The sequence below is a fragment of the Euprymna scolopes genome, chromosome 24 (assembly GCF_053919585.1).
Source record: "Euprymna scolopes isolate OS-2025 chromosome 24, ASM5391958v1, whole genome shotgun sequence".
NCBI lineage: Eukaryota > Metazoa > Mollusca > Cephalopoda > Sepiida > Sepiolidae > Euprymna > Euprymna scolopes.
This window is the reverse complement of record NC_136505.1, coordinates 74,582,928-74,871,285: the sequence shown is the minus strand read 5'-3', so window position 1 is coordinate 74,871,285 and position 288,358 is coordinate 74,582,928. Positions and strand designations below refer to the sequence as shown.

Sequence of the window (288,358 nt, the reverse complement as noted above, 5' to 3'; positions counted from 1 at the left end):
TGGGGGTTTGAACTAATCGTCATAAGAAGAGTTTTGCTTCTTTTTTTTTTACACTCGATATAATCAGTTGAATAGGGAAGAGTCACCAGCAGCACGCGTTAGAACTGTGCGACGTAATTCGTTTATTTATATAATTATTCATTTATTGATGCAAGTGGGATAGTCCGATACTATTATTTCACAAAAGAAAAACACCACCAAAAAGAGAGAAAGAGAGAGAGAGAGAGAGAGAGAGAGAGAAAGAGAGAGAGAGAAAGAGAGAGAGAGAGAGAGAGAGAGAGAGAGAGAGAGAGGGCATTCAAAAGTCTGAATCGGAGTATGCTGGAGCGTTGTTGCCACGTGTTCTCTGTTAAAAATACCGCCGATGTAAGACTATTCAAGAAAAAAATCAACATTACTCAGTCTGTCTTCTCATTGCCTCTGTCTATCTCGTTTCTCACTTTTTCGTCAGCATCTATACACCTTACACACACGCAAACACATACGCACATACATATTCTGTATTAGTGTCTGTCTGTCTGTCTGTCTGTCTGTCTGTCTCTCTCTCTCTCTCTCTCTCTCTCTCTCTCTCTCTCTCTCTGCTTTTTTTTTCGTTTATAGAAGTTTTCTAAGTTCGTGTCGGCAAATTAATGATTTGAAATAGACTTATTGCTTTTGGGGGTTGAAATGATTTCCATTGGTTGATTATACTTCGAGTTAACATGTCACTGTGAAAACTTACTCAGCTTAGAAAGTGTCGAGGAAATCGAAGCCAAACAAAGCAACGAAAGAAAAATAGAGCTATTTGCTTTATTGGAATCACTTCACGATTCAGTCAACAAACTCGTGTGAGAACTCATACGGAATAAATACACATTGCAAGGTGACATTGGCTAACCACACACATATGGAAAAACAGGAAAGAAAAAGGATATATAACGGGATAGTTTTTGGTCCCCCGACAAAAGGAGGGTCGCGACCTGTAAATTCACCCTTGTCCGTTCGTCCGTTTGTCTGTCCGCACTTTTTTCAATAACTACGTCTTGGAATTTTTTGAAATTTTATACGAGCATTAAACATGATATGAGTAAAAAAGTAACAGAACGAAATTTCCGGGAAGACTCCGGTCTCCCCCACCCCCAAGGGGTGCCTTTTGGATTAAAATGGCTTAAATTGACACTTTTGTGCTTATTAAAAAAATTGATGCCTTGGATTTTTATAAAATTTTCTGAAAAGTTGTAACTAACTAATTTCTATATAATTTTGTTTGTCTATACTTCGCGATAACTCTTGGGTATGTCCCAGGGGCTCTTTTAGGGCTAATAAAAACACTTCATTTTTGGGACTATTTTACCATATTTGTCCAAAATTTTCTGTGTATGTCTATTTAGCAGTTTTGCATGGTGCTGAACTCAAATTTAAATATGTTAAAGCCTTAAGGACTTTTGGGGATAAATTGGGGAAGGGGGGGGGGCAAATGATGAACTTGGTCATTTTTTATGCCTCGTTCACTGTGCTCTTACATGCTTCATTTGTTTTTATAAAATTATGAAATTGCGAAAGAAAAAACGTAGGAATGAATACGAAAATCATATTTGAAAAAAAAATGGAATCTTAATAGACAGCCACACAAAACAATGCAATTGAAAAAATCAACATAAACATTCAGATACCAGACCCATCAAAACAAGTGTATACGCTATAAATAAATTGACGAAACAATAAATCAGATCATACTTGAATACAGCAAATTATTTTCAATTCGTCTGTTTGTAGACTTTTATTTTAATAATTTTTATTAGTTTTATTTTTTGTAGACTTTTATTCTAATAATTTTTATTAGTTTTCATATTAAACACAATGAGAGTTGTCGTATTTCAGCAGAATCCAAGCAATATCAAACTTCATTAACTCTTCTATCCTCAATTGAATATATGTGTCAATTACAGCCCACATAATTATGAATTGTTCTCAATTACAAACAAGGAGTTATCACATTAGGCATTACTTATTAGTAAAGGCAGTCGATGTTCTCTGAACATTGAGTGACAGGGCTTCTAGATTTTCAATGTTTTGTTTCATTTAATCATCAGTCTCTTAGTGTTTCTGGGTGGCAATTGTTTGAAATTAAAATAACCTCTGATCGATATCTTTGTAATTCGATTGACAATAAGCCATCTCAGAATTTCAGATCTTTTCCTACTATAACTCTATGACTCGTTATACTCTCATAAACGAGCCGCTTTCTGTGGCGCCATTACGCTGTTTTGGCTCAAGAGAGTGAGCATGTCATGTTATAGTTTTTCATGTATATTTATCGAACTTGTTTCAGTTCTCTTGGTTTCATTTTAGTAAGGTACTAAGGCAACTGGAGTTACTGACATTGGAGTTGCTATGCTAATCTTATGTCAACCTGTACTTTACCTTTTAACTAATCAACCTTGATACAGTTAATCAATATTAAGCCAGTGCAAGAAGTTCCAGAAAATGCGGTTGCCAGCATGTTTAAGGGCTATATTTCACCAAATATGAAAATACCATAAAACATTAACCAATAACAACTCAAGGAAAAACTGTTTTACAGTGCGATTTTGCTAATTTGTGTAAATCTGTCTAGTATGGGACCCCCACCCCCCACACACACCTAAAACAATGCCACTGATTATTGTAGTTGTGTCTAGACTATTTTTTACTGGTCCGGCGGATATTTATGTGCCTTGGTATATGGCGAAGTTATACTGATGTTGCAGGAAGGGGAATTACCACGATTGTATGATTATCACCGTCCTGGATATATATATATATATATATAGTACGCGTAGAAGAGGCAGAGGGATGCAACATTTCGTCGATAGGACGGATGCTGAAGGCTAGATGACAGTTCAGGATCTATTAGGTTGCCGACTATCTTTTGAACCATGAATATAATCTTATCTCTGCTATAGTAATAAAAATGCTCTGTTGTACTGGTCCCTGCCATCTGCAAACTCAATAACAGATGCTTTGCCAAACCTTTCCTTGAGAACTGGAAAATTGTCTCTGTTTTTAATTTTCTGGTGAGAGAACTGACTTGTAAAATTATCGCCCAATATCTTTCCTCCCTCACTTCGCAAAAAATCTTTGATTCATAAATAAATCTAACGAAAGTCTACCACTTTGAAAATGTTAAACTTGTTTCTGACAAACCGTATAGATCTAGGCAATTCCGTTCTGCTAATGGTCACATCTACGAACGCATATATACAATTCACTGGATAAGGCAGGTGAAGCTATAAGTGTCCTCTCAGGAAAATTAATTTGTACGGTATTTTACTGAACGGATCTATACTATTAATAAAATTCTAAATGTTTGTTTATTTATTTATTTATGTGGGTTTGTATTACTGTACACATAGATTCGAAAAAGTTGTCAAAAAACAAATATATAACAAATAAATGTTATCAAAGGCAAGATAAGTTACTTTTCTACCAAAGAGGATACATTTTTTGTGTTTTTATTCAATGTAACATGTTTATTCAGCTCGAAAAACATGCAGTGTTTACCGAGGTATTGGAAAATTCAAAATGGCGCCCGGCACTCTCTTTAACATGGTAAGTTTGGGAAAAGGTGTTATAAATAATAAACTAGACAAAATACTATTACAAAACACCGAATATATGTCAACTTATGTCACGGTAACATATATTGAGCGAGTTTCTAACAGTATTTTGTCTAGTTTATTATTTATAACATCTTTTCCTGATCTTACCGTGTTAAAGAGAGAGTCGGGCACCATCTTGAATTTTGTCCTTATCTATGTATGGTTTGTAACGAACAACGCCGAGTCACATTAAAAGCATGAAATAAGGGTTTTGGGGCCGTTTCGTGCAATTGTTATCTGCCCATGTCAACGGAATTTAGCACTGTTTGTATACAGTCGCAGTAACATCTTTCGGCATAGGGACATGACTTGTTGCACAATGGATAACGCGTCTGGCTATGGATCAGAAGATTCCAGGTTCGAATCCTGGAAAGTTCGTGATAATTTTAACCATCATTTTATCCAACGCTTACTCATTACCTTTACCCTTAGGATATTTTTGTCTTTTAGTGATTTTGTTTTGTGCATGTAAGAATTTCCCATACTCCGAGTTCACAAGGTAAGCGTTGATAGTAAGACGATGTTGAACGTACTTGATTTTGTGTTTCACTCGGCGTTGTGTGTGCAAACGCGACGCAGCCGCTAGTATTAAATATAATTAGAACGTTCTTAATTAAAAGAAACATCCTAATAACATCACATGCGGATCTGTCCCAAGGCTCGACACTTTGACGTTTATTATTTCTGATTTTCATACATTTGCTGATGAACTCACACTCTATTCTTGACGTGTAGCCAAATTAGACACACACACATATATCCAAATCCAACATCAGAATCTTTAAGTAATGGTACTCAGTCTGTAGTAAAATTGGACAAACATGGGTAACATTTATTGCTGCTAAAACAAAATTCCTTTCCTTTAGCAGTAATGATTATATAGAAAACTTTCTTATACTTATAAGACAGTTTTCAAACCACCGATTTCCATGGGTATATAAAAACAGTAAGAAAATATATGTTCATTTAGCCTGACAATTTCTTACTGGGACGGACGAAACGTGGATGCCTTTGTGTAGTTTACATGCCTTGAATATATTTCCATACTTTATATACATATATGTATATGTGTGTGTGTGTGTGTGTTTATTTCTGCTTTCCCAACTGTACTGACATGCAGAAGTTGAAATGTAATGTGAAAAGACATCTTGCTACTCATCTCCCTTCATAATATCCCTGCAACTGATGTCCTCGATAGTAGCCCCCTACTTCAAAGTGGCACTGTGCCTTGTTTATTTCCATGTGTATGTGGGGTGGAGGGCTCCCGTAAGCTGTGGTGAAGGCAACCCCTCTAGGAGGAGCAAATCTCTGATTTAAAAAACCATAAAGCGGAAGACCAGTATCCGCATTAAGCTGGTCTGCAGTTTGACTTGTTGCTGTCTATCTTGCTCTTGCTTGTTGCTGGATCATAACAATTTGAACCGAGAGAGATTTAGCTGTCGTACAAAGCTAAAACTCTGTAACATCATCTTTGTATAGATACTCCCTCAGGCATTTGTCTATAAAAAATAGTTTTGGTGGCGATGGAAAAATTGCGACGTGTGTAGGCCTGAAATGATGGAAGCATGTAATAATTGAACTGCCTTCATTATATGTATGTATGTATGTATGTATGTATCTATCTATCTATTTATGTATATATATACATGCGTATGTATATGTATGTATATCTATGTGTGTATGTATGTATATATGTATGCGTGTATATATGTTTATGTGTGTTTGTATGTATATATATATGTGTGTGTGTATGTATGTATATGTATGTGTATATATGCATTTGTATATGTATGTGCATATATGCATATATATGTGTATAAATGCATATATATATATATATGTATGCGTATGTATATGTAGGTAAATGTATGTGTATGTATATATATGTGCATATATGTGTATGTATTTATATGTGTATATGTATGTATATGTGTGTGTTTGTATTTGTATATATGTGTATGTACGTGTATGTATGCATATGTGTATGTATGTGTATTATGTATTGTGTATGTATGTGTGTATGTGTATATGTATATATATGTGTGTATGTTTATAGATATGTATGTGTATATGAGTGTATATGTATGTATATATATGTATGTATACCAATGACCGTCTTCAGTGTCATGTCTGCTTGAGCGTGTGAATTCGCCGGCAGGACTAAAAAAAGTCATTTTCGGGCTCATGGACTTTCAGTGTCTGAGGGAGTGGTACTCGTCTGACAAGACGTTGCAATTATCATATATATATATATATATAATAAACACAGGAGATACATTAAATATTATATATCCTTCTAACATGTTATATAGATATATGGAATAATCATTATACACACACACATATATATGTGTGTGTGTATAATGATTATTCCATATATCTATATAAAATGCTAAAAGGATATATAATATTTAATGTATCTCCTGTGTTTACTAGTCAGTGTTCAATACACTAGGTTTGAGGTGCCTTCACTAAGTTTTCAGGATTCATACAAGATGGCCCAAAACAGTCTGAAGCGTTCCATTCATTTCGGTGGCATTTTTTCTAAGTTAAAACAGAATTTTATCATGTATCGTTCTTCTAAAGTGTTCTCACGTCCAGATTGCATTTTTAAAATTCACTGTGATAATCAGGCTTTAATAGGGTGCATTCCAATTCCTGCTGTAGCTGTTCATTTGAATCTGAAATCTAAAATCAATCGGTCAGTCATCTCATAAGATGTATAGTAATAATATACGAAAATTTGAAATGTTCCAATACAAAAAAGTCTGGAAACTTATTAAAGACACCTCGTATATATATATATATATGGCAATTAAACGACACAGTCTTCCACGTTTCATCCTCGATTTTAGCTTAACAATTTTCTACATGGATAAAACACAGAATGCTCTGTGCATGTTAATGGAAATCTCTCCAGACAAAGGGCAGAACCACTTGATGTAATAAGTTAACAAGAATGAAAGATGATTTTCGAAAATACAGTAAATGCCTTGACCGTAGTCTAAGGTCACAACACTGATGACGAGAACACGAACTTATTGGGAAACAATATATAACTCACACTTATGTTACATAGAACATTAAAAACTTTGATGATACCGGATAAAGTATGATCATTACTAGCGACGGTCGATTTTCGGAAAATACAGGTGGTGTGCTAAAAAAACTGTTAATAATAACAATAACAGCGAGAAGTTAAAGCTGTACTGGATTTTTAACATTAAATATATTTCCATACTATAAAATATAAGGAAAGAAAATATTTAATGCCAGAAAATAAGATTGAAAAAAAAATTTCGTTCCTGAGGATTTCAAAGTATTCGCCAACACAAGGTTTTGAAATCAAAATCGTTCGACCAAAGTGAAATTAAACATGAGGTTTGTCGATTTTTTCTTCATTTTTTTATTGTGTAATTAGAACATGTAAATAAGTTTGAACAAATTTTTTCCCACTAAGAAGTCAATAATTTATCTTTTAATCGGAAAACTAACGACTATATAAAAAATAAACGCTGATAGCCTATTTTAAGGGACGCAAACAAAGGAATTTAAAAAATAACCTGGATATCAATAAACACCAACAACAACTTCGATTAGAAAAAATAATGCCGGAAAAACAATTGGAACAAATGAAAAGATTTCAAAACCAACAAGAAGAGAGAAAAAATACACGAATTTGGGGCCAAGATATTAAAGATGAAAGTTCATTTTCGCAAAACATTATTTGGAGCACTGTCAATAATTTTACTTATGTAGAAAAGGAAATTACGTTCGCCTCGTATTTTTAGATGATCATTATAATGTGAACTGTACGATTGCGATCGATTTTTAAAAGGTTCAGTGCGATTGAACATACCAAATTTGTCAATTATAGTAATACTAGTGGGGCTACCCAGCGTTGCTCGGGACCATAAAAACAATGAGAAAATTGAATTGGATTTTGAATATATTTGTAATTCTTAGAAGAGAGGAATTTTTAATGTCTATGTATCATTTGCTATTTCGAGCAAAAGAATATTTTACCTAGCTAGGATGGGTGTTAGGCGTATGAAATAATTGTATCTTACCTAGGGTAGATAATTTACAGCATGTATATGAAATAATTTTACCTTTGCAAGGACGGTGAATATACAACACATATTTTAAATAATTTTACCTTTGCAAAGACGGTGAATATACAACACATATTTAAAATAATTTTACCTTTGCAAGGACGGTGAATATACAACACATATTTAAAATAATTTTACCTTTGCAAGGACGGTGAATATACAACACATATTTAAAATAATTTTACCTACACTAAGACGGGTAATTTAAATACATATATGAAACAATTTCACATACATTTTGATCCCAAAACGGACATTACTCTCTCCAACCCAACCCCCAAAAGAGAACTTAAAAATTAACCCAACCCCCAAAAGAGAATTTAAAATTAACCCAACCCCAAAAGAGAATTTTAAATTAACATAATCATGTTCTTTCTACCCACCTTTCCAACCCTCACATCATGCCCGGATGATAACATAAAAAATTTAAAAATATATAGATCACCCACTTTAGAAACTGGCCTAGTAAACTTTCATAGAAAACCAACAATATATATGTATTAATCTAATTTTGAGATCGTAAACAGTTTAAGCCATATCCGGAATCGACTTCACAAATAAAGTAATTTTGAGACAGAAAATTGTTTAAGCCATTTCTGGTACAAATTTATATTCTAGTACCCTCATTTAATCCAGAGGGACACTGATTATTCTGCTTTGCCCCTATCTCATTCAATACAGGGCAACGCCAGAAATTCTGCTAATAGATATTTCCATCAATATCCTTCAATCCCGGGCGTCGCCTGGGATATTGCTACTATATTTTCTCACCTATCTCATTCAACTTTGAGCAATGCCGGGTATTCTGCTAGTGTATATGTGCAGCCATCTTATACAATCCCAAGCGACGCCAAGTATTGGTCTATTCTGTATTTGTACCTATCTTATTCAATCCCAGGCGATGCCAGGTATTCTGTTAGTATTTATTTGAACCTGCCTTATAAAATCCTAGGCGATGCCTGGTACTCTGCTTATATATATTTCCACGTATCTCATTCAATCCAGAGCGATGCTGGGTATTTTGCTAGTATATATTCTAACCTACATTATTCAATCCAGGGCAACGCCAGGTATTCTGCAAGTATATATCTCACATTACATAATTTTTCATAATTCTTGAATATGTTACTAATTTCGACAATCATTTCTCATGATTTAACCCACATTATTGCCCCCTTCTTACTAAAATAATAACTTTGACACATTGTTTGGTTTATTTTATTGCGAACACACTAATAAATAAGTCGCATTTCATCATTTTTACAAACAAAATATTCAATAGTCATGTTTACTCGTAAATGGTTTCTGCGATTTCCAGGACTGTCTTCATATCCCTCACCCCACTGCTAAAAATATACATGAAATATTCCAGAGTAATTACTCATCTGATAATGACCACGCTCATTGTTGCTTAACTTTGGTGATCTCCATGAATCATTTGGAATTACCAAGTAGTCACCCATCTGATAATGACCAAACAATGTTGCTTAAATCTACATAAAGCTATTTGTATTCCCAAGTAATCACCCATCTGAGAATGACCGGGATAATGTTGTTTAACGTTAGAGATCTATATATAGCATTTAGTGTTCCCAAGTAGTACCCCATATATAGATGCCGCCTCAGCATTCTGTCGTACTAGAAAGAAAAGCAATTTCATACACAGAAAAGAAAAAACAACTCAGTGCTCTATTCTACTGATTAAATTACAAAAAAAAGGAACTCGATTATTAAAACAATGATTATATACTATTCTAATGGTATTCGACAATGAAGCTACATCCAAGTGAGGTCACTAGACTATTATAATAATGATTTTATATTAATCTAATGGTATTCAGCAATTAAGCTACATCGAAGGGAGGCCACTTGCATATTACAACAATGATTGTATATTAATCTAACGGTATTCGACAATGAAGCTACATCGAAGGGAGGTCACTCGAATATTATAACAATGTTTGTATATTAATATAATGGTATTCGATAATGAAGCTACATCAAAGGAAGGTCACTTGCACATTATAACAATGATTGTACATTATTCTAATGGTATTAGAAAATGAAGATATATCCAAGGCAGGTCACTCGCATATCATAACAATGAATGTATATTATTCTAATGGTATCCGACAATGAAGCTACATACAAGGGAGGTCACTTGAATATTATAACAATGATTAATCTATTGGTATTCGACAATGAAGGTACATCCAAGAGAGGTCACTTACATATTATAACAATGGTTGTATATTTATCTCATTGTATTCAACAACGAAGCTACATCCAAAGGAGGTCACTTGCATATTACACCAATGACTGTATATTAATCTAATGGTATTCGACAATGAAGCTGCATCAAAGGGAAGTCGCTCACATATTATAACAATGATTGTATATTATTCTAATGGTATTCGACAATGAACTTACATCCAAGGGAGGTCACTTGCATATTATTACAATGATTGTATATTAATCTAATGGTATCTGACAATGAACCTACATAAAAGGGAGGTCACTTGCATATAATTACAATGATTGTATATTAATCATATTGTATTCGACAATGAAGCTACATCCAAGTGAGGTCACTTGCATATTATAACAATGATTGTATATTATCATAATGGTATCTGACAATGAACCTACTGTTATAGAATGGATTGAGAGAGAGAGAGAGAGAGAGAGAGAGAGAGAGAGAGGGGGGTGAGTAAACGTGGAGTGTAGACACGTTTACCAGAACCGAGGGTCAGCTTACCAGATTATGTATGAGTGACGTGGTCAGGTTGGCTAGATCTGTGAGACTGGATTTGGGCTTTGAAGAAGACGGACGGCTTAATAGCTGTTCCATCCCCTTCACTGGGAGTGGGGGACGCTGACGTGTTTAAAGCAAGCAAGATTTACTTCCATATTCTGTGTCGACATCTGGGAGGTAAATAAAAACTATAAAACCCATTCATCGTCTTGGAGTGATAAATCTTCGTCTAACAGGTACCAGTCTCCCGCTCAAGAGAAGATGAATTCCAGATGGATCAACATCAACGACACATAAAGTAAGGTATGTCACACACACACAACCGCATATGAAACTAGACGATCATACGCACACGGAATTCTTTTATGTTATACACCAAACGTCAATTTGGTGCCCCTCTATGATAACCCTAGTGAGAACTTCAATGATAACACTATGTAACAAACGTTCAATTTGGTGCCGTAACTGACCAGACCACCTAGCAACGGTGGGTTTAAAAGAAAAAAAAGAAGAAGAAAAAAAGAACTTCGGTTACCACGTAAAAAAAAGACAAGAAAAACACAATAAAATGTCTGGAAAAAAGGAGAAGAAAGAGAAAAAAAAAGAAAGAACAGTTGAAAAAAAATACAAATCAACACACACACAACGTAGGGTCCATTAAAACACATAAGGCGAATTAGAAAAATAATTAAGAAAAAAAAAGAAAAGAAATACATTTACACATGAAGAACCTCTTATATTGAAAGAAAGAAATGGTTCTGAAGAAAAAACAGACACATTTAAATTATATATAGATAGATTTATATGATAAATTAATAAGAAGAATTAAGGGTAGAACGGTACGTTAAAAAGAAAAGAAAAGAAAAAAAAGAACGTTTCTGTGTAGAAAAAACAATAGAAGAAATTGAAAAAAAAACAGCTATGACGATAGACATACAGATAATAAATTGTAAAGTTTTAATGAACAGCCAGTGAGTAAACCAGAAAGAAAAAAAAATAGAACATATGACTTTAGTAACAGTGTGGGTCAGGAATGAGCCTTTCAGCTTACCAAAAGATAAACACGTCAATCACAAATATGTGTTATGAATATTTTTGTTGCATTTTTAAACTGTGAAACTAAGTGTAACTTTTAATGATAAACAATATGTACTTTTAATGAAAAACAATGGATAGGTTCTGAAAATGTGATTTTTTTCCCCTTTTTCACTAATTGTACGATTTTTTTTCTTAGGAATTTTTTTCTGACATGGACAATTTTAGTTCCATTGATGTGTTAGGATTGTCTGAGACTTTATAAGTGAGTCGTTTTATTTTATTTTAGAAACGACTATGTATTTTAATTGTAAATGTCTAGGTATTTTTTGTAAACGACTGTGATTTTTCTTTAATTTTGAATTCTGTGGAATGGTAAAAGATGATGCACTATGCAGCCGACCTCAGGAGTTGATGACGTGGTCAATTTTGGGTTTCCACGAATCTGTGTTTTGTTATTTGGAATTTTGTTATTAGTGAGATGGGACTTTGTGATTGCTTATAGGATATTTTTGTATTTTTTAATTTATTATTTTTATGTCATTGATGTGTTGTCAAACGGTATTGTGCAGAATTTTCTTGTTCTTTGACATGTATTTTTTTCGCAGAATAGGGAGGTGGAATCTTTGCTTGTGGGGTCTATTGAAAGAATGATTAATAAAAGAAAGAACGTGTTGTTAATTAATTAATTAATAATCATAATAGTAATAATAAAATTGGGAAAAAGAGAAAGAAATAAGATTTAAACAGTGTAATAAATAATAATAATAATAATAATAAAAACACTACTGGGTTATGTATAAGGGATCAACTAGTTCTTAAGTTTCGGAAGAGTCAAAGGTTCAGTCGGTATTAACTTTAATTTTCGAAATGTAGAATAAATGTTCTATTCGACATGAGTGACGTTTTGACCACATAAGTAAGATAGAAATAAAAGGATAAATATAGGGTTAAATAAACTAGATGAAGAAATGAAAGAAAAAGTGGGGCGTGAATGGAATTTAAATTCTGTGGCAAGCATGTTAGAATTTTGGAGAGGTGTTGAATTACATGGGTAGTTATTAATTTCATTATTCTCGAGAAGTGATTCGAATTTTATTTTTTTTATCGTGATGTCTATTGATTTCGAGTAGAATCAACATGGAGCAACTTTGAGTACTTCATGTGTTATATATTATAACAATGACTGTATATTCTTCCAATGGTATTCGACAATGAACCTACATCCAAGGGAGGTCACTTGCATATTATTACAAGGATTGTATATTAATCTAATGGTATCTGACAATGAACCTACATCAAAGGGAGGTCACTTGCATATTATTACAATGATTGTATATTAATCTTATGGTATCCGACAATGAACCTACATCCAAGGGAGGTCACTTGCATATTATAATAATGATTGTATATTATTCTAATTGTATTCGAAAATGAAGCTATATCCAAGGGAGGTCACTCGCATATAATAACAGTGATTGTATATTATTCTAATGGTATTCGACAATGGAGCTACATCCAAGTGAGGTCACTTGCATATTATAATAATGATTTTATATTAGTCTAATGGTATCTGACAATGAACCTACATCCAAGGGAGGTCACTTGCATATTATAACAATGATTGTATATTAGTCTAATGGTGTCTGACAATGAACCTACATCCAAGGGAGGTCACTTGCATATAATTACATAAGCTTTGTGTAGCTTCATTTTCAAATACGATTAGAATAATATACAATCATTGTTATAATATGTGAGCGACCTACCTTTGGTGAAGCTTCATTGTCAGAAAACCATTAGAATAATATGCAATCATTATTATAATAAGCAAGTGACCTCTCTTGGGTGTAGCTTCGTTGTCATATAACATTATACAAATATACAAACATTGTTAAAATATGGATGTGACTTCCCTTGGATGTAGCTTCATGGATGAATACCACTAGATTTATATTCAATCATTATTATAATATGCAAGTGACCTCCATTGGATGTAGCTTCATTGCTGAATACCACTAGATTTATATTCAATCATTATTATAATATGCAAGTGACCTCCATTGGATGTAGCTTCATTGCCGAATACCTTTAGAATAATATACAATCATTGTTACAATATGCGAGTGACCTCCCTGGGATGTAACTTCATTGTGTGATACCATTAGATTAATATACAATCATATTTAAAATATGCGAGCAACCTCCCTTGGATGTAGCTTCATTGTCGAAAACAATTAGATTAATATACAATCATTGTTGTAATATGCAAGTGACCTTCCTTGGATGTAGCTTCGTTGTCGAATACAATTAGATAAATATACAATCATTTTCATGTAATGCAAGTGCCCTCTCTTCGATGACCTTCATTGTTGAATACCAAGAGATTAATCATTGTTATAATATTCAAGTTAATTCAATGAATATAGCTTCATTGTAAGATACCATTAGAATTGTTATATAGAGTTTCATTAAAAGAGTCTTAGCGAGAGAAGCTTAGAAAGAGTCTCATTACAGTGAGGGATGTTGTAAGACTCAGAGAGAGAGAGAGAAGTTGTAATAGATGTTGTTGTAAGAAGACTTAGAGAGATAGTTCCTGTTAGGAGAGATTCTTATATATTACATGTTCATTCCTTATTTTTGTGTTGAATGGAAGAAGAAGAAAGCTCTTGGAGTGAAGGGATAGTGTTCAGACAGTTCGGACATGATGATTTTGAGACGTGTATGTAAAGATATATAACACAAATATATAATACAATTGGACTTTACCTTTCTGTAAGAATCATAAGACACAAGACGAGCTTTACAAAAACACATAATGGTTTATTTCGTCACACGGCCGTGTTCCAGCACCAAGAATTCAAAGTCTCACATTTTTTTCTTGAAGTGACGTCTCGCTTCTAGACGTCTGACTGTCTCTGAGTTTTCTCACTGACTGTCTAACTCTCAAGTTTTTTCTCTATTCCTAGAACTTTCTATTTTCCGTGACGTCATACACATGTTAAAACATGTGCCTTCTTTCACGTGTTATGGACATACGTGTCCAAAACTTTTCCTATTTCTCAGTAACCTATTTTCAAAATGTTAAAAACATTATCTTATAAGCTGTATTCTTTCAATTTAAAATTTCATAACAAACTTGATAGTTAACATTCTTTCCTTGAAATATTTATCTATGTTCTAAACAAATGTTTGTTTTACATTTTTAAATTCTCACACGTAATCTATTTCTACACCTAGATTACGAGGTTCGAATTCCGCCTATGCTATTTCATTTTCATTTTAAACTAAATTCTCCATTTTTATACTAACATGAAAAGGGGACAGCCCTTATCATGTAATATCCCTCCCTTCCATATTTCACACAAAAAAAATGTATGCATTTTTAAATTTAGTACATTTTTTTATTTTTACATTTACACAACCACACGGCTAGAAAGATCAGGCTAAAAAAACACAAAAAAAATCTCTTTCAGTCAGCCCTTCACGGCCGACTTCACAATTATTTATTTATTTATAAGATCAGAACCTTTCTAATCTTCGTGGCATTTACTTTTTGGGTGTAGGGTCTTTACCTATGATTCACATCGGCTATTTTCCAGCCACCCATATGCCGCAGACTAGAGGTTTTCACCTTTCTCGAAATGGACGACTTCTTTCGTCCCAATTCTTTCCGCATGGTTAGTCTTATCAAGTATGGCTTTGTTTTTTATTCTATAACTATCTTACACGGCACATACCAAAGCTCATATACTTAAATCTTTGTGGTTGGCTTCAGAAGTTTAAGATATACCTTTTTTTCTCTCATACGGATTCACTTGGATTTTCTTGATTGGATTCTTGAAACTTCGACGAGGATTTAGAAATATCACCCCTAACTAACTAACACCTTTCGCGCCCAACCCCTTAATAGCGCTCTAAATACTATCTAATAGCCCGATTTTTTGTGATTTTTCTTTTCTCTCACCAGCTTCTAAGATCCAGCAGATATATCCCACATTCATGCGTCTCTAAAAAATATACAGGTTATATCTTTCTTACGTAATCTACGGCATATTTTTGCTTGTCTCTTACTTCATTATGCTATATGTGATTGCCTCGGGACTACCTCTCATCGGTTTACTGGTCCCCTTAAGAATTTTCGTATTCTTTCCAACGCCTGTTTATTAATTAAGCCAAGACTTACCACTTTGCTTGGAGTCGTTACGGTCAACCAGCTTATTTTAAGCACTTAATTAATCAGGTTCCCAAATTTTTCGTATAGGGGCACATCTTGTGCTTATCAATCCCTACCAAGTCACTTTTCTTGCAGAAAAATTTTTAGGATCTCTAAAAAAACAACAAAAACCAATTGCTAAAACAAAACATCTTTCTTACGGCTTATCACATCTAAAAACTCTCTAAATACCCGTTTACGTAATTTTAATTCTTGTCCCCCTTCTAAAATTCTAATTGAATCTGTAAGCCAACCATACGTCTTAACTTATTTTCTACTAGATCATTTTAATCTAATGTATTTTTACTGATAACTTTGAATTTACAATATTTGTTCAACATCATAAAAACATTTAAAAAAAAAAATACCTTAATACATTTAAACATTTTGCAACAGTTATAACTTTTGTTTTTTAACAACAAAATAAAATCATCTGTAACAAACAACAATTCAACAGTCTGTCCAAAACAATTGTCCCTTTTTTTTTCAAAAACAAAACAAATGAAACACACAAAAAAGACAAAAAGTTAAACTATGAACACAAAAATGCATTTCTAAACAGAATTTAGACGCTGTTTCAGAGACTACATGCGACCTTTGAAAAATTCCCATTTGATTGACAGATTAAATTCAACAATTTGTCCAAACGATTTCATATTGACACAATTTTCTAATGACACTTCATACAAATTTCAAAACAATAATGGGTGACACAATCTCTGCATTTGCGTGTACGTGTGTGTGTGTGTGTTTTTTAACAACCCAATTCATTTATCAATGAATTACGCATGGTGACTTGTTTACTATATTTCCATTCATTACTACGGATTTCTTTTACGGCATATCGGCCTTTTCTTCTTTTTCTTTTTTAATATTTCTTGTATCTTTTGTTCTCTGTGTGCGTGTGTGTTCAAATTTTTTTTTGTTCTTTTCCTTTTTCTTTTCACATTTCTGTGATCGTGTAATTTTTTTCTTTTTTTTCCGTGGTATTATTTATTTATTTATTTTTTTAATTACCTTGGACCCTTTTAAAACGTTGTGTTTCTTTTTCTTTTTTCGCATTTTGTGATCGTGTAATTTTTTTTTTTCGTGGTATCGACCCCAGGTTCGGTTTTTTGCATCGCTGATGCAAACTGGTTCACAGACACCAAATTACTTTTTGTTATATAGGGTTTCATTAAAAGAGTCTTAGCGAGAAAAGCTTAGAAAGAGTCTTATTACAGTGAGGGATGTTGTAAGACTCAGAGAGAGAGAGATGTTCTTGTAAGAGAGACTTAGTTGTAGAAGAGAGATTGTTCATGCTAGGAGATTCTTATATTAAAAATGTTCATTCCTTATTTTTGTGTTGAATGGAAGAAGAAGAAAGCTCTTGGAGTGAAGGGATAGTGTTCAGACAGTTCGGACATGATGATGTTGAGACGTGTATGTAAAGACATATAGCACACATATATAATACAATTCCACTTTACCTTTCTGTAAGAATCATAAGACGCAAGACGAGCTTTACAAAAACACATAATGGTTTATTTCGTCACACGGCCGTGTTCCAGCACCAAGAATTCAAAGTCTCACATTTTTTTCTTGAAGTGACGTCTCGCTTCTAGACGTCTGACTGTCTCTGAGTTTTCTCACTGACTGTCTAACTCTCAAGTTTTTTCTCTATTCCTAGAACTTTCTATTTTCCGTGACGTCATACACATGTTAAAACATGTGCCTTCTTTCACGTGTTATGGACATACGTGTCCAAAACTTTTCCTATTTCTCAGTAACCTATTTTCAATATGTTAAAAACATTATCTTATAAGCTGCATTCTTTCAATTTAAAATTTCATAACAAACTTGATAGTTAACATTCTTTACTTGAAATATTTATCTCTATTCTAAACAAATGTTTGTTTTACATTTTTAAATTCTCACACGTAATCTATTTCTACACCTAGATTACGAGGTTCGAATTCCGCCTATGCTATTTCATTTTCATTTTAAACTAAATTCTCCATTTTTATACTTACATGAAAAGGGGACAGCCCTTATCATGTAACAGAATAATATGCATTCATTGTTATAATATGCAAGTGACCTCTCCTGGATGTATATTCATTGTCTAATACCATTAAAATAATATACTATCATTGTTATAATATGCGAATGACCTCCCTTCGATGTAACTTAATTATCGAATACCATTAGATTAATATACAATCATTGTAATAATAATCAAGTGACCTCCCTTGGATGAAGCTTTCTTTGTCGACCACCATTAGAATAATATGTAATCATTGTTAAAATATTCGAGTGACCTCCCTTTGATGTAGCTTCATTGTCGAATACCATTAGAATAATATACAATCATTGTTATAATGTGCAAGTGAACAGCATTGGATGTAGCTTCGTAGTCGAATACCATTAGAATAACATACAATCATTGTTTTAATATGCGAGTAACCTCCCTTAAATATAGCTTCATTATCGGATACCATTACAATGCTATACATTCATTGTTATAATATGCGAGTGACCTCCCTTTGATGTATCCTCATTATCAAATACCATTAGAATAAGATACAGTCATTAGATTAACATACAAACATTGTCATAATATGCGAGTGACCTCGCTTGGATATAGGTTCATTCTCGAATACAATTAAAATTGTATACAATAATTGTTATAGCATGCAAGTGATCTCCCTTGGAAATAGCTTAATTGTCGAATACCATTAGATTAATATCCAATCACTGTATAAACTAAACAAGTGACTTCTCTTGGATGTAGCTTCATTTTCGAATACCATTAGATTAATATAAATCATTATTATAATATGCAAATTACCTCCCTTGGTGTAACTTCATTGTCGAATACCATTAAATTAATATACAATCATTGTTATAATATGTCAGGTGACCTCCCTTGGATGTAGCTTCATTGGCGAATACCATTAGATTAATATACAATCATTGTTATAATATGCAAGTGCCCTCTCCTGGATGTAGGTTCATTGTCAGATACCATTAGATTAATATACTATCATTGTTATAATATGCAAGTGACCTCCATTGGATGTAGCTTCACTGTCAGATTCCATTAGAATAATATACAATCATTGTTATAATATGCGAGTGACCTCCGTTGAATGTAGCTTCACTGTCAAATACCATTAGAATAATATGCAATCATTGTTATCATATGCGAGTGACCTCCCTTGGATATAGGTTCATTGTCGAATACCATTAGATTTATATCCAATCATTGTTATAATGTGCAATTGAGCTCCCTTGGTGTAGCTTCATTGTCTAATACGATTAGAATAATATACAATCATTGTTATAATATGTGAGCGACCTACCTTTGATGCAGCTTCATTGTCGAATAACATGAGATAAATATACAATCACAGTTATAATATGCAAGTGACCTCTTTTGGATGTATCTTCATTGTCGAATACCAATAGATTAAGCAGTGTTATAATATTCAAGTGACCTCCCTTGTATGTAGCTTCATTACGGATACCATTAAAATGATATACATTGATTCTCATATTATGCGAGTGACCTCCGTTCGATGTATCTTCATTGTCTAAGACCATTAGATTAATATAAAATCATTGTAATAATATGCAAGTGACCTCACTTGGATGGAGCTTCATTGTCGAATACCATTAGATTAATATACAATCATTGTTATAATGTGCAAGTGACCAGCATTGGATGTAGCTTTGTTATCGAATACCATTAGATTAATATGCAATCATTGTTAAAATGTGCGAGTAACTTTCCTTTGATGTAGCTTCATTATCGAATACCATGATATTAATATACAATCATTGTTATAATATGCAAGTGACCTCCCTGGGATGTAGGTTCATTGTCGAATACCATTAGGTTAATATAACAACCATTGTATTAATATGTAAGTGACTTCCCTTGAATGTATCTTCATTGTCGAATACCATAAAATCAATATAACAACCATTGTATTAATATGTTACTTCCCTTGAATGTATCTTCATTGTCGAATACCATCAAAGTAATATACGGTCATGTTTGTAATATGAAAGTGACCTCCCTTGGATGTAGCTTCATTGTCGAATACCATTACATTAATTTACAATCATTGTTACAACGTTGCAAGTGATCTCCTTTAGATGTAGGTTCGTTGTCACATACCATGAGATTAATATACAATCATTGTTATAATATGCAAGTGACCTCCCTTGGATGTAGCTTCATTGTCAAATACCATTACATTAATATACAATCATTGTTATTATAATAATGATTTTATATTATTCTAATGGTAATCGACAATGAAGATACATAACAGGGAGGACATTTGTATATTATGACAATGGTTTATATTTATCCAATTATATTCACCAATGAAGCTACTTCCAAGGGAGGTCACTTGTATATTATTATAATGATTGCATATTATTCTAATTGTATTCGAGAATGAAGCTATATCAAAGGGAGGTTACTCGCATATTATAACAATGATTGTATATTAATCTAATGGTATTCAACAATGAAGCTACATCACAGGGAGGTCACTTGATTATTATTACAATGATTGTATATTAATCTAATTGTATTCGATAATGAAGTCACATCGAAGGGAGGTCTCTCGCATTTTACAACAATGACTGTATCTCATTCTAATGGTATTAGACAATGAGGATACATCAAAGGGAGGTCATTCGCATATTATAACAATGAATGTATAGTATTGTAATGGTATCCGATAATGAAGCTACATCCAAGGAAGGTCACTTGCATATTATAACAATGATTTATATCTATCTAATGGTATTCAACAATGACGCTACTTCCAAGGGAGGTCACTTTTATTTTATTATTATTATCATTGTATATTAATCTAATAGTATTCGACACTGAAGCTACTTCCCAGGGAGGTCATTTGCATATTATAATAATGATTGTATATTATTCTAATTGTATTCGAAAATGAAGCTATATCCAAGGTAGGTCGCTCACATAATATAACAATGATTGTATATTATTCTAATGGTATTCGACAATGAAGCTGCATCCAAGGGAGGTCACTTGCATATTATAATAATGATTTTATATTAATCTAATGGTATTCGATAATGAAGCTACATCCAAGGGAGGGCACTTACATATTATAACAATGATGGTATATTAGTCTAATGTTATTCGACAATGAAGTTACATCCAAGGGAAGTCACTTGTATATTATAACAATGATTGTGTATTAATCTTATGGTTTTCGACAATGTAGTTACATCCAAGGGAGGTCACTTGCATATTATAACGATGATTGTATATTAATTTAATGGTATCCGACTATGAAGCTACATCCAAGGGAGGTCACTATATATATATATATATATATATATATATATATATATATATATATATATATGTCTGTGTATATATATATATATATATATATTTATATATATCTGTGTATATATAAATATATATATATATATATATATATATATATATATATATATATATATATATATATTTAATTATTTTTTTACTATAATAATTAAATACCTACAGACACTAGTGTTTCATCCTTTCGGGATTCTTCAGTGCAGGGTGTCACGATTACTACCAGTCGAACGATTCGAACCCCGTGACACGAGACATCTCTGGCTCGATTAGCGGAGGCCGTATCCATTCGGCTACCATTAATCATGTGAAATAGCGTTGAATTTTAAACATTTTAATTTAAATGTTCATTACGTCAGACAGACAGTGATCAAATCGTTATACGATGATCTACGCATAAGAGCTAAATTGACCGACTTTTTAATTCAACAGAAAGTGCTCAACGATAAGAAACGTATTTCTTAAAGGGGCTGTCATAATTATTTTTTTACTATAATAATTAAATACCTACAGACACTAGTGTTTCATCCTTTCGGGATTCTTCAGTGCAGGGTGTCACGATTACTACCAGTCGAACGATTCGAACCCCGTGACACGAGACATAGTAGCCAAATTGAATATTGGAATGGTCATATCTTTTGTTGTATGGGATGAAACTACATGAAAATTTGCAAGCTTTTTGATGACGTTAATACTATTAGATGGTTAAAATCTGATGGCAATTGATAAAAAAAGAACCTATATTTTTAAACTAATAGATTATGTCCTAATTTGCCTACATTTGTATATATAGTCCTGCAGGCCAGCTTCAGTTTTGCTGCTTCAGTTGTCTCACCTGAGACCTTGCCAGACCACCAATATATATATATATATATATATATATATATATATATATATATATATATATATATATATATATATATATATATATATATACTCAGCATCGGTTTACGGAAACAGATATGTCAACATGATTATATCTGTATGGCCAAACATATTAACAATATCAACTCTGTTAACGTAAATTTCTATTTTGCAAATTTTATAACTCTCTATTTCCAGCGTGTTTAACACATAGTTCCGGTTAAACAACCAATCAAAGAACGTTTACTGTATGATGTCATTCTATCTGATAACCAATTAAACGAGAGGTGCAGCGTTTAATGTGATCAATAACATTGAGTAAGTAGTAATAATGAACTGCGGTAGCTGAGGTGACGCATCTGGTATAAATACTGATCGGTTGTCTCGTCATCCTGATTCATTTTTTATCAATAACTGACTTTGTTTTGTTTTTTGTTTTGTTTTTTGTTTTGTAAATAATTTCGTCGCTCAGTCTTCGTCTATATGTTTTTAGCCTTAAATTAAAAATGTTGAATTTCAAATTAAAACAGGCAACTTAAAATTGAAAACGCACAGGTTTAAATTAAATACTACCCAACCAAAAAATAAAGATAAAACTATCGATTCAAAATTAATATTTTAGTTTTAATCAAACTTGCATTTAAAAAGATTCGGTTTCAGATTAAAAGTTAAAATAAATTAATTCCAAATGAAAAGGTTAAACTTTAAATTATAAAAAGGTCAACTCAAATTAAAAACATATCAGCTTTAAATAAAAAAGGCAAACATCAAACAAAAAATATTCAATTTCCAATTTAAAAAACTTTAAATTCAAAATATATCAATTTAATATAAAACCAGGTGAATCTCAAATTAAAAAAAGATCAACATCAATTTAAACGGCCCAACTTCAAGTAAAAACGTAACAAAGCATTTGTTATTGAATCTGGGCTTTACTCTACACTCCTTATCGCCCGCTCAGAGGACATCCACCGATTTACTTTAGTATTGGATGTTAAACTTTAGCTGTGAATGTTGAATCGCATGCTATGTACGAGTTCATAATATTTGCGTTTACTTAAGTGAAAAAATAAGCCCTCATCGTAAAATTATAAACATTTTTCTTGTTGTTGTTGTTGTTGTTATTATTATTATTATTATTATTATTATTATTATTATTATTATTATTATTATTATTATTATTATTTAAAAAATGACAAACGAAACAAGAAAGCGTTTCTAACCGAAATTTTAATTTGAACTTGAAATTTATTGTTAAACAAGGAATTGTCTTACACATGTTCGGATGTTTTATGTTTCTGTCCTTGTGTACATTTTTCCGGTCATCAGCAAAATCAGCGGCGGAGTTTAAAAAAAAATAGCAGAGGGGGAAAAAACCCTTTCTAACTGAAATTAGTATTTAAAAATTGAATTCACGGTTAAACGAGGAATTGTCTTTCACATATTTGGATGTTTTATGTTTCTGTTTTTGTGTACATTTTTCTGACCAAAAGCAACATCGGCAGAGGAGTTAAAAAAAAAAAAACGAACAAAGTAAGCTTTTCTAACTGAAATTATTATTATTATTATTATTATTATTATTATTATTATTATTATTATTATTATTATTATTATTAATAATAATTATTATTATTATTATTATTATCATTATTATTATTATTATTATTATTATTATTATTATCATTATTAATTATTATTATTATTATTAGTGTTCTTCTACTTATTATTATTTTTATTTTTGTTATTATCATTATAATTATTAATATCATTATTATCATTATCATTATTATTGTTATTATTATTTTTTTAAAAATTACTTTATTTGTTATTACTATTACCACTAATATTACTACTACTACTACTACTACTAGTAGTAGTAGTAGTAGTAGTAGTAGTAGTAGTAGTGGTGATGGTGTTGGTGGTGTTGGTGGTTGTAATGGTGGTATGTTTTAATTATTTTTTATTATTACTGTAGCTGTAATGGTAGGTATTGTTTTTTGCTGTCATTGCTATTGTTGTTTTTGCTGTTAATATTATTGCTACCGATATTAGTGTTGCTATTATCATTGTAGATTTTATTTTTTTATTTTTTTTACATAGGCGTCACCACTTATCAAGGCCGATAGGCCACTCAAGGATAAAGGTTAAAGAGTGTAGAGTAGTCAAAAGGACAATATAGTAATCGATAGTAATGGAAGTTCGGTAAATTTGTTAACTTAAGTGGAACGGCTCATCAGAAACTTGTACACGTTGGACTTGAAGACAACCATATTATAGACAGCTGGAAAGCAGGCAAACGGAAGACAATCCCACAGGCGTGCAGTTCTAAGAAAGAAGCTTTGATCATGGAATCTATGTTTAGGTTTAGGTACAGATAAAGAGTGGGGAAAATTATTGATAATGTTTTCAGCTAGTCTAGTGTTTCTTGTGAAAGTTTGGCGAGGGGGGACCATAGATTGAAGCTCAGTTGAACACTTTCCATGAAAATAACGATAAAGCAGAGACAAACTCGCAACATCTCTTCTGTGAGATAGAGGTTGCAGCGAAGAAAAAATATGTATATATAAATATGTATGTATATGTATGCATATATGTATCAATATATATATATATATATATATATATATATATATATATATATATATATATATATATATATATATATACGTATGTGTATGTACATGTATGTATATGTATATATATATATATGTATGTATGTATGTATGTATGTACATATATGCATACATATACATACATGTATGTGTGTGTTACATAAAAATGAATACATAACACAAAGTTCTCTTTTAGATAGCTCAATAGTACAATACTAAAATATAATTAATGGACTATTATATACTTGTATGCCAACATTGAACGAAAACAATTGTATGCAGGTTGTTACTAATAAAAGCCTAACATTTCGAAAATGAGCAACAATATGAGTCTACTTGTATATATATATATATATATATATATATATATATATATATATATATATATATATATATATATATATCTTCTATCTTCTATCTTCTTTTCTATATAAATAAAATGAACTCATTTTTTCCCGTCAGATTTTGACCTTAATAGGATTAAAAATCAAGATATTTCATGCAAATATAATATGCACAAACGGCAGAACAATATCTGAGATGTGTTATAGGCTTATTATTTCTCAAATTCCTCGATAATCTTAGATTTCTATACTTTTTCTGCTGAGAAGTCACGGCCAAAATCGGTTAAGATCAATGGACGTGGTAAAATATTTTCTCTCTAATAAATTCCTCCTCCCCCTGCCACCACTTAACACCGTTTGGGGATCGTTCACAAAGAACAGTTGAGAAGAGAACACCGGTTTGGCTTCGTAGTTCTTTCATGTGAAGTTATTTAAAATCACTAAACTAAGCTGCAGTGCTCTGTGGCGTAGTGGTTAGCGTGCTGGACAATTCACATTATATTTTCACGTTCGCGCCGACCTACCGTAGTCGTTTTTTTTTTTTTTTTTTTTTTCCTAAACAACTGGAATGGACTTTTCTTGGTGGCCGAATTGTTAACGTTGTAGATGGTTTTTTTTTTGTTTTTTTTTTCACACTTTATTTTCCTACTTTTACTCATGACTCCGGGTTTGATCCTTCCTACTTACCTACCATAACATTTTTTAAAACTCCCCCCCCCGTCCCGGAAACAAACACTCGGGCAACGCCGGGTACCCCCGCTAGTATATATATATATATATATATATATATATATATATATATATATATATATATATATATATATATATATATATGTAGCTTAATCGCCATATATATTTTATAAATTACTATATATATATATATTTCTGTAGAAATATATTTTCTTATAATATATATCAATCCTTATTTAAAAAGCTTAATTTAATTACAGAGCAATATGTTTTTTTTTTTTTTTACATAGGCGTCACCACTTATCAAGGCCGATTGTTGTTGGTGGTGGTAATGGGAATAGTGGTGGTGATGGAGGAAAAAGGTCGGGTGGGGAACCCTCCTAGAGATAATGTCTCAATAAAACTATCGGTGGTGGTGTAATCTTAAATTCACTAACCCCATTTATGGGAGAATGTCAAATCAAAATATTGAAAATAACGACGTAAATGAGGCTAGAACATCTTGTGATGGTCTCAAGTCAGATAGGTGTCTCACTGGTCAACAGGGTGGGTCCTGTCGTCATCATACAACTGTTCGAAATTCTGAGGATGTGGCTGGATATAGGGGGAGTGAGAATTGCCAGAGAGGGTACCAAGACACGAAGGGAGTTGGAACAGGAAATGTAAAAAAAAACATGGACAGATGAGGAAAGAAGAGTCCTGTGGGAATGCTTTGTAAGAAGTGGAAGTACCAAATCTGGTGGATATATCCGAAAAATGAAGTAAGAATGGGAATCGAGAGGAGGGGGACCTAGAAGTGTCGCGAATTTGGTATCCCAGTTGAAACAAATTAAATTACAACCTACTTTCAGTGATTGCAAGAGAAGAGATTGAATGGATGGTTAGAGTGAAAGTGCAGAAGAGAAATGTAAGCGATGATGGAAGGCGGACAACTGAGGAGGAATGGAATCCTATGTTTAGGGGAAGTAATGAGAGAGTTTGAAGGATCTAAGGCAGATGAGATCATTGACTCTAAGACAATGGAGCCAGTGAAAGGAGCAGATGTATGGAGAAGTGGCGATGAAGTTCAAACTTTGACTTCTGTAGAAAAAGAAGTACTTTAGAAGTTAAGAGAGGTTCTTCTTAGAGACGATATCATAAAGATTCCAAGTATGAAGAGATAGGCGGAAGGTGAAAAACGAGGTAAAAATAATTCAAGGAGTAATTTACAACATCATAAGAAAGAACATATCGATTACGGAACTTAACAGGCTTCTATATGCAGCGTCATACGTTATTGCAAATCGTCTTGGCTTATTACAGAAGAAAAAGGGAAAAATGAAGGATAGAAGGCCACACTGGCAGATGCGGCTTGAAGAAAGTATTAAACAGTGATGGAAAGACATTGGTAGAATCGAAGAAATAAGAAAAGGAGTTAAACTAAGACAGAAAGCTAAGGACGAGCTTGAAAGGAGGTGTAGATTGCTGGAAAAGGGACTGATGAACGTTCTAACAATGTTGAAAGAGAAGGTCCACACTGGTGGTATAAAAATTAGGAACTTTGTTGGAAAAAGTGTTGCATTTCGGCAGAACAACCTTTTCCGAAACAATCAGTCTCAGCTGTATAAAGAATTAAATGGTAGTAAACAGGCGGACAATAACAACACTCCAAATGCAAAAGATGCAAGGAAGTTCTGGAGTGGGATTTGGTCTGTCGAAGGGCAATATAATGAAAAGGCTAGCTGGTTGCAAGAGGTCAGAGAAAGGCTATTAGAAATGTAGCAGATGAAGCAAGTTGAGATAACCATCGATGACGTTAAAGCTGGCATACGAAGGATGACAAACTGATCCAGATGGAGTGATGGGCTTCTGGTTTAAACAATTCCCATGCCTTTATCCACCTATAGCTGATGCTCTGCAAAGGGTTGTAGAGTCGGGAGATGTCCCTGATTGGCTTGTGAAGGGAAGAACAACACTGATTAGGAAAGATCCTGCAAAAGGAACAGATGCCAATAATTATAAACCAATTACATGTCTGCTATTGATGTAGAAACTGTTGACTGGAATATTTGCGGAGAAAATTTATGAACATCTAGAGAGTAATGGTGTTTTTCCTGACGAACAAAAGGGGTGCCGGAAAGGCTCGAGAGGTACTAAAGAGAAACTACTAATTGATAAAGCAATAATGCAGGATGCAAAGTAAAAGAGAAATCTGAGCGTAGCATGGATCGATTACAGAAAGGCTTATGACATGGTTCCTCATTCATGGATACATGAAATACTATTGATGATGAAGGTTGCTGAGAATGTGGTAGGGCTTTTGAAGACAAGTATTGCTCAATAGAAAACGGTGCTGACAGCAAACAGAGAGGAGATGGGGCAGGTTGACATTAAACGTGGAATATTTCAAGATGCGTTATCGCCATTTCTTTTTGTAATGATAATGATGCCACTGAGCATCTTCTTGAATAGAGAAAAACTGGAGTATAACTTTGGATCTCGTGACAGACGCATCAACTATCTACTGTTTATGGATGATTTGAAAATATTGGTAGAAATGAAAAGGAAATGGAAAGACTGGTAGAACTTGTGGGGACATACTCAGAAGACATTAGGATGGAGTTTAGGATTAGTAAATGTGTGGTGCTCGTGAGTAAAAGAGGAGTAAAGGTTCATTCGAATGGAATAGTGCTGCCAAATGAAGAAATTATGAAAGAAATAGAAGATACAGGGTATAAGTATTTGGGAGTGTTGGAGGGTGTAGGCATCATGAACAGAGAAATGAAGGAGAAAGTCAGGAAGGAATATCTTAGAAAAGTGAAACTAATTGCAAAGTCGAAACTGTATGAAGGAAACCTAATGAAAGCAGTGAATACATAGGCAGTCAGTGTTTTGAGATACAGTGCGGGAATTTCAGAATGGTCTGGCAAGGATTTGCATGCCATGGATATCAAAACAAGAAAAGTTTTAGCAATGTTTGGTATATTTCACATTCGAAGTACCTATTTACTATGCCTCCCCACGGGACAGAGTTAGACACCAGGATCGTTTTTTAACGTGGAGAAAAGGTAAAAAAATAAAAATTGTCTCAGTTGTGAAGGATTTCTCCTCCACCGAAAGAGAACAAGAAATGGAAGTGCAGCATCTGAAGAACAGATACTACAGTTTGATCTTGACATACTCAGAAGACATTGGGATGAAGTTTGGGAATAGTAAATGTGTGGTGCTGGTGATAAAAAGAGGAGTAAAGATTCATTAGAATGGAATAGTGCTACCAAATGGAGAAATCGTGAAAGAAATAGAAGATACAGGATATCATTATTTGGGAGTGTTGGAGGGTGTAGGCATCATGAACAGAGAAATGAAGGGGAAGGTCAGGAAGGAGTATCTTAGAAGAGTGAAACTAATTGCAAAGTCGAAACTGTATGGAGGAAACCTAATAAAAGCAGTGAATGCATGGGCAGTCATTGTTTTGATATACAGTGCGGGAATTTTAGAATGGGTTGACAAGGATTTGCACGCCATGGATATCAAAACAAGAAAAGTTTTAGCAATGTTTGGTATATTTCACATCCGAAGAAATGTATCAAGGCTGTATCAAAGGAGGAAAGACGGTGGGAGAGGATTGAAAAGTGTAAAAGATTGTGTTAAAACCGAGGAGATGTCGTTGAAGGAGCATGCGGTTATAAGTGGGTAGTGGATGCTTAAGGTTGTGGCCAATGAAGTGGAGGTATGTGAGACCAAGGCTGATTATGTGAAACGTATGGATAGAGAAAGGGCAGAGGAACTGGCTAGGAAGAAAGTGCATGGAAGGTTCTTCCAGGATATAGCAGAAGTGGCTGATGAAAGATCATGGCAATGGCTATGAGCTGAGTATTACACGATTGTTCAAAAAAGTGGTTCTAGGAGAGAAAGTTGCTGCAGAATACCGGATTTGTGGTAAGCCCTCAGAGTCAATTGCGCACCTTGCAGCAGGGTGTAGTGGACTGGCACAGAGAGAGTACACAAAAGACACGATCGCAGGAGGTGCCTGATGAAGTGAGAACAAGTGAGGATGGCAAGGTAGAAGTATGGTGGAAAAAAGTTTCATAATGACCAAGCAATTGGAACATAATCGTCCGGATTTGGTCGTCATTGACAAAGTCTCAAAAAAACTGGCAGATTGTAGAGTTTTCAGTACCCTGGGACAGGAATGTGAGAGAGAAAGAGAATGAGAAACGGAGCAATTATGCTCCAATTGCCTTGGAGATAAGGTGTATACATGGGGTTAAAACACAAATAATCCCGGTCATAGTTGGTACACTAGGAGTAGTATCAAGTCGTCTGAAAGGACAATTGAAAAAACTACAATTCCCCGATGTTTTAGGTGGCCTTTAGACCTCTGCAATTATAGGTACCACTAACATCCTTAGGAAGACCCTTGATCTTTGAAGCTCCTGGTTTGAAGCCGGGATTAAGGGAAATCCTCTGGAAATGAATCCCATTCCTTTCCAGAGATAAACGAAATCAGAATTATTATTATTATTATTATTATTATTATTATTATTATTATTATTATTATTATTGTTCACAAGGAGTTCTCACACAGGCCATCATCAAAGATTTCTCTTTAAGAATAATTTGTAGTGTTCCCTAGAGTCTAAGGGGTCCTTCAGTTATGTAATTTACCTTCTATTATAAGTTCTTTGTAGAATTTCTGGTTCAAACCAAATAACTTATTCTCTCTAAATAGTTAATTTCTCCTTTTGTACCTCTTCACCTTTTTGCTAGCATTCTTTATTTCATTTTCTCTATGACAGTTTTAATTCCATTTCTTTCCACTCTGCACTTGTCATGCAATTGTTTGAATTTCTGTCTTTCTCGCACCCAATTGTCTTTTCAAACCTCTTTCAAGCAAGTTTACATCCTCTTTTAATTTTTTATATTATCTTTCATTCTTCTTTTCTACCTGAGTTCATTTCTTTTCTGGCGTCCACCGCTTTTCAATCCACACTTTTCCATGTAGACACAGTTCCTGCTACGATCAAATTATTTGTTTTTGGAATGGCCCTGCATTTCACATACTTCATTTATTCTGTCTACAGTTTCTAAAACATAATTCCATCACTTCTCTTTCCCTCCACCATAATCTCTTCCAATCTTTCAATAATCCCTCTCACTTCCTCAGTTTCTTCTAGCAATTCATCATCATGTTCCCCATCATTACTAATTACCCCTCTCCTTGTTTCTTCTTCCTTTTCGGCCGCTTCAGCCACATCTTCCACTTTTCTATAATCTGCACATCTATTTGCTGTGCCATCCTCCATTACTTCTGCGTTAGATTGTCTGTTTATGATCTTCAATCCCAGCTCTGATAATCATCCATTTTTCTGTATTGTTCTTGCCTGATCACACATGTTCTGCTCTGTTGATGCAAGCATTCCTCGTTCTCTACATTTCCTAAACATACATAGTCTGTGTCCCATGATATGCATATTATTATTATTATTATTATTATTGTTTTTTTTTTACATGGGTGTCACCACTTATCAAGGCCCAGAGGCCACTCGAGGATAAGGGTTAATAGGTATACATTAGTCATTGTGATTTTAGCATAGTAAACAGTGGGAATTTTGTAACTTGGATTACTTAGGGGGACGATTCAATTAGAACTTGTTCACATTGAACTTTTTCTTTTTTTTTTTTTTTCATAGGTATCAACACCTTATCAAGGCCAAGAGGCCACTCAAGGATAAGGGTTAAAGAGTGTACAGTAGAAATTGGACAATATAATAATCATTAGTAATGAAAATTTGTTAAATTTGATAACTTATATGGAACAGCTCATCAAGAACTTATTTACGTTAGACTTGAAGACAACCATATTGTAGTCAGCCGGAAAGCAGGAAAACGGAAGACAATTCCACAGGTGTGCAGTTCTAATAAAAAAGCTTTGTTCATGGAATCTACGTTTAGGTTTAGGCACAGATAAAGAGTAGGGGGAATTATTGATAGTGTTTACAGCTAGACGAGTGTTTCTTGTGAAAGTTTGGCGAGGGGGAACCATAGATTGAAGCTCAGTCGAACACTTTCCATAAAAATAACGATACATCAGAGACAAACTCGCAACATCTCTTCTGTGAGATAGAGGTTGCAAGGAAGAGAAAAGGACATCTCCTACGAGGCTACGAAGTCTATTTTGAACTTTATCAAGGCAGGACAAGTCCTTTCTAGCAGCTCCTGCCCAGATGTGGCAACACTATTCCATCCTTGGACGTACCTGGCTCTTATATAGATAGAGAATTGCATCAGCAGTGAGATATCTACTGGATCGATAGAAAGATTCCACCATTTTTCCAGCGGCCTTGGCAACAGATTTGATGTACGTGTTCCATTTAAGATCAGGAGTAATGGTCAAACTTGAGGCCTCCTGAAGACGAGAGCCATTCATTTCAATTGATGCCAGATGGGGATCAGAATGTTGATTGTTTCATAGTAGTCTCAACTTTGGGATGTTTTTAGTTGAACTTTTTCCTTGATCACCAGATCAATTCCTTTGATTTTAGGCATTGAAGATGTACCTTAACACTTTCGCCATTCCTAAAAGGCAAGATTTTTGCAAAATTGGAAAAGAAATTGTATCCTCAATCTGATAAAGCCCTTTATGGTGGCTTTTCGTTATGGTCCCAAGTATTCCAATTTCAATGGGAATCACCTCAACTTCTATAGTTTAACTAATTCACATTCCAGATTTTGATATTTATTTTTCCATCATTTTAGTCTCATTCATGTGGTTGTAGGACCTGAGCGACTTTGTACGACCTGTGTCACCATTTTTTATATTAGTATTGAGCTAGCATAAGGTATTCTGATATAATATGCACTAATATTTCTTCCTTTTCATTATAAAATCTACAATATTATTATTATTATTATTATTATTTTTACATAGGCATCACAATTTATCAAGGCCAAGAGGCCACTCGAGGATAAGGGTTAAAGAGTGTACACTAGAAATTGGACAATATAGTAATCGTTAGTAATGGAAATTCGGTAAATTTGTTAACAAGTGGGACGGCTCATCAAGAACTTGTTTATGTTAGACTTGAAGACAACCACCATATTGTAGTCAGCTGGTAAGCAGGAAAACGGAAGACAATTCCACGTGCAGTTCTTTGTCCATGGAATCTACATTTAGGTTTAGGCACAGATAACGAGTGGGGGAAATTATTCATAGTGTTTTCAGCTAGACGAGTGTTTCTTGTGAAAGTTTTGTGAGGGGGGGACTATAGATTGAAGCTCAGTCGAACACGTTCCATGAAAATAACGATATAGCAGAGACAAACTCGCAGCATCTCTTCTGTGAGAAAGAGGTTGCAGAGAAGAGAAAAGGATATCTCCTACAAGACTATGAAGTCTATTTTGAACTCTATCAAGGCAGGACAAGTCTTTTCTAGCAGCTCCTGCCCAGATGTGGCAACAGTATTCCATCTTTGGACGTACCTGGTTCTTATATAGATAGAGAATTGCATCAGCAATGAGATATCTACTGGATCGATAGAAGAATTTCACCATTTTTCCATCGGCCTTGGCAACAGATTTGATGTACCTGTTCCATTTAAGATCAGGAGTAGAGGTCAAGCCCAGAAGCTTGTCAAAACTTGAGGCCTCCTCAAGACGAGAGCCATTAATTTCAACTGATACCAGATGGGGATCAGAACGTTGATGATGTAAAGAGAGAAGCTTGGTTTTAGATGCATTAAAAGTAACCAGCCACTCCTTTCCCCATTGTACCACATGCTCAAGATCAGAGGAGAGAGAATCGGAGAGAACTTTGTAGTTTACTGATGTGCTACCATAGATAGTAGTGTCATCAGCATAAATGTTTACAAATGATGTAAGCATGTGATTTGGAAGATCATCATTGTAGATCAGGAAAAGAGTTGGGCCCAGGATGGACCCCTGAGGGACTTCAGCATTAATACTGTGAGCTTCTGATTTTTGCCCATCAACTACTACTCTTATGGACCTGTCAAAAAGAAATGATTTAATAATTGATAAGACATTTCCAGCTATACCATAGCTAGAGATCTTGTGAAGTAAACATTCATGCCATACCCTATCAAAGGCCTTTGGTATGTCAAGAGCAATTGCTCTAGAAAGGTTGCCTCTGTCGAGAGATTCGCTAATCCTATGAGATATAACTGTAAGCACATCTGCTGTAGATCTAGCAGAATGGAAACCATATTGTGTGTCACTAAGAAGGTTATTTTTGTTGAGATGGTTGATTACTTCTGTATTTAATTTAATTCCAGCAACTTACTCATGGCGCACAGGAAACTTATTGGCCTGTACTGAGAGGGGGATGAACGATGACCTGAATTCTTAAATACAGGGCATACTGATGATATTTTTCAAGGTGATGGGAAGCAATTCTCCTTAAGACAATGTTTAAACAGTTTTGTAAGTATGGACGCTAGTTCTGGTTGAAGTTTTTCGAGTACTATAATTGGAATACCGTCAGGGCTGGTTGCTTTACTGGAATCAAGGTTTTTGATTAGCTTGGCAACATCACGTACAGATATATGTATATCACATAGCATGTTTTCTGATACAAGAGGAAATATTGGGGGTTGGTAGCCTTGGTTGTAAAGGGTAGAATTAGCTGCAAAGTTCTTGGCAAGGAGTTTTGCTTTGTCTGATGCTGATGAGATTACCTCAGGTCCATTGATGATAGTTGGGATAGAGCACACGCTTCTGTTCAGGATTCTGTTTGCTATTTGCCAAAACTGGTGGGAACCAAGCCGCTGCTCAGCTACTTTGAACTTGACAGATTGAGCATATAACTCTCTTGCGTTCTTTATTACTTTCTTACAATGGTTGCTGGCAGTCCTGAAAGCAGCTTTAGTTTCCATACATCTATTACGTTGGAAGCAGTGGAAAAAATGATTTCTGTGTGCAATGGTAGCAGCACATTCTGGAGAAAACCATGGCTGGCTGTTAGGTTTTTGCTAGAACTTTTTCGAGGGTATGAAACGGTCTATACCTACAATTAACTATTCCGTCAGGTCTGATACTATAGAGGACACATCCTTTTTAAACATGGAACACAGAGGTAGATCCAATATAAATGTATGGAAGCTATCCCAGTCAGCCATAGTGTATTGCTATACTGTACGATGGAGAGGTACATCTGGGGACTTATTATATTTCACTTTTATCTTAATTGATATAACAGAGTGGTCGGAAGATCCAAGAGGAGACAGAACAGAAACTGAACATAGTTCAGGGCAAGTTGTGAGAAAAAGGTCTAGTAGACTCGCATACTAGCCGTCAGTGTCAGGCACACGGGTGGGGTTGTGAACAAGATGAGTGAGGTCATAAGCAATGGAGAAATCATGACAGAACCTTCCCTCATCATCGGTTTTGTTTGAGTGGGTCAACCATTTCACATTGTGAACATTGAAGTCTCCACATACGTGAATGTTAGCTGAAGGATAAGCAGATAGGACTTGGTCAATTTTCGCAGATATGCTTTTAAAGATAGTAACTCCGCTGTTGTGGGGGTGATAGAGAGTAAATATAAATGCAGTAGGGTGAGCAAGTGCAAACCGGAAGCACATATAGGGTAAGTTAGGATATTCTCCGGAGATGTCCCTACCACATGGAAAGCCATCTTTAATATAGGCACATATTCCATGCCCATGGCGATTTTGGGGGTCAGATTCAAAAGTTAAGTTAGAGTATCCTTCAATTACGAACTCATCTAAGGAAATAGCCTGTTCAATGCCAGTTTCGCTTAAAAATAAAAGGTCAGGTTTAGTCTCCTGTAATTGGGTTTCAACCTCTGGAAGGTTAGAATGTAGACCCCTGATGTTGGAGAAGGAGACATGGTAGTGGGAGTCTGCGTTGGAAGTTGGAGATCCGGGTTTAATCGTGTATTTTTTCTTGAAACTTGTCATGATGGAATTTTGGAGTTTGTGGACTAGGTCGTCAGACTTGCTTAGAGCAGGACAGAGAGTGGAAACTAAGAGAGAAAAAGAAACGAAGAATTTTTTTTTTTTTTGTGGAACATATTTTTTTTAAGAAGGATTAGTTACTTTAAAATTTTGCAGTTTCAGTTTTCTTGGTTCCATGTGGTGTTCCTCTATTTTTTGTTTTACTTCATCTGCAGTTTCCATATGGCCGGTAAGTGTTTGTAACTTCAAGTGTTTTCAGCATTACTGTCTGTTGCATAGTTCCAATTCTCCCATTGATTCCGAATTGCCTTAGTCTTTTATCCATGTTCTTTGGGGCTGTTCCTAGTACTCCTACAATTAATGGTATTATATTGATTTTCTTCACGTTTCGCATTCCTTTTGGTTCTCTGGCAAGTTCTGTATATTTCTTTCATGTTTCTGTGGCATGCTGAGCCGGTAAAATTTACAATTTGGCAGTTACTTTCCTTCTTGATCTTTATTGCTTGGATGAGTCTATCTGTTTGTACCTCCGTGCTCCAACAGATTTTGTTATTTTCGATTTGCAGTACTTTCCTTGGTTGTGTTTGAACTATTTGTCCGCACGCTCCAAGTACAGTCTTTTGCAGAGCTCCTAGTGTCTTTCCCCATGCAGTCATACCTGTCCTTATATTCTTTTTTAGATAGTTTGGTGCATTCACTTATGTGGTTTACTGTTTCATCTCTTTGTTTACAGTCTACATTTACTACGTTTTCCTGTGTTTTATATACTTTAGCTTTAATGTGGTTAGTTCGCACTGTGCAGCTGTCAGTAGAGATTCTGTTTCTCTGTTCATGTGTCCTTTTTTAGTCATGTCCAGGTATTTTAATGATTTGTTTTCGATATTGTTTTTCTTAATGGTATCTCTTGCTGTAGCGATCAATCTTTCTGTATTGTAACTTATGCACTTTTCCAAGACTTTTCTTCTACATTTATTAGTCCCCTTGCTCGTTTGCTCCTTTTCACATGAAGTCGGTCAGTATTATCTTTCAGATGTAATGCATTATGCATTGTCATTAGTTTCCTCGTCTTCTGATTAAGACGCCAATATTTTTTATTGGTCAAGCCTATGAATAGTCCACAGTACCTTATTATTTATTCCTTACGGGTGTTTATTCCTTTAACTAGATTTTTACTGTATACTTTTTTTTCTAAGAGTTTTATTCCATTTAATACAGATTTGGTGGGATCTGCTTCCAGAACCCTTAAATATGTCCAAGCACCCTAATTTCATCATGGTCGAGCAGTTCTATATCCTCTGATGTTTCTAGTTTTTCCCTTTTATCTCTGGTAGTGCACACTTTTCTATTCCAAGTTCCATTCCAATACCCTGGCTGTATATTCTGGTCGTGTTTATGAGCTTTTAAAATGCCTTGTTGCATAGCTTCATTCATGGATACGAGACGGTTTATTCTTTGTTCTGTATCTGTAAACTTGTATCCAGCATCACATTTTCAAAGTATGTAGGTGAGTGACATCATGGTTATGATAAACATTACTGATGATACCAAGTGACATCATGGTTATGATAAACATTACTGATGATACCAAGTGACATCATGGTTATGATAAACATTACTGATGATACCAAGTGACATCACGGTTATGATAAACATTACTATGATACCAAGTGACATCATGGTTATGATAAACATTACTATGATACCAAGTGACATCATGGTTATGATAAACATTACTGATGATACCAAGTGACATCACGGTTATGATAAACATTACTGATGATACCAAGTGACATCATGGTTATGATAAACATTACTATGATACCAAGTGACATCATGGTTATGATAAACATTACTGATGATACCAAGTGACATCATGGTTATGATAAATATTAATGATGATACCAAGTGACATCATGGTTATGATAAACATGACTGATGATACCAAGTGACATCATGGTTATGATAAACATTACTGATGATACCAAGTGACATCACGGTTATGATAAACATTACTGATGATACCAAGTGACATCATGGTTATGATAAACATTACTGATGATACCAAGTGACATCATTGTTATGATAAACATTACTGATGATACCAAGTGACATCATGGTTATGATAAACATTACTGATGATACCAAGTGACATCATGGTTATGATAAACATTACTGATGATACCAAGTGACATCATGGTTATGATAAACATTACTGATGATACCAAGTGACATCATGGTTATGATAAACATGACTGATGATACCAAGTGACATCACGGTTATGATAAACATTACTGATGATACCAAGTGACATCATGGTTATGATAAACATTACTATGATACCAAGTGACATCATTGTTATGATAAACATTACTGATGATACCAAGTGACATCATGGTTATGATAAACATTACTGATGATACCAAGTGACATCATGGTTATGATAAACATTACTGATGATACCAAGTGACATCATGGTTATGATAAACCTTACTGATGATACCAAGTGACATCATGGTTATGATAAACATTACTGATGATACCAAGTGACATCATGGTTATGATAAACATTACTGATGATACCAAGTGACATCATGGTTATGATAAACATTACTGATGATACCAAGTGACATCATGGTTATGATAAACATTACTGATGATACCAAGTGACATCATGGTTATGATAAACATTACTGATGATACCAAGTGACATCATGGTTATGATAAACATTACTGATGATACCAAGTCTCCTTGGAAGATGCCTCTCTATATTCTTATGTCAGTCAGGTATTGTCCTTGAGCTAGTCTTCATCTTTCCATTGTTTTCTTAATAACATTGATAATCTTGTTGGATATCTTCTACATGTTTAAGCACTCAACTATCTATGCTTCTATCATAGGCTTTTGTGGGCTCACTAAAATTTCCAATCCTATCAAACTGCTTGAAGTCATAATTTGGCTGACGGACAGGTAGAGCCTTTTTTACAGATGAGTGAACACATCCGAAAATGGTTTTGTCCGAGTAAACCTGACAAAACGACGGACAGTACATCTTTTAGAGAAGCTTGGACGCATCTTAAAATATAATTGCGAATTTAACTACTTGCTTAAGTGATAATTGTTTGTATTTAGTTAAGAAATCAAAGCAGAACGATAAAGGGAGTGTGGTAGCAACGTCATTCAGGAGAGTGCCTATGCCGGTAGGGATTACATTCGATTCCAGGCAATCCGAAACGAATAGTGTCTTATTTGTTATTTTAACACTTGCCAATTATGAAAGAAAAATACTTTGACTTTTCATCATGACGTCATCAATTTTATTCACCATGAAAACTACAAACCATAGTCTCACAGAGAATAAAAGAGAGCATAAACTGATAAAAGGATTTGATTATGAAATTATTGAAACTAATTCAATAACTAGCCATTTACGTAAAAAAATAATAGAAACTGTTGTAGACCCGTGCTAGGGGTCACAAATGAAAAAAAAAAACACAAGTAGTGTAAAGTATATAAAATATAATATGTATTCATCATAAAGAATACAAGAGTCACTAAAGTGGTATGAGAGGAACGTGTTCGTAACATGCGGTTAAACATGGTATGAATGTCTCCCCTTTTAGTCACTGAAACCATTGATATTCATAGGACTCGTTGATTCCACTTAGTTCTGAAATAGGGGTGATTTGTATCCCACAACAGAAACAATACGTAAAAAATATATACAATAAAAACAATAGTAACAATAATAGTAACAAAAACGTATACGATAATAGTAACAATATATAACTCACTAACAAGTCCATTTAATGACCGTAACAATTTCACATTTAAGCGTGATATACCGACGAAAATACAAATAGGTCCATAATTCATGATAGTCAAAATTTATTTAAAAAGTAGATTGTTTTAGTTTCATAAAACAAAAATAAAATTGATTAAAAAATATCTAAAAAAAAAAACATTATTTAAAAAATGTTTCAGCATGTAAATAATTACTTTTATCGATGTTTTATTTAGATTAAAAATAGTAAAATAAAAACAACCGACCTTCGATTTTCCGTTTACATCCGTCTTTAAGAAACACACAGTCAAAAAGTAATTTGCTCCTACTAGAACACCACCGCGCTAACAGTTATTTTGTCACATAACTTCGTGTAGCAAATCTTATTTGAAAACTTGTCTTTCAAGGTAGAAAATATAAACATGAATCTACTTTTACTATTTAGAATCGTGTTTAACAGGGAACTGTAAGGAGTTGAGAATTTTATTTAAACTTGCGCAGGTTAATACAGTCAGGAAAATAGGGAACAGGGAAGGTGCTCCATAGTTTTGTAGTTCAAAGGAAGAAACCTAAAAGCTTTTCGGCATCTAGGGACCTCATCAGTGAAAAGGGGGATTTTATTGCTTGTCGGATTGTTTATGTACATAGAGGGGGCACAAGTGCTATGAGTTCATCAGAGCACATTCCATTAAAGTACTTGTAAAACGGTGATACAACATTGCAGCAATAGGGCAGGAGTTGGAGCTTGGCCGATATTAAATTTGAGACTTTTTTGGGGGACCCTGTCTAATATTGAGGAACTAGTTGTAGACACATCAGACAAGATGTAGGAACAACACTCCGCTGCGCAGGCGACTTTTTTCTTTGTAAAAATATAGGATACTCTTTGGTGTAAGTAATTTTCTAGCACGGTATGGAGAGGCCAGATTATTTGCAGCAGTCTGTGCAATGTTCTCAACACATTTGCTTTAATTCATGTTGCTTGTGAATGTTAAGTCAAGGACTTTTAAGGATGCGCTCTCAGGTAGTGTGTTATTTGTCATGGTAATCGGTGGTTAAGAAGGGTCTTTTTGTAATTGTTAAGGGAAAGAAGCTTAGTCTTGCTAGCATAAAATGTTACCATTCACTTACAGTAGCATTCCACTGCTAACTGATGGTCGTTTTTAGGGTTTCTGCCATTGTCTTGGATATCTGTACATTCGTTTTGGGCCCTCATGTTTTATTATAAACTCATATCAGACAAAATTTTATCAGGTCATTTATGAAGATCAGGAATAATAAAGGTCCAACAATCGATTCCTGAGGTACACTTGTATTAATATCATATTATTTAGACGTACGACCGTCAAGGACAACTTGGATTTTTATCTGATTATGTTACATATTTTTACATAACTCGTATAATGTTTCTACCCAGTCTCGGTATCTATCCCAAAATTTCCGAATCCAATTCCGTTTTATTTATGGATTCTTCTGATATTTTATTTCTCAGTTGTGTGTCCAGTGTTACTCCATCGTTAAATATCCGTTATCGAAATCTGATATATGTCACAATTTAATTCACAATTATCGCTGCATTTTTAATTGGTTTAATACTTTCTAAATTTTATTTTAATTTTTATCTGCTGAAATCGCCGACAAATAATGCCTTGATGTATGGTCATATTTTACCTCCCCTCCCCTCGTGATAGTAAACCTTCATGTACCTTGTGAAAAGCCAATCAGATGATTTCACCCTTAGTAAACCTATCGAGGTATTATTTGTAAATATAACGATTCTATCATACATAAAAAAAATAAGAATGATTACAAGATGTTCTTTCAAAGAAAATGTGTTGTCTGCAGCTTAATTAGAAAAATACTCGATACTTATCTGCCATAATGATACACCAAGAAATAGATTGATATCCGCTGTTTAAATTATGACACTCTGTTATGGATATCAAATTAATAGAGAAAAATAGGAAAAATAACATTAAACAACAAATGGAAATTGTGAGCAATTCAACGGGGGATCTAAAGCATAAAGAGTAACATTAGACCAAATAAAATTAGTCATAACTTTACTAATGCGATAGTGAAAATTAGAATTATAATTGAAACTATAATTTTACTACAAATTTAAAAAGTATATACTGGGTAAATTGCTGGTGTAAAAATATCATAAAAAATTGGTGCTTAAAGTTAAAAAAAAAAAACTATGAAGAAATTCCGATGTGCAAAACAAACAAACGTTGGCTTACATTTGTTTCAAATAAAATCGAAGAAAGTGCATTAGTAGTTTCCCATGTGTAACAAAAGTTTATTAAATAAGATTATTTAAAAGCTGCATGTTACGCAATATTCGGAAATTTAGGCTGTGGATAAGAACTAACCTACCTGTGTCCCGGCATTGCTGAGAAATTAGAATTAACTGAGTAAAATAATGTACCTCCAAAATTCCGATTTTTGTACAACCTTTTCGGTAACTTTTATTTATTTTTATTTATTTTTTCTATTTTCTATTTTTACCCCCTAAAATTGCCGCCGCCTGAGATGGGTGGCTCGTAAAATAGGGACACATTTTTCTGATTCCGATATCTGTAAAAGTTCAGATGTTTTACAACATTTTCGGTAAAAAAAATCCAATTTTTTTGTAAGCTATTATTTATTTTTTCTATTTTTAACCTTTCAAAATGCCACCCCTGAAGTGTGCCGCTCATAAAATAAAGACATATTTTTCTGATTCAGATATCTCTAAAAGTCCCGATGTTTTACAACCTTCTTGGCATGAAATTTAAAATATTTTGTTAGCTTTCATTTATTTATCTTTCAACCTCTAAAAATGCCCCCCCGTTCTATGCCACTGTGTTGGAGTCGCTCAGGGGTCCATCCTGGGTCAAACTCTCTTCCTGATCCACATTCATGATCTCCCAAATCACATCCTTAGATCATTCGTAGACATTTATACTGATGACACTACTATCTATGACAGCACACCAAAGGCTTTAAACGACCAAGTTCTCTCTGATTCTCTCTCCTCTTATCTTGAGCATGTGGTACAATGGGGAAAAAGTTGCTGGTTACTTTTAATGCATCTAAAACCAAACTTCTATCTTTACATCATCAACGCTCTGATCCCCATCTGGCATCAATTGAAATGAATGGCTCTCGTCTTGAAGAGGCTTCATGTTTTGACAAGCTTCTGGGCTTGACCTTTACTCCTGATCTAAAATGGAACACGTACATCAAATCCATTGCCAAGGTCGCTGGAAAAATGGTGGGATCCTTCTATTGATCCAGTAGATATCTACTTGTTAATGCAATTCTCTACCTATGTAAGAGCCAGGTGCGTCCAAGGAGTGAGTATTGTTGCCACATCTGGACAGTAGCTGCTAGAAAGACCTTTTCCTACCCTGACAGAGTTCAAAATAGACTTCGTAGCCTAGTGGGGGATGTGTAGCAGCCGACAGTCCCCGGCGATGTTTGCTGTTGGGTAGACCAACGCTCAAGAGGATTAAAGGTTTGTGATTTCGCCTTTTATATACTCGGTCACGTGACTGGGAGCTGGCTTGTAATTGGACAATCCAGGAGGAAATGGATTTCAAATCCCGAAGTTGTGAGATAAAGTCTCTGCCTGTTTGTAGCGGCTGTTGGCACAAGCCAGCTCTCATTCACATGACCGAGTATATAAAATGCGAAATCACAAACCTTTAATTCTCTTAAGCGTTGGTCTACCCAACAGCAAACATCGCCGGGCATCCTTGCTAGCTTATATAAATGCGTGAATACTACAAACTATCTATAGCTGTCTTCAAACTTACATTTATCTCCACGTGCATACTTTATCATGCTAAAGAACTGTCCTCGACGATACAACTCACATTCACGCACGACAACACGTCCACACACGGAAAACTCTTGACCTTTTTTCTTTTAACCGGCTTCCTTTGTACCGACGCCTATTGGCTACAGACACGTGTAAACTGTGCCTCTCTCTTCTTCAACCTGCCGGCACGGCATGACATTAAATCTATCTTTATATACACTAAACATCTGTCTTTTTCCTTCTCTTTCAACAGGCCTGATCTATATCTAATTGTCGGATATTTAATCTTTGTCTCCACACAACGAACTCTTCACGACTACCAAGAGAACACGTGCGCGTACGAACACTGAAATTTCTTACTAATACGTTTCTATCTTGTACTCTTTCTACTAATGCTACTAACGAAGATGACAAATAAAGTTTGTTTATTAAATGTTAAAATGAGACTTTCTTTCGTTGTCTTCATTAAAAACGAAAATGGTGACCCCGGAATACGTGGCCTTCTAGGCTTTGTTTGTTATTTTCGTTATGCTTTAAAACAACAAATTTTCAGAACCGCTACACTCCGATTTGCTAAAGGATTTTTTCCTTTCAAAAATTCATTTTGACTGCATGCTCGTCACAGACAAAACAAAGGAACATAAAAAAAAATTTTAACTGCCATTTTACACTGTTCTAACTCCAGACATTCTTTTCGCCGAAAAGAAACGCTAAACATCCTCATCGAACACGATAAACTAGAAACATTTTCAAAAACACATGAACAAAGCTAAAAACATTTTACCAGAAACACATTTAACTTTAAATACATCTCACGTTTTCACGGAAAATAAATAAAACGTTTCAACCGGATACGTTTCCCCTGAAACGAACAGAACAAAGAAAAAACATCTTCTTTTTCACAACAGCTACATATAGGAAATACTTTCCACATTTTCACGGAAAAAAATAAAACATTTCAACCGGATACGTTTCCTCGAAATAAACAAAGCAAAGAAAAACACCTTTTCCTTTTCTTTCACAACGGCTACATGTAAAAAAAAAAAAAAAAAGTTAACACTTTCTTAGTGTACGAAAAATTCTAATACCTGGCTTGGACTTTCGCTGTTTTGCATGCTACCTTTTTCTATTACCAACTCTGCCTTAAACGTGCATCTCGGATATTTAAACAACAAAAACATGGGTCACCTCGACTCCATTTATACACATGGCGTAAATATCCTCGGCTACAAGAAACAATCCTCTCTCAAAATTATCTTACAAAAAATTCTTTTTACAGAAAAGTAACATTTTTTCCACAGAAAAAAATAAATATCTGTTTACTCAACAGTCGAGTCCAACAAAAACGCGTTACTGGCGACTAGCCATGCAAAACACTTCACTGAAGAACACACTCGACACATTTATTTTTTTCACAACCTCTAAAGAAGTAAACTCTGCAACAAATCAATTCGTCACCGACGTTTAGCAACGAGCAACTTAATGACTGCCAATTCCACTGGAAACATTCAAATTTAAAGAAATTATCATGTTACATAGAAAAGGGGAGGACCATAATTGTATTTGTTGTCATGGAATGATTATTATTAGAATGAAAGGAGATTATGCGTGTCATAAAAGAATTCCGTGTGCGTATGATCGTCTAGTTTCATATGCGGTTGTGTGTGTTCATATCTAATTGTTCATATGCTTTTGTGTGTGTGTGTTACATGCATTTTCTTCGACATACCTTACTTCATGTGTCGTCGATGTTGATCCATCTGGAATTCATCTTCTCTTGGAGGGAGACTGGTACCTGTTAGACGAAGATTTATCACTCCAAGACGATGAATTGGTTTTATAGTTTTTATTTACCTTCCAGATATCGACACAGAATATGGAAGTGAATCTTGCCTGCTTTGAACACGTCAGCGTCCCCCACTCCCAGTGAAGGGGAGGGAACAGCTATTAAGCCGTCCGTCTTCTTCAAAATCCAAATCCAGTCTCTCAGATCTAGCCAACCTGACCACGTCACTCATACGTAATCTGGTCAGCTGACCCTCGGTTCTGGTAAACGTGTCTACACTCCACGTTTACTCACCTCTCTCTCTCTCTCTCTCTCTCTCTCTCTCTCTCTCTCTCTCTCAATCCATTCTGTAACAATCAATTCTTACTAAAATTTCTTCGTAGTTTTGTTCCCAGTTATTAAAAAACCAACAAGAAAACAGGAAAATTAGTCCCAGATTAAAAAGTAACAAGGTTTTATCGACTAGAAAATTAGTCTGTAAAGGATTAACGGAAGAAACCGGTTGTGTTTTGAGGATTTTTTTTCTGTAAAAGAAAAATTAATTTTGCCGGCTTGAAAAGCAGATTATTGGCACATGTGACCGCCAGGAAAAGAAATTCCTTCTTTTTTCAAAGAACTTGAAAAAAATCAGTTTGGAAGACAATTCAACCGAAGTTTCCTTCACAGAACACCATTTTCTTTATTTCAAAATAAAAAAAAAACAACAAAAAACATTAATACCAGAATTTATCCCGTGTAAGAATTATTTTATTTGTACACATAAAGCTGACCAAAGAGACTTTCTGGTTTTCTTTTTCTCCCCTTTAAATTTAAAGGTACCTGAGCCTTCACAAAGGAAAATATTTTACCTCTTTTCTTCCATTTAAAGTCAAAAAGACTTTATTTGCTTGTGATTCCCTTTCGAGAAAGAATAAAAAAACATTTTGTTAAAAGAAAGACTGAACTTAAAACAAGGACTTAAAAAAATTATTTTCTGTTTTTTTTTTTTATATGTTCTGTTTTTTCAGCCTTTCTTACAAGTAAGAGTTGTCGCTTTTTTATATTTGTTTTTTATTTTAAATGTTTCTTTAAGTGTTTTTTTAAAACCCTAGCTTTGGGAAATAAAGGCAATTCATAACTTTTATTTTAATAAATTAGGATCATTTTAAACAGATTCGGGTTTGTATTTCTGTTGCTCAATTCTATTAGTTTCCCATTTCCAACAAATTTTCTTTATACGTTTCTTTTTCCTTTTTTCCCCTTTCAATTTGTTACCATGGAAAACAGATTTTGGTAACGACCCCAGAATTCCGTTACTTTGCCTATATTACTCCTTGTCTTATGTGTTTACAAACAGCATAAGACATTTTCTTTTAAACCTCTATACTTTGCCTTTATGTTTTCAAAGTCTCAGGCCCAGAAATCCTTGATAAGGGGTGACTTCCATGTAAAAAAAAAAAAAAAAAAAAAAAAAAAAAAATCAGACATTTCTCTAAAATTTTATGAATTTTTCTTTCTTCTTTCAAGTCTGATATGTTTCCAATCACGTGGGAGTTTTAAAATTCTCCCACTATTTTAACTTGTCTGTGTGACGTCAGCACATAAGGTGGGACTTTCCCTTTCCATTAAGGTTCACACTTGCCCGTTTTTTTTTTTTTTGTTACTATTTTAGACTCTCTAAAAATTTAACATTTTGAGCAGGACTCTTTGAATTTGATCCGGTTATTGGTTGCTTTATTTCCATTTTTGTATGTAATTTTGTCAGCGGTTCTCCACCATTTTTGTTTGGCACTGCGCTATTTCCCACCTTTTATTTAAATTATGTGCCTTCTCCCTTCACCATTTTGAATTTTTTAGGAAATTGAAATTTAAATATTTTTGCTTTAGAATTTCTCCCCTACAAATTTGCTATTTACTACTTTTAAATAGATTCTCAATTATATGCTAAAATTTGCATTTTCTTTTTATTTGTTACGTTAGTGGAACACACGTAACATTTGTCGATATATTACAAATTGAATTTGAAAATTGAATGTATTATTTAATTTTCTTCTTTAATTTTGGTGTGTAGAAATTCCCTTTTACCTCGTGAGTTAAGCGAGAATTTAATAAGATATTCACCTTCCAATACCTTAGTCATAAACAGCAGGTTCTTAAGAGATATTTTGCTCTCCTATAATTTTTTAATTCATGATAAATTTATTTATCAACAATTAAATTATTTTCCCATAGTCATAGTGAGTTTATTATTTCAAAGAGAAAGGTTTAAAAAGGAAATAGGTTTCCTGGGAGATATTTGTCATTCCAGTAAATTATATATGGTTATTTCAAGAAAGAATTTATTTCTTTGTTAATTCATTTACATTCAAACCTTAGTGCCTCAGGTTTTAAGAGGGAAGTTTTAAATAAAATATCTCCTTTCTTTGTTTTCGCCAATAGTTGGCAGTTGAGGGCATTAAATTATTGTAAGTCTACAACGTGGGACATTTACCCCCATTTGTCCTTGGCCAGAAAAGGGAAATTTCTTTGTACTTTTTCAATTTAAATAATAGAGTTCTTTTACCCTTAGTTAAGAAATTGAAGAATTTATTGTTCCCAGTAATAATATGAAATTCTGTAGATTTCTATTTAGAAGAAAAATAATAAAGTACTTCTGTCTGTAGTAAAAGAAGAAAGAGAAAATACTGTATTTTTTCCGATAGAAAAAATATTCTATCCATTCAGAAGAAATATATATTGTTTCCTGGGAGAAGAAAAATTCTTCTACACTTCTTAGTAAAAATAGGAAAAAAAATTCCTACTGTCCTCAGTCAGAGAAGGAAACATTTATATATTTTTTTTTTTTTAGGAGAAAAAATTAGATAAATTCTGCTGCACTTTTGCAGTCAATATAAGAAATTTATTTTTGTCCTCAGTCTTGAAGGATAAATTACCTTCAGAGGTTATTTAATTTGTCCCAATCCAAAGTGCATCCTTGGAACTGGATTTTCTCCTTTGTTAAGTCCGACTTCGTGTCCACTTACTTAGGGTGAATAATTGATAATTTTATTTGTACAATTTTATTTTTAAAGTTATTACTAACGCAAACTTCACTTTAATGCGTATTTGTTTTAACTGTCTATAGGAGTCAATTTACTTTTAAAATTTAGGTAGAATTCTGTGTGACATTTATTTGGCTTTAGTTTACATTTATTTAATATTTTTAAAAGCCTCAGCATGTCTTCAAATTCTTCTTATCGTACATTGGTGGAGGAAAGGTTATTTGCTATGGATGTTATTATTCTCAATCTCAGCTTTATGAGGTCAGACAAAAATTGTCCTAAAGTTATCTTTCGACAAAATATGACTGAGATTAGAGAGGGCTTAGACACAGTTCTTGACTTGACTGAACAAGTCTATGCTTGTTTTTCTCCTGAGACTGTGGATTTAGAATTTCTGGATGCAGATGTCTCTCAGGTAGATGCATTCCAGAATGGTGTTAGAGAAGCCATGTGTAGTTTAGCTAGTGGTAAGCTAGGTGATTCTGTTAGTATCTTGGTGCTCTTTGATACACCGACGATAATGCCGGTCAAGGTTTCCGATCCTGAACCAGAATGCCCGGTTGCTGAGACCACCTCTCTAAGTACTGGTGAAGTCGGCTTAGTGAAAGTCAGGCTGCAGTTAGAAAATTGTGTGGCAATTAAATTTAATCTGCCTAGATTGCAGCTTGTCATAAATATTGCTTTGTTAGGAATCTTTAAGTTTGGTCTAGTTTGGTCCAGAATTTGTTGAGTATAGATCCCTGGAATTTTATGCAATTCATGGAGGGATTTAAGTGGGAATTGGTTAGAGGCATTGTGCCTATTATTAAGAAGAAATAGCTGGAGGTTTAAAGCAGTCCACTGATAGTCAGGGAGACTGTTTAAATTTAGGCAGTTGCCAAGATGGCCAAGCCCTGTTTTCTGCATGCATTGATGTGCATGTTAATTCTAATGGGTACATTACCACTGACCATTTAACGTTCCCTTATCAAGGTGAAAGTGGTTTTGAGCCTGATCAAAGCCCATTGCATGAGCAAATAACTCTGAAAAGGGTCAGTGGAAGAAGGACAGGAGTTTGAGATGTTACAACTCCTTCCAAGGAAAGGTACTGGATAAGCTCAGTATCTTTGTCTCATTAGAAGTACTTGCTTTCAGTACTTCATTTGGTGTAAGTATGCACCTTAGCAGAGAAAGTCTCTCCAACATTTTCAGGATCTCGGGTCCTATATCCCTTTGTCTCTGTGTGTGATTCATGGAGAGAGTTTTCAAGTGAGAGTTTAGCAAACTTAAGCTTGACTGGATTTTTACAGTCGAGTGTCACCTGGCTGTGAAATCTGCAGAGTTTGCTGGCTACATGATTTGTAGTGCAGCCCCTCTGAAGATCTGTGAGGTCACAGATTTTTTAAGATTTTATAAGACTGAGGTGAAGTCCACGAGGTTGGAACCTGGAGCTTAGGATGTCACCCTGGAAATTTCAAGCACCAGGGGCTTGGATGTTTTTAAAAGACTTGTCAGTCTTAGTTTGTTGGGCTTGATGTGTGAAGCTCAGCAGACCTTTAGTTCTGCATTTTACCTGCGCTGTTTATGCAGGAAATATACCTTGGTTTTCTGTAGATTAAGAGCCTGTGGTAGCTTCTTTAATCAAAAGAAAAGCTACGTTCGCTCTGCTCCTATTTTTGGAGTAGATATCACTGGCTTGTTGGGGATTCGGGAGATAATTCAGACTTGCCTGTTAGTGTTGAATGGTGCATTTTAGGTGGAATTGAGATAGGAAGTGGGTTAAGATTCAAAGGAGGAAATATAAATACGTGTGGACGAATAGAGAGAAGAAAATTTTATTATGGGACAAAATGGGATTGTGGGATTTTTACAATAAAGAGGAGACAATCACAGGAAGAGTTCCAACACCCCCCGCTTACTCTTAGAATGTTATTGTGTATATTATATAAGAGCATCGTATTTAAAGTCCAAAAAGAAGTTCTTTGAATCTATCTAACTTTGCTCGGGTTGAGGGTTTCGTCAAAATGTCCGCTAGCATGTCATTTGTAGGACAATAGACAATTTTTATGTTGCCGTTGTTTAGGACATCCCTGATGAAGTGGTATTTTATGTCTATATGCTTGCACCTCTGTTGGTGCACAGGGTCCCTAGAAAGTTATTTTTGGATATCTTAATCGGTCCGTAATTTTTGCATAGGACCATTTCTGTGATTAGTTGTAAGATGTACATACCTTCTTGAGTGGTCTTCGCTAATGCCACATACTCAGCTTCACATGTGGATAATGCTACCATAGGTTGTCTTTTTGGTTTCTGTGAAATGAATGGGCCATTTTTTGTCAAACTGAAGCAGTACCCAGACGTACTGCATCTGTCACATTGATCTGACGCCCAGTCGCCGCCGCTGCACACAATTAGCTGGAGTTGTTCGTTTTTTTTTTTTTGTTTTGTTTTTTGTTGTTTTGTTTTTTTTGTTGTTTTTTTTTTTTGTTGTTTTGTTTTTTTTGTTGTTTTGTTTTTTGTTGTTTTTTTTTTTTTTGTTGTTTTGTTTTTTTTTGTTTTTTACATGGAGATCACTGGAAGCTACTTGGGGATAAGGGCTATTGTTGCGTGTACAGTAATCAATGGGATAGTATCATAGTAATCGTTAGTATTAGAGATTTGATAAAGTGCCTTACTTAAGGGGGCGATTCATCAGGAATTTGTTTATGTTGGACTTGAAAACATCCAAGTTGTAGTCAGGTGGGTAACAGGCAAATGGAAGAGAATTCCACAGGTATGCAATTCTAAGAAAGAAGCTTTGTTTATGGAATCTACGTTTTCATTTAGACACAGATAAAGAGTGGAGAAAATTACTGATAGTGGTTTCAGCTAGACGGTTGTTTATCATAAAAGATTGGCGAGTAGAGACCAGATATTGGGGCTCGGACGAGCAATTGCCATGGAAATAACGATAAAACAAAGACAGGCTTGCAACATCTCTTCTGTGGGAGAGAGGTTGCAGGGAAGAGAAAAGGGCATCCCCCACCAAGCCACAAAGTCTATTTTGTGCTCTGTCAAGTCAGGATAGGCTGTTTTTAGCAGCTCCAGCCCAGATCTGGCAGCAGTACTCCATCTTTGGATGTATTTGGCTTTTATACAGATAGAGAATTGCATGAGTAGTGAGATATCTTCTGGAGCGATAGAAGGATCCTACCATTTTCCCAGCGACCTAGGCAACAGACTTGATGTACGTGTTCCATTTCAGATCAGGAGTAAAGGTCAAACTCAGAAGCTTCTCAAAACATGAAGTTTCCCCAAGACGGGAGCCATCCATTTCAATTGATGTCAGATGGGGATCAGAGCGTTGATGATGTAAAGATAGGAGCTTGGTTTTAGATGCATTAAAAGTAACCAACCACCTCTTCCCCTACTGTACTACATGCTCAATATTAGAGGAGAGAGAATCAGAGAGAACTTTATCATTTACGGCCTTTGATATGCTGTCATAGACGGCCGTGTCATTAGCATAGATGTCAACAAAGTATGTGTCGAAGCTTTTTCAACACTATAATTGGAATGCCGTCTGGGCCAGTAGCTTTACTGAAATCAAGGTTCTTGATTAGCTTGGCGACCTCATGCACAGATATTTGAAGGTTGCATAGTGTGTTGTCTGTTATAGGAGGAAATTCGGGGAGTTGATGGTCTTCATCGCAGAGGGTAGAATTAGCTGCAAAGTTCTTGGCGAATATTTTGGCCTTGTCTGATGCTGACGAGATGACCTCAGGTCCATTGATGATGATTGGAATGGAACGCACACTTCTGTTCAGGATCCTGTTTGCTACTTGCCAAAACTGATGGGAACCAAGCCGCTGCTCAGCTACTTTGAAATTAACAGACTGAACATATAGCTCTCTTGCATTTTTTATTACTCTTTTACAGTGGTTGCTGGCATTCCTGAAAGCAGCTTTAGTCTCAGTACATCTATTATGTTGGTAGCTATGGAAAAAGTGATTTCTGTGTGCAATGCCAATAGCACATTCTGGGGAGAACCATGGCTAGCTGTTAGGTTTTGTTGAAATTTTTTCGATGGTATGAATCGGTCTATGCCTACAATTAACCATTCGGTCAGGTCTGATACTATAGAGGACACATCCTTTTTAAACATGGAATGCAGAGGTAGATCAGATATGAATGTACAGAAGCTATTCCAGTCAGCCATAGAGTATCGATATGCAGTATGGTGGAGAGGTACGTCTGAAGACTTATTACATTTCATTTTTATCTTAACTGCTACAATGGAGTGGTCAGAGAATCCCAGGGGAGATAGAACAGAACATGAACATAGCTCAGGGGAAGTTGTGAGAAAAAGGTCTACAAGGCTTGCATACTGACCGGTAGTATCGGGCACATGGGTGGGTTCGTGAACAATCTGAGTGAGGTCATAGGCAATGGCAAAATCATGACAGAACCTCCCCTCATCATCTGTCTCATTTGAGTTGGTCAGCCATTCCACATTATGAGGTCCTGGATATGACCTTAAACTATATCCAGTGGTGAGGCCCCAGCTTGTGGGCTTTGGGGAGTGTGGAGCCACCCTTTAATTACCATTGCTCCCAGGACCACTCTGACCCGGAGTGGTAGTACCTGTTATGGTCCCAACTATGGGTTAAATAGAAACCGACTTGAAAACAACAAATATATTCTATTAAAAAGATTTTTCTTCAAAATCTTTGGATTCTGCATTAAATAACCCAAAAAGGGTTGATATGTCGTAAAATAAAAACAACCAACCAACCACATTATGGACATTGAAGTCACTGCAAATGTGAATGTTAGCCGAAGGATGAGCAGACAGGATGTGGTCAATTTTCTCAGGTATACTCTTAAAGATAGTAACCATGCTGTTGTGGGGGTGATAGAGGGCAAATATAAATGCGGTGGTGTAAGCAAGTGCAACCCAGAAGCACATATAAGGTAAATTAGGGTCTTCTCTAGAGATATCTCACCACACGGAAAGCCATCTTTAATGTAGCCACATATGGGTCCATGGCGATCTTTGGGGTCAAATTTAGATGTTAAGTTAGAGTATCCTTTAATTATGAACTCATCTAGGGAAGTGGTCGGCCCTATGCCAGTTTTGCTTAGAAAGAGTATGCCTGGTTTTGTCTCCTGTAATTGAGTTTCAACCTCTGGAAGGTTGGAACGTAGACCCCTGATGTTGGAGAAGGAGACCTGGTAGTAGGGGTCTATGTTGGAGGATGGGGTTCTAGGCTTATTCGTGTTTTCCTTTTGGAAATATTTCATGTTGAGATTTTGGAATTTGTGGAACAGGTTGACAGACTTGATTAGAGTAGGACAGAGAGAGAAAAAGCCAGGAAAATCTTTTGTAGCGCAATTGTGCAGCTCTCATACGTCAACATTATCTGGATCCGATGCAGCAACAACATCTTTCTTTGGCAGAAGTCGACTCTTCTTCACACTCGTGAGAGCATCTGCTCGGTTCTTCTCAGAAGCCACCATGTCTACGTGAAGCTTCAAACAAAACTCCTGCATCAGCTCAGCTAGCATCCCAAGCCTGCGCTTCACTAACATCTCTGCTGCCCCTTTTGTTCTTATCCTTTTTCGCTTGAAATAAGAATCTGTTTTGATGCAGATGTCACACAGTCCCCATTTCAAGGCCAGATTGACCCCTTTGATTACCGCATCTAATTCCGCTACATTGATGTGGCTGACATCATTTTTCTTCCTTAACCAGGCCGTATCTTCTGCAACCACTCCTCCAACTTCCAAAATGACCCCTGTTGCAATGCTGCTTGCATCACACCACACGACTCCATCCAATGTTCGCGGTACATTCCAGGTTCCCCGGACTGGGTCCTGCCATTCTGCTTCTTTCAGGAGCTCTTCCATCATGGCAGCCGTTCTTCCTCCCACTTTATCATTCCATCCTCTTTCTTCGGCATGCCTCTTTATGTAGCTGCATGCTGGTCTAAGCCAGCTAGCAACGGGGTAATGTCCGATCAACTTCCCGCATAGGGAAAAATGTTCCCGTCTGTTGAACTCGTTCCCCCTGCGAAACTCTAGGCTGCCCGACGCACCTCGTTTCAGCCTTAGCCCCAAAGCAGCCCCTCCATCTAATTTTTCAGGTGCTTTGGCGACCAACCCAAACCTCTTCAAATGAGCCCCCCCCCCTTGGCAGTTACCAGAGTCTCATTCACCAGAATGTCGTCTATGTATGAACTCACTGTCCCATCTCCTTTTCTCATTGTTTACAGAATCTTCCTGAGGATAGTTGACATGATCTTGGGTGCCAAATTCAACCCGAACCCCACTCGCGTAAGGCAGTAGGTTTTGCCTTTGTACCTGACTAACTGGTATTTCCAGAGCTTCTTGGCGATGTGGAGTTGCAAATAGGCAGATTTTAGATCTACCAACATAGACGCGCCATTCATCTGCCTCCATTCTCTAATGGTCTCACTGCACACATCTACGGAGTTGCCTCCAGTATGGCACTTAACATGTTGGTTCAGCTCTCAGAAATCCAGGACCAGTCTTACTTTCCCTTTAGTTGGTTGCAGAACGGCCATCAACGGCAAAATACCCTACTCAACATCATCCGTCCAAGGCAGCAGTATACCCTCCTCAATCCATCGGTCCACTTCTTGTTCAAACTCTTTTCTCGCCCCTCCTCTAAGCAAATTAGTGTAGCACGCCACCCAGTTTGTCAGCGATGGTGCTTGATGTTTTCATGCCCACTCCACTGTCCACTGCTCTCCGTCGAATTCGGCTCGGAAGTCCTGATCTTTGATCAACATTTTTCTTTCCTCCCCGGCCATATTGGTCCCTCTGGGAGCTTGCTCTGTCACTGCGCACTCAGCAAGTCCGAACCTCATGTTGTTGCATGTGATGGTAACGCCTCCAAGTCGGCATATAACATCCATTCCAATGATGGCTTGGACGGCAGGCACCAGATGATCGGTGGCAATTGCATGGATCCTCATCCGGTGTTCAGCAATATCAATAGTGATGGTCTTCTTCCCTCGACACTTCACTCGCGACCCATCGAATGCCACTACTTCACTCTTCTCTTTCCATCTTCTGACCAGGGTTGTGTGCACCATGGTAGTGGTACAGCCAGTGTCGATCAGGGCCATAACTCGTCGTCCTTCCACCACGATCTTCTGTTTGGGCATCTGCTGTGAGTGCGCCACTATTCCCGAATCGGGGCGGCCGCTGGTGCGTCAATTTCCCATTGCCAGTTTCGCAAACTTGTGCATTTCACCGCTAAATGGCCTCTCCGATTGCATTTGTAACATACTGTCCATTGCAAGAACTTCCTGAAGTCTCTTCTCATGTGTGGTCCCCCACATTCGAAGAATGCCACCCTCGGGGTCGGCAGACTCCTGCCACATTCTGCTGTACCGTTGCTGTTGTCCCTCCACTCCGTGGGATGGGTGCTTACCAAGATCTTTGCAGTTTTGAGCAGCTCACTCACATCCAGCATCTCCACTCCCGGAACCTGCTGCAAACATTTCGATATCTGTTCTGGGAACCCGGTAACGAATGTTATTTTGACTACGTGACTCGTGGCATGTCCTTTGATGCCCGACAACTCAACCAATCTCCTTATCTCGTTTGAGTAGACATCAACAGATTCACCAGTCCACCTCTTCTCCTTCAACTTATTAAAGGCCTCGAAAGGCCCCTCTGCAAAAGATTCGATCAGTCGACCCTTGATGGCGTCCGTGTCACCCTGTTCTCACTCGCTGAGCTCCAAATAGAGGGCCAGCACGTCCCCTTCTAGAAACAGTGGTATTACTGTGGCCACATCATCCAACTTTTGAATCCTTACCACAAGGTCCACTTTTTTAAGCCACCACATCACTGTCGCCAGTATTGTCCATCGCCAAAATAGCTTGAACCTCCGTAATGGGGGGGGGGTCACTTCTTACACACAAAAAAGGATTATAATTTCAGTCTATGTACTGCCGAAGCGTGTACTCTCCTGCCCGATCTGGAATCGCTCAGCGCCAAGAAATGAAGCTCATTTTGTAGTTTGTAGCTTCACACGCACATGAGATTATGCGAGAACGCACGTAATAAAATGCTGGCCGCCATCTTTGTTTTTCCTTTTCTTGGCCTGAACTCACTCACTGAGCACCCACAGTAAGACTTGTTTTTCTTAGCTTTTGACCTCATATTCTTTTCTGGCATTTTGGGTCAAGTTTTCCTCCTTTTGTGTTAGAATGTTAGGCATAGCACACCGAGCTGAAAATGTGCATTTTTGAAGCATCTGTTTTGTATAACTGCGGAAGTCTTAACAGTGTAAGTCCATAAAGTTTTGGGTAAGCCGTTTTCTACGATCATACATCTTGCCATTTCAAAAAATGTTCGCCAATTTCTTTCAGCCATTCCGTTCTGAGGAGGTGAGTACGGCGCCGAAGTTTCATATTTTATTTTTGCAGAGTAGCTTCTGGAAGTCATTTCATTTGAACTCCGGATCTTTATATTTTTATTTTGCCGTAGCGGGGAATGTCCGCGATGAATCTCTCGGCTGCGAGTGTAGTGTCGCCTTTATTCTTAATGAAATATACGAATACGGCGCTGGAAAAATCATCAGTGAACGAGACAGTATAGCGGTTTCCACTTAAATCTTGCTGGGTCTGTTGGGCTGGCTAAGTCTGAATGTACTAAGTGTAGTATACAGGTTGCCCGTTCATCAGTTGTTTAATTCTACTTTGGGGGAATTTCCCTTGAAGGCAAATGTCAAAGGTTCTGTTGTTGGAGTTTTTATTTTCATTCTGTTGACTACAGTGGGTGGTTTTGCCGAGTATTCTGTGCCATGTGTGGACGTCGTAGCATTGATGGCCGCTGCCTTCATCACTTTCATCCTTTACAGTCATTAGCTAATATAATCTTTTATGTACATATATTTTAAATTTGGTTCTATTTTTGTGCATTAGTTTGTCTTCATTTTCTTTGAAGATGACCGTTGCTCCATTTTTAGTTGCGGTTTTCATGGAGAAAATATCTTGCGGATAGGTGGGTATCAGTAACGCCATTTTCAGGGTTACTGTGACGCTGTCTCCATTTTCGTCTAGTAAACTTATTTTGGTGTCTCCTCTTTTTAATGCTATACCACTGGTTTTCATTCCATCTGCTAATTCCATGTAATGGTTTTCTGGTTGGAACGTAGCGTTGAAGATTTTAAATTTCTTTTCATCGCTAATGGTGTAGGAAGTTGCTCCCTCATCGACTAGTAAGCCCATGGGTGATATCGCCTCTCGTCTGTACTAGTCTTCCATTTTGAATTCCAATGTGTTTTCTTTGGTGTCGGCTACCTTTTTCATAGTATCTCTGCGTTTATAGTGGCAGGACTCTCTCTTATGAGAAGTGTTTACAGTAGTTACAACACTGTTTTCGCCTGTTGTTGTTCGGACACTCTTTGTATATATGTCCCTTCTCACCGCATGTAAAACATGAAGCGTCTCACTCGTTTCGCTCATCACAGCTATCGTTTCTCATAGTGGTTCTTAAAAAAGAAGTCAGTTTCATGATGTTGTCACTCCTAGACTGATCTCTGCGCCTTAGCATTTCTTCGAAGCTATGAAGCTCGGTTTTATATATAGAGCATGTCAGTTCTTTGTTGCTGGGGGTTACATAGATAGAAAAAGGGTTGAACTAGCTCGGTAATCTCTTTAATATCATTGCGATGATTAAGGCGTCATCTGCTGTTTGTCCAGCATTTCTGAGGGCTGTTAAAACGGTTTCTGTTCTTATAATGTAGTCTGTAATGCTTTCGTCAGTTTGCTTTTTAAGAAATGTCAGTTGCGTATATAAAGAAATAACTCTCGGTTTTCCTTTTCCTGCGTAGTGTTCGCGGGCTTTTCTTCCATTATCAGTGGCTTCTCTCATCATCAGAGATAGGCTTTTATCATCCAGGAACTGTACAAGCTCTGCATAGACTTCTCTGTTTCTCTCATTATTGTGTCCGTCTCTAACGGGTTTTACGCCAAAAATGGCATCTTTCAGGTTGAGCGCGCGTAAGAACTTAATTTCCCAAATTTCATATTTGGTTTTGTCCCTGACAAATAGTAACCTGCTCTATCGGTTTCCAGTAACACTCCTGGGCCCATAACCTGTTGAGTGGTGCATTTTAGGTGGAATTGGGATAGGAAATGGGTTAAGATTCAAAGGAGGAAATATACACATGTGTGGATGGATAGAGAGAGAAGAAAATTTTATTATGGGGCAAAAAAGGGATTGTGAGATTTTTACAATAAAGGAGAGATAAAGGGGAGACAATCACAGGAAGAGTTCCAACAGTTAGTCATCGTGATTTAAACTGCATAATCAAGGACAGCCATTTTCATTTTCTTACATAAATTTTCATCTTAAAAACCTCCCTAAAAACTAATAGAAAATTAATATTTTCCGAAATTTTAAGTATTTTTTTTTTATATTTTGACATTCCATTGTTAAAAGAATTACAAAAATTAAGCCCCTTTAAATTTTGACCTGATCTAAGTTTTAAAAACTTTTTTGTTACAAGAATTTTTTTTTCTTTTCTTGTCAGGAGTGTTGAAATTTTAATAAAGAAATTATTTTTATTTATTTTTTTATACACACACATTCAACATCTCAACATTTTGGCGAAAGGAACGCACTCTTTGACCAGCCTTTTGCAGGTCACTTCCATCATCATCATCGTTATAATTCCCTTCCAGCAGTCTGCTACAATTCCAAGCTCTGAAGGGGGCGAGGAAGAGAGGAAGAAAGGACCTTTCCCCGTTTTCGTCAGTTCGAGTATCCCCAGCTTTGGAAGAGCCGGCCTTACTTCCTTCTCCGTCAAAAAGATTTTAACGTTAAATTTGTTACGGGTTTTTCTCCTTTAGAAAAAGACCCTTGTTTGGAATTCCATTGATGGTTACTAAGCTTTCATCGTAGTTTTGTTCCCAGTTATTAAAAAGCAACAAGGTTTTATCGACTGGAAAATTAGTCTGAGTTATTAAAAAAGCAACAATGTTTTATTGACAGGAAAATTAGTCCCAGTTATTAAAAAAAACAAGGTTTTATCGACTGGAAAATTCGTCTCTAAAGGATTAACGGAAGGAACTGGTTGTGTTTTGGGGATTTCTTTTCTGTAAAAGACAGAAATTAATTTCACCGGCTTGACGAGCAGATTATTGGCACATGTGACCGCCAGGAAAGGAAATTCCCTCTTTGTTCAAAGAACTGTAAAAAGACCAGCTTGGAAGACAATTCAACCGAAGTTTCCTTCACAGAACACCATTTTTTATTTTAAAAGAAAAAAAAAACAAAAAAAGAAATCATCTCTAACCGGCTGTATCCCAGTGACTCCTGTGTCACCTTTCTGGCTGCTAATAGCAAAAATGGCAACACTTGGTCCCAATCAGTTTGTTGTTCGACACAATTTTCCCTCACCATACTCTTCAGCGTTGCATAAAATGGCTCCAGGGTGCCCTGTGATTGAGGGTGATAGGCACTTGATGTCAGATCCCCAACTGTTCACTGAATAGTTTAAAGTTTGACCCTTAGTTTAGTCTGCTTGGATTGTTTTAGGTATTTCTACCCTCAAGAAGAAGTTGATCATGGAGTCTGCTATTTTCTTTACTGATATAGTCCTTAGTGGGATGATCGCTGGGAACATGGTACTGATGCACATCACTGTGAGTATGTATTGGTTTTCCGTCCTCATCGTTGATAAGGCTCCTATGCAGTCCATGATGATTCATTTGAATGGTTCCTCCACTACGGATATAAGTTAAGGGGTGTTGCCAGTATACCCAGTAGGGTTTCCCAGCTTCTTGGCAGACCTTACATGACTGACAGAACTTTTTGAATGCTGGATCAATCTCTGATATGTTTTAGTAACCCCCCAGATAATCGGCTTCATGCGCTAAGCTCAATAATGCCTTCTATATGTGCTGGGCATGACTATTTGGTTACATTCACTGGGCCCTTTCCTCCCTCCGACTAATGCCACTTTCTCATCAGCAACCGTCCTCCATCTAGAACTGGTGCACCGTGTTCTCGCTCCTCAGTTTTTCTGCCATACAGTTTTTTTAGGCTAATATCATCTCTTTGGGCTTGTGCCATCTCCCTTCGCACCTTTCTTAGGAGACGGATCCCCTTCTCTCTTTCTCTTGCTCCTTAGCTCGACCTCAACTTATATCTTTGCTCCACAGCTAGGTCGGCCTTTAGTTTAGTCCTTTTTTCGACCTCTACTGCACCTTCTCTCAGAGGTAACTCTTCCTCTCCGGCATTATTTCCCAACAGTAAGGATACCCCTTTAATTGGCAACTGTTTCATGACTCCAACTTGGATCTCCTTGGTCTTGCCGGTTGATATCAGCATAATCCATCCTAGCAGTACTCTCATCACCTTTTATTATCACATATTCGTGTGACCCTCTCGTTCCACCCTGTGGTAATTTTTCCTTTAAGGAATGCGACGATCCTGTTCCCTAACCACTGTCACCGGTATTTCCTCTGGTCTTCCATTCTTAATAACTTAACTCCAGATAAATGGTCAGTATGCTTGCATTTTCAGGCTTTTCCCTACCATTCATTGTGGCTTGACCTCCAGTGCTTAGCTTGTCTCTAGTCCTCACTCTGTTCGACATCTGGATGCTATGTGAACCAATTTCTGCATCTATAACATCCAACTACTCCTTTCTGGTGTTGTCCAGCTCTCGCCGCTTGACCAGGCGCCATATTTGCTTTTTTCCTTCATGGTAGGTTTTGTTGGTTAATTCCCTTGCCCTGTAGGGTGTAGTCTGGTCTTTTTTTATTTTTTCACTCAGATACATCCGTAAATCCTCTGGTACCCAATTCCAGATTTCTTTGATTAAGATCAGTTGCTTGATCTTCTCTGCATCGTTTTCCGCTTTTTTGTGGTGCACCATTTTCCAAGCAGTCATTCCTTATCTTTTGTGAATTCCACATAGGATTTTGTTTCTGTTTTTCGCTGACTTCTGAATTTTTGTCAATAAGCCTCTGGTACCAATTCGAAATTTTGTAAAATGGTCTTCTTAACCTCCTTATAGTCTGAGCAGTCCTCTGCCATCACTGTCGCATAGACTTTCTGTGCTCTGCCTGTTATTACTGTCTTCAGCAGCATCGCCCAATATCTTTTAGGCCACATCAGGTTCATTGCCGTCATTTTGAAATAAGGGAAATATTCGTCTATATTCTCCTCTGCAAATTTTGATGCCAGCATAACTTGCTTTGTTAAGCCAAATTCCATGTGGTTCACTTCTTTTCTCTGTGCTGAAAAGCTTCAATTCTTGCAGCCTGGTTTCTTGCTCTGTTCATGATAATAAATGCCTTTAAATGTAATTGTTCAGTCCAGTATCTCAGTGTGTTTAGAAGCACCAAGCTTCTTGCTTGTCCGGCTAAGAGAAGACTTATTCATCATGGAATATAAGCTTTTGGGAAGGGGGTACAAGCCCCTGTATTAGGTATTTTCCTGGATAATAGCTCCATATTACATCTTCAATCCAGTTTTGGGACATATAATTAACTTTGGCCTCAGTATTCAGACTTAGAGTTAGTGCGTGCACTGGCTTTCATTAAAGGGAATTTACCACTGAAGATGTGCCACCTGAGTGATTCCCATTAGATATTCAACCCTCGGGTATCGAGGCTCTTAGGTGACTTCAGTCTGGTCTAGGTAAATAGGGTGATAGGCTTGTATTCCTTGTAATCATTCGTGCAAATGGTTACGAAACACAACAAAAATAAAAAAGCATAGAGTCAGCAGAAAGGAGAGAGATTAACATAAGAAGAAAGAGAAAACAAACAGAATGGCAACGATAACTCAAAATCCAAACTGTCCCCAATCATTGCTCCATGTGCGATTATCGCGATTAAGGCCTAAGCACAAAAAAGAAACACATTTCTTCTTACTGCCATCAACTGAGCGAGAGAGAAAATCTTTTTTTTCCCTTTTTATTTCCCTCCACTGATCGGCAGGTGCATGACATCATTTGCCCTTGGGTTTCAAACTTGCATCAAATCTCAAAATAGAATGTGTTGCTGTGTGATAGATTTCCTGTCACCTATGTGATCTCTCATTCTGATTTAATGGCGATGCTTCCAGCTTCCAGGTTGTCAGGGAACCACTTTATTGCTTCTTCCTTCTTTTTCCAGCTTTATCAAAAGAGTCTGTTGAAATTTAAAAAATTGCAAGAGAGCGAACTAATAAGAAGCAAGAAATTTAAGGCAATAAATGAACAAAAATTGAAAGACCAGTGAATTGAGAAGAAAATGCATGGCCAATTCAGTAGGGATCTACCAGAGGCAGTGGGCAAGGAAAAAACCTGGCTATGGTTGTCAAAATATGACTTGAAGGTTGGGATAGGAGCCCTAATATGTGCCATGCAGAAGCAAGCTCTCAGGACAAAATATGTAAAGTATCACATTGATAATGCAACTAAAAGTCCCCTATATCGACTGTGTGGACAGAAATAGCACGTCAGTGGTTGTGAAAAGTTAGCTCAAAAGGAATACAAGAGATGGCATGACAATATTGCGAGAAAAGTCTATTGGGATATATGCAAGAAAAGAAGGCTAGAATGCAGTGAAAAAATAGTATGAGCATGTTCCAGAAAGGGTGGTAGAGAGTGATAATGTGAAATATGAATATTCAATGTGATAATGTGAAATATGAATATCCAATGTGATAAATAGAAATATGAATATCCAATGTGATAATGTGAAATATGAATATCCAATGTGATAATGTGAAACATGAATATTCAATGTGATAATGTGAAATATGAATATCCAATGTGATAATGTGAAATATGAATATCCAATGTGATAATGTGAAATATGAATATTCAATGTGATAATGTGAAATATGAATATCCAATGTGATAATGTGAAATATGAATATCCAATGTGATAATGTGAAATATGAATATTCAATGTGATAATGTGAAATATGAATATCCAATGTGATAATGTGAAATATGAATATTCAATGTGATAATGTGAAATATGAATATCCAATGTGATAATGTGATTGAACAAAAAGACTTGCTGGAAAAAAGGAACACAAGGCAATAATCATTGATATAGCAGTGCCAGCTTATGTGAATGTGAAGGAAAAAGAAAAGGGGAAGAATATCAAGGCTTGAAAAGGGAGATAAAAAGATTGTGGAAGTTGTACCTAATGTGATTGGAACCCTGGGCAGTGTGACAAAAGAATTTGACAAGTGGACTGAGAAAATTGGGATCCATTGTAATGGTTGATTACTGCAAAAGACTCATCTGTTGAGAACCGCCAGAATCTTGTGGAAAGTGCTGAAAAAATAAGAAAACAGTTCATTTGTTATGATCAGCCTATCAATATAAAATCGGTAATACCAATAGCCAGGCAGAAAATGTGAATAATAATAATAATAATAATAATAATAATAATAATAATAATAATAATAATAATACTACTACTACTACTACTAATAATAATAATAATAATAATAATACTAATAATAATAATAATAATAATAATACTAATACTAATAATAATAATAATAATACTACTAATACTAATAATAATAATACTAATACTTATAATAATAATAATAGTAATAATAATAATAATACTACTAATAATACTAATACTAATAATAATAATAATTATAATACTACTAATAATAATACTAATAATAATAATGATAATAATAGTAATAATAATAATAATAATAATAATACTAATAATAATAATAATAATAATACTAATAATACTAATACTAATACTACTAATAATAATAATACTAATAATAATAATACTACTACTAATAATAATACTAATACTAACAATACTACTACTACTACTACTACTACTAATAATAATAATAATAATACTAATACTAATAATAATACTAATACTAATAATAATAATAATAATAGTAATAATAATACTACTACTAATAATAATAATATTAGTAATAATAATACTACTACTAATAATAACAATAATACTACTAATAATACTACTACTACTACTAAAAATAATACTAATAATAATACTACTACTACTACTACTACTAATAATAATAATAATACAAATATTAATACTACTACTACTACTACTAATAATAATAATAATAATAATACTAATACTAATAATACTAATAATAATAATAATAATAATACTAATAATAATAATAATAATACTAATAATAATACTACTAATAATAATAATAATAAAAATACTAATGATAATAATAATAATACTAATACTAATAATAATAATAATAATAATAATAATACTAAAAATAATAATAATAATACTAATAATAATAATACTAATAACACTACTACTACGAATAATAATAATAATACTAATAATAATACTACTACTAATAATAATACTACTACTACTAATAATAATAATAATAATAATAATAATAATACTAATAATAATACTAATAATAATAATAATAATACTAATAATAATAATAATAATACTAATACTACTACTACTAATAATAATAATAATAATAATAATAATAATAATAATACTAATAATAATACTAATAATACTACTACTAATAATAATAAGACTAATAATAATAATACTAATAATAATAATAATAATAATAATAATACTAATAATAATAATAATAATAATAATAATAATAATACTAATAATAATAATAATAATAATAATAATAATACTAATTATAATAATAATACTAATAATACTACTACTAATAATAATAAGACTAATAATAATAATACTAATAATAATACTAATAATAATAATAATACTAATAATAATAATAATACTAATAATAATAACACTAATAATAATAATAATACTAATAATAATAATACTAATAATAATAATAATAATAATAATAATAATAATAATACTAATAATAATAATACTACTACTACTAATAATAATACTACTAATAATAATACTACTACTACTACTACTACTAATAATAATAATAATAATACTAATAATAATACTAATAATAATAATAATAATACTAATAATACTAATAATAATAACAATACTATTAATAATAATACTACTACTACTACTACTACTAATAATAATAATAATACTAATAATACTAATAATAATAATACTAATAATAATAATAATAATAATACTAATACTAATAATAATAATAATAATATTAATAATACTAATAATGATAATAATAATAATAATACTAATAATAATATTAATAATAATAATAATAATAATACTAATAATAATAATAATACTAATACTACTACTAATAATAATAATACTAATAATAATAATAATAATAATAATAATAATACTAATAATACTAATAATAATAATAATAATACTAATAATAATAATAACAATAATAATAATAATAATAACAATAATAACAATAATAATAATAATAACAATAATAATAATAATAATAATAATAATAATAATAATAATAATAATAATAATAATAATAATAATAATAAACTGGAGACAACAGAAGGCATTACCTAACTAAACAGAGATGAGGACGCTATGTGAACAAATCTTGAAGCAAACGCCATAAAAGCATTAGAAATGAAAGAGAAAATTGCAAAGGAATACCCCAAAAGAATAAGAAAACTCCTAAAAAAAGCTATATGGTAGAAACCTAATTAAATTGGCAGTATCACTAGTAAGACTCCAGACCGTTTATAGATTGGACCAAAGCAAACCAGGAAACTCATGACTATGCAATATTAAAGAAAAATTCTTGAATGCGGAGACTAATATACATGAGTTACAAACACTAATTCTGCAATAGAAGTAAACAAAAAATAGAGGAACATGACATGGAACAAAGAAAAAAAAACTTTGTGATCATAAATTAACCCCTTACTCGACGAAAGTGTAATCGCAATGACGATAGCATTCGCACTCAAACAATTGTTTGTTTGTTTAATAATTTATTAAATATTTTTAAAAACGTTTAAAAATAACTGTTGAAACTGTTTTAATTATTTAATATTAAGTACGGCAAATCTATTTTTAAGATATAATTATCGATGAAGGCATGTTTCGTCAATATATAATGCATCAGTGTGACTGGACTTAACAAAATTCCACACAAGGATACCAGAGTCTAGAGCCTGAAGTAACACTACTGAGCCAAAGTAGTAATAATAATAATAATAATAATAATAATAATAATAATAATAATGTGTTTGAAAGTGTTTTATTGTTTATTTTATTTTTGAATGGAAGGCACTACCTAAATGCTTATTGGGAATAATTTTCCGTTACTTATGTGATGCCCCCACATGGAAATACACATACATATATATATTGTTAAATTTCTGATCCAATCTCGAGCACTCTGTCTATCCTCAGTCCTTGCACAAAATTAGTATGTAGATCCACTTTGTTCCAGCTTAGTCAAGGGGAGGAGAGTCGACCATCGAAAATGCCCACCCAGCTTTATCCTACCAAGTTCAAAAACTCATAGGGAAAAATCTTTAAAAAATGGTACCATGTCTATGTATGTGCTAATATGCTTGTATCCCTCTGGAGTCACTAGCTTACACTTTTCTATCCTTTATAAGGGCATGAGACGAGCAAGTTATCTGGGCAGGTTAGTAAGAAAGCATAAATGATTGACAAAGGCAGAAATGGACAGGGCACAAATCCAGAGAATTAAATTTCATAGTGTTTTTAGTTTGTTTTTACTTTTTATTTTAAAATCAACAGCTCAAAGGAACTAAAAAGAAACGCAAATTCAAAAATAAAAGTCTCTTAAAATTCTCAATTGCAGGGTAGCACAACAGGATTAAAGTTCTCAGAGCATAAGAAATTAGCAGTGAAATAGTTTCCTTACTCAGGAGGATTACTCATCGAGTCAGAACATTAGGATGAAAGTGAAGCAAAGTTCAAATTGCCCAACGTATATGAATATGCCAATTCCAAAGTCATTATAGTTCGAGCCAGCAGCTGTTAAACAAAAGAACAAGAAAATCCACATAGAATGAGAGAAAATCATGTCAGAAATAGAAAATAAAAATGAACTCGCCTCCAACCTTTCTATTGGGGTTAAAGCCATATGAGAAACATTAATTCGCATATGATGGCCTCATGTCATTCATGCTGCTCTCCTTTTCTCTTTCTTTTATTGTTCCTTTTTATTTTCATCTTTTCTCGTGATTCCTTCTTTTCTTTAATAAAGAAAGATATCCACGATTTGCAAAACTTTAGGCCTTTCTTAGTTAAGTCGAATGCCCATCTTGCAAAACTTAATCAACAAAAAAAATCAACAACACGGCTCACAAATATATAATGACTTCGTATTGCAGGGTACCCGTGTAAAAAGACATGCTGCATTAAATTCATAATTTTATCTCCGTTCAAGATAAACTATCTTTCTGTTTATCCTCGTTGCTTCCTTGAGATAGCGTTCCAAACTTGGGGATTTGTGCCACCCACCTTGAGGGTAGAAAAGTTCACATATGCATAAATCCTTGTCTAGACGGTTGATTCATTTCACACCTCACTTACCACATTTAGTTGAAACTGTCAGTTCCTGTCCGCCAGACATTGTAGGCTTTTCAATGCATGACAATCTCATATCTTGCTTTCCCTCGATGACACAAACCACAGGGGATTTCTTCTTTCATCTTTGCAGTCGCTTTCAGAGGTGAGAATTTCATTTTTCTTCTTTTTTGCAAGTGAGTCTCTCGCCCATGCACACCTACAAGTTACTCGAAAAGGGTTAAATTGATTGGCTGATTTTGATCGTCTGACTCAAAGTTTCTCAAAGGCTCTGCCTGCTTTTATGACACTGTGGATTCAGACAATGGCAGTGTCTAATGGCAAGCTGATCTGGTGATGGCCGGTACTAGGAATGTCACAATATATATATATGGACATACGTTTTATTGGTATATAATTCATCAGCGTGGCTGAACCATGCAATATTCAACACTTGAGTCTAGAGCCTGAAGCTCTACCGCTGAGCCAATCCCAACTAGTAATAAGCATATCGCCTTTTGATGGATGTCATATTGTTGTTTATTTTGCCTGCAATACTTTTGAGTGGAAACGTTTCTTCCATTAATTTGTTATTTCATTGATTTTTAATCTTTGTTAAAATCAACTGTTGAAATTAAGAAAAAAAAGAAGATATTCTTATTTCTATTTTTTAAATGTAAACATATTTGAAATCAATTGCTATATAAGCATTTAATCGAAATGAATTACCTCCCTTGCTTCGTGAGCATTCCACAACATTAATTAAAGAAAGGCAACAATATTTTTGATTGCCACTGAAATCCATATCTTTATAAGAGACCTCCTCGGCTTTAAACTTAAGTAGATTTTTAAGTGCCAAATATTCGCATTATACTGAAAGGTTTTATTACAGAGAAACTGTATCGACCTTTACGACGTTTCTGACGTAGATAAATTGATTGTTATGTTTAAACTGTATTGACACTTTATCTTTTTAAGACATTGTGTTAGGTAACCGACTCGACCCAATCATCGCCCAGGGGTTATTAGCCTTCCGTGACCAAAGACCACAACGTGGGGTGCAAGTCGTGTGAATCGTCAACCATGAACGCTAAACCAGCATGACACGTTACAACACGATTGCACATTTTTCTCAAATTAAAACTCCATTATTTTAACCAAATACACCATCATCACACAGACACACTATCACACACATGTACACAAATATTGTCACATATCTTTCAGGCGAATTATTTTCATGCATACACATGCTTTACACACACACACACACACACACACACACACACACACACACACACACACACACACACACACACACACACACACACTGATTCACTTTCAGTCGCAATAGAAATCCATTATCCCAACTAAAGAATATAAACTTATATTTATTTGAATGTTCAAATCCTAGTCATACGTCAAATAATAAAATTTTGTGGCATTCTTTTCGAGAGCAAAGGATGAAGATGTTTTCAAGGTATTGATGACGATGACAACGACTTTAATTTTATTTTATTTGCTTACTAAGATGTCACCAAATCAAAAGAAAGTGTTCAAAGCGGCACCTCCCAAGAGGTGGCATCAGTATTTTATCTGGCTTTTCTATGTATAGAAAATTGTATCAGATGTCAGGTACTTTCTGGGGCAGTAAAATGTTCGAATTATTTTTTCAGCAACCTTAACAACCGATTAGATATAAGCATTCTATTCCAAATCAAAGCCAAAAGCCACTCAAGCTTTAGGCTAAAAGGGTGCATGGATTGTCAGGTGAATGATGAAGAATAATATAAAAGGATTAAAAATGATAAATAGGATGAACAAATTTTGATTACCCATCAGGACAGTTTATTACAGGCATTTGTTGGCATTTCATTTAAAGATGACCATGTTGTAACCAACGGGGAACCAGTGTCGTGATAACATGTTCAACAGGAAACTTATTAGAAAAAAACTGTGTTCACGAAAATTTCGTTTAGTGCTAAGCACACAAAGGAATAAAGGAAAGTTATTTGTGGTTGGGAGACGAATTTTGATTGTAAATGTATTAAAAGGAGGAACTAGAGATTGGAGCTCAATCGAAAACATGAAAATAACGATAATATAAAAAAGGCAACGTCTCTTCTGTGATAAAGTAACCAAAGAGAAAAGAAAAGATCATCTCCACTAAATTGTGGAATCGATTTTGTACTCTTTTAAGGCAAGTAATGGACAGCATCTCATATTAAGAAAATCTCAAATCAATGCTCCTTATTATGAGATATCTGACATATCTTATATAGGTAAAGGTGTATCTTATATAAGTATAGGTATAGGTAAGTAGAGGTTAATCTTGTATAGGTAGAGGTATATCTTGTATAGACATAGGTATATCTCATATAGATAGATATATATCTTTTATAGGTATGGGTACACCTTGAATTATATATCTTATATAGGTAGACATATATCTAGTATAGGTATAGGTATATCTTATATTGGTATAGGTATATCTTATATACGAAGAGGAATATTTTATATAGGTAGAGGTATATCTTATATAGGTATATCTTATATAGGAAGATGTATAACTTTTATATGTATAAGTATATATGATATAGGTATACATATATCTTATATAGGTATCGGTATATCTTATATAGGTAGAGGCATATCTAATATAAATAGAGGTATATCTAGTACAGGTAGAGATATGTCATATAGGTATCGGTGTATCTAGTATAGATATATCTTGTCTAGGTAGATGTATATCTCATATAAGTCGAGGTGTATCTTTTACAGGTAGAGGTATATCTTATAATATAGGTAGATGCATATATTGTATAAGTAGAGGTATATCTTGTATAAGTAAAAGTATATCTAATATAGGTAGAGGTATATCTTTTATATGTAGAGGTATATCTTGTATATGTAGAGGTATATCTTTTATAGGTAGAGGTATATCTTATATAGGTGTAGGTATATCTTATATAGGTAGAGGTAAATTTATTATAGGTATTGGTATATCTTATATAGGTACAGGTATACCTTATATAGGTAGAGGCATACCTTATATAGGTAGAGTATAACAGGAACTTCCTGGACGGTAAAATAATCAAACCTTCTTTTAACAGCTGCAGTAGGAGATTGGGTATAAGCATTCGATTTAGATCTTTACTATTTTCCACTGAACTTTTTACTTTAAAGAAGCAAACGAAATTTGGAGTTGTCTTTTTCTCCAGGCCTTAACGAAATTTATGACAGAAATTGGATTTAATTTCACATTTCTTTCTATGTCATGTATTTAATCTTATTAACATACTTTACATTTTTTATGAGATTCTGATGAAGCGAATTCGCCGTATACGCCCCCGTATGAACAATTGTAGACCTCACATCTTTGGAAGGGCAAAAATGTGAAGATTTACAATAAGTAATCAGATTTCGCCAAAGATCTGGATATTTGAGAATGAGGTCAAGGAGACAGAAATAAATTTAAAAAAAACTTGATTCCGTTGAAAAATACATTTTGCATAAATTAAAACTATCGATTTTTTATTTACGTCATTGTTGTTCGCAATTAAATTTTAGTTTTTCTTTTGAAAGATCGTCACGTGACACACACTTGTGATATGTGATGTCAACTTCAACTCCTTCAACACTCAACATCGATTGTTCGGTACCAGTACAATAACACCTTCCGCCTTCCATACTTGCTCGACTTTTGTTTTCAACTAAGCGTTTATTGTTTTTTGAATCGATTTCAACTTTTAACACGATTTTCGACTTCGCATTTAAAACAAAATCATAAATCGGTCGTTAGACTGCATACCTCCGAATGAAAACGTCAGCCTTATTTCTCTATTTTGCATGAATTGTTCTCGAAATTATGCCATCGATAACAAAAACTATTGATCTCATCAGATCAAGATTGTGTATGGTGTTGATTGTTATGAAAGAGCGTCAAACTCATACATCAAATTTGGAGAAATCAAAAGTTGAATTTTCATCAAAAGTTTGACCATGACACACATCTTCACGGTCAGGGCCAGGATAATATAAGATGCGGGGTTTTATTAACTACGAGAAGAGAGTTCTTGCGCTAAACAGAATCAAAGTTATCGCAAAAAATGTGGCTTTCATTATTTCCGTGATGTTGATGTTAACCCTTGACCAGATTATATATCAGGTGTAAATCGACATTTTAACCAATTTAGGTGTTATGGTTTGTAAAACAACGTTAACACTATGCTGTAAATAAACAAACAAACAAACGAACAAACTTGAGTGAAAACATAATCACCTTAACGAAGGGAATTAAAATCAGATCTAAAACCTGATATATGGAAATTGAATATTAAAAAATCGTGAAAATCACGGCTAAACTGTGACAGTTTTCAGATCTGCAACTGGCCCTCTAGAAACAATTAATTTCAAAGTTATTTGCCTGTATAATTGAAATTGAAAAGTATAGAAATAATATAAAATGGTATTATATGGGATAAAGTTGAAGTGGGGGTGCAGAAATACACAGGTGTCTTTATTCATTCCCTGGTAACACCGGGTAGACCTACTCATGTGTAATAGATTAAAGCTATGAGCAATGTTATGACTGTTGACCACTCCTATTTTTTCTCTTGTTTCTAAAACTCCAAACAATTGAGAGTTGCCAAGAAAGGAGAGTCATTACATCAGCGTCCGAATTAGACTTTACATAATTGGAATGAGTCACAAGAATTCTGGTCAGCTGACTACGACGAATTTATCACCTGGCCAATCGCAGACGTGATTCATTCATCCTGAACGCACCTTCAAAGAGATTCCACTAATAAATCAGTAGCTTTACGTTTACTCATTTGCGGAATATGTTTTATCTTGATTTAATGTTTTACGGCATATCAACCGTGTCTCGAAATAGTTAGACAGCCATCGGCAAATGCTTCAGAAATAAACATAAATAAATAAATAGATAATAAATAAATAATAAATAGATAATAAATAAATAATAAATAAATAAATAATAAATAAATAATAAAGGGTGTTAAGTAAACGTGTTCATTTAATATTAGCATTTAGTCACGGAAATGTTTTTGTTTTTTGTTTATTTGTTTTTACTAAAAAAATGGACACCAATTATAAAGATCAAAAACTATTTAAGTATAAGTCTTAATGAGATAGACGGATTGTTAGTTCCATGATGGAGAATATTAAGAAAGGATTGGAAATAATGAATGGAATGAACACAATTTGATTACTTATGAGGACGGTTAACAATGGATTTGAAGTATCAGGGAATTGTTAGGATCAAGTTTGAATACTTGTAGGACGATGCGTCACGGTCCTATTGGCATTAGATTTGAAGACGACCAAGTTGTAATTTGTCAGGAAGCAGCCTTATGGCAATGTGTTCCAGAGACGGGAACTGTTTGTGGAAATTCACTCTGACGTTAGGCACATAGAGGACGAAAGGAAGTTACTATTGTTATGGTAAAAAGGTGAGTTCTTAGTTTGAATGCCTTGCTAGGATAAACCAAAGATTGAAGCTCAGTCAAACATCTTCTATGATCGAACAGTGCTGATAGACAAAACCTCTCATAAAATTGTGATCACGCACCTAAAAAAACGGTGAATATTGAATAGTGGCTGACAGGAGAAACACCACAAAGAGTTAAAAAATGAAAAAGTGAAAAAGACTAGAATAGTTTGGGATAGAATGGGACATTGAGAGACACTAATATACCGTTATCGGCGTTGCTTAACTATTATTAGACTGTGTTAGTGTGTTTCATTTCTAGTTTACTGAGCTAATATTTAAGTGCGCTGGAGGAACGTCCAATTTAATAATGTCTTAACGTCTCCGTAACCACAGAAACGTATGGTGAGCTAGGTTGATTGATTTAGCCAAGTGTCAGTAAAACAGAAATGATCAATCGAGCGATTATAGACAAAGCCTCTCATAAAATTGTGATCTCACATTTAACAAACAGTGAGTATCGAATGGAGGATGTCAAAAAACAAAATACAAAAAAAAAAAGGAACAAAGACAAAAATACTGAAAAAAAAAAAAAAAAAAAAGGAATGAGTGAAAAAAGAAATGAACCTTCAACCTCCAGAAGACTGTCACTTCAAACTGATTATTATTTAGCACATAATACCAATTAAAGGTTGTGGATTAAATTCAGAGTTCCGTTCAAAATTCCATACAAATTTTTGAGTTCAACATAAAGATTCTTGAGTTCGACAAGATGCAAACCTGGCAAAGTAATTGTTGGTCAACATGCCCAAAACGTATCTTTGTAAGGAAACTAACTTCAAATAAGATATAATAATACTATTTAAAAAAAATTTTTATTACATTTTCACCACAAACAAAGCACATCGCCACTTTGATGTAGGGTGCTACTATCAGGGACATAAGCTACAGGGGTACTATGTAGGGAGTTGGGCAACAAGATGTCGGTTCACGTTACACTTGAACTTCTACATGTCAGTACAGTTGGGGAAACAGGGTCCCGGAAGAGAGTTCCAAAATCTAGCGGTTTTGTGGAAGAAGCTATTGGAGTAGAAGGCTCTCTTACATCTAGGGATCTCTACCGTGAAAGGGTGGGATTTAGCTGCTTGTCGGGTCTGTCGGGGGTATTTACGTAGAGGGAGTACAAATGCTTGCAATTCGTCAGAGCATTCACCGTTAAAGTACTTGTAGAACAAACAGAGGGATGCAACATTTCGTTGATGGGACAGAGGTTGAAGCTTGAATGACAGTTCAGGACTTATTAGGTTGGCGACTCTCTTTTGGACCTTGTCCAAGAGCGAGAGACTAGTAGCAGATGCACCAGCCCAAATATGACAACAATACTCTATACGTGAGCGAATGGTGGCCTTATAGAGGTACAGGATACTTTCAGACGTTAGTAGCTTTCTAGCAAGGTAGAGAGAATCTACCTTCTTCGCAGCGGTCCTGACAATACTCTCAATGTAATTGTTCTAACTCATGTTTCCTGTGAACGTTAGGCTGAGGAGTTCAAAAGATGTACTTTCAGATAAAATTTGTTTTCTTGGGTTGTGTATGAAGTTCTGAATTATTTGGAACATGGCAAAGTGATTGGTGAACAAAACTTTATCGACAAAGTTTTTGTGTTAGGTAACCGACTCGCCTAAGGGCTAGTAGTTTTCTTTGACCAAAGACAACAACGTGGGTGCAAGTCGTGTGAATACGTGGATAAAGCATTGAGAATATGCGTATATTTCGTTGTCGCCTTTGGTTTAGTAACATCGCACCGGGCTAGTGTTCACGTGAGCTGGAGTAAAGTGGTAAGTTAATCATATAATATGAAAACCATGATTTTCATAATCAGTTCCTTGTAAGTAATCTTCTGCTTATCCAACTCGTTGTTTTCGATCCTCTCATGAAAGCAATCACCGCCCAATTGACTATCTCTTTAATCCTTATCCGCGAGGTGACCCCCTTCCGGGACTTAGTAAATGATGACCCATTAGTAAATAAATAAATGCTTTCATTTGGTTGATGCTGATTGGATCAAAATACTCAACCTCGATATCGGATTTCAACTAATCAAAGAGCCTTCTGGAGCCGAACATCTTTACGTATTATCTAAATAAGCAAGCATTCAACGTTGCCCACGCAGTCATACAAGGGAATCCTTGCCAATCATAACACTACTATCCAGATTTATCGTGGGCAAAACAACTCCAGCCATAGCCGCTTGGTTAACTATAAACTATATGGTTACTATATTTCTAAGTTCATGACTGTGTCTTGCGTGCTTGCTGAGATGTCGTTCGGAAGCAGAAATGGTATATTTTTATAATTGAACTTAACGAATAAATCCGAATTGCATTGATTAAATTATTATTCATTACAATATGGCGATCAGTTGCAGTAAAGTGCGTTTTGCGCTCGAAAACGCAGCGAGCTTTTATAAATGTTTTAATAAACATGTTTTATGTGGCAAACGACTTTGTTAGTTTCTATATTTCAATTGTATATATGCTTTCTAGGGTTTGTATTACTGTACACATAGATTCGAAAAAGTTGTCAAAAAACAAATATAGAACAAATAAATGTTATCGAAGGCAAGATAAGTTACTTTTCTACCTAATTGGATATATTTTTTGTGTTTTTATTCAGTGTAACATGTTTATTCAGCTCGAAAAACATGCAGTGTTTACCGATGTATTGGAAAATTCAAAATGGCAGCCGACTCTCTCTCGGAGAGGGTACGTTTGGGAAAAGGTATTATAAATAATAAACTAGACAAAATACTGTTAGAAAACAACCGAATATATGTCAACTTATGTCACGGTAACATATATTGAGCGAATTTCTAACAGTATTTTGTCTAGTTTATTATTTATAATACCTTTTCCCAAACGTACCCTCTCCGAGAGAGAGTCGGCTGCCATTTTGAATTTTCCAATACATCGGTAAACACTGCATGTTTTTCGAGCTGAATAAACATGTTACGCTGAATAAAAGCACAAAAAATATATCCAGTTAGGTAGAAAAGTAACTTATCTTGCCTTTGATAACATTTATTTGTTCTATATTTGTTTTTTGACAACTTTTTCAAATCTATGTGTACAGTAATACAAACCCGCTTTCTATTTTATATTTGGTATGCTGAAATAAAATGATATATTTACGTATGGCGAATCCTATATAATGTAAATATTTTGAAAAACGTGTTGTGACAAGTTTGTAACGATATTAACATATTTAACATATAAATACTGGCATGGAATCACTGCTTAAAACAATGAAGACTTAGGAAACTAAACAAAAGAATAATAGCTTCTTGAGGATAAAGGTTAGTGAGATGAACCGATTATATGTTGAATGATGAAGAATATCATTAGAGGGTTGAAAATGATGAATGAATTATACAACATTTGATCATTTATGAGGACGGATTATGACAAGTATTTGTTGACATTGGTTTTAAAGACAAGCTATGTTGAAGTCTGCAAGGAAGCAATCCCGTAATAGAGTATTGCAAGGGTTTGGCTTGGAAGGATACTCCGTTCATGAAACGTGCATTTCGTGTTAGGCAGACGAGAGAAGTAAGGAAAGTTATTTGCAATGGTGTTAGAAAGGCGAGTTCTTGCTGAAAATGCTTTACAAGGAAGAACCAGAGATTGAAGATCAAGTAAGCACCTACCGATAGAGTAAAGAAAGACTTCTGTGAGGAAGCGGATGTAGAAAACAGGAGAAATCACAAAATTGCGAAGTCGCTTTTGTACTCTGTCAATACAAGAAGAGTGCTCTAAACGGAACCTCCTTACATGTAGCAAGAGTGGGAGGGGGTAGGTGCTTTTTGAATCAGTCGAATGATTCACCCATTTTCCAGCAACAGGTTGGATATAAACCTCCCCTTCCCCCTCTTCTCTCTCTCTCTCTCTCTCTCTCTCTCTCTCTCTCTCTCTCTCTCTCTCTACATCATCTTTTGAATATATCTAGGAAGAAAAAAACATATATCTAGGAAGAAAAAAAACATATATCTAGGAAGAAAAAAACAAACGTTTCATTCATTGTCTTTGGTCGGAGTAGTTTTCGGATAAAGTTGGTATTTCGTATCTTTTCTATCATCAACGCGGATTGAGTCTCGTTACTTTTGAACTCACGTCGTAGTAACGATGGATGAATGAATGATCTGATGAATGAATGGCTAAATAATACTTTCTCATCGCTGCTGCTACTACTACTACTACTACCACTACTACTACGACGAAGATGACAGGCGTAAAAAAGAAAAAATGCCAGGTGTCTCCTTTTCTATCTGTAACTGATGTCGCTTTGATGGCGACAACAAAGTTGGGCGCGCTTTCACTTGCTTGCTCACGTTTGGTGTCGCTGTTATGCATCTGCTCGTATTTCGAAATATCCTCATTTTATACACTGACTGATTCTTCGCAGACATGGCGTATGAGTCATGTCCACATATTTTGTCTATTTAGAACTCTTTTAAGATTCGCGATCCCTACGAATTCTTCGCTTATGTACTAACTACATTCTTTTCAGAATTTCGGCGTGGAATCACTCGTTACAGGGAGGAGGTGAGGGTGGGAGTTCCAATAAAGAGAATATAGGAGTCTGTGTGGTGTAGGTAACTGATGATAAGTCACCAAATAAGGGGAGTCGTTCGGGTGTACATAACCTCGTGGTTACCTTCAAGAAAATAAGGAAATACGAAACGCAGAGAAAAACAATTCAAACAGTAAACATTGTTGACATAAAAGATTTTAAAGGAAATACAATTGAGAAATTAGTACTAAACAATGTTGGCTTACCACCTAATGTGAGACGTATATTGTAATATGTAATAGGAAATATAATCATATGAACCCGACGTTAATATTATTTGTCGGCCATGGCTGATTCTTTTTTGGGACGCCAGGACGCCAGCTCGGCAAAAAGTACGCCACGGGCCAAATTTCATTCCGTCATAAAAACAACTTTACACAACAACTTATTTTTACACTTTTATCGCGAATAAACATGAAATTATATATTGAAAACCGTAATAATTGTCTGTATTTTTGAGATGAGGTGTTTTCATTGATTGAGATTGTCGGACTGACTTCCTCATCTTGGTTGTTATTGTCACAACGTTTCGGCCGTTTTGCCCTCCGGCCTTCGTCAGGTGTTTTGTATCGAACTGGGGAACCGTTTGTTAGGAGTCTCGAACCCAACTCTTTATTATTATTACGGGGGTACCGTATTCGGAGTCCAGCTAGGCTTTGGGACATAGTTGCTGATTCTCTGTTTTGAATGTTACTTTTTCACTGCCTTCGTTCAAGATTGAAATCAGCACCTTTGGGTAACTGTAACCTTTGATACAAGGTCTAGGACCACTCGGCCATATGTCACTAGGACAATTCTTAGTTAGTTTTTGTTAATGTTAAACCTATGTCGTTATTCAAGGTTTTCTCTCTCTATCAGAGGTGTCCAAATTGCTTGGTTTGCTCAGTAGGTTGTTATGTCCGAGCATGTGAGCTGTTTCTTTAAGTTTTCTCACTTTCCAGTGGGTCTCTCTGTTTATTATTTTTACTTCATCCCATAGAGGGCGATGGTCCCCCCTCTCCATCCAGACATGGTTGACTATACCCAATTTTTCCGTCTCCCCTTTAGTTACCACTTTTCGGTGTTCTTCCACCCTTACTTTAAGGGGGCGGCATGTTTCACCCTTGTAAACCTTTCTGCAACTGCATGGGATGGAGTATATGCAGTTTTTGGTCATGTTCTCCTCCATGCGGGGCTTCACTCGTACCAGGTGTCGTCTGAGTGTTGACTCGCTCTTGAATACCGTCCTGATGTTGTAGGGGGCACATATTCTCTGAATCTTTTCGGCGATTCCTCGTATGTATGGTAGGCAGACCGTTGGAGGTTTTTGGGTTTCATTCTCCTCTCTTATACTATTAACACGTCTGGTGGATAGTATGCTATCGGGGTAGTTGTTACGACGGAGGGTATTCTTCAACCTGACCATTTCTTGGTGGTATGTAATGGTGTCGCTACTTATTGTCTCTGCTCGATGTTGTAAGCAGCGTGCGATTCTATGTTTGATACTGTATGGGTGATGGGAGTTGAAGTTTAGGTATTGTCTGGTGAAGGTAGGCTTGCGATATACAGATGTCTTAAACCCATGCTCTGTGCATGATATGAGTATATCAAGGAAGGCCAGTTGGTTATCTTTTTCTTTCTCCATTGTGAACTGTATCGATGGTCTTATTGAGTTCACATGGTCTAGGAGAGCCTGGATGTCTTCCTGATGGGGCCAGAGTATGAAGGTGTCATTATCTTAGCCACATGGTGGGCTTTAAGGGAGCTGAACCTAAGGCCATGTCTTCGAAGTATTCCATGTATATGTTTGCCATCACTGGTGATAATGGCGAGCGCATAGCTAGTCCCTCCTCTTGTCGATATAGGTCATTACCCATTCTGAAGTAGGTTGTTTCTATGCAGAATGTCGGTACCCCCGTAATAATAATAAAGGGTTGGGTTCGAGATTCCTAACAAACGGTTCCCCAGTTCGATACAAAACACCTGACGAAGGCCGGAGGGCAAAACGGCCGAAACGTTGTGACAATAACAACCAAAATGAGGAAGTCAGTCCGACAATCTCAATCAATTGAAAACCGTGTTTATTATTTTTAATATCTAATATCCAACAACGGAGTTGAAGTCAATGATTTCGATTTTAAAACAAAACTAATTTGTTTGATAAATCTCTGTTTGGCGTACTCCTGAATTATTTTTTTTTAAAGAATAAAATTGAATAAAGTTTATTTTTACAAGAATGTTTAGACATGTACCTAGCGAATAAGCATAAAAATATATAGGAAAAACCGCGTTTATTATTTAAAAAAAAAACAATACATCGGGTATGAAGTTGACTTCCTTTTTTTTTTTTTTTCTTAAACGAAAAGGTTACAATCAGGATTCGGTTCTGGGGTTCGAGAAGGAGTGAGTCACTCGCTCGACAACAGCACGTTTCTGCCCTCTTCTTTTCTAATCAACCAAACCTAGCCTTTCGCCACCAATGTCACACCGCACAATCTGAACGTCAGCAACACAAAATACTTTTCAAGAGAAGATGTTCACGACTCTTTTCTTTTTTGTGCCCTCCAGGGAATTTTTCACAGCTTTTATATCCTCCTATCTAGAAAAAAAAGGAAGAGACAGGAAAAAAATAGCTACTCCCATCATGCCCTGCCTTCCCAAGATGCCCTTCATGTATATAAATGCGCTAGCCATCTTTCCTTCTTCTTTCCCAAAGAGCAATACAGATATACCCGGTACTTTTCTTTTTTTTTCTCTGACTATATACCCCACACGCCCCCTCCCTCTGATCTTCGAGATCAATAAGACACTTCATAATCCTTCATCCAAGCAGGTCTCCTCTCATGTTGAGGCCTCTGGGGGACAACTTCTTAGGGGTTAATATTTTCAGGTTCACTACAGACATTCTCATCCAGTTGTAAAGAACCACAATGTGAGGCTAAGTCGAATTGGGGTGCATCGTTAGCTTCTTGATGGATCTCGACTTCCTCCTCTTCACTGCCATCACTGCGCACCGGCAAGGTTACACGATGCAGGTCTAGGATATGCCGGGAAACACCATTCACCATCACTTTGATTCCTTTAGCCTCCTGACATGCGTGAGAGAACTGACAACTGCTTTGATTATGGTTAGAATAACTTTATTCTTGTACATATGCAGCTGTGAAAACTGCAATACAAATAAATAAAAACAATTGATGTAAATGCAAAACAAAATGTACAAAATTGTATATTTTACAAAAATAAAATGAAAACAAATAAAATACAAAGAAAAGAAGATGGACATGACAGCGACATCAGACACATGCGATACAAAAAAGACTATTGTTGCGGACCAGGATATAAAATACCCTAACTCGCTACAAGAAAAAATAATGAAATGAATTGAATGAAGGAAACCAAGAACTCAAATGCTGGAATAAAATAAACATTTTTTTCTGTTGAGAAATGAAAGTCTTCGGTGTACACGTGTTCATTCAGCCGCTGACGACTACGCACGTGAAAGGAAAGGGGGAATGCAATAGAGAAACGTGAAGTGGCAAGCCGTCTGTAGAAAGAAAGGGTTAAGCTCAGTAGAACATTGCGCACATGTCTGTGTCGATGGGCCAAAGCGAAGGGGAGATAGAGTGAGAAAAGTCAATCCAGTTCATGGAGAGAGAAAGCGTATAAAGTGTGCTTGCCCCACATTACAGTAGCAGGGAAAGTGACATTAGAGTGTGCGGTCGGTTCGTCGACTAAGCAGCTCGAATGCTGGTCCAGACGAAAAAGGGAAGTTAACAGGTTTTGTTGACTTTTATACTGGGGTCAGTGTTCTGACTGCACATGTCTGGCTTTCACTTTAAAGGAAGTGACGTTTCACATGTGTGCGTACTTGTGCGCGTATATGTGCGTATATGTGTGTACGTTAGCGTGTGTGTGTGTGTGTGTGTGTGTGTGTGTGTGTGTGTGTGTGTGTGTGAATGTATGAGGCTGTGCATATGCGTGCGTGTGTGTGTGTGTGTGTGTGTGTGTATATGTGCGTGCGTACATGTGGGTGTGTATATGTATATGTTCAAACAAGACTCCCCCTCCTGGGGAGAAAAATATATATATATATATACAAGAGAAACGTATTTCGTTTTTGTTTTTATGTATATTTTTTTTTTTTAATAAGTTATATATTGTTTGAAATGTTTTGGCCAATGAACTTTTCGAACAGTTTTTGTTGTTTGTGGTGTGTTGTTTTTTGTAATTTCTTTGTCCGTTTCTGAGTGTGTATGTTCTTGTATTGGAGTAGGAGAAATATGTAATTGTTCGTCTATGCAGGTTTAAGTCTGTCTATTGATATAGTGTCTTTTTTTTCTTTTTTTAATATCGTAAAATACTTTTTACTCCTGTCGAGAACTAAATAAGGTTCGGAATAATTTGAACATAGTGGGGTTTTTACTGCGTCGTTCCTGATAAAAACGTATTTACATGTGTAAATATCGCTTGGAATGAAAATGTTTGTGTCTGGCTTTTTGGTTGGAGTAAATTTTAATTGTGACATTTTGTTTTTAAGTTCGTCATAAAAGCTGTCGTTGGGGAAATGTCTGCATTGTTTTCGCAGAATTGTTCTGGTAAAATCAGTGTTGATCCGAAAACTAATTCTGTAGGTGTGCTCTGCAAATCTTCATTCACAGTGTTGCGAATTGCTAAGAGAATGAGTGGCAAATTGTCTGACCAGTCCGATTTGTTTTCGTTCATAGCCAAAGATGCTTTTAATTGTCTCTGCAATCGTTCCACCATACCGTTTGTGCAAGGATGATAGGCAGTAGTCTTAATGTGCCTTGTTCCCAACAAATGGTTGAATTCAGTGGAAAGAGTTGATTGGAACTGTGAGCCCCTGTCTGTTGTGATTATGGAGGGCACTCCAAAAATTGCTATCCAATCTTGTAAAATCGCTATTGTTGCGGCTGATGTGTCTTTCACTGGTATTGCTGTCGGCCATCTGCTGAATCTATCGACTATAGTAAGGATGTGGGTATGTCCTTTTGAAGTGAGCAAGGGTCCAACCAAGTCGATATGCACATGAGTAAACCTAGCGTCTGGTACACTGAAAGTTCCTGAAGGTGATTTGGTGTGCCTGTGAACTTTGTTTTTTTGGCAAGTAATACAAGTTTTGGTCCAACTACGGATGTCCGTATTCATATTTGGCCAAACAAAACGTTCCGCTATTAATTTCACGGTGGAACGTTTTCTTGGGTGGGACAAATTGTGGAAGTGCTGGAAAACTTGTCGTCTGAGGCTGGGGGAAATATAAGGGCGAGGGTGTTTTTGTGAAACATCGCAATAGAAAGTTGTTGGTCCTAATGGTATCGGTATTTCTTTCAGCTTCAGTGAAGTTTTGTCTATTACAGCTGGGAGCGTGGTATCGGTTAATTGCTCTTGTACTATTAATTCCATACTTAGTGGAGTAGAATTTACAGAAGCAATTGTTGCGCCAGATAAAGCGTCAGCTACAACGTTTTCCTGTCCTTTCACGTACCATATATCAGTAGAATATTGGGCTATAAAGTCCAGGTGTCGAATTTCTCGTGGACCATATTTGTCGACATGTGTGTGTAGAGCAAATGTTAGAGGTTTATGATCCGTATAAATGGAAAATTTTCTGCCCTCAAGGAGATGTTTAAAGTGCTTAATTGCAAGGTAAATTGCAAGTAACTCTCTCGAGAAAGTGCTATATTTAGTCTGCGCTTTGTTTAACTTGGTAGAGAAAAATGAAATAGGGGTCATTTTGTTGTCAGAAATTTGGTGAATGACAGCTCCTACTGCTATTTCCGATACGTCCGTCGTAAGCGTAAGTTTGGTGAAGTTTGCCAAAGCAGTTTTCGATTGTTCGAACGCCTGTAGAGCAGGTCCTTCCAAAACTAAATGTTGGTTTTTGGTTCGTTTTTTTAACAAGTCCGTTAAAGGTGCGAGTAATGTGGAACAGTTAGGCAAAAAACGTTGGTAATAGTTAATTATGCCTACAAAATGGCGTACTTGTCTGACAGATATTGGTAGAGGGAAATTCGAAATAGCAATTACTTTTTCAGGCAAAGGGGAGATTCCATCCTTGTCAATTAAATGACCGAGAAATTGAACTTCCTGGTGGCCAAAAACACATTTATCGGTGTTTAGTTTAAAACTGAAATGTGACAGTCTTTCAAAAGTTTGTTCCAGGTGTAGCCGGTGTTCTTTGAGGTTTCTGCTGGTGACTAAAACGTCGTCCACATAAGCGAATATGAACGGCAGACCTCTGAAAACTTTGTCCATCAAACGCTGGAAAGTCTGACAGGCATTTCTCAACCCGAAAGGCATCCTTAGGAACTCGTAAAGGCCAAATGGTGTGGTTAGTGCGGTTTTATGAATGTCTTCTTCCACGACTGGAATTTGAAAACATGCCTTAACGAGGTCCAGTTTGGAGAAAATTGTGGCGCCTTGGAGTCCATTGGCGAAGTCATGGATATGGGGAATAGGATATCTATCTGGAACAGTTTTTGCGTTCAAGCATCTAAAATCTCCGCACGGGCGCCATGCAGTGTTGTCAGCTCTTTGTACCATGTGGAGTGGTGATGACCAAACACTTTCTCAAGGGCCGTATTATTCCCATGTGGAGTAGGTTTTGAAACTCGGATTTTGCCAATTTGTATTTATCCGGTTTCAAGCGTCTGGGGGTTGAATAGACAGGCGGTCCTGTTGTCTTAATATAGTGCTCAGCACTATGTTTGATGGGGTCCGTGTTTTTAAATGGCTGGGAAAGTTGAGGAAAGTTTTGGAGTAACCAGTGGACGTGTAAATCTTCGGGTAAGGCAGTGCTGATTCTGGTGGTTAAAAATTTCGAGGTAGTTTCTCTCACCGAAATCTTCATTTCGTTGTCTGTCAATGTGTGATGAGTCATGTCGACAGACAGGTTGAAATAGGCTAAAAAATCCGCCCCCAAAATTGAAGTGGTCATGCTGGCTATGGTGAAATTCTATAAAAAGTTCCTCCGCATTCCAAGGTTCAAATTTAAGGTTTTTTCGCCAAAAGTGGGTATTTTGGTACCGTTGGTGGCTTGTAAGTTGAAAAATTGGGTCCCTGTTGGGTGGCCATGCGGTGTCGGTATGACGCTGATTTCTGTTCCGGTGTCTATTAAAAAGTTATATCCGTGAATTTTATCTCGGATATAAAATAGACGACCTTTTTTGTGTGCTCCAGCTACAGTCGTCATCGTTACCGGCTGCAAGGTTCGTTTCCCTATGCCAGTTTCTTGAACACACAGGGTGTAGTGCATCTTCTCGCATCAACGCCGAATCTCCTGTGATAGAAGCACACATCTTGTCTATGTCGTGACGTGGATCGGTTCGTGCTTGAATTTCTTCGCCTGTAATTTCGCCGCATGTCGTCGTGGTTTCTGTGAGAATGTTGACGCGTTTGAAGTGCGCCGGTTAGCTGCTTCGAAAGCTTCTCAACCACCGACTTTAATTCTGTTAATTCCTCGTCTCGGTTTTGGTCAGGTTGCCATTGGTGGGCGTATACTTGTCGGCTCTGGGAACTTTCGTGAATTCTGTCGGCTATGTCGGTAGTTGGGGGTAATTTACCCAACCATAGACTCTTCATAATGCTGTAACTTCCTCTACCACCTCCAACGGCAGTTTTTCCACTAGATAACAGTAACGTGCTCATTGTGACGTTACCCGTTTAGCATCAAATATGGCTTGTAGTTGGATGAACCATATTTTTGTATTTGTCAGGTTGAAGGGTGGAATATTTAATGCCATGGTTTCGTTGTAGAACTCCATCTGTTGAAGTTCCATTTTGTTAAGAATTTGAACTATAAAAATTTCAAATTCTTGTGCGCGGTTTGAAAATATTCCTCCTCGTAGTCGACAAGGTTTTTTGTTTGTTAGAGAAAAATTATTTTTCCTGCGTGCCGTGAATTTGTGTGGAAGGGTTTAGTTTACCGCGTGTTTCGTTCACTCTCATTCATTTCATTTAAATACAGGGGTCACCATTTCATGTTGCCGACCAGGATAGAGAATACCCTAACTCGCTACAAGAAAAAATAATGAAACGAATTGAATGAAGGAAACCAAGAACTCAAATGCTGGAATAAAATAAACATGTCGTTTATTTTCTGTTGAGAAATGAAAGTCTTCGGTGTACACGTGTTCATTCAGCCATTGACAACTACACGCGTGGAAGGAAAGGGGGAATGCAATAGAGAAACGCGAAGTGGCAAACCGTCTGTAGAAAGAAAGGGTTAAGGTCAGTAGAACATTGCGCACATGTCTGTGTCGATGGGCCAAAGCGAAGGGGAGATAGAGTGAGAAAAGTCAATCCAGTTCATGGAGAGAGAAAGCGTATAAAGTGTGCTTGCCCCACATTACAGTAGCAGGGAAAGTGACATTAGAGTGTGCGGTCGGTTCGTCGACTAAGCAGCTCGAATGCTGGTCCAGACGAAAAAGGGAAGTTAACAGGTTTTGTTGACTTTTATACTGGGGTCAGTGTTCTGACTGCACATGTCTGGCTTTCACTTTAAAGGAAGTGACGTTTTGCATGTGTGCATACTTGTGCGCGTATGTGTGCGTATATGTGTATACGTTAGCATGTGTGTGTGTGTGTGTGTGTGTGTGTGTGCACGCGCGTGAATGTGAGTGTATGTATGAGGCTGTGTATATGCGTGTGTGTGTGTGTGCGTACATGCGTGCGTACATGTGGGTGTGTATATGTAAGGGAAAACATGTTCGAACACCATCACGTAGAATGAGAAATGTAACTGCCGAACGTATAAGAAATACTGAATATATTCTTATTAAAAACAAGGCTACATACTACCTAATTCATGAATCATGAAATAAGTAAAGATTTTGGATTCTTACGTTGGCACTTTTAGGGGCTAAAGAAAAAAGAAATAACTGCTACTATATTTGAACTGACCGAACGATGGATGGACGACGAAGTGAAGCGACCTGTTCTCTCTAGGGTCTAATTTCAGAAAGGCGTGGCATCCTTTCTGCGATATCACTTCGCCTGGGGCATTGACCGAATCACGACCCGGAAATAGGAATACCTATCTTATTTTACTTTCTAAGCTATATATAACACAAATGAATAATTATTTATTTTATTTAAATATATTTGTACCACTTTTGCGATATTGCTATAACTAGAACGATATTTTTCCTATACTTTTTTACCTCATCTTAAGGATCTATTTTATGATGACGGATTTAGCTAGGGTCTATTAGGCTTTGATATTCGGCATTAAAAGGCTAGAATACCAAAACCCATCTATCCTAAGAAAAGATAAACCTGGCGGCAGCCACAATCACGTTGTTCTTCGACTGCGTTCCCGTTACGACCCCCCCCCCCAACGAGTGGTACATTTTGCACTGGAGGTCTTCACCCACACCTCCTCGCCCACTTTAATGGTAACTTCTTGTTATATTCGCATATCCCTCTATATTTACATTATAAACCAAAAAAGCAGCAGCAGCTGCGACAGTCAATGGCGATGCTAAGACAAAGATGTTCGCCGAGTCACTACAAATGAACTCAACAAATACACACATCAATTTCAAAGCCCATTCTCACACACACACATCAATAGAATAACTCGCACATCACTTCAACCAAGAAAATCGCTAGATAAGGCTGCACAACAAAAGAGAAAACCAAAATGTAAAACACAAGCATCGCAGTAAACGCAACTTAGACAGCATATTAATGCAAATAAATATTACACAAAACATTGCAACAATTCAAGGTTACATTCACAATTTTTTCAGCTTTAAATCGATATAACACATGCATACATACACCAAACAGACGATTCCCTACAACGCATTAAGACACAATAAACAAACACAATTAAAATAACAAAATATAAACTAATTATCAGTTTGCCCTTTGTCTTCAACTACGTCCGCAACACCATTATAAAAACAGTAGTCGTCGCAACAAAAAAGTTAGTCGCCCAGAGTCACAGCAAGTCGACCAGCATGGGATAATTATCGGCTCCGTCAGATTCCCCCCTCCTCACCCGACGTTAAACCCACTTTCAGGCACGCATCATCTATCTCCATGTGGAAACACTAACAGCGAGAATTAACATTTTCACTTCTTATTTAATCACAATTTCATATTAGCGCCCGACTTTTCTCTCCTAAGAAGTACAAAGATTAACTTTATGATAAAAATCTTCTTTCCTGAACATTCTCACATCCTTATGAACTTTGAACACTTTATTTGTTTTGCTTCTCGTTAAGTTTGTTTTTATAAATAAACGATTGAAAAATCAATCATTTTAAAATTTAAATACATATTGTTTGTCTAGTTCCTTCTCGCCACCATACGCTTATTCATAATATAACATTCTTCCCCCTCAATTCCTACCGTTTTGTTGCACGGATGCCGCCACTTGTATGCAAAGATGGCTCTATGAGGCACAGTTGTCTCATCTTGTCTGGTTTTCGGTGAGATGTTGTACCAAAACACCACCTCCATGGGTGAAATGTTGCTTTTTTCCGCAGCAGCCTTGATGGTGTGATGATTTCTCTCCACTATCCCATTGCCACTCGGCTGATATGCTGCCCTAAAAAATTGCCTTACTCCCCACTTATCACACACCTCTTTAAAGGCTTCTGATCGGAAAGTGGGGCCATTGTCCATTAACAGTTTCTCAATTGGCTCTCTCTCCAAAAATATTTCTTCAATGACCCCTCCGATCGCCTATGCAGCTTCTGCTCTCTCCATATGGCAAACTTCCCCGGTCCACAGTCGACCGTCGACAGATACAGCTTATGGCGATAATGGTCAATCGCTTCCAGTCCTCCACAATGTGTAACTCTCCTGCTTTAGGTTTGGATGGTCCAGGGTCTATCGATTGGCACTCCTGACAGTGCTACACTACCTCCCTGACCTCCTTCTCGGTGATTTCCGGGTAAAACTCTCTTGCCAGGAATAACGTCCGTTCTCGACCAAAGTGGTGTATTTCATGTAGTTATTAAACAAAACCTCCTTTCTCTCTTGCAGCCAGGCCTTCTATACCGGTGTCATCGAATCCACTTGGTTCTTTTCTGATGGGACCAGCACTACAGATACCTTCAACTGGAATTCCGCTATCAAATCTGCGAGTGCTCCAAGCCTGCGCTTGATCAGCATTTCTGCAACACCTCTGGTCCTAACTCTCTTATCGCCAGTCACTGCTGACCTGATCCATGAAACTACTGTTGCCGAATCGGATTTAATTTCAATTGTTTTCAATCCCCACTTCAGGGCCAGATTGATTCCTTTCATAGCGGCCTCCAGTTCGGCTACATTGATATGGGAATAGTTGTTTTTCTTTCTTAGCCATGCAGCATCTTACACAGTTAGACCTCTCATCTCTAATACAACGCCCAATGCCAGACTGCTGGCATCGCACCAAATCACCTCCATGTCTCCGCCGCTGACGTACCATTCCCCCTTTACTGGGTCTTCTTTCGTCACTCTCACGATGATTTCTTGTAGCATGTTCGTGACCTCCTTCATCACACGGCTCTCCCAGCCATCAGTGCCCATTTATCATTTAATAAAGCTGCATGCTATCCTGAGCCAGCCGGCGATTGGATAGTGTCCCACCAGTCTCCCGCAGATCAAGAAGAGTTCTCATTTTGTCAGGTCGGTTCTGATTTCGGGTATTGTATTCCCTCGTCTAAAGACAAGGCTTCCTTTGCCATCTTGGCATAGTTTCGACCCCAACGCCACTCCTCCATCCAGGGACTCTGCCGGTTTCCACTCCTGCCATTCCTACTGCGCCGAGGCATCCGAAAGTTACTTGGGCCCTCTCTCAACGTAGCGCCCCCCCCCAGTTGATTGATCGCACTTACATTTAAAACCACATCAACATGACCAACCAGACGATCCAACACCAGGGCTCATAGTCCAATAGGCACACCTTGCACCAGTACTTCCGCTGCTGTCTCTCCTAGGCATTTCACCTCTCTGCCATCCATGGTCTTAATACTCCTGGCTCCTCTCCATGGTCTAGCGACATTCTTCGTTACCAACGTCATGGTGCAGCTTGTGTCAACAAGGGCCATGGCTCTCTTCTCATTGACTACTACCGGTAACTGAGGCAACGTTTCATTATGCACCATTTCCCTGGTCCTGTGAAGCAACGCAATAGTGGCTAATGTGTCCCACTCATCCACATCGGTAGCAGATGACCCCCGGTCTCAGCTCTTTGCAGTCCTTGAGCAGGTGAGAACCCTGGCACCGGAAGCACTTGATGGCAGGCCTCCCCTCCTGTCACCTCGCTGCTTGTCTCTCGTCATTCAAGTGGGCCCTCATGCACTTATTTCCACTCACAACTGCAGCCACGATTGGGCCCTTGACATTCTTGACTAGGACTCTGGCGTGGACCAAGAGATCGTCCACTTCCATCGTATTGATCTCAGTGATTCTCTGCATGTTCGCGGAGATTTCTTCTGAGAATCTGTTCACTAGGTATAGCTTTACCGTCATCTCCAGACTCCTCCCCATGTAACCAGCCAATCCTGCCAGTCTCCTGATCTCTGCAGCAAAGACGACAACAGACTCACCAGTCCACTTCAAACATGCAAGCTTGCCGAGTGCTTCAAATGGACTCTCAGTGAAAGTCAATTTCAGTCTTTGCTCCACTGAGGCAAGGTCTCCCTTATCTTCATTGTGCATCTGCTGGTAAATAGTGAGGGCTTCCCCCTCTAAGTAGAGCGGCAGCAGGGTGACCACGTCTTCGATTTTTTGCAAACTTGCCACCATCTTTAATTTTTCCAGCCATTTAATTAGGTCACCCTCCCCAGTGAAGTGTCTCAACATCTGAGTTGAGAGTCTCCAGTCAGTAATGTTAACCTGCTTGACAAGCCGAAACAGCTTCTAGGGTTACAATCAGGATTCGGTTCTGGGGTTCGGGAAGGAGTGAGTCACTCTCTCGACAACAGCACGTTTCTGCCCTCTTCTTTTCCAATCGACCACATCTGGCCTCTTGCCACCAATGTCACAGCGCACAATCTGAACGTCTGCACTACAAAATACTTTTCAAGAGAAGATGTTCACGACTCTTTTCTTTTTGCACCCTCCAGGGAATTTTTCATAGCTTTTATATCCTCCTATCTAGAAAAAAAAAGAAGAGACAGGAAAAAAAATAGCTTCTCCCATCATGCCCTGCCTTCCCAAGATGCCATTCATGTATATAAATGAGCTAGTCATTCTTTCCTTCTTCTTTCCAAAAGAGCGATGCAGATATGCCCGGTACGTTTTGTTTTTTTGTTTTTTTTCTCTAACTATACACCCCACAACTTTGTTTGATAAATTTGTGTTTGGCGTACTCATGAATTATTCTTTCTAAAGAATAAAATTGAATAAAGTTTATTTTTACAAGAATGTTCAGACATTTACCTAGCGAATAAGCATAAACATATATATGAAAAACTGCGTTTATTATTTTTAAAAAATCAAAATTATACACCGCCGGAAAATGAACAGATAATAAAAGCCACCATTCCAGAATGTCAAAACAATTTTTTTTAAATACTAAATGACTACCAAGCTCACTCTTCATCGCCAAAAGCTTTCCCAGTCGTGGTAAAGACTGAATCAAACATTGTTTTCAACACAGATTTAAGAAACAAAACCGAGGAGGCTTACTATAGTAGTTGCCGTGATCGAGATTTCAGTGATAAAACTTTCAGTTTTAATAGTCGAGGTAATGGCAGAAGGTACCGCAACAAAAACTCAATATGCTACACACAAAAAAAAGTTTAAACCCCAAAGCTGAAAGCGACGACAACACTAAATGTTTTGAATGTGGTTGTAAATATCAGTCCTCACGCTGAAACTAATGACAGGGAAAACGGAGACCATTTACTCGTGTCCACCTTTGTATTAAGGAATGAACAAAAGCAATATGGTAGCACCAACACATTTTTAGGAGAGACTCGACTCGCCATCGTGGATAGTGGTGCATCAGGAACAATTTATGGAAAAAAGTGGTAGGACTGTTTTTTGGAAATCCTACCAGAAAATCAAAAACAAAACATAAAAATTAAGAGGGATGAAAGAGTTACAAGTTTGGGTCCATAAACACATTTAAATCCACTCACACAGCAACTCTACCATGTGCCATTGCTGGTATTGAAGTCAATATCCTCCTAATATTGTGGACACTGACATACTGCTTTTGCTAAGTAAAAAGTCTCTGAAAAAAAAAACAAGACATGTCTTAATTTTGAGAATGATAGTATCACCATGTTTTAAAAGAAGATTCCACTGCAGTGTACCTCATCTGGTCACTATCATATTCCTATTACCAGACCTCTACCAGACCGAGACAAGTTAAACAGATTTTTTTATTAAAGAAATTTCACACAAAAATAAATAATAAAAAATTTTTTAATTGCTACTAAATTTCATAAACAATTCAGTCATCCTAACGGTAAAAAGCTATCTGACATAGTTAGGATTGCCGCAATGAAAGACATTAAATTTATTAAAATTCTTAAGATGTACAAAAGATTGAACTAAGACTTATCGTTGAGTTTTCACTAGGAACGAATTTTAATGAAAGCATTACCATGGACATTAAATTAATGGAAACAAGGTACTACACCTGACAAAAAAACATTTTATGAGTGTTGTTATGGAACAGGATGAACCATTTTGGCCAGACTTTGAACATGGAGTATCCGAGTGACAAATTAATAAGACTGAACAAAACGTACAGGAACACAATTTTTGCGACCAGGAAAAAGTAACGATCACCTCTGCAAATGATAACCTGAAACTAGAGGAAGCGAGAAAAAGGGAACTCCAAATCTGGGTTAAAAATAAAGTTTATATTCAATAAATATATATTATATATATTATAGTATATACTCAAGTACCAGATCAAGGTCAACCAAAAATCTACACTTGATGGATTTACACAAGCAAAAATTCTAATGGCAAACAGACATACAACGCTGGACTTGTCGCCAGTTTCCAGGATAAAGATGCTGATAATCTAAGAAATGATTCTCCCACATGTTCCAAGGAAGGTTTAGACATAACATTAACAATAATGGCAACCAACCATTCAGTGTGTAGCAATAATGGCAACCAACCATTGAGGGTGTAAATCTATGAATATCAAAAAAGCATTTCTGCAAAGCAAAAAGCTGGATCGATTCGTCTATCTGGCGTCTCCTAAAGAAGCCAATGTACCCCAGAGCTAGATTTCAAAACTCTCCAAATGTGCATATGGCTTGAACGATATCTCTAGGTCCTAGTATCTAAAACTCAAGGAGGAATTAATAAAGTCAGGAGCAATAGCTTCAAAATATGATCTGGCATTTTGAAAACAAACTGCAAGGTATAATTGCCACCCATGTGGATGATTTTTGTTTTGCAGGGTCAGACATTTTTCATAGAAAAGTTATAGACAAGATGCATCAAGTATTTGCAGTTAACTCTGAAGAAATGGTGGAGTTTCAGTGCATAGGATTAGACATCAAACAGAAAGGTAAAAATATTAAACTCGGACAGAACGAGTATGTAAAAAAATTAAAATTTATTCCAGTGAAAACAAGCAAGAACATTAAAGACAAAATATCCGCAGCAGAAATTACTGAAATCAGGAAAGTTATTGGTCAACTTAACAAGACCTACTATTAGTTACGATGTTAGAGCATTAAGTTATATCATCAAACAAAGCAATAGAATATTTAAGAAAGCTAAGAAGGAAAAATCCCAGATAGACATTACTGATTTAGGAAATTCCTAAATCATCTAAAGATTGTTGTCTATAGTAATGCTTCATTCGCTAACCTGACCGATGGAGGATCTCAAGGAGGTTACATAATTTTTTTTGGTTGACGATAACCACAAATATATGCCCATAACCTGGCAGTCCAAGCGCATTAGAAGAGCAGTCAAGAGCATACTGGCTGCTGAAACACTAATTATGGTTGACATGTCGGAAGCTTTCATATGTCATAGAAAACTATTGTTGGAATTACTCTAATTGAAGGACAAATCTTAAAACATCAAAATAATCTGCAAAACAGACAATTCCTGTCTGTATGATTCCGTACAGTCATCCATACAGATATTGGACAAAAGGCTTCACATTAAGATGGCTATTTTGGAAGAAATGTTGGAAAGAAAAGAAATAGTAGAGTTCTCTTAGATACCAACAAATAAACAAGTAGTTGACTCCTTGACTAAAAAGGGAGTCCCTTCATTTAAATACTTGAGTTTATAGCTGAAAGAACCATGTATTTAATACTGTTCTTTTTCATCTTTTCCAGAGATCGTCAAAGAAGAAAAGAAAAGGAAAAAGTGGAAGATTGTTAATCTTACTGAGTTGTCTCCCTTACCAGTTCTTCACCAGGGAGACCAAGATGTATGGTGTCAATAAAATCGTCTTCCACTCTACCCCCGTGTCAGTTTTTTCCTTTTTCATATATGACTTACAACAAGAATGATCTAAACTCTGATGATTTTGGGGCTGAAGGATAAAATTCTCTGGCAAAAGAAACGAGAAAGAAACAATAAAATTTGGATCCACTCTTTTATACTGTTTTCTCGTCTGTTTAATAGGCAGGTTAATTTTTTTATGGAAATCACTTTAGACAAGACGTGAAGCCACTTGATGTAAGAAGCTAACAAGAATGAAAGATGATTATCGCAAAGTCAGGAGATGCTTATTGAATTTGGTCTTTTCAAGACAAAGATTAAAAGTAGAAGGAAAACAGTCAGCAGGAAGAGAGTTCCACAAGCCTGTGGTTCTTAGAACTAGAAGCTGTATTACAATGAGGTATAAAAGCAGCGAATTGATGGAGACTGCTAAATGAATAAGTTAAACGGAAGAGAACAAAAGAAGCAGGAACTAGATCAGACAATTCTGAAGAAGACATGCCATAATAGTATTTATAGAAAAGACTGAGACTAGCAGCATCACATCTGAGAGAGAAAAGTTACAGAGAAGAAAATAGAATGGAGCCAATTAAATTGCAGATACGTTTCTGCACCTTATCAAAAACTCTCAAATGGGGCAGAGATTCATCAGCCTAAATACAACAACAATACTTCATACATTGTCTGATGGCCTTGTGTATGAGAAAGTGTTTAGAACAATATAGAGAACCTACTTTATGAGAAGCGGAAAGAGCAATGGATCTAATATATGAACTCCAGAAAGAATTGATGAGAAAGGAAGAACAAGAAGATTCAGTGTCGATTTTTCCTCAAGAAAAGACGAGCAAAGAGATCAAGCTCATCATTAGAAGATGAAATAACCTGAAAACCATTAAAAAGCAAAGGAATAGCAGACTTGCCACTATCAGCCACACTATTACGGTTTCTCCAAAAGTCACGAGAGTCAACCTTTAGAGATGAGATAGAATCAGGAATCCTTTGAGAGTAGCTAGACTAAGCTTCATTGCTAGCTCTTCTGTAGGAAGCCTCAAAACCATCTCAACGATATTGATTAAAGTAATGATTATAATGGCAGAAGCACAAATAGATGAAAGCCAGAGAGGAAAATGAGGTTTGGATTGAACCCTATAATGAGGAATGGAGGTGTCAATTTCAACAAGAAGACAGTAATTGCTTTATACCGGAGACATAGCAAAGATAGGACCCTATGAAACGTCATATGGAAGCTGCGAAGATCATCTCAATCAGTTAAACATCTTTCTATGGAAGGAACGATCAATTAACGACTTAACAGAAAAATTAATCTCAACATCAACAATAACATGATCAGAAGAAACCAAAAGAAAGAGAAGAGGAAGCAGAATACGATTCAGGAATGAGAATAAGATCAAGATGACGGTCATTATAAGGAAAGCAAAAGTGACAATTTGGGATGATTCATGAGACAGAGAAAAGTTAAGACAGATTAACTGTGTGATTAGACAAAATAATTATCACAACGCCAGGAACCTTGCTTAGATAGATGAGGATGAGAGAGAATGAGGTATGGTTGAGGGCAGTTATGCTGACACTTGGTCAAGAAAAACAGACATCCATAAAATTCTCTTCATCAGAAAAAATAATATATGTTTCAGTGAAAGAAAAATATAAACCTGATAATGGGATTTCTTTAGAACAAGGAAACTAGGGAAGGATTTGGTAAAAATGGATTCTAAATAACTAATGAAGCCAGACAGTTACAAGGAATTTAGATTTAAAAACTGGACTGTGTCAGCAATAAGTCTATAAAAACTATGAATCAGAAGAGAATTATCTATTCGGTCTCCCATATTTTAGATGTCTAAATGATTGATCCCCCCCCCAGACATGGAGAAAAATAAGGGTTGATCGTTACAAACAACCTTTAGAATATATAAAGAGTAAATAGACAAATAAATTAATAAATTATTGACTTAAGCATATTTTTTTGTTTTTGATTTAACCCTTACAAAGCATATCGCCACTTGGACGTAAGGGGCTACTATTTGGGGCCATGTCTAGAAAAGATTAACAAGATATTTGTTTATGTTACATTTAAACTTCTGCAGATCAGTACAGCCATGGAAGCAGGCAGCAGAAGGGAATTCCAAAGTCTAGCTGTTCGAGGGAAGAAACTATTAGAATAGAAAGCTTTCTAGCATTTAGGGACAACAACAGTGAAGGGGTGAGATCTTACTGCTAAGTGGGTTTGTCGGGGATATGTACGTCAAGGGGATACAAGTGAAACGATTTCATCAGAACACATTCCATTAAAATATTTGTAAAACATGCACAGTGATGCAACATTGCGGCGATGAGACAGGGGCTGGAGCTTAGTTGATAAAGTGGGACTGATTAGATTGAAAACTCTTTTTTGGACTTTATCTAAGAGAGAGAGGCTAGTGGTAGATGCACCAGCCCAGATGTGGCAAAAATACTACATGCATGGGCGAATGGTGACCTTGTAGAGGTACGGGGATACTCTCAGGCGTGAGTAGTTTTCTAGTTCGATAGAGGGAACTCACCTTCTTTGCTGCAGCCTTTGCAATGTCCTCTGTGTATTTGTTCCAGTTCATATTGCCCGCAAATGTTAGGCCGAGGAGTCTGAAGGTAGAATTCTCAGGTAGGGTGCTATTTGTCATGGATATAGGGGGTTGGAGAGGCGTCTTGTAATTGTTAAAGGAGAGCAGCTTAGTTTTACTAGCATTAAATGTTACCATCCATATGCGGCTCCATTCCACTATTGTCTGGAGATCATTTTCTAACAATTCTGCCATTGTCTTAAATTTGGTTGGAAAGTAGAAACAAGAAGAGAGAGAGGAGGGAATTGAGTGAGGCAGAGGCGCATGGAGAGAGAAAGATGGAGGGCATAAGTGATAAGCCAGTTTCTTTGGAAAATGAGTTGGAAAGGGCACGTCAGCTTTTGTTATTTATGTTATTCAAGACTGGGGACATGATATGGGGAGATCCTTGTGAAGCAAACGAGCAAGGCTATGTAAATGCATGAAAGAGTGTAAGTGGACAACAGGCAAATAATCATGCACATAGAAATCCCACGTAGAAATACAGTGAACAGGCTAGAAACATGAAAAGCACCTGTATATAAAGATTTACATGCCAAAAATCAAATCAGCTTTCCTCTTCAATTTATCAAGAGCAGCACATGTTCAGGATAACTCCGTCTGTGGGAGACGTTAAAACCCCTGTCCTCGTATCATGCACAATGCACCTGAACTTCAATACCCATCATGGAAAGTTACCACATCGAACGAGACTTTAAATCTTCCTTTAAATAATTTTTCTTTCAAACTACTGCTCTTATGAAATAAACACACACACATGTATTCACTTATATGGATTTTTGGATTGTTTTTCTAAAAAATAGCCACATGAACCTTTAAGCCCATGTGCAGCACTCTGATCAGTAATCAGACAACAGATTCGCCATATACATTCAAAGGGAAATAACTACATTGAAATTATTTCAAGTTTTTAACTAGATGCTAGATCTAAAAGAACACCATTTCGCACATGCAAACAAATGGCAGAATGTTTACTGTGTGCTTCGTCCCAAAGTCATGTGAATTCTACAGGGACTAATTTTTGTCTTCTCACATATGGGTACAGTAAACAGGCTAGGAGCATTGCAATTTCGATTACAAATACAGTGCATGGGAAAAATCAAATTAGTTTAGTGAGAAAAGTTTGTACTCCTAACTCCACCGCGAGATGTAAAAATTATTTACCAGGAAATATGCATGCTGATGTGATTAAAGCCAATAGATAAATACATTGTTGCAGATATGTTAAAAAGTGTGTGAAGGTGCCAATCGACCATACAACTAATAAAGTAGGCAAAGAGTTAATGGCAATAGCAAACAAGGATGACAAACACAGATGATCGGTTAAAAATCATGTGTTTGATATTTTATTTTTATCAAGAAAAAAAGTAAAATATTCAGCAATGAACATAGGATCAGTTGGAGTAAGAACGAACGTCTCGCGAGGTAGAGATTCTTGGGTCCTTACTGTAGGAACTGGTAGCTGAACATCAGTAGGTACTGGTACAGGTAACTGGATGTCAGTGGAGCTGGGGGAGATGCTGGAGGCACTGGGTGCTACAGGAGTGAGCTGGGAGCCGCAGAAGTAAGCGGGAGAGCTGCTGGAGTTGCTAGAAGCTGCAGGCATGAGCTGGAGCAGCAGGACGAAGCTGGAGTTGCTGGAAGTGAGCTGAAGTTGAAGCAGGTTTAGGAATTCAGGAACTGAAGTGGCAGGCTGTGATGGGGACAGTAGAGAGTGGAGTGTGCATTGTGTTCTGCCACCCTTGGTCCCCATGGCAACAACACCGACTTGATGAGAGTCAAGTTGAGATGAGAGTGCTCCAAGCTCTTGAGCTGAACTGAAGATTTTCTGTGATAGCCACTGGTTTTATGGAGAGCTGTTGGTCATATAAGCTCCATGGCTAATGATGGTGTTGCTAAACAATGAATGACTATTTCACACCATATTACTTACAGTTAAAAGTGTTTCCAGTGTTTATTCACTGCATTTATTTTAATCTAGGTTCGAAATGTTAGTCTTTTGTTCTTGTTTAATATGTGAAAGAGGAAGTTTTTTAGTTTTCTCTTTGTTGTTTGAAAATGGTCGTTGCTATTTTTAGCACAAGTGGTTGTAGCGTATTTCCGTGAGTGTCAAGTTTCAGCTGATAGTGTGTTTTTGTTTACAAACATAGGAGTGGTTAGCTGACAAAACCACGACCAGGGGATTTCTATTTACACAAGCAGCAATGAATGACTTTCTCTAAATCTTTCTCTTTTATCCGGACGTGTAAAACTTGAATTTAAGCCGCTGAAATACACATTTGCCGAATTTTTGTTGGAGGAGCGTCAACGTGTGGGTGCTCAATTTACGTAAAATTCTTCATATCTTGGAAACTACTCGTTTGCTGGAATTTTAAACGTTATTTTCGTTTTCAACATCCTCAAAAACTTATAATTGTCTTAATTTTGCAAGTTTTTTTTCTATAGTGTGGAAAGTCGATTGTCTGCCTTCTTGCCGATCTTATATTCCCAATAGGTGTCGCTAGCAGTGTATCATTCAAAAACAAGATGGTGGGAAGTTTTTCTCAGATAAAATTTCTCATAATATTTGATTTTCTTAAATAAAAAAAAAACTACTTGATCGATTTACGTGATTTTTGGAATATGACATTTTCATGCGGTGACAAGTACGTACATTATAAAGATTTTTTTTCAGATTTTTATAGTAAAAAAGATTACTAGTGGCCCATTTATAGACTTGCACCAAACATTTCTAACCTTGCTCTAATAAAAAAATATAACGGTTTTAATTCCATATTAATGTGTTGCGGGACGTGTGTCGATGTTAATCCCGCAAATTAAAAAAAATAATAATAAAAATTCAAGTGTAAAAATGGAGTTGAAACAATGAAGCAAAGATGACTGAGACGAATAAATGAATTAAATACAAAATTGATTTATTTTTTTAAATTGTAAATGAACAAAGAGAACAGACATGATTGTTTTCTTTGTGAAAGGTGACTGAGGTAATTAAATGTTTTTGTTTTTTTTATAGATATAATGAAGGAGACAGTTCGCGACTGTGGTATTAAAAGTTTTTCATGTAACGAAAAAGACAGTTAATGCTGCTCCACACTATCAATAAAAAGAAAAAAAAAGAACTACTGTGTTAAATAAAACTTTTTTTTTTAAATATATATAAATGTCGTGTTTGAGTTTGTTTTATTTTATTTTTATTATAAAGGCGTCTATGATATTTAAATGAATACTTAAATGTCATCGATAATAAGCCCCTTTATAAATTATCCCTACTTTCCTTTATTCCTACTTTTTGAATTTTCTTTTAGGAATAAAAGTCCACACGAAATATCAAAATGGGAGTGGAATTTAAGTGGAAGTAAAAGAACTATGATGAAGTAATGTGCATTGTCCTTCCAAGATAAAGAAAAAATAGCAATGCAGATACAAATAATAAAAATAAGAAGTGTGCATCTTAGAGAGAGAATTTTTATTATCAGAAAATGAAAAAATGGACATGGCTTACAACTTGCTGAGAATATATTGCTCAGACAGAAGATATGAACTCTTACACTTTCTTAAAGAATTGTCCAATAAAATAAATAATGGGGATAACGCCTATCTCAGTCGTGTAAAATATTAAGTGTATGGTGTTTAATGTTTATGTATTATTGCATTTACTCCCGAATAACTACGTTTTACGTAAATCATGTTTTAAGTAAACCTTTAACATTAAAAACACTGCATTAGTAAATTTTGTTGCTGGATTTTACTATAAACGTAAAAAATAAAATGATAATCACACCATCTCCATAAAAATGGCTAGATAACACGTATAAAGAATTCTTTTCTACAGTATTTTTGCAGGGTAGTGACAACAATTTTAATAAAACCAAAGGAAAGCAAAATATATACGTTCCCACACCGGGAATCGAACCCGGGCCGCCTGGGTGAAAGCCAGGAATCCTAACCACTAGACCATATGGGAGACGCTACTAATCCCTGGTTTTTATAACATATATATATTGTATAATAGAATATATGTACTGTTATTTTTTTAATCTCTAATAAATATTTAAATAAAAGACTTAAGGATATGCATGCATTTTAGTAAATATTCAAGTAACTACATAAGGGGTTTAATTCGGTTTAAACATAAATAAAAAGAATAACAGCAAAAAAAAAACAAATCGTTTAAGTGTCTCATTCAATCGATTTATTCGTTTCATTTCAAACGATGTAGTCGTTTTATTTTTACCGTAGATACTACGATAATAATTAATTCTTAGATTATCAGTTTCGATAACAGAAGTTTTATTTTATTTTATTTTTAAATATTTACTGATTAGTGATTTCCTCGTATTCATGATTGTATTAAACTTTAGCAGGGCTATAAAGCACTCACTATTTGGGCGTTGGGGCGTTACGTGAATCTATTTTAGAAAATATATAATTTTAGAAATTACCCAAAAAATGCAGATACAAATGAATGATAAAAGATTTAAAATAATTAATTTCTTTCAATTTGTAATCAAACAAAAAACAAACAGACAAAAAAAATAAAAAAAGAAAATATAATCATTTGTTGTAGATTTCATCACGCCGGAACAGTCGGAAACTAACACTACTAAAAATAAACTTCTGATTATTCGCCCCCCCCCCCCGGTGTCTGACGATATTGAATTATTTTTATTTTTTAATAGCATGGGCGCCCGACGTTGCCCGGGTGATTGGATGTGTATTTTGAGCAAAAAAAAAAAAAAAAAAAAAAATGGTAGTAAGAAGGCAGGCTCGAACCCGTACCGCAAAGGAGGAAAAGAACGGGGTAAAACCTAACGTTTATGCTGTTATGACCACCGCCTAAAATGGAAGCGACATTTTTTTAAATTAAGGCTAGACAATCTAAAGGAGAGGATAACTTTCAAAGATATCGGCGAAAAAAGTGACCCCCCCCCTTTAGAAAAGTGCCTAGTTGAAGGGGAAGACATTAATGTTTTTAGCCAATTTTTCGATATTTGTCGTATGAAAGGTCGAACTTTAAAAGGATACTGATCTTGGTAAAATCCATCGTCTCTATTGAAAGTTTAAGGCAGACATGCAAGCAGACATACATACATACATTTATATATTGGTAACTAAAAATTTTCGACCCAAACTGATGAAAAAGCTGCCCTATCCCTGAATACCTTTTATGTCAAATTTCAAATATTTAGACCAGAAATTGTCTGAGTAATTTGGAAGAGACCGCAGTCAATTTTTTTTTTAACTTTGACCCCTATTATGACCCCTTAAAATTTATTGTTTAGAGCTCAAATCAAGTTATTAAGTAAGATCCATGTCCAAGGAACCTATATCTAAAATTTCAAGTGCGTAGACCCAAAATTGTCGGAGGAGTTTGGTAGAATTCTCAAAGGTCAAATCGTTGAACTTTGACCCCTTAATCGCCAACTTTCTGGCCAAAAACCAATCACATCGATTTTACCAAATCTCAGTTACCTATATATCAAATTTCGAGTCTGTAGACAAAAAATTGACAGAGTTATTGCGTAGGGAAATGTATACAGACACACAGATACACAGACACTTTTATATATATATAGAGAGAGAGATTTTTTTCTCACTAACAAGGCATATTGCCACTTTGACGTAAGAGACTACTTACAACCATACCTAAGAAAGATTAAGATGTTGGTTTACATTACATTGGAACTTCTGCATATCAGTACAGTTTGGGAAATAGGCAGCAGGAAGAGAATTCCAAAGTCTAGCTGTTCTAGGGAAGAAGCTATTTGAGTAGAAAACTTTCTGAAATTTAGGGACCTCAACAGTGAAGAGGTGTGATTTTGTTGCTAAGTGGGTTTGTCTGGGATATGTACGTCAAGGGGGCACAAGTTCATCAAAACGCATTCCATTAAAATTATTGTAAAAATAAGTACAGGGATGCAACATTGCAGCGATGAGACAGAGGTTGGAGCCTAGTTGACAAAGCGGAACCTATTAGATTGCAGACCCTTTTTTGGAAAGAGGGAGAGACTAGTACCCAGATGTGGGAACAATACTCCATACATGAGCGAATAGTGGCATTATAGAGGTAACAGGATACTCTAACAGTTTTCTAGCACGATAGAGGGAGCCCACCTTCCTTGGAGATGCCTCAATGTATTTATTGCAGTTCATATTTCCTGTGAATATTAAGCCGAGGAGTTTGAAGGAAGAATTCTCAGGTAGGGTGTTATTTGTCATGGATATCAGTGGTTGGAGAGGCGTCTTACAATTTTTAAAGTAGAGCAGTTTAATCTTACAAACATTAACTGTAACCATCCATTTACGCCTGGAGGTCATTTCCTAATGATTCAGCCATTATCTTGGATTTGTGTATATCCGCTCTTGCCTTATGCATGTTATTAAGCGTTGTATCATCAGCAAATATGCCCATCTCGGACTCAATATCATCAGGGAGGTCATTGATGAATATAAGAAATAATAGTGGTTCAAGGATCGACCCCTGAGGCATTCCCGCATTAATGTTATGTTGCTTGGATGAACGTCTATCAATAATAACCTGGATGGTCCTATTGTCTAAGAAGGATCTAATTATATTTAGTATTCGTCCAGTTATACCATATGATTTGATTTTCGTTAGCAGCCCTTCATACCAGACTTTGCCCGCCTTATCCAGTACATGATAAATGTGTTCAGAGATGACTGTTAAAATATCTGCAGTAGAACGACATTTCCAAAATCCGTACTGTTTGTCAGAAAGAAGATTAGCTTTTGGAAGGTGGCTTGATTAATTAGCGAGATTGGAAGGGATCGTGTTTAATCATGACAAGTTCCACTTTTTGGAAATGAAGGTAGAATTTGCAGGGTTTCTAGTTACTGCAAACAAGGTTAAACCCATAAAAGGACGACAGAAGCCATCCTTAACTTTCCTACCCCGACAAATATTACTGGGATTAGATTCTGGTTTGGACTCATGATCCAGGTTTCCTATGCCTTATCACAAGCAGAAGTTATGGCTCCCTTCCGAGAGTTATTAAGAACAGAGAACAGAAGGTTTTATTGGGACGAAACACTGGAGCACATATTCCAGGAATCAAAGAAACTGGTAGTGAAAAGGATCGAGAAATGCAAACGTTTGAAATGAACTGAGGACTTGTGACATACATTGATAAATTGATTGACACTGCAGTTAAATTGAAAGCTATCACATGGAGACGGATTGTACTTATGGGGCATCCAAATAAATTTCTTTGGATAGTGCACCACCATTTGAGTCCTAGGAGTATGACTCCTTTTTGAGGAACAGGAGTATATAGCCTATCATCGGCCTATTATGCTCAAAGCAACAGTCATGCAGAGTTAGTCATTTAAACCACAAAGCACATATTAGCTGACAACATGGACAGTTATGGACGCCTATGCCACGATCCAGATCCAGAACCAGGATGGCAACTACCCATGTCAATGGATGAAGACAGGAAAGATTGTTGAGACAAAAGAGAACCAACAGTACTAAGTGTGAGTAAATGGGAGCAATAGAATAACATTGCACAACCGTCGGTTTCTCCGTAAAATATATCCAGTTGTGGATGACCCACATTACGCCACACCAAGAACTTCAAACCCATTTATAAACCCTGATCCCCTACAGGAACAAGTTCATGAGGCAGCAATGGAGATTGAACAGCACATCAACATTGAATCACCCAGCGAGCATGAAGAAGAAATGGAAGTTGATGAAAGGAGAATATGCACGCCCAGTCAGTCCTTTTCTGTTGAGATCTTCATGTCGGAAAACTAGAGCACCAAGGAAGTTATCACCACAAATGTGCAGAAAGTCACATAAATTTTTTACTGCACATCATGACTGCAACAATTCATCTTGTGGATATAAGAGGGTGGGGCACGTATAGGTATAGGAGTTATCTGTCCCTGACAATAGGAAGTAACCATCGTTAAAGCTTTTTGGTGTATTTTGCATGGAATAGCAATAGTCGATAGTTTAGTAATCTTTCATATTGTCGACCACAAAAAAATCGGGCCATTTTCTATTTCTTTTGGGTATTGTTCGACTTGAGCATCATCATGGATACTCTTGTCCCCCTCATCTTCATTGTCTTCATTTGTTTTAATAATTTGAGGAAATGTAATTTCATTCTCTTCATATGACGGGGTTTGTATTTAAAATTAAACGTGTCTGTGAATTTTACACATCGGATTTTTTTTTATTTTATTTTTCTCTGGAAAAAATATTAAATTGGCTGGACTGTTTTTATCGTATCCAAGAAATATACCTCTGCCCGTTTTAATATTTAATTTACTCTTTTTATCTATATATGCGAAACAAGTTGAACCAAATACATGATTTTGGCTTAAATTTGGTTTTCTACCACAGAAAGCTTTATATGGGGTTTTAGATAGTGTTTTGTTAAAGCACCTGCTTCGTATATAGGCAGCCGCCATAATTGCGTATGTTCAGAGGCTTTTGGGAAGTATTGATTCAATGAGTAGACATCTTCCCATTTTAAAAAGTGTCCGCCAGGCTCTTTCCACAGTCCTGTTTTGGTGTGGCAATCTAGGGGCCAACTTTTCATGCTTGATACAATGGTCAATTAGTAAAAGTTCAAAGTCTTTATTAGTGAATTCCGTACCATTGTCAGAGCAAATACACTTTAATCACTGTAGGGAACCATGTTGGCTAAATATTTTTTAGTTGTTAGCAGGGTATCAGATTTGTACTGTAAAAAGTAAACCATTATTAAACCTGAATGGTCATCTACGAAATTCAACACATATCTATAATGTTCTCTGGCCATCGGTTCCATAGGACCGTTCAAGTCACAATGCACCATTGATAGGATTTTCGTGGCCTTCTTGTCTTGTATCTTGTTTCGATAGTTTGTCATTGTTCCCTGCGTAGAAACGTTGCAGTTAAAGTTTTTTGATGTTTTTATTTTCATTCCATCAACTACAGTCGGCAACTTTTTGATATCAGGAATATTGCAGTGTCCAAGAATTTTATGCCATGTCTGTAGATCATGGCAGGTAGTTTTGATGGGACTACACTATTTAAATAATATAGTCGTCCACTTTCTTTAATATTGAATACAATTCCATTCAGGTACACCAGTTTTGATTTATTGGGGCTAAAGTTTATATTTGCTCCTAGTTTAATGGCAGCTTGTACAGAAAATATATTTTGTTTAAATTTCGGGATTAGAGGAGTATTTTCTAGATGCAGAAACATAGTTCACCTTTATTGTTCCTTAGCGAGATTTTAGCATCACCTCTTTTCAAAAAAATATCATTTACTCGACTGCTGTCAGCTAGTTCTACAAAATGATTTTGTGGCTTAAAAATGGGATCAAAATGGATAAAATCAGAATCCTTTGTAATCACATGTGCCGTTGCACCACAATCGACAAGAAAATTATTTGCTGAAGCATTAAACGTACATGGAAATAAGAATGTATGTTCACTAACGGAGCTCTCAACATTTTTAATGGAGTTGCCATTTTGAATCCTGTGTCTACATTGGAAACTCTTATGATTAGGTCATCTAAACACTGTATTAATTCCGCAAAGACAGTTGTATTCTTTTCAATGAAGTTGGGGTCGTTTCTGTTTTCAGATTGTGTTTGAAGTACTTTGTGTAGCTTTTGAATTCGTAGATATCCGAGAAATTTTTTATGGATCCATCGAAATAAAGATGCACACTGGGCCCATAACCTCTAGAAGCGTAAGCCATGTTTAGTTTCAGAACAGTTTCCGATGGTTCGTTGTTCTACACAAGTCCTGGGAGGTCACTGGTTTGTAGTAGGCAGAACAGTTTCCGATGGTTCGTTGTTCTACACAAGTCCTGGGAGGTCACTGGTTTGCAGTAGACAGTTCTCGAGTTGGAATCCACAGAGTAAAAGATTCTTCCCATATTGAGACGGAGAAAACATATGCGAAATTACTACAGAAAGGTATTATATTTATGGAGCAATTCTGGTTTCTGATCGTTTTTTTTTTTTTTTTTTTTTACATAGGCGTCACCACTTATCAAAGCCAAGAGGCCACTCAAGGATAAGGGTTAAAGAGTGTGCAGTAGACATTGGACAATATAGTAATCATTAGTAATGAAAATTTGGTAAATTTGATAGCTTATATAGAACGGCTCATCAAGAACTTATTTACGTTAGACTTGAACACAACCATATTGTAGTCAACCGGAAAGCAGGAAAACGGAAGACAATTCCACAGCCGTGCAGTTCTAAGAAAGAAGCTTTGTTCATGGAATCTACGTTTAGGTTTAGGCACAGATAAAGAGTGGAGGGAATTATTGATAGTGTGTACAGCTAGACGAGTGTTTCTTGTGAAAGTTTGGCGAGGGGGGACCATAGATTGAAGCTCAGTTGAACACCTTCCATGAAAATAACGATACATCAGAGACAAACTCGCAACATCTCTTCTGTGAGATAGAGGTTACAGCGAAGAGAAAAGGACATCTCCCACCAGGCCACAAAGTCTATTTTGAACCCTATCAAGACAGGACAAGTCTTTTCTAGCAGCTCCTGCCCATATGTGGCAACAGTATTCCATCCTTGGACGTATCTGGCTCTTATATAGATAGAGAATTGCATCATCAGTGAGATATCTACTGGATCGATAGAAAGATGCAACCATTTTTCCAGCGGCCTTGGCAACAGATTTGATGTACGTATTCCATTTAAGATCAGGAGTAAAGGTCAAGCCCAGAAGCCTGTCAAAACTTGAGGCCTCCCCAAGACGAGAGCCATTCATTTTAATTGATGCCATATGGGGATCAGAACGTTGATGATGTAAAGATAGAAGCTTGGTTTTAGATGCATTAAAAGTAACCAGCAACCCCTTTTCCCATTGTACAACATGATCAAGATCAGAGGAGAGAGAATCGGAGAGAACTTGGTCGTTTACTGTAGTAGATGTGCTACCATAGATGGTAGTGTCATCAGCAAAAATGTCTACGAATGATGTAAGGATGTGATTTGGAAGATCATTAATGTAGATCAGAAAAAGAGTTGGGACCAGGATGAACCCCTGAGGGACTCCAGCATTAATACTGTGAGCTTCTGATTTTTGCCCATCAACTACTACTCTTATGAACCTATCAGAGAGAAATGATTTAATAATTGATAAGACATTTCCAGCTATACCATAGCTGGAGATCTTGTGAAGTAAACCTTTATGCCATACCCTATCAAGGGCCTTTGATATGTCAAGACCAATTGCCCTAGGAAGATTGCCTCTGTCGAGAGATTCGCTAATCCTATGAGATATAACTGTAAGCACATCTGCTGTAGATCTTTTCTTCATATCTTGGAAACTACTCGTTTGTTAGAATTTTAAACGTTATTTTTGTTTTCAACATCCTCAAAAACTTATAAATGTTTTAATTTTGCAAGTTTGTTTTTCTATAGTGTGGAAAGTCGATTGTCTGCTTCTTGCTGACCTTATATTCCAAACATTCCCAATAGGTGTCGCTAGCAGTGTATCATTCAAAAACAAGATGGCGTGAAGTTTTTCTCCGATAAAATATCTCATAATATTTGATTTTCTTAAATAAAAAAAAACTACTTGCACGATTTATGTGATTTTTGGAATATGACATTTTCATGCACTGACAAGTACGAACATTATAAAGATTTTTTTTTCAGATTTTTATAGTAAAAAAGATTACTTGTGGACCATTTATAGACTTGCACCTATTCTTTTTTCTTAAATTAAAAAATTACAACAAAGATGAACAAAAGAATTTTTGTCCTTGTGCTAGGCTGTTGAAACTTTATTACTTTATTCAAAGAAAGTTTTGAAGAACGGCTGAAAATTTTCTTTTATTTTTATACACTCACACACACATTAAAAAAGATTTTTCCTTTTAGTATTATTTATTAATTGTGACATTTTATATTGCGAAAAGAAAAACGTTTTTTGTGAGCAAATTTCTCTTGGGCAGCTAGTCTATTAAATTTTCTTTTGTTCATTTGGTCCATCCGTTTTTCTTTTCACTGTAAAAAAAAAAAAATGAGTTTTATATCGCTCCTGCCATTTGCAGAAGATGCAAAATTATGGTTTGCACAAATAGGCGCTTTTTTTTTAAATTCACGATGTTCCCCCCCCCACACACACACACATAATCAGTTACACACTTTGTGTTGTGGCATGCCGGCACCATTAGCTAAAACAGTTCGGGATATAACTAACCCACCTCAAGGAAAAACTAAACGACTGGACGTTATGGGAGCAGTCACCAGTTTAAAATGAGTTAGCTGCAACACGCACATTGGAAAATTCAACGATTGCATGTCCGTTGATTTGACCGACGCATAGGAAACCCGATCAACATGAACGATCCACACCAACATGGGTACAAACTTGCCTGTACTTGGCACTGCAGACTCGCTTGCACGCCTTTGTGTAACTGACTTCAACCTTATCGCCTAGACTCTGCAGGCGCACTTGCAGACTAAGAATGTGCAGATCCACTTGCACTTGCTCAGGAATTTCAACCTCCTCGCTTAGACTCTGCAAATGCTTTAGCAGACTAAGAACACAATTGTGCAGATCCACTTACACTCGCTCATTGCTTTCAACCTACCAACTAACAATTGTGCAGAACTGCTGTATGGCATTAACCTGGCTTTTCCTGATACAATGTTCACACCTGAAAATTCATCCAACACATCTCGTCATATGTCCCATGGCTTCGGATATATTTTTCGGGGTACCTCCCCTGTGTCCTCATCCACAACTGATTTCAGCAAATGTCCCGAGAGATATGGATAAATGGACTCATGTATTCATTCAAAATGACGGGGTCCATGGACTTTTGAGCCTTTCCCTATCTGGGGCCATTCAAAGTTTTGGTAAAAAAAAAAATATTTCAAGCTGAATATAAATGGATGCACTGAGACGGTGTCTGTGGACAGATTAAAGAAAGCCCATATTGTGCAAAATCACCATCTTGGATGTCGTTTGCGTGACACTGCTGTCCGAACTTTCACTTTCTGGTCACCACTTGACGCGTCTTCTCTCCACTCCAAAACGAACTTCTGCAACTTTAGCTTTTTTCTCCCCGAATCCGACTTTTCTCTTCTACAAATACAACTTCTCTGCTCGCAATCTAACTTCAGAATGCCCTCCTTCCCCAAATCACTCCTCTTTTATCTCCAATCAGGAGCATCTCATTTGCATACCTCATGGTCACCCTGTAGGCATATAAAGAAACAGGGCAGCCATTTTTGTTTCTTTCTTCTTCATTATGAACACGAGGTAAGCCACACAAAAACGCGGTCGGTCGTTCTTGTTTCTTTTTTCTTCATTTACACCACACGCCCCCCTGATCTTCGAGATCAATAGGATACTTCGTAATCCTCCATCCAAGCAGGCCGCCTCCTCTCATGTCGAGGCCTCTGGGGGACAACTTCTCGCGGGTTAACGTTTTCAGGTTCACTACAACGCGGGCCTAAGTCAGGTCGAGCAGCATCATTTGCTTCTCGGTGGCCCTCGATTTCCCCTTCTTCACTGCCCTCACTGCATACCGGCAATGTCACACGACGCAGGTCTAAGATATGCCGGGGAACGCCATTCACCATCACATTGTTCTTCGGCTGCAATCCTGTTACAACCCCTCTTTTCCAACGAGTGGTACACTGTGCATTGGGGGGTTTCACCCACACCTCTTCACCTACTTTGATAGTGGCTTCTTCACTCTCAATTCCTGCTGTTTTGTTGCACGGATGCCGCCACTTATATGTGAAAACGGCCCTATGTCCACATGGAAATGTCTTCAGGCCACTAGCTGTGGACGCCAACTTGTCTGGTTGTTGGACCAAAGCAAAAGGGAAAAAAGAGGGAGAAAGTCAATCCAGTTCATGGAGATAGAAAACATGTAAGGTGTATGTACTATCTGTTAACTCTTGCCCCACACATAGTAGCAGGTGGCGTGAGGCACGCGGGCGCGCTCCGAAAAGGAGGCGGCTGGTCCGTCAACCTCTCAGCTCGGAATCCGAATTGGAAAAGGAAGGAAACAGCTTGTCTCTTGCTTTTATAGTTGCTTCCAGTGGTCTTTTGCGCATGTGTGGATTTCCTTCAAAGGCGAAATGACATTGCCCATGTGTGCGTACGTGTGCGCGTATGTGTGCGTACATGTGTGTACGTTAGCGTGTGTGTATATGCACATGAATGTGAGTGTATGTACGTGAACGTGAATATATGTACGTGTGTGTACATGCGCGCGTATGTTTGTGTGCGCAAATGTATATGACAAGAAAAATGGCTTGAGATGTGAATGTGTGTTTTTGTGTGAGACTAGAAAGGGCTCGCACATGTTTTAAAAAAGTTTTTTTTTAATCCTTAAAAGTTTTGTAAATATTTAATATTAAAGAAAATGTTTTGTAAATATGTTGCTGGACTAATGGATGTGTCGATGTTTAATCCCGCAAATTCCCTGGTAATAATAATAATAAAGGAGGTAGTTGAGTTTTGAATAATAAGAATAGTGATAAATGGTGATAGTGTTATGAATGAGAAGAATCGAGCGTAAAATGGTGTTGGACAAGCAAGCAAAGATGACTGAGAAGAATGGATAAATTATTTACAAAATTTATTTTTTATAAAAGATTTTAAATGAAAAGATACGAAAGTTTCTTCTTGGTTGAAAAGTCTCTGTGACTGAAATGATTCAATGTTTTTCCATGTAATGAAAGACAGTTCCTCAACTGAGGTATAAAAAGATCTACATGTGATGAAGTAGAAAAGTCTTCGACTGAATTAATTGAAAGTTTTTTTTTTTATGTATTGAAACAATCAAGGAAAGTCTTTGACTGAATTAATTGAATGTTCTGAAGGAGACAAGTAAGAGTTCTTGGTTAGAAATAACCAGTCTTTTTACAAAGAATTAAACTATAAAAAAAGTCCGCCGTTTACTTAGCGGGGAGATAGAAAAGAGTAATAAAAAGTCCATTAGGGTTGCAAGCCCGTATCCACATGGAGGAATTAATTGACGGGCACGCGTGTGTTTAACGTCAAAATGTGGACAGGTCGATGTTGATGGTTACGCCATGGTTAAAAATGCCCTTTTTATACTTGTCCGACCGGCTCCAGGGAGGCCTTCAGAAAAAACATTTTTTTAAATTTGTTTTCCCTGCAATCTGATTGGATGAAAAGAATAACATTCTTATGACGTAAGATACTCTAACTGACGTCCGCACGAACAACTGGAATATTGTTTAAGAACTACTGAATTTGCGTGGGTGTGCAAAGAAAATGTACGCACAGCTGAAACGATGTTTATACATCCGTGCGTGCAACTGGGTTCTACTGTTAAGGCAGCGCACCATTATTTTGTTTTTGAGTAGATTCGACGCGCGTGTGTCGGGGCTGCGATAAATATATACTTTCTTTTACATCTTTAAAAGTTTTGTAAATATATTTTTAAAAAATCTTACTTGCTAACATTCGAATATGTCTGCTTTTTGACCGGTTTAAAAGTTTAGAAACAATTAACGGCAATGTCAAGGTCGAACAAACGGTGCCCCTTGAATTGTTTGCCTATTTTTGTCATCTGCTACGGGGTATCTAATCTTTACTTGATCCGTTTATTTTTTTGACGCTACACCGTAATCATGTGATTAAAATTTTAGCAGACGAAACATTGGGAGACAAAAGAGTAAACAAAACCAAAAAATGTATCAAAAATAAAATTTTAAAATCTTAATAGTATTTCTTTTCATGGATGATTTCTAACTGAAAATAAAAAATAAATATGTAAAAAACATGAAACGTTTATAGATTGTTTTTAGGATTGTTTTTTTTTTTACAGTATAAAAAACAGTATAAAAATGTATCAAAACATAATTTTAGTTTGTCAAGTTTGTCAATGTAGCAAAATAGAATTTCGAAAACATGAAACATTTATAGAGGTTTAAGAATACTTTCTTTTGTACAGAAAGATTTGTTTTTCACAGTAAGATTGTATAAACATAACGTGGTGCATTTTAGGTGGAATTGAGATAGGAAATGGGTTAAGATTCAAAGGAGAAAATATAAACACGTGTGGATGGATAGAGAGAAGAAAATTTTATTATGGGCAAAAAAGAAATTGTGGGATTTTTACAATAAAGGGGAGGCAATCACAGGAAGAGTATATAAGAGCATCTATAAATATAAAAGCGAAAATGTATGTATGTATGTATGTATGTATGTGTGTTCGCTTTTTCTGTATGTCTACAAAAGGCTTTTTTCAGAGAAGCGGTTGGTCGATTCACAACTTTTTAAAACTTTTTATATCACATATAAATTGTAATAGCTCACAGTTAACAACGAAGCTCACCTGTCTATTTAATTTGCTCGATTTCGGGAAGATAAATATTCAATATTTATTGCTCGCCGCATGTGGGTTAATCTTTTTCCTATAACATCTTGGGGGGGGGGGCGAGGAAAAAAGCGTTCAGCAGTAAATGAATACTATCCCGCAGTTAAACTTGACCCCATTAACTCATTAAAACGGGCACCTGCTAAATCCAAGTAATTAAATAAATTCAAACGTGTTTCCGTTAGCATCTCGCATTGGGGCAATGGTTAACGTCGCATGTTTTTTTTTTTTCACACTTTAATTTACAACTTTGCCTCAACGGTTCGGGTTCAATCCTCATACTTACTTTTTTCTACCCCCCCCCCCCCACACACACCTCCAAACACCCGGGCAACGCCGGGTACCCCTCGCTAGTCGTATTTAAAGTCCAAAAAGAAGTTCTTTAAATCTATCTAACTTTGCTCGGGTTGAGGGATTCGTCAAAATGTCCGCTAGCATGTCATTTGTAGGACAATAGACAATTTTTATGTCGCTATTGTTTAGGACATCCCTGATGAAGTGGTATTTTATGTCTATATGCTTGCACCTCTGTCGGTGTACAGGGTCACTAGAAAGTGCTATTGCACTCTGGTTATTTTCGGATATCTTAATCGGTCCGTAATTTTTGCATAGGACCATTTCTGTGAGTAGTTGTGGGAGGTACATACCTTCTTGAGTGGTCTTCGCTAATGCCACATACTCAGCTTCATATGTGGATAATGCTACCGTAGGTTGTCTTTTTGATTTCCGTGAAATGGGTGGGCCGTTTTTTATAAAACTGAAGCAGTACCCAGACATACTGCGTCTGTTGCATTGATCTGACACCCAGTCAGCGTCGCTGTACGCAATTAGCTGGAGTTGTTCGTTTGTTTTTGTATAGCATAATTGATATCGCACAGTGCCCTTTATGTATCTCAGTACATGCTTGGCTGCGGTCCAGTGCTGTTCGTACGGCTTGGATAAATACTGGGATAATTTCTGACAATATAACTTATATCTGGTCGCATACAGATCAAATAAATTAAGCTACTGACGACTTCACAATATTTTCTGGGGTCAATTGCGTCATTGGAGTTATTGTCTGTTAAATCCAACTTCTGCTCACATGGTGTTGTCCTGGGCTTACAGTCGGGCATGTTGAACCTTTCCAGTATTTTTGTCGCATACCGTTCCTGGCTCATTAATATATATTTTTCGGTTATGTTGAAATTTATTCCTAGGAAATGCCGGAGTATCCGAGGTCTTTCATATCAAATTTGGACATCAGCATCTGCTTAGTAGTGAATCATTATTATCAGTTGCAATAATTAAATCATCAAACCATGAGATGATAATGCCTCGTTCTTTACTTCTGTGTCGTATGTAGATGCAATGATCCACTTTATTCTGAGTGAAACCATTTTTGGTGAACTCATTATGTAGGGTTTGGTTCCAGTTTCTGGCCAATTGTTTTAGGCTGTTTAGGGATTTGTTTAACATACAGACTGGTTTCTCACCTGTTTTCCGTTTTATTTCAAATCCTTCTGGTTTCTCCATGTAAATTTCATGGTCGATAGGGGCATGCAGATATGCTGTTTTTACGTCCATTTGATGTACGATGAGATCATATTGGATAGCCATTTGCATTAATGAGTGGATTGATGTGATGTCGGCTGTATAATCTACTCCTTTGGTTTGATTAAAGCCCCTTGCAACGAATCTTGCTTTGTATTTTGGAGTTCCGTCGGGGTTTTCTTTAATTTTGTATACCCATCTGCCACTGATTGCTGTTTTACCTTTAGGTAAAGATATTAGTTTATACACGTCATTTTCTTTTAGGGAATTGATTTCCTCCTGCATTGCTTTGATCCAGTGGTGTGCCGCTGGGGAGGTTGTAGCTTCTTTATAGGTGCGTGGTACACCATGTGTGGCTTTGTAGCAGTAGTCGACATTGATTAGTGTGTGACCGCTCTCGTCTTGAACTGTTGTTACATCATCCTCTAAGTCGCTGGGTATCTTGTGTTTCCACTCAGGGTATCTCTGTGTATAGATATCCTCTTCCATGGCATTGGGTGGTTCATCATCACTAGATTATTTTGGGTTTTCTGTCAAACGTCTATCGGGAAAGTCCCCATCATCATCATTTGGTGGGGAGGTTTGAGTGTGCTGTTCACTAGTGCTGTTGATAAATTTTACTTGTCTGTGTTTATACACTTTTCCGTTTTCTGTGTAGTAGATTAGGTATGCTGGGCTGTTTCTGTCATATCTGATAAATATTCCTCTCTGGCATTTTGGATCAAGCTTTCCTTCTTTTATGTTAGAGTAGGCATAGCACACCGAGCCGAAAATGTGCATTTTTGAGAGGTCGGGTTTTCTGCCGATTATCTCATAATAACGAGTCTGTTTTAAGCGGTTGTTGAAGCATCGGTTTCATATAATTGCGAATGTCATAACAGCATAAGTCCATAAAGTGTTGGGAAAGCCACTTCCTACGATCATACATCTGGCCATTTCAAACAATGTTTGCCAATTTCTTTCAGCCGTTCCGTTCTGATGAGGTGAGTACGGCACCGAAGTTTCATGTTTTATTTTATTTTTGCAGAGTAGCTTCTGGAAGTCATTTGATTTGAACTCTGAGCAATTGTCCGATCTTTATATTTTTATTTTGCCGTAGCGGGGAATGTCCGCGATGAATCTCTCGGCTGCGAGTGTAGTGTCGCCTTTATTCTTAATGAAATATACGAATACGGCGCTGGAAAAATCATCAGTGAACGAGACAGTATAGCGGTTTCCACTTAAATCTTGCTGGGTCTGTTGGGCTGGCTAAGTCTGAATGTACTAAGTGTAGTATACAGGTTGCCCGTTCATCAGTTGTTTAATTCTACTTTGGGGGAATTTCCCTTGAAGGCAAATGTCAAAGGTTCTGTTGTTGGAGTTTTTATTTTTTATTTTCATTCTGTTGACTACAGTGGGTAGTTTTGCTACGTCATCGTAGGTACAGTGGCCGAGTATTCTGTGCCACGTGTGGACGTCGTAGCATTGATGGCAGCTGTCTTCATCGCTTTCATCCTCTACAGTCATTAGATAATATAATCTTTTGTGTACATATATTTTAAATTTGAATTCCCATTTTTGTGCATTAGTTCATCTTCATTTTCTTTGAAGATGACCGTTGCTCCATTTTTAGTGGCGGTTTTCACAGAGAAAACATCTTGCAGATAGGTGGGTATCAGTAATGCCATTTCAGGGTTACTGTGACACTCTCCATTTTCATCTAGTAAACATATTTCGGCATCTCTTCTTTTTAAAGTTATACCACTGGTTTTTATTCCGTCCGCTAATTCCATGGTTGGAACGTAGCATCAAAGTTTTTGACTTTCTTTTCATCTCTAATGATGTGGGAAGTTGCTCCCTCATCGACTAGTAAGCCCATGGGTGATATTGCCTCTTCCATTTTGAACATGAATGTGTTTTCTTTGGTGCCCACTACCTTTTTCATAGTATCCCTGCATTTATAGCGGCAGGGCTCTCTCTTATGAGTAGTGGTTTTACAGTAGTTACACCACTGTTTTCGCCCGTTGTTGTTGGGGCACTCTTTGTATATATGTCCCTTCCCACCCACCGCATGTAAAACACAAAGCGTCTCGCTCGTTGTTTCGCTCATCACAGCTATCGTTTCTCATAGTGGTTCTTAAAAAAGAAGATATCAGTTTCATGATGTTGTCACTACTAGACTGATCTCTGTGCCTTAGCGTTTCTTTGAAGCTGTGAAGCTCGGTTTTAAATATAGAGAACGTCAGTTCTTTGTTGCTGTGGGTTACATAGATAAGGGTCGAACTGGCTCGGTAATCTCTTTAATATCATTGCAATGATTAAGGCGTCATCTGCTGTTTGTCCAGCATTTCTGAGGGCTGTTAAAACGGTTTCTGTTCTTATAATGTAGTCTGTAATGCTTTCGTCAGTTTGCTTTTTAAGAGATGTTAGTTGCGTATATAAAGAAATAACTCTCGGTTTTCCTTTTCCTGCATAGTGTTCGCGTAATATTCCTAGGGCTTTTCTTCCATTATTGGTGGCTTCTCTCATGATCAGAGATAGGCTTTTATCATCCAGGAACTGTACAAGCTCTGCATAGACTTCTTCGTTTCTCTCCTCATTGTGTCCGTCTCTAACGGAATTTACGGCTGAATTTACGGCTGAATTTACGGCTTTCAGGCTGAGCGTGCGTAGATGGCCTAAGAACTTACTTTCCCAAATTTCATATTTGGTTACCCCCCACCCCCCGCCAAATAGTAACCTGCTCTATCGGTTTCCAGTAGCACTCCTGGGTCCATAACCTGTTGAGTGGTGCATTTTAGGTGGAAATGAGATAGGAAATGGGTTAAGATTCAAAGGAGAAAATATAAACACGTGTGGACGGATAGAGAGAGAAGAAACTTTTATTATGGGTCAAAAAAGGGATTGTGGGATTTTTACAATAAAGGGGAGACAATCGCAGGAAGAGCTCCAACACATATATCAAAATAAAAGTATGAGTTATTGACCTTGTTCTAAGCTGACAAACGCCCTCTACCGGTCGTACTTAAAACTAAAATGCACACATTCGCCTCATGCCATTGACATGCAGAAGTGCTAAGAGTTTCATTCTTTGTATTTTTTAAGGTTAAAAACCTTACCATGACATTTATTAAAAATGTTTTCATCTAATGAAAATATCGTTGGTGCGTTGGTTTTAGCGTCGTTTATTACATGAAAACAGAAACGATTCTCTCAATAGTCGCGTCAAGACTACATTTTGTATTATTAATGTTATCAACTTTGTTATATTAAAAAAATTAGTCGCAGCTTTTTTTTTTTTTTAATGTTTTGATTTAATAAAAAATATTGCTGCTTCGAGCGCCCTAAATTATGAAATGAAAAAATGAACGAATCTTATAGTAAACGAGAGTGGTCTCCTGCACAATGACAAATTGTAAAACAGCGATAAAAAATTAATTTCTCGAATAAATCATTTTTTATCCAAGGGAAGTAATAAAAATACTTTCCGCCATGATTTATCCCCCCCTTTGACGGTTTTTCGAAAAATAGATATTACAAACTCAACATCATATTCATACCGGAAGTAATGTCCGGGTCTATTCTTAAAAATGTCTAGTAGCGAAGAATCTTCCTGATAATATTTATGCCTATCTTTCTTTAATTTGTTATAAATATTTTCTAATTTATAATACTCTATGTAAACGTAAAAAAATATCGTCTAATAGAATAGTGTGAATATCGTTTGTTGCTGAATTAACTTCCTCTTAAAATTACGGAGCGGAGGAAACGCATTTAATTTTTAAACATTTGCAAACATGAGGATCGAAAAATGTTATTTTTGTTCGGGAAATATGTATCCTGGACGAGGAATGGTATTTGTAAGAAACGACTGTAAAGTAAGATACGTTTTGGATCTTCTAATTGACGTATTTTTATTTTTAACCTTGTCCTTTTTGAAATGTAGTCTAAAACCAAATTCTGCAAACGCAATCTCATTTTTTTTTAAATTTTTTTTACGTATATTAAATATTTTCTTCATTTGCATTTCAAACATTGTGAAAAGAACGTTTATTTTGTTTTTTATTATTTTGATTTAACGATAATCTGACTTAAATATATTTTTCTTTTTCGATTTCGTCGTAAGTTGTAAATCGAAAATGCCACGTGGTTACTTTTTTCAATAGTGATTTTATTTTTTGTTTACATACACTTTCGAAGTCTATATTCGCAGCCGAGCGTATTCAACCATTGTTTTCTGTGTATATTGAAATAATAGGTGTGCTTATTATTTTCGGTACTCGTGCAGTAGGTGTATCAGAATTTTTGGAATTTTTGACACCCTAACACGAAACTGAATAAAATATAAAAAAAGCTCGTAATTTCTCTAAGTGGATTGTTTATTTTCTTTATGGAATATACTTCCAAAATAAACTATTAAAATTGTTTAAAAAGTAATAGAAATATTTTATGAAATACAGTGTTTACAAAGTGCATTCATGCAGCCATTTTTTTACATAATGAAATCAATTGAATTTTACGAGTTAATTTTTTTTTGGGGGGGGGTTGTATTACTGTACACATAGATTCGAAAAAGTTGTCAAAAAACAAATATATAACAAATAAATGTTATCAAAGGCAAGATAAATTACTTTTCTACCAAACTGGATATAATTTTCGTGTTTTTATTCAATGTAACATGTTTATTCAGCTCGAAAAGCATAGTGTTTACCGATATATTGGAAAATTCAAAATGGCGCCGACTCTCTCTTTAACACGGTAAGTTCGGAAAAAGGTGTAATAAATAATAAACTATAGAATACTGTTAGAAATTCTCTCAATATATGTTACCGTGACATAACTTGACATATATTCGGTGGTTTTTTAATAGTATTTTGTCTAGTTTATTATTTATAACACCTTTTTCCGAACTTACCGTGTTAAAGAGAGTCGGCCGCCATTTTGAATTTTTCAATACATCGGTAAACACTATGCTTTTCGAGCTGAATAAACATGTTAAATTGAATAAAAACACGAAAATTATATCTAGTTTGGTAGAAAAGTAATTTATCTTGCCTTTGATAACATTGATTTGTTATATATGTTTTTTGACATCTTTTTCGAATCTGTGTACAGTAATACAAACCCCGTTGACGACAATTGGTGCTAAATGCACTTACTGATCCGTGTTATTTTTTTTGAAATCGTATTTCCAAGTTAGTTTTTTTTAATTTTTTTATTCAATTGTAAGGTTAAAGTAAAGAGTAGATACAAAACACTCTCCTCTCCCCATGTTAAGAATGGCTTTTTAAATGTTATTTTAGCACAGATCAATAAGTGCATGAGTACCGGACAATTTTTTCTATTTTATTCAATGTTTTTTTGTTTTGTTTTTTTTATTAAGGCAAAAACTTATAAGTAAAATTTGACTAGTTTTCAACTATGGGAACGCATATTTCTTTGCGCACAAGGCTAGACGGCTAACGCGAACGTGTGGTTTTTACTTCCTTCTGTCCATCTGTAATTCTAAACAAGAACAAACCAGTACTTCCGGTGTTTCGATAAGAATGTAAAAATGCTTACGTAATGGCGCCTTTTTCAAATAGTCGTTTTAAAAATTATTTTAATTAAAAATAAATGGAGGTTAAAATATAAATATAGATAAATTCTTAACAATGAAGAATGGAACTACACATTGAATAGTATTTTTTTATAGGTAAGTGATTTTTTTTGGAGTTTATATCGATTTTTTTTATAATCGAAATAAAATTTCGTTGATTTTTTTTTTAGAAAATCGATTTAAAAAAAACAAAACAAATATTGCATAATTTTAGACACTGACAAAAATGGCCGAAAAATCATGTTTTTTAAAACGAAATTACATTTATTAAAATCCATTGTTTCTGAGTAACTTTTTTTTTCCAGAAAGATAAAACCCTGAATTTTATCGTATAGAAAGCAGAATAATGTAAAACTTTTTCTATTTTTAATTAAATTTTAAATGTTAAAATTTCCCCAAAAGTTAACAATTGACATTTTTTTGTCTTGCACAAAAAACGTATATAAATAGTTAAAAAGAAAAAAAAAGGTTTTTGAAAGAATTGATTTGTTTATTTCTTGTCTAAGATTTAGGGTGATTTTCTATGAGAATATGCAAAAATATAAGTACCTGGATTTCAAATAATTCCACTTATTCATATAGGCAACCAGTTACTTCGCGTCGATTCGATACAATGTTTACATTTGTACTTGATAAAAAGCAAACTACCGAAGACCAAATAGGCCAAAAAAAACTTATTTTTCAGTGACGAAAATTTCAATGTATTATTAACGCTGAGGCTGGCCAGTACCAAATGGGTGACCATTTGTATGAGTTTAGTTTTTAATGTGTATGTGTGTGGGGGTCAGGCTCCCCAAAATAGGGGGGGGGGGCAATTTAAAGCAGCTGAAAAAAAATTATTTCAGCGCGTTTGGTCCACTGTAGTCGAAAGGCGGCAAAAAATATTTTTAACACAAACGGCACAATATTTATCACTTTTTTTTTTTGTATCGATTCTTCAAAGCATGCCCTGTTTAATAATGGTCATGCATTATTCGGCTCGCTAAAAAAAATTAATTTATTTATCAAAGATTTTAAAATGGCTTTTTTTGTATAAATATTTAAAAAAATTTTTTTTAGTTTTGCGTAACTTAAATTATTTTAACATATTCACGGAATTTCACACTTCAAAACTTAAAAGCGGAATAATTAAACACAATCGAATTTCTGATATTCAGACGTCAAAATAAGGTATGCAAACAAGTTTTTTTTTTTTTTTTTTTTTTAGTCTATAATCCTGTCCCTTACAACAAGACATGTTTTATTCAGTTTCAGATGATTATTTTAAGCATATTTGGAACCCCCTCAAAACAAGGGGGAGGGGTTTGTAAGCAAAAATATATATATATATATATATATATATATATATATATAAATATCGTTTATGAAAAATAAGTACACTGGTATAAAGTTCATTCTTCTCTTAATAATCGCTGAAAATTTTGTGTTGATTGGATAATTACCTGATTTTTGGTAGATTTTTAAAAAGACGGCCCGTCAAAAAGTACTTGCCTGCCCCCCCCCCTCTGTTTTGGCGGTGCCTACATAACCTACACTTAACCGATCTCATGACCTCCCCATAATTTGAAACCTCGGTTTGAATAGCTTTGATTGGTTCTTGGGATTAACGAAGGGTATCACTCCTCGTTGAGAGAGCCAGGCCATCCCATCCATGTATTTTACCATTCGGAAGGGTTCCATAAATTGCAAGAGGGCCATCCTTACCAATCCTTTCAGAGCTATATTGGCATCTCTTCCCAAGTCTGTATCTAGGGTGTAACACAATTTCTTGAGGTTGTTGACCACCACTGGCAAATGTTCTACTTTGTGATGTAGATCCAAATGTTTTTCGATCAGAATAGGTAAATGAATCTAATTCTACTGTTGTGGTAATTTGCTGAAATTTACAACTTTTCTTTCCTAGAAAAGTCACAATCTTGAGGTTAACATTTGAAACACACCTTGGGTCACACTGCAATTCACATAAAATCCTCCCACCGAAGTAGGAGTTCTGACTTCCAGTGTCTACCAAACACCTAACCTTCACGGCTTTGGTTCCTCTTCAGAGTATGATACTGGTAATAGGCAGAATACACTGCCGTTCTCAGAGACTGATATTGACACACTCTTTAGTTGACGAAGTATTAGGCATAGGGCACATAACCGTGATGTGGTCCTGAGCAGAACACCGATCACAGCAGCCCCTGGGGCTTCTTTTCCAGGGACCAAACTTACTGAAATGATTGGCACTGGTACACCTGTAACAAAGCCCCAATTCCAAATAACGGCACCTTCTTTGAGAGAAAGTAGAGTATTCCTTGCAAACTCAAGCAGTATGTCCGTCTCTCAAGCAGAAGTTGCACGCTTCACGGTCTTCTTGAATACGGAAATTCTCCAATGTTGCTGTCGCTGCTACCATCTCCTTGCCTGGATGAAGTCTTCTACTAGAGTTGACATAACTGAAATCGCTCGTTTGCCTCGAGGAGGGCCACTTTCCAGGATTTTAAAATCCTAATGTCAGTATCTAGAATAGCATTCAATGAGGATGAGGGATATAGCACTCCTACTGACCTCACCTATTCTTCTTTAAGATGGTAGGGCAGCCTCTGGAACAGTATATGGGCTGCTAATGCCCCTCCTCCTGAGTTTTCCTATCCATATCCCAGCAATTCCGACAACTATTCTATTTGAGATAATTCTTGCGATAGTCAATATCATACTTGGATCGGGGAGAAAGCTGAAACAAACTAGAGAATATTTCCTAATACCCTCTTCATCCCAATAATTATCCTTAAGAATCATTAAAGCAGCATCATAATTATTGGAGGTCTCTTCAAGGTGGTGGATTAAACGAAAAGGATGTCTCATAACACAGGTCTTGAGATAAGTTAATTTTTCCTTTCTAGACTTCAACCCAGATCTTGTAAGAAAGTCTCTCAACGCGAACTTATTCTCCAAATCTAGAGCATGAAAACTAGGACATTTGACTTTGGGCTTGAACATAGAGGTGTCCTTCTGAGCCGACTGCATTGCATTAGAGAGCAGGGAGGTAGGAGACATCTTTGTGAATCTCTACGGTTAAGTCATGTAAATCCCTTTTTATCTCTTGAATTCTACAAGATCATGAGTGTGCGGTGCCACTTGGTCTTTAGGAAGAAATTTGATCAATTTTTCCTGAATTTGGTTCACTCTAGCTAGCCATTCGTTTACGTTGTCTGTGGTGTTCTTCAACGCACATGCATCTAATACCTCTCTGTTAATTTCTTCAATGCTTATTTAATAATATGCTTGTATCTTTCTTCTGTATCCAGTAAAATCTCAATCCTGTGATCCTTGCAACGTATGGGGAATTTCCACTGAAAAGTAGTTTAACAAAAGTTTGCAACTATGGTTGTTGTGACCTATGGTGTAGGTAAGAAATAAACACCTCATCGGTCGGGTAAAGTTAATACGGACATAAGTCTTCCTATCATACAATGCTGGACTGACCCCCCCCCCCCCCCAAAAAAAAAACCATATGTCCTTCTGCACAATCAGGATACTTTTTATAATCAGCTTCGGCCAATCAAGCGAAGCGAACGTAACAACTATCAACAAAAAAAAAAAGTCTGCACTCTCACCAATATTTCTTCTTGGCTCCTCTTTCCGAGGATGCCGGTAAGTCATATCAACCAATTTTATGTAGATTTTTTTTCCCGATAATCAAAGGTGACTTAAGATTGTGAGAAAAATATTTATGATGGAGTTGCTGGTGATTTAATTTCCATGTGTGTCAATTACTGATCATTTCGGAGAATGTTTTGATTTTATTGGCTGACATACACAAGTGAGGCCCCCATTACCAAATAGGCACCGGCTACAATTTTGAACGCAGCGCTTACTGGGATCGTTCAGTAAACAAAAAATGCGTGTGTATATTCCCATTTTTACTTACGTTTTATATATATATATATATATATATATATATATATATATAATAAAACGAGATTATAGTTAGAATTTTTTTTTTTTTTTTTTTTTTTTTTGTTTTAATAAGCAATTTTTGAGTTTCATCATCCGCCATATACAATTTCTAAATAAACATGTTCATAATAAAAATTGCTAAATTTAATTCCGACCATAGTTGAGCTGGATGGTCCGAGATGGGGCCGGTATAAAGGTTGTAAAATGATGGTTATTTCACGACCTCCAACTTGGGAGTCAGATAACCGCTAGTTGAAGAAATAAAACGTCTCAACTTTCTGGTGAGATGTTGGAGAAGCTCCGGAAGGAACCGATGGCACCCGCATCCCACAGAAGTCCCCGTTCACAGCATACCTCATACCACGCCCAGACTTGGAAAGGTGCATGTACGTTGGCAAGCAACTGGTAACAGATAAAGTGCTCATGGCATTGGTCCTTCCCTTATTTTTTCCACAATATGGCTATTAAAAAAAAAATTCGAACAAATTTTTGGGAAAAAACATGTTTTGAAAAATTGAATTTTTTTTTTTTTTTTTTTTTCTGAATAAAAATAATTATTATGACAGAAATAGTTGTATTCTCGTTGAGTAGCTTTCCTTTTTTTTTTTTTTTTTTATTCAAAAAAATAAAATTTCACTTTTTCGATATAAAAAACGACGACATTGAAATGAAAACTCGATTCCGTGACAAGTAGGTACACAAAGGTTTTTCTTTATTTTTGTTTATTTAGAAATTGTATATGTCGGATGAGATTTGGTAAATGTTTATTCTATTTTATTTTTTAATTTTTATTTTTTTAGATAAAAAAAAACATAAGTAAAAATGGGACTGTGCACATATAACGATCCCTATAAGCACTGCGCTGAAAATTGTAGCTGGTGCCTATTTGGTAATGGAGGCCTCACTCGTGTACGTCAGCCCGAATATCACATTTAAAATTGTCGCCTGTAATTAGTTATGATTGAAACAGCCGAAATGAAAGTATTTTTTGACCTACCAAAAATAAAGTACTTATCCAATCAATACAAAATTTTTATCGATAATTTAGTGAAGAATAAATTTTATAATGGTATACTTTTTTCATAATCGATATTTATATATTTTTGCCTACAACCCACCCTTTATTATTTATTATGCTTAAAATAATTGGCTGAAACTGAGCAAAATATAGTGTATTGTGGAAAGGGTTAGGTTTTTAGATAAAACAAGCAAACAAAATAAAAAAAAAACAAAAAAAACTGCACGAATCAGATTTTAAGGTTGAAAATTTTGAATGTGTTTAATTTTTCATCTTTTTTGTTTTGAAATGTGAAATTCGTTGAATATGTTAATCATTATCTTTTAAGTTGGCAAAAAAAGTTATTTTTGCGAAAAACACTGCTTAGAATCTTTGAAAATAAATTAAAATTTTCTTTTAGTGCGCCCAGTATTGCTAATTAGGAAATGCTTTGAAGATTTGATACTAAAACAGAAAATATCAATAAACAACGCATTTTTTCATGAAATACGATAATTTCTTGTTTCAACACCTATGGTGGCCTAACTGTGATACTAGATGCAGCAGCTATTTTCAACACATATGATGTCTAACATTCCCAAAATGATCACCCATCTGGTACTGGCCAGCCTCATTGTTGCTTAACTTTGGAGGTTATGTAGGCAACAAATGTATATATATATATATAATCTCACACTTATGAAAAAAGAATTAAACCCTTCACTTAATTGTCAAATGAAATGTTAAAAATACTTGGCTAAATATGATTCAGTCACCCCCCCCCCCCCCGACCATAAGTAATTTTAAGCTATCGTTAATATTTGTTTTTTTTATTACTTCTCTATGCAAATCTATTGTAAGATATTTTATCTCACCTATTTTTGCTCCAAACAGTGGCAGGCCTACCTTAAAATTCAATACAAATTTTATTAGTTCCTCGGATGCAAAAAGGAATGCTCATTTTGCCTCTGATAAAAAAAAAAAAAGCTATTAACAACCTCCTAAAGTCATAGTCTTTCATCTTCGACAGGAACTGGATGCAGGTTCATCTGTCTTTGAAGATCTGAGTTTACAGTCGTTTGAAGGGGGTCGTTATGATGCCTTCTGATAAGTCTCAAGGAGACACATAATAATATCTAAGCCTAATCATTTAGGCTTAAAAGTGAATTCTCAAGGAGACGAAGATTGGAGGCTCCAAAAATGCCTCAAATGGTGAGTTCCATTGATCCTTCTCACATGATGGTCTTGGTTGGAACTGAAAAAGAAAGGAACGCATGCGAAAAGCCTGCCAAAGCGAATTGCCCCACAGCAAATATAACCGACCAATTTGATTGGTCAAACAAATACAATGGGAGGCATGATGTAATTGTCAAATTTCTAACACACTGCCAAGGAAAGGGGGGTAAAAAGTAATGATTATTCATTACTCTTTTTTTTTATTTTTTTTATAGAATATGCGGTAATTTAAAACTGCCATTAAGCCAGGTAACAAAGATTGTCCCAACTTTAATATAGTTCATTTTTCATTATTGCATTCAAATATGTGTGTCTGACGCTGAACAAAATCCTACCATAAATCTAGATTGTCTAGATCAGTTAATAACCACAAGAAAGTGACATCTTAAATAATTTAACTTCAGATACTGATTTTAAGATTCAATGAGATACTTTTTTCAAATAATATTACCCTCACTATTATCAGTGAAAAAAATTTTTTTTTGTTTTTTTTGTGAAAGAGGGCTGAGCCATTTTCATAATCAATAGATTTGAGGTTAAACCCAATCACCATGTTGTATTTTAGGTACTTCACTTAGGAAGAAAAGGAAATGAGAAATATTAATATGAGAGAAAACCAAATTGATTCTCCCACAAATTAGCAGGGAACTATTTTGGGTCATTCCATGTCAAAACACCAGCAAAAAGTTCAAATCTGCACCCACCGACACTGAATTAGTTGAAATTTGGCACAAATATTCCCCTTCATTAGTTAGGAAAATTTGCCAAATTATTTGGTCCTAAAACTTTACCGTTTGGATTTTAGGGGGGTGTAAAATTTGCATATTTTGCTTCCAAATTTATACCGTGAAACCGTACAGAATTTCAGTGTTTTATAAAATAAGAAAAAAAATACTTCCACTTATTCAATATTTCTGAAATTTGGTAGAAAAGACATTTAGGGACTGTAGAATCCAAATATCTAATTATTTTAACCCCATACCTGGTAGAAAATAAAATTTTGTTCTCCCAAAAGCATGTAACCCAAATTATCAATTTTTACCTATGTAGTTTATGATCAGTCTGGAGAAAATATGTCCTCTTCAATTTTTATATTTTGTTTATAGCATCTACTATGACTGATTAAGTTCTCAAAAATTTTGTGAGGGTTTCTAGCCTACTTTAGGAGATATGGCCCTGCCAATTTTATAGGTTTTTTTTCCCTATGTGCGTTCAGTAATTCAGTGAAGATTGATAAAGGCAATCATCCTAATGCCCCCAAACTTCTCAAATGTTCATATTGTGTTAAGTAATTTCTTAAACTATTCAATAAAATAGTCTTTATTAATTTAAAAAGAAAATAATTTAAATATATTTTGCAGATATTGCATTTTGTATAGTACGGATAGATTGTCTTTAACAAGTGATAAACATTGACTCATGCATTAGGATCAGCACTTTATAGAGTTTTTGTAGATGGCATTAAACAAATTTAAAAAAAAAAATTAATTTCATAATTTTCAAGAAACAATTTTTTATTTTAAATGCATGTGAATTTTTAAAACCTAGAATATTTGTAATTGGCACTAAACATTTATATATTTTTTATTCATAAGAAATGTTTTCAATTAAATCACTTTAAAAATTATTTATTTATATTTTTTACAATTTTTCAAAAAGTGATTTTCATTAATCTAAAAATTTTTATATTTGGAAGAAAGTGATAACAATATACAAATTTTAACCTATGCACCAAATTTTGTTGTGTACATAGATTAATTTGTTTTGTATACAATTCTTTGCACAGATAATTTATCCACTTTGGACAAATGATAAACGCTACCATTTGGTGTTGTAGGGACATCAATAGTGATTTGCTCATGGCACAAAGCATATATCCTTAAAATCTTCTTTCCAATAAAATGAATTTGATGGAATAGCTGGATGCATGAACTTAATCAGCAAGTCCTTATTTTCCATATTAATTTCTAGGATCATGCCAATCCAAACGTTACTGTCATACCTGCAACAAACATTCTGAAACAACAAATTTCATTGGTTTTTCTTTAATCCCAATAGAGAAGTCATATATCAATTCAGTTTTCATCTTCACTACATTGTTTCATGGCTATTTTATTTCTGTCAAGTGGAATAAATTGATGAAAACTTCTTGTCCCTGGAACTGTGGATGCATTTTCAAATCTAATAGTGAGATTTCTCCTTGCTTCCTCAACTTCCTCCTTTTTAATCAAAATGAATTTGATTCCTTCAGCTACAGATTTACAGTATTCAAACATAGTTTCTGTTGAAAGGATTTGTTTGGAATTTGGTCTTTGTAGACTTTCTTTTGCTACTATCCTTTTCACTGTCCTACCTATGCCATCACGTGGTTGTTTACCATGACTAGTTGCAAAGAAGTTCCATTTTGCATCAAGTCCAAAATCTTTTTGATGGTTGCACAAATTGGCAAAGTTCTTATAATTCTTGTATTATGCTGCACAACCATCTATAAAATATTCAATACTTTTCACATTTGACAAGTTAGCCTTGATCACCTCGATAATGTTTTTCTGTACCGTATAAACAAATGCCACATCATGGGAATTGTCACTTGATATAATACAAAAACATTGACTTTGCATTGTGTTTTCAAGCTTAAAATAGAGTACCACTGGGTGTAAAGTACATTGAGAGGTACTCCAATGAAAACTCTGGATCTCATCTTGAACAACAAATTTGTAATTTTCAGCAAAATCCCCAAGCAATAAAACTTCACTATAATTGATATCTTTTTTTTTTTTTTTTTTGCTTTAAATATATGGATTGTGATTTAGCCAAGTAAGAATGAGGTGCTAATTTATTTAATTGCAAAATAACTAAATCCACGTAAGCTTGACAGGATTCCTTGTGGGTTATTAAAGTTGATCTGTCACTTGTCCATTGGGAGAACTCAAGAGTTTTCATTACCAATACATTCTTCAAGGGTGTCATTAAAAAATTTTTCCAGCTTCTGTGATGATTTAGGACAATTTGGGCACCTATGAATCATACACTGTCTATTACTTGTATTGCAGATAATATATTTCGGATCTTAATACAGTACATTTAGTGGTTTCAGTAATAGTTTGATGTTTTGGTGGATAGTGCATACACATACAGCATGTGTACCTGCACTACCAGCAAGGACACACCATTTTGATCTAAGACTACAGAATTTTGAAAACCCTAAAGATACTGTCGGATTCTGTTCCTTGAATGCTCTGAAGAGCTCATTTAGGTTGCACAATATGAGTCTCTTCTGCTGATGTAAATTACGTTTAATACTAAAAAAGCCTTTCCTTCCTGGCATCAATCGAGTGTACTCATCATCTTGATAAAATGCTTGCACTAACTGTGCAATATCAACAGGCAAAGACTTACCTTGTTTTTGTTCTGGCACAGCTAAAATACCGCTTTCCAAAAACACTTTGCGAGCCTTGCGTACAATGTGTTTTGAAACACCAAATACATTCATGAATTTTTTTTGTGTGACCAATTGGTAGGGGCAAGTGTCAAGATCTGTATTTTCATTTTAGTGGATTCCACAGTCTTCACTTTTGCTGCAAGAACCTCTATCATTTTATCAAAGCACTTAGCTTTATCTAAAATCTCACTTTTTAATTTTAAAGGTTCATCACATAACAGCTCAATGTTTAATGACCTACTGACTTTGGTCTTAATACTTTGTATTGCAGAACAAAGTTTTCTCTTACCTAAACGAGCCTTTCCAGAGTCATGAAGTCCTTTTGTTTTCATTGGAGAAATTCCAATAGCAGAGAAACATTCATTGATATTTGTCTTCTGTTTCTATTGAAGTACTTGCATCAAGCTCTTGCATTTCCTCATCCGATACACACTTTTGTTTTTCATTATCAAGAAGTTTGATGATTCGTATTCGGCAATTAGGACAGAGTTTCTTACCTGGAATAAGTAACAACTTAGCCTTTGCTTTATCTGCCAACTTCAAAGAAATTGCTTTTAAGCTGCCTTTAATTTGCTTCTTATGATTTTTACATGGATTGCAACAACTCTTTTCAAGCCACTCATACTTAGTTAACAAGGTCTGATTGTGATGGTCACAGTTTGTATTTTATCCTCATCAAGTCCTGTCCTATAGGCAATAAGCTTTACATCCATTGCATTCAAATGATCCACTGAAATTAATCCAACCTGTTTATCATGGAATAAATTAGTACTTGTTTCAACTGTTAGTTCAGTACAAATAGAACAATTCATCTTTATCTGAAAAAACAAAAAACAAAACTACTTCAATTATTCTGTGTGCTAATAAAAAAATCCAAGTAGGAAGATGTCACCTTTCTCTTTGGATACTGTAAGAAAAAGGACTAATAAATATTTTAGGTGCCACAGACAAGTTCCAGTCTAGGTTAGAGGAAGGTCATTCAGAGTTCACAGTTGGCCTAATTCTAAATTTATTGCAATTATTACCTATCAGATATCTTAGTTTAACCAATAGTCTACAAAAGATTTATTGCTCAGTGTAGCTTAATCTTAGTGTTTTAAACTAATGAAAATACATTTTATTATCACTTTCTTCTAAATGAAAAAAAAGGTTTTAGTTTAATAAAATTAACTTTTTGAAAAACTGTAAAAAAAAACAAAAAAAAAAATGTTTGATGCCATCAACAAAAACTCTATAAAGTCTTGATCTATCCGTACTATACAAAATGCAATATCTGCAAAGTATATTTAAATTATTTTCATTTTGAATTAACAAAGACTATCTTATTGAATAGTTTAAGAAATTACTTAACACAATATGAACATTTGAGAAGTTTGGGAGCATTAGGATGATTGCCTTTATCAATCTTCACTGAATTACTGAACGCACATAGGGAAAAAAAACCTATAAAATTGGCAGGGCCATATCTCCTAAAGTAGGCTAGAAACCCTCACAAAATTTTTGAGAACTTAATCAGTCATAGTAGATGCTATAAACAAAATATAAAAATTGAAGAGGACATATTTTCTCCAGACTGATCATAAACTACATAGGTAAAAATTGATAATTTGGGTGACATGCTTTTGGGAGAACAAAATTTTATTTTCTACCAGGTATTGGGGTTAAAATAATTAGATATTTGGATTCTACAGTCCCTAAATGTCTTTTCTACCAAATTTCAGAAATATTGAATAAGTGGAAGTATTTTTTTTCTTATTTTATAAAACACTGAAATTCTGTACGGTTTCACGGTATAAATTTGGAAGCGAAATATGCAAATTTTACACCCCTCTAAAATCCAAACGGTAAGTTTTAGGACCAAATAATTTGGCAAATTTTCTTAACTCATGAAGGGGAATATTTGTGCCAAATTTCAAGTAATTCGGAGTCTGTGGGTGTAATGTCCTGGTGAATTGACATGGAATGACCCTTTTCCTATTTTAAATTATCTCCTTTTATTACTTGTTTTAATTGAGAAGCCTACCATTTTAGCAAAAAACAATAAAACAAGTGCCAGCAGCCCGGAAATTAGCAATGAATTGTGACACTTTATTCACACAATTCAAACAAGCCCACTCCCTTATGGTGTCCTGCTGATTAACAGACACAACAAAAATGATATGAATTATCACGAGTGGCAGCACACCATGGCGCTGATCCATCATTAGCAACCGAACAAGCGGGGCAAAAAAAGGAGCAGCCTTCTTCCATAAATTCGGCTGTGGCAGACTCCGAATCGCCCTTATTTCCAAGGGAAAAATATGCTTCAGCAAGTGGATTTGCTCACACCCGTTCCTCAAAATGCAAGCTGAGCAAACTTTATCATCACTACCGATGATCAGTCAATCACAATCTCTCCTTCAGGAGACAGTCGGCCTTTATGTTGGCATCGACTTAAGCGACAACAAGTAGTTGTTACGTCGGATGCATTTATATTTATTAATAAATTTGTCCCTTAGTTTAAGGGAGCGCAGAAGTGCAGTTCTTGGGAGAGTCTGGATACAACTCCTCAGAACTGTAATTATTGATTAGCAAGCGGGTGATAGGCCATTTTCAGAAAGAGTTTAGGGGGGGGTTCAGAATATCAAGATTTGTATCCGATGCTGATATAAACGCGAGCAGCCTATCATTTACAGCATTTTGCACATCTGAGACGGTGGTTAGGAATTCGAAATAACTGACCTTCCTCCTACCCAAGTTTAATCAAACACTGTTTAACAGTTTTAATCAACCTTTCCTACATTTTTATGTCTCATTCATTGCATTTAATAAAAAAATATACTGTAAAATCCACACCCACCTGTTTGAAGGGGGGACAAAATTTACCCTATGAGAGGGTAGCTGAGACCCCGATTGGGCCTTGCAGGGTAGAAAATTGATTCTCTTGCATATAATACAACTGTGGAGAAATGTCTTCATCGCTTGTCTCCCCTGAGGTATCCAAAAACTGAATAACTTTAATTTGTTAAGGGTTAAATTTGTCCCCATATGGCAGCAAATCAAGTATCCTTCATTAATGACCAGCTTAGTGAGGTGGTGATTCTTTCCTAACAGAATAGGGAATTTCACCTTGAAGGGGAGAACTTTGGAGTTCTGAATGCGTCCTCTGGTCCGCATCAGGCCATCCTTATCTAGGAATAAGCCAAAGGTTGTTACTTTTGAAGGGGCAACGCTATTCAAAGGTTGTTTTAGATAATCCAATTCAAAGGTTGTTTTAGATAATCCAATTCAAAGGTTGTTTTAGATAATCCAATTCAAAGGTTGTTTTAGATAATCCAATTCAAAGGTTGTTTTAGATAATCCAATTCAAAGGTTGTTTTAGATAATCCAATTCAAAGGTTGTTTTAGATAATCCAATTCAAAGGTTGTTTTAGATAATCCAATTCAAAGGGAAAGGCATACATGCAAGAAAAGAACAACTATTAAGCTCTTGTATATTTTGTCAGCATTTCAGTGTTGTAACTTATCACCAAATCTCAAAACCCTCTCTAAGGCATTGATTTTCTTAAATAATGTAGAGAAATCAGATATTTTTAAAGGAAAGGAGTTCTCGTCCGAATTGACTTTATCCAAGAACATGCAGGAAACAATTTTCCTGTTGTTGCAGTTAAGGCAGGGACGGGCCAGTTGATGCTATCTTGGTTTAGCCAATCTGGTCATATGCCCAGAAATTAAACATTTGTGCGAACTTAGAGGTAGTAATGCCTCTGGTTATAAGATCCGCTGGATTATCTGGTGACGGCACATATTTGAATTTAGGGAGCATCCCAAATTTGAGGTTAGTCTCCTTCAAAAATTTATTTATATCCGATATACGATTTTCCACAAAAATATATATATATACTTTTTTTTAGCCCTTCCTGTTTAAAACCCACGACAGGGCTACTTGTGCATCAGACACAAGGAAAAGGGCATGGATATTGATAGGCATTAGGGCCTGTAAGACCTGAGGAATGACTTTAAGGGCTAGGTATATAACCATCAATTTCAAGGTAGGGAGTAATTTCACCTTAATAGTAGCCACTTTAGTTTTGGCAAATATCAAGGAACACTGATTCCCTTGTTTGGCATATAAAGAAAATCCATAGGCATGTTTAAATGCACCACAGAAACAAATGATTTCAACCGGGAAGTCGTTCTTGAATACAAATCTGGGGAACTCCAAATCGCATAACTTAATTGTTTGGCATGCAGTTGCCATAAGGTAAGAAAACTTTGGCATGCAGTTGCCATAAGGTAAGAAAACTTTGGCATGCAGTTGCCATAAGGTAAGAAAACTTTGGCATGCAGTTGCCATAAGGTAAGAAAACTTTGGCATGCAGTTGCCATAAGGTAAGAAAACTTTGGCATGCAGTTGCCATAAGGTAAGAAAACTTTGGCATGCAGTTGTCATAAGGTAAGAAAACTTTGGCATACAGTTGCCATAAGGTAAGAAAACTTTGGCATGCAGTTGCCATAAGGTAAGAAAACTTTGGCATACAGTTGCCATGAGGTAAGAAAACTTTGGCATGCAGTTGCCATGAGGTAAGAAAACTTTGGCATGCAGTTGCCATAAGGTAAGAAAACTTTGGCATGCAGTTGCCATAAGGTAAGAAAACTTTCAGAGATATGCTGATCCCATAATAAATTGTTTTTCCACAATTGACTGACTAGAATCTTCCCCTGAATAGTAACGGGGAGAAACAACAATGGGTTGTATACACTTGAAATCTGCATAAGAACCTCGCGTTTGGTTTTGACACTATTGTCTATAACTGTGGGAGTAAGTTTAAAAGAATCTTGTTGAAGGGAATATCGATAACCAACACCTTTCATGGGTGGGAAGTGGTTATATAATAAAATCTTCCAACATTTTAATTTGCAAGTTTGCACAATTGGAATTGCAGGATCGAAGCTCAAACCCTGCTTCACTTGACCTGTAATGGATATTACTAGGGAGATATCAATCATACCAATTATTACAGATGCTGCAGGACTTATGAAGAAAAACCTGAAGTCCTACCTAACTAATATTCCTGGTGAACCAAGTGCAAAAGAGATCTAGACAATTGCACTTAAGGGAACGACAAGGATACTAAAAAGAGTTCTCGGTTGGTTTCAATAAAAAGCAGGGCAATGTTGGCAGCTGGTTTGGCTGTCCCATACCCAGTGTTACAATCTTCAAAGGAAGAAAATTAAAAAAAAAAAAAAAAAAAAAAAATGAAAGGAATCCCGGTCACAATTAGTGGTGACCAAATTGTTAACATAAAACTTGTTGAAAATTGTATAAGAGGCCAAATTAACCGATTTTTCAGCATGAAATTTGAGAGTAAAACTCAAAATAAAAGGACTTGTATTGAAGCCAAATATAATAGTATTGTAGCTAAAGGTGTACAATTTATTGTCTACCTTAAGAAAAAAACAATCTATTATCTTGAATAGATTTCAGACGTATGTAGAAAGGCCTTACGCGAATCGCCTAGAAGAACATAATTGTTTTTTCTGAAGGCTAAGAATTGACTCCAGATTAAGTAGCATCATTGATTGAAGTGCCTCCTTTACGTTTTAACAAACAGGGCATATTTTTGTTGTTACTCCCAGAACCTTAATAACACGTCTGTGGGGATCCAGATGTGATTCTCGTATGTTCCAGGTGAAACTGAGGATTCAATTATTCCGCAGTCTTCACATTCTCTGAAAACTTAGATAATCATCATAAGACCCTTATTATTTAAGGATTCTGCCACCTTCTGCATTATTCGCAGAAAGGGCACATAATTAGACTCTACTTTATAAAGTTTCTCGGTCCCACGGCAGATCAATATACAATTTTCTGTCCCTGAGGACGATAGACTCTTTAAAATTATTTATTTTATCTTCATCATGGGAAGATAATTTATTATCAATTCCAATGGAATCTAGAGAGAAAAACTTCTCGATTCCACACTCTACTGAAGACTTGTTAAAGAACGGTTGCAGTGCACCCTCATAAGTAACGGTAGGATACAGCATGCTATAAATCAGATAAAAATTGCAGGCAGGGAGAGCATTTAGCACCTTATCAAAGGTTGGTAACTCTTAACATTTGAATTAAAATTTAAAAATTTGGATCCTTTACCGAAAGGAATTATGAACTTTTCCAAGCAGTACCTCCCAAACATTTGATTAAACGGAGGTTATTTTTACGTTAAATTAGATCCAGATTTCGTGAATAACAGAGCCATTTAATTTGGTGTATCCTGGACAAAGACGGAAATCCTCATCAGTCAATTTTGATGTGATTTCGTCAAACTTATCCATATGAAATTTCAGTTTCAGATCGTTTGCAAATAAAGCAGAAAAAAATAAAGGGTTTTTAAAATCCCAATTTAAGGGAGACTGAAACTTTTTGAAGTTTCAAAGAATTACAACCAATAAGAGTGTTTACTGGCATCTCAACTGCCCCTGACTTTAAGATTTTTTTGGGACTTAATTGATTTAAAACTGCATGTGAAAAGAAAAACCTGATTGTTTTATCTAACAGGCAATAAAAGTAGACAGAATGGCCTTTTAGCCTTATTGAGATTTTAATTACAGGAAAAATACAATTTTCCTGTCCTGTTAAAGAGGTACATCCTACAAAGAATTTGAGACTTTAGAGCACATAATAGAATAGTCTTTATAAAGTTTCTCAGTCCCACAGCAGATCAATATACCATTTTCCGTCCATAAACAGCACAAGGGTAAGGAAATCCCTTAATTTCCTTGCAATTAATTTCAGAGGGTCCACCAAGACACCTGGTACATAATTTTAATTCGTTGGCCCTTTAACATTTAGCATCAAAAATCCTTAAGAGTGGCCTGTATCCTTACATAATTTGAAAATTTTATTAGTTTTGCTGTTATTAGCGAGCGTTTTGAAGGTATTCACACCCTTCTTAATATTAACGGGTTTGGAGTAAGAATTGGTCCCATATTGTGCCTAGCTTCTAGTGAAGAAGCTGATATTTTAGGCAGACTATTTTCCTGCTTTGCGGCGCCTAATGGAGCTGCCATTAAAATTTCCAGAATATCGAAACTAAGTGACATAGAGGAAAGAGAAGGAAAACGTTCATTTGTCTTGTTCATCATTTCTCTAGTCACTGTTTGGAAACTTCGCAAACAAAATATGTGCTATTATAGCTGCAGACATGGAATTTTCTAAAAAGAAGTCCATGCCAAATGACTTACTCATTTCGCATAAGTCTAGTTTGACATGCTCAACGATAACTCTAAGGTCCGTTAACGAAGTAACACATTCTGACCGAGGAATAATTTCCTCAAATTCTATTTTTAATTAAGGAAGGATTAAGGAGTCTCTTTAAACACATCAATGCCTGATCATAATTTTCAGGGCTTATGTCAAGGTTGGAAACAAGGTTGAATGTCTTCCCCAATAATTTAGATTTTAATAGAAACAGCTTGTCTGCTTTACCCAAGTTTGACTAACAGAATTTGAATCCCCTAAGAAAGCTGCGAAATTCAAATGTATCTGATGAGAGGAAACCACTGAATTTAGGACAGTCCAAATCCATTCTCATCGATAGAGCCGTAGGTTGCTTTAAACTAGATTCTCCTACGTCAGACTTCAAATCGCAGTTTATTTAATGTTTTAATATCAATTATAAATGAGAACAAAAACTTTTTAATGGTAAATCTTCATTTGGTCCACCAGACCACAAATATCCTTTTTTATTTATTTATTTTTTTTTTTTTGGGTACCTCTAAAAGAATTTAGTTTGCTATTTTGCAAATTTTTCCATTTGATCTAAGTATCCCCTACCATCGATAAAACTTTCAACCAGATTGACATCGGCTACCCATTTGCTAGGCATTTGTCGCAAATGCAATTTAGTTGTTTCATCCTTTGTGTTCTCAGTTAGTGAAAGAGAAATCCTAGACTGTGGCAACTGTTATTTTCATTTTAATTCTGATTACCTCTTTTAGGAAATGGATTCCCTACACTAAAAACCGATCTTTTCACAATCTCTACTCTTGATTTCCATATTTGCCGATTTTGCAATATTTTCCTTTATGGTCAATTTTTTATTTTTATTTATGTGGGAAAACTTCATTTTTCTCAAAATGGACACTGGAATAAAAAGTAAAATCACAGTACTTATGCAGAGATGCTACCATTCTGAAATAACTTTATTTAGAAATCCATTTTTAACAAGAGGAGGGTGTTTTGTAACTGATCTATACTTTCACCTAACAATTTAAAAAAAAATATTGTAAAACTTGAATTCAAATCAAAAATACTATTAAAAAATAGCACAGTAACTTCTCTGCACCAAAATTGCCTCCGTCTAGAAGGATTTCTTGTTCAATGACCTAAGGAAAGAAACAAGGTCTAGTCTCAGAGAAACTACAACTTTAATACTAATTTCATACTTCTGAAGTTTATGGATAGAGTTATTGTTTTTTTAAATATAATTTTTAAGTTAAATTCAGTTGTGGTATCTTGTTTATTAAATTGTTAGGTAAACGTACAGAATAGTTAACAAAGACCCCCTCCGTCCTCATGTTAATGAGTTTCCACAATGTTATTTCAGCAGAAGTACCATTAATTCTGCTTTGAAAAATAAACAAAAGAATATTGTAAAATCGGCAAATATCTAAAGTGCCCCTTACTAGTGACCTGGTTTTTCCCACATTAGAAATACTCTACCCTCATGTGGAGGCAATAGCCACTTTACTGGCATTCTTATGAAGGATATCAACTGTGTTCATCTGTCTGATTGAACAGTGTTTTGCTTTCGGTGATGAACCTGAATTGTAGGCACAAATCTGCTTATTCCTAGCTTCACCGAATTAATCTGCATTGTGATGAGCTTCCCTTCTGTCGAAAGAGTATGCATTTGATGAACTCATGATAAATTATTTTAGTACTTCTTGCTGCCTAGCACTAACTCAGATCACACCCCCTTTATAAATCTTGCTCCAAGCACAGTAACCTTTTATGTTTAATTATATTTTATTAAAAGAACTAATTTGTATTTTTTTTTTTTTTTTTTTTTTTTTCTCTACACCTTCCATCAAGGAACATTTGAACACATATGTCCTCCTTCGACAAACACATTACCTCATGCAACAATACTTATCGGAACATTCAGATCAGCATCCTTGCTTCAGTTTGAAACCTTGGTAATTTAAGGAGTTTGGGAGCACTTTTCATCTCAAAACACAAACCTTCCATCAACAACAGACTTGAACTTAACTCCTTTATTATATAACTTCTTCTCGTCATAACCTTCCTAAATTGTTGTTTTTGGATGCTAGTAGCGGAGAGGAGACACATTGGTTTGTGTGTATGAGTGGTACCCCCTCCCCATATTTTTAGTTTTGTCTAATTTTTTTCAGCAGATTATCAAATGGACGCAAATCTACCAGATTACCAAAAGAAAATAATTGAAAAATTCAATATTTAAATATTTGTAGGCGGTGCTCAGTTTATCGATTACACATTTTAGAACAACTCGAGTTTTTAAGCCAAATTTCACAAAAATTTTGTTTGAAATTTGCACTTTTTTGATTATTTTATATACATATTTATGATTGTATTTAATTTTCATCACCTGACATTTACTCAGTTTTGCTCAGACATTTTTATTTTTTTTTATTTTTAATACGAAATTTTCAAGTTTTGTCAAAATTTTTAAATTAACAAGAAAACTCTTTGGTATACATACATGTGTGCACAGTTTCTAACACGAATTGGAACCACTCGACGAGAACACACTCACCCCTTTTACATAAAGGATTTTTTATATATCAATCTAAGGGCAATAATTAATGGTCAGTATGCTCTAGAGTAGCAACTAATGATTTACTGTAAGTTGATTTTTAGGTGTATTCGGGTTTGTATTCTGTATTGTTTTCATTGGTTCCATGTTTTCATGCTCAAAAATTGAATGCAAAAAAACTTATAAAACTAAATTGTTCTAATTTCCTTCTGAGGCAAATGAAGGTCTAATTCGGTGGCACAATGACTTCATTATGATGCGTCTATATCTTGCTTCTGTTAATTTCACAGCCTTTTCAACCCATTTTGAATGGACAGATAATTTAGGAAGTTCTAGTTTAGTTCCTGTCGTAGACGACTTTTCAAGTTCTTCATTTATAAAACACTCAGTAAGTGCAGCTTCACAAGAGAAAAATCAAATTTGACCAGTGTGTAGCTGCAAAATTGATAAGTCATTTCTTTCACTTTTTTTGTTCTCTATAAACTTATTAATTTTTGGGGGTAAATTGTGATAATAATTATATTTAATGAACAAAATCTTTGTCTGAGTTTATCATCAATATTATATTTTCTGGAAGTAGTGCAAAAGCACTATATTTTAAACTGTTATAAACAATATTTTGGATTTTAGTTGACTGTTTTGTCTTCTGAATTGCATTAAAGATATACAGTTGTTGGTTAAAAAAATTGTTAGTTTTGATTTTAAACCAACTATTTGGATTATAAATTTAACCAGAGTGTTTGGGGATAGACAAACACTTCTGCTCTCTAAACACCTTAACCTTGTGGCTAATGTTAGCAATCTTTCTTGATTCCAATGTCCAATTTTCCAAGCTGTATATGTTGGGTCAACTTTTTCACGAGGAAATGCCAAAAACATACTCAAAAAGTAGCCTCTCCTTTCCACTTGAATTATTTGTTTCTTCTGTCAGATAATGATGATCTCGAGGGTCACTAATTTAAAAAAAATTTTGAGGCAAATCTTGATAATTATTCATACAAAGTTTCCCTAAAGGTAAGTAAATGTTGTTGAACTTGTTGTTCTATCAATTAATTTAAAATTTGCTTTAAATAAGTTTATTTTGATGAAGTGAACAGTCAAGAGTATATAACTTTTTTTTTTTTTTTTTCAAGAATTGTACTAAATCATTATTTACAGCTGATGGTTGTACTTGTATTATCCACCAAAATTGCTTTAACAGTATCTACACTGTTATGTTCTATTAAATTGCAACATTTTCAGCTAAGGTAACACCAGTTACCCTTTATTGGTAAGATATTTACCATCTCTTCCTGTTTCTCTGAAAGTTAATTGATGCTCTGCTCCTCTGTTTTTCACTATTTTTTTTTCCATTTTCATCTACAACTTTTTTGTATTGTAAAATGTTTTTATCAACTCTACAATCAATTCCAACACAACTTGATTCCCATTTTGGACATGCACCACATAGCTGGATAGTTTTATTCTGTCAATTTTTTATTTATCTAAAACTAGCGGGGGTACTCGGCGTTGCCCGGGTGTTTAGAGGTGTGGGTGTGTGTGCTTGGGCGAGGGGGGGGGGGTTAAATCAAAACAAAAGAATAAGCGAAGTAATAACCCTGTCTAAATATTATTAAAAAAAAAACAATGTTAAAACTTAAAAAATCGGAAAATTTCTTAAAAACAAAAGACAACGCGAATGTGTTGGAAAAAAAACGAAAACGAACGACGTTAAAATTTCTTTAAAAAATCTGAAAAATAAAAACAAAAACAGTGAACATGAAAAATGGCATAAATAACCCTGTTTCAATGTTAAAACTTTAAAAATCAAAGAAAAAAAGACATCTCCCATCATGATTTGAACTTACAATCTTTAGATAATGACGCCGCACTTTAATCAACTGAGCTAAAAGGACGTTGACAAAATTGGGTCGTTTTTCTTTTTTTTAATATTTAAACTAATTCAAGTTCCGGCGTCATTTGCGCATGCGTAGAAGCCATCTTGAAATGAGGGAACGGTTTTTTTTTCTACCCCCTCCCTGTACAAAAATGGCCAGTTTAGGGTGAAGGAATTAATGCTTGTGGCCAATTTTTCGATATTTGGCGTCCAAGATGTCGAGCTTGAAAATGATAACAATGTTGTGAAAATCCATTGCCTCTGTCAAAAGTTTTTGCGAGACAGACACACGCACATTTTGGTTTTATATATATACTAGCGGGGGGGGGGGGGTACCCGGCGTTGCCCGGGTGTTTGTAGGTGTCGTGTATGGAGGGGGGGGTAATTAATAATCCTGCTTAAATATTATAAAAAAGACGATGTAAAAAAAAAAAAAAAATCCAAAACCAAAACGGGAAAAAAAAAATGGCATAAATAAACCTGTGTATGGGGGGGGGGGGGGTAAATAAAGAAAAACGAAGTAATAAAAAAAAACGTTTGGTCGGGAGGAGGGATTGAACCTAGAAGTGGAAAACAATAGCAACTACTTAACGGTCTCAGCCACGAGTTCGAGTAATAGATTAGCATGTTAAGTTAAAGCTTATAAAGCTAAAAGAAGTTTGATTGACAGGAAGATGCTAAATGAGGTCATCGCACGATCGTTATTTTTAGTTTTCCCTTCCCCCAGATGACGGTGGGAAGTGGGGGGAAGCAGCGAAGGCCGAGAACACGACTGTTTTCACTGTATTTATGCTAAAATGCATGACAAACAGAGGGCATAGCGAAATAGCGTGAATCTAATAAAAGTCGACGTAAATAAATCTATACGCTACGCACTTTTCTAATTCCTAGATATTATAATATAGGACCTATATACAGAGTTTTAAACGATAGTAACAACTCCGGGAACGCGTGCGAAAGAAGCCTTTTGAAGACCTACATGAAATGATCACACACATTTTGCCTTTTATATATATAGATAGAAGGCAATTGTGGAGTTATTTCCTTGGCAATTAACTTAGAAATCTCACAATTTTTTAAGAGGGAATAGCTGTTTTCTTGGAAATATTTAAATTGGATGACTTGTCATAAAATTGGGAGTTCTGTTTTATCCTAACAATGTAGACCCGCAAATCTTTGTGAACCAGGGGTTAAAATTGAATGCTGTGCTTTTACTGACATTTTTATTTGAAAAAAAAAAATGGGGGGGGGGAATAGCTTAAACTAGTTTAGTTTAGTTATCTTCCAATTCCATATGTAAAGAAAAATGATTGCTAGTTATGGTAAGGAGGAATGAAAAACTTTGTAGAGTTGTCTTTTTTGAGAAGACAGGAAGAGATCAAATCGGAGAGATAATAGTTTGGACTAACATTTTTATAACAGACTTAGCTCCTTTTTGGATAATGAATTAATCCGTAAAGGGATTAATCTTTGTTGGTTATCTGATTTTAAAATTATAATTTTAGAAAAATTAGGTGTAGAATATAATTGTATGAGCTATTTTTTTTTTTTTTCGTTTTGATATAAAACTAGAATATAACCATATTTTAATAAAAACTTTAAAAAGAAGTTGTGAAATAGAAGAATAAAGAAGTAAAAAGTCAACAATGGAAATAATTTATTCAACAGATGTAACAAATATGTTTAAATTCCCTGTGGACACTTAAAATATAAAACTATTTTAAACAAGTCTATTTCATTTCTCTTTTCAGAATAATTAGGTATTTAGCCTAAAATTGTTATTTTATTTTTTTTTAAATTTAAAAAAAAAAAACAACAAACGTACATCAATTTCTCAAGCAGTAACAAGCATGTGTTTACAACGATGCGAACTAAAATGTTTTCACAAAGAAAAGCTCCTGTTGTTGTTATTACTTAAAAACACAATTTTGCTTTTACCGTTAATATTTTATTAATTCATTATCCTCACTCTTTATTTGTTGCATAAAAAACTGTAGATTAAATCATATTCTAAATGATGATTTCATTTTCCTACGGATTGTTTTGACGATTGAACAGACTTCACTGAAAAACTTGTAATTGCAGCAATTTTTCAACTTTTAAAACCATTTTCTGAAATAAAGTTAACAATATGGAAAAAAAAATATTTGGTGTAAGAATTTTTATATCAAACTCCAACTATCATTATCATTGCATCAGCAGGGTTCCAAAATCGACCTGCCCCCCCCCCCAAACCTACAAGATTCCTGATGCTACTTCTTACTACATACCTTTGCACCCAATTGCACTATCCTATCCTCAAACTCATATTTGTGCCTCTTTCCAATATATTCTGTTCTTGAAATCTAATCTCGTACAAACCAAATTTATGTGTAAGGATAGAGAATATAGATATATAGAATCTATATAGATATAAGGATAGAGAATATAATATAAGTTGCTACTTGTGCATATATTTATGTGCAATTGGCACATCACAATCTTTATTAGATTACATCAAGGACATTCAATATAGAAAATAAAAAAAATGTAAATAATGAAATTAAAATTAGAAATTATTCAAAATAAATAAATTCAATATAATCTCTATTATGTAGAAGCTTATCTCCTATGGACTCAAAAATGGCTGGGTTGATTTTTATAAAATTTCACATGAAGGTACTTTGTGTCTAGTAGTGTTTTTAGATAGGTTCTGTCTTGGAATGTCTTTGATAAGTTTCGATAATTGAAATAATCCGATGAAAGAGAGAACAGGTGATTTTGACCAAAATTAACATCTTACATAGTCTAATATCACAAGTGTATTTGAGAAGTTTTATTACCACACGCTGAAAGGCCCAACATATAAAAACAACAGTAGGTTCTTTGGTATAACAAGAGTGCATTCAAAATGAATGTTTCTGTTTAAAGCACAATTGCACCATGATACTTGACTTTTTAATTTTAACCTTAAATTGAAGCCATTATCACTGCACAGGCAGTCATGCCAGACATAAAATCAACAGTAGGTTCTTTAATATGACAAGGCGCGTTCAAAATGAATGGTTTTGTTTAGAGCACAATTGAACCATGATACTTGACTTTTTCATTTGAAACTTTAATGCAAGCTATTATCTATAAAAAATAATTTTATAAAATCAACAGTAGGTTCTTTACAGTGCAATGTCGACTACAATATACTGTGAACTTAGTCACTGCGAGAGACATGTGAAGCTTCCTCCAGGTGTATCGCGATGGATCTCCAATTAGCGCAGGCAATCGATTTGATTGAAAAATGGACTATTTCATTGATTTTGATGACAATAAAAATATTGGAGTGTGAAACATTTTGTTAATTATCATTCAATCTTGGGCAACGCTGAGTCACCCTGCTAGTTATAAATAAGAGTAAATACATAAATTAATTAAAAAATTAAAATACAAACAAAATATGTAAGGTAAGACCAATAATAAGACATGGTAATATTTAAAATGATTAATACTAAAAAAATGTAAACACTGTTAGTAATATATATAAAATACATAAGAAAAAAAAAATAAAGCTAAATGAATATAAAATAAAGATAAAAAGTGAAAGACAAAAATGAATAAAATAAATATATAAAAGAAAATTCTAATAAAAGAAATTCTACCAAATCAATTTATATTAATAAATTATATAAACACAATTTATGTAAATTATATTGCGGTGTTCTCATGACGACACCTTTGCTGATTAGAGATTGCTTCGCACAGTTACCAATAATAAAATTAAAGAAATAAAAAGAAAAGAAAAATAAGAAAGCATGTATTAACACACACACACACATACATATACCCACACACAAGGTCACCAGATTTAATAGCAACACACAATCAAAAAGAAAGATTAAAATAAATTTAATATTAAATTTTAACAGAACAATATTTTCCCCTTAGTGCTGCTTTAGTGATAACACATGAATGGATTTAACGAACGCTATTACCCACTGTTACTTTTGGCCCAAATATTTTTCTTATTCACTAAATTTAAACCAAATAAATTATTAAACGAAGAAAATATGAGTGCATCAATATATAAAAATAACACAAAGATTAGAATACCAAACTAATTAGGCTTAAGAATAATTTCTATTCTGTACTTGACAGCTCAAGTACAAAATAAAACTTCTGCTTCCGCTTTTATATTTTCCACTTTTTGCAACATTCTTCTGGTTTCACTCTTTCTTTTGTAAAAGAGATATTTTCAAAACTTCTGCCGTCCTAGTACTTCAAACATTAAGTTCATATTTACTGATTTGTATTTGTGATTGTTTTTGAAAAATATACAAAAATAAAAACAAACCTACAAGATTTTTTATTTTTGTTCATATGTCACATCACTTCAACACCCCGTTTCCTGCATTGCTATAGCCTTCTTGTACTCTTCCATATTCTTTTTTAATTAATATAATTTTTATATTTTTTCTAATCACAGGTTTTCCGATTTTGTCGCTCTAAATGTCATCAATCCTACAAAAAGAAACGTAATCCACGTAAGGTTCGCTGGACGAAAGCATTCCGTAAAGCGTCCGGAAAAGATCTTACAGTTGATCCTGTGTATGAGTTTGAAAAACGACGAAACGTTCCTATCAAATACAGCCGTGAATTATGGACACAGACCTGTAAGTGATTGACACCAAACTTTAATATTTGTTGAACAATAAAAACAAGTTCTCAAGTGTGTAACCCCTCTTTCTTTTCCACTAGAGTTTAAACTTTTTTTTTTTCTTTTACAATAGTCTCACCACTTATCAAGGCCTGAAGGCAACTTGAGAATAAGAATTAATGAGTGTCACTGGGACAACGGCATAGTAATAGTTAGTAGTGGAAATAGGGAAGACAGGGATTATTTAGGGAGACAACTCAACAAGAACTTATTTACATTGGACTTGAAGATGACCATATTGTAATCAGCTGGAAAACAGGCTAGCAGATCAGTTCCGCAGGTTGACAGTTCTAGGAAAGCTTTGGTCATGGAATTTGCATTTAAATTTAGGCACAGATAGTGAGGGAGTGTGTGGATAGTCCTTGTAGCTAGATGAGTGTTTTGTGTGAAAGTTTGGCAAGGCGGAACCATAGATTGACGCTCAGATGATCACTTATGAAAATATCGATAGAGCAGAGACAGACTCACAACGTCTCTTCTGTTGGAAAGAGGTTGCGAGGAAGAGAAAAAGGCATCACCTACTAGACGGTTTTTAATTTTGTCAAGGCAGGAGAGGGTGTTCTAAGCTGCTCCTGCCCAGATATGGCAATAGTTCTCGATTTTAGGACATATCTGGCTCTTCTACAGGTAGAGGATTGCAGCTGGAGTGAGATACTTTCTGGAGCGATAAAATGATGCAACCATTTTTCAGGCAAACTTGGCAACAAATTTGATGAGTCTTCCATTTCAGGTCAAGAATGAAGGTCAGACCCAGAAACTTGTTAAAACAAGGAGCCACTGTTAGATGAGAGCCATTCATATCAAGTGAGATCGAGTAGGGATCAAGGTGTTTATGGTGAAAAGATAAAAGCTTGGTTTTGGATGTGTTAAAATTAACCAGTCATTATTTGGCCCATTGCACCACATGCTCATATTCTGAAGAAAGAGGTTCAGAGATCTTGGTCATTGTTGGTCTTTGAAGTGTTACCATAGATCGTATCATCTGCATATATGTCAACAAATGAACTTAGAATGTAATTTGGAAGATCATTGATTAAGGTAAGGAAGATAGTTTGGACCCAGGATGGATCCCTGAAGTATGCTTGCATTGATATTTTGAGTTTTGGACTTTTGCCGATCAACTACTTATAAAAACCTGTTAGAAAAGATTTGATGGTTGAGAAGATATTTCCAGATGTTCCATAGCTGGAACTATTTTGAAGTAGATTTTTATGCCAAACCTTATCAAAAGATATTGCTCTTGAGAATAAATGCCTGTTGACAGATTCACTGATCCTATGTGAAATTACAGTCAGTACATCAGCTGTAAATCTTGCTGGATGGAAACTATATTGCTTGTCACTAAGTTGTTTTTGTTGAGGTGGTTGACAATTTCTCTATTTATCACAGATTAAACAACTTACTCATGACACACAAAAGACTAATTGGTTTTACCAGTATTTTTAAATATTATGCAAACAAATGTTTTCCAATGTGTTGGGAAGCATTTCTTTTTCAGGCATCGATTGATCAGCTTTTTTAGAGTGGTTGTGGCTTGATACTTTTTTTTCAATGTGGCCTGTAATATTCACAAAGAAGAATGCAACAATTAATTGAACTGTGAACTGTGTCTTGGAGAGACACCATGTCTTCTGGGTCTGACCTTTACTCCTGATCTGAAATGGAACGCATACATCAAATCCGTTACCAAGATAGCTGGAAAAACGGTAGGATCCTTCTACCGCTCTAGTAGATATTTCATTGCTAATGCAATTCTCTACCTGTATAAGTGCCAGGTACATCCAAGGAGAGAGTACTCTTGGCACATCTGGGCAGGAGCTGCTAGAAACACCTTATTCTGCCTTAACAAAGTTCAAAATAGACTTTGTAGCCTCGTAGGGAATGCCCTTTTCTCTTCCCTGCAACCTTTTTCCCACAGAAGAGACGTTGTGAACCTCTCTCTGCTATATCATTATTTTTATGGAAAGTGCTTGTCTGAGCTCCAATCTATGGTTCCTCCTCACCAAACTTTCACGTAAAACACTCGTCTGGCTGAAACTATCAATAATTTCCCCTACGCTTTTTCTGTGCCTAAACCTAAATGTAGATTCCATGATTTTTAAACTGCATGCCTGTGGAACTCTCTTCCGTTTACCTGCTTTCCAGCTGACTACAATATGATCATCTTCAAGTCCAACATAAACAAGTTCTTGATGAGCCGTCGCCTTACGTAATCCAATTTACCAAATTTCCACTACTAACGATTACTACAATATTGTCCCATTGACTACTGTACACTCATTAACCCTTATCCTCGAGTGGCCTCTGGGTGTTAAGTTGTGACTCTCTCTTTTGTAAAAAAAAAAAAAAAAAAATCTATTTTCAAAGGAGGGCACAAAGTATTGAAAAAGCCTCTATATTCCAGTACTTTATATAATTATACATTTTCTGCACTAATATTAAACTGCAATTAAATTTTAACTTCAATTCCAGTCTCTTAAACTAACCAATCAGAAAACTCCACATATACGGAGGCTATAATTGACTTTAGTGCAAAACTCTTTTAGTTACAATTAATCTTTGTGCCATTGGAAAATCATATTTACAGTTCAAATGAATGTAAACTGCTGATAAAAACTTATACTCTGTTTGTATAAGCAGTTCAATCTTGGCTTCTCTGTCCATCTGCCTTCCAGCAACTTTAAACTTTGAGAAATCTCAAATCATTGATAAATACTCTGATTGTAAAAAAAAAAATAATTCACACGGTTGACATGTGGAGACATTTTTCTTTTAACTTGGATTATTGTCAATAATTGAAAATGCCATTCTTCATGTCTTGTTGCGGAGTTCACCATAGGTTGTTTTGCTGTTGTTGTATACTTCATAACATCCAAAGTCTGTTGTATACTTCATAACATCCAAAGTCTGTTGTATACTTCATAACATCCAAAGTCTGTTGTATACTTCATAACATCCAAAGTCTGTTGTATACTTCATAACATCCAAAGTCTGTTGTATACTTCATAACATCCAAAGTCTGTTGTATACTTCATAACATCCAAAGTCTGTTGTATACTTCATAACATCCAAAGTCTGTTGTATACTTCATAACATCCAAAGTCTGTTGTATACTTCATAACATCCAAAGTCTGTTGTATACTTCATAACATCCAAAGTCTGTTGTATACTTCATAACATCCAAAGTCTGTTGTATACTTCATAACATCCAAAGTCTGTTGTATACTTCATAACATCCAAAGTCTGTTGTATACTTCATAACATCCAAAGTCTGTTGTATACTTCATAACATCCAAAGTCTGTTGTATACTTCATAACATCCAAAGTCTGTTGTATACTTCATAACATCCAAAGTAAAAAAACAAAACAAACATGAGCAACTCTGTTAATAGATACCATTGCTACAACTACTAAACATAGCTGTATAGCTTGATTTAGGCAAATTCATTGCTCTAAGTATTGTAGTGATGAAACGTGGCAGATTTCAAGAAAATATCATCTTATTTCCTTTGGTTGAGGGTTTCACAGCATGCACCCTCAATTTCGCTAAGATTCTTGTTGATGGTTGCCATCCAACAATAATCTAACTTTCCTGCAGTTTTTTATTTAAGAATCGCTCTTCAATGTGACCAAACCAGTGTAGCTGACTGTCAGGAGTTCATTAAATGTTGGTACATTCATCCTTTTATATATTTATACCAAGCAGCGTCTTGAATAGCTGGTTTGCAATTATTTTTACCAAATGATATTTGTAGATCCATATACATACAACTCTGATTCTGACAATGTTCAGACATGTCATATTTTCCATTGCAGATATATGAACAACAGATGACTCTCAATATATGCTTTTTTTTTTTGTTTTTTGTATCAGATGCATACGGTTGCATTGAAGATTTGTGGGAAATGGCATATTATTTAATGTACATTCACTACATTAAATTCAGGTTTTTTTGATTTTTTTTTTTTTTTTTTTTTTTTTTTTTTTTTTTTTTTTTAATCAATTGTATTGTTAAACTGCAAAATTCCAAATAGATGTACTTAAACACACTAACGAAGAACATAATAAACCCTTTCCCTTCACAGAGCTGAATCATGTTCTTACGGGGCTGGAAATAAAACGACAAAATCCATTACAAGTTTTTACCTTTATCTCTACCTTACTCTACAAAATCAGTAAATCGAAACCCACGAATAAATATAGAAAGATTTAAACAACTTGAAGCAGAAAACCTTTTTTTTTCTTCTCTCTCTGTCGGTAGGGCATCAGAATAAGCCGACTGCCTCCCTGCAGAGGATGAAAACCCCTCAATGGGGCAACCAGTTAGCCGTGGGTTGCTACCCATAGTAACACTTTAGGACATGATCCTGATGATTGATCTAACCTAGACCGGAGTGCATAGAAGTCTAGTCACTGCAAAATATCACTTTGGCTCGACGGGTGGTTGGAGAGGCTTGATCCGACCAATCAGTCAGTCACGCCAAGCCCTAGCACTTACATCCAAAATACCAACTACCATAACAAAGAACAAAACTCAAAGGTACTCCAACATCTTTTTACCTCCCTATCAAAAATAGGCATATCAAGTAAGTGCTAGGCTTTGGCAAGAGTCCATCAATTGGAAAGACCAGAACTCGACACTTCATCTGAACATTTTTGAGGACATAATGAACATGAAATAGAAAGTGTTTGAAAACTCCTTACCAAAAAAGTATATCCTCCACGTAATTCTAACATGGTCAAGACGAATAGGTTTTCTCTTACTACGTCCCATTTTTGAACTACGAGGTGGGTAGGGAATGTGGTTGATGAAAAATAAACCCCAACATGGCTGAAAAAAACACATACTTCTCCCTCAAAACTCTTAAAAGAAACTATTCCTCTGACTCTGACCTCTCTAGCTCAGATGAGGAACAAAAATCCAAAACTAGGAAAACCATGCCATCTGTAAGCGAAGGAAACTTCCCAAGATTCCTAGTTATTGAATTAATAGAAAAGGAAAAAATTGGAGACTTATCACCTTTTCTAATAGAAAAGATATTATCAGCAAAAAGCAAACCAAAAACAATTAAAATAAGACGGAAACCTACTAGTCGAAGTAACTAACTATAAAGATGCTCAATTTCTACATAAATGAAGAATTTCCATGAGTGCAGTGTTTGCCCATGAAAAGCTAAACACTTCAAAAGGAGTGATTTGAAGCTACAAGATATCATAAACAACAGAGGAAGAATCAAAAACCGAATTGAAAAAAACAAGGAGTGATCAACCACATCCGTATCAACCTAAAAAGACAATAAAATAACTACAAATACATGTATATTAACTTTCAACGCAATAATACTCAAAGAAATCAAGATTGGCTACTTAAACGTAAAAGTAGATCAATATATTCCAGCTCCGTTAAGGTGTTTGAACTGCCAAACATATGGACATCATAAAGAAGTCTGTAAAGGAAAAAGAATATGTGGAAAATGCTGCAATAGAGAGCCAGACCACACAGAAGAAGAATGCATAAATGAGGTGAAATGTGCTAACGGCAGAGAGGACCACCCAGTCTTCTCTAAAATATTTAAAACATATGCTGAGACGATAAAAAAGACAACTAAATCAACATAATGAAATACATGATCAATACGAGGAACTGATAAACAATCTGATTATTAAACATTAAAGAATGGCCAGAATTTCAAAATAGCCTAAGAGAAAAATACTCAAATCTAGAAAACAAAACAATAACAAATCCAAACAAAGTAAGATTCCATCTACAACAGAAACCTTAAAAAAAAAAATATCACAGAAACCAACAAAACAACCATCAGAAACTAATAAAAATATAAGCAATGATAAAACAGCACATAAAGAACGATCCAGAAAAGAAAACCAAACAATAGACATTCAAAATAAATTCTAGAAAAAATGGAAACTGATAAAACTGGATAAAAAAAAGAAAACAAACACAAGTAATGAAGATGGAAAAAAATAAAGAAACTAAAACAGCAACATCCTAAGCAAGACTTGCATCGACATCCAGATCCAAACAAAAAGAAACTCAGAAAAACACTTCACCAAAGACGCAAACTCTGACAAAAGACAAACCCTTTACCTTTAAAGAGATGGAAATAGAGGAAGATTAAATAACTGTATGGATAAAAATAGAACAAATCATCCAATGGAATTGTTGTGGAATAAGATTTATTTTATTTTATTTTATTTTTTTTATTTATTTTTTTTTTCAATGGAGAGTAGATAATGCATGTGGATGTGTTATCGGCAGCTCCAGTAACTCTCGCTTCTCCTTTTTTGTCCTTCAGTCCCCATTTTCAATGACTTATTTTTCTGACAAAGGGTGAAGAAAAAGCTGCTTTCTAGGTCGGTAGTACTTTGTAAAGAGTAGCCTGAGATGTCGGAAAATTTCTGTTTCTATGTCTATCCTTGTGGTCATGTCACTAGTAAGGGTGCTGGAGGTATACGTTTCATCTGGGCTGACGTTACCCGCCTGATAGTCAGGGAACCGAACCTTGGATTAATCACTAAGGAGGCTGTCCTATCAGCAGGTGCAAAGTACCGGGGCTGCTGTATTGCCATTTGGTGAATGGATTCTGGACCATACAGTAGTTTCTGGTAGGGCCTCTCGATGCCATACTAGTGGGTAATTGTTATGGCTTTACCTCATCAGTATGCCCTGTATTTTAGAATTCAGGTGAAAAGTCATCTCCCTCTCAGTACAGACCAATAAGTTTCTTGTGTGTCATGAGTAAGTTGTTGGAATCCATATTAAATAAAGAAGTAGTCAACCACCTCAACAGAAACAACCTTCTTAGTGACATGCAATATGATTTCCGCTCTGCAAGATCTACAGCAGATGTGCTAACAGTTATATCACATAGGATTAGTGAATCTCTTGACAAAGGTTTCCTTTCCAGGGCAATTGCTCTTGACATATCGAAGGCCTTCGATAAGGTATGGCATAAGGGCCTACTTCACAAGATTTCCAGCTACGGTATTACTGGAAATGTTTTCTCAATAATTAAATCATTTCTCTCTGATAGGTTCATAAGAGTAGTGGTTGATGGGCAGTATTAATGCTGGAGTCCCCCATGGGTCCATCCTGGGCCCAACTCTCTTCCTGATCTACATCAATGATCTCCCAAAACACATGCTTAAATCATTCGTTGACATCTATGCTGATGACACGACCATCTATGGCAACACATCAAAGCCGTAAATGACAAAGTTCTCTCTAATTCTCTCTCCTCTGATCTTGAGCACGTGGTACAATGGGGGAAGAGGTGGCTGGTCACTTTTAATGCATCCAAAACCAAGCTTCTATCTTTACATCATCAACGCTCTAATCCCCATCTAGCATCAATTGAAATGGATGGCTCTCGTCTTGGAGAGGCTCCATGTTTTGACAAGCTTCTGGGTTTGACCTTTACTCCTGATCTGAAATGGAACACGTGCATCAAATCTGTTGCCAGGGACGCTGGGAAAATGGTGGGATCCTTCTACCGCTTCAGAAGATATCTCACTACTGATGCACTTCTCTATCTGTATAAAAGCCAAGTACGTCGAAGGATGGAGTACTGCTGCCACATCTGGGCAGGAGCTGCTAAAAACAGCCTATCCTGCCTTGACAGAGTACAAAATAGACTTTGTGGTTTAGTGGGGGATGTCCTTTTCTCTTCCCTGCAGCCTCTCTCCCACAGAAGAGACTTTGCGAGCCTGTATTTGTTTTATCGTTATTTTCATGGCAAGTGCTCGTCTGAACTCCAATCCCTTGTCCCCCCTCGCCAATCTTTCACAAGAAACATCCGTCTGGCTGAAACTACTGTCAATAATTTTCCCCACTCTTTATCTGTGCCTAAATCCAAATGTAGATTCCATGAGCAAAGCTTCTTTCTTAGAACTGCACGCCAGTGGAACTCTCTACCGCTTGCCTGTTTCCCACCTGACTACAACTTGGATGTCTTCAAGTCCAACATAAACAAACTCCTGACAAACCGCCCCCTTAAGTAAGACACTCTATCAAAACCCCCAATACTAATGATTACTACAATACTATCTCATTGATTACTGTACACGCAATAACCCTTATCCCTGAGTGGCCTTCGGCCCTTGATAAGTGGTGACCCCATGTAAAAAAAAAAAAAAAAAAAAAAAAAAAAAAAAAAAAAAAAAAAAGAATCTAATTATGACTTCTTATACTTGTTTCACTCTTCAACCCAGCCATTGTCTGCTTACAAGAAACCTTCCTACAAAACAATAACCATTTCAAAACCCCAAACTATGAACAATACAACTAACAATTTTGTGCTAATGGAGGCACCTCAATTCTTGTAAGGAATGACATACCTCAAAGTAATTTCTCTGTCAAAACAAATCACAACTCAAAAAACGACTCAAATCACAACTCAAGTCACATTATACAAAACAATCACAATCTGCTCAATATACCTCCCCCCTTATGAACGAATAAATGAAAATGAACTAGAAAATTTTAATAAAACAATTACCTTCACCGTTCATCTTTTTAGGAGACTTTAACTGCCACAGTACGCTATGGGGATATAGTCACAAAGTCAAAAGGAAATAAAATTCAACAACTAATTAACAAAAATGACTTATGCCTACTCAATCAAAAAAATCCCACATACTTAAATCCAACAAACGGATCAAATAGTGCCATTGATCTTACTATATGCAATCCATCAAGCTTCTTGGATTATACATGGAGCACTTATAAAGAACGATGTGGGAGTGATCTACCCTATTATAATCAATTACAATAACTCCATCCAAAACCAAATACCCAGATGGAACAAACAAAACCAATTGGACCAAATTCAAAGAATTCTGTTCACTACAATTAACAGAACATCAAACCCAAACAATGGAAGAATTCACGGAAGTACTCACAGTAATAGCCAAAAAAGTGCATACCCAAAAATTCTCCTTCTGAGGAAAAAAAAAAAAAAAAAAAAAACATGGTTCAATCAAGAATGTAAAATGGCTATCAGACAGAGAAAGGCAGCTTTAATAAAATTAAAAAAACAAAAAACAACTTAATAGAATACAAACACCAAAGAGCTAAAACTCGAAAAACAAAGAATCTGCTGGCAACAATTTATCAACAAAATCAACATCACCACTAAACCCCAGACGTTCTGGAAAATGATTAGAAAAATATCTGGAAAATACAAACATCTCTTCACAAAGAAACAGAAAATAATAAAAAAAAAGATATTACCAACACACTAGCTAAAACCTTTGCTGAAAATTCATTATCAAAACACTACAATAAACAATTTCAAATACTTAAGAAACACAAAGAAAAGTAAAAAATAAAAACTTTAACTCCAAAAACCAAGAGCCTTACAATGAAAACTTCTCGCTCAACTAGAAACCGCCATAGAAAAATCCTATAACTTGGTTGTAGGACCAGATGAAGTGCACTACAACTTCCTTAAACAGAATGATTAAAACTCCTCAAAATTTATAAGAAGATATGGGAAACAAAAGATTTCCCAAGTCCATGGAAACAAGCAACAGTAATACCGATACCCAAATTGGGAAAAGATACATCAAACCTAGAAAACTACTGACTAATAGATCTCACAAGCAGCTTATGCAAAATATTTGAAAGAATAATCAACTACCGTCTCATATGGTATTTAGATGACAACAAAATAATTTTAAAAACTTAATGTGGATACCAAAAAAATGTATAGACCACATTACCACCACCACCGAGAGAGTAGGCCAGTGAACATGACAGCGTAACGTCACTTCCTGATTAACTTGTAGGTATAGAAAGTTTCCGGTATTCAACCATGTGGTCACACTAACAGGCATAAAAAATATGGCTACCGATTGTGTTACCGATTGTCCATGTATGTTCTAAAGAGGAAGAACAATTCTCCATTTGGATAATAATTATTATAATTGCACATTGGGATAATTTTAATCTAACAAAATATAGTAAGTGAACTCGTTTTTGAACTATCGGAGAAAGTCGAATATTTCATTTTATTTATTTATTTATTATTTTTATTGCAAAACTAACAATTTTTAAACAATATTTTTCAGTCTGTTCTTTTAATAATAAATACAACTTTTCACTGAGTGTTTCCAAATATTTTAAAGTTAGCATTTTTCACAGCAGTTTCTTTGTTTTTACGATCAGTGAATTTTCAATATTTTAGCACCGGGCATAATTTATTTCTTTGAAATATATTTAAAACTTCAAGTTTTTGTTTTTTATAACATTTTAACTGTAAATAATTTACACGATGGGTTTGTTTTACTATACACATAGATTAAAAAAAATTGTCAAAAAACATAACAAATGTTATCGAAGGAAGATAAGTTACTTTTCTACCAAACTGATAAATTTTTAGTGTTTTTATTTAATGTAACATGTTTATTCCGCTCAAAAAACACAGTGTTTACCGATGTATTTGAAAAATGCAAATGGTGGCATGCTTGCTGTTGCGCACGGTAAGTTTTGGAAAAAGAGTTTAAACAAAAATATTATACAAAATACTATTAGAAACTTACTAAATATGTTACCGTGACGTAAGCAGACATATATTCGGTGGGTTTCTGACAGTATTTTGTATAATTTGTTTGTTTGAACTCATTTTCCCAAACTTACCGAGTTCAATAGCGAGCATGGCGACATTTTTCTTTTTAAAATATATTGATAAACATTATATGATTTTTGAAGCGATTACATGTTTTAAAGTGAATAAAACCACTAAAAAACATCCAGTTAGGTAGAAAAGTAACTTATCTTGCCTTTGATAACATTTATGATTTTTGACAACTTTTTCGAATTTGGGTACAGTAATACAAATCCAAAATTTAATTTAACTCGGAAATAATATTTAAAATACATGTGCGTACACTGCACAAGTACCCTTATTATTATAATAATAATAATAGTAATAATAATAAAAAAACTGGTGTAGATGACATCGACTGGCGCCACACCAACTTGTTGTGAAGGGACAGGAAGGATGGAAAGACCAAAGTGGGAGAGTACTAACCAAATCTCTGCTGGAAGTGTGCAATTCAAATCTGGTATGGGGGCGGGGGGCATTTTGTCACCCAAACCCTAGGAAACACCAATGGCCGATGTCAACGAGAAATTAGTGACAATGACTGTTGCGATAACCTGCAATCATCTGCACAAGTGGTCAAGAGGTGGAGAACACTGGAAATTTGGGGAGACTTGTCATTTGGTCTCCAGGGAACACCACAGGTTACTGCCAGTGAGCAATCACTGATGATGGCCTGTGAGACAACAAATACGCTACACATTTTGATAAAAAACATGGGAAAAAAATGGACATAGAAGAACAGAAAACCAAAACTTTAAATATAGTTTCTGTATTTAAAGTAATAATTACTTAAATATTTCAACATATAATCTTGTGAGGAAAATCCAGCTTCCCAATAAGGGGAACTCTGGATAGGAACAAAAATAATCTGCCATGGAAGATATTTGCTCCAACGACCGAGAACAGAAAAGGTAAAGTGTAGCATCAAAACAGATACTACACTTCCGAAGGCCAAAAATGTGTTTAATGTTTCTTCAATTGTTTGTTCCCTAAATTGTATATTGGTTTAAAATCACTTAATTTTACATAGATAATGTTTATATTTTATAAAGTTCAGTTTCAGTATTAATCAAACTGTGTTCCTTTTTCTTCTTAAAAATGTTCTATTGCTCTTTTTCAAATGGCCCTCATATAGTACTGACAGTCTGACAAATCTTACCTACATTGCCTGTAGACATTTTTCAATTAACAGGCCTTCTTCTTACTCTCGGTGGCCGTGATATTACCAGCCTTGAAAATTACACCAGAGAAGCTTTTAATAAGGAACATGTAACATCTGTTTTTTTATCTTGAGAAAGCATACAAAACTATTTAGTAACATGGCATCATAAAAGATCTTCACAACATTTGACGAAGATGCAGACTACCTGAATTCATAAAAATAGACTCTACTTTATCAGACTCACAGAATCAAGGAGTGCCTCAGGGAAGCATATTGTCAACAACTGTATTTAACATAAAAAATCAACATTGTAAAAGAACTCTCTCCTGATATACATAGCTCCTTATACGTAGATGACTGCTCAATCAGCTACAGATCAAAATACATTTACATCATCGAAAGAAAATTACAACATAAATAAATTTAATAAATGGGCAACAAGAAATGGTTTCAAATTTTTGAAAACTAAAACAAAAAGTATCCATTTCTGTAACTCCATCTTGACCCCAATCTTACAGATTGAAGGTGAAAAAAATTACATTCATAAACAAATACAAGCACCTGGGAATCATTTTTGACAAAAAAATTAAACTTCATTCCACACATCAATTACATTAAAACTAAATGCAATAAAACACTACAACTCCTACGAGTCATCCACCATACAGATTGGGGAGCTGACAAAAACACACCATTCAAACTTTATAGAACACTAATCAGACTATGGCAGCTTTATATATCAATCCATCAGAAAATCATGTCTGAAAACCTTCAACACAATATGCTACTCTGGATTAAGACTAGCACTACAAGCGTTTCAAACCTCCTCTGTAGAAAGCCAATATGCAGAAGCACTTGAAACCCCTCCAATGCTTAGAAACAAAAACCTTGGTCTAAAATATTACACAAAATTAACAGCCAACTCCACAGACCCAACACCCAATAGCACTTGAAACCCAAATCATAAGCACCTTTTTGATGAAAAAGAAAATACAATCAAAACTTTTGGATTCTGAATAAAACTAATTTTCAAAGAAGCAAATCTACCCATAACCAAAATCCATGAAACCATCCTACTCCAAACTCCTCCCTGGAAAATCGTAACCCCCAATCTCAATCTAAGTTCAAGTAAACATGAAAAGAAACATACTCATCCAATAACTTATGATGATCTCAATAAAATCAAAGTATCCAAACCACACACACATCTATACAGATATATTAAACAAAATAATGCAACAGCCAGTGCAGCAATACTCAACAAATCAATAAAAAAAACAAGCAAACCTCCCAAAAGAAACATCAATTTTCAGTGCCAAAATACATGCTCTAATCCTAGTTCTCAGTCTAGCCTCCAATAACAAAGAATCTAAATTTATAATCCCTTCAGACTCTTAATCTACTTTAAAATCTATCAAACATAAAAAGATGGACAACCTCCTAATTGCAAAATTATTTCACAAATTAACTTAATTAAACTGTCAAAAAGAAATCATTTTCTGCTGGATACCGAGCCATTCTGGTATCAAAAGTCATGAATTCAGCAGCAAAAACCGCCTTAAATCTCCCAATTGATGCAAATTTTAAAATTCCGTACACATATCAACATATACACAACAGAGAAATGGCAAACTTCATGAAATAATACCAAAAATTAAAAAAAAACAAAAAAACAAAATACAAAACTAAACAGTCAAACTAACAAGAATAAAAAAATAGGCCATACACATTTAATCCACTCATATCTCCTAAAAAAAAAAAAAAGCCAATCCATCTGTATCTGTATACTTTGTCAGACACAACTCACAAAAACACATAATAATCGAATGCACTGATTTTGTAACAAGGAATAATTTCTACAAAGAAAAAAAAAATATTAAGGATTTGAAAAAAGACAATCCCCACATGTGTGTGTGGTTTGGATACTTGTAGCATCATTATTTCTATGGGTTCAGTTTGTAAATATATCATTTTAAAAGACAAGTGTTATGTTTTAGCAACTTGTGTTTGTTTCTGTATGTTATATGATTTGTCACTTAAAGGAGGTAGATAATAATTATATACAGTAATATATACTAGTAAGCCAATTATGCCGCACACACACACACACACACACACACACATATATATATATATATATATATATATATATATATATATATACTAGTAAGCCAATTATGCCATATATTTTCAAAATTAGTTACTTCAATGTTATGTGTGACTACTGTTTTGTTTTGAGGTGGAAAAAAAACATCTGGAATTTTGCAATTTAATATAATGAATTAAAAAACATTAGTTTGGCAGGTCATGGATATGACCTTAAACTATATCCAGTGGTGAAGCCCCAGATTGTGGGCTTTGGAGAGTGTGGAGCCACCCTTTAATTACTATTGCTCCTAGGTCCACTCTAAGACGGAGTGGTAGTACATGTTAGGATCCCAACTATGTGTTAAATAGAAACCGATTTGAAAACAACAAATATATTCTATTAAAACATTTTCTTCAAAATCTTTGGATTCAGCATTAAATAACTCGAAAAGGGTTGATATGCCATGAAACAAACCCAACAAACCAACCAACTAGTTTGGCATCACTGAATTTACTATTTACATCTAGAAATAAAGCAGGTTCAAGGCTTCAAAATTTGTGTTAGAATTGTCCGCAAGGACCTACAGTGGTTAAAATATTTGGAAAAATCCAAGTGTAAAGTGACCTGAAGGTTCAATCCTCAGTGTGGGCAACCGAAAAATACAATTGCAAATTACTTAGGATCTCTATCCAGTTGTGGCTGACCAAACGAGAACATGCTAGCCTTATGAATTAAATAAGACATGTAGTTCAAATTCCATGCAGGTTCGTGAGTTCAACAAGATGCACCTCAAGAAATGTTGTGAAAATGACACTACAAGATAAGATTTGGCCGAAGAATCCAAATAATACGAATACACAATCCTCATCTCGAACATTTAAAAATAGAAGTTTTTTTGTGGTGAATATGAACCATTATAACATTATTTGGAAATCCATTCTAAAAGGCTTTTTGTAACTGTTCTGTATTTTCACCTAACAATTTAATAAACAAAAGGTATTATAAAACTTGAATTTAACTTGAAAATTCTAAGAAATAGCACAGTCCATATTCTGTATAAGTACTTTTTTTTTTTTACAAAACATGTGTCCATGTTTTGCTATGTAGACCTTAGAAATCTATGAGGTCGTTAGGGTTTTATTCTAGCAAGAGGTAAATAATCCTCTGGTACAATCATAGCCTCTCATACGACTTATGTCCACAACAGTTGCATCCACACGGTTTGTTACTTTTTGGATTGAAATGAGTTATTTAATTTTTTCTTTTCTAGTGGGTGCTATGGAGAAAATTGCTGAAATCCGACAGAGAAGAGAGGACCATCATATAAAGTGCAGGTATGTCCTTTGTTTGTAAATGTTTGTGAAAGAATGAAAACTAAATTTAAGATTCAGAGTTAGGTGAATGCCTTTTAACCAATTATTTCTTTTCTATCTAGTTATGCCACCTTTATAATAACTGGAAGAGGGAAGAAAATGGCTTGTCACCACTAGATAGTGCTGTTAATCTGTTTTGGTAAAAGTGCAAAGTAATGGTCCTGTGTCTGTACATATTTAAAATGAAAATTGATTAATAGAGTATCTTTCAATTAATGAAAAATCAAAATCATTTAATTTTCCCTATCTCATATTAATGCCTCATTTAAAAATCTTTTTTTATTGCAATCTCTGTACGTATGAAAATAAATAAGGCATTATAAATGAGGGAATTTAAAAAAAAAAAAAAAGAACTTTTTTCAAGATTCTTTTTTTTCTGCTAGAGAAAATACAAAAAAAATTTATTTGCTGCTATTTATTTATGACTTGTTTATTCAACATACTTTTTATTAACCCCAGCATTTAAGTCCAGGATGGTAATCAAGAAAAAAATATTTAAAATACATTTCCTCTGGATAAAGTTCTTTCATTCATTGAAATGCAGTCTTGTAACGAGCGAAAATGCAATTACTTAAAATATCTCTGTGACATGCATAGAAAGAAAATCTTTTTTTTTTTTTTTTTTTTTTTTTTTTTTTTTTTCAAAAACAAATAAGGGAATTATGACTAAGATTCCCATTATGTATCTATTGTTTCATTTTCATGTCATTCTTCTTCATGCAACACATGTCCTCAACCCTCACTGGCCAGGTTTTGCTAGACTATTCCTTCAGTTTATAGTGATAAAGCTCTGCTAGTTAATACTGACAGGAATTCCCTAGTGGATAAAGTTGTTGGTGAAATTATTCTAGAGTAAATGTTTCCTTGTCAAGGAAATTTTAACTGATAAAAAAAATAGTCAGGAAACATTGAATGATTTGGAGATAAATTTAATTATGATATTGTCATGTCATTAAATTAATCAATAGAACTTTTATAAAATTATAACTAATTATTGTTAAAGTAATATTTCAATGATTGAATATAAATAATTTCCAAAACTTTAAATCTTAATGCGAGCATTTAAGAATTTTCAAGCCAGTTTAAATACTTTCAAATTACAAAGGGTCATAAAGTAATTAATTTAAAAAAAAGTTTTTACAAAAAAGTAGTTACTATTTTAATATGAACATATTTTTCAGTTTAAAAAATTTTTAAATTGTATAATATTGGGGTCTGCCACTAACTTTTTATTTTATTGTTTTGTTGCCATTGCAAACTACATTGTTTTTAAAAATCATTTAAATTTTATTGGAACAGATTACAAAAGGGTAAAGAATTACGTAAAGAGGCCGATGTCCGTGAGGTGAAACAGCACATCCACCTGATGAAATCACCTTGTGCAAGTAAGTGCCTCTCCCGAAATCTTTATTATAAACTTTTTTTTATTGCAAACCCAATATTCCTGTCATATTTCCATCAACAGTTTGAGAAATTTATATTACATGTGTAGCTTTATTAACTTTCTGTATTTGTTTACAAAAAATAAAATAAATAAAAGGATCATTCAATCAGCATGGATAAAATAGAAAATAGTAATTGAGAAACATCTAATATCAACCAGTACAAAATCTTTAAATTTTATGACATTTTAAAATGAATTGCTCCAAAATTGAATAAGATATCATAAAAAGAATTTTGAAGTCATTATCAATTTGGTTTTCATGTTATTTATTTACAGGCTGTTTTTACAAAAAGAAAACTATTTTTTAAAGATATAAATTGTTGCAATAAATTTCAATATTTGTCTTGTTTATTTAAAATATATTCAGCTCATGTATTTTTGTGCCCAGAAGAAAGAAAATGGCAGATAAGCAACTATGTAAATTCCAAAGTCTAGCTAGTTTGACTTGATTTAAATTTTGTGATAAAGAATGCTAACAGTAAAAGTTGGTAATAATTCTACTCTGAATTGTGCAATATATATGCTCCTAACTTATTCAGGAGTTCCATTTTGAAATTGTTATGAGATGATTTTTATAATTTAAAATTAATAGTAGAATTATTTGCTGATGTTGAATTACTTGGACCATTCTTATGAGATCTATTAGAAATAGATCTGGATTGCTTATCAAAGTGGGGAAAATAAACCTGAATGGAAGTAAATTATAAAGAAAATATAATTTGATTAAGATAAATGCAACAATTATTTTTATTGATTTTATTATCTGTATATGACCAAAATATTGTACGTTTAAAACCATGTAGACTCAAACGTGTTTTGTTCTTAAAGTGGATTACTTGAATTGAACATTTCTGCATATGTTTGCATGTAATTATTGCAAGAAAGTGAAACATTTACATGTAATGCGATAAAATTTGAAGGTAGATTTGATTTCATGTCACCAATTTTCTCAGATTGTCTTTCTCGATTCATTTTAAGTTTCATTGATACCAAAAGTGTTTTTGCTTAAATTAGTTTTTAAATACCGATTGTGTGTATCTGTGTACGAAACAAAAAAATGTAGGCAAGTATAAATATTGTTCTTTCTCTTTCTATTAATCTTTCCAAGACTTATATGTAAGACTAATGCATAAAATAGGTGAACGTGTTCGAAGGAACAATCCTGAAAAACAAATACTTATTGGTTTTTAAATATAAAATCAGATGATGGTGAATGAACATTTAATGGAAACACACTTTTCAATTTTTAAAGATTGCCCCCCTGGAAAAAAAAAAAGAAGATTCCTACCATCCAAACTGTGCAGACAGGAAATAAAATAATTTTGTAGCTGACTGACAACTTAAAAATAGTTACATGTCAACTTGTGTAGTTTTTCTTAATACAATTTCATAGGAAAAAAGAAAGACTTCATTGTTGAATGTGTTTTATGGTTTCTAGTCAAATGCTACTCCAACAATTCCGATTCAGTATGGCGATTTGTTTGGTAAAAGTTTTTACTTTGGATAATGATTATATACAAAATACTTTTTTAATCAAATGATTTATTAGAACAAAAATGAATATAAATAACTTAATAATATGCATGAGGTATTTCATATTGGAATATTATCACCTTTTATACATATTTAATGTGATCATCCGGTCAACAAAAAATGGCGATTAATCTGATGTTGCTAAAGCAAACAATTCTGATTTGAACCATTTTGAAATGAATTGTTCCAAAATCATATCTTGTCCCGGTGACTGAAACAATACAATTTAAATATATTTCAGCAAGTGATGTCCATTTTATTGCTTTATGAAATATTTAGTTGACAATTATTGCGAAAGTTAGAATTAAAGAAGTGACATTTGTTTATTTAAATAATATTTAGCTGAAATATTTTGTACAGGAGAGTAGTCCTCCTTTCTTAATAGTAATCCTGACATTATTTCCAAAGCAATAGCAAATATTCAGATTGATGTAGAAAATATTGTGGAATTTTCAGTGTTCTGCTTAGGGACATTTACTGATAATGAAAGTTTTCTTAAATAAAAAATTTAAGGTATCTCCTCAATGCTGAAAGAAAAATCCAATTAGATCTATGTTCACTACTACTACTACTAATATATATATGCAACATGGGTGCTAGTCAGTACCAAATGTCACCTGCATCTGGTTTGATGAACAGACATTTCCCACCCGCGTTAGCATCTGAAAATGTGGTTGGTCACTGGATCACACATTATTTGATCATAATCAGCTAGTGAAAGGTTAGGATGTTGCAAATCTTGAAACCTTTAATGGCTTTCGACTCACAACATTTTGTAAATGATTGAATGATTGCTCTTTATCTTAACTTTTTGTTTTTTATTTTGTAGACAAACTCAGCAAAATGGAAAAGAAACTTGTCGAAGTTACAGCCAGCAAAGAAGAAGTCATGCAGGTGGAATGATTGGCAACATTTTTTCTCCTACCTTTCTCTGTAAATGTCTTGTAATAAATGGTATTTTCAATCCGCTATTTTTTTTATGACTTTGGAATTAAGAAAACGCATGCATTCATTTACAGTTTTAAAAAAACAATTCTGGCATGAGCCTAAAAATAAGTGTTCTTACATAATTGTTCGGTGTTGATTTCAGATCTGATATCCAGTTTACTTCATTCAAATCTATAAGATATACATAATTGAATCAGTTGGGTTTGTGTCTGCTTCAGTAATAAACCACATTAACTAATTACACTGGTTTGCTAACTTAATTACATAAGAACAGGTGTTTGACTATGTTTCAATGTTGATTTCAGATAAGATGTCTATTTATTCTCAGTAAATTTTTTTATATATGGTAATTGTTAGTGTTAGTGATGGGACAATTCCAATATTTTTCCCCGATTCTGATAAAATTACTGATTCTCTTCTAAATTTCTGATTCCAATAACAAAAGCACCTGAAAAAACACAGCTACAGCAAATGAGTATTATAGATCCCAACTGCTGTATCGAAAGAGTTCATTAAATGCCATCAATTTAAGTTCATTTATGGAAAAATGTTCTGATATTTGGAGTTCTCGTGATGAGTTTGAGATAGCAAATGTATTGTTAATTCAACTAAAAATTTGTTTAGCTCAGTTTTTTACTTTCTCTCAAATAATTTTGCAGTTGAACAAAATCTAAAAATAACGGATATGTTCATTTTTAAAAAAATTTTTTTTTATTTGTATCTTATCAAAAATTTCTATACAAAATATACATTGAGAAATTCATACATGAATCAAAAAATTTTTTCATGTGAAATTTATGCATTTATAACAATGTTATAAGGGATACCAGAAAATTTGACCCAAAACCGGGAAGTTTTTTTGTAACCCTAAGGACTTTTTTGGTGGATGGAGGGAGACAGGCAAGTATTTTTGTATGAAGTTTTATTGGTTGGATTTCTTACACTGAATAAATTTATTATTATCAGACAATTGATATTTTTAGCCATATTATGGAAAATATTTTTTTATTAAAAACATTAGTATTTGTTCAATATATATTATATATTACTAGCAGTTCAGCCCGGCTTTGCTCAGGCCTTATGTACTGTTCATAACTTTATGTGCATATATATATATCTATTAAAAAGTTTGTCCAGGTAACCTACATCTAAAATTTCAAGTGTTTTAGTCCCAAAATTGGCAGAGTCTACAAAGATCAACTCTTTCAACTTTGACCTCGGTGGCCAAATTTTCACCCAAAAACAGATTAAAAAGCTTGCCTTATTTCTGAATACGCTATATGTAAAATTTCAAATGTTTAGACACAAAATTGGCTGAGTAATTTGATAGAGACCACAGAGGTAATTTTTTTTTTTTAACTTTGACCCCAATTTTAACCCCTTAACATTTGTTTTGGGCTTAAATCAAATTTAGAATTTTAATCCATGTCCAAGTAACCTACATCTAAAATTTAAAGTGTTTAGATTCAAAATTGGCGGAGTTTGATAGTTTTCAAAAGTCAAATGATTGAACTTTAACCCCTTGACAGCCAAATTTCTGGCCGAAATCTGATTAAAGATTTTCCCAAATCTCAATACCCGTTATGTCAAGTCTTGAGTCTGTAGACTGAAAATTGACAGAGTAGTTTGATAGGGAAATGTATACCAGAATTTATACAGACTTGAATTTTAAGTTTTGCCTTGAAAACGCCTTGATTTCATTATTTTCTTGAAAAGTCCTTGAAAATGGTATCTTTACCTTAGGAAAAATTTGTTTATATATTAAAAATTAAATTTAAATAAATAATAAAATATTTTAAATATCAAAAATAGATTCTTCTGTAATTGACATCGTACTATTTCCGATTTTGTTGATATGAGTTACGTGACTTTGACAAAATTAACCAAATTCCATATTCGTTATGCGAGTGAAATTCAAAGTTAAAACGAACGTAAACAATTGGAAAAATAAGTATTTAATCGCGCTTGGTTGTCCAAATATAAATGGGTTAAAGAATGTAAATTTGATGATCGGCAAGCATTTTGTTGTGTGTGTAAAAAGACGTTTTGAGTAAAATGGGCAAAAAGCCTTAAAATCACTTCTGGTTGGCACTAAACACAAGGCAAATGAACGCAGGCCTCAGGGGTTGGCGGCACTCAGCTTGACAAATTAATTTTGTTCTAAAACCAAATTCAACTGAATCAAAGAGTGAAATTTCATCCCCACCACAACCTGGCACTTCAGTTAAATGGAAGTCTATTTTGGATTTCACTACAAAATATAACACTTCAAACAGATTTTGTCGACTTTGAAAACTATGTGACCATGTGTCTTATCGGTCAAATGAACATGTTGGACACGTATTTCGAACGATGTTCCTTGACAGTGCAATTGCTAACAAGTTTGCATGTGGTGAAAGGAAAACTGCATACTTGTATGTGTTCGGACTTGCTCCATATTTTAAAAAAAAAAAAAAAAACCTGAAAGATTTGATAAATATTGTGTGCTTTTCAATGAAAGTTTAAATAAAAAAACTCAGAAGAAACAAATGAATATCCACGTAAGATATTGGACTCCAGAAAACAAAGTTGGGACAATCTACTTTGGATCACAGTTCCTAGGTAAGCTAATTTTTAATTTTTAAAACTTCCATAATGTCAATTTGTTATTAAAGTCCATTTCTTTATTTTTTTTTTTTTAAAACTAATGTCGAGATATGAACTAAGAAAACTAAATTCACTTACACGAAAACAGAATATCAATTTAATCAAATTCAAATTATTCAATTTTGTAATTTTTAGCAGGTTTTATATGCAGATATTTAAAATCTTATTCAGTCATTTCTCTCCTCGTCTTTTTCGTTTTCTTTTTCTTTTTTTTTTTTGTGAAGTGAAAGATGTTAAATTTTTAAATATTTTCTGTGAAAAAAATTAGTTTAAATTTTCCAAATTTGGCACATTGTTTTCCCTATCGTAATTAAAAGAATTTTGGGTTGAATGGTGGTGGTGATACTCAGAAATAGCGACTGAAAAATTTAGAAATTCTCTGACCACAATAAAACCTTGTTACTACTTGAAAAATGAATTTTAAGCCTTAATTTTTTTTTTTTTTTTTTTTTTTTCAATCAAACAAGCAAAGATTAATTTTTTTTTAATTAAAAAGTTTAAAAGAAAAATTTACTTTAATTAGTTTAACGAAGGGTGTTGTAAAATTGGAAATAATGAACAAATTTGTTCACCAAATTCTATCGTTGCTGGTTCTGTCCCCCCCCCTCTTTTTCTTTCCATTTTTTTTTTTTTTTTTTTTTTTTTTTTCTTCAATTTTTTCTGCAGAATATTATTGATTGAATACTAATCTACCAAATTATCCAAAAAAAAAATTATTTAAAGATTGTTGTGAGATGTTCAGTTTTACATAACTATCTAAATCACTTGACAAAAAAAAATTCCACAAAACACTAACATCAGCCTTATTAATGAAAGGTTTATTTAATGCTCGTAGGGTTGAGATAGATGCTTTGGGGGTTGTTTTTTTTTTTGTTTTTTTTCCAAAATTTGTTCTAAGTTAATGGAAAATTATTTTCTTATTTAAAACTTGTAAAATATATATGAAAATTCGTGGCCAATTAACTTTTTAAGAGAATTATTACGCTTTTTAATTGAATATTTATGATAAAATGTTAAATATTTTCTTACTTTTGTAAAAAATTCGTTCTCGTGTTTTTGTTGAGTGCTTTTTTTTTTTTTAACGATAAATTAAATAAATTGACAAAGTCATGAAAACTTCAACTATTTTCATATTTTGTACATAAATTGAAAAAATCCAACTCGAAAATAATATTGAAAAAAATCCAACTCGAAAATAAAATTGAAAAAAATCCAACTCGAAAATAAAATTGAAAAAAATCCAACTTGAAAATAAAATTGAAAAAAATCCAACTTGAAAATAATATTGAAAAAAATCCAACTTGAAAATAATATTGAAAAAAATCCAACTTGAAAATAATATTGAAAAAAATCCAACTTGAAAATAATATTGAAAAAAATCCAACTTGAAAATAAAATTGAAAAAAATCCAACTTGAAAATAATATTGAAAAAAATAAGTTGTTTTATATTAGATTTATTTTCCTAACTTTAAAAAAAAAAGCCCCATTTGTTTTATTTTCTAAATAAAAACTAAATTTTTCCTATTTTTTTTTTTTTTAAGATGGCTGTCATTCAACTTGTTTCGTGTTCTCATCGAGTGCCTGATGTGATATCGATTTACTAGAACGTGAAACTAAGCAACCCTTTCAAATCTCTAAATATTGAATTTTTTTTCTTTTTTTTACAATTTTGGGGACTAATCCACTGAAAAAATTGAAAAAAGATGAAAAAATTTATATATAATAGTTGTACCACTCCACCAAAATTCAAATTACAACTTTTCACGTCTCTTGTCTTAAGTATTGAAATAATTTTTATTTTCTTATTTCTATTACTTAATTTCTAATTGAATGTATATCATGTTATTTTACAAGAAGGAAATAACTTAAGAAATTAGATTAAAGTAACTGAATATTAATGAAATTGTGAACTAGCCACCATACCATGCTTTTTATTAAGTTTTACATCTTTTGTTTTTGAGATAAATTTTATTAAATCTGTTTCAGGGCATGCAACATCTGAAAAAGTCTTACACCACTTTGAAAAAGGTGTGCTGTAAAGTGGCCTTGATGTGAAAAACCTGGAACCAGTGAGCATGGATGGGTCTAATGTAAACTGGGCAGTTTTGTATTATAAAAACAAACTTTATGATGAAAATGGCTCTTCCATCATCAACATAGGCTCATGTGGCTTGCACATCATTCATAACTCTTTTAAGAGTGGAGCCACTGCATCCGGATGAGAGATCGGATCCTTTCTGACAAGTTTATATTACTCCTGCACGTGTGGATGACTACATTAACATCTCACAGAATAAGCTGAAGTTATTAAAATTTGCTAATCATAGGTGGTTGGAGAACATACCTGACAACAGAGCCCCAGACATTTTGGAGGATGTTAAAACTTTGTTAGAAGTCTAGATGAGAAGAAACTTCACATTCCAACCTGTAAATTGTTTGAAACTGAGTCGAGCATTCTTGTTCCTAAATTACAATTTCTTAAGTTTTTTGCCATTCACCTGCTGCCCTTCCTCACTGTGCATCAGACTGACAGACCAATGGTGCCATTCTTGGCACAAGACCTCAGTCATATGGTCAGGGGATTGTTGAGGTGTTATGCTAAAACTGACAGTCTAGATATACTTGATGAGAAGTTGAGCAGAAACTAAGCTCAATCACAAAGATTTGGAACTCTGGTTACTTACAGAAAAACTTATCAAGGAACACATTAAGAATGGGGTGTTAGAGAGACAAATCCTTTCTTTTAAGATGGACACCATCAAATTTTTTGGTGTAGTGAAGAAAATTTTACATAAATGTTCTCTTGTGAGACAGCTGTCTTCATTTAATCCAAAGCTGATGGCCACCAAGCAGGTGGAGAGCAGAAGGCAGTTTAAAGGTGTTATAAACAATCTTGTCAACTTGAAAAAATTAAATGAAGAAGACTGTTATGTTGTCTTGCAAGATTATGATATTTTTTTGGAACAGATACCTGTCACTGGATCAGAAAAGTTTATTAACTTCAACCACCGAAACGAGGATGACAGGCTGGACCAACTGTTTACAACACACATGGCTGATCCATGTTTCAGTCATCTACTTCAAGTGGTGACAACTATTTTGGTTCTTTCTCATGGTTAGGCCAGTGTTGAAAGAGGGTTTTCAATCAACAAGGCTATAGAAATTGAAAATATGAAAGATGAAACTAGTGGTGCAGAGGATCATCTGTGACCAGGTCAAGGCAGCAAGGGGAGTATGTCAAATTCCAATAACGAACACCCTCATTGTTTCATGCTCGATGGCCAGACAAAAGTATGAAATGTACTTGGAAAAACAAAAAGAAAGACAGACACAAAGACTCAGAAGAAAGGCCGATCTTGAGGAGTTAGAAGAAATAAAAACAAAAAGAGAATTGAAAATGATATTGTATCATTGACTTCATCAGCAGATGACCTTGCTTTGAAAGCAGAGAATTCTAGTAATTTTACTCTATTGATGAAATCCAATGCTTTTTGAAAGTCAGCCTTTGAGAAAAAAACAAAAAAAACTGGCCAAGCTTAAAGAAAAGCTTGAAACTAAACAAGAACTAAGAATGAGTCAAAAAACACTGAATGACATTGTGTTATGTAGTGGAGAATTTAAGCTGAAAATAGTTGACCAGTTTTGTTGCATGCCACTGTAGATAATTTTGTGTAAACTTTATATAAATAACTGTGTGACCTTTAAACTACTTAAAATAAAAAGATAACTGAAAGTGACTTGTCCTGTTATCAGTTACTAAGATTTTTTGGTTTATCATATCGTTGTTCATATATCAAATTTTGCCTTGAAAATGGATATTGGAAATCTGTATGAACCCTAGTATACACACAGACAATTTCACTTTTATAGATATATATATTCAGTATACTGACACTATTTTTAATAGGAGTAAATGTGGTATTGTGGCAAGTGAAATGATTCTAGTTAAAAGTAAGAGAGATAGTGTAAGATAGAGGATGATCAACAATGTCCACTCTTCCCCACTTTTGATGACTTTGTTCTGTTATATTTTTCACAAATAAATAATTCAAAGTGTAATACCTGTCCTGATACTACATTTTATCTTTTCTGTCCTTGGTCATTAAAAAAGAAATCCTTCTTGACTGAGGCAATTTTAATCTTAATTTAGAATATGCCTTCTGTACAATATAAACCAAACTCCTGTCTAAATCGGCCTCATTAAGAAGATAAGTAAATAGAATGACACATAACAATAACACTCGTAACGAAATCATTTACTTTTTAGCCGATTATGTGGAACTGAATAGTTTGAAAAATTAGGCGATTATGTGGAACTGAATATTTTGAAAAATTAGGCGATTATGTGGAACTGAATAGTTTGAAAAACTTGATTAGAAAAAAAAAAAAACAAAGAATTATTTCAAAATTTGGACTGACTGGAATGATCATAAAACTACACTCAATCATTTTAAAAAAGTTAATATTACCCCCCCCCCCTCCAAAAAATGCACAGAAAACTGCCCTAAAACACTAGTAGCTTCTTTTCTATAAAATTTATATATGAAACTCTAAATTCTAAAAGAATTCATGTTTTCCTTCCCAACAAATTTTTCAGGATGTTCATATGTAATCGCCTGAAAAACTAGAATTTCACTTTTGTTTAAGGAGATTTGCACTACAACAATAATTTTTTATATAGTAAAATAATCTACTTTTATATTAACATGAAAATATAAGTTTAAATATGAAATGAAATATAAGAAAAGCATCTTAGTAAAATATTTTAAATTTTTTGAAAATATAAGAAAAAAAATATATGCACTTACATTTTTGTTGGCAGACAAATTTTCAGTCTTCATCTATGTGTTAGCGTCTTACCAGTGGAAAGAATGTAAACTTAATTGATAAAATTGCTACAACCATGAATCATTTATTACTCAATTTAAGTTTTTGGCCTTTTTGAGAACTTGCTTTTATGACCAGTAAACACTACTTAACAGACAGGAGATTCTGAGATCAAAGAAAAACTGATGCCAAAATGTGTCTAGTGTACATGTGTGAAAAATCTCAACGTATACTTATTCATTAGTTTTTTTAGCCATGTTTGTTAATGCTGATGGACTGGGCAAAAGCTGAACTTTTTTTTTTTTTTTTTTTTTTTTTTTTTTGCACAAGTAAAATAAATATACATTATTTTTTTATTACGATGCATAGATTTTAATGCTAACTTTTGATGACCTTGTTCTATGTTATATTTTTAATAAATAGAGAATTCAAAGTGTAGTATCTGTTCTGATACTACATTTTATCTTTTCTGTCCTCGGTCAGTGAAAAAAATCATTTCATCATTTTATTTTTAGTACCAACAATGTAAAATTAAGTTTTTAAGGAATTGTTTTTAGGATTGAAAATTAGACTAAAATTTTCCTGATTTTGATGAATTGTCCCAACACTATCTACTTTTCAAAAGAAAGCCATCCCTATCAGATTGCAGTGTTCAGTTGTAGGCACACAAGTGGCTCAGCAGCCCAGCTTCTAAAAACGTTGGTGCAGATATGAAACCACCTGAAACCACTGGCATCTATTTGTCTTATTCCTCAGTTTGCCCATTACATAATTTATTGGTTCCATGGAATCTGGTAATGGAGTAAACCAGTCTTTGACAGGCCAGTTCTGCCACAGGCGCCACACACATTTAGGCTAAAATGTGTTTTAGATTTTTGAGCTATCATAGACTTGTTTCCACCAAACCACTTTAAAGTGTTCCTCTCCCAATCTCCACATTCGTGGTAATGGCCTGTTGAATTATTTGATGACCTGCTTAAAATGTTTCTTTGGCTTGTCTTGAATGTTTACCATGCTAAATTTTTCCATATAACATTTGGGAACAGTTACTTTACTTACCTACTCAATTGACTGCAACAATCAGACAACTTGCAACTCAGGATGAGGTCAACACTAGAAGATCAGACAGATTAAGGCATCAGGAATTTAGACTATGTTCTTTTACTACTGAAGATTGGAAAATGGCTGCATTCAATTAAAACTCTAATTATGCTTGTAATTCGCAAGACATTGTTACTATAGGGTCAATGTCATTACTATGTGACTACTGCGATGCCAAGAAATGGATTCATGAACTCCTAGGTATGTGTTACAGTAATGGAAAGATGCAATGACTTGTCACAAATTATGCATAACCAAACCTTCAAATTCACATTCACTTCATGTCCAAAGGGGAAGGAAATTCAAGATGAACTTTTTCCCTGGATAAAAATATGACAATCTATTGGTCAGAGTGTTTCACTTGAAGATAATCAAAATGATGAATCTGTTAAACAAATCAGAAATCTTTGGCCCACTACGATGCTACATGTACACAATTGAGTGGCAAAAAATGGCTTGCCTCATGCACATATATTATTGTGGCTTACCAGAAAAATCAACTCCAATCAAATTGGTTCCATTATATCAGCAGAGTTACCTGACATACAAACTGATCCAATCTTATTTGAAATAGTAAAGAGTCACATGGTGCATGGGCCTTATAATAATATCAAAAGAAATTGATGGCTGATGTACAAAAAAGATATCCTAAAAACTATCCACTTGAAACTCAGTTCAGTTATCCCTCTCATAGGAGATCACCTAAAGATGGTGGCTTTGAAACTATGGTTGGCACGAAGTTGACAATAGTTGGATTGTACCTTATTCTTCCTTACTTTCAAAGACATTCAATGCTCACAAGTGTTGAATTTTGAAATTCTGTGAAATCTATCAAAGATGTTTGCCAATACATAAGGGATTTGATGCAGCCATGTTTTCCTTAAAAAAAGAAAATGTTAGAGATGAAGTTAATGAACTTGGTAAATATATCGGCACTAATGAAGTATTTTGGCGAAATTTGAGGTTTCCTATTCATGAAACACATCCTCCAATCAAACAGCTTACAGTTCATCTTGAAAATGGACAGAGTCTATTTCACAAATGAAAATGCTGCCCAAGTTGCACTAAATCCAAAAGATACAACCATTACTACATTTTTTAAATTGTGTGAACAATTTTGCAAAAATTCTTAGTTATATTCAGGTTCAATTTTATTACGCATGAGGAGCTGATGTAAAATTACCATGAATGTTACTTTTTGAGACTCCTTCTTCATGAAATATGAGGATCGATTTCATTTTCTTTTTAAGAACTACTGATGGACCAATGGTTGATAATTATAGAAAAGCCTGTTTGGCCTTAAATTTGTTAGAAAATGACAATCAGTGGGACAGACTTCATTGTCACAAACACCTGTTTCTCTAAGAATCCTTTTTACAATAATTGTCAAAACTTGTGAAGTAATCCATTAGCATTGTAGTAAAAATATAAGGATGATTTATCTGAGGATTATAAATATCAGCAACAAAGATTCCCTGAGACAAAAGTAGGATTTAGCGAAGAAATATATAATTCTGCGTTGATTATTATTGAAGACCATATGATCACCATGAGTGGGGAGGAGCTCTACAAATCTGGGTTACCTGAAACTCATTGAATTGAAGTGAATAACTCACAGATGTTTTGTGAGAAATTCACATGAAATTGAATTGCGGACGAGATTTCTTGAGGAAAACGTGCTGAAACTTTTGCTAGATCAACAATATCCATATAAAGCAACAATATCCATATAAATCAACAATATCCCTATAAATCAACAATATCCATATAATTCAACAATATCCCTATAAATCAACAACATGCATATAAATCAACAATATCCATATAATAGAACAATATCCATATAAATCAACAATCTATATATATAAAAATGTAACTCTTGCTTCGTTCGCAATTAAAAGTCTAAAAAACTACTGGACGGATGGCTTCCACGTTTTGGTATATGTTTACTATATCCATGTGTGTTTTTATATATTTCTTTTTAATTATAACATTATACTTAATTTTCTATGATACATATGTGGTTTTCTTTGTACCGATAGGCCATTTTTTTTATTTAAGGACAATTATTTATTACCGCTTCCTGTCACGTGACCAGTGTTTCTAATTTAGCGGTTTTCCTGCTTGATCTGGAGATTTCGTTTGCAATCTAGCGGGAAATTCTAGAAAATCTGGAGATATTTCGCACCCATACACCCGCAATTTTAGATTAAAAAATAAAGAAAAGCGCTTGAAAATACTTTAAAACATAAAATAAACTCATTCATGTAAGTAAAAAAAAGTAGCATTTACTGCCTTTGGTAACAATTATTTATTGATATTTGTTTTGTTTTTCACCTTTTTTTTCGGCTAACCATTCTTAAATCTCCCTATAAAATCGATTTTTCCAAGTACATTTTAGGTGGGGGGGGGGCGGCATTCCAACCTCCGAAGTTTAGTTTAAAATACAAAATTTAGAAGTATTTAGTCGAAAATTATAAAAAGCAAGAAACAACAGCAAAAAAAAAAAAAAAAAAAATTATACCAATACAGTATAATTTAATTATCTACCAACCTAAATACTTTTAACATGCTAAAACAAAGTTTTTTTGTTTTATTTTTCTAATTTCCAAATATGTTGCACCATTATTGTGATGTTTAATTTGCAGTATATTTCAATTTAACTTTTATTATAAAAAGTTTGAGTTTATGATTTGTTTCCTGCAAAAAAAAAAAAAAAAAATACCCTCTCTGAAAAAACAGGTAAAACTAGCTGATAAAATACGGGAGCTAACCGCTTCAATATAATTCCAGAAACATATAGTGAGAAAACACGGAACATTTTATATATTGAATATACTATATTTATAATTTTTTTATGGTAGGAAGTTAAAATATGGAGTTTTTTTTTTGGGGGGGGGAATTAGCGATTTTTTTGAAAATTTCAGATGATAAAAGTTAAAAATCTAGCGATTTTCTGGACATTTCTTTCTCCTGATCTCGCGGGTTTTTTTAAATCTCAGTTCCCAACATTGCATCACTAAAAAAACACTACAGGCTTAATGTAAACAGAATGTGTTCACAATATCGGTAAATTTTCAATGGGTTTTATCACATGATTATTGATAAATTAACCACACGTGGTCGCTTTCCTATTAAATATTCATCGAAAAATGTTAGGTACAGACAAAATGAATGCCGACGCTCAGTGTATAAACATTTTGACCCCTCCCTTTACTTAAAAATTCACCAAAAATCAGGAAATTAACCAATTTTAATGAAAATTGCAGCATTTATCAAATAATGATCGCAAAATATAATGAATTAATTATTTTTACTTAATTCTTAGTGAAAATGTTTTATTTTGTTTAAACAAAGAATACCTTTACTAAAGTTATGGTTTTCAGTAGTAAATAAAAAATGCAAGAATTTATTTTTGCTTTTTTTATATAAATAAAGCATCGTAATTTGTAACAATAAGAAATAATATTTACAGTAACATTACGAAAAAAGCCCCTAAAGCCCGTATTAATGAATTCGATATGACTCGAAGAAAAATGAATTCTCGCATACTATTCAGGAAATTAAAGATTAAATTAGATTCCTATTTCAGTCACCTAAATTATTTAGGGTGAAATGAGTTTAGGAATTTATAGCCAAACCTAAATATTTTTTCTTTTTTTTTTTTTTTTTTGCTTAAAAAAAAAATAGCATTAATACAGTAAGTTAGGTAAAATTTGCATAGAATGCTCTGCTTTACGGTTGTTGTAAAAATGGAACGGAAATTTGAATTTCGTTCCCTTTTAAATTCGGTACATTTTTACATTACGTCCAACTCATTGTTCACATTCGACACATCAACTTTTATAGCTTTTCGGGTATGCTGGCAAGGTTAGGGGTGTCTATTCCGAAAGCCATTCTTAAGATGGGTAGATTGGTAGGTGTGTCAGAAATTTCATGAAAAATAGTGAATAATTCCACCCCGTTTTTCCAAGTTTATAACTCCTCGAAAAATGTAACTCAAGCCCTAATTTTTTTCAATTAAGGGAGCAAGGACCAAAGTGTTTTTTTTTTTTTTTAAAAAAAGGTTTTAAACTTCGGATTTTACAGGTAAATTTCTAAAAAAACACTACTTTTTTTGTTTTAAATTTGAATACATTATTTATCGACCTTTTCTCTTAAATTTGTGATATATAAAACTTTGGTGAGTAAATTATTTACTTTTTAATAGACATTTCCAAATTGGAGGCGTGAATTATTCAAACTCCTGTCTTTCCAAGCTTATAACTACTCGAAAAATATAATTCAAGCCCTAATTTTTTTTCAATTAAAGGCGCAAGGACCAAGGTTTCATAAAAAAAACAAACAAAAGAAAAAACAAACAACGTGCTTTAAAAAAAAAGGTTTTAAGCTTCGAACTTTACAAGTAAATTTCTTAAAAACACTATCTTTTTTGTTTTAAATTTGAATATATTACTTATTGACCTTTTCTCTTCAATTTGTGATATATAAAACTTTGGTGAGTAAATTAATTATTTACTTTTTAATATACACTTGAAAATGAGGGGGGGGCGTGAATTAAAAAAAAACGTTTGTCTAAAATATTATATTCGGTTTATTGTAAAGGGCATAAAATTTCACATTGACCCTGAAAATATCGTAAAAATAGAACCAATAGAAAAATTTTGATAGATTTTTAAAGTTTAAAAATTGAAAAATATTAAGTTCGTAAAATTCATTAGTTTTTAAAAAAATAAAAAAATATTTCTATTACTTTCAAAACAACTTTAATAGCTTATTTTGGAAGTATAATCCATAAAGAAAATAAATAACCCACTTTTAAAAGAGAAATTACGAGATTTTGATATTTTATTCGCAGTTTCGTGATAAGGGTGTCAAAAATTCTGATACATCTACTAGATTGGAGTGTTTATTTGTTGTAAACGTACCCGACAACCTATAAATTTCGACATTTCCAATGTGAATCGTAAGCTGGACTTATGTAAAAAATAACAAAAAGATATACCAAACTGACTTTTTCGTTTAAAAATGGAATTATTTTCCTTTCGTTATTAACTTCCTTTTTTTTTTTTTTTTAATAAATATTTTGTGTTTTATATACATAAAGTACAATTGTTGAATGTTACTGTTCTGGATTATATTCGTTTGAGGGGGAGGCACAATTAAAAAATTAAGAATGATTAAAAATTAATTAAAATGATGCGAAATTTAAGTTTCCGTTCTATTTTTACAACAACCGTAAAACAGCGCATACTCAGCAAGTTTTATCATAATTTATAAGCATTATGTTGAAAAACTAAATCAACATTTTATTTATTTTTTTTGCATAATTAATGATGGAAGTATTTTTCTGTTTATTTTCTGAACATCTGTTAAAAAAAAAATAATTTGTACATTCTCTTGAAAAAAAGAATCCAATTTTTCTCTACTTTCACATAACTATTTACAGTGTTCATGTAAAGCATTCATCTGTTCTTTTTATAATAAAAATTCCGTTTTCAAAGAGAAATGTTTACTGACAAATTTAAAAAAAAAAAAAATAAAAAAGTACAAGTTTTCCTGAAAAAAAACACTTTCACCTAACAATTCATGGAAAAAAATTAATCATTTTTTTGGGAGAAAAAATAACAACTTTTATTGATTAAAAAACATTGCAAAAAATGATAAAAGAAAATAAACTAACAAAATGCAATTTTTCTTGAGGTATGTGTTCCATTTTAACAAACTGAACCACAGCAACGTGTGGCCGGGTAAAGCTAGTATCCATATCAACAATATTCATATAAATCAGCAATATGCATATAAATCAACAATATGCATATAAATCAACAATATTAATATAAATCAACAATATTCATATCAATCAACAATATGCATATAAATCAACAATATGCATATAAATCAACAATATCCATATAAATCAACAATATCCATATAAATCAACAATATCCATATAAATCAACAATATCCATATAAATCAACAATATTCATATAAATCAACAATATGCATATAAATCAACAATAATCATATAAATCAACAATATTCATATAAATCAACAATAATCATATAAATCAACAATAATCATATAAATCAACAATATTCATATAAATCAACAATAATCATATAAATCAACAATAATCATATAAATCAACAATATTCATATAAATCAACAATATTCATATCAATCAACAATATTCATATAAATCAACAATAATCATATAAATCAACAATATTCATATAAATCAACAATATGCATATAAATCAACAATAATCATATAAATCAACAATATTCATATAAATCAACAATATGCATATAAATCAACAATATTCATATTAATCAACAATATTCATATCAATATACAATATTCATATAAATCAACAATATTCATATAAATCAACAATATTAATATAAATCAAAAATATTCATATAAATCAACAATAATCATATAAATCAAAAATATGCATATAAATCAACAATATTCATATAAATCAACAATAATCATATAAATCAACAATATTCATATAAATCAACAATATGCATATAAATCAACAATAATCATATAAATCAACAATATCCATAAAAATCAACAATATCCATATAAATCAACAATATCCATATAAATCAACAATATTCATATAAATCAACAATATTCATATAAATCAACAATATTCATATAAATCAACAATATTCATATAAATCAACAATATTCATATAAATCCACAATATTCATATAAATCAACAATATCCATATAAATCAACAATATTCATATAAATCAACAATAGCCATATAAATCAGCAATATGCATATAAATCAACAATATGCATATAAATCAACAATATTAATATAAATCAACAATATTCATATCAATCAACAATATGCATATAAATCAACAATATGCATATAAATCAACAATATCCATATAAATCAACAATATCCATATAAATCAACAATATCCATATAAATCAACAATATCCATATAAATCAACAATATCCATATAAATCAACAATATTCATATAAATCAACAATATGCATATAAATCAACAATAATCATATAAATCAACAATATTCATATAAATCAACAATAATCATATAAATCAACAATAATCATATAAATCAACAATATTCATATAAATCAACAATAATCATATAAATCAACAATAATCATATAAATCAACAATATTCATATAAATCAACAATATTCATATCAATCAACAATATTCATATAAATCAACAATAATCATATAAATCAACAATATTCATATAAATCAACAATATGCATATAAATCAACAATAATCATATAAATCAACAATATTCATATAAATCAACAATATGCATATAAATCAACAATATTCATATTAATCAACAATATTCATATCAATATACAATATTCATATAAATCAACAATATTCATATAAATCAACAATATTAATATAAATCAAAAATATTCATATAAATCAACAATAATCATATAAATCAAAAATATGCATATAAATCAACAATATTCATATAAATCAACAATAATCATATAAATCAACAATATTCATATAAATCAACAATATGCATATAAATCAACAATAATCATATAAATCAACAATATCCATAAAAATCAACAATATCCATATAAATCAACAATATCCATATAAATCAACAATATTCATATAAATCAACAATATTCATATAAATCAACAATATTCATATAAATCAACAATATTCATATAAATCAACAATATTCATATAAATCCACAATATTCATATAAATCAACAATATCCATATAAATCAACAATATTCATATAAATCAACAATATTCATATAAATCAACAATATTCATATAAATCAACAATATTCATATAAATCAACAATAATCATATAAATCAACAATATCCATATAAATCAACAATATCCATATAAATCAACAATATCCATATAAATCAACAATATTCATATAAATCAACAATTCATATAAATCAACAATATTCATATAAATCAACAATATTCATATCAATCAACAATATGCATATCAATCAACAATATTCATATAAATCAACAATATTCATATCAATCAACAATATTCATATAAATCAACAATATTCATATAAATCAACAATATTCATATAAATCAACAATATTCATATAAATCAACAATATGCATATAAATCAACAATATGCATATAAATCAACAATATGCATATAAATCAACAATATCCATATAAATCAACAATATTCATATAAATCAACAATATTCATATAAATCAACAATATTCATATAAATCAACAATATTCATATCAATCAACAATATTCATATAAATCAACAATATTCATATCAATCAACAATATTCATATCAATCAACAATATTCATATCAATCAACAATATTCATATAAATCAACAATATTCATATCAATCAACAATATTCATATAAATCAACAATATTCATATAAATCAACAATATTCATATAAATCAACAATAATCATATAAATCAACAATAATCATATAAATCAACAATATTCATATAAATCAACAATATGCATATAAATCAACAATATTCATATAAATCAACAATATTCATATAAATCAACAATAATCATATAAATCAACAATATTCATATAAATCAACAATAATCATATAAATCAACAATATGCATATAAATCAACAATATTCATATCAATCAACAATATTCATATAAATCAACAATATTCATATAAATCAACAATATTCATATAAATCAACAATATTCATATAAATCAACAATATTCATATAAATCAACAATATTCATATAAATCAACAATATTCATATAAATCAACAATATTCATATAAATCAACAATATTCATATAAATCAACAATATTCATATAAATCAACAATATTCATATAAATCAACAATAGCCATATAAATCAACAATATTCATATAAATCAACAATATGCATATAAATCAACAATATGCATATAAATCAACAATATTCATATAAATCAACAATATTCATATAAATCAACAATATTCATATAAATCAACAATATGCATATAAATCAACAATATGCATATAAATCAACAATATGCATATAAATCAACAATATGCATATAAATCAACAATATTCATATAAATCAACAATATTCATATAAATCAACAATATTCATATAAATCAACAATATGCATATAAATCAACAATAATCATATAAATCAACAATATTCATATAAATCAACAATATTCATATAAATCAACAATAACCATATCAATCAACAATAATCATATCAATCAACAATAATCATATAAATCAACAATATTCATATAAATCAACAATAACCATATAAATCAACAATATCCATATAAATCAACAATAATCATATAAATCAACAATATTCATATCAATCAACAGTAATCATATAAATCAACAATAATCATATAAATCAACAATAATCATATAAATCAACAATATCCATATAAATCAACAATAATCATATAAATCAACAATATTCATATCAATCAACAGTAATCATATAAATCAACAGTAATCATATAAATCAACAATAATCATATAAATCAACAGTAATCATATAAATCATCAACAATATACATCCAGAACAATCATTGAATAACTGGCTCATAAAAAAAGAAAATTATGATTTCTTGATTCTGGGAAAACTTTGTCAAGAATTTATTGCTGGTCAAAGTCAGGCAGTTAGGTGATCGCTCATCTGCTGCTGGAATTGTGGTTAATAGAGAAGTAGTCAAACATCTCAGCAAAAATAATCTTCTTAGTGACGTCCAATATTGGTTCTGTTCTGCTAGATCTACAGCAGATGTGCTTACACTTATATCTCATACCAATGCTACCAACCAATCAGAAACCAGAATTGCTCCATAAATATTAAACCTTTCTGTAGCAAGTTCACATATGTTTTCTTTGTATCAATACGGGAAGAAGCTTTTGCTCTGTGGATTCCAACTTGAGAACTGTCTACTGTGAACCAGTCACCTCCAGGACTTGTGTAGGACAACTAACCATCAGAAACTGTTCTGAAACTAAATATGGCTACCATTCGAAATGTAACTTCATAATTCTATATTTTACAGCTTGATAATTTCTAATTTAATGCATTTAAAATATTTACTTTTGAATTCTTAATTCCTAATGCAGTGTAACTGGGTGTATCACTTCCCCCAAAAGAACTTGATATATTAGCAACCCAAACAATCTATATGTATAAGCATATCCAAAAGAGATTTTGACAGTATTTTAACGGTATTTTAATATTTTAATTGTATAAATTCAAGAGAAAAGTGGTTACTGAAAGAATTGGGAAATATATTTTAAGAGAAAATTGTATTCTAAAAATATGGATTCAAACTCCAAAAGGTTCCATAAAATCTTATTTTTAAAATAGGAAACCGAGTGAATTGAAGCTTATATTCAACTCAGACCATATTTTTATTTTTAGTCTATGTTCAAAAAGTGAGAACAATATATAAAATTCGTGAAGAAAAATTCAATAAAACATCAGTCACTGGTCCCACATTGAAGCAGAATCTATATATATGAATTCGTATTCCTGCCTGTTTATTTGTTTACAATTTGATTAGTATATACAAAGGGTCTATTACTTTCCTATTTGATTTATTTTTATATATAGTCTGTTTCTTGCAAAGTATACAATTAAGAGGTAACCTCATTTATATATTACATAAAGATAACTCAATTTTACTAAATAGCTGTATGTTAATTACTGTTTATAGCGAGAGATTGTTTTAAGTGTTCCATCTAAGATCGTTATTTATAGTTGATCTACATTGATAATATATTTAATTTAATTTATTTTGGATTATTATTACCGACATCGATATTTTTAGAAACTGGTTTAGAGTTGATTTCCCTGCTGTCTTATCTATCATATAAGTCTCAAATGTCAGTTTGTGTGTATGTTCGTATATACATCAAAAACTTTCGTCAGCCACATCAGACCGGGTCGAAACCTATATCATCTAAAAGAGCTATCCCTTGGGCGCATAATATCTGAATATTAGAAAAAAAGATTAATTCTGTAGTGGTCAACTGGTCATTTCTTGCAAGGAGGTTCACTTTTGTGACGCCATTTTTTGCAAGTCACGTACATGTTTATGTTTATAAACGTTATTTTTTCAGGGTCATGATGTCATAAATCGTTGTCATACTGTTGGCAAAAGTGCTTGGCGCTTACCTTTCCCTTTTTTCACGTTTCAGGTTTGAGCCTGCCTATGGGCTAATTTTTTTTTTTTTTTTTTTTTTTTTTTTTGCAGTCTCATGGGCACTCGCTGCTATTTTTATTGAAACAAAAGTTGTTTTGATTCCTTTGGCGGGGGGATCCAGGTTGTGACCTACTTCTTAAGTTCTTTACTTGGGGTGCTCAATATCCTTAATATAGCAGCTCTGTCCAAACCGAATCTCATGTCCACCTGGGTAATGCCGGGTTTCCATGCTAGTGTCATGCCAGAGTGTAAGTTTATTATGGAACTGTATCAATAGAAAAATCAAATGATTGTATCACCACATCTAGTGTTATAATGCCGATGCCCCCTCTTCTGATAAGAATCATTTAGCTTCGAAATGCCATGGCTTAAAGAAGTTCTTTTCTATTTTACTCTAATTTTCGTCCTTATTGATTTAATAGAAGAATAAAAGTTACATGGAACTCTATCAGAAAAAATAATATTAAAAAGATATTAGATATATTATTTTCAAACATCTCAATTTTAGAACTAAAGAATATTTTAACACGTATTTTCTGTTATTAAGCTAGATAACTAGAATATTTCGGCCTATAGGACTGTGGCTTGTGAGTCGGTATTCACCAATTTGTAGTCGGAATCTGTCAATATTAGAGATCATGGTTGCAGGTGCAGGGATATCTATAAGTCGGAAGTGGTAGAGTATCACTGGAAGCATTAAAGATAAATTTGACAAGATTTTCGACTTACAGAAGGGTCCTAACGTCATCCACATGAATTTAAAAGGCGTGAATAACTTCGGAAAAATAACAAAAATCAAATAAGAACTCTAGATCGTTGTACTGGGATACAATAACATTTATTAACATGTTTACGAAAAAGTAATTCAAATTATTTCAACGTCACGGTTTTAGCAACAAGTGTTCATTAGACAGCCTTTGTTAATGAGTGTCTTGTAGAAAAGGCAAAAAGGTTCATGATTATAAATTTTCATTTTGTTATGTGGTTATTTTCTGGAGGGAAAATAAAATCATTACGTGTTTAAGTGATGTGTGTGTGTGTTCAATACGTATGCAACCAGCAGTTTGAAATAACTTGTTGAAAAGAATTCTCATTTGATATGGTACTTTTCCATGTTGAAAATTTAAATGCATGATACGCGCGGAGTCATGTTAGTGGTTTAACATCACAAGGACGGAGTCGACAGCAATGTTGTTTACTCCTAAAACTGCATCCTGGACTGATTTGATTTATGCACACAAAAGCTTATATAGAAGAGTTCTAGAATATTCCGGACTATTTGTTGTATTATTGTGTGTGAAGCGTAACGTAGTTCCTTTATCACATGTGTACAGATGGGCAAATTACGACATTGTGTCTTCACGCATTCTTCAAACACTTTCATGTTGAAAACGGTGATTGCTATTAGACTGTCTCTGCTGAAGATTTGTTCCGGCTATATATAGCTGATGCGACAGGCTTTATTAAAAATATGTAAAAAATAAACTTCATTCATTTTGTTGTTTGTTATAAACAAGATTCCGAGTTCCTATCCGTCACGGTTACCACCTGACGAAGGCCAGAGGAATAGTTGTCCGAAACGTTGTGAAACAACTTATAAAAGATGAGGATGATAGTCTGCAATAAAATTAATTTTTATTTTATTTTGCATATTTGTAAAAACATTTCTATGTAAATTAATTTACTTCCAACATTACTTAAGGGAAATGGAAATAAAACTCACATTTCTTTGACGGAAAAGACGTTTTTATCATCATATAATCCCTATATATAATAAAAGAGGCGTAGTTTTCTCCTCTGAACCAAAATACAAATTTATTATGTTTACACTATTAGGTGTTACCTTATTTAACTATAGAACGACATTTTATACATATTAATTTGTAATATTAAAACATTATATTTATCATTCAGCGACATCATTATCAACGTCATAACCTACAGAGGAGGTAGTTCCAATTTAACCCTCTATTCCATGAGTCCTCTTATGACCCCATTCATCACTGCGTTATTTTTATACTTTTTCCTGCTGTCCAGTAGCCAGTTAATGACGTCGTCATTAACTGGCTACTGATTACATACACATCGCATACTCTTACCACTTTTAAACTATGCAAATAATATTTTCTCCCCTGCCGAAATCCAAGCCAGCTGAGAAGTAGATATTCTCAAATTCGCTATTCAACCCCTCCATCATTAAACGAACAGTTCGCCACTTTAAAACACGCACTATTTTTTATATCTACATTAACTTTGCTTTTCTGGGCTTATCTACTTAACCCGTTTATGATGCTATTATATTCCCACATCATCAACGGACACCCGAGACATTACACAAAAAAACTTTTGTACAAATTTACAACAACAGGACATTTATAAATCACAGTTAAAATAATTCTACATAAATGTGAGAAAATAAAATAATAATAAAAAAAAAAAGATTGCTTACGTGGTGGCGCCGGCCTCGAGGGCAGAATTCTAATCTGAGTGGTTGAGAGGACGAGTCTCTTATAGACTTGGAGGAGTAGTGGGAGGCACAATTCTTCTGTTATAAAAGAATTGTGTCTCTGACTAGTACCAGTAGTGTTAATGACTTACTGGAGAACGGTCGGCACAAGTTAGTTACTCGCTGCTCGCCGTACTACAATACTTGTTACTCGACCCAGTAGGGGGGGGGGGTCGCATAGGGCATCCTTTGCAACCCCTCGGAGCTTACGCTATCACTGGGTAATCTACTTTACTCTCTAAATAGTCTTTTTTTTTTCCCCCCACATAAACAAACAATAAACATACATTTATAAATCACGGTTAAAATAATTCCCCATAGACAAACAATAAACTGAATTATATCGGTACTGGTTTTATTTTATCATAACTTTTAGGATATCATTTTTTAGACATCCTAATTGCATTTTGTTTTCTTTATTTATTATAAACGAACGTTCCAAATCGGCATAAGAGAGTTTTCGTACTTCCAAACGTCGTAGCTTCACCATGGCCCATTCGAACCTTTTTTTTTTCTTTCTACATCTCCTTTTCATTCTGCCATCATACCTTAACACCTCGTTAATGCAAGTAATTTTCTTTCTTTTTTTCCTCCACTTTTTTCTTCTTTTTTGGTTTTAATTTGGAGGGGTACGACGCTCGAACCGGTAAGCTCTGCTATTTACATTTTTATACATTTGGAGACCTTGCAGGAGATTAACTATTATTAAATGTTTCTCTTTTTTTTTTATTTTTGCACACAAATACGTCATAATGCAAAATACTATTCAAGTTTAAAGTACGCACAAATAGTTTTAATCTATTATAACTATTATGGAACGTTTTGTTATTAATTTTTTACCCAAATAGGTCACAAAGCAAAATATATTTTTTATTATTATTACATACTTTACTTTTCGGGTCAATTTCTTGCCAATCACTCCCACAATCACACTCACAAAATGGGATGTCTATTACGAAAGCCGTTCTTAACATAGGTAGGTTGGATGTGTCCATTCCGAATACCGTTCGTAATATGAGGAGGTTGGTGATTGGACTACAACATCACTAGGTGTATCAGAAATTTCGTGAAAATAGTGAATAATTCCACCCCATCTTTCCAAGCTTATAACTCCTCGAAAAATGTAATTCAAGCCCTAATTTTTTTTTTCAATTAAAGGAGCAAGGACCAAGGTTTCATAAAAAAAAAAAAAAAACGTTTTTTTTTTTAAAAAAGGTTTTAAACTTCGGACTTTACAGGTAAATTTCTAAAAAGCAATTCTTTTTTGTTTTTGTTTTAAATTTGAATATATTATTTATTGACCTTTTCTCTTCAATTTGTGATATATAACACTTTGTACATAAATTAATTATTTACTTTTTAATAGACATTTCAAAATGGGAGGCGTGAATTATTCGACCCCCTGTCTTTCCAAGCTTATAACTCCTCGAAAAATGTAATTCAAGCCCTAATTTTTTTTCAATTAAAGGAGCAAGGACCAAGGTTCCATTAAAAAAAAAAATTAAAAAAATAACGTGGTTTTAAAAAAAGGTTTTAAACTTCAAACTTTACAGGTAGAATTCTAAAAAACACTACTTGTTTTAAATTTGAATATATTATTTATTGACCTTTTCTCTCCAATTTATGAGTAAATTAATTATTTACTTTTCGGTGAGTAAATTAATTATTTACTTTTTAATAGAAACTTGAAAATGGGGGGGGGGGCGTGAATTAAAAAAAAAAAACGTTTGTCTAAAATATTATATTCGGTTTATTGGAAAGAACATAAAATTTCACATTGACCCTGAAAATATCGTAAAAATAGAATCAATAGAAAAATTTTGATAGATTTTTAAAGTTTAAAAATTGAAAAAATATTGAGTTCGTAAAATTCATTACTGTTTAAAAAATATATATATATATATATATATATATATATACTTTTAAAACAACTTTAATAGTTTATTTTGGAAGTATAATCCATAAAGAAAATAAATAACCCACTTTTAACAGAGAAATTACGAGATTTTTATATTTTATTCGCAGTTTCGTGTTAGGGGTGTCAAAAATTCCTACAAAAATTCTGATACACCTACAACATCACCAACCGTACTTTATTTTTTTACCCTGGGGTGGGGGGTGTACTACCACCGGGCAACGCTGATTAACGGGTCCTGCTAGCTTTTATATATTGTTCGCTATGAATATAAAGAAATTCTTTATTGCATCAACCGCGCCTTTTTACGTCAACATGAATGACAGAATCGTTTATCAGTGCATGGCAACATTCAGTCGCCTAGTGAATCTCACTCACCTGATTTGGACCTTTACCGCTCTGGCTGATTACCCGACTAAATCACTGAGGAACGACATATACCATGTATATTATCTATCTGTAGTAAATATCAACGATCCTGGACGCAAGTGCTATTCACACGAACAAGCAAACATTCTTTAAGACTATGTTATCTACTCCAAACCAACGATCATGCTTGACTGGTAGCATGGTTTCCTGTTATGGGTTTGTTTTCTGCTGCTCGTATATCCTGATTTCAGACTATTTTTTAATTTCACCGAGCGAAGAAAAAGAAAAGAAAAAAAAGTTTCAGTTTTGACATAAAGCGTTATTTTCTTAGTTCGCTTTAAATGAAACTTGTGCTGTCCTTGGCAGTGCGACGATTATTTATTTACACTGTCTCGGTATTTTTAATAAGAGCAAAAAAAAAAAAAGTATCTTAATTAATAGTATCTTCTTTTTCCTTATTTTTTCTTTGCTTTAAAAATCTATTTCATAACTTATGTTAGGAGATAAACTTCACTAAAGAAAACGATTTATCATTTCTTCAGCAAATACCAAGCACAATTATTTGTGTTTCATTATCTTTACATGCGGATTCCCATTAATGAAAACAACACAACGTGTACACTTGGTTTACTGGCATCTTATTTTATTCTCGCGCCATTATCCACAATACAGGTCTGCCGCTGCCAAGGGACGTTACTCTAGCGATGTAACCTGAGATTAGTTCCTCATGCAACATCTTCCCCCTTTTAAGAACAACAATAAATAAAAAAGATCCAATAACAAAAACACAAAATAACTAAAATACAAAAACAAAACAATGCTTTGTCCTTGTGACCTAGGCCTTCACTGGGCTGACTACCCTCCAGCCTAACAGGGATTATTCTGCCATTTTCACTTGGACTCAATTAGTTCGTATAGTCTTTGAATCTAGCCAGATTCCTTATTAGTCTCCCTGAACGTGTCATCCTCATTCCTTCAGCATTTTGGTTTGCTGGGGATGGTGTCGCCGACCTCATTTCTTCTCTTCTATTACTTTTGAGCCGAGGTGTTTGTGAATTACAAACCCCTTCTGTACTTGGCAGTTCAGTTATTGGTGCCTCCTCACTAGGCCTTTGGTATGACTGAGGGATCAATGATGGAGATTGGAGTGCTTCTGCTGTTTTTTTAAAATCCACCCTATTACGTCAGAGCAACTCCCCATCAACTTTGACATGGTATGACCTCTCATCCAGTCTCTGCCACACAACTGCCTTCTTCCACTCTCGCTGACCTTTTGTGTGTGGTTTAATACGTACCACATCTTCATGTTGCACTGGCTGAAGTGGTTTGACTTTCTGGTTGAAATAATGCTTTTGCTTTCTGCTGTCCCACTTAAATGTTTTGCTTAGATTTTTGTGTAGTTCTGGTCTGAGTAGGTCCTCTCTGGTTGGAAGAAGTGTCTTTGTTCTTCTTGACATTAGCTTCTGCGCAGGTGATAAGTGACCCTTGGCTGGCGTATTCCTGTGATCCAGCATCGCTAGGTATGGGTCAGCCTTATATGCATTGATTCCCGGAAAAGGTTCTTTGCCATCTTTACTGCAGATTCTACTTTTCCATTTGCCTTGCTATTGTAAGGACTGACGGGTGTATGTGCAAAACACCACTTTCTTGCAAAGGTGGAGAATTCTTGACTACTAAACTGTGGTCCATTATCAGTGACCACCTGATCTGGTATCCTATGTCGTGCAAAATGGTGCTTAAGCTTAGTGATCACCGTTCTAGCTTGTGTAGTCGGGAGATGGTCAATTTCCCAGAAATTACTCATATAATCAACGGTGCAGAGATAGTCCCTATCTGCAAAGCTAAAGAGATCTACTCCTACTTTTGCCCAGGGTCTCTCCGGAATTTCATGAACCATTAACGACTCTGCAGGAGTGGCTACCTCATATTTCCTGCACGTTGGGCATTTTGAGACAAAGTCTCTGATGTCACTATTCATATTTGGCCAGTATAAGCATTCTCTTGCTCTTCTGCAGCATCCTTCGACCCCTAGGTGTGTGGAATGCAATTTTTCTTTTAACACTGCTCGCTGTGTTGTTGGTACTACTACTCGGTTTCCTCTGAATATTAATCCATCTTGTACCGTCATTTCATTCCGCATGCTGAAATATGGTCTCACCTCTGGATCAAGATGTACTTTGTCTTCTGGCCATCCTTCCACAATTACTTGCTGTAAAATCTGCATACATCTGTCTTCTTTTGTGGCTGAGCACAATTCGAGCAACCTTCCCTCTGTTACTGGAATATATTCTGTTTCCTGGACATCATCATCATCATCGATACATTCATGAATGTATGCCTTCGATAATGTGTCTGCTAGGAACATCTTACCAGGATGGTATAAAACAATCACATTGTAAACTTGCAACCGCATTAACATATTTTGCAGTCACTTTGGGCATTTCCCCAATTCTTTTTTCATTATTGCTTCTAATGGTTTATGATCAGTCAGTACTGTAACCTGTTGACCAAATGTGTATTGGTGAAACCGTTCACAGGCATAAATCACTGCCAATAGTTCTTTCTCAATCTGTGCATATCGGGTTTCTGTGTCTGTAAATGCTCGACTAATATATGCTAAGGGTTGACCTTCTTGTAGCAATGCAGTCCCCATTCCTTTCTCACTTGCATCAAATTGAACGACCAATGGTTTGTTGGGGTCATAGTATCTCAATACTGGTGCTTCACTCACCTTTTGATTTTCTCAAAAGCTTCTTCATGGATCTGAGACCACGTCCATGGCACATCCGCCTTTGTTAAGTTGTGAATTGGAGCCATCACGTCAGAGATGTGGGGCAGAAACTTTGCTAAATAATTCACAAATCCTCCCAAATGTTGCACTCCCTTAATGTCTGTTGGCCGTGGCATATCTTTTATGGCTTTTATTTTCTCAGGATCTGGAAGTAAATCCTCACTGGTTATCCTGTGACCCAGGAATGATACAGATGTTTGCCATAAATTCATTTTCTCAGCATTCAATCGCATCCCACGATCACAACATCTTTGCAACAGCCTTCTGAGTTTTCTATCGTGGTCCTCTGTTGCTTCTTCCATCGTTTTACCAATCCCAACCACCAGAAGATCGTCTGCTTTGTTGATGATTCCTTTCAAATCGGCCACATTATTATATAGTTCTCTTTGAAATATTTCCGGGGCTGGAGCAATTCCAAATGGTAAAACCTTCCATTGAAACCGACCATATGGAGTGGCAAAAGTGGTCAAGCGACTGCTGGCTTCATCTAACTTCAGGTGCCAAAATCCATCCCTTAGATCAAGAGTTGAGAAAACTTTGCTATCAGCAAGTTCTGGGAGGAGATCGTCCAGTAACTGGAAATGCTCCCGTTTAAGAGCCTTATTTAATGGTCTGGGATCAATACATATCCGTAACTTTCCATTTTTTTTGATAAGGCACTTACCCATGGTGTTGACTCGTTCACTGGTTCAATTACCTTCTTTTTGACCAGTCTTTCTAATTCGGCTTTCACTTTTACCTTGATAGCCACTGGTATTCTTCAAGCCGCTGCAACATGTGGTGTTACGTTGGAGTTCACCTCCAGATGAATCTCTCCAGGTAACATACCGAATTCTTCGTGGAATACATCCTGAAATTCGGATATGATGCTCTTCGGGTGCTGGCTGCTATCTTTTTGAGATATGTTTGCAACCCTCTTAAATTTGTCATTGTTCACACTAATGAGTGCCATTTGCTGGATGGCATTCGCTCCAAGTAGTGGATGAAAGTCTTCCTTTACAATGACAAACTTCACTGCATACTTGAGCCCGGTTTTTGGGTTTATCATTTTTATCCGACGTTCTCCTAATGGTTTTATTTGTGACTCGTTCCACATGACAAGGGTCTTATTGGACTGCTCAAGTGTTTTTCCTGCCACATGTTTCTCGTTCAGGATGTTTACTGAGGTTCCACTATCTAGCTGAAAAACAACTGGCTTTCCTTTGACCATCATTTCTGCCTTTATCACTTCAGGTCTGGTGGAATTGATTCCTTCTTTTGTGGTCACACTGTCCATCATTACTGCTATTGCTATCATCTTGTTTCCCAACAAACTGAATATTCTTTTTTCTTGATTTGCATCTTTTTGCAAAGTGGTGCTTTCCATTGCATTTGAAACACATCTTCCCAAAAGCTGGACAAAACACTTTTCCGGGTTCATGTCGCAATGCACACACCCTACACCCTCTGTTACTTTCTGTGGTTGGTGGCCTTCCCTTAGGTTTCAAGTCCACTCTGTTAACTGCCTCGGGTCTCAGAATGTTGCATTTTCCGATAGTTTGCATATGTCTATGCATCTCTGTAAGTCCAACTGTCTCATTTTAAGCAGTTCCGCTTGGGTGTGGGGGTTGTATGGTCCAAGAATTATCTGGTCTCGTAGTATGGAAGAGACGCAATTCTCACAGAAATTGTATGTCTTTATCAACGTACAGAATGCCGTGATAAATGCTTCCACTGTTTCACCTTCTCCCTGTTTTCTTGTGTGGAAGATATATCGTTCGTATGTCTCATTAATTTCTCCAATGGCATACTTATCAAATGCTTAGAGAATTTCATTGGGTGTTTTCTCTTCTTCTGGAGTCTGAAATTGAAACCCATAATACACTTTTAACGCTTCATCTCCAAGTGTATGCAGCAACATCGTTGTTTGGTATGGTACTGGCTGTCTCGCTAAATACGTGATGATAGCATAGTTATTCCATCTTAATTTAAACAGCTTCCAGTTCGCTGACAGATTATTTTCCATACACAGTGGTTGTGGGGGTCGTATCCCCATCACTGGTCTATTTATCTCTTCCATGTTAAGTTCGGATACTTTTTTTCTTTCCAATACAATCTTGTGTTTTACGGCCGATTAAATTGGTTTAAACTTCTTCTTTCATATTATTTAAACGCAAATAGATCACAATGACCAGATAAAGCAAGGCAAACTTTTTTTTGTGTGTGTGTGTCCGTGCGCAATGTAAAACAATAAATTAAACATTACTTATCTTTGTTTATTTTTCTTACAATATATTTTCCATTTTGTATTCTTCCTTTGGAACTCTGTTCATCCGACTGCTGCCAACATGTTTCATTATCTTTACATGCGGATTCCCATTAATGAAAACAACACAACGGGTACACTTGGTTTACTGGCATCTTCTTTTATTCTCTCGCCATTCTCCACAATACAGGTCTGTTGCTGCCAAGGGACGTCACTCTGCAGTGTCACCTGAGATTAGTTCCTCATGCAACAATTTGCAGCACTCGTTTATACACAAATATTTTCGTTCGTACATTTTAATCCAGCTTAACAAATTTTTTATAGAATAACTGCTGTCTCTTGAACGGAGCCCCCCCCCCCCACTTCTTTTCCTTTTTAGATATGCTGTTGACATTTATATCGCGGCGTCTGCGTTCGACATCGAACAATCAGAAAATAAATTAATTTTCGAATCGATTTATTTTTAGCTTTCCTTTTTTTCAACTTCATAAAATTTACTTTCAACGTCTTTTTTAATAAACAAATGATCTTTGTTAAACCAAACACTAACCTTGTTTTGATTGGAAATTAAACTTTCCCATAAGATGCTGAGCACCCCACAAATGTTTTATACAAACTTCAGGAGGTGTCCGTTCGTGTCGGACTAATATAAGTAGCAATTAATTCGTTGAAGCTGGGGGTTTCTTGAATTAATATACTTTTACTGGCAACGCCGATACACGGGTATAGCTAGTTTATATATATATATATATATATATATATATATATATGCCTATAAATCCGTTTTTTTTTGTGTGTGTATTGGTAATCATATTAAAAACCCTTTTTTCTTTTATTTAAAAAGAAAATAAACTTTCAAATATGTTTGTGGAATTGCATTCACTAGCAATAAATCTAGCTAATCTAGGTATTCTCATGGGTTGGTCATCTTTAGTTAACTATTACGTATAATTATATTAATGCAGATATTCTACATGATTTATATTTGCATAGTATTGGCTTAAAAAGTTTATAGTACACAAAACTCTTTCCATTTTTGTTTGAAAAAATTTTACCTACCAAACTTCTAGAATTATTGGTCTGCAGACATGAAACTACATATAATGTATTTGAACCCATGCGAAACTTTATATTTGGGATTTAGCAAAAATCGGTACAAAAGTATAAAAATAAATTTTCAAAAATTTTCCAGGTGAAGGTCGAACACCGGCATAACGAATATATGCATGCATAGCGCAGCTATTCATTCCTGTTCTAATTTTTACCCTTTCAGCGAACATATATTCATAGCTCAGTCATTAGCGGCAGAGGCAAAAATAAGTCATAAGCTAAAGGTTTCAGTTTCGATTCTCGGTGAAGGCGCACAAGTCATTTTTTTTTTCTTTCTAAATCATTACCATATATTGGGCCCAATATAACATAGTAATAAATACGAAATCTGCATTCATCAAAATATCGTATTTAAGCGTATTTTAAGACCGGGCAACACCAGACGCCCTGCTAGTATTGTTGTGTTGCGAGGATTCATATTGAAGAGAGACGGGACCATATATATTGACAATTCATATAACGGATATAACGATAGTAATGAGAGGGGGAGACATTTATACAGTTCTGGGATGTTTCTTATAACATATATTAGCGAGGAGAGAGGGTGATAGATGCACTGTTCTTATATTTCTTATAACACATATAGAGAGGAAATGGGATACACAATACTTGGAAAAAGATTTTATACAAAGTTCATTTAAGATGATAGACAAAACACATTTACCTTTAAATTTGTGGAATGACGACACGAAGACAAACAGTTACAAAATATCGACGGTGATTCTTTATTCATTGGACCGGTCGAATGATGATGACGTCAGGAATTCACATTGGTATCTACATGGTTAACTTTCTACCCCTTCGCCTCTAAGCGGATCCTCCTCTGACCATGTCAACTCTTGGCTGATCAACTCTCTCCGACCGACTCTGCAAACTGTTCTTCTCTGATCTGATTAACTAGCTCCTATATTGAGAATCCCTCTTTTGCTATGACGTCAGAAGTATGTTTCCCAAACGTGACCAATTCACGTGGCTATGCACATGTTTTTCCAAACATGCTTCTGCAAACAAAGAATCCTCTCTTAGCCTATTTTTTAACCTAACCTATATTTTTAAAAATATATTTTTAAAAATATATTTTTAAAAATATATTTTTAATTTGTATTGTTCATTCTTCTTAACTGACATTTTTAATATTCAGTTTTGTAAAAGAATGGACAATAAATTCTTAATTTTACAATAGACCTTTTTAACATTCCAATTTCTAATATTCTATTTCTTAACCTTGCTTACAAGGTTCGAGTCTTGGCTTATCCTAATCTCATTTTCACTTATGTTCTTCTTATTTACATGGAAAGGGGACAGCCCTTTTCTTGTAACAGTATATCTATAAAAATGAAAATGTGTGTGTGTGTCTGTTTGTCTGTCTGTCGGTGGCCACTTCCCTACCAAATAACTGTCAACTACAGACTCGAGATTTGACATTTGGAAAAATCCTTTTAATCGGTTTTCGGCCAGAAATTTGTCTGTTAAGGGGTCAAAGTTCAACGATTTAACCTTTGAAAACTCTACCAAACTCCTCCACCAATTTTGGATCTAAACACTTGAAATTGTAGATATAGATTACTTGGACATGGATCTAACTTTATAACTTAATTTGAACCCAAAGCAAGAATTATTAAGGAGTCATAATTGGGGTCAAAGTTTTTAAAAAATTGACCTCTGCGGTCTCTACCAAATTACTTAGCCAATTTTTGGTCTAAACATTTGAAATTTTACATAAAATGTATTCAGACATAGAGCAAGCTTTTTAATCGTTTTTTTTTTTTTTTAAATTTGGCTTCCAAGGGGTTAAAGTTGAAAAGATTTTACCTTTGCAGTCTCTAGCAAACTATTAAGCCAATTTTGGGTCTAAACATTTGAAATTTTACATAACCCTTTATGCATTCAGACATGCAGCAAGCTTTTTAATCAGTTTTTAGGCGAAAATTTGGCTGGTAAGAGGTCAATGTTTACAGAGTTGACCTTTGCAGACTCTACCAAACTCCTCCGCCAATTGAAATTTTAGATTTAGGTTACTTGGACATGGGTCAAACATTTTAATTTAATTTGAGCCCAAAACAATAAATGTTAAGGGGGTCAAAATTAGGGTCAAAATTTAAAAAAAAATTTGCCGTCTGCGGTCTCTACCAATTTTCTCTATGGTAGTTAAGGAAGCCTATTATATAGAAAGGCATTACCGTACATATTCACACTTTTTAATATATACATATGCACATAAAGTTATGAACAGTACATAGGGCCCAAGCAAAGTCGGGCGGAACTGCTAGTATTTATATATATTTGCAGTCATTCACATTCAGTACTGTTTCGTTGTATCACAACTCCTCAAAAAATGTCCATTTATGACCGTGCTCTACCCCAAAAGTGGGGGAGGGTGCTTAAAAGATATTTGTAGTCATTGACATACAGTACTGTTTCGTTATGTCACAACTCATCAGTGCGGCTAGACTAGCACCTCTCCGAAGCCGAGGATTGAACCTAGAACCATTGCGTTGATAGCCGGCAGTTTTACCATCAACCACAGGAGCAGCACCCATAAATGATCTGAACAAATGTCCATTTTAAACAAACATCCATCCACCACTTTTAACGCAGATAAAATAACAAAATAACTGACAGTATTATATGAATAATACCTGAATAAATTTCAGCCAATTCATATGACACTCACAGAATGTGTCAAGTCATTCACAACAGTGAATATAAGCATACAACACACACGTTTTCATTGTGTATCAGTGAACAGGTGTGCGTAAACACCATTTTAAATATTTATGTATAAAAAGGGGCGAGACAATGAGTCAGCTGCATCCCAACTTATTTGCAAATCTGTTATTGGTCGAAATAGCTCTTTGAAACGTCAGCAGCAAAAGTAAAATCCATTTTCTTCAATATTCTACTTATGACTCATTAAAATAATCTAACTCAGCTGAGAGTTTACTTCCATCATAGTATGCATATATAAAAACGCTTACTTCTTATGTAGATAAAAAACGCTTACTTCTTATGTAGATAAAAAACGCTTACTTCTTATGTAGATAAAAAACCTTACTTCTTATGTAGATAAAAAACGCTTACTTCTTATGTAGATAAAAAACGCTTACTTCTTATGTAGATAAAAAACGCTTACTTCTTATGTAGATAAAAAACGCTTACTTCTTATGTAGATAAAAAACGCTTACTTCTTATGTAGATAAAAAACGCTTACTTCTTATGTAGATAAAAAACGTTTACTTCTTATGTAGATAAAAAACGCTTACTTCTTATGTAGATAAAAAACGCTTACTTCTTATGTAGATAAAAAACCTTACTTCTTATGTAGATAAAAAACCTTACTTCTAGACCGAAGATCATCTCATTCATTAGTACTAACTATCCGTATACATGCACGCATGTTTCAATTCTAGTTTAACTATTAAAGATTTGTAACAAAACTACATCGGTGTCATCGAAAAGGCCGACTAATAAATAAGTATTATAACCTAGATAGTAATAAGATGTAAGGGTGCTGGGTTAGACTTAGGGTTAACGTTAGGGTTAGGGTTAAAAGTAGATCAGGGCCAAAGGTAGGGTTTGGGTTAAGGTCAAGGTTTGCAGTAGGGTTTGGGTTAAGGTCAAGGTTTGCATTAGGATTTGGGTTAAGTTCAGGATTTGGGTTAGGCTTTGGGTTTGGTTTAGTGTTTGGGTTTGTGTTGGGGTTAGATTTAGATGTGGGTAAGGATTCAAGTTAGGGTGTGGGTTAGGGTTTAGGTTTAGGTTAGGGTTCAGGTTGAGGTTTGGGTTAGTTTGGTTTGATTTAGGGTTAGTGTTTATGTTTAATTAAGGTTTGGGTTAAGGTTTAGGGTAAGGATTTCATTTTTGGATGCGATTCTTATTGTTTTGATAATTTCAAGGGAAATTTAAAGATTGCATTGTTTTTTTAACCATACTGATTAATAAATTTTCCGAAAACAATTGCAAACCTACTTCACTATTCGAAAAAAGATTGTGAAGAACATGGAAGAATAGTTGTTGATCGAAGTAAGTGGACGTTCTGCCCTTTTCTCCCCAGCTTAAGGTTGGGGAGTTGACATCAAACCTAAAACAAACTTTCTTCGTTTCTATCGTTACACTTTTCGATTTAAGGAGAAGTAAAGGAAGCAGGGAAGAACATGAATGATTTATTTGAACAAATGATTTATTTGAACAAATGATTTATTTGAACAAATGATTTATTTGAACATATGATTTATTTGAACACATGATTTATTTGAACATATGATTTATTTGAACACATGGTTTATTTGAACAAATGATTTATTTGAACAAATGATTTATTTGAACAACTGATTTATTTGAACAACTGATTTATTTGAACAACTGATTTATTTGAACATATGATTTATTTGAACAAATGATTTATTTGAACACATGATTTATTTGAACACATGATTTATTTGAACACATGATTTATTTGAACACATGATTTATTTGAACAAATGATTTATTTGAACATATGATTTATTTGAACATATGATTTATTTGAACATATGATTTATTTGAACATATGATTTATTTGAACAAATGATTTATTTGAACACATGATTTATTTGAACACATGATTTATTTGAACAAATGATTTATTTGAACAAATGATTTATTTGAACACATGATTTATTTGAACACATGATTTATTTGAACATATGATTTATTTGAACAAATGATTTATTTGAACAAATGATTTATTTGAACATATGATTTATTTGAACACATGATTTATTTGAACACATGATTTATTTGAACAAATGATTTATTTTAACATATGATTTATTTGAACACATGATTTATTTGAACATATGATTTATTTGAACATATGATTTATTTGAACACATGATTTATTTGAACACATGATTTATTTGAACAATTATTTATTTGAACACATGATTTATTTGAACAAATGATTTATTTGAACAAATGATTTATTTGAACATATGATTTATTTGAACATATGATTTATTTGAACATATGATTTATTTGAACATATGATTTATTTGAACACATGATGTATTTGAACACATGGTTTATTTGAACAAATGATTTATTTGAACATATGATTTATTTGAACACATGATTTATTTGAACATATGATTTATTTGAACACATGATTTATTTGAACAAATGATTTATTTGAACATATGATTTATTTGAACATATGATTTATTTGAACACATGATTTATTTGAACAAATGATTTATTTGAACACATGGTTTATTTGAACACATGATTTATTTGAACAAATGATTTATTTGAACAAATGATTTATTTGAACACATGATTTATTTGAACAAATGATTTATTTGAACACATGATTTATTTGAACAAATGATTAATTTTAACATATGATTTATTTGAACACATGATTTATTTGAACAAATGATTTATTTGAACATATGATTTATTTGAACATATGATTTATTTGAACATATGATTTATTTGAACACATGATTTATTTGAACACATGATTTATTTGAACACATGGTTTATTTGAACAAATGATTTATTTGAACACATGATTTATTTGAACACATGGTTTATTTGAACAAATGATTTATTTGAACATATGATTTATTTGAACATATGATTTATTTGAACAAATGATTTATTTGAACACATGATTTATTTGAACACATGATTTATTTGAACACATGATTTATTTGAACACATGGTTTATTTGAACACATGGTTTATTTGAACAAATGATTTATTTGAACATATGATTTATTTGAACATATGATTTACAAAGATTTATTTATTTGAATAAATGATTTACAAAGAATGATTAAAAAAATATAAGCATAAGTGAAATTATCATTTGTACACGTTGGCATTCTTTCATCGTGTGTCATTTGATATCTGTTCACTTTCATAGTTATTATTTGTCCGTCGTGAACTATGGTGGTCATTCCAACGAAATCAAGTAGGGAATCACACATGTGTCCAGAGTTGATTGATGAGACTTGAGATATCCAATTCATGTGAAGCATACATTGATGTTTTCTGTTGTGCCAATTGTTGTGTAAACAAAACTTTTCTGATGTAACATGGGTGCCAGTGATCCTTACTGCATGAAATTTGACTGTTCAGGGCAAGCCTCAACCAAGTGTTTGTATTGACTCTTGTTAGTTTGTTGTTTTAATGCTTTTCTACCGCATGCATTACAGAAGGGAAAATTAATAACAGACGTTAGCATGAGACTACGATAAGCAAAAATTGATATCGTTATGCGTATGTCAAAAAGGCAAACAAATTATACAGAAGATAACTACAAAAGCCAATTTTTGAGGAACAATTATTCATATTATTTGGATTTGATTTCACAATGTTTCGCTCAATGTAACCTCAGATCTGCCTTAGGCGCATCCTGTCAAACTCGGAAATCTTTCTGCCAAACTCTGGAATCTGCGTGGAATTTCAGACAAAACTCTTTATTTAATCCACAAGAGTAGCATACTCTCATTCCGTCAGCCATGACCAGGTAGAAGTTCTATGGAAAAATTGACACATTTTTGAGGCAGCATATAAATAAATAACATCACCTTGGAAAACAGTCAAAGAACTGGTTGGCAAGAATTTCAACTCATATGTCAAGATAAAAGGTGAACCTGCTAAAAATCACACGGAGAATTGGTCTAACCCATTTCAAAAACCTTCTTGGTAAAAAATCCAAACTGCCTAAAAATAATATTCTTCCAAGTGATCAGATATCAGGTACTTTTGATCTCATCTCCATTTTATATTGATGAGTTGACAATGGCTATCAAACAACTCATGTTGTCTAAAGGATTTGGTCCCGACATTTTTCTAAAACTTTGGCACCCATCCCAGATAAAAATATTGCATGAAAAGATCTTTCACTTGCCACAAACTATAGCAATATATTCCTAATGCTAATTGTTGTTAAAATTTACAACAAAATGATCCTCAGTTGACTCATTCCTTTTGTTGAACCATTACTCAGAAAGAATCGTAATGTTTTAAGAGGGGATGATCCAATCTTCGCCAAATCTTATACATTCGCCAGCTCCTGGAGGAGTCACAAACTTCCAACATAGACCTTGCTTTTGCATTTGCAACTTTTCAACAGCGATTTACTCGGTTAACAGAGATAAGAATTATATGGTATACCAACAAAAAGGATTATATGGTATACTAACAAAAAAGGATCAAATGGTATACCAAGAAAAAAAGGATTACATTGTATACCAACAAAAAAGGATTAAATGGTATACCAACAAAAAAAGGATTACATTGTATACCAACAAAAAAGGATTAAATGGTATACCAATAAAAAAAGGATTACATTGTATACCAACAAAAAAGGATTACATTGTATACCAACAAAAAAGGATTACATTGTATACCAACAAAAACGGATTACATGGTATACCAACAAAAAAAGGATTAAGTGGTATACCAACAAAGATAATCGATGGTATCAAATTCATTACACCAGCACAACCTCGACCATATTAACACCTGACGACAAGACTAAAATATTTTCGATCCAGGTAGGCATTTGCCCTTTCTTTTTCATTCTTATTGTGAACTGTATCCTGCACATTCCTGTAGACATAATCAACATAAAGGAGTATCAGATAAAACCTCGGTAAAGCTCACGCCATCCACTTGACCGACATTGATATTTTTCAATAACATTGCTTTGATTATTGATTTTGTTGGTTTTTGTTCAACTGCTCCAGGATTTTGAGAAAGAATCCAGAGTTAAACATCTAAAACTTGAATCTAATTATCTCCAGTCATTGCCAAACACCGTTAGTGGCTTTTTATGTCATCTGATGCTTTTTATGTCATCTGATGCTTTTTATGTCATCTGATGCTTTTTATGTCATCTGATGCATTTTATGTCATCTGATGCTTTTTATGTCATCTGATTCTTTTTATGTCATCTGATGCTTTTTATGTCATCTGATGCTTTTTATGTCATCTGATGCATTTTATGTCATCTGATGCATTTTATGTCATCTGATGCATTTTATGTCATCTGATGCTTTTTATGTCATCTGATGCATTTTATGTCATCTGATGCATTTTATGTCATCTGATGCTTTTTATGTCATCTGATGTTTTTTATGTCATCTGATGCTTTTTATGTCATCTGATGCTTTTTATGTCATCTGATGCTACACAAGTCATCATTTTCATATGTGTTTTGCACTTGGATTTCTTTCATGGGACTCGGAGGCAAGAACACGACTGTTTCTTCAATTTGAACACGCATCCTGTGTGAAATTCTTTTCATTTGTATAAAAAATTCACTCCAGGATCATGTTTTCCCTCATCCAGTGGAGTTTTGCTCTAGCTAATCTTTTTGCCCAGCAATAACAAGGTTCCTCTTAATCTAACATACAATTTCATTTTCAAGTATTCTTTGATTGCCATTTGAATTGTTATTGCCGATACTCCTCTGTCATAAAGCAAGACTCTTATTAATTGAGTTGGAACATTTCATATTGACCTTTTTAGTTCAAAATTGTAGTACGATTTCTCTTCCTGTTTTTGTTTCTGGTCTAATCATTTAAATATTAATGTAAGACAATATACAAGTCTCCTTGAACTTTTTCTTACAACTTTCCCAGAATTGTTCTCATCCTCCAATCTGTCTCCATTGGGATCTTCTGATCACTCAGTTCTCTTGGTTAAGTTAAAAACAAAATGTAATAAGTTTTCAGATGTACTTCTTCATTGTAATGTGTATTAATATTCTATGGCTGATTGAGTTAGCTTTTGAACATGTATATCAGATAAATATCTGCATTCCATGTTTAAAAAGAACATGCCCTCTATAGTATCTGCCCTGGTGGAATGGTTAATTGTCAGTATAGACCTCTTTATATCCTCTAAGAAATTTCAGCAAAAACCTAAAAGCTAGTCGTGGTTCACTTCAGAATATGCTGTTGCCACTGCACACAGAAATCACTATTTTCATTGCTTTCAACAAAATAGATGTTATGAAACTAGAGTCAATATTAGGATTGCTAGCAACCATGGTAAAAGTATAATAAAGAATGCGAGAGATTCATATGCTCAGTCGGGTTAATTTTAAAATAGTTGAGCAGCAGCTTGGTTCTCATCAGTTTTGGTGAATAACAAATAGGATCCTGAACAGAGATGTGTCCTCTATCCCAACCATCATCATTTGACCTGCAGAAATTTTATCAGCATCTGACAAAGCAAAACTCTTTGCAAAGAATTTTGCAGCAAATTCTACCCCTTTCGACCATAACTGCCTACCCACCATATTTCCTCCTGTATCTGAAAATATACTATACGGCATACAAATATCTGTGCATGACGCTGCCAAGCTTATCAAAGACCTTGATTCCAGTAAAGCAACTGGCCCCAATGACATTCCAATCAGAGTGCTCAAAAAACTTCAACCAGAACTAGTTCCCATACTTACAAAGTTGTTTAAACGTTGCCTTAAGAAATTCTTCCCAAAACCATGGAAAACTACATCAGCCTGCCCTATATTTAAAATTTCTGGAGATCGGTCATTTGCCTTCAAGCACAAATCTGTGTTATGCGTAAGTTTTTGACTCTATGATAAATAGAGAAGTGGTTAACTACCTCAACAGAAATAACTTACTCAGTGATATGCAATATGGTTTCTGTTCTGCTAGATATGCAGCTGATGTGCTAACTGGTATCACTTAGAATTAATGAATCTCTCAACAGGGCTTCGTTTCTAGAGCAAATAGCTCCTGACATCCTGACATATCTGAAGATTTTGATAGGGTTTGGCGTTAAGGTCTACTTCACAAGATTTCCAGCTATAGAATAACTGGAAATATTCTCTCAATTATTAATCCTTTCTCTCTGGATAATCTTATAAGAATAGTCGTCGATGGGTAGAAATCAGAAGCTCATAGTATCAATGCTGGCATTCCTCAGGGCTCCATCTTGGGCTGAACTTTTTTCTTTATCTTCATTAATGATCCCCCAATTAACATTTTTAGATCATTTGTAGACATTTATGTAGACAAAACAACAATCTATGGCAACACTCCAAAGGCTGACAATGATCAAAATCTTTACAATGGGGAAAAAGGTGCCCGGTTAATTTTAATGCATTTATAACCAATCTTCTCTTTTCATCATAATCGCTCTGACCACATCTAATCCCAATTGAAATTAATGGGTAGTCGTCTTGGAGAATCACAATGTCTTGACAAAGTTCAAGGATTGACCTTCACTCCTGATTTGAAACAGAATACATACATTAAATCTGTTGCCAAGATCGCTGGAAAAGTGATTGGATCATTCCACCACTCCAATCCTTTATTTGTATGAGTCAAGTGCTTTCTAGGATGGAGTACTATTGACACATCTGGGCAGGAGTGCTTAGTGCATCCTATCTTGCCTTGAGTTCAAACCAGCTTTAAAACCTAGTAAGTGATGCCCCTTTCTCTTCCTTGCAACCTCTTCTCCGCCTGTGGAACACTGCTCCACTGGCCTGCTTCCCGGCCAATTACAATATGGTAGTCTTCAAGTTTTTGTTGAACTGTCCCCTTAAAAAAATCCAAATTGTACCAAAATTACACCATTAACAGTTACTACACTACCATCTTACATTCCTTAACCCTTATCACCGAGTGGCCTTGTGGCCTCGATAAGTGGTAACTCCCTTCTAAACAAAGGGGTTTTTTTTTAGAAATATCAATCCTCTCGTTCTTAAGGCATTATTCACCTGCAAAAAGGATTAGCTTCATGGTTTTCATGATAATAATCATTTATAACAATTTTGCTTTTACACTCAATATACATAAGTACTAATATAATTAAAACAAATAAAAATAAAATGATTCATATTACTATAACTATAGTAATATGATTATAATTATACCTAGTCTTTACAAAATAATAAAATGAATAGAACAAAAGTATTTCCCTTGATTTAAAAAGTGTAAATAAAAAGTTAAAAAAAAAATATAAAATAAATCAATTACATTTTTATAATTACACAAGGCAACAATAAAAATCATAAATAAGAAAAACGTAAATGATTAACTAAAATATTTTATTTTCATTATCCTGTTGAAACTAATATATCTGCAAACCTAGCATCCTTTATATAATTGGATTGTTTCTTCTCTGTTTACAGAAAGAGAACATTTGTCTTGAGAAGGAGTCTTTTGCACCATCTTTGATTCCATTAATATTACGTGAAAAATTTACTGAAATATAAATAGACAAGATTTTGAAGAAAAAAAAAATATACTAGAAGCACCTATGTCCCGGCGTTGCCCAGGTAATATAAAATAATGATTTAAACTATAAACATCGAATAAAAATAACTATTTTAGTTTTTCGAGTAGAGACTACATTCCTAAAAAAAATTGGTGTAAAATGATCACCCACTTTGGAGTCATTTAGTGGTAACATGTAGCCGTAGAGGAAAATTTTTATTTCAATATTTTAGGCAAATCAAATTTTTTTAATATTTTTATTTTATTTCTATTTTTTTCCTGCAGTCAGTAAGATCAAGTGCAGAAAGAATAATTAATGCTTTAAAATTCATTTTTATTTGGCCCCGATTTTTTGTGCATGGATGGTCGTGCAAAAGAGAGTTTATTTTTTGTACTTTTTATGAAAATCCAGAAATTTGCAGTTATGATGTAAGCAGTTCCGACTTTCCAGAAAAAGCTGAATCAAGTTCCGATGCTTCTACTCAATATGAACCAAGCTAAACTTAGTTTATGGTTAGTTTAGGTTAGATTATGTTAAGCAGTTTGGTGCATTAACGAACGTTATGGTCACTTTTGCTTAGCCAAAGAATGATCGTTATTTTTTGTATCAAATAGTCAATAATGTAAGAATTACCCGATACATAATAAAAAATTAAAAGTTATAAAACGTACCCCATTTATATTTATCATTGAAAAAAAATAATTTGGGTGAGTTTTAAAAAGAAATTGACCTCACCTCAATTTTTCCGTCTCAAAAGGGAGAAATCATTCAGTCTCAAATTACCTTTTACTGGTCTGGAAGTGGGTGCTCATTTTATGAAAATTTTTATGACACTGACAGGGATAATCAGTTCAAAAGTATATGACTATCTTGAAGATAATTGTTCACTACCGGTGGAACAAAAAGGCGGGAAGAAAAGGTGTTTAGGAAGAGAAAACCAACTATGGATTGATAAATATATTTTAAAGAACTGCAAGAAAAGAAAACAAACTTGAATGTCGCTTGAATAGATTACAAGAAAGCTTATGATATGGTGCCACATTCGTGGGTGTTCAGGACGTTGAAAATGGTAGAAGTGGTTGAAAATGGTAGAAGTGGTTGAAAATGGTAGAAGTGGTTGAAAATATAATTGAGCTCAGAGGGAAAAGTATCAGCAGATGGGAAACTATTAGGGACAGTCAATATCAGACGCGGTATCTTTCAAGGAGATTCCTTCTCGCCACTTCTATTCATAATAGTACTCATACCATTGACACATGTACTAAGAGAGACAAAGATGAAATACCAACTGGAGTAGAATGGATAAAAAATCAGCCACATGTTATTTATCGGCAATCTGAAATTGTTTGGCAAAACAAAAAAGGAAATTCACTCTGGTTCAAACTGCACAGCAGTGGAGTGAAGGCATAAATATGGAGTTTGGAATTTCCAAACGTGCAGGGAAGAGAGGAGACATGAAAGGCATCATTTTGCCAAATGGATTAGGAGATCCTGATACAGAAGGCTACAAGCATCTGGGGTGCTTGAACTTACTACAATGCTTTGCAATGAAATAAAAGAGAAGACGAAAGAGGTGTATATTAAGAGACTTAAACTGCTACTGAAATGTAGACTGAATAGTAGGAACCTGTTCTCAACCATCAATTCATGGGTAGTTGCTGTAATTTAATACAGTTCAGCATTTGTAGGACGAACACAGAAAGAAATGAAAAAGTTGGATAGAGGCACACAGAACCTGTTAGTCAAGTATGGAGCACTTCACCCAAATTCTAATGTGCTCAGACTGTATATCACAAGGAAGAAAGGAGGAAGAGGGCTGATTGCGATAAAAGAATGTGAGCTTAGAAATGTTCACCACTACTTGGCTAACAGTCATGAAGTGTTACTTGCAGCAATGGCGAAAGAGAAAAGCTAGATAAAGATTCATCGGAAGATAAGCAAAGAATCGAAGTAGAAAAGTTGACTGAGTTGGCAAGAATGAAAATTCATGGTCAGTTTGAGCGATGTATTAAGGCACAAAAATGTCAAGACAAGTGGAATTTTCTGTCTAAAGGTGACTTGAAAAGAGAAACAGAAAATTTTATATTTGCTGTCCAGGACTAGGCACTAAATACAAATGCAATAAATAAAAATATCTATGGGAAGGACTGTTCTTATAAATGCAGGTTATGTGGTAAATCTCTTGAAACAGTGTCACACATTGTTAGTGCGTGTTCTATACTTGCTCAAAAACAGTACAAACATTGCCATGTTTTGTACAAATCTGCATTGGAGTTTATGCCAAAAGTTTGGAATCCAAGTTACGGACAAATGGTACCAATATCACCCAGAAGGAGGGCGTTAAGATTCTCTGGGATCTCATGATTCCGTGTGACCGAGAGATAACTCACAGGAAACTAGATTTTGTAATTGTGGACAAAAGACTAATGAATGCCAAATTATTGATGTGTCTTGCTCAAACGACATCAACTTAAAAGGCAAGAAGAATGAGAAACTATGGAACTACCAGAAACTGAGGGTGGAGATTGCTAGATTGTGCCAATAATCATAGGTGCACTTGGCTCAATTCCTGATGATCTTATGAAACAGTCGAACTCCTTGGGAATCAGATACAATAGAAGTCAGTTCTGCTTGACTCAGCAAACATTGCTTTTCATCTAAATGATTCCTTGACTATCCTCACTATCTTTGGTGTAAAAACTCTTAAGGGGGAATAATGGCGTAAACCATCACAACAATGTGCAGTTAATGGAATAATAATAATTCTGATTTCGTTTATCAACGTCTCTCTGGAAAGGGATGGGCTTCATTTCCAGAGGATTTCCCTCAATTCCGCCTTCAATCCAGGAGCTTCAAAGATCAAGGGTTTTCCTAAGGATGTTTGTGGTACCTACAATTGCAGAGGTCTGAAGGCTGCCTAACACATTGGAGATTTGTAGGTTTTTCAATTGTCCTTCCAGACGACCTGATACTAATACTAGTGTAGCAACTACGACCGGGAGTATTTGTGTTTTAACCCCATGTATACACCTCATCTCCAAGGCCAATGGAGCATAATTGCTCCACTTCTCATTCTCCTTCTCTCTCACATTCCTGTCCCAGGGTACTGAAAAGTCTACAATCTGCTAGTTTTTTGAGACTTTGTCAATGACGACCAAATCCGGACGATTATGTTCCAATTGCTTGGTTGTTATGACACTTTTGTCCCTCCATACCTCTACCTTCCCATCCTCACTTGTTCTCACTTCATCAGCCACCTCCACAAACCGTTTTCCAGCACACTTCACCCGAACCCTCCTACACACCTCCCAATATATGCGATTGTGTCTTTTGCAGAACTCTCTCTAGGCCAGTCCACTACACCCTGCTGCAAGGTGTGCAATTGACTCTGAGGGCTTACTACAAATCAGGCATTTTGCAGCAACTTCCTCTCCTAGAACCACTTTTTGAACAATGCCTACTCTTTTGCTGCACAAACAAAAGCTTCAGTACTCTTAGCCAGATACCCAGCTCTAAGCCATTACCATGAGCTTTCATCAGCCACTTCTGCTATATCCTGGAAGCACCTTCAATGCATTTTCTTCCTAGCCAATTCCTCTGCCCTTTCTCTATTCATACATTTCACATAATCAGCCTTGGTCTCACCTACCTCCACTTCATTGGCCACAACCTTAAGCATCCACTTCTCACTTCTAACCACATGCTCTTTCAATGACATCTCCTTGGTTCTAACACAATCTTTTACACTTTTCAATCCTCTCCCACCATCTTTCCCCTTTTGATACAGCCTTGCTACACTACTTCGAATGTGAAATATACCAAACATTGCTAAAACTTTTATTGTTTTGATATCCATGGCATGCGAATCCTTGTCAGACCATTCTAAAATTCCTGCACTGTATCTCAAAACAATGACTGCCCATGTATTCACTGCTTTCATTAGGTTTCCTCTATACAGTTTCGACTTTACAATTAGTTTCACTCTTCTAAGATACTCCTTCCTGACTTTCTCCTTCATTTCTCTGTCCATGATGCCTACCCCCCGCCCAACACTCCCAAATACTTATACCCTGTATCTTCTATTTCTTTCATGATTTCTCCATTTGGCAGCAATATTCCATTCAAATGAACCTTTACCCCTCTTCATCATCAGCACCACACTTTTACTAATCCTAAACTCCATCCCAATGTCTTCTGAGTATGTCCCCACAACTTCTACCAGTTTCTCCATTTCCTTTTCATTTCTACCGAATATTTTCAAATCATCCATAAACAGTAGATGGTTGAGGCGTCTCTCACCGGATCCAAAGTTATACCCAGTTTTTCTCTCTTCAAGAGGATGCTCAGTGGCATCATTATCATTACAAAAAGAAGTGGCGATAGCGAATCTCCTTGAAATATTCCACGTTTAATGCCAACTTGCCCCATTTCCTCTTTGTTTGCTGTCGGCACCGTTTTCCATTGAGCGATACTTGTCTCCAAAAGCCCTACCACATTTTTAACAACCTTCATCATCAATAGTGTTTCACGTATCCATGAATGAGGAACCATGTCATAAGCCTTTCTGTAATCGATCCATGCTATGCTCATATTCCTCTTCTTCTTTGCATCCTGCATTAATGCTTTATCAATTAATAGTGGCTCTTTGGTACCTCTCGAGCCTTTCCGACACCCCTTCTGTTTGTCAGGAAAAACACCATTACTCTCAAGATGCTCATAAATTTTCTTCGCAAAGATTCCAGTCAACAGTTTCCACATCAGTGGCAGACATGTAATTGGTCTATAATTATTGGCATCTGTTCCCTTTGCAGGATCTTTCCTAATCAGTGTTGTTCTTCCCTTCACAAGCCAACCAGGGACATCTCCCGACTCTACAACTCTTTGCAGGGCAGCAGCTATAGGTGGATAAAAGCATTGAAACTGTTTAAACCAGAAGCCCATCACTCAATTTGGACCAGGTGCCTTCCAGTTTGTCATCCTTCGTATGCCAGCCTTAACGTCACCGATGGTTATCTCAACGTTCTTCATCTGCTACATTCCTAATAGCCTTTCTCTGACCTCTTGCAACCAGCTAGCCTTTTCATTATATCGCCCTTCGACAGACCAAATTCCACTCCAGAACTTCCTTGCATCTTTTGCATTTTCCGCCTGTTTACTACCATTTAATTCTTTATACAGCTGAGACTGATTGTTTCGGAAAAGGTTGTTTTGCTGAAATGCAACACTTTTTCCAACAAAGTTCCAAATTTTCAAACCACCATCTTCTCTTTCAACATTGTTAGAACGCTCATGGTTCCCTTTTCCAGCAATCTATACCTACTTTCAAGCTCGTCCTTAGCTTTCTGCCCTAGTTTAACTCTTTTTCTTATTTCTTCGCTTCTGCCAATGTCTTTCCGCCACCGTTTAATACTTTCTTCAAGCTGCCTCTGCCAGTGTGGCCTTCTATCCTTCATTTCTCTCTTTTTCTTCTGTATTAAGCCAAGACGATTCGCAATAACATATGATGCTGCATACAGAAGCCTGTTAAGTTCCATAATCGATATGTTTTTCTTATGATGTTGTGAATTACTCCTTGAGTTATTTTTACCTCAATTTTCACCTTCCGCATATCACTACTCTTCATACTTGGAATCTCTATGATATCGTCTCTAAGAAGAACCTCTCTTAACTTCTGAAGTACTTCTTTTTCTACAGAAGTCAAAGTTCGAACTTCATCACCATTTCTCCATACATCTGCTCCTTTCACTGGTTCCATTGTCTCAGAGTCAATGATCTTATCTGCCATAGATCCTTCAAACTCCTCATCACTTCCCCTTACAAAGCATTCCCACAGTACTCTTCTTTCCTCATCCGTCCATGGTTTTTTGACCTTTCCTGTTCCAACTCCCTTCGTGTCTTGGGACTCTCTCTGGCAATTCTCACTCCCCCTATATCCAACCACATCCTCAGAATTTCGAACAGTTGTATGATGACTACAGAACCCACTCTGTTGACCAGTGGGACACCTACCGGACGTGATGTCCCAGCCTCATTCAGGTCGTTATTTTCAATATTTTGATTTTTCATTCTCCCATAAATTGGGTTAGTGAATTTTAGGTTACACCACCACCGATAGTTTTATCGAGATATCATCTCTAGGAGAGTTCCTCACTAAGGTTAAAGATCCCCTCCCGACCTTTCTTCTTCACCACCATAGTTTGGCGTGCGTCTCTCGCTGTTTACTGGTGAGAAGGAAAGTCTATTGTTGTAGAGAGAGAAAGAGAGAAAGTCAATCTAGTTTGGTGTGCGTCTCTCGCTGTTAGCTGGTGAGAAGGAAAGTCTATTGTAGTATAGAGAGAGAATGAGAAAAAGTCAATCTAGGCCATGGAGATAGAAAACGTATAAAGTGTACATACTGTCTGTTAGCTCGTGCCCCATACATAGTAACAGGGGACGGAAGGGAGGCGGCTGGTTCGCCGAACCTCTCAGCTCGAGAGCTGGTCCGAAAAGGAAGATGCTGCTTATTGCTCTTGCTTTTATAATTGTTTCCGGTGGTCTTTTGCGCATGTGTGGATTTCCTTTGAAAGGGGAAGTAACTTTGTCCATGTGTGCGTACATGTGCGTACGTTAGCGTGTGTGTGTATACACGTGAATGTGAGTGTATGTACGCGAACGTTAATATATCTACTTGTGTGTACATGTGCGCGTATGTTTGTGTGCACGTATGTATATGACAAGAAATATAGCTTGAGATGTGAACGCGTGTTTTTGTGTGAGACTAGGAAAGGCTCCCACAAGATCTTCATTTTTTTAGGTATTAAATGGCGCTGAATTATGTGGTAAAAATTTACCGATTTCTGTATTGCCGTAAGGAAAACAAACAAATTAAATCGTTTCAGTTTTTTTCGTAAGTTTTTTTTTTTGAATATTAAAAAAACAAACAATAAAAGCCAAACATTTTTTCTATCTACATGGAATTATTTTTCAACTAGAAACTTAATAAAATTACCAAATAATATTTGATAAACTTTTTTGTTTAGGGGCAAATAGCTCTAAAAAATGTTGCTGTTGGAAATATTAATTCTAAAATAAATTATATTAAATATATTATCAATATAATTTTTGTTTAAAATTCATTAAATAGCAATTTTCAATAGAATACTTAAAATAATTATCTCGCTAAAAACATTAACTAAGATACCGCTATTTAGTAAAATCAAGTTTTCTAAATGTCATATGCAAATAAGATGATCTTTTAATTGTATATTTTTCCAATTATCGTACTATAAATAAATAAATGAAAGATTAATGTAAGACACGTTAAAGTAAGACACGTTTTGTATATATTAATCAAATTGTGAACAAACAAACAAGCAGACAGGAATACGAATTTATATATATATATATATATATATATATATATATATATATATATATATATATTCATTCACGCCCCACCTTGGGACTACATAAAATGCGCTCACGTTAAAAAAAAAAAAAAAGAAAAAATGATCCTCTGGGTACGATATATTTCGCTGAACAAGAGGGAATGGGTCAAATTCTTTCAAAACCCGGAAAATATAGAATAGCCGGATGAACAGCAACGAAACGCAAACACAAGTATTAAAGTATAAATCAATTTTATAAAAAAATAGTCAATGGAAGGAGGAGGAAGGAAAAATAAGAAGGTGAGATTAGACAAAGAAAAAAAAACACATGAAGATAGGGGGGGGGGTCTTACGCTAATGTCTAAAAATGCCGAACGGAAAATATATCAATAAACAACAAAAAAGGAAAAAACAAAAGGAAACATTAATCCATCGCACGAGAGAGAGAGAGAGAGAGAGAGAGAGAGAGAGAGAGAGAGAGAGAGATGGGGGGAGGGAGTTATAATTCGTTCTTTTTTGTTAGATTCTTTCGGCAGATTTCGTTATTTTAGTTGTTCGTCCTGGCTTCATCATCTTCAAAAACATCCACAACTCTAGGGCATATTGTCGCCCTTATACTCGCACATTTTGCTTCTATAATTACCAATGCAATGTCTTTTAATAAAAGTCTTTCGGACAGCACAATTTTTTACCGAGATTAATTTAAATGTTGATTTATAAGTTTCGCAAGTTGTTATTATTATTTTTTTTTGTTGTTGTTTTGGCTTATTTCTTTAATATCCTTTGTCCATTGTAACCAAGCTTGTTCAGTTTAGTTTTACATCGGGTTAACTTTTTTTTGTGACTATCCAGAGCAAAGTTTCACCGCCCGATCACCATAACCGCTTGGCTTGCCGAGAAGTGTCTATAAAATGTATTTCTTTTTCTTTCTTCCTCCTTTTTCATCCGTATTTTGCTTGACTCTTTTTTTCTTCCTTTGTCCAATAGCTGTCAAATAGCTGATCCACCCTTTAGGAGCTGGAGGGAGGGTTAGGATCTGTTCTATATATTTCTGTTAAGCCTTTTCGTCGACTCTCTCATCTTATCTTCTTTCTCCTTACGCCCTTTCTTTCCCTTGTTACAGGTTCGACCTCTTTTTCTTGTGACGTCTTGCCTTGGCAATAATTAAAACAACAAAAAAGCAAGATATATTTTCCATCAGCAAAAAAAAAAAAAAAAAAAATTAAATCTAAAATTTATAATGTTTTTTAAATACATAATGTAACGCGGCGATTTTGTGAATATATATATATATATATATATATATATATATATATATATTTAGTAATGTGATTGATAATTTAAAAATCAAATTATAATTAAATTAAAAATCCGTTTCATAAAAAGGAACAACAACAAAATCAATAATTTGTACGATCGTTTCGGAAAACAGTGTTTTTATTGTGGTAGACATCAAGTTACGGACAATAATTTTTACATATAGTGTTTTTAACAAACAAAGTTTCCTCATCAGCAAATATTGGGAAGGGTTTTTATTATATGTAAAAGACACCATAAATAAACCTAGCATTAAAAGTAAGGCAGATGTATCTGGAAAAAATTAAAATAAAGGTATGGATTTAACTTGATAAGAAAATTAATATGGGTTAGAGATAGAAATAAAATAGAGTAAAATTATAAATATAAATTTGGTTTTTTTTTTTTTTTTTTTTTTTTTTACAAAGGCATCACCACATTATCAAGGCCCAGAGGCCACTCAAGGATAAGGGTTAAAGAGTGTACAGTAGAAGTTGGTCGATATAGTAATCATTAGTAATGAAAATTTGGTAAATTTAATAACTTATATGGAACGGCTCATCAAGAACTTATTTACTTTAGACTTGAACAAAACCATATTGTAGTCAGCCGGAAAGCAGGAAAACGGAAGACAATTCCACAGGCGTGCAGTTCTAAGAAAGAAGCTTTGTTCATGGAATCTACGTTTAGGTTTAGGCACAGATAAAGAGTGGGGGAAATTATTGATAGTGTTTACAGCTAGACGAGTGTTTCTTGTGAAAGTTTGGCGAGGGGGGACCATAGATTGAAGCTCAGTTGAACACTTTCCATGAAAATAACGATACATCAGAGACAAACTCGCAACATCTCTTCTGTGAGATAGAGGTTGCAAGGAGGAGAAAAGGACCTCTCCTACGAGGCTACGAAGTCTATTTTGAACTCTATCAAGGCAGGACAAGTTCTTTCTAGCAGCTCCTGCCCAGATGTGGCAACAGTACTCCATCCTTGGACGTACCTGGCTCTTATATAGATAGAGAATAGCATCAGCAGTGAGATATCTACTGGATCGATAGAAAGATCCCACCATTTTTCCAGCGGCCTTGGCAACAGATTTGATATACGTGTTCCATTTAAGATCAGGAGTAATGGTCAAGCCCAGAAGCTTGTCAAAACTTGAGGCCTCCTGAAGACGAGAGCCATTCATTTCAATTGATGACAAATGTGGATTAGAATGTTGATGATGTAAAGAGAGAAGCTTGGTTTTAGATGCATTAAAAGTAACCAGCCACTCCTTTCCCCATTGTACTACGTGCTCAAGATCAGAGGAGAGAGAATTGGAGAGAACTTGCTCGTTTACTGTCTTAGATGTGGTTTAAGTACAATATTATAATAGTAGTTTTCGATAAAACTCATAGACACATACACATATATATACATACATGTATGCACACATACACACACACATATACACATATACACATATACATAAATACACATATATATATATATAAATAGACACATATATACATATACATACATATACATAAAAATATACATACAAATATTTACCTTTTAATTTTTCGCCTTTTGGAATCAGGAACTATGGTCAAAGTACTCATATAGATGCTTGCTATAGCTTTTCAGCTTATGAAATGATAAATTTTCGAAAGGAACGCTTGTGGAATATTTTATATCCATTAGCATACTTTTGATTAAAGAACGCCAAGATTTAAAATTCGAAAGAAAGGGGAGGATAATGTTATTTGTATAATTAAATAATGCAAGGGGGATAATTAGTCATATTTTTTAAATTAAAGAATGCAAGGGAGATAATTAGTCTAACTTAATTTATTACAGAATAATAAAAAAATATTATAATCTATTTTTATTAATAAGTAATTTTTAATGATTTAAGGTGGTTTATATTTATTAAATTTAAACCAACGTATATGACTGCATGTGAAGATTAGTTCCTCTCTTGAATTTAATAGGGTGGTTGTATTTTTTATATCTTCATATTTCAAAATTTTTAGGGTCATCATGGAATCCACATTTAGATTTAGGCACAGATAGAGAGTGGGGGAAATTGTCGATAGTAGTTTTTAAGTAGCCGAGTATTTTTTGTGAAAGTTTGGCAAGAGGGGACCATAGATTAGAGCTTGCCATGAAAATAATGATAGAGCAGAGATAGGCTCACAACATCTCTTCTGTGGGAAAGGGGATGCAGGGAAGAGAAAAGGGCATCCCCTACCAGGTGTATTTGTGTGTTTTGAATCCTGTCAGGGTAGGATAAATTGATTTGACCATCTCCTGCCCAGATATGGCAACAGTACTCCATCTAAGACGTACTTAGCTTTTATACAGGTAGAGGATTGCATCGACAATAAGATATCTACTGGACCGGTGAAATCATCTTGCAATTTTCCTGATGATCTTGGCGATGGATTTGAGATCAGGAGTGAAAGTCAGTCTGAGAAGCTAATCAAAATATGGCACTTCACCAAGACGAGAGCAATTCATTCTAATTGTGCCAGATTGGGATCAGAGCGTTGATAATGAAAAGAGAGAAGCTTAGCTTTAGATGCATTAAAATTAACTGCCATTTTTTTCCCATTGCACTACATTCTCAAGATCAGAATAAAAAGAATCAGAGAAATCTTGGTTATTTCTTGCCTTTGAAGTGTTGCTATAAGATAGTAGTGTCGTCTATATAAATGTCTACAAATGATCTAAGTATATTATCATTGATGAAGATCAGAAAGAGAGTTGAACCCAGGATAAAACCATGAGGGACGCCAGCATTGATACTATGAGCTTCTTATAATCCTATCTGAAAGAAATGACAATAATTGAGAGAAAATTTCCAGCTATTCCATAACAGAAGATCTTGTGAAGTAGACATTATCGAAAGCCTTTGATTAGTCAAGAGCAACTGCCCTAGATACAAAGTCCTTGTCGAGAGATTCGCTAATCATGTGTTATACTACGATTAGCACACTAACTGTACATTTAGCAGAACGGGAACTATATTGCATGTAACTGAAGAGGTTATTTTTGCTGAGGTGGTTGACAACTTCATTTAAAACAGATTTCAACAGCTTATTCATGGCACACAAGTGACTGATTGGTCTGCACGAGAGGGAGATGATCTGAACGATAAACTGAATTTTTAAATATGGGACAGACTGATGAGGTTTTGCCAAGGTGCTGGGAAGCATTTTTCCTTAAGGCAATGGAACCCGTATCATAGTGCACTTTCGATTTACGAGACCTGGTTACACATCTCACAGATCCAAAGATCGCTGTGATTGGGCGGCAAGGTTTTGCATTCCCTTCATGCTCTCTTGAGCTTCTCTTGGTCTATCTTGGCTGCTTCAAAGTGCTCTGCGCCCCTGTATATCAGTGCTCTCCACTGCTTGCGATCATACGCTAGGGACCTCCAACTGTCAATAGGAACATGAAAGCTCACCAGACTCTCCTTGATGCTATCACGAAAACGTTTTTTGGGCTTGTGCTGGAGTCTTTTGCCAAGAAGGAGCTCATCATAAAACAACTATTTTAGGAGTTGATAGTCATCAAGCCGGATAAAATAACCCGCCCAACGCATCTGGTTCTTAATAACAACGATAACAATACTGGTTGTTTGGGCCTTATTTAAGATATATGTGTCAGGGACAAAACTATTCCATTTTAAACCAAGAATGTGTCTAAGGCAGTGCTGATGAAACCTCTAAGGCTGTTCTACACGGACCTTGTACTAGTAGTACAAGGTCCATATTTCAGAGGTATAGATTAAGGATGGCATAACACATGTTTGATATACTGACATTTTAGTTGTCAGATTTAGATCACCATCAGACCAGACTATCTTATAACCTTCCAAATGTGTCTGATGCCTTGCTGCTTCTCTGTCTTATTTCCACATCAAGGGTGCCATCATTTGATAAGGTACTACCAAGGTAGACAAAATTTTTAACTTCAAGGTGCTTTCCTTAGACAAAGATATCAGGTTCCACATACAGATCACCAGGAGCGGGAGTGTACATGACCTTAGTTTTCTTAATGCTGTCACTCCGAAGCAGGTACAAGCATTCGTAAAGAGATCCATCGCTAATTGCATATCTACTGGAGAGTGTGTCACCAGGTTAGCATTATCAGCATATGTTTTTATACTTCATGTTAAATAGCATTAAAAGTTACTTCTATTTCTGTTTAATATCTAATATATAAAGTCCAGTCAGTCAGATTTTTCATATTAGAACCAAATAAGAATGCATCTCATAAATCGATATTTGATTCTATCTAGCTAGTTTTTAATTTTTGTGCTCTGTTCTTTGCAATAAAAAAATGTACTTTGGTTTCTTTCAAAATATACTGGGGGATTGGATTGGTATAATTGAATGATTTTACAATTATGATCTAGAAAACAAAAATAAGTTTACTGGTTATTAATGCAAAATTTTTCATTGTTGCCTTATTAGACGATGGGCCAGCCCCAATTTCCGTGTCATTCCGTTGACGCACAAACTATATGAAAAAAATTTCACTTGATTCGGAGAGATTTGATGTTGTAGAGTCTAAATCTAAAAAGATCTCCAGATGAAAGATGCGCATTTTTTCATATTTTGCAATTTAATTTGATTATTTTATTGCAAAAGTTGAGCGTAAAAAATCATGTAAGGGAGGTAATCATTTATTAAATATGTTTTTTGGTCAATAGTTACCTCCCTTTGTTTAAAAATTCACCAAATCGTGTGTTGTGTCAATAAATTTAATTTTGAATAAAGATATAATATGTGTGTGTGCGTGCATGTTTTTTTTTTTTAATTCTTTTATTAATTAAGCATAATTAATACAAATTTTGCATTTGTTTAAAAATAATTCCAGGCTGAAATAAATTATACTTAAAATTTCCTCAGCTATTAAAATAATCTGCTATTTATTTACATCTACAATATTTTTACAGCATTTTAATCATTTGTCAATTAAATAAATAAATTCTAGCTATCCTGGTGTGTTACAGGCTAAAATAATTTGAGAAACGCAGCATTACAGAAATGAATTTAATATTCACTGCACCATCAGCAAGGGATGAAGAGCTTGAACCCAGCCAGAAAAGGTTGAGGAGCAGTAATTTTAGTCAATCCACCTTTGGTAAAGATGATCAAACTACTCGCTGTTCCTTTGTTTTCCCCAGCCAAATGTATATTTTGTGAAAGACAAAGAAAAGATAAAAAAAAAAAATTGATGGAAGGCGCACCAGGGAACCCCTGCAACAATAGCTGCAAAATTGAAACATGATGAAGAACTTCTTTGTCAGTTACAAGATAAAGATCTTGTAGCTGCAGAGATAAAATATCATCTTGCATGTAAAATCAATTATACCAATGTCTTGAGATACACAACAAAAAATCAGTAGACATGAACAGTGAAACAAAACGGTGCTGCATATAATATTTCAATATTCTTTTATTGCAAATACCACCAAAAAGCAATATTGGATATTTGCTTGTGGTCAATTGTAACTCAACTCAACTAAGTACTGTGAATGCAGTATTTTTGAAAAGTCTTGCAATTTCTGATGAACTTGAAACTGAATGCATTGTTGATGCATTGGAAGAAATTGCCAGCAGAAGAATTTCATGGAAAAACTGTGATTGCGTCATTTAGCCAACAGTGATACAAATGAAGTAATCACAAAAACTTTGCCAGAATTAACAACTGACCATGAAGAAGCAAATACCCTTCTTTTGCTTCATGCAAAGCATGCATCAACTGATTTCTCTTCCATTATAATTAAGACTTCAGATACGGATGTTTTTCTTCTTTGCTCAACAAAATGATTTAAACTCTGATTTAAATATGGCAACTAATGCCAGTCGATCATCTTGTTTGATCTCTATTAAATCAGTAGCAGAGAAATGCGGACCTGTTATTTCAAGTGCCTTACTTTCTTTGCATGCATTCACTGGCTGTGACACTGTTAGTAGTTTTAAGGGAAAGGGGAAAATAAAACCATTTGAACTGATGAAAGAAACAGAGGAATTGCTTCAAACTTTCACACTGTTAGGCTGCAACTGGCATTTGACTGACAATTTGTTCCAGCTATTAGAAAAATTTGTGTGCTCTCTGTTTGGACAGAGAAATGTTTTTTCTGTAAATATTGCCCGTTTTAATATTTTTCACATGACTGGAAAATTTGATAAAAATTTACCACCTTGCCAAAATAGTTTACGATTACATGTGGAAATAGCAAATTATCAGGCTGCTATTTGGCGGCAATGTCTTCGCATTAATATTAATGCTTCTTCTCCAACAAACCATGGAAATGTGAAGATAAAAGTTGGTTGTTCATTGGAGCAGCCTTCCCAAAACTCCATCAACATTAATCAATTTAGTAAAGTGTAACTGTAAGAAGAACAGCTGTGACTCCAAGCATCGTTCTTTTACCGACCTTTGCCAGTGTGTAGATTGTTTTAATGTAGTTGAAAAAAAATAATGAAATGCAGCAGTTCAGTGAAATAGAAGATTCTGACTCCTCAGATGATAAATGATAAGATTCAGGATTAGAGAACAATCGTATATTTTTCAATTCCTTTTCTAAATGTATTACTTCATAACAATTTTTTCAAAATAACTAAAAAAAAAACTCTTTTATATATACATATATATATATATATATATATATATATATATATATATATATATATATATATTTTTGTCAAAATTCTTCTAAGCATTAAGGTTTGTATATCAGTCAATATGCATGTGTGACAAAATTACATCAAAAAGTAAATGACCGTCCAAAATGAAGAAAAGTCATTCAATCACCAAAAACAATTTTTCCATCTATGATTTTTGAAAGGCACAAGATTTGAAAACATATATAAATGCTTTTCATGTCTTTTGTCAAACGAATGTAAACTGCAGTGTTTTATGAGGATATTTGCAACTCGAGAAACTGATATGACAATAGAAATTAACTTTTTCGGTTTTACACAAGTTATTTTATTTGCTGAAAATTCCTAATTTAATAAATAAACACATCATATAAGAGAATAGACATATCAACTTTTTGTTGATACACTTTAATGTGTTAAACTACTTATTTAAATTTCACTTTACATAAAGTGAACCATGAAATGGACTTTTTCCATAAATGACACACCCTGTATCATCACCTTTTTTCTGAAGCAGTGCACACATTTAGCCTAGAGATCTCTTCAGATTTGAAATCAACATGAAAAATACTCCTAGAAACACTTGAAATTTTCTCATATGAATAAAATGTCTACCAACTCAAAAACTAAGCCCTTTTTCAGCCTCTGGCCCATAGTCTATATTTTAATAATGAGATAAACAATTTTTTTTCAATAAATAATAGCCTATTTATTACTTAGAATTATTTGATTAACATGGTAGTAGGTAAAATACTTTTCTTTTTACATGACTAAACTATGGTCTATACAAGCAGTAGACACATTGTTCTTAAACAGCGTCTCCCAAGCATTGTCAGATATACTACTGGTCTTCTGAGAAACTTTTTTTTCTTTTTTCTGTTATGCAAGTGAAATTTAATATTTGAAACAACAAGTGCGCAAAGTTTTAATACATTTTTCAAATTGAAGAAGAATTATGTGAATGTGCTCTTGTCACAGCTGAACGTATTGAATTAAGGAAAATATTACGTTTCTCGATTGTAAAAGATGTTTAATTTATACTTTTATGCAAACATTTTTTAAATCACAATTCTATTTTGATATCTACTATATAAAGTTATCTTGTGGATTTTTCAAAATCAAACCTAAATAGCAATCAGTCTGATAGATTGATGATTGATTCGATGTAGCCTACTTTTTCAGCATTTCTATGTATGCTATAGATCTGGCTAGAGATAGGTTAGTTTGTAAATCAATTGCTTAAAGCCACCCAACGTGTGCCTGCATATAAAAATGAAAAATCGAATGTGATTACTATAACATTATTTACATCTGTGTGTCTGGTTAAAATTTGGAAGAAACCAAAAATATATTTGTAACATTGTTGTTACGTTCAGTGTTCGTTGCAGTTCAAACTTCTCTCAGACCCCTACTCTGTCTGGCACTAGGTGTATCAGAATTTTGGGGGAATTTTTGACACCCCTAACACGAAACTGCGAATAAAATATAAAAAAAAACTCGTAATTTCTCTGTTAAAAGACGGTTCTTTATTTTCTTTATGGAATATACTTCCAAAATAAACTATTAAAGTTGTTTACAAAGTGCCGGCGCGCCTTCATACAGCCATTTTTTTTTTACATAGTGAAATAAATGGAATTTTACGAGTTAATTTTTTTCAATTTCAAAATTTCAAAAAATCTATCAAAATTTTTCTATTGGTTAAATTTTTACGATGTTTTCAAGGTCAATGTGAAATTTTATGCTCTTTCCAATAAACCGAATATAATATTTTAGACAACGTTTTTTTTTAAATTCACCCCCAATTTGAAATGTCTATTAAAATTTTAATAATTAATTTATGTACCCAAATTTTATATATCACAAGTTGAAGATAAAAGATCAATAAATAATATATTGTAAATTAAAACAAAAAAAAGTGTTTTTTGGAAATTTACCTGTAAAGTCCAAAGTGTAAAACCTTTTTTTTTTTTTAAACCAGGTTGATTTTTTTTAAATTGGAAGTCTATGTTCTGCTTAAGTAATGGACGATGACGACAATTTTTTCTATTTCATTCAATATTTTCTTTTTTAGATATTTAAAAAAAATTTCACTCGACAAAAAAAAATGAAAATATAATAAATAAAAAATTAATGTATTTTTTGAGAAAAGAAAAAAAATTCTTCGAGTGTCTTTATTTTAAAGGCAAAATCTTATATATATATATAAGTAAAATTTGACTATTTTGAACTATGGGAACACATATTTCTTCATGGACAAGGCTAGACGACTAATGCGAACGTGTGGTTTTTACTTCCTTCTGTCCATGTGTAGATCAAAACAATAAAAAAAAACTACTTCCCGTTTTCGATAAAAACGTAAAATTCTTGCATCATGGCACATTTTTCAAATAGGTGATTAAAAAATTATTTTATTAAAAAAATAAATGGATTTTAAAATATAAATATGGATAAATTCTTAATAATGAAGAATGGAACTACACATTGATTAGTAATTTTTATAGGTAAGTGATTTTTTGGAATTATATCGATTTTTTTTATAATCGACGTAAGTTAAATTTCATTTATTTTCTTCAAATCATTTTTAAAGAAAACCGATTTAAAAAAACAAATATTGCATAATTTTCTATTAAACCTATTATTTTTTTAAAATTTGGTCTTTACTCCTTAAATTAAGAAAATTTAGGGTTTGAATTACATTTTTCAAGTAGTTATAAGCTTGGAATGATAGGTGGTCGAATTATTCAATATTTTTCACGCATTCGTAAGGTCGGTTTCTGACACACCTAGTCTGGCACCATCAAAAAAGAACAAAAATCTGGAACAGCATGTTTCTTTTGTAACAAAAGCATTTATTACTCTTACTCTCCCATCTTCTTAAGTTTCACGCCATTGTCCATCTCGCCCAGTGTAGACTTTTCTTTTTCAAACTCACGCCATTTCTCGCCTTGGACTTTACACATCCATTTTCTTTGACGTCCACTTTCTTTCTCTTGATCACATGATGCATTTTTCTCCTTTTTTTCCCCCTTTTTCTTCTCACACAAACTTCCTCATTTACATATGCGCTTTTTTCGGCTATTGCTGCTGCTAATCTCATCGCAAGTCAGCCATTCTTTGCTGCTGCTAATATTTTCCCACGTGCTCATATATACTATGCTACATGTTTACAAAGCATATTCTGATTCAGTATGACCTCAAGATGGATATGGTGTGTGTGTATATATATATATATATATATATATATATATATATATATTCATTCCCTTGGGGTTGCTAAGAGCCAGATTAATTCCAAGCAGGTCAGAAAAAAAATTCACTTCGATTCTTACTGTTAGTTCAAAAAACTATAAACCAATTAACTGTTGAGTTTTTTTGTTTTTTTTTAACCAAAGTTTGTGTACAGCAATACAGCATGCGAGTGAGAGATGTTAGGAAGGAAGGTTTTAAAACGTAACACGAGTGAGGATATAAAGAAAAAGGCCTTTTTTATTTAAACTTTCTATGTTCTTATCCAGTATTCCGAGTGGTTGGGGGTTAGTATACTTATTTTAATTTGATGTTTACATGTGCTAAGTTTTATGGATAGGACGGCTTTTATTACCCCCTTTCTCCCAACTAAACCTCGACATTATTTTATTATTTTTTTTTAATAACCAATTTTAGAACAAGTGAATAAAAAGATTTGCAGTGCATGCATAATATTGATGAATATTGTTTCTCTTTTGTTTAGAAGCACAAATAAACAATAATACTTGATTTTTATCTGTCTATAAATTTTAATTCAAGACAAATTACTTTTGAATTGACAGTTTAAAAGCTTCAATTGTTCCGCATGGAAATCAATGTGATGACCATTTACACACACGCACGCACGCACGCACGCACGCACGCACACACACACACACACACACACACACACACACACACAAATATGGATTTAGACAAGCCCGTTTCACAGCTGACATCCTCACTGTAATCTCTGAACGTATATACCATTCACTGGACAAAGCGGGAGAGGGCAGAGTGGTAGCTATAGATATATCTAAGGCCTTTGACAGGGTATGGAATGAGTGTCTCCTCAGGAAAATTAAATCATACGGTATCACTGGTAGAATACTTAACATAATTAAATCCTTCTTAGATAAGAGAAAAATCCAGGTTGTCCTCGACGGTCGTACATCTAAACAATATGATATAAATGCGGGAGTGCCTCAGGGGTCTATCCTTGGACCTCTATTGTTCCTAATATTCATTAATGACATCCCCGACAAAATTGCCTCTGAGATGGGTATATATGCTGATGACACCACACTCTATAACAGGCATGACAGGAAAACAAATGAACACATAACTAAAGAAATGGCAAAAACACTAGAGGATGACCTCCAATCTGTAGTGGAATGGGGACAAAAATGGATGGTCACATTCAATGCTGCCAAGACTAAACTGGTTTCCTTCAATAATTACAAGAAACCTTCTCTGCCACCAATAGCAATAGTGACTCCCTGTCTGAGAGTACATCTTTCAGACTGCTTGGCCTAACGTTCACAGGAAACATGAGTTGGAACAATTATATTGAAAATATTGCCAGGGCCGCTGCGAAAAAGGTAGGCTCTCTCTACCGTGCTAGAAAACTACTGACACCTGAAAGTATGCTGTACCTCTATAAGGCCACCATTCACCCATGTATGGAGTATTGTTGTCACATTTGGGCTGGTGCATCTGCTGCTAGTCTCTCGCTCCTAGACAAGGTTCAAAAGAGAGTCGCCAATCTGATAGGCCCTGAACTGGCATCTAAGCTTCAGCCTCTATCCCATCGACGAAACGTTTCATCCCTCTGCCTGTTCTACAAGTATTTTAATGGTGAATGCTCTGAAGAACTGCAGACACTTGTGCTCCCATGACGTAGACACCCTCGACAAACCCGACAGGCAGCTAAATCCCACCCCCACACAGTAGAGATCCCTAGATGTAAAAGATCTTTCTACTCCAGTAGTTTCTTCCCCAGAACCGCTAGACTCTGGAATTCCATTCCAGGTCCCTGCTTCTCTAACTGTACTGACATGCAGAAGTTCAAGTGTAATGTGAACCGACATCTTGCTGCCCAAATCCCAACATAGTGCCCACGTAGTTGCTGCCTCTGATAGTAGCCCATACACCAAAGTGGCAATGTGCCTTGTTTGGTGATAATGTAATAAAACACACACACACACACACACACACACACACACACACACACACACACACACACACAATGAAAAATAACATCTTATACAAAATGTTCAAGTTGTATACTTCAACATTGTATCCATAGAAGATGCTTGGGTGAGCTACAATCTGATCCACCTCGAAAGATATTTATAGCAAAAACTCATCTTCCTATCACATAGATGAAGAATTCCTCCTATCATGTGCCTAACATCAAATAGAATTTCCATGAACAGAGTTTCTTTCCAAGTATCAAGTTGACAAGAAAGTTCTTGCTGTTTTGTAATTTTAAATTCAGATGAACATATCTCTGCTCAAACGAAAAAAAATTTTTGATCGAAATAAGCACCATCAGAATAAACACACTTGCTAACGCAAAACAAGTGTATTCATACCAGTAACATAACATTTTTGTGTTCTGGTGGTGATGAAGTTACTGAAGGTGTTTTTGATATCGCTTAGATTTTTTAAGTATTTCTCATGCAGAAAGTTTTTGACATTCTTGAAAAAGTGGTAGTCAGTAGGTGAGAGGTCTGGAGAGTATGGTGGATAAGGAAGTTTTGTAGCCCAATTCATTCAATTTCTGCAGAGTCGATTTGGCAACATGCGGTTGGGCATTGTTATGAGGAGAATTGGACCTTTTCTGTTGACTAATGCTGGATGATGTTGAAGTTTCTGATGCATTTCATCCATTTGTTGATAGTACTTTGCCGCCGTAATGGTTTTACCTGCATCAAAAAATAATTGTAATGAATGAGACTGGTCACAGATCACCAAGCAATCAATCAACATGACCTTCTTTTAGTGAAACTCTGGCTTCGGAAGTGTTGTGGAGCTTCGTTGGCGTCTAACCACTGAGTTGAGCGTTGCCAGTTGTCGTAAAGAACCCACTTTTCATCACAAGTCACAATTTGGTCTAAAAACGGTTTTTTGCTGCGTAAGAGAAGATGACACTACATAATGGTGTTTCTTTTAGTTGTTCAATTTGCGAGGCACCTATTTATCAATTTCTTTTGTCTGGCCAATCTCTATCAAGTGGTTGGAAATCATCATCTACATTACATCTAATTCAGAAAAAAGTTCTCAAACAATTGTATGTGAAGTGGCTTCAACTAAGGCTCTTAATTGATCGTTGTCAACATTCGATGGTCGACCACTATGCTCCCCACCAAGACTCATCGCTGCCACAAAATTTCTTTAACCACCACTGTGCTGTATGTTCAGTAGTGATTCCTGGACCAAACAATTTTTTCTTATATTTAAAACGAGAAAAAAAAAAAAGAAAAAGAAAAAGTCTCCCATGAAATGGAACATTTCCCAAATTATATTTGCATATTATCTGAACTCAAAAACATGCAGCTTTTTTTTTCTCTCTAAAGTATGCATTACTTCTAGCTAGTCTAAAGTGAATACGTAACCCTAAAGGTATTACTCATTAACCAGTTTTTTAAATGAGTTAAAATAACCAGACTTTCCAATTTGATAAAAGTTCCATTATAGCATATTTATTATGGCATAGAGCTTAAATGCTTGAACTTTCTAGCTCGAGGTAGATAAAAGCAAAAAGTATCCATGCATTAACATGGGAGGGGAGACTATCTTCAAGTACTATCCTAAGCTGGGAATGGGGCAATGGACTTATAAATTAGATATTAATAAGTCCTTCTCACCTTTTTTTTTTTTTTAATGGAGAGTAGATAATGCACGTGGATGTGTTATCGGCAGCTCCAGTAACTCTCACTTCTCCTTTTTTGTCCTTCAGTCCTCATTTCCAATGAGTGATTTTTCTGACAGAGGGTGAAGAAAAAGCTGCTTTCCAGGTTGGTAGTACTTCATGAACAGTAGCCTGAGATGTCGGAAAATTTCTGTTTCTATGTCTATCCTTGTGGTCATGTCACTAGTAAGGGTGCTGGAGGTAAACGTTTCATCTGGGCTGACGTTATCCGCCTGATAGTCAGGGACCCGAACCTTGGATTAACCACTAAGGAGGCTGTCCTATCAGCAGGTGCAAAGTACCGGGGCTGCTGTATTGCCATTTGGTGAATGGATTCTGGACCATACAGTAGTTTCTGGTAGGGCCTCTCGATGCCAAACTAGTGGGTAATTGTTACGGCTTTACCTTATCATGTGCTACAAAAAAAAAAAAAAAAATTCTTGTCTGTTTCACTCTTACTTTCCCTCTCTGTCCTGCTCCAACCAAGTCTATCGACCTACTCCACAAATCCCAAAACCTCAACATGACAAATCTAAAAAAAAAAAAAACACGAATAAACCTAGAACCCAATCCTCCAATGTAGACCCCTACTACCAGGTCTCCTTCTCCAACATCAGGGGTCTACATTCCAACCTTCCAGAGGTTGAAACACAATTACAGGAGACAAAACCGGACATATTCTTTCTAAGTGAAACTGGCATAGGGCCAACCACTTCCCTAGACGAATTCATAATTAAAGGATACTCTAACTTAATATCTAAATCTGGCCCCCAAGATCGTCATGGGCATGGAATATGTGCCTACATTAAAGATGGCTTTCCATGTGGTAGGGATATCTCGAGAGAAGACCCTAATTTACCTTATATGTGCTTCCGGGTTGCACTAGCTTACGCCACTGGATTTATATTTGCCCTCTATCACCCCCACAATAGTGGGGTTACTATCTTTTAGAGCATATCTGAGAAAATTGACCTTTTCCTCACAACTTCCCCTGAGCTATGTTCATGCTCTGTTCTATCTCCTCTGGGATTCTCCGACCACTCCGTTGTAGCAGTTAAGATAAAAATGAAATGTAATAAGTCCCCAGACGTACCCCTCCACCGTACTGTATACCGATACTCTATGGCTGACTGGAATAGCTTCTGTACATTCATATCTGATCTACCTCTGCATTCCATGTTTAAAAAGGATGTGTCCTCTATAGTATCAGACCTGACCGAATGGTTAATTGTAGGCATAGACCGATTCATACCATCCAAAAAATTCCAACAAAAACCTAACAGCCAGCCATGGTTCTCCCCTGAATGTGCTGCTGCCATCGCGCACAGAAATCACTTTTTCCATAGCTACCAACGTAATAGATGTACTGAGACTAAAGCTGCTTTCAGGACTGCCAGCAACCACTGTAAAAGAGTAATAAAAAATGCAAGAGAGCTATATGCTCAGTCCGTTAAATCCAAAGTAGCTGAGCAGCGACTTGGTTCCCACCAGTTTTGGCAAATAGCAAACAAGATTCTGAACAGAAGCGTACATTCTATCCCAACCATCATCAATGGACCTGAGGTCATCTCGTCAGCATCAGACAAGGCCAGACTATTTGCCAAGAACTTTGCAGCTAATTCTACCCTATGCAACGAAGGCCATCAACTCCCCGTATTTCCTCCTATAACAGACAACACGCTATGCAACATACAAATATCAGTGCGTGAGGTCGCCAAGCTAATCAAGAACCTTGATTCCAGTAAAGCAACTGGCCCTGACGGCATTCCACTTATAGTGCTGAAAAAGCTCCAACCAGAACTTGCCCCCATACTTACAAAATTGTTTAAGTGTTGCCTTAAGGAGAAGTGCTTTCCAACACCCTGGAAAACCTCATCAGTATGCCCTGTATTTAAGAATTCAGATGAAAAGTCATCTCCCTCTCAGTACAGACCAATAAGTCTCCTGTGTGTCACGAGTAGGTTGTTGGAATCCATATTAAATAAAGAAGTAGTCAACCACATCAGCAGGACAACCTTCTTAGTGACATGCAATATGGTTTCTGCTCTGCAAGACCTACAGCAGATGTACTAACGGTTATATCTCATAGGATTAGTAAATCTCTTGACAAAGCCTTCCTTTCCAGGGCAATTGCTCTTGACATATTGAAGACCTTGAATAAGGTATGGCATAAGGGCCTACTTCACAAGATTTCCAGCTATGGTATCACTGGAAATGTTTTCTCAATTATTCAATCATTTCTGTCCGATAGGTTCATAAGAGTAGTGGTTGATGGACAGAAATCAGAGGCCCACAGTATTAATGCTGGAGTCCCTCAGGGGTCCATCCTGGGCCCAACTCTCTTCCTGATATACATCAATGATCTCCCAAAACACATACTTAAATCATTCGTTGACATCTCTGCTGATGACACAACCATCTATGGCAACACATCAAAGGCCGTAAATGACAAATTTTTCTTTAATTCTCTCTCCTCTTATCTTGAGTGCGTGGTTCAGTGGGAGAAGAAGTGGCTGGTCACTTTTAATGCATCCAAAACCAAGCTTCTATCTTTACATCATCAATGCTCTGATCCCCATCTGGCATTAATTCAAATGGATGGCTCTCGTCTTGGGGAGGCCCTATGTTTTGACAAGCTTCTGTGTTTGACCTTTACTCCTGATCTGAAATGGAACATGTACATCAGGTTTCTTGCCAAGGACACTGGGAAAATGGTGGGATCCTTCTACCGCTCCAGAATATATCTCACTACTGATTCAATTCTCTATCTGTATAAAAGCCAAGTAGGTCCAAGGATGGAGTACTGCTGCCACATTTGGACAGGAGCTGCTAAAAACAGCCTATCCTGTCTGGACAGAGTACAAAATAGACTTCGTGGTTTGGTGGGGGATGCCCTTTTCTCTTCCCTGCAGCCTCTCTCCCACAGAAGAGACTTTGCGAGCCTGTCTTTGTTTTATCGTTATTTCCATGGCAAGTGCTCGTCTGAGCTCCAATCTCTTGTCCCCCCTCGCCAATCTTTCACGACAAGAAACACCTGTCTGGCTGAAACTACTGTCAATAATTTTCCCCATTCTTTATCTGTGCCTAAATCCAAACGTATATTCCATGAGCAGAGCTTCTTTCTCAGAAGTGCACGACTGTGGAACTCTCTTCTGTTTGCCTGTTCCCTACCTGACTACAACTTGGATGTCTTCAAGTCCAACATAGACAAATTCCTGACTAACCGTCCCCTTAAGTAAGACACTTTATCAAATCTCCAATACTAATGATTACTACAATACTATCTCATTGATTACTGTACACGCAATAACCCTTATCCCTGAGTGGCCTCCAGACCTTGGTAAGTGGTGACCTCCATGTAAAAAAAAAAAAAAAAAAAAAAAATACAACTCCCTAGCAAACACATCACTAACAAGTGTTAATGCTCGGAATCTTCTGAGGTTGAATACCTTTCCAGTCATTCGGATTCAAATATAAACACCCATATCGCAATCGCGGAAACCATATCAGAGCACAGCAGCCAGATAGAGCGAAGACAATGTTTGTGCAGCTATATCACTCTGCTTCACTCCATTATCAGTGGGTACACACACACACACACATACACACACACATACACACACACACACATATAGTTTTATATTAGTATGGAAATTACTTTCATGTTGTTAAAACTCTAGATTTATTCTTAATGATTCACTTCACTACTATGTGAACTGTTCTAAATATATTATATCATTTTTTTCTTTTCTTTTCTAGATGTTTCACATTCATTGTGTTCATATTTCACCCTCTTCTCTTTCTCTCTCTTTCCATTCGCTTCACTTCCTCTCCCCTCTCTGTTTTATATATATATATATATATATATATATATATATATATATATATATATATATATAAATATATATATAATGTGTGTGTATTTGCGTGTGAGTGTGTGTGTGCGTGCGTTTACGCACATGTAAGTTATAACAATCAAAAGTTCCCACACATATCAACATAAACAGGTTTCGTTTAAAGTAATCTTGAGATTTGATACAACTTAATCACATCATGTGACAACAATTTAAACACCCGGAAGGTACAGAACAATTTTATTATTCTTTTCGTTTTTTTTCGTTATTTTTGCCATCCACGTTTATCTTTCTCATTCCAATCGTTGCTTTTACCAGTGACCATCATGCTCAGGCAGTTTAAACACTTGTTATCTCCACGTTGGAACGGAGTCGTGCTTTTGTTGTTGATTTACTTTGCTACAGGTAAGAACCGACTACTTTATTTCACATAATAACTATAATTACACACACACACACACACACACACACACACACACACACACGTTCGTGCACGAACACATAACATAATAGTAAAATTTGATGTTTCTCTTATTTGGTTTCTATTCTGATGTTATGGAGGGCACTGAAGAATAAACTAAATAAAAATACAAAATAAAATATTCCAAATTGTTTTAGAAACAATTGTACACCAAGTATTTGTTGTGTTTGAATCATTGGAACTGATATAAATATATATTTATATCAGCTTTATTCATCTATTCCCCCCCCCTCTCTCTCTCTCTCTCTCTCTCTCTCTCTCTCTCTCTCTATGTATATATATATATATATATATATATATATATATAAGAGAGAGAGAGGACAATATATATAGTGATACAACAATACATACATTCATACATACATACATACATACATACATACACACACACACACATATATATATATGATGGACTCTCCCGTCGATTTCGACGTATGAGGTTCGGACAACCCATATTTATAAAACTCATTTATGCTTTTGGCTCTGATGACTTTTTAGTCCAGCAAGGGACTTGCAGACAAGGCCAAAAATAGAATATGAATGTGGATTTAACGCTGCAGATATTGGTGCGGCTGCTAGTCGTTTTGATCTTACTCTGTTTTCTTTCAGTTGCCTTAAGCTTTCAGATTGAAACCTCTGGAGACCTTCAAAACACCTTGATCTCCATCCTTTTCGGTCATTCACCTCATCTTCAAGACTCCTGTATGGTATGTTCACTGCAGACAAGTTACTCTTCAACTTGTCCTTGTACCTAAGCCAAGGACGTCTGACAATTCTTTTACCACCCTCAAATTGACTGTACATCGCAATTTTTGGAATTCTGTCATCGGGCATCCTCAATACATGACCAGCCCACCGCAATTGCGATTGAATAAGGAATAATTCAATGCCAGATATTTTGCATTTTGTGAATAATTCGGCATTTGATACCTTGTCGCGGAGGCTAAGACCACATATGGAGCATAGACAGCTTTTGTGGAAAACGTCCAGCTGATTAATGTGATGTCTGTATGGAGTCCATGACTCAGATCCATAAAAAAGAATAGAAAGAACAACAGCATGGTAGACAAGGATTTTTGTGCCTAGTCGAATACCCCTTTCGTTCCACAAGCGATGGCGAAGATTTCCAAACGCAGAAGTGGCCTTAGCAATCCTGTTGACAATTTCATCATCAAGAGAACCACCCTGGTTCACCTTGCTACCAAGGTAAGGAAAGGACTTGACATAATTGATATCATGACCGTTGACTTTCAGCTTGCGCGCAGGAAATCTATACTCTGGTGGATTTTGCTTTACACCTTCAACTTGTTTTGGGGTAGGGTGTGGCTGATGCACTACCTCAGTCTTTCTTATGCTAATTGTCAGGCCAAAGGCCTTGCACGCGGCTGAAAATCGATCAAGAAGAACCTGGACTTCCTCAAAGGACGTGGCTACCAATGCGGCATCGTCAGCGAAGAGCAAGTCGCGAATAATTTAGGTGCGAAGAAGAGTCTTGGCCTTAAACCGTTGATGGTTAAATAAGCCACCGGATGACCGAAATTGAAACCTGACACCAGTGTCCAAATCATCAAATGCATGTTTCAGCATTAGTGAAAAGAAGAGCGCAAAGAGGACTGGCGCCATTACACATCCCTGTTTGGTCCCATTCGTAACATCAAATGGATCAGACATCATACCATCTGAGACAACACTAGCCTTCATTCCCTTGTGAAAGGAAATGATCACGTTCAGCATGTTTTCTGGAATACCAAGCCTTCTTAAAACTTGCCAAAGGGCATCGCGATTCACAGTGTCGAAGGCCTTCGTCAGGTCAACAAACACCATATACAATTCCTGATTTTTCTCACGGACCTTTTCTGCCACCTGATGTAAGGAAAATATCATGTCAATGGTGCCGCAACCCGACCGAAACCCACACTGTGACTCTGGATACACCTTATCAACGAGACGATTTATGATTCGGTTTAGAATGAGCCTAGCCAGAATCTTTCCTGCAATTGAAAGCAGAGATATCCTCCGATGGTTGTCACAGACATTCTTGACTCCCTTATTTTTGTAGAGATGTTTGATGCAGGCATCTTTGTAGTCCTGTGGAACTCGGCCTGCTTTCCATATCTTTACAAAGAGAGCATGGAGCTTTTTTACCAGCACATGCCCACCATGCTTGTACACTTCAGGCGGAATTGGATCCTTTGGTGATGGGGACTTGCCAGAAGCAATTTGTTTGATGGATTCCCATACCTCCTGATAAGCAGGTTCCAATGACAATTCTGGAATATCTGGATTCTGAGGAATAGAGGTCACAACATCGCCGTCAATGACAGATGAGGTATTTAAGACAGTTTCAAAGTACTCCTTCCAACGAGTGAGAATATCTGATTTATCAGTCAGCAATGCCTCTCCATCGGCTGTGCTTAATGGGGAAGCACCACTTTTCTGAGGACCAAATACCTCTTTCAGACCATCATAGAAGGCTTTCGTGTTCTTGCTGTCAGCAGCTCCCTGCAGTGCAATTGCCTTATTGTACCACCATTGTTCCTTCATAGCTCGGAGAGCTCGCTGTACCTCACCTTTACACTTTTTCTAGGCCGTGTGCTTCACTGTTGAGTTTTTGTCCTCAATCCAAGATTTGTGAGATGAGTGCATTTGGTTAATCAGTGCTTTAACTTCATCGTCACTTTCGTCAAACCAATCCTGGTGTTTTCTTTTCGGTATTCCAAGGACGTCTACTGCTACAGCTTGAGTTGCTTCTCGCAATTCTTTCCAAGAAGATTCAACATAATCAGTTACATAAACACCCTCAAGGTTTTCATCAAGCTTATTGCAGAGCTCAGTTCTCTTTTCCCCGGATTTAAGAGGCCGCACATCAATGCGTTTGGGGACTGTTGATTTTTTACCTCTGTGCCTTCGCACATGCAACGACAGTTTACTTCTGAGAAGGGCATGATCCGAAAGATAGCAAGAAGTGTGGAAAGAGTGAGTGATTTTGAAGTCACTATTTGCTTTGTTATGACGAAGTCAATAAGATGCCAGTCCTTTGAACGAGGATGCATCCATGTCGTCCTCCGATGCACAGGTTGTTGGAATATGGTATTGGTAATACAGAGGTCAAACTCCCTACAGATTGTAAGAAGTCGCATATCTGATCGTGTGGCAACTCTTTCCCTAGAGTTAGAAGGAAACACCAGGGTGATGCTAGTTAGTTGTTACGCCCCAACGTTAGCCAGTTCAGATCAAGAGAAGGATGACTTCTACGATACCCTCCGTGATGTCCTCTCCAGAGTTCGACACCATGATAAACTCATTCTTGCTGGCGATTTCAATGCTCGTGTTGGTAGTGACCATTTGTCGTGGACCGGTGTACTTGGTAAGCATGGCATAGGCAAGTTAAATGCACATGGTTTACGACTTCTTACAATATATATATATATTATATATATATATATATATATATATATATATATATATATATATATAAGCGAGATAAGACACAGATTAAAATCCGACGAAAATCCTTATAGATATTATTAGAGGTAATACTTTCAGGGTGATCCTAGCCAAATCCAATATCTGATATAATGTGCCAACACCAAAAACGAATTTGGATTACATATACCAGAAGGCATTCATTACACCAACGAATACGGCCACCCCGTATACCTTTCGGAATATCAATAAGGAGCAACCACACATTTTTGTTATATGGGATTACTGCCTTCTCCCCTGGACCAATATTCTGCCTACTTGGAAATAAAACCCCAGAGGACATTATACTCCTTCCGAAAATGGACTGCCCAGGTTGTATGGAATTCCCTTTTCCAATAATCATTTTCATATAACTATCATTCACCACCCAAAAAACTATTTTCAATATTTGTGCTGAAAAGCAAAATAAGTGCCTTTTCACAGCTGAACATTTTGCTAACCGCATTTCATTTCCTCTGATGATATGAGCCATTATTGAAAATCCATGGATTAAGGAAATTAATATAACCCCTTCTATATATTCCTTTTGTCAAACAATAAATTCTTAACTCGAATATATGTGTCTATATTTTGATTTTCAGAATTTACATTTAACCATTAAACTTATATATATATATATATACGGAGTGAGAGAAAGAGAGAAAGAAGGATGGATGCTATATTCGATTAAGTAAACCAATTTATGAAGCATTCATTTAAATACGTTCTAAAATTTCTAAAATTCCACAAAAAGATCAGATTCGTGTGGATCGTTTCTCAGACAAGATTTTTATTAATACTAAGCCTCTTTATTAGTAAAGGGTATAGACACAAAGGCTGAAGTTAAAACATAGCATCAAGACTAGCGTACTTCAGTTTTACAGCAATTCGATATGATGAGGGATATATGTATATATATACATATATATATATATATATATATATATATATATATATATATATATATATGAGTTTTAATAAACTTAGCCAGCAAGAGAGAGAGAGAGAGAAAGAGAGAGAGAGAGAAAGAGAGAGAGAGAGAAAGAGATTGACTAGTTTGTCAACTGATTGGTAATTATGGCTATTTCGGCGAATTAAAACGGAAAGTTATATTTTAAAATATTTAAAATATTGCTGGGTCCTGACCTGGAGAATATTTTAGTGTGTATTTTGTGTGATTAAAATATATTGTGTGATTAAAATATATTTTGTGATTAAGATATATCTTCTGTTATTAAAATATATTTGTGTTATTAAAATATATTTGTGTTATTAAAATATATTTGTGTTATTAAAATATATGTGTAACTAAAATATATTTTCTGTGATAAAATATATTTTCTGTGATAAAAATATATATTGTGTGATTAAAACATATATTGTGTGATTAAAATATATTTTGTGTAATTAAAATATATTTTGTGTGATTAAAATATATTTGTGTGATCAAAATATATTTGTGTGATTAAAATATATTTGTGCGATTAAAATGTATTTTGTGATTAAAATGTATTTGTGATTAAAATATATTTGTACGATTAAAATGTATTTTGTGATTAAAATATATTTGTGTGATTAAAATATATTTGTGTGATTAAAATATATTTTCTATGATTAAATATATTTTCTATGATTAAAATATATTTGTGTGATTAAAACGTGTATTGCGTTATTAAAATATATTTTGTGTGATTAAAAATATTTTGTGATTAAAATATATTTTGTGATTAAAATATATTTTGTGTGATTAAAATATATTTTTGTGATTAAAATATATTTGTGATTAAAATATATTTTTGTGATTAAAATATATTTGTGAGATTAAAATATATTTTGTGTGATTAAAATATATTGTGTGATTAAAATATATTTGTGTGATTAAAACATATTTTGTGTAGTTAAAATATATTTTGTGTGATTAAAATATATTTGAGTGATTAAAATATATTTGGGTTATTAAAATACATTTGTGGTAATTAAAACTATTTTTGGGATTGAAACATATTTTGTATGAATAAAATATATTTTGCGTGATTAAAATATATTTTGCGTGATTAAAATATAGTTTGTTGTGATTAAAATATATTTTGTGTGGTTAAAATATTTTTGTGAGATTAAAATATTTTCATTTAATTAAATATTTTGTCTGATTAAAATATATTTTGTGTGATTAAAATATATTTTTTGCACTTAAAATATATTTTGTGTGATTAAAACATATTTTGCGTGATATTTTGTGTGATTAAAATATTATTGTGAAATTCAAATATTTTCGAGTGATTCAAATATTTTGTCTGATTAAAATATATTTTGTGTGATTAAAATATATTTTTTGCACTTAAAATATATTTTGTGTGATTAAAAATATTTTTTGTTGTTAAAATATATTTTTGTGATTAAAATATATTGTGTGTTATTAAAATATTTTTTGTGTGATTAAAATATATTTTTTGTGATTAAAATACTTTGTTTGATTAAAATATATTTGTGTGATTAAAATATATTTGTGAGATTGAAATATTCTTTTTTTGTGATTAAAATATATTTTTTGTGATTAAAATATATTTTGTCCACTTAAAATACATTTTGTGTGATTAAAACATATTTTGAGTGATATTTTGTGAGATTAAAATATATTTGAATGGTTAAAATTTTTTGGTGTGATTAAAATATTTTTATAAATAAAATATATTTGTGTAATAAAAACATATTTATGTGATTTAAATATATTTTGTGTGATTAAAATATTTTTGTGATTAAAATATTTTGTGTGATTAAAATATTTTTTTTATGATTAAAATGTATTTCTGTGATTAAAATATTTTGTGTTAAGTAAATATTTTTGTGTGATTAATATATCTTGTCTGATTATAATATATTTGTATGATGAAAATATTTTGTGTGATTAAAATATTGTTTTCTTATTAAAATATATTTGGGTGATTAAAATATAGTTGGGTGATTAAAATATATTTTGCTCATTATAATATACTTTGTGTGATTAAAATATTTTGTGTGTGTAAAACATTTTGTGTGATTAAAATATATTTCGTGTGATTAAATATATTTATGTGATTAAAATATATTTGCGTGATTAAAATATATTTTGTGTGATTAAAATATATTTGTGTGTTTAAAATATATTTTGTGTTATTAAAATATATTTTGTGTGATTAAAATATATTTGTGTGATTAAAATATATTGTGCGTTATTAAAATATATTTATGTGATTAAAAATATTTTTGTTATTAAAATACATTTTTGTGATTAAAATATATTGTGTGTTATTAAAATATTTTTTGTGTGATTAAAATATATTTTTTGTGATTAAAATATTTTGTTTGATTAAAATATATTTGTGTGATTAAAATATATTTGTGAGATTGAAATACTTTTTTTTGTGATTAAAATATATTTTGTGTGATTAAAATATATTTTATATGATTAAAATATATTTGTGTGATTAAAATACATTTGGGTAATTAAAAACTATTTGTGGGATTGAAACATATTTTGCATGAATAAAATATATTTTGCGTTATTAAAATATATTTTTGTGATTAAAATATATTTTGTTGTGATTAAAATATATTTTGTGTGATTAAAATATTTTTGTGAGATTAAATTATTTTCGTGTGATTCAAATATTTTGTTTGATTAAAATATATTTTGTGTGATTAAAATATATTTTGTCCACTTAAAATATATTTTGTGTGATTATAACATATATTGCGTGATATTTTGTGTGATTAAAATATATTTGGATGGTAAAAATATTTTGTGTGATCAAAATATTTTTATGATTAAAATATATTTGTGTGATAAAATATTTTGTGTGATTAAAAGATATTTTGTGTGATTAAAATATTTTGTTTTATGCAAAAATATTTTTTGTGATTAATATATAATTTGTGTGATTAAAAATATTTTTGTGCAATTAAAATATTTTTATGATTAAAATATATTAGTGTGATAAAATATTTTGTGTGATTAAAATAAAATATATTTTGTGTGATAAAAATGTATATTGTGCGATTAAAATATACTTGGATGATTAAAATATATTTGTGTGATTAAAAACTTCTGCGTGATTAAAAAGTTTTTGTGTGATTAAAATATATTAGTGTGATTAAAATATATTTGTGGGATTAAAATATTTTTTGTTGGATTAAAACCATACTCTGTGATTAAAATATATTTTGTGTGATTAAAATATTTGTGTGATTAAAATATTTTGTGTGATTAAAAAATTTTGTGTGATTAAAATATATTAGTGTTATTAAAATATATTTGTGGGATTAAAAAATATTTCGTGTGATTAAAATATATTACTCCGATTAAAATATATGTGTGTGATTAAAATATTTTGTGTGATTAAAATATATTTTTGTGATTAAAATATTCTTGAGTGATTTAAATATATTGGGGTGATTTAAAATATATTTGTGTGATTAAAAATATTTGATATGATTTAAATATATTTTGTGATCAAAATATTTTTTTTTCTATAAAACATATATTGTGTGATTTAAATATATTTTGTTTGAATAAAATCTATTTTTTATTAAAATATATTTTGTGTGAATAAAATCTATTTTTTATTAAAATATATTTTGTGTGATTAAAATATATTGTGTGTGATTAAAAAATATTTGTTGTGATTAAAATACATTTTTATGATTAAAATGTATTTTCTGTGATTAAAATATTTTGCGTTATTAAAATATTTTTTGTGTGATTAAAATATCTTGTCTGATTAAAATATTTTGTGTGATTAAAATATATTTTTTCTGATTAAAATATATTTGTGAGATTAAAATATATTTGGGTGATTAAAATATATTTTGCTCATTATAACATACTTTTTGTGATTAAAATATTTTGTGTGTGTAAAATATTTTGTGTGATTAAAATACATTTCGTGTGATTAAATATATTTATGTGGTTAAAATATATTTTGTGTAATTAAAATATATTCGGGTGATTAAAATATGTATGTGTGATTAAAATATATTTGTGTGATTAAAAAATATTTTGTGTAATAAAAATATTTTTTGTGTGATTAAAAATATTTTTTGTTATTAAAATATTTCTTGTGCGATTAAAATATATTTGTGAGATTAAAATATTTTTTGTGATTAAAATATATTTGTGTGATTAAAATATATTTTTGTAATTAAAATATATGTTGTGTGATTAAAATATATTTTGTGTGATTGAAATATACTTTGTGTGATTAAAATATATTTTGCTCATTATAACATACTTTTTGTGATTAAAATATGTTGTGTGTGTAAAATATTTTGTGTGATTAAAATACATTTCGTGTGATTAAATATATTTATGTGATTAAAATATATTCTGTGTGATCAAAATATATTTTTGTGATCAAAATATATTTTTGTGATTAAAATATATTTTGTGTAATTAAAATATATTTTGTGTTATTAAAATATTATTTGTGTTATTAAAATGTATTTTGTATGATTAAAATGTATTTTGTATGATTAAAATATATTTTGTGTGATTAAAATATATTTTGTGTGATTTAAATATACTTTGTGTGATTAAAATATATTTTTGTGATTAAAATATATTTTGTGTAATTAAAATATATTTTGTGTTATTAAAATATTATTTGTGTTATTAAAATGTATTTTGTATGATTAAAATATATTTGTGTGATAAAATATTTTGTGTGATTAAAATATATTTTTGTGATTAAAATATTTTGTTTTATGCAAAAATATTTTTTGTGATTAATATATAATTTGTGTGATTAAAAATATTTTTGTGTAATTAAAATATTTTTATGATTAAAATATATTAGTGTGATAAAATATTTTGTGTGATTAAAATAAAATATATTTTGTGTGATAAAAATGTATATTGTGTGATTAAAATATACTTGGATGATTAAAATATATTTGTGTGATTAAAAACTTCTGCGTGATTAAAAAGTATTTGTGTGATTAAAATATATTAGTGTGATTAAAATATATTTGTGGGATTAAAATATTTTTTGTTGGATTAAAACCATACTCTGTGATTAAAATATATTTTGTGTGATTAAAATATTTGTGTGATTAAAATATTTTGTGTGATTAAAAAATTTTGTGTGATTAAAATATATTAGTGTTATTAAAATATATTTGTGGGATTAAAAAATATTTCGTGTGATTAAAATATATTACTCCGATTAAAATATATGTGTGTGATTAAAATATTTTGTGTGATTAAAATATATTTTTGTGATTAAAATATTCTTGAGTGATTTAAATATATTGGGGTGATTTAAAATATATTTGTGTGATTAAAAATATTTGATATGATTTAAATATATTTTGTGATCAAAATATTTTTTTTTTCTATAAAACATATATTGTGTGATTTAAATATATTTTGTTTGAATAAAATCTATTTTTTATTAAAATATATTTTGTGTGATTAAAATATATTGTGTGTGATTAAAAAATATTTGTTGTGATTAAAATACATTTTTATGATTAAAATGTATTTTCTGTGATTAAAATATTTTGCGTTATTAAAATATTTTTTGTGTGATTAAAATATCTTGTCTGATTAAAATATTTTGTGTGATTAAAATATATTTTTTCTGATTAAAATATATTTGTGAGATTAAAATATATTTGGGTGATTAAAATATATTTTGCTCATTATAACATACTTTTTGTGATTAAAATATTTTGTGTGTGTAAAATATTTTGTGTGATTAAAATACATTTCGTGTGATTAAATATATTTATGTGGTTAAAATATATTTTGTGTAATTAAAATATATTCGGGTGATTAAAATATGTATGTGTGATTAAAATATATTTGTGTGATTAAAAAATATTTTGTGTAATTAAAATATTTTTTGTGTGATTAAAAATACTTTTTGTTATTAAAATATTTCTTGTGCGATTAAAATATATTTGTGAGATTAAAATATTTTTTGTGATTAAAATATATTTGTGTGATTAAAATATATTTTTGTAATTAAAATATATGTTGTGTGATTAAAATATATTTTGTGTGATTGAAATATACTTTGTGTGATTAAAATATATTTTGCTCATTATAACATACTTTTTGTGATTAAAATATGTTGTGTGTGTAAAATATTTTGTGTGATTAAAATACATTTCGTGTGATTAAATATATTTATGTGATTAAAATATATTCTGTGTGATCAAAATATATTTTTGTGATCAAAATATATTTTTGTGATTAAAATATATTTTGTGTAATTAAAATATATTTTGTGTTATTAAAATATTATTTGTGTTATTAAAATGTATTTTGTATGATTAAAATGTATTTTGTATGATTAAAATATATTTTGTGTGATTAAAATATATTTTGTGTGATTTAAATATACTTTGTGTGATTAAAATATATTTTTGTGATTAAAATATATTTTTGAGATTAAAATAGGTTTGTGTGATTAAAATATATTTGTGAGATTAAAATATATTTGTGAGATTAAAATATATTTGTGGTATTAAAATATATTTTGTGTGGTTAAATTATATTTTGTGTTATTAAAATATTTTTTCACAGATCAAAAAATATATATTTATTTTTTGTGATTAAAATATACAATAAAAAGCTTTAGAGAAACAAACGTTCATTACCTTTAGTACAATAATAGATACATTTACTTATGCTTAAAACACATATTCTGTCTTAAATGCCATTACTTACGTTTCATTGGAGATAAAGCCCTCTATGCATATATGCATAATTCACACGACATTTATTATTCGTCCACTTCTGTAACTTGTGAGTCACTCCTTTCTTTCTTTTCTCATGCTCCAGTAGATTTCACACACTGCTTTCTGTGTTTTTTTGTATTAACGTTTGTGACAACTTAAACATATGAATAGTTTATACGCTTCGTTAAAGTTGGCGAAAACCTAAATTTGTTTTAATAACTTACATTTTTTAGATTTTTAGTATTAAGTCACCACTTACCGAGGTCAAAAGGCATTTGAGGATAAGTGTTAATGCAATGGCAGTTGTTGTCAGTCAAAACGTGAAGAACTGTATGGGAGTACTAACAATGATGCACTGATCATCATCATAGCGTTTCACTCCATCCTAAGATCCATTCTCGCCAGTCTCCGAGGCATCTCTCAGATTCATATCAAAGCATGCCTCACTCAGGGGACAGTCTATGAGGATGTTTCTGATTGCCTGCACGTCGGCATGCAAGGGCATCGAGCGTCCCGTGTTTTGGAAACCTTAGCTCCAGCCTCGTTGAATGTTATCCCTTCTTTCTGGGAGAGTTCAGAGCCTGCTAATCTTTTGATCAGAGACCTTTTGGTGCCGGAAGAGACTTGTTTTTGTTGACTTTGAAAGACTTTCCACCAACGCAGGCGGAAGGACAACTGTTTTGTTTGTCCAAGGCCTGTGACTGTGGCAAAGCTTTTGCGGGATGGTAGTTTCACTGGCACATCTTCATGTCCATATAAGGGATGATGATAGTCGTGGCTCGTACATGCTCTGTCTTCACTATCGACTCTCAACAAATTTGCAGAGAAATTCTGAACAACCTGTAGACAGATGGCAGGTTGGACAATTTCAGTTCTGCATGCCTTGTTGAGCTCAATGCCTATCTTTGTAGCATGCGTGGAACGAGCCCATGCTGCTGTGCAGTATACCATGGTCGAGCAGTACAGTTTTTGAGGACACGCATCATGTTTTGACATGCTGTTAATCTTTCAAAATATTGATTGTTGCACTACACTCAGCTCTGTAAAAAAAACTTTGGTGGTGGTAAAAGGGCAGATCCTTGGTCCCGGATATGTCCCAACTATGCACTATGAGACAGTATTTGACAAGTATTTATTAACATTTGATTTGAAAACGACCAAGTTGTAATCAGCGGAGAACAGTTACTGTGTTACACTGACAAAAAAACATTGTGAAGAAACTCTGTCAATGGAAATTTCGCCAAACAACTTTTTCAATATGGTAGCAAAACGAGTTCTTGCTGCAGATGTCTTGCAAGAAGAAACCAAAGATTGGAGCTCAGTCAAGAACCTTCCATAGAATTAACCCATAACGGAAATGACTAACAATGTGAGAAAGTGTGTTATGGAAAGAGAAAAGATTATTTACCCTTAGATTTTGAAGTGAAAATTTTACTCTGTGAAAGCAAATGAGAGTGCTCTGGAGTTCCTTATTAAATGTGGAAGCAGTATTCCAACTTTGGACATATCAGACCGATATATACATAAACAATTGCATTATGGTTATTACGAGATTAGTGGTGGTTAGATGTTGTTGATTAGTTATTAGATCCTTGTTAGGGCCTTTAAAATTTGCTTCATGCATTCAAGGCTTAAAATATAAAAGTAAAATAGCGAAAATAGATTCTATAAAATCCTTCCTAAGAGCAACGGATCCCTATTTACTTGGAACTAGGTTTGTTTTTTTAATGTGAGAATCTTCCAGTTCCCCAAAATTGGCAAGTTGGATTGGGAGAAAAAAAAGGCCACAGTCTAGAAGGATTTCTCCTTGACTGGCCGGGACAGAAAAATGGAGGTTTTGCTCTTAGAAAAATGGTGCTCTTAGAAAAAGCAGGTTTTGCTCTTAGAAAAATGGTGAAAATGTAAGAAATAAAAGAATACAAAGCTCAAAAGCGACTCGCGCGATAGGACTGATGAGATTTTTGATTGGGTGATGAATAATATGATGAAAGAATTGAAAGCTATGAATGGAATGAACAAAAATTTGATTACGTAAGGCAACGGTTTGACAATTATTTGATGACATTGAAAGACAAACGTGTAGTCTACAGGGAAGAATGTGTGAATTATTGAAATTACGGTTGCAAAACAAGATTTTTAGATGCAAACCTAGCGTCGTCTTTAAGTGGATGTGTTTGTCGGTCGTTTCGATTCAACCTTGCTCTTAATTCTGCTTCACATTGAAAATCAACAGGAAAAGAAGAAAATATGTTTTACTAATTTGTTTGGTTTTTCTTCAATTAGGACTAATGCAATCTTATTAAATAGAGCTAGGATTTTGAAACATGATCCTCGGCAGACAATCTATTAAACTGTAGAAGAGAAATAGTAAATAACTGTGTTCACAAAATAAAACTTACTCTAGGATAGCGATACAAAATAGCTAAAACTAACAAAAACAATAGAAAATAAACAAATAAATAAATTTAAATAAACATGAATATACATAAACGATCACACATATATGTATGTATATATATATATGTATATATATGTACATATATATGTGTGTACACATATGTGTATTTATATATAAAAAAAAGAAAGGAAAATGGCTGCCTTAAACCACTAACCTAATTCTAAAACAGATCCTTTGTTCAATAAAATGCATGCCCATTGGCTGATAGGAAGGGGCGCGGTGGATACTAGAAAGCTGATTGGCTAACTAAAACCCTCAACAGAAGAGGACCATATAAAAACGAGAAACAACTATAAAATTTGTGCATAAGTCTGACGAATCCTAGAGTGGATGAAACGCCGAATATTCAGTGTAGCTTAATCGCCATATATATTTTATAAATTACTAACTAGCTCTACCTACATATTGAGCACTTTTGAAGTAAATACTTAAAGTTTACGCATAAATCTGTATTTTCGTATATTAATTTTATGTGAGTAAATTAAGTAGTTATATATATATATATATATATATATATATATATATATATATATATATATATATATATATATATATATACTTTTTTTTCTTACAGGTGAAGCAGTATTATGTCACTCATGCTCTTTCACATACACCTCTACATACAAGGATTATGAATGTGTCAACAACACAGAAGAAGTAAAAACTGCCAACGTCGCCAATTGTCCGGGTGAACACTGCCAAGACAAAGTTGTCTACAAAAGACGTAAGAAACTTTCACTTATTTCAGTCAGCATCAGTTTTTAATATTTTTCAGTCGGATTATTCAGACCATTGTTCTCATCTTGGTGATTATTATCCCGGTTCTATGGATGTAACCTTTGGCCGCCTCCATGTGCGTCTTGCTGAACGTGGGAATCTGTAAAGAATTTTGAATAGAACCCTTTATTTAAACCCTTAAAATTTATAATAGAATGGTCCGCAAAGACCCATGTCGCAATAGTGCTTTGTGATAATCTTCTAAATGGGCGATACTAAGAATACAATTACAAATTATTTAAGACTTTTACCAGCTTATTAGAACAGGTTGCCCTCATAATGGATAACATAAAGGGTTCGTTTTAAAATTACGTGCAAATTACCGTTTGACAAAACATACTTGAAGACGGTTACACCAACCGAAACGTTTTGAGGCTAATATCCAAGATGTGAACTGTAGTTCGAATAATCGAAATTATTTATCCTTATCTAAACAATTGCTAAAACAATTGCTAAAACAATTGCTAAAACAATTGCTAAAACAATTGCTTCACATGCATAATATGCTTTTGCATTGTTCACTCTTGGAATATTAAAGAGTTCATCTCAGAGTGCAAAGTATGTAAATTAGTAAAATAGATTTTCCTTAATGTAATATGTAAATTAGGTAACGGTTTTAATGTACATTTTTTTTAATAAATAGTATATATCGAAATAACGATGGAATAAAAGTGTCTGTTTTCAGTATGAAAATTAATTTATGAACCAGATCATTTCTCGTTATTATTTCAACACAGGTGTAGATAACTCTTTACTTGTATACAAATATTCCTTAAATGACTGTTTCTTTTGAGTGTTTTAAATGGATTTCAGAAGACATGATATGTGCACAAGCTACCATTTTGAAAATTCAAATATATCAAGTTTACATTGAATTTTTATTAGACAACATTGAATTTTTATTAGACAACATTGATTTTTTATTAGACAACAATTAAGCCAGATTTTCTGAATTTCAATTTCTTGATAAAATTCTTTAAGAACACTTTTAGACATTTTTTAAATTCATAGACAAATGATTTTGATCAAAATTAGAAGAATAATCCTCAACGTAATTATACATTGATCTTTATATTATGATGGGGCAGAAAAGTCGTGTAAAACGGTTTTGTTAGGGGAATTAATTTTACCTGTCATTGGACAGGTGTTCATCTAATAAAAAAGAGTCCCAGACGCCATAATTCGGACATTACCAGATAGGCATCTTATTATTTTTAGCAATGAATCTACAGCTTAAGGAGGAGTGAGAACTAAGGGTGATCGGCGTTCCTGAGTGGACTACATGCAACTAATACAGCAAAGAGATAAAGGCAATAGCAAAGAAGGATAACAAACAGATGATTGGTTAAATACGACGTGTATCGTGTTTTATTTTTAGGAAGAAAGAAGATAAAACAAACAGCAAATCAATCTAAGATCAACCGGAGTGAGAACTGGTGTCTTACGAGGTTGAGATTCTTGCAATCATATGTGAGGTAGGAACTGGTAGCCGGACGTCAGTGGGCAATGGGACGGGTAGCTGGACGCTAATGGGAACAGGCACGGATATCTGGACTTCAATGGGCACTGGAGGAGGTAGCTGAATGTTAGAGGGCCGCAGAAGCAGGTAGCTCGACGTAAGTGGGCACTTGTATGGGTAGCCGGATGTCAGTGGGCATCAAAACAGGTTCCTGGACGTCAATGGACACTGGATCAAGTAACTAGACGTTAGTGAGTACTGGAACGTGTAGCTAGAGGCTGGAAGCGTTGGAGCTGCAGGAGCAAGCTAGGAAGCTGCTAGAGTCACTGCAGGAGTAAGCTGGAGTCGCTGGAAGTTGCAAAAACTAGTGTGACAGACTGTAAGAGTTCCAGGAGACAGATAACAGTAGAGAATAGAATATATATCGCATGCAGGTAATTTGTAACTTGCATAATTTGTTTGTTGAGTAACTTGAAAGGACTGTTTGGATACTGTTGGTGCTTCCCCTGGTCCCTCAGCGACTGGACCCACTAACTTGACTTGAGTTAAGGCGAAATGTAAGCGCTCCTATCTCCCAAGCTGAACTGAAGAGTTGCTGTGAAAGCCACTAACTTTATGGAGATCCGTTCGTGATACAGGCTCTATGACAAGTGATAGTGTTGCTAAACGATGAATGACTATCATTTCACACTAATTTTATAGTTAAAGTGTCTTCGTTGATTATTACCTATTTTTATTTTAATCTAGGTTCGAAATAATAATCCTTTGTTTTTGTTTAGTTTGTGACAGATGTTTTTGGATTTTCTCTTTGTTGTTTGAAAATGGTCATTGTTATTTTTTAGTATACCTGATCGTGGCGTATTTACAGGAGTGTTGGGTTTCGTGTCTGTTTCTGCTGACCAACGTGTTTTATTTACAATAACAAAGGAGTGGTGATTTGCGACTGCACCAAGCTATAGAGAATAAAGTTCAATTAATTAAAATATCGTATTAGTTCCAGAAATTTCACCTTAGCTTTTCTCCACCTTTATGTGTGCTATTCGCTAGCGATCAGGACGTTATGGCTGGTCTATCTTCCTCATAATAACCGAACATAGCTTTTTGACGTTTTTATGGTTTTGTCCCAACTGATGTTAGCACCACCCAGATCATCTTCTATCCATTTTATCCACCCTGCTTCTTCCTCTTCCCAGCCATAGGCCACCTTTACGGTCTCAGACATTGTCCATAGATTGATGAAACCTCCAAACGATAGTTCCGACCTATCCATGTACGTAGCAGCCCTGGACCTGATTCACCTCTGGACGTGACAGTTGCTTCTTCCCCTATCCCTGGAATGGATGGCATGGCACTGGACATCACTAACACTCCTGGAACTATGCCCCCAGGCGTGGCAAACGCTACTCTCTGAACAGATATGCCTCTAAGCATGGCAAAGGTCGTTTCTGGATCATTATTGCCTCTGAGCATGGAACCGATCTCCCCTAGAACTATGCCTGTGGGCTTGGCAAAGAGTGCTTCCAGAACATGTATGCCACCAAGTGTATGGTGCTCCAAGAACATTACCTCCCGGATCATTATTGCCTCCGGAGGTTGCAACCGAACCTAGGGCATCACCAGATGTGGAAACCCCCATCTTGAATTGGAAGCCATGTTTAATTTCAGAAGAATTTCCGATGGGTAGTTATTTTATACAAATCCTGAATATGAAGAATTCTAAGTGGGCAGTTGTTCTGTACTGGTTCTGGACTTAATAATTTTGCAAGCAAAGAGCAAAAGATCCTACATTATATGCTGAAATGCTAAAAAGATTTAACTTTTATGCCGCAATTCTGGTTTCTGATTGGTTGTTAGCAGAATGTGAATTAATTTGATTCGTCAGTTCCTATCAGCAACGTTTATGAATAGAATCTCCCAACTTTGAGGGAGCATACCCCCTCATTCATTATCAAAAATATTGCAACATCCTGCAATTGAACCTGTAGCATGAACGGATGTGGTACTCCCCCACCTCCCCAATAGACACGGATGGACATGGAGTGCCTCTGGGCATGGCATCCCTACTCCCTGGAACAATGCTTCCAGGTATGGCAACTTTGGAACTCCCCGGAACTTTACCTCCTCCAGGCGTAGCATTAAGGGTGGGTGAATAGGTGGCCCAATTCATGGCCTAGTACTCAAACAGAGACCCAACGATTCAGTGACAGGCAAACCATTGTCTAAAAAGGTACGTAAATCCGAACTTGCCAGCTATTTAAGTCCTGCTGAGTACTAGACTATTTGAAAAACAATAGCCATAACAATTAATATTGCCCGATCGGGCTAACAAAAACAAAAACAACAAAAAATAAGTTCATGAATGGGGTTGGTCCTTGAAAAAAAAATCTTTAAACTTAATCAATGGATTAACTTGGTTTCATCACAAAGTGTAGCATCAGAACACTGTTATCTTGTTTATAAAGTTTCTATTTACAAACCTCTCTATGGGACAGAGTTAGACACCAGGGTTGTTTTTTAACGCAAAGAAAAAGAACAAAAAAATTAAAAATTGTCTCAGTCGCAAAGGATTTCTCCTCTGCTTACAGAGAAGAAGAAATTAAATTGCAGCATCTGAAGAACAGATGCTACACTGTGATCATGTTTATATAGTTTATTGCATGAAATTTACAAATTAAGTTATAATACAAAAATGAAAAATAACATGCAAGAAAGTTAGAAATGAAACTCCTAAGAAATTTTGGGGAGGGGGTGCAGGACCTTTCTGAAAGGTCTATAAAACTTTGAAAAATACTCTTGGCTGGAATCATTCACCATAATACCGCATTCACACTGTAGAGTTAAACCTACTTAATAAATTTCCCAAGCGTTTTTATAAAAATTGTGTATATGCATGCGTGTGTGTGTTTTTCTTTAAAAATTTTTTTCTTTTTCTCTGACTATTTTATCTATAATGTATGTTGCACCAAGGAAAAGTGGCTGCTCGGTACCGATGCAAGCCGTTACTTCTTTGACATACTCCATGAGTCCCTGAAGTCAGCTGCAATAGAAAAAGGCGTGCTCAGCTGTTTCAATTTCATGGTCATTGCAGCGCAGACACAAGGGAGTGATGCTTTCGTATGAAGTTTGGCAAAGTGGGGCAGTGCATATCAGACCAGTCACCAGGTCAGGGAAAACTCAGAATTATTAAGAAAGTCCTGTCCCGGCACCCAATTCCATGGTGAGCAGATCTCATTCTCCGATCACCTCAGATGTCCCCTAAGGGGATCCAAAGTGGTACGCATCACTAGTGCCCAAAAAGTTTCTTCCTAGGCTGTGAAAGGACACTAATCCATGGCACAGCTCTAAACGCAGCTCGGCATTCAGCAAAGAACTTTGATTCCTCCATGCCCCCTCGGCCTATAACAACCTTCAACCGAGGGGTTGGGCTTAAGGTTGGGAAAAGCACTTCCAACAGTAGGGACCCATAAAATGTTCTCCTCTAGTGAACGACCAAGAAAGCCAACCTCTTGGCATGTCCATGACATTTGAGATTAGGAAGTTCCAGGCCTCCCTTGCTTGAACTTTGAGTACAGATCTCCTTGCAAATATAATGTTTTCACTTCTCATCAGAAGTGAGGAGAGGAGCTCTGTGAAAGCTTGGAGGCGTTTTGTAGATAGGAGCAGTACAGACAACCGGTAAAGGATGAATGGGAAGACGTAAGTAGTGCATGCCTCCGCTCGATCTTTCAGGGACAATCTCCTTCGAATCCAAGTCTCCACTAATGATTCGACTTTTGTCTGTACTTACGACCAGTTTTTATCCAGCTTTAGACTTGGTCTAACCTAGACACTGAGAACGTAGACCAGGCCATCAGTCCAACTGAATATGTCTGGAAGTACAGATTCACCCCTCCAGATGCCCAACCACAGGCTGACTTACTTGCTGTGGTTGAAGTCATAGTGAGTAAGCGCCTTGGTCACCACTTCAATGTCTGCACACAATGACATCATCGATGTACACGGAAACCCTGGCTTGTATACCTCTGGTGTAGCTGCCTCGTCCCTTAGCTTGCAAAAGAGGCGTTCCAATGCCATCATGTATAACAGAGGTGACAGTGGGCAACCCTGATGCACTAACCAAGAGACGGTGAAAGACTCCGCCTACTGTTGATCTGCACCACTACCGTTGGCCTGTGGTACAGAACAGAGACCCACTTGCAGAAGTCCAGACTAAAACCGGCAGCCTCTAAAACAGATCCCAGGAAATGATGATCGATCCTATCGAAAGCCTTAGACTGATCCAAATTGTGAAGCACGGCTTTGGTGTCATCTTCTATTCCCTCTATGATCGTGCAGATCAAGTGCAGATTATATTGAATTGATTTCCCCTTCACAGCGTAGCTCTTGTCCGGTTAAATCCAACTCAGCTTTTTTTCTGTTTAAGCACAATCTGTATATTACCGTTACTTCCCAAACAATGCTTGTTTCTTGTTTTTTTAGTGTTCATTTTGTCTTCCACGAGATTAACAAAACCCTGTAATCTCGACATCAGCAGTTCAGCATAACACTATTTCTAATCTTATGTTGAACTGCTAATGTTACTGTAAAACCAAGCAAGGCTGGAGAGTAGTCGTAAATTTCAGTTTCCAGGCTAACATTAGAAAGTAGTAACTGACTGTAACTAAGAAGGCAAATCATTTTTTCAGTGAGATGTGGGTATGTATGGCTTTGAAAAAAGACCCGATGATTTCAGGTTGTGTAGGAGGAGTAAATGGGTATAGGAATTTGTTTTTGTGAACACAAAATATACAAAAAATTCATACTGGTGATTTCATATACACATAACAAAACAGCCAATTCTACAAATCGTACACTTCCTACTTTTAATTAGTCCCCAGACAAAAGGACAGTGGACATTCACCCTTGTCCGTTCGTCCGTTCATCTGTTTGCACTTTTCTCAATAACTACGACTTGGAATTTCTGAAATTTTGCACAAACATTAAACATGATATGAGCAAAAAAGTAACAGAACAGATTTTCCAGGAAAACTCTGGTGGCCTCCTAGGGGTGCCTTTCGGGTTAAAGTGGCTAAAATTGACACCTTTGTGCTTATTAAAAAAATTTGATGACTTGGATTTTTATAAAACTTTCTGAAAAGTTGTAACTAACTGATTTCTATATAATTTTGTTTGTCTATACTTTGCGATAACTTTTGGGTGTGCCCTAGGGGATCTTTTAGGGCTAAAAAAAAACACTCCATTTTTTGGAGTATTTTGCCATATTTGTCCAAAATTTTCTGTGTATTTCTATTTAGCAGTTTTGCATGGTGTTGAACTAAAATTTAAATATGGAAACTTTTTGGGCTAAATGGAGAAGAGGCAAATGATGAACTCAGTCATTTCTTTTTTTGTATGGTGCAGAACTTGAATTTACATATGTTAAGGCCTAAAACTGCACCGTTTGTTCATTTTCACCAAGATTTGATGGAGACTTTTGGGGCTAAGTGGGGGGGGGATGCTTAACTTAGTTATTTTTTTATGCTTTGTTCACTGTGCAGCCACGGAAGAACATGCATGCTTAACTTGTTTATTTTTAGAATATTAAGCAATATCTTAACAAAACCATATTTTGTTTATTCACCAACAAAGAAGACACACTAATTCACACCATATTTAAAGAAGGTTAGGGTTAGGGTTGTGCTACTAAGTTTTGTTTAGTAAATTGATAGGTAAAAGAACAGAATAGTTACAAAACATTTACCTCATTCCTAGGTAAGAATGAGTTTTTAAAGATAACATTCTTATTTCTACATGGTATATTCTTTGCATAAGTACAAAATTTCAACAATTGCCTTCATATAATAATAATGTAAGTTTGTTTTGGGGAATTTGTTTTTTCATTGATTTACAAAAACAATTTTATTCAAAAGATTTTTCTGGAATTCGTGCGAAAATTAAAGATTGATTATTAATGAAGAGTGAATGTGATGTAGATGTGAGAACGACATACAGAGTGAATGTGATATTGGTGTGAGAAAGACATGCAGATGTGAATGTAATGTGTGTGTGAGAAATAAATGCAGATGTGAATGTTATGTGGGCGTGAGAAAGACATGCAGATGTGAATGTGATGTGGTTGTGAGAAAGAAGTGCAGATGTTAATGTGATGTGGGTTTGAGAAAGACATGCCGATGTGAATATGATGTGGGTGTGAGAAAGACATGCCGATGTGAATGTGATGTGGGTGTGAAAAAGACATGCCAATGTGAATGTGATGTGGGTGTGAGAAAGACATGCAGATGTGAATGTGATGTGGGTTTGAAAAAGACATGCAGATGTGAATGTGATGTGGGGGTGAGAAAGACATGCAGATGTTAATGTGATGTGGGGGTGAGAAAGACATGCAGATGTTAATGTGATGTGGGTGTGAGAAAGACATGCCAATGTTAATGTGATGTGGGTGTGAGAAAGACATGCTGATGTGAATGTGATGTGGGTGTTAGAAAGACATGCCAATGTTAATGTGATGTGGGTGTGAGAAAGACATGCCGATGTGAATGTGATGTGGGTGTGAGAAAGACATGCTGATGTGAATGTGATGTGGGTGTTAGAAAGACATGCCAATGTTAATGTGATGTGGGTGTGAGAAAGACATGCCGATGTGAATGTGATGTGGGTGTGAGAAAGACATGCCAAGGTGAATGTGATGTGGGTGTGAGAAAGACATGCTGATGTGAATGTGATGTGGGTGTGAGAAAGACATGCAGATGTTAATGTGATGTGGGTGTGAGAAAGACATGCTGATGTTAATGTGATGTGGGGGTGAGAAAGACATGCTGATGTGAATGTGATGTGGGTGTGAGAAAGACATGCCAATGTTAATGTGATGTGGGTGTGAGAAAGACATGCCAAGGTGAATGTGATGTGGGTGTGAGAAAGACATGCTGATGTGAATGTGATGTGGGTGTGAGAAAGACATGCAGATGTGAATGTGATGTGGGTTTGAAAAAGACATGCAGATGTGAATGTGATGTGGGGGTGAGAAAGACATGCAGATGTTAATGTGATGTGGGGGTGAGAAAGACATGCAGATGTTAATGTGATGTGGGTGTGAGAAAGACATGCCAATGTTAATGTGATGTGGGTGTTAGAAAGACATGCCAATGTTAATGTGATGTGGTTGTGAGAAAGACATGCCGATGTGAATGTGATGTGGGTGTGAGAAAGACATGCCGATGTGAATGTGATGTGGGTGTGAGAAAGACATGCTGATGTGAATGTGATGTGGGTGTGAGAAAGACATGCCAATGTTAATGTGATGTGGGTGTGAGAAAGACATGCCGATGTGAATGTGATGTGGGTGTGAGAAAGACATGCCAAGGTGAATGTGATGTGGGTGTGAGAAAGACATGCTGATGTGAATGTGATGTGGGTGTGAGAAAGACATGCAGATGTTAATGTGATGTGGGTGTGAGAAAGACATGCTGATGTTAATGTGATGTGGGGGTGAGAAAGACATGCTGATGTGAATGTGATGTGGGTGTGAGAAAGACATGTTAATGTGATGTGGGTGTGAGAAAGACATGCCAAGGTTAAAGTGATGTGGGTGTGAGAAAGACATGCTGATGTGAATGTGATGTGGGTTTGAGAAAGACATGCCGATGTGAATGTGATGTGGGTGTGAGAAAGACATGCCAAGGTGAATGTGATGTGGGTGTGAGAAAGACATGCTTATGTGAATGTGATGTGGGTGTGATGTGGGTGTGAGAAAGACATGCAGATGTGAATGTGATGTGGGTGTGAGAAAGACATGCCAAGGTGAATGTGATGTGGGGGTGAGAAAGACATGCTGATGTGAATGTGATGTGGGTGTGAGAAAGACATGCAGATGTTAATGTGATGTGGGTTTGAAAAAGACATGCAGATGTGAATGTGATGTGGGGGTGAGAAAGATACAGATGTGAATGTGATGTGGGTGTGAGAAAGACATGCCAAGGTGAATGTGATGTGGGTGTGAGAAAGACATGCTGATGTGAATGTGATGTGGGTGTGAGAAAGACATGCAGAAGTGAATTTGATGTGTGTTTTAAAAAGACATGCAGATGTGAATGTGATGTGGGGGTGAGAAAGATACAGATGTGAATGTGATGTGGGTTTTAGAAAGACATGCAGATGTGAATGTAATGTGGGTGTGAGAAAGACATGCAGATGTGAATGTAATGTGTGTGTGAGCAAGATATTCAGAGTGAATGTGATGTGAGTGTGAGAAAGACATGCCGATGTGAATGTGATGTGGGTGTGAGAAAGACATTCTGATGTGAATATGATGTGTTTGTGAGAAAGACATGCCAATGTGAATGTGATTTGTGTGTGAGAAAGACATGCTGATGTGAATGTGATGTGGGTGTGAGAAAGACATTCTGATGTGAATATGATGTGTTTGTGAGAAAGACATGCCAATGTGAATGTGATGTGGGTGTGAGAAAGACATGCAGAAGTGAATGTGCTGCGGGTGTGAGAAAGACATGCAGATGTGAATGTTATGTGGGTTTGAGAAAGACATGCAGATGTTAATGTGATGTGAATGTGAGAAAGACATGCAGATGTGAATATGATGTGGGTGTGAGAAAGACATGCAGATGTGAATATGATGTGGGTGTGAGAAAGACATGCCGATGTGAATGTGATGTGGGTGTGAGAAAGACATGCAGATGTTAATGTGATGTGGGTGTGAGAAAGACATGCAGGTTTTAATGTTATGTGGGTTTGAGAAAGACATGCAGATATGAATGTGATGTTGGTGTGAGAAAGACATGCAGATATGAATGTGATGTTGGTGTGAGAAAAAAATGCAGATGTGAATGTGATGTGTGTTTGTGAAAGACATGCAGAGTAAATGTGATATGGGTGTGAGAAAGACATGCAGATGTGAATGTGATGTGGGTGAGAGAATGACATGCAAATGTGATTGTGAACAGGTGTGAGAAAGAAATGCAGATGTGAATGTGATGTTGGTGTGAGAAAGACATGCCGATGTTAATGTGATGTGGGTGTCAGAAAGACATGCCAATGTGAATGTGATGTGGGTGTGAGAAAGACATGCAGAAGTGAATTTGATGTGGGTTTGAAAAAGACATGCAGATGTGAATGTGATGTGGGGGTGAGAAAGATACAGATGTGAATGTGATGTGGGTTTGAAAAGGACATGCAGATGTGAATGTGATGCGGGAGTGAGAAAGACATGCAGATGTGAATGTGATGTGGGTGTTAGAAAGACATGCAGATGTGAATGTGATGTGGGTGTGAGAAAGACATGCAGATGTGAATGTGATGTGGGTGTTAGAAAGACATGCAGATGTGAATGTGATGTGGGTGTTAGAAAGAAGTGCAGATGTGAATGTGATGTTGGTGTGAGAAAGACATGCAGATGTGAATGTAATGTGGGTGTTAGAAAGACATGCAGATGTGAATGTGATGTGGGTGTGAGAAAGACATGCAGATGTGAATATGATGTGGGTGTGAGAAAGACATGCAGATGTGAATGTGATGCGGGTGTGAGAAAGACATGTAGATGTGAATGTCATGTGTGCGTGAGAAAGACATGCAGATGTGAATATGATGTGGGTTTGAAAAAGACATGCAGATGTTAATGTAATGTGGGTGTTAGTAAGACATGCAGATGTGAATATGATGTGGGGGTGAGAAAGACATACAGATGTGAATGTAATGTGGGTGTGAGAAAGACATGCAGGTTTTAATGTTATGTGGGTTTGAGAAAGACATGCAGATATGAATGTGATGTTGGTGTGAGAAAGACATGCAGATATGAATGTGATGTTGGTGTGAGAAAAAAATGCAGATGTGAATGTGATGTGTGTTTGTGAAAGACATGCAGAGTAAATGTGATATGGGTGTGAGAAAGACATGCAGATGTGAATGTGATGTGGGTGAGAGAATGACATGCAAATGTGATTGTGAACAGGTGTGAGAAAGAAATGCAGATGTGAATGTGATGTTGGTGTGAGAAAGACATGCCGATGTTAATGTGATGTGGGTGTCAGAAAGACATGCCAATGTGAATGTGATGTGGGTGTGAGAAAGACATGCAGAAGTGAATTTGATGTGGGTTTGAAAAAGACATGCAGATGTGAATGTGATGTGGGGGTGAGAAAGATACAGATGTGAATGTGATGTGGGTTTGAAAAGGACATGCAGATGTGAATGTGATGCGGGTGTGAGAAAGACATGCAGATGTGAATGTGATGTGGGTGTTAGAAAGACATGCAGATGTGAATGTGATGTGGGTGTGAGAAAGACATGCAGATGTGAATGTGATGTGGGTGTTAGAAAGACATGCAGATGTGAATGTGATGTGGGTGTTAGAAAGAAGTGCAGATGTGAATGTGATGTTGGTGTGAGAAAGACATGCAGATGTGAATGTAATGTGGGTGTTAGAAAGACATGCAGATGTGAATGTGATGTGGGTGTGAGAAAGACATGCAGATGTGAATATGATGTGGGTGTGAGAAAGACATGCAGATGTGAATGTGATGCGGGTGTGAGAAAGACATGTAGATGTGAATGTCATGTGTGCGTGAGAAAGACAAACAAATGTGAATATGATGTGGGGGTGAGAAACACATGCAGATGTGAATGTTATGTGGGTTTTAGAAAGACATGCAGATGTGAATGTAATGTGGGTGTGAGAAAGACATTCCAGTGTGAATACGATGTGTGTGTTAGAAAGACATGCAGATGTGAATGTGATGTGGGTGTGACAAAGACATGCCAATGTGAATGTGATGTGGGTGTGAGAAAGACATGCAGAAGTGAATGTGATGCGGGTTTGAGAAATACATGCAGATGTTAATGTGATGTGAGTGTGAGAAAGACATGCAGATGTGAATGTGATGTGGGTTTGAGAAAGACATGCAGATGTGAATGTGATGCGGGTGTGAGAAAGACATGCAAGTTTTAATGTTATGTGGATTTGAGAAAGACATGCAGATGCGAATGTAATGTGTGTGTGAGAAAGACATGCAGATGTGAATGTGATGCGGGTGTGAGAAAGACATGTAGATGTGAATGTCATGTGTGCGTGAGAAAGACATGCAGATGTGAATATGATGTGGGTTTGAAAAAGACATGCAGATGTTAATGTAATGTGGGTGTTAGTAAGACATGCAGATGTGAATGTGATGTGGGGGTGAGAAAGACATACAGATGTGAATGTAATGTGGGTGTGAGAAAGACATGCAGGTTTTAATGTTATGTGGGTTTGAGAAAGACATGCAGATATGAATGTGATGTTGGTGTGAGAAAAAAATGCAGATGTGAATGTGATGTGTGTTTGTGAAAGACATGCAGAGTAAATGTGATATGGGTGTGAGAAAGACATGCAGATGTGAATGTGATGTGGGTGAGAGAATGACATGCAAATGTGATTGTGAACAGGTGTGAGAAAGAAATGCAGATGTGAATGTGATGTTGGTGTGAGAAAGACATGCCGATGTTAATGTGATGTGGGTGTCAGAAAGACATGCCAATGTGAGTGTGATGTGGATGTGAGAAAGACATGCAGAAGTGAATTTGATGTGGGTTTGAAAAAGACATGCAGATGTGAATGTGATGTGGGGGTGAGAAAGATACAGATGTGAATGTGATGTGGGTTTGAAAAGGACATGCAGATGTGAATGTGATGCGGGTGTGAGAAAGACATGCAGATGTGAATGTGATGTGGGTGTTAGAAAGACATGCAGATGTGAATGTGATGTGGGTGTGAGAAAGACATGCAGATGTGAATGTGATGTGGGTGTTAGAAAGACATGCAGATGTGAATGTGATGTGGGTGTTAGAAAGAAGTGCAGATGTGAATGTGATGTTGGTGTGAGAAAGACATGCAGATGTGAATGTAATGTGGGTGTTAGAAAGACATGCAGATGTGAATGTGATGTGGGTGTGAGAAAGACATGCAGATGTGAATATGATGTGGGTGTGAGAAAGACATGCAGATGTGAATGTGATACGGGTGTGAGAAAGACATGTAGATGTGAATGTCATGTGTGCGTGAGAAAGACATGCAGATGTGAATATGATGTGGGTGTGAGAAACACATGCAGATGTGAATGTTATGTGGGTTTTAGAAAGACATGCAGATGTGAATGTAATGTGGGTGTGAGAAAGACATTCCAGTGTGAATACGATGTGTGTGTTAGAAAGACATGCAGATGTGAATGTGATGTGGGTGTGACAAAGACATGCCAATGTGAATGTGATGTGGGTGTGAGAAAGACATGCAGAAGTGAATGTGATGCGGGTTTGAGAAATACATGCAGATGTTAATGTGATGTGAGTGTGAGAAAGACATGCAGATGTGAATGTGATGTGGGTTTGAGAAAGACATGCAGATGTGAATGTGATGCGGGTGTGAGAAAGACATGCAAGTTTTAATGTTATGTGGATTTGAGAAAGACATGCAGATGCGAATGTAATGTGTGTGTGAGAAAGACATGCAGATATGAATGTGATATGTGTGTGAAAAAGATATTCAGAGTGAATGTGATTTCAGTGTGAGAAAGACATGCCGATGTGAATGTGCTGTGGGTGTGAGAAAGACATGCCGATGTGAATGTGCTGTGGGTGTGAGAAAGACATGCCAATTTGAATGTGATGTGTGTGTGAGAAAGACATGCAGATGTGAATGTGATATGGGTGGGAAAAAATACAGATGTGAATGTGATGTGGGTGGGAGAAAGACATGCAGATGTGAATGTGATGTGGGTGGGAAAAAATACAGATGTGAATGTGATGTGGGTGGGAGAAAAAAATACAGATGTGAATGTGATGTGTGTTTGTGAAAGACATGCAGAGTTAATGTGATATGGGTGTGAGAAAGACATGCAGATGTGAATGTGATGTGGGTGTCAGAAAAAATGCAGATGTGAATATGATGTGGGTGTGAGAAAGACATGCAGATGTGAATGTTATGTGGGTTTTAGAAAGACATGCAGATGTGAATGTAATGTGGGTGTGAGAAAGACATGCAGATGTGAATGTAATGTGGGTGTGAGAAAGATATGCAGATGTGAATGTAATGTTGGTGTGAGAAAGACATGCCGATGTGAATGTGATGTTGGTGTGAGAAAGACATTCCGATGTGAATATGATGTGTGTGTGAGAAAGACATGTGAATGTGATGTGGGTGTGAGAAAGACATGCCAATGTGAATGTGATGTGGGTGTGAGAAAGACATGCAGAAGTGAATGTGATGCGGGTGTGAGAAAGACATGCAGATGTGAATGTTATGTGGGTTTGAGTAAGACATGCAGATGTGAATGTGATGTGGGGGTGAGCAAGACATACAGATGTGAATGTGATGCGGGTGTGAGAAAGACATGCAAGTTTTAATGTTATGTGGATTTGAGAAAGACATGCAGATGCGAATGTAATGTGTGTGTGAGAAAGACATGCAGATATAAATGTGATATGTGTGTGAAAAAGATATTCAGAGTGAATGTGATGTGGGTGTGAGAAAGACATGCCGATGTGAATGTGCTGTGGGTGTGAGAAAGACATGCCGATGTGAATGTGCTGTGGGTGTGAGAAAGACATGCCGATGTGAATGTGATGTGTGTGTGAGAAAGACATGCAGATGTGAATGTGATGTGGGTGGGAAAAAATACAGATGTGAATGTGATGTTGGTGTGAGAAAAAAATACAGATGTGAATGTGATGTGTGTTTGTGAAAGACATGCAGAGTTAATGTGATATGGGTGTGAGAAAGACATGCAGATGTGAATGTGATGTGGGTTTCAGAAAAAATGCAGATGTGAATGTGATGTGGGTGTGAGAAAGACATGCCGATGTGAATGTGATGTGGGTGAGAGAAAGACATGCCGATGTGAATGTGATGTGGATGTGAGAATAAATGCAGGTGTGAATGTGATGTGGGTGAGAGAAAGACATGCAGAGTGAATGTGATGTGGGTGTGAGAACGATGTGAGAGTAGCATGTAAGTGTGAAACAATGGTAGAATGGAAGTCAGTTGACATAAAGTGTGATCAAAGGGGAAGAAGATTAAAAACATTTAATGTTTTTTGGTGCTCGTTGAGATTAACCTTTTAAACCAACGCATTTCAGGGTAAAACATTATTATTTACTTATGTGTCATGTCGAATTAGTATAAATTCGAAAAATGATGAAAAACGATCCCATAGAAAAATACTTGTAAGTCAAAATAGAATTGATCGAATTATCAAGTTTTATCATGTTTTAATGTGGAAGAGTTGTGCGACGAATTCAATATGACAAACTCATTTATTTCCTTTGATGTAAACTGACTTGATGTAAGGCTGCACCATTTTTAAACATGACATAATTGTAGATGATATTTTGTTAACAATATCGTCTAACACATCTTCGACTGGATCACTTTTTGTTCTCTTTGAAATTGATATGGAAGTACACAAAATATATATTCACTTGAAATGCGTTCCATTAAAAGATCACCAATCTACATAAGCACCTTTTTTAAAGGTGGATGTGTGCGAGCGTTTTTCAGAACTAATATGTAGATGTGGAAATTACTAATTTGATTTCTAACTTTCGAAACTTTAAAAAATATTCGCAAAATCTCACTGGCCCACAAAACATTGCATTGAAGTGAAGACACTTTGCATTGAAGTGAAACAGTTTTGATTGAGTTGAACCATAAGTTTTTTCTGTATTAATTGAACCAGAAATTCTGTGTTGAGCCATCTGCGTACAAACAATTAAAAATAATTTTATTTAAATGTCCTAAAGTGAATATCCGTTTCTCTGTACATCATACAGGAGTAACGCGACCTTCGTACAATCCCGGACAATATAAAATATTTAACAGTCCTTTCATATAACAGAGGCTCGGTTGCAAAGGATTTCTGTCCGTTTATAAGCATAACTGAATCATAATCCGAATGCATTTAAACTTTAATTCAAGTAAAAAAAATATTTCTAATCAAAATGTGAAAAGCAACAAAATCATGTTCTAATTTCAAAGTATCACAATGTAAACGAATACAATGTAAACGAATACAATGTAAACGAATACAATGTAAACGAATACAGACTTTTTCTATCCATAAAAACTTTTAAATGGATTACAATATTAAATACTAGATGTTTTAACCTGTTAAAACCATACAAAAGTTATAGCCCATTGACTTCGGATGAGTGCTTTATGCGAAGTTGATGGTTGAATATTGTTAAATTTGTGCCCATTTTTGTATTAAATACTAATCTTTATTAGCCCCTAACTGTGGATCGAACGCATATCATAATAGCTAGTTCGCTGCAACTTGTCATAAAAAAGGTCTATAAAAAATTGCAACCAGATCGGTACTGTAGTTTCCGAGAAAAAGTGAAATGGACAGACAAACAGACAGACTAAGAGAAATATAATACAGAGATGTTGTGACTCTTCAAAATTCAAATTTAAACTGGCGAGTAGAAAGGCATTGTTGGTTGGAAGTAAAGTTCAAGAGCAAGAGTTGCTGAAAGAAGCAGCTACAGTTTTATTTGTTTCTATATGTTTATGCAAGATTGTGGGGCTGGGACAGAGGCTAAGGCTTGGCAAATAGTGTGTGAGCTATTCAAGTAAAGGTTCTTTTTGGGCCCCGCCCAAGAGGGAGAAGCTAGTGATTGCTACACCAGCCCAGACATGGCAGCAATACTCTGCATGAGCGAATGGTGGCCTAGTAGACATATATGATACTGACGGGTGTTAAAAGTTTTCTAACTTGGTAGAGAGAGCTCACTTTCCTTGTTGTAATATCTTTTTTGTATTTGCTTCAATTCATGTTATCTTCCAATTCTATGAATGTTAAGCCGAGTAGTCTGAATGATGAACTCTCAGGTAGAGTGATATTAGTCATAGCTATTGATGGTTGAAAAGGTTTCTTATGATTGTTGAAGGAATTTGTCATAGTAGCATTAAATATTTAACCTACAAGTTAATATTATGTAGGCAAAAATGGTAAAAAAAATAGGGGGGGGGCGTAGTTTTGAAAGTCAGTTTATCATTTTTTTTTGTAGTTCTCTGACTTCTTATTGATTGTATTTGAAAGATTAAAAATTAAAGTTAATTTCCAAAAAGAAAAATAATATTTTTATATGTGAAAAAAGTTATTGAAAAATGTTTTCACGGCAAGCTAATTCAGCTAAATTTTGAAGTTAAATAAATTCATTGTAAAAATCCTTTGAAAGATAAATATTAGTTTCCTGAGTCTATTTCAAAGATAATTAGTAAAGTCCTAAGATATCGAATTAAATAAAATAAACACCTTGTTTGTACAAAAAAAAAGTAGCTTAATTAGCTCTCAAAAGTGAGAGATTTTCGCTTCGTTCAATTGAAAGAAAACAAAGTCCTCGTCATATAGATTATATAGAAGCCCAAAATTTCAAACAGTCGAAAAGCTGTCTGAAAATGACGTCTGGTAGTTTAAAGGGAAGTAGGGGTGCTGTTTTCTGTTTTTCTTTCCCAGCCATGCCTCCATACATTCCAATTGTGAACGTTTGCCTAATTTTTACCATTTTTTAATTTAATTATTTTTTCTGTTATGCTTTTAAATTAAAAAGAATTATTTTTCAAGATTATATAAAAATTATGCCATGGGAAAAGTTTCACATTCATTCAAGCAAGAAATACATTAGAATCTTGCATATAAAAATTATGCGAAACTTGTAATTAAAAAAAAAAGTAGAAATATTTTTTGTAATTATAATTTTTGTATGAAAATATTAAATAAATAATGCTTAATTCAATGATAATATCAGTAGTTCGAAAAATTATTTTTTTTTCAAGTTATATCGAATTCATTAGTACGGACTTTAGGGGCTTTTTCCATAATGTTCCTGAAAAAAATAATTTTTTTTTAAATTGTTACAATTCACGATGAATTTATTTTTGCTTTTTTAAAAATAAAATTTTCATTAAAAATGAATTGATGCATTTTATTTACTACTGAAAACTATAACTTTAGTAAAGGTATTTTTTGTTTAAACAAAATAATACATTTCCACTAAGATTTAAATAAAAATAACGGGTTCATTATATTCCGTGATCATTATTTGATAAATACTGAAAATCTCAGTAAAATTAGTTAATTTCCTAATTTTTGGTGAATTTTTAAGTAAAGGGAGTGGTCAAAATGATTATACATTTTGAGCTCCGGCATTCATTTTGCACGTACCTAATATCATATTATACATGTTATTAACTTGTTAGTATGTAATACATGTTAATACAATATTAAACCTTCACTTACGCCACCATTCAATGACAGAAAGGAGGATTTTGCCATCGCATTGGATATGTGTGCATTCATTTCTCCCTTTTTTTTTTTTAATTTTTTTTTTCTTCCTTTGAAGATTGTAATATGGGGCAGCCAAACCAGCTGCCAACATTGCTTTGCTTTTTATTGAAACTAACCGAGAGCTCTTTTTAATATCCATGCTGTTCCCTTAAGTGCAATTGTCTGGATCTCTTCTGCACTTGGTTCACCAGGAATATTAGTTCCCTCATGTATAGAATAGAGCGTGTTGTTATCAACAAATATACAATAGCATCAAGGATATCGTTTAAGAATGTTAGTAATAATAAAGGTTTGATTGGATCAACCCATAACAATAAAAGTATGGGAGGATGGAACGTTGGTTGATCCTCATTCAATCCCAGTCAAAGTCGGGTTTCCATGCAACGTTGGGTTTCCATATATATGTTAATATATTTTCGTCTGTCTCAAATCTAAATGCAACATATTGAATAGATAATTTAAAGCATCAGTAAAACGTTCAACCTTGTCAACAAAGTATTTTAATAATTACAAGCCGTGCGTATGTGGTCTCCCTCTGGTGCGGCATGTGAGATAACGCCACCAAAAATAATGAAAAAATGATGAATGTGTTAAGTTGCCTTAACATTTTCGCCAAGTTTCAGAAAAATCTAATGGATGGGGTAAAAAGTGTCATTTTTTGCAATTTTGGGGCATTTGTGACCCCTTTTGAGCTCATGGGAACGCTGAATCCCAGTGAAAAAGGACAAACGGTGCAGTTTCACGCCTTAAGACATGTATATTTGAATTCAGCACCATGGAAAACCACTGTATAGACATACATAACAAGTTTTTGAGTAATATGAAAAAAGAGCTCCAAAAAGCCATGTTTTTTTTTTTTTTTTTTTTTAGCCCTAAATGTCCTAGAGGGATGTGAACCATAATTTTGCCAGGGTCATGCATACTGAATTTATATATTTTATAACAATGGGCTCCACATTTTGGCCAGGTTTCAGGAAAATCTAATGAATGGCTATGGGGCAAAAGTGTAATTTTTAGCCATTTTGGGTCATTTTTGACCCCTCTTGAGCCCCTGGGGATGCCAAATGCCAGTGTAAATGAATAATGATGCAGTTTCAGGCCTTAACACATATATATTTGAGTTGACCACCGTGAAAAACCACTATATATTCAGACAAATGAAGTTTTTGTTGAGAAATATGAAAAAAGAGCCACAAAAATAAGCGTTTTTAGCACTAAAAGTCCCCGGAGACGCGGACCGGAATTTTGCCAGGGTTGGACATACTGGATTTATATTAAGAACAATGGGGCAATGGGCTGCTCCACATTTTGGCCAAGTTTCAGAGACATCTAATGGATGGATCAAAAGTTATGAGGCAAAACATGACATTTTTTACCATTTTGGGATATTTTTGACCTCTTTTGGGCCCCTAGAGACGCAATGGGAATTTTGGCAAAAAAAAAAAAAAAAAAAAAAATTTTTACCGTGCACAGCACATCTATTTAATGAAATATAATTTGTGGCAAAATTTGAGGAAAAACTAATACACGGTTATCTGGCAATCATCCGGAATAACGGAAGCACGGACGTACGGACGGAACGCACGGACGCACGAATGCCACTGAAAACATAGATCCTTCTCCGATAAATCGGGGGACCAATAAATAGTGTTTGTCTTCGTCAGATTCACTTACTATTTTTTGTGCCTTCCTAATTGATGAGGTTTATGCAAAGAAACACACATCCACATTCCACAAGCATGCTTCTTTTTTCTTTCGTTGGGAATGTTTTCAATTATTTACCTTCCCATGAGAAAAAAAGTGGCAGGATTGCAGTTTACAGGGAAATCAAGGGACGCAACTCCTGCCAAACTAAAAAGGACGCAAACAGAATCACCGGGGGGCACCTGTTTCAATTTTTCTTTTTCTCGTTAATTTAAATGAACTGTTTGAATAAGTTATTTTTTTAACAAAGGAAGAACATAGAACTTTATAAAACAGTTATAAATTATTTTAAGAAAGAATTATTTTAATAACATAGAATTATTTGAAGAACATAGAATTTTATTAAACAGTTAATTTTTAAAACGAAAAACAGTTATGAATTATTTTAAGAAAGAATTATTTGAAGAACATAGAATTATTTTAAGAACATAGAACTTTATTAAACAGTTAATTTTTAAAGCGAATACTGTTCGCGGATGCATCTGATGATTCGTGGAAAACATTCACCCTTCTCTCTTTTTCGCCATAAAAATTCCATCAGATGCAAGCCGAACATATTTTGTCGATTCCCGAACTTTCGTATATGTTTTTTGGCGTGTGACCATAGTCCTTCAATAGTTTGTGTGTGCACTGAAGGGTCCAACGGATCAACGAAGTTGTCTTCGTGGACGACAGTGTCGTGCTCATAAATTCCTTGAGCGAGTCGATCAAGTCCTTGGTAAGCCGCCCAACCGTCAGAAATAATTCTTGTTCCTGGCAGGCACCATGAATTTATGATTGGAAACAGGGTATCTCGATCCCTATTTTCCACTATTGCGAAATTGCACAAATTCGAGCCTCTTTCCACTGCGCCAAAAAGCCAAACGCCCTTCCTCACACGTCCCCTATTATACTTTCGTCGGAAAAAATATGACTCATCCACCTCCACTTCTTTAGGTGTCGAATGTTCGTCTCTCCCACCTAACATGATGGGATGGTCCAGCATGTCCTGTTCACAGACTTCTCTTATGAATGACATCCAATCTACGATTGTATGGTTACTCACACTTGCTTCCTGTTTAATTTTAATCTGCGGCATCTCCATGCTCCAACTGAGCAAAATAACTAAAATCTGCTTTATTGTTAGATGACTTCTCTGTAAGAAGGAACCCATCCTTCGCAAACCACCCTTCTTACAGACAGGACACTTCCACGCAAAACCATCCCCTTTGGCTCCGTTTTTATAGAGAATTCGATCTCTCTCACACGAGCTGCAGAAACTCCTATTCGGTATGAGTCCCAATGAGGCCGCTGTTTGTAACTGTACCTCGTTATTTGGTGGCAGCAAATTATACAAATGCTCATAGGTCCACTTCTGCTCTTCCACTTCAGTCGTAGACATAACGTGGTCAACGATAGTAGTTCTCATTTTGGTAAAAAAAATAAAAACGTAAAGAATACAAGTATAATAAAAGATTGTAAAAACAAAAAATTAAAGAAGAAAATAATTTAGAAGTAAAACGAATAAAAAACAAAGGAATTAGAAAGAAATGAAATTAGAAAGAAATCTTAAAACTTGTTATATTATTCCACGTGTAGTAGGTTCGGTTAAAATTCGTAATTTAAAAATTGAAACAGGTGCCCCCCGGTGATTCTGTTTGCGTCCTTTTTAGTTTGGCAGGAGTTGCGTCCCTTGATTTCCCTGTAAACTGCAATCCTGCCAAAAATAAGATACAGAGTCAGTTTTAAATGTGTGTATGCGTGCGCGCGCACGCACACACACGCACACACACACACACACACACACACACACACACACACACACACACAAAATAAAAGATTCGTCGGATTTAGACGGACACATTTTTTTTTTTAATTTCCTATTCCTGTGACTGCTTATAAAATCCAAAGGGAGATAATTAAGTTTTCATATCGAAATTATCTTCCCTGGACAACCACTGAAACAAATTTATTTTGTAAATAAATTTGTTTCAGTGGTTGCCATTTACATTTACTTCATTTACGACATTGATTTCCGTGGACGTGATATCCAACCATCATCATGTATTTATTGACAACAGTATTTATTCGTTCTTTTTTTTTTCTTTTTTTTTTTTTAGAGTGGTAAATTGTTAAATCAAGGGAGATAACTTATCTGAATTTGTGTATGCTGAAATTCATTTTATTCGAAATAAAATACGTGGATAAAATAAGTATAAGTAAAATCAGATTAAAAATTGAAAACATCCAATTTTACTTCCCTCCCTCAGTAGTAGTCATTACAAAATTACAATTTCATGACAGAAGTGTATCAGTTGTGATATGATATATTGGATGACTTGGCTCTATTTTACAATTTGTCACCGTTCTGAGAGAGACAATTATGGTATGAAAACAGAAACGATTCTCTTAATAGTCGCGTAAAAAGTACATTTTGTATTATTACTGTTATAAACTTTTTGTACATTAAAAAAAAAAGATTCGTCACAGCTTTTTTTTTGTGTAATGTTTTGATTTAATAAAAATATCATCGGTTTGAACATCCTAAATTATGAGATGAAAAAAAAATGGACGAATCTCTTAGTAAAAGAGTCCTCAGAACAATGCCAAACTGTAAAACAAATAATACAATCAAACAAATTGAAATATATTGCAAATTTTCCATTCTTTTGTAACAGGAAATTGATTTTTTTCATTTTTACCTTTTAAATTAGTAGAAATTTATAACAAATTCAATATCATAGTAAAGGCACATGCAATGTTGCTGAAGAAATTGTATTTTATACAACGGTGCCAGAGTAATTTCTGAAGGTAACTATGGACATATACAGTTATTTACTCGGAATTTTACCTTACAAAGACTTCATCAGCTTTCAACATTGTTTTTTTTATGTGTTGTGAGGTCCCTATGAAAAGAGTGCACGATAATTTACACAGTGGTTTAATGTGCAAAAATCAGAAAATAAATCAATGTTTGCAAACTACAACAAAAAAAAATAATCTGCAATATTACAAAAAATCAAAAACAAAAAACAAAGAAAAACAAAAAATGATAAAAATTTGAACACTTACGGCGATCATCATCTTGGATTCACGTCAAGACGGATCGCTGCACCAACTGATACAAAAAATTGTAACATTTTGTTTTTTTTTTTATGATTTTATGCCAAGTTTCATCTACTCTAATTCATACTAAAAGTTGGACAAGCTTTGAGTACGGGAAAGTTTCAACTTTTGAAATTGAACATTTTCGACCTACAAGTCATTTCCCATTACATTTTAAAACACTAACTCAGTCAGTTTTCATGATAAATAAATGTTGCTTTTTTTGCCCATGTTTTCAGGACCAAACTTTCACATGAATTGGTTGCCAGTGATGTTGAATACCCCTTATACGATATCTATGGTTACCCCTACCCCACCCCGATTCATACAAGTTATAATGTTTTTTCAAAGTTCTTCACACTTCAACTACATAATCTATGAGTGGAGCATTTTTCACATTGTCACAATTGCTATTTGGCAATGTCCACTTGCACTGGTACATTCTATTTCATGCGCTCTCCAGGTACACCCTAGGGTATTGCATTCTCCCAAACAGTTGCAATGAATTATCCGAATCAGTTCATCTGAAACATGACTTTTGTCTGTCATTATCGGAACAAGTTTGTCCCCTTTTACCTCCCATCCTCACTCAAATGGTGACATTTTATCACTCCATCCCCTCCATAACCTGATAGTAAATACACAGAGAATGAAATCTACAGAGAGATGCATTTGGAGGGAAGCATTCTGGCAGGACAATTGTCCTTGCAACTTTCTTGCAGAGCATATTGTATTTAATTGATGCCAGTGAGTCTTTCTGATCTTCATTAAACAGTTCTATCATTGTCATAGAACCATCAGTTTGCACAACATCCTGCATTTGTTTTGGTTGAGAGACTGCTTTTGAACAATCTTTCATAGTCTTTTTTCCTTTGATAATTCACTGGAACCCTGACCTTTTCCAATCCCAAGCACCTGGACACCGAATCACATCCTGTAAAGGCATGCAAAAACAATAAATCATTTCAAACTGCTTTACCAAACACACGTTTGAGAACCTTGATATCATAGATGTAGGATTTCAACTATGGAAATAGAATGTAGTACATTTGAAAACATCTGTATGAAACAGCAAGAGAACTAGAAGATCTGTGTCTTCTTCAATAAGGCTTGTCGATTTGAAAGATTCGTCTGCAATCTCAACGTCAGCATCTCCTTCTTGAATAACATCACATCCTTTCTGTTTCATTCGTTTCATGATCAGCTGGATCAGTGCCTGTTTGCTTGCCTCATTTGACAAAAAGTCATCCTTTTTCCCAGAAAATACTATTACCTCGGTAATATTCACCTTCTTTACATTCAACTTTTGACTTTACCTCTGATGCGCACAGTCCTTTATACTTGATCCAACATCATAACCATCAAACACCACAGTCACTCTTCCATAGTTTTTGACAGTGAATGAAGAATAATCGTCTGGAATTGAATTGTAGGTGTGTCTGTCCTTTCATTTCAGACGGTGAAGAAGAAGTCCTCCATCTAGTATGTTGTGCATCCATTTCTTGTACAATGTCTACCGATTTCACAGAAGTTTTGCACATCGATGTCTTCATTGGCATTAATACCTGTAATGATATTGAATAACGATTCATCAGTTTAAGACGATGTAATACTGTTTAGTTTTTGCAACTTTTCTGAGATCTATCTCATCTCTTTTAACTGAGAGGCAGACAACTTCTTATATTGTTCACTTATTACGTAACTTTTTTAAGTAAAACCTTGCATGGTGAGATTGTAAAAGGATGACACAGTGGATGACATGGCCCAGACCGTTCTCTGGTGCTTGGACATCCAACTCCCTTGTCAACCCACCTTGGCTTTTGAGTGAGCACATTAGTGTCTGCTCGATCACAACATTGGAACAACACCAGCCTAGTATTGGCTGTTGCCCCAGATTATGTGAAATAGAGTGGAACTTGTGATGTACTTCCGGATTGTCATCTTTCAAGGCATAAATCTTCTCGAGATATACACAAACCGACTTCAGATAATTTGGATAGCGAATATTGGCAGGAAGGTGAAACAGTACTGAGATGCATCTCCCCAAATCCCATTCGATCGTCTGAAACAAACTATACTTAGCATGTGCTTATAGGTTATCCATAGTTTACTGGTTTTGGAGGTCCTTGACAGTTCATCCTTTTTCTCAGTTAAAGAGCTGTAAATTCTGTCTATACAATGAGTCTAAATCACACTCTCCAATGTCAATCAACATATACAATCGCTCAAGTTCCTCCACTTGATCCTGAAAACCAGGTTCATCTTCCATGATCTTGGCAACAATCTGACTTGTTAGACACTGATCCACCACCAGGTGGTCAGAAAATGCTCGTTACACTGCCTTTTTGCTCATTATGTATATGACAACATCTTCACCACATTCTGTCTCCATGATCTTGGCAACAATCTGACTTGTTAGACACTGATCCACCACCAGGTGGTCAGAAAATGCTCGTTACACTGCCTTTTTGCTCATTATGTATATGACAACATCTTCACCACATTCTGTCTCCATGATCTTGAATCCAGTACCATCCATCTAGGTCCCAATGGTGCCCAATGGTTCCTCTAGGATCTCACAAACACTCTCAAATGCCTCATCATGATCGCTATCTTTTGATCTTCCACTATTTGGTCGTTTGGTGAATTTAGCTGATGTAAATTGTCTTGGAATATTCCGCATTGTAAGGAAGTTGATGCTACATAACTCGTGGTAAACACAGTTTGCTGTGTGAAGATCACCATCAAAATATTCGATCCGGCTTTGAACAGCAGTTTCCCATTCACCCCCTTCTGGTTTTGCAATTGCAAAAGACTAATATAGTTTGAATAAATGTATCTGTGTTCACACAGAAAATCCTTTTGTCATGTTTTGTTTTGAGTCTTTTTCCGAAGTAACAGTTCAACAGAATAAGCAATGTGTTCTACTGTCATGTGGTTCCAGAGAAACAAGAGCCTCCTTTTCAATGGTCGAGCAGAATCGCCCATGCTGGAGACAATAGCAATGTCCTTTTTGATGATATGTTTTACTCAACACTTTTGCTTCAACCTTGATTTTCAAACCCTTTCGATACTTACATGGTTGATGTTTTCAGCCCCTTTTCCTAAAACTACCACGGTCTCTTCACTGTCAAAAGCTCGTTCACATAAAGGAAAGTTTCTGTGTTGACTGAATTCATGTTTTACCCTGAAAATATATGTATACAGTGTATTAGTATATGCCTGCATGTGAATCAGGTTAAGTGAAACACTACAATGTGAGCAAAAAAAAGCAGAGCATTCTCCTCTTATCTCCAAACGGGCTAGGTTTTAATAGCAAATGCACATCACATAACTTGGGATCCATACCGAAATTATGCCACATTTTGGCCCACTCTGTAGAAGTGGCTGAGAGAAGGGGGAGGGTTAGCCTTAAATATGGTATAAAAGGTGATTCAACCATTTCATGTGAAACATTGACTCTGAAAACATGGGTAAAAAATGGCAAGATTTATTGCTTTATCATGAAAACTGGTCGAGTAAGTGTTTTTAAAACGTAACAGAAAATGACATATTATTTAGTTGGAATTCATTATTGAGATGAGTATTATTTATTAATTTTATTTATTGCGGACTATTATCCTCATCTTTTCTTAGTTGTTTCACGACGTTTCGGCCAACTATTCCTCTTGCCTGGTAACCATGATGGATAGAAACTCTGAATCTCCTGACTGCATTCACTGCAATTACTGCCTTCCGTAGTTGTTGTCGTCTCACCACGTTTTGGCCAAGTAAGCCTCTGCCACGCTTTGGGTAGGATTGAAACCACTATCTCCAGACAATCTCACCTGGATGACAACAACTACGGAAGGCATTAATTGCAGTGAATGCAGTCAAGAGATTCAGAGTTCCTATCCGTCACAGTTACCACCTGACGAAGGCCAGGGGAATAGTTGACCGATATGTAATGAAACAACTAAGAGAAGATGAGAATAATAGTCCGCAATAAATAAAATTAGAAAATGACTTGTAATAAATAAAATTAGAAAATAACTTGTAATAAATAAAATTAGAAAATGACTTGTAAGTCAAAAATGTTCAACTTTGAAATTTGAATCTTTCCCATGTTTAAATCTTGTCTAGCTTATAGTATGATGTAGAATAGAAAAGTAACCCAACAACCAAAAATTGCATTTTTTTTGTGGTTGGGTTACTTTAGCGTTATATTATACTCTTGCATAGTCCTGAGTTTTCCTTGCACGAGACTCTTGTTTTCTCTTTTATCTTTTCTGGTTATGATAGAGCACGTTACTTATATGTACGAAATATCTAAATAAAATATGTTTTATATTTTGCAGATGAGCGTCACGAATTTGTGGTTTCTTCAACAGTACGAGGCTGTTTGAGTGATTCCCTTTCACCAAACCATGTTAATTGTACTGAAAGCGCAACGGAAATAACCTGTAATTACATTTGTAAAGGCGAGAAATGCAACAACCAAGACTTGTCATACAAGAAACCATCAAATAACAATGGCACAACTTCAGCTTTTACTCACAACATGGTTGCCTTTGTGCTTACAACAATCCTTTCGTTAAAACTTTTTTTTCTTAATTAAATGTTTATTTCTTATTTCCAAAGTTTAATAAAATTCTTTGTGTAAAGTATCCCGTAAATTTTTACCATATTTATTTGTTTTATGACATAGCAACTCTTTTCAGGATTTAATAATGTGATAATTTATTATTATTATTATTGTTGTTGTTGATTTTGTTGTTGTTGTCGTCGTCGTCGTCGTCGTCGTCATTATTATTATTATTCACTGACTAGGAGTGCTCACACAGGCCATCATCAGAGATTGTTCACGAACAACACCTTATGGGGTGGTTCCTGAAGTTTGGGTGACGGCATTCTTCTCAGATTTCCAGTAATCTTTACTTCTCTCAATAACCTCTGCAAATAGAATTGTGTTATCGCAACAGCCACTTGCTATTGATTTCTTGCTGGCGATAACAATTTGTCATCATGGGAATTTAAGTGAGAATAAACCTCCCCAATCCAGTGGAGATATAGTTAGTACTTTCTCTCCTCGGTCATTCCATCCTTCTAGAACCTCCTTGACTTTTAGTATGATGCCAGTTGAGACTGACAACAATTTTTGAGAAGGAGATAGGAGTAACAATAATTTTTTGAGAGGCGATAGGAGTAACTACAATTTTTTGAGAGGGGATAGGAGTAACTATCATTTTTTGAGAGGGGATAGGAGTAACTATCATTTTTTGAGAGGGGATAGGAGTAACTATAATTTTTTGAGAGGGCATAGGAGTAACGATAATTTTTTGAGAGGGGGATAGGAGTAATTATAATTTTTTGAGAAGGGGATAAGAGTAACTATAATTTTTTGAGAGGGGGATAGGAGTAACTATAATTTTTTGAGAGGGGGATAAGAGTAACTATAATTTTTTGCAAGGGGGATAGGAGTAACTATGAATTTTTGAGAGGGGATAGGAGTAACTATAATTTTTTGAGAAGGAGATAGGAGTAACTATAATTTTTGAGAGGGGATAGGAGTAACTATAATTTTTTGAGAGTGGGATTAGATTACCTATAATTTTTTGAGAGGGGATAGGAGTAACTTTAATATTTTGAAAAGGGATAGGAGTAACTATAATTTTTTGAGATTAGTATGAGAGTAACTATAATTTTTTGAGAGGGGAATAGAAGTAATTATAATTTTTTGAGAGGTGGATAGCAGTAACTATAATTTTTTGAGAGGGGGATAAGAGTAAATATATTTTTTTGAGAGGTGGATAGGAGTAACTATAATTTTTTGAGAGGGGTATAAGAGTAAATATAATTTTTTGAGAGGGGGATAAGAGTAACTATAATTTTTTGAGAGGGGGATAGAAGTAACTATAATTTTTGAGAGGGGATAGGAGTAACTATAATTTTTTGAGAGGGGGATAGGAGTAACTATAATTTTTTGAGAAGGGGATAAGAGTAACTATAATTTTTTGAGAGGGGGATAGGAGTAACTATAATTTTTTGAGAGGGGCATAGGATTAACTATAATTTATTCAGAGGGGGATAGGAGTAACTACAATTCTTAGAGAGGGGGATAAGAGTAACTATAATTTTTGAGAGGGGGATAGGAGTAACTATAATTTTTTGAGAGGAGGATAGGAGTAACTATAATTTTTTGAGAGGGGGATAGGAGTAACTATAATTTTTTGAGAGGGGGATAGGAGTAACTATAATTTTTTGAGAGGGGGATAGGAGTAACTATAATTTTTTGAGAGGGGGATAGGAGTAACTATAATTTTTTGAGAAGGGGATAAGAGTAACTATAATTTTTTGAGAGGGGGATAGGAGTAACTATAATTTTTTGAGAGGGGGATGAGAGTAACTATAATTTTTTTGCAAAGGGGATAGGAGTAACTTTAATTTTTTGAAAGGGGATAGGAGTCACTATAATTTTTTGAGATTGGTATTAGAGTAACTATAATTTTTTGAGAGGAGGATAGGAGTAATTATAATTTTTTGAGAGGTGGATAGAGGTAACTATAGTTTTTAGAGAGGGGGATGAGAGAAACTATAATTTTTTGAGAGGGGGATAGGGGTAACTATAATTTTTTGAGAGAGGATAGGAGTAACTATAATATTTTGTAGAGGGGGATAAGAGTAACTATAATTTTTTGAGAGGGGGATAGGAGTAACATTAATTTTTTGAGAGGGGATAGGAGTAACTATAATTTTTTGAGAGGGGGATAGGAGTAACTATAATTTTTTGAGAAGGGGTAGGGATAACTATAATTTTTTGAGAGGGGGATAAGAGTAACTATAATTTTTTAAAAGAGAGGGATACGAGTAACTATAATTTTTGAGAGGGGGACAGGAGTAACTATAATGTTTTGAGAAGGGGATAAGAGTAACTATAATTTTTTGAGAGGGGGATAGGAGTAACTATAATTTTTTGAGAGGAGGATCAGAGTAACTATAATTTTTTGGGAGGGGGATAGGAGTAACTACAATTTTTTGAGAGGGGGATAGGGATAACTACAATTTTTTGAGAGGGGATAGGAGTAACTATAATTTTTTGAAAAGGGATAGGAGTAACTATGATTTTTTGAGATTGGTATGAGAGTAACTATAATTTTTGAGAGAGGAATAGGAGTAATTATAATTTTTTTAGAGGTGGATAGGAGTAACTATAATTGTTTGAGAGGGGGATAAGAGTAACTATAATTTTTTGAGAGTAGGATAAGAGTAACTATAATTTTTTGAGAGGGGATAGGGGAAACTAAAATTTTTTAAGAGGGGGATAGGAGTAACTATAATTTTTTGAGAAGGGGATAGGAGTAACTATAATTTGTTGAGAGGGGGATAGGAGTAACTATAAGTTTTTGAGAGGGGGATAGGAGTAACTATAATTTTTTGAGAGGGGGATAAGTGTAACTATAATTTTTTGAGAGGGGGATAAGAGTAACTATAATTTTTTGAGAGAGGGTAGGAGTAACTATAATTTTTTGAGAGGGGGATAGGAGTAACTACAATGTTTTGAGAGGGAGTAGGAGAAACTATAATTTTTTGAGAGGGGGATAAGAGTAACTATAATTTTTTGAGAGGGGATAGGAGTTACTATAATTTTTTGAGAAGGGAATAGGAGTAACTATAATTTTTTGTGAGGGGGATAGGAGCAACTATAATTTTTTGAGAGGGGAATAAGAGTAACTATAATTTTTTGCTAGGGGGATAGGAGTAACTATAAATTTTTGAGAGGTGATAGGAGTAACTATAATTTTTTGAGGGGATATGAGTAACTATAATTTTTTGAGAGGGGATAGGAGTAACTATAATTTTTTGAGAGGGGATAGGATTAACTATAATTTTTTGAGAGGAGGATAAGATTAACTATAATTTTGTGACAGGTGATAGGATTAACTTTAATTTTTTGAAAGGGGATGGGAGTAACAATAATTTTTTGAGATTGGTATGGGAGTAACTATATTTTTTTAGAGGGGAATAGGAGTAATTATAATGTTTTGAGAGGTGGATAGGAGTAACTATAATTTTTTGAGAGGGGGATGAGAGTAACTATAATTTTTTGAGAGAGGGATAGGAGTAACTATAATTTTTGGAGAGGGGGATAGGAGTAACTATAATTTTTTGAGAGGAGGATCAGAGTAACTATAATTTTTTGAGAGAGGAATAGGGGTAACAATAATTTTTTGAGAGGGGGATAGGAGTAACTATAATTTTTTGAGAGGGGATAGGAGAAACTTTTATTTTTTGAAAGGGGATACGAGTCATTATAATTTTTGGAGATTAGTATGAGAGTAACTTTAATTTTTTAAGAGGTAGATAGGAGTAACTATAATTTTTTGAGAGGTGGATAGGAGTAACTATAGTTTGTAGAGAGGGGGATGAGAGTAACTACTATTTTTTGAGAGAGGGATAAGAGTAACTATAATTGTTTTCAAGGGGGCTAGGAGTTACTTAAATTTTTTGAGAGTGGGATAGGAGTAACTATAATTTTTTTGAGAGGGAGATAGGAGTAACTATAATTTTTTGAGAGGGATATAAGATTAACTATAATTTTTTGAGAGGGGGATAGGAGTAACTATAATTTTTTGAGTGCGCATAGGAGTAACCATAATTTTTTGAGAAGGGGATAAGAGTAACTATAATTTTTTGAAAGGGATAGGAGTAACCATAATTTTTTGAAAGGGGGTTAGGAGTAACCATAATTTTTTGAGAAGGGGCTAGGAGTAACTATAATTTTTTGAGAAGGGGATAGGAGTAACTATAACTTCTTGAGAGGCCGATAGGAGTAACTATAATTGTTTGAGAGTATAGGAGTAACTATAATTTTGTGAAAAGAGGATAGGAGTAACTATAAACTTTTGAGAGGGCGATAGGAGTAACTATAATTTTTTGAGAGGGGGATAGGAGTAACTATAATTTTTTGAGAGGGGGATAGGAGTAACTATAATTTTTGGAAAGGGGATAGGAGTAACTGTAATTTTTTGATAGGTGATAGGAGTAACGATAATGTTTTGAGAAGGGGATAGGAGTAACTACAATTTTTTGTAGAGGGGGATAGGAGTAACTATAAATTTTTGAGAGGGGATAGGAGTAACTATAATTTTTTGAGAAGGTGATATAAGTAACTATAATTTTTTGAGAGGGGATAGGAGTTACTATAATTTTCTTAGAGGGGATAGGAGTAACTATAATTTTTTGAGAGGGGATATGAGTAACTGTAATTTTTTGAGGGGGGATAAGATTAACTATTATTTTTTGAGAGGTGATAGGAGTAACATTTATTTTTTGAAAGGGGATGGGAGTAACTATAATTTTTTGAGATTGGTATGAGAGTAACTATAATTTTTTGAGAGGGGAATAGGAGTAATTATAATTTTTTGAGAGGTGGATAGGAGTGACTATAATTTTTGGAGTGGGGGATAAGAGTAACTATAATTTTTTGAGAGAGGGATAAGAGTAACTATAATTTTTTGAGAGGGAGATAGGAGTAACTATAATTTTTTGAGAGGGGGATAGGAGTAACTATTAGTTTTTGAGAGGAGGATAAGAGTAACTATAATTTTTTGAGAGGGGGATAGGGGTAACTATTTTTTTTGGAGAGGGGGATAGGAGTAACTATAATTTTTTGAGAGGAGGATCAGAGTTACTACAATTATTTGAGAGGGGGATAAGAGTAACTACACCTTTTTGAGAGGGGGATAGGAGTAACTATAATTTTTTTGAGAGGGGGATAAGAGTAACTATAATTGTTTGAAAGGTGATAGGAGTAACTATAATTTTTGAGAGGGGGATAGGCGTAATTATAATTTTTTGAGAGCGGAATAGGCGTAACTATAATTTTTTGAGAGTGGGATGGGAGTAACTATAATTTTATGAGAGGCGATAGGAGTAACTATAATCTTTTGAAAGGGGGTTAGGAGTAACTACGATTTTTATAGAGGGGATAGGAGTAACTATAACTTTTTGAGAGGGCGATAGGAGTAACTATAATTTTTTGAGAGGGGGATAGGAGTAACTATAATTGTTTTAGAAGGGGATATGAGTAACTATAATTTTTTGAGAGGGGATAGGAGTAACTCTAATTTTTTGAGAGGGGGATAATAGTAACTATTTTTTTTGAGAAGGGGATAGGAGTAACTACAATTTTTTGAAAGGGAATAGGAGTAACTATAATTTGTTGAGAGGGGGATAGGAGTAACTATAATTTTTAGAGAGGGGGATAGGAGTAACTATAATTTTTTGAGAGGGGGATAGGAGTAACTATAATTTTTTGAGAGGGGGATAGGAGTAACTATAATTTTTTGAGAGGGGATAGGAGTAACTACAATTTTTTGAGAGGAGGATAAGAGTAACTATGATTTTTTGAGAGGGGGATAGGAGTAACTATAATTTTTTGAGAGGGCATAGGAGTAACTATAATTTATTTAGAAGGGGATAGAAGTAAATATAATTTTATTAGAGTGGGATGAGAGTAACTATAATTTTTTTAGAGGGGGATAAAAGTAACTATAATTTTTTAGAGGGGGAAAAGAGTAACTATAATCTTTTGAGATAGGATAGAAGTAACTATAATCTTTTGAAAAGAGAATAGGAGTAACTATAATTTTTGGAAAGGGGGATAGGAGTAATTGTAATTTTTTGAGAGGGGGATAGGAGTAACTATAATGTTTTGGGAGGAGGATAAGAGTAACTATAATTTTTTTAGAGGGGGATAGGAGTAACTATATTTTTTTGAAAGGGGGATAAGAGTAACTATAATATGTTTAGGGGGGGATAAGAATAACTATAATTTGTTGAGAGGGGGATAGAAGAAACTATAATTTTTTTAAAAGAGGATAAGAGTAACTATAATTTTTGGAAAGGGGGAACGGAGATACTGTAATTTTTTGAGAGGGAATAAGAGTAACGATAATTTTTTGACAAGGGGATAGGAGTAACTATATTTTTTGAGAAGGGATAGGAGTAACTATAATTTTTGGAGAGCGGATGAAAGTAACGATCATTTTTTGAAGGGGGATAGGAGTAACGATAATTTTTGAGAGGGGGATAGGAGTAACTATAATTTGTTGAGAGGGGATAGGAGTAACGATAATTTTTTGATAAGGGGATAGGAGTAACTATTATTTTTTTAGAGGGGGATAGGAGTAACTATAATTTTTTGAGAGGGAATAGGAGTACCTATAATTATTTGAGAGGGGGATAGGAGTAACTATTATTTTTTTAGAAGGGGATAGGAGTAACTATAATTTTTTGAGGGGGGAATAGGAATAATTATAATTTTTTGATAGGTGGATAGGAGTAACTATAATTTTTTGAGAGGGGTATAAGAGTAAATATAATTTTTTGAGAGAGGGATGAGAGTAACTATAATTGTTTGAGAGGGGGATAGGAGTAACTATAATTTTTTGAGAGGGGGATAGGAGTAACTATAATTTTTTGAGAGGGGGATAGGAGCAAGTACAATTTTTTGAGAGGGGGATAAGAGTAACTTTAATTTTTGAGAGGGGGATAGAGTTAATTATTATTTTTTGAGAGGGGGATAGGAGTAACTATAATTTTTTGAGACGGGGATAAGAGTAACTATAATTTTTTGTAGAGGGGAACAAGAGTAATTATAATTTTTTGCAAGGGGGATGGGAGTAACTATAATTTTTTGAGAGGGAATAGGAGTACCTATAATTTTTTGAGAGGGGGATAGGAGTAACTATTATTTTTTTAGAAGGGGATTGGAGTAACTATAATTTTTGAGGGGGGAATAGGAATAATTATAATTTTTTGATAGGTGGATAGGAGTAACTATAATTTTTTGAGAGGGGTATAAGAGTAAATATAATTTTTTGAGAGAGGGATGAGAGTAACTATAATTGTTTTAGAGGGGGATAGGAGTAACTATAATTTTTTGAGAGGGGGATAGGAGTAACTATAATTTTTTGAGAGGGGGATAAGAGTAACTTTAATTTTTCAGAGGGGGATAGAGTTAATTATTATTTTTTGAGAGGGGGATAGGAGTAACTATAATTTTTTGAGACGGGGATAAGAGTAACTATAATTTTTTGAGAAGGGGATTAGAGTAACTTTAATTGTTTGAGAGAGGGATAGGAGTAACTATAATTTTTTGTAGAGGGGAACAAGAGTAATTATAATTTTTTGCAAGGGGGATAGGAGTAACTATAAATTTTTGAGAGGGGATAGGAGTAACTATAATTTTTTGAGAGGGCATAGGAGTTACGATAATTTTCTTAGAGGCGATAGGAGTAACTATAATTTTTTGAGAGGGGAATAGGAGTAATTATAATTTTTTGAGAGGTGGATAGGAGTGACTATAATTTTTTGAGTGGGGGATAAGAGTAACTATAATTTTTTGAGAGAGGGATAAGAGTAACTATAATTTTTTGAGAGGGGGATAGGAGTAACTATAATTTTTTGAGAGGAGGATAAGAGTAACTATAATTCTTTGAGAGGGGGATAGGGGTAACTATTTTTTTTGAGAGGGGGATAGGAGTAACTATAATTTTTTGAGAGGAGGATCAGAGTTACTATAATTTTTTGAGAGGGGGATAGGGTAACTATAATTTTTTGAGAGGGGGATAGGAGTAACTACACCTTTTTGAGAGGGGGATAGGAGTAACTAAAATTTGTTGAGAGAGGGGGATAAGAGTAACTATAATTTTTGAGAAGGGGATAGGAGTAACTATAATTTTTTGAGTGGGGGATAAGATTAACTATAATTTTTTGAGAGGGGGATAGGAGTAAATATAATTTTTTTGAGAGGGGGATAAGAGTAACTATAATTGTTTGAAAGCTGATAGGAGTAACTATAATTTTTTGAGAGGGGGATAGGCGTAATTATAATTTTTTGAGAGCGGGATAGACGTAATTATAATTTTTTGAGTAGGGGGATGGGAGTAACTATAATTTTATGAGAGGGGATAGGAGTAACTATAATTTTTTGAAAGGGGGTTAGGAGTAACTATGATTTTTATAGAGGGGATAGGAGTAACTATAACTTTTTGAGAGGGCGATAGGAGTAACTATAATTTTTTGAGAGGGGGATAGGAGTAACTATTATTTTTTGACAAAGGGGATAGGAGTAACTACAATTTTTTGAAAGGGGATAGGAGTAACTATAATTTTTTGAGAGGGGGATAGGAGTAACTATAACTTTTTTAGAGGGCGATAGGAGTAACTATAATTTTTTGAGAGGGGGATAGGAGTAACTATAATATTTTGAGAATGGGATAGGAGTAACTATAATTTTTTGAGAGGGGGATAGGAGTAACTATAATTTTTTTAGAAGGGGATATGAGTAACTATAATCTTTTGAGAGGGGATAGGAGTAACTCTAATTTTTTGAGAGGGGGATAATAGTAACTATTATTTTTTGAGAAGGGGATAGGAGTAACTACAATTTTTTGAAAGGGGATAGGAGTTACTATAATTTTTTGAGAGGGGGATAGGAGTAACTATAATTTTTTGAGAGGCGATTGGAGTAACTATAATGTTTTGAGAGGGGATAGGGGTAACTATAATTTTTTGAAAGGGGATAGGAGTAACTATAATGTTTTGAGAGGGGATAGGAGTAACTATAATTTTTTGAGAGGGGGATAGGAGTATAATTTTTTGAGAGGGGATAGGAGTAACTATAATTTTTTGAGAATGTGATAGGAGAAACTATAACTTTTTGAGAGGGGATAGGAGTAACTATTTTTTTTTGAGAGGGGATAGGAGTAACTATTTTTTTTTGAGAAGGGGATAGGAGTAACTATAATTTTTTGGGAGGGGATAGGAGTAACTATAATTTTTTAGGAGGGGATAGGAGTAACCTTAATTTTTAGAGAGGAGATAGGTGTAACTAAAATTTGAGAGGGGATAGGCGTAACTATAATTTTTTTCAGTAAGTACAAAAAAAGTTTGTCGTTCTAAAAAGCATGTCTTGCTAATACGTCTTATTGTAAAAGGCATTAGCGTGGGAAAAAAAAACTCCCGCAAAAGTAAATGATATATTTTATTTTATTGGCTAAAGTGAGTATTCACACAAATTCCAAAAACGTTAAATTTTAATCCGATTAAAATAAACTTTTCACTGGTCGATGGGACTGCACATCAAAGAAAAAAAAATGATTTCCCTAAGCATGACAAATAAAGTGTTAATGAAAAAAGGACATTCACAGAAATCGAAAAGAATAGCCAATATTAAATAAATGCTATAAACTCTCTTCCACAGATAAGTAACTAATTCTTTTTAAGAGAAAAAGAGGGGGAAAAGGTGTAAGATCAACAAAGAATTTAACCCAGTACCTACATGTTATGAAAATTGAAAAATGACAAATAAAATCTACTGCTTTCTGTATAAATGAAAATGCCGAATTATTTTCTCAGACAAATTGCCGCACGAGGAAATAAATATATGAAAAAAATATTCGTTAAATAACCAGGTACGAATTTTGTAAACGTTTTTTTTCTATAGAGTTGGTGCTATTGTGTTGTTTCTGAATAAACTCATTTTGTCATTAAGTAATCCCCCCCCAAAAAAAAACAAAAACAAAAGAACAAAATGGACGAATTTGCAATACAAATTTTGGAAATGGTGAAATTCCAACAATTAGAACTTGAAAAAAGGTTCAGAGAAGAAAATTGGCAATGCAGAAACAAAACGACAAAATACAATAAAATGACAATAAAAACAGATGGAAGAGAAATAAGATATAAATAAAATATGAAAATAATGAACGAACAAATATTGGAATTGAAAAAATTACATTTAGAGCAACAAAACCAGTCAGATAAAAAAAACTGTTTTGATAACGCAAGTTTTAGTGAATAAGGACAGCGGAGAAGAAACCAGCACGGGTTTTTCCCCAAAATGCGATCTGGTCAGCTATTGATACATTTCACTATGCTCCTGATGAAGACCTAACGTTTGAGGCATATTTCAGAAGAGTTGAAGACCTTTTTAAAATTGATTGCATTGCATGGACGGATCAAAAGAAGGTTTGTTTATTGCTACGAAAGTTAGGTACATTCAAACATAACAAATTCGTGGACTATATTTTACCAAGAAAAAAAAACAACGAATTGTCGTTTGATGAGGCAGTCAAACTGTTAATGGAGTTATACTGTCCAAAAAGAAGCCTTTTTTGTAAAAGATAGAAATGCATGAATATTATATGTAAGGAGAGTCAGGACTATACGACTTTTGCGTCTATAGTTAATAAACATTGTGAAGATTTCAAATTATCGTCATTAACGGCGGACACTTTCAAGCGCTAAATATTCACACAAGGTCTGATAGCCACAAAAGACGGCGATATAAGATGTCGTGCTTTAAATAAATTGGAATTAGAACCTGATTTGACGCTTCAGAAACTAGGTGAAGATTGTTAGCGGTTCGTAGCAATGAAGGAAGATTCCCGAAACATAAAGGAAGCAGGTATCTCTCACATTAAAAAAATATGCTTAAAAAATAAAGGACACCCGCCCGCCGGCAATTACCAATGAAGAGGCAAAAAGAACCCTTCACAGAATGATCAGGATAGACGAAATCCTAGGAACCCTTGTAGCATATGTGGAGGACCTCATGGGTATAATGCATGTTAGTACCAAAGGAAATTAACATGTGACCTATGCAAGCGAGCAGGGCACAAAGCCTCATATTGCAGAAGAAAAGTAACAAAAAAGAGTAATGTAAAAAATGCAATAATTGACCCTTCACCAACAGAGAACATAAGAAAATATGTTACGGTGAGAATCAGAAATAAAGAAGTGAAACTGCAGATTCAGGGTCAGATTTATCAATTATAAATTTTCACACATGGAAGAGAATATGACACAATGACAAAGACGAATAAAGTCGCAAGATCGGTAACTGGTGAAAAAATAAATTTTGAAGGTGAGGTAGTTATTAATGTGTCACTAAAAAGAACGACAAAAAAGCTAAAAGTTTTTGTTCTAAGGAGTGCAACGAACTTATTCAGGACCGATTGGATTAACGAATTTGAATTATGGGACTCGTCAATGAGTGATTTTTGTCACAAAGTCGCAAACCTAACGGCCGAACAAACTCAAAAGGATATAAAAAAATCTTTCCCAAGTGTTTTCCCCGAAAAGCTTGGATCCTGCACAAAAATAAAGGCGAGGTTCGAATTGTTGGACGAAACAAAACCAATATTCAAAAAGCCACAGAGCATACCGTTCGCTTCAAGGGAAAAAATAGAAAAGGGATTGGAAACACGAGTTAACACTGGGATCTTAACCCCTATTAACTATAGTGAGTGGGCAACCCCCACCGTATATGTGAAAAAAAAATCTAAAGAGATTAGGCTATGCGTGGACTTTTTGACCGGATTGAAGGACCATCACTACCTGCTACCAAACCCAGACAAAATATTTGCTAAGTTAAATGACGGAAAATATTTTTCCAAAATAGACTTAACCGAGGCGTACCTACAAATACCAGTAGAGGAAGATAGCTCGAAACTTTTGTGTATCTCAACACACAAAATACTTTAAAATTCAATAGATTAGCATTTGGTATAAAGTAGCACCTGCAATTTTCCAACAGGTAATCGATACTTTGCTAAGTGGTTTTGATTTTGGAATAGGCTATCTGGACGATATTCTTATGCGTGATGAAAATATCGAA

General features: G+C 34.5%; 2 protein-coding genes and 1 non-coding gene across 4 annotated transcripts; 2 read left to right on the top strand and 1 right to left on the bottom strand.

The window, feature by feature from the left end:
* Nucleotides 1–100,392: 100,392 nt before the first annotated feature.
* Trnae-uuc (transfer RNA glutamic acid (anticodon UUC)) lies at nucleotides 100,393–100,464 on the bottom strand. Its single transcript has one exon. It is a non-coding gene; the product is annotated as a tRNA-Glu (tRNA).
* Nucleotides 100,465–118,110: 17,646 nt separating this feature from the next.
* LOC145246768 (putative ribosome biogenesis protein RLP24) lies at nucleotides 118,111–165,144 on the top strand. The gene is made up of 5 exons (XM_080108548.1): nucleotides 118,111–118,265; nucleotides 145,718–145,904; nucleotides 161,096–161,159; nucleotides 162,498–162,583; nucleotides 165,005–165,144. Exons 1-5 carry the CDS (start codon nucleotides 118,185–118,187, stop codon nucleotides 165,076–165,078), a joined length of 492 nt encoding a protein of 163 aa, XP_079964674.1. The 5' UTR covers nucleotides 118,111–118,184; the 3' UTR covers nucleotides 165,079–165,144.
* Nucleotides 165,145–167,636: 2,492 nt separating this feature from the next.
* Nucleotides 167,637–276,338, top strand: LOC145246767 (uncharacterized). Of its 2 annotated transcripts, none has more exons than XM_080108546.1 (4): nucleotides 167,637–167,724; nucleotides 233,531–233,617; nucleotides 247,913–248,062; nucleotides 276,030–276,338. In XM_080108546.1, the coding sequence occupies exons 1-4, from the start codon at nucleotides 167,652–167,654 to the stop codon at nucleotides 276,287–276,289; spliced, it is 570 nt and encodes a 189-aa protein (XP_079964672.1). In that variant the 5' UTR covers nucleotides 167,637–167,651; the 3' UTR covers nucleotides 276,290–276,338. The 2 variants fall into 2 exon arrangements, with proteins under 2 accessions (XP_079964672.1, XP_079964673.1); XM_080108547.1 differs by lacking the exon at nucleotides 167,637–167,724 and adding an exon at nucleotides 233,263–233,439.
* Nucleotides 276,339–288,358: the final 12,020 nt, after the last annotated feature.

What these genes read in the sequence shown, in the direction of transcription:
- LOC145246768 (XM_080108548.1), top strand. Translation starts at nt 118,185, where the DNA reads ATGAGGATCGAAAAATGTTATTTTTGTTCGGGAAATATGTATCCTGGA. An exon ending in TTGTAAGAAACGACTGTAAA is followed by an intron (nt 118,266 to 145,717) that starts GTAAGATACGTT and finishes TTCTAATCACAG; the next exon opens with GTTTTCCGATTTTGTCGCTC. An exon ending in GACCATCATATAAAGTGCAG is followed by an intron (nt 161,160 to 162,497) that starts GTATGTCCTTTG and finishes TTATTGGAACAG; the next exon opens with ATTACAAAAGGGTAAAGAAT.
- LOC145246767 (XM_080108546.1), top strand. Translation starts at nt 167,652, where the DNA reads ATGAATATCCACGTAAGATATTGGACTCCAGAAAACAAAGTTGGGACA. An exon ending in CTTTGGATCACAGTTCCTAG is followed by an intron (nt 167,725 to 233,530) that starts GTAAGCTAATTT and finishes TGCTTTTACCAG; the next exon opens with TGACCATCATGCTCAGGCAG. An exon ending in CAAAGTTGTCTACAAAAGAC is followed by an intron (nt 248,063 to 276,029) that starts GTAAGAAACTTT and finishes TATATTTTGCAG; the next exon opens with ATGAGCGTCACGAATTTGTG.